The sequence below is a fragment of the Pantherophis guttatus genome, chromosome 4 (genome assembly GCF_059756535.1).
Source record: "Pantherophis guttatus breed Tessera chromosome 4, ASM5975653v1, whole genome shotgun sequence".
Classification (NCBI taxonomy): Eukaryota; Metazoa; Chordata; class Lepidosauria; order Squamata; family Colubridae; genus Pantherophis; species Pantherophis guttatus.
This window is the reverse complement of record NC_142066.1, coordinates 142,649,246-142,937,603: the sequence shown is the minus strand read 5'-3', so window position 1 is coordinate 142,937,603 and position 288,358 is coordinate 142,649,246. Positions and strand designations below refer to the sequence as shown.

The following is a 288,358-nucleotide window of genomic DNA, read 5'->3' as shown; positions in this document are numbered from 1 at the left end:
CACATGGCCAGCTCGAGATCACTCATGTCAGGGGCAGATGTCGCCCAAGCAATCTGCCAGAGAAAACGGACTCTCCTCCTGCAACCCTCTGCCAGCATGTGGCCCTCCTGAGCTCCATTTTCGCTGGCAGAGGCACTGCGAGCCAATCCTTCACTATTTCCAAGGGAGCCCACAGGCCAGATCAAAGCACCCCATGGGCCAGATCTGGCCCCCAGGTCTTGAGTTTTAAACCTATGGAATAGATCAACACTTAAACTGTTTTAAATAAGAAAAAGTATCCATTTATCTTATGCTAGATTTGATGTTCGGGAAATATGAAACAATATTAACATCCATGGTTAATTTCCAACATAAAGAACTTTTTTAAAAAATATCCTTATTGGCTTTTTATGGCTATAATCCAGAGGTGGGTTTCAGCAGGTTCTGACCAGTTCTGGAGAACCAGTAGTGGAAATTTTGAATAGTTTGGAGAACCAGTAAATACTACCTCTGGCTGGCCCCACCCCCATCTATTCTCTGCCTCCCAAGTCCCAGCTGATCAGGAGGAAATGAGGATTTTGCAGTATCCTTCCCCTGGAGTGGGGAGCGAATGGAGATTTTACAGTAACCTTCCCCTGCCACGCCCACCAACCCACGCCTACCAAGTCATGCCACGCCCACCAAGCGACACCCACAGAACCAGTAGTAAAAAAATTGGAAACCACCACTGCTATAATCTATATTTTATAGACCTCACCAAAAAAACGAAAAATCCTGAGCTTTTTAACTTATTTATAAAAAGGGAAATGAAGTCCAACAGAAAATGCCAATAAAGCTGAGTGTAAGCCCACAATTTGTTTCTATTTGTGTGGATTAATGTTCACACTGTTTCCTGTTATAAGAGATGTATTAGTAATGTTTGAAATGTTTAATTTTAACCAACAAGCTCAGGCTGAAGAATAGTTTAGGGAAGTCTATTTCCTGAGTTCAGATCAGAGGTTAATTACAGAGTTTCCTAGCAAATAGCTACCTCCTGCCTTCACTTGACTAGATCTAATGACTATAACATCAAGTCCAACACTCGTGGTGCAGTCTAGGGAGAAGCAATGTGATTTGGGGGAACAAGATAAGAGGACAGGGGTATGTTTGTCTCAATATTTGTATCAAGTGGTAAAAAAAACTTTGAATAGCAGAATAACAGAGTTGAAGTGAGTTCTTCTGGTCCAATCCCTGCTCAAGAAGGAAACCTTATGCCCTTTCAGATAAATGGTTGTCCAATTTCTTCTTAAAAACTTCCAGTGTTGGAGCACCTACAACTTCTGAAGGAAAGTTGTTCCATTGATTAATTGTTCTCACTGTCAGGAAATTTCTCCTTGTTTCTAGATTAGTAACCCCTAGTCCTTCTTTTAATTAAACCACCCAATTCTCACAGCCATTCTTTATACATTTTAGCCTCCAGTTCCCTAATCATCTTTGTTGCTCTTGCCTGAACTCTTTCTAGACTATCAACATTTTTTTATATTGTGGCTTTTTCTTTTAGCCACCACTTTGTGGGCAATCCTGTGGCCCCTGGACTTCTCAGGGACTGCTATTCCCATGGATCTTTTCAGAAACAATTTTGCAAGAAGACAAAAGGCACAAACAAGTAGTTAAACTATCCATCAGAACTGAAGGACATACTTGCTTGAAAACAGACTGCCTAGACTAAATGTAGAACAAATAAATAAGCATTCCCCCAATGGAGCTAGAAGGAATTGCACAATTTATCTATGCTTGGTGTGAAAATTCATGTGATTGGAATTAGGAGTAACCTTTAAGAATACAAGGAAGAGCTGCAACCAAAATCAGAAATAAGAATCTAGAGTCTGGGATAGAAACATAATTTGAGAAAGCATGCATCATAAAAGCCAGTCTAAATTTAGTCACATAAAAGTGACTAAAGTAGCTGGACTATGAGCAGAGAAATCTGAATTGAGGTCCCACCTTGAGCACAGAAGGCAACTGGATGACTTTGGACCAGTCATTCTCTGTCAGACCTAGGAAGGAGGTAGTGGTAAACAATTTCCAAAAACCCTACTGAAAATCTGCATGGATGTAGCCAAGACTAGCTCGAAAGAACATATACAATATTAAACTACTGCTTATTCGCACTGTGTGATTAATACAGAATATTCACTGAATCACTGAACCCAGAGACACTGGAAATTTGGTAAAATTGTTGGTCTCTTGGTTAAAGCAAAAACAATGAAATAATATTTCTGTCATCAAGGATGCTCAGAGCACAATATATGATGATTCAGATAAAAGGTATCCATGCAATAAAGATTACTGACAAAGAAATGAATATTTTTTAAAAATAAAATAGTTTTTCCAGAAATTACAGGTAACCAATCTTTTTATCTAGCTATACTATTATCTGTTCATCAAAAACTAAACATTGTAACATTTCTGAAAACATGAAAATGTATAATATATAAAATATATATAAAGTTCTCATCTACCATTGTAGAATGTTAGAATAGTTAATTAAATCTATTTAACTGATTTCAGCAGCATCTGAAATTCCAAAATTACTACTGGTACTAAAAAAAATTTAGGAAGTGACAAGGACATAACTTCCAAAATTTTGCCAAGAAAACTGCAAGGACTTGTCCAGGCAGTCACCAACACACAAATACACGCACACATAGGAATATTGGAAAGTAGGATTATGACTTTAAATATTTTTATTTTCTTGGAATAAAAAGTTCTTACTATTGACAAATCAATCACTAGGAGTCTCAATAAATATTGAGAAGAGAAGAGAAGAGAAGAGAAGAGAAGAGAAGAGAAGAGAAGAGAAGAGAAGAGAAGAGAAGAGAAGAGAAGAGAAGAGTTGGAAGGGACCTTGGAGGTATTCTAGTCCAACCCTCTGATCAGGCAGAAAACCTTATATCATTTCAGATAAATGGTTGTCCAATCTCTTCTTAAAAACTTCCAGTGTTGGAGAATTCACAACTTCTGGAGGCAAGTTGTTCCACTGGTTAATTGTTGTCAGGAAATTTCTTCTTAGTTCTAGGTTGCTTCTCTCCTTGATTAGTTTCCATCCATTGCTTCTTGTCCTGCCCTCAGGTGCTTTGGAGAATAGCTTGACTCCTTCTTCTTTGTGGCAGCCCCTGAGATATCAAAACACTGCTATCATGTCTCCCCTAGTCCTTCTTTTGATTAAGACATACCCAATTCCAGCATTCTTTAAACATTCTTTATATGTTTTAGCCTCCAGTCCCCTAGTCACCTTTGTTGCTCTTCTCTGCACTCTTTCTAGAGTCTACACATCTTTTTTACATTGTGGCGACCAAAACTGGATGCAATATTCCAAGTGTGGCCTTACCAAGGCATTATAAAGTGGTATTAACACTTCACGTGATCTTGATTCTATCCCTCTCTCCATGCAGCTTAGAACTATGTTGGCTTTTTTGGCAGCTGCAGCACACCGCTGGCTCATATTTAAGTGATTGCCTGCTAGGACTCCAAGATTTTTATATTTCTTTTGATGAATCATAGTGATTTGGCAAAATATTTTTAATGCTTATTAGGTGCCTGGCAGTCATAGTTATTCTGGAAATGTAAAAATATCTAGGGCACATTCATTCATGTCATCTTTTATTTTATTTTAATATACATATGTTCATTAGTAGAGTTTTAGAAAGAGCCATATGAAAGTTCTGAAGGTGATTTTGATTTATCATACATGTGATACATCCAAAACAATTACTCTTAAATGGTAAAAAAAGTGCAACTGTGATTTTATATGTGCTCATTCTCTGATTATGGATTCACTCTTTATTAATATTATGAAAGGACTGGTCCCTATTAGTCAGTGTGATCATGATTGAAGGTTCTGTTTAAAATCTGGCCTGGTTTTTATTTGAATTTATAGTGGTCCTTTTTCCCTTTCTACCCTTTTATATCTTTGTTTTTCTTTCCCATTTTTGTATGGCTGAGTAACTTTGGGCTAGTCATATTTCAACCCTAAGCCAAAAGGTCAAAAAATATCTATATAGAGAATTGACTGAATTCCATAACTTTCCCTGAAAAAGGCTTCATTTAAGCTGATGATAATAAGAAAATTATTATTTTATCGATCTGCCAAAGCATACAATGCTGCTTTCACCTTTGGTGTCAAATTTGATACCTAAACTTTTCCAAATCATTTTTCCTTAAGCCTCAGACTGTACATTTAGATGGACTGGAAAGCCAAGCTTTATTGAATTCCCAGACAGCTGTCTTGCATACTGTTTCAGAAAATCCAATCCAAATTAAGAGTGCAATGTATCCCAAGTTCAGAATTCTTGGACAAGGGCTAGCCAAAATACGTTTTTCAACAATAAAAATATAAAAGAAGCTGTTTCCACTCAGTATGAACCCATTTTTTTTCTGGCCATCATCTGATTTATCACTCTTCCATAGTTTAAGGTCCTCCAGAGATTATATGCACAATCCCTCAAACATGTTTAATTATTTTTCAAGACTCTACATTAACCTTTGGGATAAAAACACAAACTATTATCCATCTTCCTTTCCCTCGTCCCTCACGTCCATCACTCTTATTGTTTGCAAGACCAAAGTTTTATTTCCATCCCCTTATTTTTATCTGTCCTTCTGTTCATCTGTCTCATATATATCACCACGGCTGGCCCTGAAATGACAACAGTATAAGAAATATTAGCAGTGAGATATTTACATAAGAATTGTGAAAGCAGCTTGGCTTTTCCATGATCTCTTATGGTGGAAAATTAAGTGGAAATGCTTCTTTCTTAACTCCAAGGCTACCTCAAAATTTTCCTTCTCAGCAGTTTCTCTGTTTTAAACCTGAAAACAAAAGGACAGAGTGAAAAATAGCTGTTTTCCCTGAAATCTGAGTAGTGCCAAACAAAATTATTATTGATTTGGAGGTCTTCAGAAGAAGAGGTGAAGGAAGGAGAAAAAGAGATGAATTCTTCTCCTCCCTCCCAGTGTGTGTGTGTGTGTGTGTGTGTGTGTCACTCATTTAGGCAACTATTATTCCAATTAGCAAACAGCTGGAACATTGCTTATCTGGAAGCAAAATGAAGGGTGTGTCAAGACAATGTGGTTTCATTCTCAGTTGTATGGTAAAGATGTTAAGATGGCAATATTCTACACCAACATCAAATAAGTCATAAAATACAGAATAACAGGGTTGGAAGGGAACTTGGAGGTCTTCTAGTCCAACCCCCTGCTCAAGCAGAAGAGTATACCATTCTGAACAAGTGGCTGCTTACTCTCTTCTTAAAAACCTCCAGTAATGGAGCACCCACAACTTCTGAAAGTAAGCCCTTCCACTGGTTAATTGTTCTCAGTTAGAAAATTTCTCCTTAGTTCTAGGTTGCTTCTCTCCTTGATTAGTTACCATCCATTGTTTCTAGTCTTGACTTCTGCTGCTTTGGAAAATATATTTTGCCTTAGCCTGAACCTCACCTCTGTGCTTTCTAAACAATGTTTATGGCTTAGCATGTTTTGTGAAGCCAACCAATGGCAGTTTATTTCATAAACAATATTAAGCAAATATTAAACTAAAAAATTGTACAAAGTTGCTATTTGTATGACACTGAAGAGAAGGAAATGCATCATAAATAAAAGACAAAAGAGATGGCCATCTTACATAAAATATACAGAGGCTAATTTCCATCTATTGATCAATGTTGGTGAGCCTATAGACACTTTATGTTCCTGACAACTTATAACTGAAATTGTGGACTTAATTAGTCATAAATCAAGTGGGAAACATTTTGACCAAGTAAACTTCTTTCTTGTTGAATATGGTGTCCAGGCACTCATTAAAGTTAGGCAAACTCAAGTCTACTGCTATTGTTCCTTTGTTTCTTTAAAGATCCAGTTTGGACTGATCTTGAAAAAAAATGCATTTTCTCCATTCATAGAAAGACTGCTGCTTACACAGAAATTCAAAAAAAAAAAATCAGCATTGTAATCCCCTTGTAATGATGTCATGTGATTAGGAGTTGCCTTCCATCTGGAAAATCTCCAGTGATCCATAACCACTTCCAGCATAGAATTTGAGATCCCATCTCTAATAGTAAGTGATGTCTCTTTTTAAAACCAACCTGATGGAAATTCTTGTTGGAGAAACAAATATACTTTGCCACTCCTTGCTTTATCCTGTTGTTCTTCTGCTCCCTTACATAAAATGCTAAAACGTTTGATGGAGGAAGCAAGAAAATAGCTAATCTAGTCTCGGTTTTTTATATAAAATATCCCAAAAGGCAACTGGACTTTCCTGGGGTTCTTTCCTTGAAAACATTTTACTTTTCATCCAAGAAGTTTCTTTAGTTCTGACTGAATGGTGGGGAATGGAAGGATTTATATTCCCTAGCAGTCATCTAGTCATTAGCACTCTGAAAAACCAAGGCTAACTCTCTGAGAATTGTTGAGGCCACTAGGGGGTTTATCTGTACACTCCAGGTTATCTGAATGGGTGTGGAATCTTCTTGGGACTGCCTTTTGAAAAGTACCTTTGGGACAACCATGATCTAGATGATTGAGAATCTCCATAAAATGCCATATTTTCTTCAAGTTAGATTTTCGGTGGTGTCCTGGCTCCATGCTCCAAAGGTTGAAAGTTCTAATACAAAATAATAATAATAATAATAATAATAATAATAATAATAATAATAATAATAATAATAATAATGAGGAGGAGGAGGAGGAGGAGGAGGAGGAGGAGGAGGAGGAGGAGGAGGAAGAGGAAGGGGAGGAGGAGGAGGAGGAGGAGGAAGAAAAAGAAAAAGAAAAAGAAAAAGAAAAAGAAGAAGAAGAAGAAGAAGAAGAAGAAGAAGAAGAAGAAGAAGAAGAAGAAGAAGAAGAAGAAGATAGAAAAGAATTGATTGCATCACAATCCTTTTGTTAAACTATTTTAGCAATTAAATTGAGATAAGATTATTTTAACAGACAGATTAACAGAGTTGGAAGGGATCTTATAGGTCATCTAGTCCAACCCCCTGCTCAAGCAGGAAACCCTACACCATTTCTGACAAATGGCAGTCCAATCTCCTCTTGAAAGTCTCAAGTGATGAAGCTCCCATAACTTCCGAAGGCAAAGCTGTTCCATTGGTTAATTGTTCTCACTGTCAGAAAGTTCTCCTCATTTCTAGGTTGAATCTCTCCTTGGTCAGTTCCCATCCATTATTCCTTAACTGGCCTTCAGGTGCTTTGGAAAACAGCTTGACCTCCTCCTCTCTGTGGCAGCCCCTCAAATATTGGAATACTGCTAACATGGTCCTTCTCTTCACTAGACTAGCCATGCCCAGTTCATGTAACCATTCTTCATTTATCATAAACAAACCATTTATCATGGTTCAGTTGGTTAAATACTATGAAGAATGGTTAAAGAGTTGGGTAACTTTATCCTTAAAAAGAGAAGGCTAAAGGGAGACATGACAGAAGTCTTTAAATATTTAAAAGGTCAATAGTGGGAAGAGAGCAACATTGATCAACATATAGGGTTTCCTGTTTGGCAGGGGATTGGACTAGAAGACTTCCAATGTCCCTGTTGATAATCTCTGTTATTCTGTTAGATCTGGGTACAAATTGGCCAAGATTCTGAAAACTATTGAGAATTGATAAGAGTTACTTCTAGCATCCTCTGCCAACCACTGGTATTATATAATTTCACTCCTGAGAACTTGGAGATAAAGAAGTCCTTTCCGCAAATAAATGTTTGCCACAATCTACTCTGACAGAAAGGCTGTTTCCAGACTCAAGAGTTCTTGGCAAATAGAACCAATCTCTTGCTGATTAAATCAAAGACAGGAATATTTATTGATGAGTGGGTTTATTTGGAAGTAAATATCATAGTTTACTACTTTAAGGAAGGGGATGCAGTGGCTCAGTGGCTAAGATGCTGAGCTTGTTGATTGAAAGGTCGGCAGTTCAGCAGTTCAAATCCCTAGTGCCGCGTAATGGGGTGAGCTCCCGTTACTTGTCCCAACTTCTGCCAACCTAGCAATTCGAAAGTATATAAAAAATGCAAGTAGAAAAATACGGACCATCTTTGGTGGGAACGACTAGCACATATGTGCGAGGGGAACTGTTACCTTTACCTTTTACTTTCAGGAGAATGGACAATTGACTTCAGAGTATTTTGTTATCAATGGCAGATCTACTAACTTGGTCAGTGTATTCCATACACCAAGGTTTCAAGTTTCTAAAATTCTGCTGGGCAAAAATGAGGTAGGGGAGACATTGTAGGGGGGGATTTTCCCCTCTCCACAGCAATCCTGTCATTTATTTGTTTTTCTTTCTTCTCCACTTAAATCCAATGCAACTTTGGGATTCAGTGCCAGCTTGAGGAAGACAACTGGAAGAATTTGAAAGACTCTGGATGCGCTGAAGTCTTTCCATGCACACAGGTCGATCTGCAGACTATTTCTTTTTGACTCTCTGCAATGTCAGTCTTGCTAATTTATCAGAAAGAAATACAGAATGATGATAGTGACATAGGGTTTCCAGTGTTGGATATCCTGCTCTGAAATCTGATGAATTCTAACAATTTATGAATCTACAAATCTACTACAGGTTTTGGAGCTGAAGGGGGGGAGCTCTCTGAGAGAAGGCCATCTACAAGGACCCCATCTTTTTGTATGATGACTCCCTTCTGTTGGACAGTTTTCCTTCTGATTTGAGCTAGGCAAATACACACACACACACACACACTTCCAAGTATTGTAATAATATTCAATAACATATGCAGTAGAAGCCATAAGTGGAGCACAACATGTTAGGGAAGTTAAACAAACAAAATCAACAACCTCAGAAGGGTTTCCAGGAAACCTTTTGGACCATGTAGTATTTCCAGATCTATTTCAGGGAAGGATTGGCAGAATCTGGAGAGAGAGTTAAAAGGGGGATCAGCCTACAATCCCTATGTAGCCACAAGCAAACTAAATTCAATCTCCATTGAATTCCTTTGATTCTTATCTAATTCCAAGCAGCTGCTAACCATTAGTTGAGAATACTAACGTCAGGTCTAACATAAATGTTCAAATAAATTGATTTATTGCTAGTCATGCTTATGCACAGGAATATTCTTAACTAATGGTTAGCAATCAATTAGGCTCAAATCAAATTATTTGAACAACGTCAGTCCTTCTATAATTATCTTTTCCACCTACCCATGTCAAAGCTCTCAGGAGAACCTGTTAGTAATACCTCAGTTTTGTGACATAAAGACAAACTCCTCTGTAAAATTCAAGTAACCCCAACCTTATTAGATGATGGGAAATGATTAAAAACAGGTCTGTTTAAGTGAGTTTTTGATGTTCAAACATAAATATCTTGTTACTTATTTCTTATCATTTTTATTGGTTCTTGTTACAACTTATATTTTGGGTGTAAATTTGAGACATTTAATCTTTGGCTGTTTACTTTGATTTACTGCACCACAGATAAATTGTCGACTGCAATCCACTGAGAACTGATAGATAGAAATGGAGAGAAATTTAAGAAATCAAGAAATCAAACCACCCAATCCCCTGAGATAATCAAAACATTTTGGGACTACCATGCATAGTCCAGCAACCTTTAAAATAAAGTTGTTAATCATCCAGAGAAGAAATCAGCAAGTGGCCCACATAATGCCTGGAAATAAATCTTGCAGGATAAAGAACCTAAATATTACAACTATTAATTTTGGAAGAGTAAACTATGATTTCTGGCCTAATAAAATAAACAAATCCTAGACATTCAGGACTTGCAATGGCCAGCCTTTGGTTATACCACAAATCAAATTTTAAAGAAAATGGTTCATTGGTTGGGGGGTGGGGGTTTCTGTCATTGATACAGATTCTTTCTAGCTAGGGTTGAAACCTAATGTCAAAAACTACATTTTCCCAGTTTGAGAAAACCAACCACCTGTTTTTAGCCCCTGCCAAATGATGCAACGTTTAAAAGTATCTCATCCCTACAGACCAAATATTATACTGTGTTTTTCTATCACACCGTTGACAGCAGACCTTCTTTTGCTGTTGCTTAGCAGCTGTAAAACATAACAGGGTTAGAAATGGATGATACTGTGGCCAGCAAATCTGTCATGTTAATTACAGGAATGAAATCAGGCTAAAGTTTTCAGAGTCCCTGGTCTACAATGTATTGCCTCTAGAGATGTTCTCTACATGAAAGATTGAACTGTGGATTCCTTGGCTTGGTTGAAATGAACGTGAAGCTTTCATATATATATAAAAGAGGGGTGTGTGAATACAGTGATTATGAAAAACTGTATCTCTAATTGACTGAATATAAGAGCCTAGAAAGAATTGTAGACTTAGAAGAGAGGAAACTATTTAAAAAGTATGGGGAACATAGCAGTCTCTGCCTCAGACTGCTCATATTTTAAAAGACCATCTGATCTTTTATTATAAGTCCATGTTTTCTCTTCTTTCACATATTAGAGTGGTAAGCCGTGAAATGTAAAAACGAATGAAATTTTTCATGTTGGTGTAAAAATTATCACAGGGGAAATAAATTGAAAGCTAGACATGCTGTGCTTCAAATAACAGTTCTTTGCACATTTGCCTCCTTGAGTGTTAATAGTGCTTACTTTAAGTTGTCTACATTTTCTAATTCTGCTGTAGAGACAACAGTAGCAGCATAGTTTGTGGCTGATCTGACCGCACCTAGATACCCTTGACTGATCACCAAAAGTCCAAAAGAAGAATCTGACTGGCAAAAAATTTAGAAGGGACCCAGTTAAGAAATCACAAAGTTACACAGAAAAGCAGAAAATCAAAATCCCCAAATAAAAATCATAGGGGAAGGCAACTACCAACTACTTTCACATATATCCATGCAATTTATATGTACATGTACATGTACATGTATATGTAAGTACACAGGTATAGTATAGGTGATACCAGGCTCAATAGTAGTAATTGGGTGAGAGGGATCTTGGAATCCTAGTGGACAATCACTTAAATATGAGCCAACAGTATGCTGCAGCTGCCAAAAAAGCCAATGCAATCTTAGGCTTTAAGAGAAGGATAGAATCAAGAACATATGAAGTATTAGCATTGCTTTATAAAGCCTTGGTAAGGCCACACCTGGAATATTGCATTCAGTTTTGGTCACCACAATATAAAAAAGATATAGAGACTCTGGAAAGAGTGTAGAGAAGAGCAACAAAGATGAGTAGGGGACTGGAGGCTAAAATATATGAACAATGTTTGCAGGAATTGAATATGTCTAATCTAGTGAAAAGAAGATTAGTGGTGACATGATAGCAGTGTTCCAATATTTAAGGGCTGCCAAAAAGAAGAGGGGGTCAACCTATTTTCCAAAGTACCAGAAGGCAAGACAAGAAAAAATGGATGGAAACTAATCAAGGAGAGAAGCAACCTGGAATTAAGGAGAAATTTCTTAATGAGAACAATTAATCAGTGAAGGCTTGCCTTCAGAAAATGTGGATGCTCCATCACTTGGAGGCTTTTAAGAAGAGATTGGACAACCACTAATCTGAAATGGTATAGGATTTCCTTCTTGAACAGGAGCTAGACTAGAAGACCTTCAAAGTCCCTTCCAATTCTGTTATTCTATTAATCACAAACAGTCAATTTTATCTTGAAAGAGCCATTATGTTTACATACAATCAGTATAAATTAAATTCAGGAGGAGGAAGAGGAGACAATTACTTGCTAAAAAATAAAATCTTGTTAACCATGTCAAATGCACCATCATAACAAAAGGAGTACATAGCACATGCAGTATTACAATTTCACAAGAATCAATTCACATACCAGTTGATCCATACTAGTGGTTTCCACATATCAGAACTTTTGGAATGAGACTGGAGTTGATTTATTTATTGCAAATATTTATTGTATTTATTGCAAAGATATGCCAAGATTTCTCCAATAGTTCAAAATAGTGCACATGAACCCCAGTAATTTATCCACACCACAATCTTGCAGAGTAGCTTAGATCCTAAACTATCAGGATCATCCCCAATGTATTTCTTTAAATCTGGCTGAGGTTTAAACCTAATTTCCCACCAATCCTTGCCTTGTGAAAGCCACAGAATCCTTTTGTGATCTAAGAATAATAACAGTGATCTGTCTTTTGCATGGGTGCAAACTTTAATAAGTAACTCTTTCAGATGAGCCCTGTACAGATGAAAAAGCTTGGCCTAACTAGTAAGTTTGTTCCTGCAATCACCTGTTATTTAATGTATTTTTGATGCTTCTTTGATGGGGGCTATTTTTTGTATTTTAATTTGTAGGCTTCATAAAATAATCTATGTGAGACGGGCAGCTAAATAAATCAAATAAAACAAATCCCTGAGAGACTTCTGTTCACTGTGCACCAAGGAAAACTACCATGGGAAGAATAAATCTTGGAAAATACATTTTTTGTTGGCAGTCAGTGAGGGCAAAGTTGAATAATACTAAGATTTCATTCTGTTTCCGTCAGAGTTTTTCTACCAAGCATTGTCTATTGTGGTGACGTCTTACCAGGCAGACTTCCTGCTGAAGAAAACTTATTATTTAACTGGATCACCTTCCCCAGTCCCCTCATTAGCTTTATTTTTTCTTACCTCTTGGCAGCAAACATCCACAATTCTAAGTGATGTTTCTTTCTTTTTTTCTTTCCTACAGTTAATTCCTTCTGAACACTTTGGCAAATTAGCCCTTGGAAGTACCCTGAGAAAACAAGGGATCTCCTGAAAGGATTTAGAAGACAAAAGCACCTTAGATTATTTTTCTCTTTCAAACAATCCCAGTTTTTATTTTAGTTCTGTCTTGTCCATGGCTCAGGAAACAGGTTTGGTTTTTTTTTTCAATTCCTACCTGCTTAGAGCTTGTAATAAACTCAAGAGAAAATTAAAGTAAACAGGAGGTTGTTTCATTTTGTTTTTTTAGGATGGGAAAGTTGTGTTCCAGAATTAATCATTAAGAAAATACTTTACAAATAGATGTGTTTTAAAATCACAGGCACCCCCAAACTTGCAACCAGTTACTGAACTGAGACCTGTAGCAGAGTTAACTTATTACAGCACAGATCAATTACTAAGTCCACAAATCCAACATACTTAGTAGAGCATGACTATGTTTAGAGCCAACTAAAATAGCCCAAGAGTGTGCAAGCACTTGAATTCTTCAGACTCTTTATCCAGCAAAATATTATAAAAAACAGAAGAAAGTTTAAGAGGCAAGAAAATCCAAAATGTTGGTTATGATAAAACAGAAACAGGTCTCAGCAGGTGGCAGTACCTGGCTAATTTTGTTTCTTAGGGTTTGGGAGATAAGCAGGATTAGACTTGGTTAGGACTTGGATGGGAGACTACAAGGTAACAGTAAAGCTGTAGGCTACACAAGGAAATCCAAAGAACACTCCAGAAAAAAAGTAGTTGTAAAGTTCTTCCAAATTGTCACCCAGAAAAATACATGGACACATCCATGAAATCAGCAGTGTTAATCAGAACCTGAAGGAGATTTTCTAAGCAGAAGAATGGAGGGACAAAATATGAGGCAAAACTGAAACCACATCAGTATTATGTGGATGTCGTGTAACTAATGAATAAATAAAATATGAATTTCACTCATTAAATATGAAAGGTGGCAGCACTTATGATTTCATGATGCATGCTCTGCCTTTCTGCTTTTAGGAAAACATTGTTCCAGGGTCAGTTACTCTCTCTCAGCCCTAGGAAAGAGGGCAAATGACAAACCACCTTTTAAATTTTTTGGCAAGAAAACTGCAGGGATTATTCCAAGCAGTTGCCAGGAGTCAACAATGACTCAAAGGCAACCAAAAAAAAAAAAGTTATTTTAAGTAAGCAAACCATTGATCTTTAGGGAATGGGATTTTTTTTATTTTTATTGCTTTTTCCTTTTGCAGCTACTGGTTTCAATTTCTTAATTATGCACATATAAAATCATTTTTTCTCCCAGCAAGAATGCCAGATAATGAGCTGAGTCCTGATGCAGTAATAAGAGCACTACCTTCCCAGATACTTATTTATAATGAAACCAGGACACCCAAACAAGAAGGTTCACAATAACAGTTTTCAAGTATAAACTTTCCTCCTTTCCTCTACTTTTCTTCCTGTCCTGGTTAACAATTACTGTATTTACTAGCAAAGCTGCCCTGAAGCAGAACAAGCATGAAACAAGCAATGAAGACATAGCTTTCCAGTTAATAATTAAGTTGCAGTAAGTTTTCATGCTCTTTTACAGGCATACTTTGCTTTTCCACCAAGAATATAGATAAGTAGGTGGCTAAAGTAGGGAGACTGCCAAACAGACAGGCAGAGAGATCTTCAAGAGCTTAAGAGCAGGAAGGATGGAGTTGTCTTCAAGCAACGTAACATTACAGAAATCCACTCTATATGTAATTGGAGTTAATTGTTTTTGTTGTCATTTAATCCTGGTTAAGCTTTTCATGACAGCCTTGAAAAGTTGACCTACAATTTCTGCAAAACTTTGCTTCATTATTGTAAAAGTGTAAGAACAGCTAAGCCAGTTCATATAAAAAGACTATCTAGATCATCCACCTCTTTCTTCAGCAAACAATCAAATGTTTCCAGGAAATGCACGACTAAAATAGAAAAAGTAATAGCTTCTTCTGCTTGTATCTTCCTGATATCTTACTATTACCCTTCCTACTATTAAGTTAACATGCCATCTGTGGTCATAGATATTACAGCCTTCCATTGATGTAGATTATACTTCCCCAACTTGGTGCGTTCCATGCCTTTAGAGATTATAACTCCTATTCCAGGCTGAGAACGTATCTCAAAAGCACCAGGTTTAGGAGAGAAGATCTGTCATTTATATACCTGCAACAACATGAGTGACTGGGACTAAGGGTTACCTTGGCCTCTGGACCAGTATGCTGAGGACTATTCAGACAATTTATGACCACAATTGAGCCTAACATTTATATTGTTAAGTGAAATATTTGTTAAATGAGTTTTGCCCCATTTTACAACTTTTCTTGCCACAGTTGTTAAGTGAATTATTGTAGTTGTTAAATTAATAACATGGCTGTTAAATGAATTTGGTTTCCCCATTGATTTTGCTTGTCAAAAAGATTGCAAAAGGGGTTTACATAAACCCGGGACACCGCAACCGTCATAAATATGAGTCAGTTGCCAAGCGTCTGAATTTTGATCACATGACCATGGGGCTGCTGCAATGGTCATAAGTGCGAAAGTCAGTTTTTTCAGTGCTGTTATAACTTCGAAGGCACTAATGAACTGTTCTAAATCAAGGACTAACTGTACTCCAAAACATGGATAGGGGCATAAATTTGGATTGGATAGGATTTAATCTCAACTGAACTGAAAGTTAATTCAATGAAGTTCATATGAATGGTTGGCATGGTATATTGTTGTTGCCTTCTATTACTTCAGAAATTACCATAGGAATTGTTGAAGGGGAAGAGAATGTCCCCAAGGCTGTACATATGGGCCAGGAGTTTGAGGATACGCATTTTTGACAGAGTCCAAATGTTTATAAACTATTTCTAAAGTTCTAAATCATAAAAACCAGTTATGTAATGGGTATATTGATTTATGAACCGATTTGCTTATTAAAAATAGAAGTGCTTTTGAGAAAACTACCATGGGGGCACTAAGGAAAGAACCTTTTCCTAAATCACTCTATGATTTGCAAAAAAAAAAAAAACCCATTACATAAAAAAAATTTATATTACAAGATTTCTCTAAATTCACCTTTTAAATTATTTTAAATGAACACGATAATTTTTTAAAATGGTGTCTTTTTGTTAGATTTGGTAATATTTTGCAGAAAAAACAAAACAAAACCCAAGAAGAGCAATAAATGAATTTTATTGAATAAGAGAATGAATAAAAACATTCATTATGATTCTGCTGCAACATTTATCAGCAGAAAACATGAGGCTCACCTAAACAATCTTAACATGCCTGTTTACATTTATCAAGGAACACAGCCTTCCATCAACCAGATTATAGAGCATGGGAGAGGACACTGGGCCAAGGCATCAAGTGGAAATCTGAACCATCAATTATAACAAGTGAGAGTACAACATCTTCACAATCCCTTGTATTTCTAAGGAACTCCTGATTCATCCCTTTATTTGCATTGGTAGTAGGACCAGACCTGAAGCAGAAGTCAAATCCAGATCCCAAATTAAGGGATGGACATTTCAGCCCAGTCTTCCCACTGGTGGCTCTTGTTGTTTATCACTGTTCCCCTCCCTAGAGCTTAGATCTGGTGTTCTAAGACTCCTATTGCCTGAGATGATTAATTGACGAGCATTAGACCTCACCACTTTTGAAGAGGTTTCTGTGTAATTGCTAGCATCATTCTTCCCAATTCTTATCAATTAAATATGCCAGGCTTGGGTATCCAGGATGGTGAGAATGGAAATTCAACACACCTGCAGAGCACAAGGTTGGAAAAACCTGTTCTACAAAATTCATAGTGTTTCTTAAGTTGTATTCTGTGGAAGGATAAACCATTATTTCTATATTGTCATTGCATTAATGGAACTCATGAATAAGATAAAAGCATGAAGACAAAACAGAAACACAAAGATTACATTTTTTCTCAATTTCAAAAGGCAGCTGCTAATTGCTTGAAAGGGTTGTTAGTACAATTGAAAGAGAAATTTTGTCTCAAATCAAGACCCAAAGGACATTTTCTCGTGTGTTTTGAATACATGGTATTTCACTGGCCACATGAAGTAGTTTATCCATGAAGTAATTACTCTGATGGAACTTTGATCAGACATCTCAGGAAAAATTATTAAAACATTTTGGGATGAAAGTTCAGAGACAACACAAGCTTTTTAAGTGAAAAGGATGTTTTTAGCATTCATTTTAATCAAGAACAACTACAGGCAATCTTCAACTTACAACTGTAATTAAGCCCAAAATTTATGTTGCTAAGGAAGACAATAGTTAATTGAGCTTTGATCCATTTTATGTCCTTTCTCACTACATTTGTTAAGTTAGTAACATGTTTGTTAAGTGAATCTGGCTTCCCTATTGACTTCCCTTAATCAGGTCTCAAAAGGTCATCACATGGCCCTGGGACCCTACAACTGTCATAAATATATGTCAGTTACCAAGTGTCCAAATTTTGATCATGTGACCATGGGGGTGCCACAATGGTCATAACGTGTGGAAAAACAGTCACAAGTCACTTTTTTCAGTGCTGTTGTAACTTAGAACGGTCATTAAACAAATGGTTATAAATCAAGGATTATCTGTATTGAAATAGCTGAAAGTTTCCCAACTCTTAGAATTTTTTTAAAAAATCTCATTCCTATCCCAACTCATATATCCCATTAAGATTTATAAATGCAGTGCTAAATGTGAGAGAAAATAAAATAAACTTTCTTCTTTGTTCCTTGGTGTGCGTTTTTTTTTTCTTTTGTTATCCTCTTTTTTTAAAAAAAAGATATCTCGTGGTAAACTTCAGAAGTTTAACATACACTCTACCAGAGCAGATCCAAATCAAAACTGATAAGGCTTCTAGTTAAAATTGCAAAATTCATCAGTCATGAGAATCATAAAACTTCATATAGTAGACTGCAGGGGCCGGCAGGGCAATGGCGGCCGAGGGAGACGTGGAGCTGGAGCCGGAGGCCGAGCCCAACGGCTCCGCGGTCAGCGGGGATGGCGCCAGGGGGCGCCCAGCCGAGAAGCCACAAAAACATGACAGCGGCGCAGCGGATCTGGAGCGCGTGACCGACTACACGGAGAAGGAAATCCAGAGCTCCAACCTGGAAACAACCATGTCAGTGATAGGGGACCGAAGATCTAGAGAGCAGAAAGCAAAGCAGGAGCGAGAAAAAGAGCTGGCAAAAGTCACCATCAAGAACGCAGCTTACGAGAACACATGGGCAATGTGGTGGATGCACTAATCACTCTTACCAATTGAGAACTCTGTGCTGGGTGTATTTCTGTGGAGAAAGTAAAAAATATGCCTTTGGAGGGCAGGTTAGGCACTGCATGACAAATTTTCAAGTTATTAAATAAAAGTGTGATTTTTCTTTAAAAAAAAGCTTCATATAGTGTTTGGGAAATTTTCAGTTATGGTTAGGTTAGATCGATGTTTTACAACCTGGCAACCTGAACATGTCTGGATTTCAGCTCCCAGTATTCTTCATGTTGTCTGGGGAATTACTGGGACCATTGAAGCCCTTCCATCTTCAGGCTAGTTAGCAAGGTTGAAAAACCCTGGGATAGTTGAACAAACTAACTTGTTTCTACTTATGTTTCCATACATTGTTGACCCATTTTTTTTCTTGTGCTACAAGCAAAGTGTAGTGTATCAGATCTTCTAAACAGTGTTCCAATATTTGAGGGGCTGCCACAGAGAGGAAGGGGTCAAGCTATTTTCCAAGACACCCAAAGGCCAGACAAGGAATAATAGATGGAAACTGATCAAGGAGAGATTCAACCAAGAAATAAGAAGAAATTTTCTGACAGTGAGAGCAATCAACCAATGGAACAGCTTTGCCTTCTGAAATTGTGGGAGCTTCATCACTGGAGGCTTTCAAGAAGAGATTGGACTAGATAACCTACATCAGAAATGGTGTAGGGTCTCCTGCTTGGGCAGGTGGTTGGACTAGATAACCTACAAGGTCCCTTCCAACTCTGTTAATCTGTTAATCAGTTGCTTCTTTTCCCCAGATTAGGACCTTATCATTATTCCTTGCAAATAAAAAGCCAAGCTTACTTACTTGCCCTGACCTAAAAGGATGCTGCAGAGACCACAGCACTAAATTCACCTTTCTCCTATATACTGTATACAGAATGTGTGTAGAAATGTCACCTCAACTACCTCAATCTTCAGGAATTCAGTAAAATTGTGAAATGTGCAAATAAATAAATATTTCATAAAAGCAAGTGACAATAGTAACTAAGTGTTCAAGATGAACCATTCAAGAGATACCAGAGAATACCTTAAAATGTAAACTAATGTAGAAATATTTGCTTAGTTGATCATAGTCCACTTCAGCAGATGGCTGTTGGAAAGTCATTGTAGATATGTTACACATACAAGCAGCTGTTGTGGAGGAAAAGGAAGGATGAGGGAGTAGTGATATGAATTTTCTGTACCTTAGCCAAGAAAACTGATGTAAATGTTCACTAGTTCGCCTCCTTTTTAAGGAAATATTTATGTTCTCTGATAGGACATTCCTAACTTCTCATTGTATAGGAGGGAAAAATAGTTCAGCAGTTCTGTCTTTTCTCAAGTGTGATATACAACTATTATGACCTTGTTCCTGTCTAGAAAATAATTAGATGCCCAACATATTTAAAAATATTTACCTTTTTAAAAGCTCAGACAGCATTTTCTCACCCTTTGAAAATATTTTGATAACTCAAGAATGGATGAAATTAGTTGTTGTTGTTTTTTTAAAAAAAAAAAACCAAACACAAATTGCATGAGTATCCTGTGTTGAATCTATCAGTGAATTTATAGAGGTGAGGTAAAATATTAAAATACACAAAAAAATACACTATATTCCTTTTTTTCTGGAAAAAAAAAAGAAACTACATTTTCATATTGCTTTCTCTATAAATTGGCTATAAGAAACGACACTTTAAATTCCTGTAACAAGAGGTTTGTTTTCAATGACAAATATTTTTCCAGATCATTTATTTTTTCTTTAGATTTATATCCCAACTTTTATTCAAGGTGGCCTCTATGGTGTTCTCTTCAGGCAGGTTTCCTCACAGGTTGGATGTAGCTGAAAAATTAATCAGCGTAGTAATGTGGTATCATTAGCCTTTGAGTGAATTCCACAATTAATGGCAAACACTGGTAGGGTTTGAAAAAACATCTAAAAAAAGAACATCATATCAAATTTACAGTTTGATTAGCCGAAGAGTAATGCTATCAATCAAACAGCACAATTATCCAAGACTTTGATCAGTGCTTTAGTGTTTTATTTAAGTGGCATAGTTTTCATCATACACAAACACATATCAGTATTTGTAAGATTAATGTGATTTTTCTAACAGAGAGTGGAGAGAGAGAGGATTTATATATGTAGAAGAGCAAGAAGATAATTCTAAGAAAGGTAGCCTTAGATGTTCTATTTTTGTCTTATTTTGATTCTTACAATGGCACTTTGAGTCATGAAAACTTATTAAGAAAAATGATTATTGGGAGACATTTAAATTACTGCATTTTCAAGAATTTTGAAATTTGAGAGATATGCAAACTTCATCTCAAAGTTGTATAACAAGTTTACCTAATTGGATATTGCATGTACAGGATGACCTTACGTCCTAGAATACATAGCCAACATGGAATGGAAGTCTAATGCAGAATTGGTGATCATCACTTTTAGTTCTTCAAGGCCAACAGTCATCCAGATATACCATCTCCAAATCAAAATAAAATGGGCAGTGGGTAGACACAAATATGGAATGTTTGGACAAAATATAAGAGATTTATTCCCATCATTTGGCCTCAGTTCTTCATGTGTACCTACGAGACCGTCTTTTGCCACCAATAGCCTCCCACCGACCAGTTCGTTCTCACAGGGAGGAACTACTCAGGGTACCGTGAGTCAAATTATGTCGACTGGCGACTCCCAGGGGGAGGGCCTTCTCTGTGGGGGCTCCAACCCTTTGGAATGAACTGCCCCCGGAGATACGGAATATCCCTGATCTCCGTGCTTTCCGCCATGCCCTCAAGACCCTGATGTTCCAACAGGCGGGGCTAAACATACGAACATGTGAATGATTTTTTAAATGTTATCTAATTCTGGGTTTTATTTAATTGACCAAACTAATTAATAATTTTAATTAGCAATTTTATGATGTTTGTGTGTCTATATTTTTCTTGACTGTATACCGCCTTGAGTCCTACGGGAGAAAGGCGGTATAGAAATATAATAAATAAATAAATAAATAAATAAATGTGTAAAATAGAAAGTGACAACATATCAGTAAGATGAACACCAATATGCCAATTATATGTATTTAGCATATGATGAGAAAAGGACAAAGAGAAATAGATGTATATATACAATCCATGCCCATGGAAAAGTCTGACAATGTTAATAAAAATGTTAACTAATCTTACAAGGTCCACCAAAGGAAACACTTGTTCAGCTGTTTCAAAGATGCCAGTGATGTAATAAGTAAAATAGAAGAATTTATGGTAAATTGGTTGGAGATCGATTGGCTCATTTCAACATTGTATTTGGAATTTGCTACCCATGGAAGAGTCCAACACATTGATGTAGATTTCAGATCTATATCTAATTCACTATTTTTGATATACAGATTATAGCACAGAGAGCAAGGTTTTTGTAACAGAACACTTAGTGCCTCTAGTAGCAGCAGCGGTAATAGCTTGCAGTGACTGTTGTGATCAAAAATATATAGAAACCACCTTATCTCACTGTATGCTTGGCAAGGAATAGCACCTTCACCCAACAATCTTGCTGTGCCTCTGTCTAAAACAACAATTTTAGAAGGAACATGAATTAAGTAGAAACAGATGGAGAGAACCTAATCATCCCCACAGTCCCAAAATGAAAGAAAGGCATTTTATAAAGGAAAGCATGAAGTAGGTGAAGACAATCCTACATTTTGGTATAGTAGAAACTCAAACATAGTGGTAAATTCAAATTGTGTGATAAGAGTAGAACAGTTATTACGAAAAGGCAAAATATTAAATAATTATTAATTATTAAATTAATTAATAATAAATTAACTTGATTAATTAATAATTAATTATTTGTTTTCTGTTTTTTCTCTCCTTTGCCTCCCTTTGTCTTTCTTCTGAAAAAATATTAGTGATTGGACCAGGGGTGAAATCCAATAGGTTCTGACAGGTTCTGGAGAACCGGTAGTGGAAATTTTGAGCAGTTCAGAGAACCGGTAGTGAAAATTTTGAGTAGTTTGGAGAACCAGCAAATACCACCTCTGGCTGGCCCCAGAGTGGGGTGGGAATGGAGATTGTGCAATACCTTTCCCCCAGGAGTGGGGAGGGAATGTGGATTTTACAGTATCCTTCCCCTGCCACGTCCACCAAGCCACACCCACCAAGCCATGCCCACAGAACCGGTAGTAAAAAAAATTGGATTTCACCACTGGATTGGACCTTTTTCTTCTGCAGATCCTCCAGCAGAACCAACATGACCTTGAAGTTCTGTAGTTCCAGTAAAAGAAAATATTTGATGATGCAAAGTCTGGTGAGATAAACATTAAAGAAATTAGAATCACAATGACATACTTCTTTCCTTTTATCATATCCTTAAGAATTGGGAGAGCGAATAGATTAGACTGCTAGGAAGGAAAACAGAAATTATATTGAAACACCTTCTCACATTCACCCAACCTCAATTGTGTTCTAATGTCAGATAATACATAGGCTTCAGTTTCCATACCATCTGCAAAGCAGTCCACAGGAGCCATTGTCTACATTTTTATGTAGAAAAATATGGTATATGGATGATCAGTCATCTTCATCATCTTCATATTTTGACTTCCCTTATCTTACAGATGACCGTGGGCCAGAAGATGCTATTTCTCAGCTGCTGCTCTAGTCTTGTGGAACATCCCACTCTGGAATTATGACCTGTTCCATCCCTTCTAAGATAAAATTATTTGGAAGACCATTTGGCTGATGAATCTGTTCTGCCTTTAATTCACTGAATAATGTAAAGTTGATTTAAATACTGGTATTATTTTCATCTGGTTTCATTGTGATTTGTTTTATTCATTTTTCATCATTACCAGTACAATATTAGGATGGTTTAGTGGTTAAGACGCTGGGCTTGTTGGCTGGTTAAGGCCCAAGTGCAGAGGTGGGTTTCAGCAGGTTCTGACCAGTTCTGGAGAACCAGTAGCGGAAATTTTGAGTAGTTCAGAGAACCGGTAATAAAAATTCTGACTGGCCCTGCCCCCATCTATTCCCTACCTCCCGAGTCCCAGCTGATCAGGAGGAAATGGGGATTTTGCAGTAACTTTCCCCTGGAGTCGGGAGGGAATGGAGATTTTACAGTATCCTTCCCTTGGAGTGGGGAGGGAATGGAGATTTTACAGTATCCTTCCCCTGCTATGCCCACCAAGCCGTGCCATGCCCACCAAGCCAAACCCTCAAAACCGGTAGTAGAAAATTTTGAAACCCACCACTGCCCAAGTGCCACATAATGGGATGAGCTTCTGTCCTTTTTCCAGTTCCTGCCAACCTAGCAGTTCGAGAGCATACAAATGCAAGTAGATAAAGCGGTACCACTTTGGTGGGAAGGTAACAGCACTCAGTAACACCATGCTGGCCACATGACCACAGAAATGTCTTCAACAGTCCTGGCTCAATAGCCTTAAAATGGAGATGAGCACCCCCTGCAGTAGTCAGCAATGACTAGCAAAGTAAAATCCACAGGGATTTCTTTACCTTTTACCGATTCAAGATATTATATCCTTGTTTTGAAATTTTATTTAATTATTGGTTCTTTTAATTTAGTCACATTTACTGTGGATATTTTCATCAATTATCCATGTTTTTTCTGATTATTTTATAAATATGCTGTGTGGTGGCATAAAAATATAATAAATTGATAACAATAATTAATGTGCCTACTAAATTAAAATCATGCTAATATGGTAATTGTACTTTTGCATTATAACATAGATATTTAGAATACTATGTCCTAGTGATTGTTAAGCCAAAATAAATGATCAATTTTGCTTAAACTCTTTGGTTTACTGAGTCTTTTTTTTACTTAGGTGTTAATAAATATTATATTGAAAATAACATCGTGAAGTGTTATAATGGAATCAGGATGTGCTATAAAACCATTCATACTTCAAAAGTGGGTGTAAAAAAATTAACACATGTACACAAAAAGAGACAGAGCTTCACTTACACAATTGCAGCCACTGCCTTGATTATTTTTATATATCTGAAGATAGGGTGGTGGAACTACTGCATAGTTGGCTAATATCTCAATCTTGCATGTATGCCATTATTAAACCAAATAAATTAATTGTAAGGAGAGGCAATATCATTAAGTCAGAAAGTCTGCAAAATCTGTATTCTTCCAGATGTTGCTGAACTCAACATCTAGCAAGACCAGCAAGTATATGCAATGCAGAGAAATACTAAGAGTCTGGAGAACCCCAGGTTTCCAGCTCTACTTGAAATGGTCACTTAAGTACATTCCTTTATAGCACCATAATTAAATCATTCTTAATTCCTTCCCATGATGAATATCTTGTTCCTTCTCTAGTCATAAACATAAATTGCACATAAGCATTCTAAGTCATCTAACAAGTTTATTTTCCCAAGGCTAAGAAGGTATGTTTTTTTTTTCTTGAATGAATATTACTGCATCTTCCAATACGAGAATGGTACATTATAGCTTATGTCTTTTGAACAATGTAATTGAAGGATAGTTTTCCAGAACTGTTTATAAATGCTGCCAGTTTTCTGGTGTAGCATCAACAATCTTGCTGGTCTTAATCCATACCTTGGCTACTCTCCAACTGCAATATTATTTTTCTTCAACTGATCACTTCCAATCTCCCGGACCACACTAGACACTTCTGCAGTCCCAGCTTATAGTTTAGTTTAGTTTATTATATCAGAGTGTATTTTAATCATCAGAGTGGCCTGAAAATCCCAATTTTTCCCCAGTTTATTTACCCTATTTGAAAGATTCAGTTTTGCCTCTCGTTGAGGAATACCCCCATATTATGCTAACATGCTTAGGAGAAAAGAGAAGACACACATAATATTGGCTATTCAACATCCCATTAGTGCCTCCAAATATTCCTTTGCCACGGACACAGCCAATACTGCAGCTAACACATCAGTGAAAGATATAGATAAGGAATGAGGATGATATTAATACAACATTATACAAGACATTATATTGCTTCTTTCTTTAGCTATCTTGATTACCTTTAATGTTGATATTTATCATTGTAATATTTCAATGTTTTATATTGTATTTAAATTTATATTAGAACCATTGAAGGAGATGGCATATGCATTTTATATATAATTTTATGATGTTCCAGCAGGCTAGAAAGCAGGCAACCATGAGTTCAAGTCCCAACCTAGCTGGGTAACTTTGGGCCAGGGGTGTCAAACTCAAGGCTCGCAGGCCAGATCCAGCCCATGGGATGCTTAGCTCTGGCCCACTGGTCCGCCCTGGAAACAGTGAAGTACTGGCCTGTGGTGCCTTTGCCAGCAAAAACAGAGCTCGGGAAGGTCGCATGAGGCCCTCCTGAACTCCGTTTTCATTGGCAGAGGGTTGCAGGGGGCCATCCCTGCTGAAAAGACCTCACAAGGGCCACACTTGGCCCTCCCAAGCTCCAATTTTGCTGGCAGAGGGTTGCAGGATGCCATCCCAGCTGAAAACAGAGCTCAGAAGGGCTCTGTTTTTGCTGGCAGAAGGTTGCAGGAGGCCATCCCAGCTGAAAACTGAGCTCGCAAGCCTGTTTTCGCTGGTAGAGCACTCGAGTCACCCCAGGCACCCCTGACACGAGTGATGTCAAACTGGCCATGCCCCCCTCAGCTCCCCGACGTGAAATCAACTCTGCTGTGGCCCTCAATGAAATCGAGTTTGACACCCGTGCTTCAAACAGTCACTTTCCCTCAGTCCAACTCACCTCACAGGGTTGTGTTATGAGGAACATAGAAAGAATGTATGTTGGATATGTTTGCAATGTTCAATTGTTTTAAAAATAATAAAGGTGGGATACATATAAATAAATTAATAAAAAATGCAAGTAGAAAAATAGGGACCACCTTTGGTGGGAAGGTAACAGCATTCCATGCACCTTTGGTGTTTAGTCATGCCAGCCATATGACCATGGAGACATCTTTGGACAGCGCTTCGAAACGGAGATGAGCACTGCCCCCTAGAGTCAGGAAAAACTAGCACATATGTGTGAGGGGAACCTTTACCTTTATCTTTACCATCCATGCATATCTTCTCAATATCCACTCGGCTGCTTTTCGTTGGAAAGGCATTTGATACTTATGCAACTATGGAATGAAGTGTAGAAATTGAGTAAATGAGATGTTTGCCAACAGGAAGAAACAAGGATGAGCAAAGCCACCTCTACTACATGGATATGTGCAGTCTGATGCAACTGCTCAGTCCTCCCCCCTGGTTCCCATTGGTCATGTCCATCATTTCCTGCAGTCTGAATGGACTCTTCCTAAAACACCCATTATAGATATATATGTCTTGTCTTGTCTTGAATGTCTTCAGTGATATTTGGGGTTGTAAAATATCCCTTGGCAGTTCTATTGCTTAATTCTTCCAAGAATTTTTTCCCCCTCAAAACAGAAATCTGATAAGTCCCCCACCCCTCATCCAGCAGTACTTTATTTAAAATCAGTATTCGGGGATATAATCTCAAATGGAAAGTCTTCCAATTAGCTTAAATTTGAGGGTTTTGTTTTTCCTTTCTGTAAAACTGTCTGGCTGAAAACCTGAGACACAGACACAAGAAATACTTGCAACAAAATATTACACTATGAGCTGATCCCTTCTCTCCATGTTTCTCTCCTTTCAGTATTCTAGAGATGCCCTTATAATTCCTTGAGCTTTTATAAAAGTTGTATTTCCTGCTCTCATGCTCTTCTGCATTTTTTTCCTTTGGGCATGATGGCCATGTTCCCACAAGTTAGTAAACCTTAAATCTGTATTCTTATCTAGCACATTCACATAACATGCCACATCCAAATGTATTCTATTTTATCTTATATGTTACCTAATTTTTCCCTTTCCCTTTCTCTAATTTCTAAGTCTTAATTTTTTAAGATTTTATTTGATGATGGATATGTTGACTTTGCTATATTTGGCCAATCTTTCTGAAGGGGTTCCCCCCCCCCCCAGTTTTTCTCTTTAAAGGCTGCAATGAAATAAATTTAGATTTGGATTGGATTGTTCATACTATGTTCTTACATCTTAATATGATGACTAAGATGATGCTGTAGACCTCATGGTTACTGAAATAGCAGTTGGAGGATCCTGGGGCAATTGCCTCAAGCTCTATGCTTGGATAATGAACAGGTTCTCACAACCAACTCCTTGCCCCCAATGCATCTTGTCCTTTGTGCAGAATGCTGAAGCCTTGGAATCAGAAGCTATCATAGTTATAGCTGAAACACAGGAGACCTGGTGGGACAGTGGTTAGATCAGTAGTGGGACACAACCGGTTCACCCAGGGTCATGATGGTTGTCGTGGAAGGCGTGGCCCATCCCCATCCTCCAGCTCAGCCGCACATGCGGGACGAGCCTCCCGCAACAGCCAACCTGACCCTGGGCGAACCAGTTGTTAAATTTCCACCCTTTGCCAAAAGGCTGTTTCTGAGGGTGCTTGTCTGCATGTTGATCTCTTGGCTGTTTCAACCTTCTGGATGCGAGGTTTCCAAGGGACAAGGAGAGAGGGTTACCATAGAGACAAGGAACTGATGCTCCCAAGAGTTCGTGAGGGAAGGTGAAGAATTGGGGGGAAGTGGAGGGAGGGATTCCCCGTTCCCTGTGGACCTGCCTGCAGGGTGTGTTGCAGAGGTGGGTTTCAGCAGGTTCTGACCAGTTCTGGAGAATCAGTAGCGGAAATTTAGAGTAGTTCAGAGAACCGGTAGTAAAAATTCTGACTGGCCCCACCCCCATTTATTCTCTGCTTCCCGAGTTCCAGCTGATTGGGAGGAAATGGGGATTTTGCAGTATCCTTCCCCTGCCATGCCCACCAAGCCACGCCCACCAAATCACACCCACAGAACTGGTAGTAAACATTTTTGAAACCCACCACTGGGGTGTTGATCCTTCTGCGAGCAAAAGTGAGAGGGGCAAGGAATTAAGTTGGCAGCATGATCAAAGTCTCTGAGGGGAGACTGTCGGGTTACTATGGCCAGGCAAATCATTATATACACACACACACTGCTATCAAGGTGGATCCTGGATGCTGCACTGCACTGCAAAGGAGAAACGGACAATGGACTGGCCGGCACGAGACAAGGACAAGGAGAAAGAGCAGAAAGAAGAAAGAGGGAAAGCGGCCTTCTTCTTCCCTCACATCAGCTGCTCCATTCCCATTTCTCCATTGCAGCGCAGCGCCCAGGATCCACTTTGATAGTGGGGGGGTGGGGTAATTAAACAACCAGTTCGCTTGAATTTGTACGAACCGGCTGAATCCCACCACTGGTTAGAATGCAATATTGCAGGCAAACTCTTCCCAGTCTGAAGTTCTATCCTAATAAGGCAGATTAGAAATAACACACGTGGGGATGAATGCAACTTGGCTGCAATGGAAGGAAATGACTAGAGTTCTCCATGATAGACCTATAACAATTCACTCAAAATCTAAGTGTAAGTATAAAATGATAGTCCACCTAATAGCATTGAGTGCTAGCCAACCACTAAAAGCGCTGAGCATCCTTTATATGCCATGGAGATGCACATAGTCCATTGGTCATAAGGCGTTTTCCTTCTTCACACATGAAGAAGGAATGATACAATCTGGCATGATACAATCTGGCAGCAGATAGGAATTACACTAATGATAGAGGAAAATGCAGGAAAAATATCTAAAATGGTTTTGTCCACATCCTACAAGCAGAAGCCCACATTCTGCATGTCTGCACCTACCATTTTAATGCTGATGATAGATGAGGGGTCCTTGGTGCTCTCTGAACTTGCTTGTTTTCTTGCAGATATTTCATTCCTCAAACCAGATACCCCGATCAGTTCTAGTGATTAGCATTGATGATTTTACCTTGAGTCTACAACAAAGCAAGCAAGCTCAGAGAGTGCCAAGGACTCATGATTCCAGCCCCAAGCTACAAATATTCTCCTTTATTGGTACTGATGGCAAATGCAGGGAAATTCCAAAGCAAGGGTGGAAATACACAATTAATCATGAACATGAAAATTATCCAGTTGGACTCAGTTTCTGCATCTGATTGTATGAAATGGGATTCATTGATCCAGAAAGCAGACCTTGCATTTGAGCGAAAATGCTAGGATGAAGATTTTTCACCTTTTGAACAACTAAAGGCAGTATATTAAAGGCAATATTTCCTATTTCCTCCTATATTTCCTTCTTTTTTTTTTTCACAGTAGCAAGCCTGTGAAGTTAAACTGTAGAGAAGACTGTTTGTATTTTCCTGAAATCCTGCATTTTCTCTTCCAGATCTGCGGTTACATATTCACCTACTCTACTGCTGAAAAAGAGGGAATCATCTCTTAAAGGGTTCCTGTAACTAACATGGAAGTTAGAGATTGTTTCCCCCAAATCAATGTGTCCATTTCTACATACAAATGAGAATGGAAAGGTTATCCTATGAGACAAGTTCATCTGTCTGACAGATAAACAAACTAATGGTAGTGATTTAAACTGATTCACAAAAGCAAAGATATATCCTCATCACTGACTAGTGGCTTCTCTGTTATTGATCTTCTATTACAAGTGTCTGTTATTGATCTTCTATCAGAAGTCACTCTGCCACTCCAGCCCTGTCTCTTTGTGCTGACCAGGGATAGAGGGAGAAAGAAAGGGGAGGGGAGGGGAGGGGAGGGGATGGAGGAAGGAAGGAAGGAAGGAAGGAAGGAAGGAAGGAAGGAAGGAAGGAAGGAAGGAAGGAAGGAAGGAAGGAAGGAAGATTTATGATGCATCCTCAAAGTTCCAGCCATTCCCAGCAGTCATAGGTTTGCAATCTGGAATCTGCATACTTATGACAGTTGTTGTATCCTACAGTTACATATTCACCATTTGTAATCTTCCTTGCTGGCTTCCTATAAGCAAAGTCAATGGAGAAGCCAACAGGGAAGTCACAAGTCACTCCAATTAATTGCTTGCAACCATAAAAGCAGCATTCACCTTGTGGACCATCTGCACACACCCTTCTCAATCTAGCAGCAGCCAATTTCTGCCAGTCTGCTTGTGAGCCATCTGACTTCCTTAATGACCACAACAGGGAGTGCAGGAATTGCCGTAACTAAATGTGGTCATGTCCTGGTGTGCTTTATGACCACATTGATTAGCAACAGAAATTTCAGTCCCAATTACTGTTATTAATAAGGACTACCTATAGTGGCAGAATTCCAGCCTCCTAGTACATGTGGATATCAAATTCTACTTTAGGTCTCAGGCAAAACAGCATTTCAAGTCAAATAGTCATCTCCAGAACTTCTCTTTTCAGAGTTCTTCATTAAACAAGGTACGAAGAAGAGTAAATTGATTGCAAGAAGGTCCCATTTGCAATATAGTTGTGATATAATTGCCAACTCATCCTCTCTTGGTCTGGTTTCCCTTCTCAGCATAAAGATGTTTATGGAGTGCAAAAACCTGCATCTGAATCAGTTTCTCTGTCCATTTTAGAAATCATAGGAGACTCTCTGTAGTGCAATCTTGGCTGTGGACAGAGCATCAGGTCACCAGTTAAAGAACAAGCACAATTCACTATATTAAGCTTGTCCAAAACCCTGGAGATGAGAAGTTGGGTTGAGGAGAGATGCAGCTGACTTTGGACTAGCCCAAAAAAATGTCTAATTTCAGCATTATCTGCTTTCCCATCCTTTGGCTAAGATTCCTATCCAACAATTCTGTTTTAGGAGGCATTCATCTTCCTAGTAACTTGCAAGTTCACTCCCTGCACTGACTGCTTTGTTGTTATTTCCAAAAGCACACAAAAAGTAGATTGCATGGCAGGACAGTTTTACAAATTACCATCACCCCTGGGTCACAAAAATTCAAGGACATTTTAGTTTTGGAAAGTATCCCACTAACATAACAAAACTACTCCATTTTTACCTAATAAAGCACAAACCTCACTTTCCCTTGATGGCTGGAAATTGTCAATCAGTGTATGAAAGATCTATTATCCAGGCTCACACAGCTGGCTCTGGCTGGTTTATTTTCTTATACTATTGGAGTACTAAAAAGTCTCTGATAAACTCAGGCTATTTCTAAATGAGATCTATAGAGTGAGAGAGCAGATTAACGTTTTAGACTGTTCTATTGGCAAGTATCAGCCAACATACTTAACAAGGAACAAGAGATTTCAGTTGCAAACAACTGTCTGTGTTGTGTTGACTCTATGTAGGCAGGGTAAAGCAAAATGATATACTGTATTTTTCAGACTATAAGACACACCTAGCTTTTGGGGAGAAAAACAAGAAAACAAGAAAAAAAAGGGTGCCTCTGCCTCCCAGCAATTTGCCTCCTTGAAGCAAACAGCCTGGTCAGCTTCAGCACAGCCAAATTTAGCACGAGCAGCTGATTGGCAGTTGGATCAGCTTCCTGGAATCAGCTGTTCCAGGCTGCGGGGATCAATGCTGCCTATTGCTACCGTCACCACCCATCACCGTCGCCACCAATCTCTGCCTCCACATGTCCCATTTTTGGCCTCCACGCGTAGCCTTCATGCATCTCGTTTTCAGCCCATTCCCTGCCACCTGGAACAGGCTGAAAGTGGGGCATGCAAAGGCCAAAAATGGGGTGTATGGAAGCTGAAAATTGGATGTCCAGAGGTGGCGATAGGCGGAAGTGATGGGCGACAATGGCAACAGCAATTCTTGCAGCCTGGAACAGCTGATAGGTGGTATTCTGGGAGGCCAATCCAACCGCCAATCAGCTGCTCATGCTAAATTAGGCTGTGCTGAAGTTGACCAGGCTGTTTGCTGTTTGCTGCAAGGAGGCAAATTGCTGGGAGGCAGAAGCCGAAGGATGGGGGCTGGTGGGTGGGCAGTGCTTCGGCAACATTTGCTCTATAAGACTCACAGACATTTCCACCCACTTTTTTGGGGGGGGAGTATGTCTTATACACCGAAAAATACAGTAAGTTACAAGGTACTTTCGCTTTTCTCTTTCTTAGTGATTTTTTTAAAAAAAAATTGATTTATTCTACTGATAAATCATTCTGTCCAATTCTCTAGTCATGAGGCCAGCGTAAGGGAGCACATTCAATTGATATGGACCATGGAATGTTCCTCTTGTGTGATGGCCAAGTAACACAATTCAAATTAGTATGTGTTCAAAATGGGAGCTGGAATAAATCCATGTGAGTGAAGTTCACACCGTTGGGTTCATTTGTTATGTGGTTTGTTTGGTTTTGGTTTAGCATGATAAATGTTTCCAGAAATTATGGTTGTAAGTCATGGTTCACGGCTGTGCTATATAAACTAACACACTAACAGAGAAAGATAGAAAGGAGGAGGAGGAGGAGGAGGAGGAGGAGGAGGAGGAGGAGGAGGAGGAGGAGGAGGCTTTTTCCATATTCTTCTCTTAATGGATTGTCCTCTGTAGATACCTCAGGAACAAATTTTCTAAGTCACAGTTCTTCAGTTCCACTGTTCTTAAACAGAATTTTCCACAGGATTAAATTAGTTCCCTCCTGCTTAACTTTCTGAAAAGCCATTTAAAAACTGGTTATTTCAGAAGGTCTTAGATATGGAATCATGGAGGGAAATTCCACCGACAACAGGACAGGTTTCCTCAGGCCTAACGTTTCTTGCAAATGTCCTTCTTCATTTGTTATAAATATATTGTTTTTAACCCTCTTACTGTAGAGAGCCTTTGTTGATAAGAAGAGACCAGTCCTATATGTAAGATATGTAAGTTAGTAAATAAAATATCATTTTCAACCAATAGGACCCAGTTCAGACATAGTGATGAGCTCCAGTTTAGACTGTTGCATGGAAGACAATATGTGGTCCCCTGAACATGAAATACCCAATGATGGAAGAGAACTCTTACTTCTTGTCTGTACTTGTAAGTTTTCCAAATGCCCATAGCTGGTAGCTACATGGGTTTGGGGCATGATCCAACAGTTACCCCTTTATGTTCTTAAATTTGTATGATACATCATTGCATGCCAAAAACCAATCCAATGAGTTTAGCAGCATCTCAGACCATGGTTGGATGACTGGAGGCCAAGGCTGATTGAAAAATGCAGCTAAAAAGAAAATGGTGTATATGAAGGAAGAGGCCCCTAGTTGCGAGTGGAGAAATATTGCTATCAGGCAAAAAAATCTGAAAACAATTCCACTTGATGACATTTTCCTGTGTGGAAATTAGTCATCTCCCCTCCCAATAAAATCAACTGCCTAAATATGCAACTCAAATCACAGTTTCCTTATTCCAATAAATCAAGACCAAAGTTAAGCAGGGAAATCAGTCAGTATTTCCAGCTGTATGCTTTCTCTGTAATGTATGTTTGGCTCTATTGTGGTGGTTTTTTATTTTTATCTGATTTGAAAGCTTAACTAAGAAGCTTGTCTATTTAAAAGCAACATTAATATTTAATGGCAAGTGGAAGTCTAAAGAAATCCATTCAAGTTAATGGACTTAGTGGACCTCTGTAGAAGAAACTTCCAGCAATAGTTTTTTTAAATAAAAGCTTCCATGATCTGTCTTAAAGTATTTGGTCTACATATTAACATGGAGGTTTTAACCTGGTTTACTTGGTTGAATGATAATATTGATCCTGACAGATGACCACACTTGAAGTTAAGCTTGCAAGTGATGGTTATTCTTGTACAACTTAATCATGTACATTACAATTTTCCATTTTTTCACTTCTCAAACATCCTGGAATCAAGATTTATTGCTCTACCATACAATGTTTGTTTTAAAAATAAATTCCATTTTATGTCTCCTAGTTGTGCATATCAAGCCTATGTACATAGACCAGAATTCTTAAGAATCTATAGCATTCTCCATTTTCACATCAACATAAAGTCTTCTTCAAGTTAAGTTCTATCTTGGGAACTTCATAGTGTAGGAAGTTAAAACACACTCTCTCCTAGAAAATGAAATATTTTAGGAAACATTAAAAGGGCAGAATATTTTCCCTAAAAGGGAGACAGAAACTCAGCCCCCCACCCCCTTCATTAATGGGCCATTAAGGCCTGAGCCAGTCCATTCTACATAACAAAGATCTACCTCCTTCAGGCAGAGCCATTTAATTGCCCTTCATTGCACCACCCAACAAGATTCAACCAAACTTAGCACACAGACAACCTACAAAGCTAGCCATGATCTCTGACAGCAACCAATCAGAATACTCTTCCGGTGCCCCAGGAAGTTCCACGACAGAGGGGATATAAAACTGAGGAACTCTCAGCATCTCTTCCCTTTTTTCAGCCATGTTCTCCAAGGCATGCGATCCTGTTCATCAATAAACCTTTCCAAGCAACTTCCATGAATCCAGTATCTTTTTCCCCACTTGGAACTGAACCCAGAAGGATATTTCTTCCAACAATGGGTCAAAAGAGCCATCATTCCACTCTACTGAATATTGAATTCTGAGTAATTCAGTTTAGGAAAGACATTGACACAGACTACAATGTCCACCAATATTATTAAAACCCTTGAAGATAAAATTTCTGAGGAATAGTTGGAGGCACTGGGTATGTTTAGCCGGAAAACAGAATATCTTAGGGAAGGCATGATAGTTGTCTTTAAGCAACTGAAAGACTATGTGGTAAAATAAGATGTAGAATTGTTCCGAGCTATTGAGAAGACAGGATGAAGAAACAAAGGATTTAAATGATAAGACTTTGTTTGGACATCAGCTTACAAATTCCTAACAGCAAAAACTGTTCAATAACAGAACAGGTTGCTTCAAATACTGGAGATACTGGAGTTTCTTTTGCCAGAGGTGTTTAAAGGCTGGATGGCTACCTGTGAAAAGCACAAACATTCATGTATACTGTTGGAAGAAATATCCATCTGGTTCAGTTTCAAGCCGGGAGAAAGGCACTGGAAACATAGAGGCTGATTGGAAAGATGGTTTAATGGTGAAGCAGAACCACCAAGCACATGGTTCTAGTGCAGCTGACCACATGGAGTTGAGAATGGCAGGGGTTATACCTTCTCTTGGGCTTTGCACTTGAACTTCCTGTTCCTGTGCAAGAACATGTATTCTATTGGCTGTTGTCAGACTCCCCATGGGGCCATGTACAAATCCTAGGAGTTTGTCCTGATCTAAGTTTGTTTGATGTTTCTGAGGGTAATACAATGAAGGGGTATTGAGTAATTCCTATTGTGGCTGAGAGTTAATCCTACCTTTGCTGGATCTTGGGTGACTGTATTTGCTTATGAATAGAGCTATCTATCTCTTGATCCCTTAACTGCTGACATCTTCTTAGGGCTATTAAGAAGGGGGCTGCTTTCCAAGAGCATGTTTCTCCATTTCTCGTCCAGGGAAATATTCTGCCTTTTTGATATTTCTCAAAAGGTTTCATTCTTCTAGGAGAGGGGTGGGTGCTAACTTTCTACAATACACATGCATAAAAACATATGTTTGTTCAATTTTAAATTCATGGCCTCTGCTATTCAAGCCCACTGGAAGATGTCATTCTCTGATATATGAAGGGACACTTGTTCCATTTCTTGGCTCTACCATGATTTCTAAACCCTTTAAAAGTATTCCAAAAACTTATGAGTTTGTCTTGGTTTTTTTAATAGAACCAGCATCCTAAAGTAGTCTGAATTAGAGTGGATTGATTCTTTTTACTTTATACTTTTTGTATTGATTTTGCTTATACATCCCTTGTTAATGTTTTATATTTTATTCATGCTGTTAGGTTTTTTTTAAAAGAATTGGATCAAAAAAGCTAGTTTTTTTAAAAAAAAATCAATGCAATTTTGCTCATTTCTTTGGTTAAATTCAACATTACTTTGTTTAGCACTATAAATGCCTAAATGGGATTTCAACCCACACATCTCTAGAAGCAAATGGATCAGGTAAAAGTTCTTTGCATACAAAGCTGTAATCTTTAGAACAAACAAACTGGAACATTGTCAAAGGAGACAAATGCCTAGGTTAGTTCAACAATTCATTGTGTGTTTGCAGTGTACCAGCCAATCTATTTGTTACTACCAAAGTGCTAATTAATCCTGCTAATTACATGCAAAACATTCATTATCACCTATCTGTGGAAGAGGACCCCTCAGATTCCGGTGACAAATTAATTACTGTGTTTGCCTTCAGAACATTACTTTTAGACCATCCCAGCTATTATCTCAGAAATAAATTGGCTTAGCAGGAAGTTTTGTCTCTCAAAGCACTTTTTTTTTTCTTTTTGCAAACAGAAAAGCAGGTTTACAAATGCCCATATTAAGTTTTCCTCTCTCTGGCATTCCCAGGCAAGTATTTCCTGAAGTTCTCAGGAGTTGCAACAAGACTAATTTTACAAGCTCCTAATCCTCATAAAGAAGCCCATATATTGCTATTTTTCATATGTAGCTTCCATAATCAGAGCTCTTCGAGCTGAATGGTACCTTGGCAAAGGATTAATATTAATATGTAGAACAATACAGTCAGCTGGGAGTCAGCCACTCTATAGAGGCCACAGAAATACATCTGTATAACACTCATAAATTGTTTTACTACTGTATAAGGCTTCCCTTAACTTCAAAGCTCAGGTATATATACATCAATCTGGTCCAAACTGGCCTTGAGTGACAAAGAAAGGGTTCTTGAAATCAGGTAGATTTCTCTCGAACTATTTCTCAGTGTTTAATGGCCACCAAATCTGAATTCCACATTAGTTGGAAATAGATTTAATATAAAATTGTTCTTATACAAATACAAATAGTGTGGACTGTTATTGTTCAGTTGCTAAGTCAGATCTGACCTTTGGTGACCCCATGGACCACAGCAAGCCAAATCCTTCTGTCCTCCTGCCGTTTGCCCAAATCCACGTTCATTGCATTGATGATATCATCTAACCATCTCATCTTCTTGCCATCCCCTTCTCATTTTGCTTTCAATGTTTCCCCAACATCAGGGTCTTTTTCAGTGAGTTTTTTCTTCTCATTAGGTGGCCAAAGTGTTTGAGCTTCAGCATGGTGAACTGTTTAGTTCACTGAACCTCAAAAGAGTTATTGGAACAATGGAGATAAAATAAGGGGGGAAACCAAAATTATTAGAAGAATTGTGTAGAAAAACTCCGCTAGAAGTAAAAAAAATAAATAACCTGGTTTGGCACTTTTTTTTGATAGAAAGTGAATGAGACAGGCACACAACCATGATTAAATAGAAAAATAAGATAGTGAGAGAGAATTCAATAGTCCAGATGAGAAGACCACCACGTCTTCCTATTTCTTTTGACTACCTGCTCTCTCTTTATACTTTCAACGTAGACTTTTCCACCATGTATAATGAAATCTAATCTTCTTCCCTTCTGCAAGTGGTTTCATTAGTTCCCATATTACTTCATAGAATAAGTATCATAGGGTTGGAAAAGACCTTTGAGCCTTCAACTTCAGCCTCTTCCTCTGGATGAGAATCCTCATATGATTCAGAGAAAGCCCTGTCCAATCTTCTACTTGAAAACCTCCAGTGACAAAACACCCACAACAAACAAAACAGTCTTAATAGCTCTCTGCTTATTAGCCATTTAATAATTCTCACTACTTTTAATAGCTCTCACAGACAAGAAATTCCTCTTACTTTCAAGTCTGGATCTTTCTCTGAAAATCTTCCACTTACAGGTTCTTGTCTCACCTTCAAGCACTATGGAGGACAATCTGCCCTGTGACATCACTTCCTGTATTGAAACACTGCTATTATCTCTCACCTTAGCCTTCTGTTCTTTATGTTTTGTTTTGTTTTAATTTGATTTATATGCCGCCCTTCTCCGGAGACTCAGGGCGGCTTACAATGTGCTCAGCAATAGCCTTCATCCTTTTGTATATTTATACAAAGTCAGCTTATTGCCCCCACAACTGGGTCCTCAATTTACCTACCTTAGAAAGGATGGAAGGCTGAGTCAACCTTGAGCCTTGGCGAGATTCGAACCTGCAGTAATTGCAGGCAGCTGGTCTTAATAACCAGCTTAATAACAGGGTGCCTTAGCCCACTGTACTACCAAGGCTCTTGTTAAATATACCAATGTCCTTTACCTGTTCCTTTAGCCTCCATATCCTTTGCCATCAGAGGTGGGTTTCAGAAGTTGACTGTTGACCAGTTCTGGAGAACCGGTAGTGGAAATTTTGAGTAGTTTGGAGAACCAGTAAATACCACCTCTAACTGACCCCACCTCCATCTATTCTCTGCCTCCCGAATCCCAGCTGATTGGGAGGAAATGAGGATTTTGCAATAATCTTCCCCTGGATTGGGGAGGGAATGGAGATTTTACAGTATCCTTCCCAGGGGTGGGTTCTACTTACCTTTACTATCAGTTTGTAATGGGGCCGCACATGCGCAGAAGCGTTTTGATGACGTCAGGGTCAGTGGCCGGAGCCTCCCACCAGTTTTACTACCGGTTCTATAGAACCGGTGCGAACCGGGGGCAACCCACCTCTGATCCTTCCCCTGCCATGCCCACCAAGCCACGCCCACCAAGCCATGCCATGCCCACAGAACTGGTAGTAAAAAAATTTGAAACCCACCATTGCTTGCCATGTTTATCATTCTCCTCTGTATTCCTGCCAGCTCCACAGTGTCCTTTTGTATAGTGGCAATAGAACCAGACACCATATTCCAGGTGTGGTTTGAAGTACAGCATGGAATGTTACTATCACTTCCTATAATCTTAACACTCAGTTTGACTCAAACTTCACTGTCTCTTTGGACAGGTGCCACACACCTCCGTCTCATGCTTAATTTATGACCTACCAGGATCCCCAGATTCTTCTTGCAAAGTACTACTTCTATGCCAACTACTGCCTATCTTCTACCTGCGCATCTGGTTTTTCCTGCCTAAGTGCAGAACCTTACTTTTCTCACCACTGAACAATGTTTTGTTGAATAGAACCAAATGTTCAAAACTATCCAGATCATCTTGGCACTTGAGCCTTCTTTTTCTAGGGTGTTAGCAATCTTTGTGTCATCTGCCAGGTGTATGAGCAACCGTTCAATCTGTTCATCCAAATCATTTATGAAGATGAAGATATATGAAGAACAGTGCTAGACAGGCGTGGTATTCACTTACCTTTGCTATCGGCTCGCAAATGTGAGCATGCGTGCATGTGCAGGACCTCCATGCATGCGCAGGATCTCCATGCATGCGCAGAACCTCCACACATGCACAGGACTTGCATGCATGCGCAGGACCTTCCGTGCACGCACAGGACCTTTCACACATGCGCAGAGCATCAAAAACAGGACGCCCGAACCGGATAGAACGGGCTGAATACCACCCCTGGTGCTAGACCAAAGGCAGAACTCTTTGGTGCCCGTTATTTGCCGCCTCCATATGGACCTTAAAGACCATGCATTGGCTACAATTGGCTACAGTTCAGCCAATTGTGAATCCATTTGAAATTAGATGTTGCATCCCTATATTGTTCCAGCATACCAAAAAAAGGATACATTTTTTTTCAAATCCCTTATAGAAATCTTATTACATACATGCCCAACATTCCCTTGGTCACTAATCTAATCATATTGTCAAATAAAACAATAAAAAAAAGTCTGACATGAATTAATTTTGACAATCCGTACAGAATAGAAATAGAAATAGAAATAGAAATAGAAATAGAAATAGAAATAGAAATAGAAATAGAAATAGAAATAGAAATAGAAATAGAAATAGAAATAGGGCAGGATAGGATAGGATAGGATAGGATGGGATGGGATGGGATGGGATGGGATGGGATGGGATGGGATGATAGGATAGGATAGGATAGGATAGGATAGGATAGGATAGGATAGGATAGGATAGGATAGGATAGGATAGGATAGGATAGGATAGGATAGGATAGGATAGGATAGGATAGGATAAAAATAGAAAGAAATATAAATATAAACAGAAATAGCAACAGCAACAGGAACAAGGAGGGTAGGGTAGGGCAGGGTAGGGTAGGGTAGGGTAGGTAGGGTAGGGTAGGGTAGGGTAGGGTAGAATAGAATAGAATAGAATAGAATAGAATAGAATAGAATAGAATAGAATAGAATAGAATAGAATAGAATAGAATATCTGTAGTTTGGGCTTGATGCTTTCTGAAAACAACTGTTGGCTTCCAGATGTTACCCAGCTAGATAACATCCATAGCAGCCAAGAGAGTTTCCAACTGTGAAGCTTCTGAGACTTGACTTTTTCTAGATTACTAGATGACACTTTCCCTCTTCCTCAGTCAGAATAACTAAATGGGGGTGATTGAATTAGGTCTGAAAGGAACATCACTATTATGATGGTAAGCATACATTTCATTGTATATCAATAATTTAATGAAAGTACTGGAATTCTCATCCTTGTTTAAACCAAGAGATACATCCCTACTATCAAATCTTAGATAAAGAATGTCACAAAACTATTCTGCTAACAGACAGAAGTTCCACAAATATCGAGCTCATTGTCTGCTCTTCAAAGGTTTTGCCAATGTAAAAGTCTTGCCAATAGTATATTTTTATAGGCGGCAGAAGCCTAAGTAGATTATTTTCTTATTATGCTATATTAGGTGACTTGAATCACTGTGTATTCATTTACTGTTAGCTTTGCAGAAGACACAAATATTGGGAAGATAAAAACACTTCAGAGGACAGTATAATGCAGGAGGAACTTGCCACACTGAGACAAATGCACAGAAACCAAGAAGATGAATCTCAAAAGGAGCAAATGCAATATTCTTGAGTAGCAATAGCACTTAGACCTATATTCCACTTCACGGTGCTTTACAGCCCTCTCTAAGCAGTTTACAGAGTCAACATATTGACCCTAACAATCTGGGTCCTCATTTTACTGACCTCGGAAGGATGGAAGTTACCGATCTCAGTAGCATGGAAAGCTGAGTCAAGCTTCAGTCAGTGGAACTTGAACTGCCAAACTGCTAGCAGCCAGCAGTCAGCAGAAGTAGCCTGTAATACTGCATTTTAACTACTTTGCCACCACAGCTCATGGCACCACAGAGTAGGAACTGTAGGAAGTTAGCACCTACCCCTTTCCTAGAAGAATGAAATATTTTAGGAAATATTAAAAAGGCAGAATATTATGTTTCCTGGATGAGAAATGGAGAAACATGTTTTAAAGACAGAAGCAGCTCCCACCTTCTTGCCCCCCCCCACTTTTTGTCAATGGGCCAGAGGCAGAAACCCAATCCTTTGTCAAAGGACCATCGTCTGCAACACAATAGGACCCATCTAGCAACAGAAACTAACACAATGGGACCCATCTAGCAACAGAAACTCACCACATGGCACCTGGGAAGATTACATCAGCCAGCAAGGCTAGCTAGGACCCCCACCCTCTGGGAGTCTGGCAACCAATCGGGATACTCTTTCTGGGTCCCAGGAAGTTCAAAGCCAGAGAGGGCAGGGACTCTCAGCATCTCTTCCCTTTTTTTGCCCAGGATCTCAAGCCATGTGATCCTGTTCATCAATAAACCATCATTCCAAGCAGTCTCCATGTTTCCAATGTCTTTTTTCCCCACTTGGAACTGAACCCAGAAGGATAATTCTTCTAATACTTATGACCATAAGAAAATGAATGAACAGTGTAAGCAACTGTAAAAGAATAATCACAAGGTAGAACATGAACCAACTGTATGATGCAACTGTAAAACAAGCAACTACAATTCCAGGCTGCAGCAACAGAAAATAAATGCAATCTGGATACTCTCTATTCTGCCATGATAGATTACACCTGGGTTGTTACATTCAGGTTTGAATACTTCATTTTAGAATAGACAATGACAAACTGATGCATATCCAGAGAACAGCAAGCAAGATGATAATAAGCCTGAAAGGAACACTTATGAATTTGGAGATGTTGCGTATGTTTAGCTTGGACAAAAGAAAACTGTCAGGAAGTTGTTTTCAGTTATCTAAAAGAACTGACATGTAATGTACAAAACAGAATTGTTCAGAGTTGTTCCAGAAAGCCAATAATAAAAACTGTTCAACAATACAACAGTCTTTCTCAAGAGGTGGGGGAGCCTGTCCTTTGTCTGATATATTATCACAGCTGAATGGCCATCTATCAGAAATATTGTAACTGTTGTAACACTAGGAAACAGTGACCTAGAGCAGTGTTTTTCAAACTTGACTTCTTTAAGATCTGTAGACTTCGATTCCCAGAACTCCCCAGACTGCATGCTGATTAGGGGATTCTAAGAGTTGAAGCCTACACATCTTAAAATGGACATGTATGAAAAACAATGACACACAGCAGAGTTTCTCCATTTTGGCAAATTTTAATATATGTGGGCTATAATTCCCAGAATTTTGTAGCCAGCTATGTGTAACTATGACTTTTAGCTATACCAGTTAAAAAATTCTAGACATCCACATGTTTTAAAGTTGCCAAGGTTAAAAAAAAAATTGACTTTAAGAGTATTTCCAAAGTGTGTCCAAATACTTGCATCTATGTTTCAATACCTCAATATATTCATAGAAGGGCTCTTGAACTCCATTAGACTGGAGCTGGCTATGTTATTTTCCTTCATATTCTTATCAATGTGAATTAATTTTAAAGAAAAAAAAATAGAGTGGAGAAAAAGGACATTTCTACCTTCTGTCTTGGTCAGATTATTAGTTCTTCTACTACAACAGAATGCATTGTCCCTTAGCTCTGGATAGTCAATTACTCCCTAAAGACCTCTCAATAACTCAGATCACCTTGCTATAATGAAACAATGAAGATAAGCAGTGATATATTGAGTTATATATTTATGCAAAATAAAACAATAACAGATCCTTAGTGTTTATCTGCCCCAAAAGGGTGAAAATACAGAATGTTACTAACTCCCTAGTAGTTCTAAATAATAAATCTTATCAAAGATGTTTTCACAGTGAAATAAGGAATGTCCAAGCTTAACATCCGAGATTAGCATTGTTCTTTTTTTTTTCATTCCAAAAGTGACATTTCAATGTGCTGTAGGATTGACAAGTTTAAAAGGGATTCAACAAAATAAACACATTTAATTAAACAAAATTGGTCTACTTAATTTTGTTTAGAAAAAGCATTAAGTGGTTTCTTGTTCTTTTCAAAATTTTGACATTTTTGTTAATGTCACCTCACCCAATTTAAACATGCACAATCCATTTCCTCTTGACTACAGGAACAAAATTAACTTCTGTTTTGTAAAGTGCTGTTTTATTCCATTGCTGTTGTTATTCTGTCTTGCTACTTTGTTTGCTCAGTCCGTACCTATTTAGTAAGACAGGGATTTCCCATGCACAAAACATACAGGAGGAAAAGGGCATCGCGTAATTTATTTTTTTCAGAACATTTTTGATAGAGGAACTGATAAACAAAGGGTCAAAATATCGCATTAGATATTTACACAATTTCAGCACTAATAAATCAGTGCTGGTGAGCCTTGCTCATTTGCAGCTTTAGGTGATGTACTAGATCGGGAAATCCAGTAACTCCACATAATATGGGTGACACCAAAAGTATATTTCTATAATCTAGTCATTGTTTGATTTTGCTAGATCAAATATGGTAGCATTAGATGAAGAATTTGGAGTGACATATGTGTTTAAACCCCAAAGATGCAATAGCATTGTTGTTTTTTAAGTTCTCCAAATTTCTTTCCAATATAAGAACTCATCTTTGGCCTTGTCATTGGACAAACTGAGGTAGGAGATTTTCCAATCAACAGTACTATAGAATGAGAATCTATAGTGGGAGGGGAGGGGAGGAGAGGAGAGGAGAGGATTTGAATTTTGATATTCCTTTTCTGAATTAAGACTCTACCATTACATTACAGAGAGAAGGGGAGGAGAGTAGTGGGGAGGGGAGGGGAAGGGAGGAGTGGGGAGGGGAGGAGACAGTTAATCCAGGAAATATTGCCGAGTTCTCTTGCTGAAGCGAAGCAGACTTGGGTCTTCTCCCTGTCATTTAATTTGCACCCTTTGTTTAAAACATTTCTAACCTATTTTCCTTCCAAAAGCCATCAAAATCATCAGAGACTAATTGTACCAAGCTCCTAAGACCTAGACAAGAGCAGATGAAGATTGGCGGAATGAATGAATACATGAGTCAAACAAGGCAGCAGTCCTGCTGTGGCACAGTTCCTCCAAAATTGACTTTTCCATGTTCACCATTAGCTAAATATGGTTTCCAAGTCACATATAAGAATCTTGCTTAACTGCATGGTGTCAAACTTGATTTCATTGAGGGCCGCATCAGGGTTGTGTTTGACCTTGGGGGGCCAGGGTGGGTGTGGCCAGGGTGGATGTGACATGCTCAATGTCACTCATGTCGGAGGCGCTTCTGGTGGCCTGAGCGCTCTGCCAGAGAAAATGGGTTCCTGAGCTCTGTTTTTGGTTGTGATGGTTTCCTGGAACCCTCTGCAAGCAAAAACGGAGCTCAGGAGGGCCGCCTGCAGCCCTCCCAAGCTCCGTTTTCACTGCCAGAGGCACCACAGGTCAGTCCTTTGCACCCCAGTGGGCCGGATCCATCCCCTGGGCCTTGAGTTTGATACCCCTGCTTTACCGGAATCCCAACACGTAATGCCCTCTAATCTCCAGCCTTCCATTGAGGACAATCTATGAGTATATTCCACTAAACACAGAGTGTCAAGAGTTGCAGATAAATGGATCACAATCTAAAAGCCTGAAAAAAGCTACTGTGATTTTTAATTCTAATAATTTTACAATTACTAGTAATAATCTCACATCAATTCTGGTACTATGCTACGACCAGCTGGAATTAATTCAGTATTTTTTCTCTCTTCAATCTTTACGACATGTCTCAAAAATTTTATAAAAGCTCTTTTACATCCAGAAAACTCCCTGGAGTCCTTTTGGATAAATAAGCAGATGACTCAAATGAACACCTACTGTCATGGAAATAGAAGGGATTTAGAAATATCTTAGTATTAAGTTTTTTGCTTTCGTACTGTTAATAGTGAACCTTCAGACTGCAATTAAAATGGAGGAAGGTGAATTGGAAAGAAAAGTGATCATAATTTCATCGGTTTTCCCAGAGCTCTGGAAATCCCCTTTCTCAAAATCTTCAGGATTTATAGAAAGGCAAAACCAAGTATCAATATGAAAACTTGAATGTGGCCAAATCCAAATTCTAGACATATAACAAGCAGATGACATCAGCTGGCAGGGAGTCAGGGCTTTAAAAGAATTTTCCCAGTCCTGCTTTAACAGTAGTTCCTTGTAAATTGAGTTAGTGCAGAGTTCAAGGATCCTCAGATTTATGTTCTTCAACTCTCAAATCGTCAGCAAGAAAAATGCCGGCTAGAGAATTCCTAGAGTTGGTCTATATATTTGAAGGTTGCACAGGAGGATCCATCTGCTTTAAAAGAAGAAAATTAGGATTACCCAGGAAATATTTGTTTCAGCTATTTAACGAATGATGAGCTGTTTTATGGTACTGATTGGAGCCCTGGAGTAGGAGTTGGCCAAATCCACCAGGATGCAACCCTACTCCTTTTACACAGGAAGGACATTCAGTCACAATTCTGCACATGCCACCCTGTAGATTTTCATTCCCAAGCCACAGATACCTGTGAACCAGTACATAACTACATGGGGAGCCATCCTTACAACCATCGATATATCACATTCCAACAAAGGGAAGGATGAACCATTCCTACCCAATTCCCTTTGGAAGTGCTGGTCAAAGGATATCTTCAGGCATCTCCTTTTTTTTAATGGTCTTTATTGCTAAACACACACACACACACACACACACACACACACACAATAGCAATAGCAATTAGACTTATATACCGTTTCACAGTGCTTTACAGCCCTCTCTAAGCGGCTTATAGAGTCAGCATATTGCTCATATTACTGACATCGGAAGGATGGAAGGCTGAGTCAACCTTGAGCTGGTGAGAAATAAATATGAAACAAAACTCACAGAATATAAAAAAGCAAACACACAAAACTAAGGGGGGGAAATCACTAAGCAACCAAAAATAAAAAAATCAACCCCCCCCATAACATAGAGTTATATAAATATCATAGCTCAATTTTTAAACAATAAATTAAACCTCGATCACACAGCATCATGTTGTCCAGCCTTTTCCATTATGTTGACCAAGAGCCAATTCATGATACATTTCTTTAAACCAGCGTTTGGCATCTGTCTTCTAGGACTCTTCCAAGAACATATAATCTGTTTTACAACAGTCCAGGCACAATAGATCCAAAGTTTTTCATAAATAGTTACATTCCAAATATTAGGAATATAATTCAACTACAGGCAACTCATACCAAGAATTTATAAAACCATTTTTCTTCTATTTCAACAGGTCATTTTTCGTGTCTTTCTCTCAATATTGCCTATTACAGTTGTTGCTATGGAGTTTTCCACTAGGGAAGGTACAATAACTGGACAATACCACCACTTCTTATATAGTTGGTGTAACAACACAATCAAAGATCTGTCCCTTTTTTTTTGCATGTGTCATGAGATACATGAGATAGAAGTGGAGCTTTTGATTGCAGAGTCCCAGCAGACATCTTGACTTTTTTGACCTAGCCACTCATATTTAGATATAAGCATTGTTTGTCCCAGGCAGAACACTCTTGCAATTGGAAGTAGTTAAACAAGAAAATCTATTGATATAGATGGTCCAGCAAGTTTCTGGAATTATGTTTTATGGACCCATGAGACAAAAGTGGACATTTCCAACATTAATGTTGGAAAGAAAGCTCAAACTGCCCAAGGAGCTGCTGATACACTTCTACAGAGGATTTATTGAGTCTGTCATCTGCACCTCTAAAACTGTCTGGTTCTGCAACCCAACAAGACAGACACAAACTTCAGAGGATAATTAGAACTGCAGAAAAAACAATTGCTACCAACTTGTCTTCCATTGAGGACCTGTATACTGCACGAGTCAAAAAGAGGGCTGTGAAAATATTTACAGACTCCTCGCATCCTGGACGTAAATTGTTTCAATTCCTCAAAATGACACTATAGAGCACTGCACACCAGAACAACTAGACACAAGAACAGTTTTTTCCCAAACGCCATCACTCTGCTAAACAAATAATTCCCTCAATGCTGTCAAACTATTTACTAAGTCTGCATTACTATTAATCTTCCCATCGTTCCCATCACCCATCTCCTCCCACTTATGACTGTATGACTGTAACTTTGTTGCTTGTATCCTTATGATTTATATTGATATTGTTTCCTAATTGCTTATTTGTACCCTATGACGATCATTAAGTGTTGTACCTTATGATTCTTGATGAACGTATCTTTTCTTTTATGTGCACTGAGAGCATATGCACCAAGACAAATTCCTTGGGTGTCCAATCACACTTGGCCAATCAAAAATTCTGTTCTGTTCTGTTCTGTTCTGTTCTGTTCTATTCTATTCTATTCTATTCTATTCTATTCTATTCTTTTATTCTATTCTATTCAGAATATTATATTTGAAGAATATAAGCACTGCATTTTTTAAAAAAAAAAATCATGCCAACTAGGGTATGATACAGGACTGTGGGATTATCATGAGTCATGACTTTACTAACAGTCATTAATAAAACAATGCATACTTGACTTTTTTAAAATACCAGAAACTTTTTTTAAAAAGACATCAGACTATCCATTCATAAGCTGCAACTTAAACCAATATGGATCAGGAAGCACAATAATACTAAACATGCAGTAACTGTACCACAGAAGGGCTGAAGCAAATTTTGGAATGGCCAAATCAGAATTTTGACTGTAACCCAGTTAAATTTCATGGTATGACCTCAAGCATCAGTCCATGTAGGATATATATAAAAATATAAGGGAGCAGAAACAGCTCTGTAAAGCGGTGTGGGACAAAAATACCTCAAAATCAAGAAATATTTGGTTAAAATCACTTCTGCTAACAGTGATGCCAACAGATTTGCTAAATCTAAAACTTCACATGTTTTTTGCAGCAAAATCCATCAATGTTGGCTCAGCGAATAAAACATGACACAGGCCATTGTTTTCTTCATTCATGGGTTAGATTTATAATCTTTCTTTAAGGAGCTTAAAGTAATGTACATAGCACTTCTTTTTCCCATTTTCCCCACAACCATGTTAAATAAGTTGGGCTAACTCCATCTTATGTGTTGTTTGTTTAACTAGAATCTCTTTAGCTATAATAGGATTTAGAAGAAGCTCAGATCCTGCTGTAAGTCACAGTACTGTAGAATTGCAAATACTTTTAGTGGAATCACAGGTTTTTATCAGCACTGTAATTCCTGACCCGCAGATACTGAAGTGACTGGAAGTACTACTATACAACCCATTTCTCCAACATTATATTTAAAAGAAAAATAAAATAATTTCTTAAGGAAACAAATCTATTTTATCAAACTAAATGCAAACTGGTGGGAAATAAGACCAGAACATTTGAGAGTTTCATGATCATTTGATTCATTTTTCACTTTGCTTCATATCTTGTATTGTATCCTTGCTTGTATCCTTACGATTTATATTGATATTGTTTCCTGATTGCTTATTTGTACCCTATGACTATCATTAAGTGTTGTACCTTATGATTCTTGATGAACGTATCTTTTCTTTTATGTACACTGAGAGCATATGCACCACGACAAATTCCTTGTGTGTCCAATCACACTTGGCCAATAAAAAATTCTATTCTATATATTTCTCGGAGAATGAATGGAAACTTCACCCATTGAAAACAACCTATAGTAACGCAGTAACACCTTGCCTTTTTAAATGCAAGGTCACTTCATAAAGCTGGGCATAGCTTACAAAAAAATGCACATAAGAGCTCCTGGTTGCCATGAGAGCTGCTCTTTTTTAAGAAAAAAGAAGGAGGAAACCCTTATGATTATTTGCATACATTTACATATGTTAAAAAAGCACAGCCATTCAAAAGAAACAAGACCGCATTTTCCAAAGCAAACTCCCAGCCTATGATTGAGTGACATCTCAACACAAAAGCCAATAGAAAAACTATATCGGGTCTCTTCCATTCATTTTACACTTTCCCAATGACAGCAAGGTCAGCCAAAAGAGATGTGCTGGGTCATCCCTTTTGCCAAGATTATTTCACTGTGGGTTTTATTTGAGTATTTCAGAGCAACTATTTCAAGAGAGGCACAGAATAATTTTTTTTTTTAAAAAATAGGAAACACAGTTTAGTTGAACCCAAAAAACATAATGCTTAGATTTGGGAAGTTCCACCTCTCCCTTGTTTCAAACAGGAAAGCCAACCAGGGACTCCTTGCATGCGATGTACATATTTCTCCTCAACAATCTTGTAAGAAAGCATATCAGCAGGGCATTTCTTGCAGCAATGACAATAGTAACCCTTCCATTCAGTCTAACAGGTCCTAAGCTTTCTCCTTTGTCTGCTGATTGTCTGCTGATTAACTGCTCTATTCAAAAAAGAGGCTACTAATTGCATGCTCTTTAGCCATTCCCTACATTACAGCAAGTACTGAGACACAATTACAGGACTCTGAAACCCTAAAAGCAAAGACTTCAAGAAAAAAGAAAGAAAGAAAGAAAAAGAAAAAACCCAGTCTACTGTTCACAGGGTGGGGGGTTGAGGGGAGAGACTGTTTAAAAATGTGTGTATACTGGAAGCTGTTTCATCATTAGGCCTTAGAAAATTGTGAAGAAGGTGGGAAAGGGGAAAAAAGGGTGGGGGGACAATGGGACAGAATGCTTGAGAATTGGCATTCACTAACAAAAATCAAAGTAACAAAATGTTCCAGTAGCAAAGAAGAGGTGAAGAGCGATGGAGCAATCCAGAGTCAAAAGCAGAGATGAAATCAGAAGGAAGCGCAGGTCCTAAAGAGTTCCTTCTAAAGTGTATGCAAAACTGCAAACTTCATTTTAAAGTTATAGAAGTTCTCTGTAATAACAAGGTACACATCACACACTGGGTCCAACCTGAGATTTTTCTCATTCCCGTTTGCCTTTTCTTTCTATCCACACCTGCATTATTATAAAATAAAGAATTTGTTTGCTGGCCGGCTGGCTGGCCTGTCTATTAAGATTTTTATCCCACCTTTATTATGCGCTTTATGAGTACTGCAGGCTATTTCTGTTGACTGCCGGCTGCCAGCAGTTCGATTCTGAGTGGCTCAAGGTCAACTCAGCCTTCCATCCTTCCAGAGTCATCAGTAAAATGAGGACCCAGATTCTTGGGGGCAATATGCTAACTCTGTAAACTGCTTAGAGAGGTCAAGCACTGTGAAGCAGTATATAAGTATAAATGCTATTGCTATTATTACTTTATAAGTAACTGAAGGCAGCAAACATACCCACTATTCCTTCCTCCTTCTCCTATTTTGCTCACAACAAGAAGCCTTGGAGGTTGAGTGGAGAATGACTGCTGACATAAGTACAACCCCAAAGGTAAAACCCAAATAAGCATCACCTCCAGGTTTTAGCATATTGAGATTAACAAGGGATAAATTTACAGTTTAAGTTGTCCTAACCTTAGACTATAGGTTCCTTCATTGTTTTAAATCACAGGATTATGCTTTTGCATTGTCACTCGGGCATTAAAAAAAAACCTGGCATGCCATATTTGGCTTATCTATATATTTCTGGGAGAGATGTCAATATGTGCATCAATTAGCACTATCTCACACCTATTTATGGTTAGGTGTAATACAAACTTTTGTCCCATTACAAGAATATGTTAGTTCTTCACTGCTTAACAGAAGCGACACCAAAAAAAAATATATTTCCTAAAATCAGAGTGCTAGTATCCTTGTAATAATTATGCAAGCCATTTTTTTTTTTAATTTGGTAGAAGAGGAGCTAAAGTGACAAAGAGCTCTATCTCCTTGTGCACAATTTGGAACATACTCCTCATCCGATATGTGGAGTCTAACTCCTATTTGGTGAATACTAAGATGCAAATCAAACTGAACAAAAACATACTTTGCCTGCTTAAATTCTGCCCACTCTTGCATTTAGCTTTACCTTCTCCCGTTCATGTTTACTTGACCAAAATGCAAAAATATACAAGAACTAACACAAAAGGCAGAGATAATCATTGCATATAAATTCTGTTCAGTGTCTAAGAAACCAGCAGTGATCTTGTATAAAGGTGGACAGCTCTGCCTGTCTTGGCTCAGATTCATGGAAAATTGATATTCTCTTCTGATGCTGTTACTCACAGTGTCCCCTGCTGATCATCACACATCCTTCCCTGCTGAGCATAAATGCTTTCAGAATGTAACACTCTTGGCAGCACGAGACAAAATGAGTTCCCTGCAGAAGATGACTGCGCTTTACTCATCATGCACTCCACTTTCTCAATTGATGGCTGCAGGGAAACCCACCAAGGAGGTCCTGAATACGTTGTGTTAACTCTGCTTCCAGCGTGGCTGGAAAACAGGGAAAAGAAGACAAGAACAAGCTTGGCTCTGTAGGGAAAGATGTAGGAAATGTATCTCATGAAGGCAGAATTCAACCAGAAGTTAGAAGTCTTAGGAAGTCATTTGCCCTCTGCCTTTGAGGGGCTGCCACAGAGAGGAAAGGGTCAAGCTATTTTTCTAAAGCACCTGAAGGCCAGACAAGGAATAATGGATGGAAACTGAACAAGGAGAGACTTAACCTGGAAATAAGGAGGAACTTTCTGACAGTGAGAACAATCAACCAATGGAACAGAAGTTGACTTCGAAAATTGTGGGAGCTTCATCACTGGAGGCTTTCAAGAAGAGATTGGACTGCCATTTCTCAGAAATGGTGTAGGGTCTCCTGCTTGGGCGGGGGGTTGGACTAGATGACCTACAAGGTCCCTTCCAACTCTGTCAATCTGTTACCCTCTTTTCTCCAATATTCCATTATTACTGAGGCAAAGATGGTTTAACTTTATTTCCCTGTGAATTTTCTCCTTCTGCAACTGTGGCATGCAACTAGCTGCATGCAGGGGTGAGCTAAAAGACAAGGGAAGGAGAGCATACATCACTTAGCAGAAGGAAGACACCAAAACTACTGAGAGGGACCAAAACCTTTCAAAGAAAACAACTGTTGGCATGCAGGACGCCTTCCGTTCACTCCCTGATATTCTACTTAAAAGAGTCGGTGAAAGAAAAGGAATCCAAGAGACAATAGACAGCTGCTTTCCAACCTAGTTCAAGGAAAGTAGACTGAGACAGTAGATAAGGAAGCAGCCAAGAGTCAAGGAGAACCAGTTCAATTTGCCATAAGCTTTGTATGTGACTTTTGGACAGTCACTGTGTCTCAGACCAAAATTCTTAGGTTGTTGGTTAGGGCAAAAATTGGAGAAGGCAGTCTTATGTTTGCCACCCTGAACTTTTGGTGCAATGGTAGGGCACAAACTGGGAGGAGGAGGAAGACCTGGTATAAAGCAGATAAACAGGTAATCCTCAATTTACAACCATTCATTGTAACTGCTTGAAGTTACAATGGCACTGAAAAAAAGTAACATGATCATTTTTCACACCTAGAACTGTTGCACCAGTGGTGGGTTCCGCCCGGTTCCACCAAGCCAGTAGCAGTGACGATATGACGTCATTTATAACAATTGCAGTGTCCTGGGATCATATGATCTCCTTTTGTGACCTTCTGATAAGCAAAGTCAATGGGGAAGCGAGATTCACTTAACAACCATGTTAATAACTTAATGACTACAGTAATTCATTTAACCACCATGTAAAGAAAGATCATAAAATGGACCAAACCTCACTTAACCATCTCGCTTAGCAACAGAAATTTTGGGCTCAATTGTGGTCATAAGTCAAGAACTACCAGCAATGTATTTATTTTCTTATTGTGGAAGTATCTTCCCCAAATCAAAATTCAATGAAACTAAAATAATACAAGCAACAACACTGAAGCTTCAAAATGGCTTTCGTCAGGTCAGCTTCAGGGTTGACAGAGCTTAAAACCTTGATGTATTTGGGATGTTGAAAATAGTCATCAACCAACTTAAAAGAGTTACTGGAAATGAAAGGTGAAAGGTGAATGTTCAAGGAAAGGTTCTGGAGAGCAAATGCAGTTCAGGTCTACACTTAGAAGATCTACTCTGCCAAAGTCTATCTGGTCCAGCATTCTTCCTCCTCAGAGGCCAACCAGATGCTTCTCCAAAGCCAGAAATACTATATGAGCCTCTTAATAACATCATCCCACTCTTGTTTCTCAGCAACTGAAAGCAATAAACAAACTGCTTTGGGATACTGGCGATAAAATATAGCCATCACAGGCTTCTCCTCTGTGAATTTATCTAATCTCCTTTTAAAATAATTCAAGCTGGCGGAAGCAAATTCTATATTATATCTTGGGTGAAAAGGGGGCTTCCTTTGTTTGTTGGGTGACCCTACTGTCTGGCAGTATTATGAGAACAGAAAAACATCTTCCTGTTTGCTTTCTCTGCACCAAACTCAATTTTTATATACCTTTGTCATGCCCTGCTTTAATCTATTTTTTTTCCTCAGCTAAAAACATCAAAATGTAACAACCTTTTCTTAGAGGAGAGACAATTTAAACTCTTTGATCATCTGGCCTCTTCTGAATCAAAATTTCCAAGACTAGCAATAGGTTTTCCTTCCCAAAAACTGGTTGTAACTCAAGCAACACATCATCAGTTTATTGCCATTTTTTCCAGTTTTTAACCTGTTCCAAACTTCTTCTTTTTTTCCAATTCATACCATTCAAATTAGATTCATTTCAAAAAGGCCAACTAAGTCAAAGCTGGAATGCAGGTTCAGGCCGTAAACCTGTATTTCATACCAATTTTGGGATATGTTGATGTTTACTGATAGTTTGCTTCACTTGCTTACATATTTGTTCCATGGATGGTATCAACAATACCTCTACCCCATTTCTGCTGCTAGCTTTCACCCTCATATTAATAAAGCCCAGAATTTATTTCTGCTTCAATCAGCCAGTTATCAGTTTGCCATTCCAGGACTCTGCCCTTGGAAGAAGCTTTTGACAAAAGGGATTTCTTTGATTCCTGCAGTTTTTTTTTTTTTTGGAAGTCAGAACAGATGCGGGAGGCAATAAATACTCGCAAATGTAGAACTTGGAGAAGATGTGAGTAAGGGAAGATTTTTTTTTTAATTTGATTTATATGCCGCCCTTCTCCGGAGACTCAGGGCGGCTTACAATGTGCTAAGCAGTAGCCTTCATCCTTTTGTATATTTATACAAAGTCAGTTTATTGCCCCCACAACTGGGTCCTCAATTTACCTACCGTAGAAAGGATGGAAGGCTGAGTCAACCTTGAGCCTGGCGAGATTTGGTCCTGCAGTAATTGCAGGCAGCTGGTCTTAATAACAGGGTGCTTTAGACCACTGTACTACCAAGGCTCCTTGAATTCACACATCTCTCAGAGCTATCTTAAATTAGAGGCAAAAGACTCCTTAAAAAATCAAGTACACATAGTGCTCGACTTACAACCACAATTGAGCCCAAAATTTATGCTGTTACTGTAAGTGAAACATTTGTTAAGTGAGTTTTGCCCCATTTAATGACTTTTGTTGCCATATTTGTTCAGTGAATCAGTTAAGTTAGTAACATGGTTGTTAAGTGAATCTGGATTCTCCATTGACTTTGCTTGTCAGAAGGTCGCAACGGGGGATCACATGACCCCAAGACATTGCAACTATCATAAATATGAACCAATTGCCAAGCATCTGAATTTTGATCACATGATCATGGAGAATACTACAATTGTTGCAAGTGTGAAAGATGGTCTCTTTTTTCAGTGCCATTGAAATTTTGGACAGTCACTAAATGAACTGTTGTAAGTCAAGGACTACCTGTAGGTATTTAACTCCTACAGTACTAAATTTCCCCAGCTTAGAAAATGAACCAAATGTTTAAATATTTGTAAGTGAGAAAGGAATTCTGAAATGTATAGATTTCCAAAGTTCTTGAATATTTAGCAATGGTTTAAGATACCCTGGAACACCAATTCCATTCTGCTAAGAATGTTCATGACAGCATCCCAGTATAAGGAATTTTAGAAAATGCAGTTCCCAAGATAGCCAATGCTTTTATTGAATATAAGGATCCCCTGAAAACTGCATATCCCAGGTACTGTACTTATTATCATCATTGTTTCTATGTTACATCATTGTTTCTAATTGCTATAGTAGCTACCACCAGATTAAGGATCCCTACAGCAAAAGTGTGGGATTCAGAATTATATTTGGGGGAATGTTAAGGAAATAATTCAGCGCCTGCCCAATTTCAAACAATATAATCAGAAGTGTGGTGAGGTTTTCCATCACACATTTCAATTTTAGAACAAAATATTCTGTTGAGTTCTGGATCTCAGGAGAACATGCCCATCCATGGTTACGTATTAATAATAGGATCAAGAAAGCACTCACTAATCAATAAAAAGCTTTGCCCACTTTATTGACTTGCTAAGCCATCCAGCCTCCTAGGAACATTCTCTTGTTTCACAATACCCAAATCCTAAGAGGATAAACACATCAGTGTCAAAGTGTTTCCAAGATTTTAAAACAGCTTTAGTAAGAGAAAACGTGGTGACAGCCAAGTCTCTCTGTTGAGACCTGTGAAAGCAAACTAATAGGTTAGATGATAAGAACCTGGTGTCATTTCCCTAAGGCCAAGACAAACAATCCTATCCTCCACTTCTGAGATTGCCAAGCCTGAATTCCAACTCACAACTGAACACCTCTTTAACTAGAGTTTGCTATTGGCAACCCAGATCTTCCAAAATGTATTTATCCAGGTGGACAGAAGATAAATTTGTTAGAGTTTGCAGCAATCCAACCAGCACACAAGTAAATAATTCAGCAGGATTCATTTATAGAAGAAACTTCTTTATATACAATAATATAAAGTATGATGCATGTATACAATACCATGCAGCAGAAGCCAGAACCAGACTTGTTATGGCTATCCCAGCTCATAATTTCTTATACACTGACAAAATTCCCATCACCAAAAAAAGTGTTTAGTTTACTCTGCAAAATATGAAAATGTTGTCATAGGTTCATAACAAATTAAAAATACCAGAATTAAGGTGGTAATTCCAGTTCCCACAATCAAGTTGGGTTGTCATTATCAGTAATCCTTTAAACCTTTTCAGAGTTCTTCCACTAAGTTTCCCCTTGTACTACCCATTTCAAATTCCTTCTATTTGCTCCACTAGTCGAAATTCTTGATGTCGGTCTTGATACTAGGATAATTATGGGAAGCAACTTCCTATTGACGTATAGTGTTGACACATAAGAAACAAGTATCGGGGGGGGGGTTCTGCTCATGGAAGCACAAAACAATCATTAAGAGTAACTACCACCATGGAGACAGAATATTACACTTCTTGTTGTTAGTTGCAAAGCTATGTCTGACCCATCGCGACCCCATGGACAACGTTCCTCCAGGCCTTTCTGTCCTCTACCATCCACTGGAGTCCATTTAAGCTCATGCCTACTGCTTCAGTGATTCCATCAAGGAACCTCATTCTCTGTCGTCCGCTTCTTCTTTTGCCCTCAATCTTTCCCAGCATTAGGCTCTTTTCTAGTGAGTCCTTCCTTCTCATTAGGTGGCCAAAGTATTTGAATTTCATCTTCAGGATCTGGCCTTCTAAAGAGCAGTCAGGGTTAATCAACTCTAGGACTGACTGGTTTGATCGCCTTGCAGTCCAAGGGATTCACAGGAGACTTCTCCAGCACTCTTCCAGGGATGGAAGAGAGTATTTGTAGTTCAAGGTTGAAGTGTGGAATCCTTCATGCCATCAGAGCTTCGGTTGTTTGTTTGTTTTCAGATAGCATTAGCACTTAGACATATATCACTTCACAGTGCTTTATATTTATTTATTTATTTATTGGTTCGATTTATATGCCGCCCTTTCTCCAGAGACTCAGGGTGGCTTACAATGCATTATGCAATAGCCTTCATACTTTTGTATATACCTGCTTAGTAGAGCTTTCGGGGTTCCCAAGCGGTGTTCTTTTTTATACAAAGTCAGCTTATTGCCCCCACAATCCGGGTCCTCATTTTACCTACCTTGGAAGGATGGAAGGCTGAGTCAACCTTGAGCCTGGTGAGATTCGAACTTGCAGTAATTGCAGGCAGCTGGTGCTACTTAACAGCACTTTAGTCTGCTGCACCACCAAGGCTCTTATAGCCCTTTCTAAGCTGTTTATAGAGTCAGCATATTGCCCCAAACAATCTGGGTCTTCATTTTACTGATCTTGGAAAGATGGAAGACTGAGTCAACCTTGAGCCGGTGAGATTCAAACAGCCGAACTGCTAACAGTGGTAGTCAGCAGAAGTAGCCTGCAGTACTGCATTCTAACCACTGTGCCACTATGGCTCTTGTTTCCTTGCTAAACTAGGTAACATCATTAGTGCCCTGATGATGTTACCTAGTTTAGTAATAGAATGTCTGCAAGAAAACACAACCAAGGGACACCAAGGACCCCACAAACCCAGGACTATGTGGAAAGAAGATAAGAAAGCAGGCATTGTGGGAACCTATTTTGCCTGCAGAATCTCATGTGGACAGAGGGATGAAGATGATTTGTGGATAGCTGCCCAAAGAAAGAGGGAGGGATAAAGAGGACACTGAACAGCAATTCCAGAGCCACGGTCAATTTCAAGACCCTTGGATAAACTGAGGGAACTGATAGTGTGCAGCAGCAACCCAGGGCATCTGTTTGCTTACTTTTATTTTTTGTTCGCAAATGGAAATCTTGACCATGGGAATATTGTGAAAGATCTCTCAGGAGGCTGATATTCTCCTGACAAAAACAAAGTTGATTGCCAAGGAAAGTACTCTTCTCTCCAAAGCAAAAACAGCCCTGGAGGTCCCGAGTCCTGCAGCCAGATATAAGGGCCAATTAAAGACCAACAGGACACCAACACCCTGAAGATTGTGTGAGAGAATGTCTCCTGTCTTCTATTGGAAAATGTCTCTTTCCTGCTAGACTACCATGATCCAGCTTGATCCATCCACGGAGCAGGGGAGCTGATGTTTCCTCAAAAAACATCCTGGAGCCAGGGGGAGGCAACTATTTAGAAAGAACTTGAAGAGAATGACATAACCAAAGCTCATGGGCCTGTCTCTGTGAATAAGTATTTCCCCTAGGCTACTGTGAACATTGTGAACACATGATAGGAATTATAAAAATATTTAAGTCCTTCAAGTTCCCTGGGAGCTTGGGTGCAGTTCCTACAATAAAGGGGAATTTCTCTCTTTATTGATCTATTCATTCTGGGAAGGTTATAACACTCACTCCTGAAAGTCACTGATACAAAATCATATGATACCAACCAAGCAGTAGCTGGCGTCCTACCAAAACCTTAAAAGTTAGGGAGGTCATTCAACCAGGGCAGCTTCAGAACATCCAAAAGATGACTGATGCCAAGCAAGAAGAAAGCTTATTCCCTGTAGTTTTTCGAGAGGCTGCCAAGTTACAGCAAAAGCAGTGTGGTTGTTTCAACGAAATCACAAGGCTGTCTCTCATAGCTGGGCCTCCTCAATGCTTGTGGGAAGAGCACAAACAGGAAAAGCAATGTAGACAAACATTTTTCTGTCTTAAGAACAGATCATCAGTTCACAAAGTGAAAGACATTTAGAGAACAGCTCGGTGGCTGTAGTGCAAGCCTTCCTGGAAGTTTTATCTAAGCCCAAATGCCTATTAAAAGAAAAGGACTAAAACTTGTGATGTACTTGGTTCTTCTTAGCTATATACTCTATAGACATCTGAACACAAATCCTTATTAGCTGTTAGCGACAGTTTCCTTCTATAAAATGTGGACACTGTGCTATTAAACTCAAATGCCCTTTTTATACCAAGATGACAGAATGAGGACAAGCTATTCATTTCTATGCCCCATGGTTAAAACTTCATTGTTTAATTGTCTAATTTTTGTTCAGGTTTGTAACTAGCCTTAAGTGTCTTGATTACTGACAGGTATTTCCACTTTCCTGATCTGATCCCATCTGTGGGGTGTTTTTCCCTGCTGTATCTTTTAAGAAACATACATACTTGCACCTCTGATTTTAACTCCTGAAAATTTCTTCCCTTTTGTTACATTTAAAGAGAGACAGTTTGGTCTAGCAGTTAAAGTCTAGAAGCCAGGAGACTGGGAGTTCTAGTCCTGCCTTTACCATGAAAGCTAGCTGGGTGACTTTGGGACAGTCACTCAAGCTCAAGTCACCTCCTAGCATTGTAGCTGTGTGGAGAGAAAATAGGAGGAGAAAGGTATGTTCATTGCCTAAATTATTTATAAAAATAATAAAGGTGGGATATATATGTGTATGAGCAATAGAATAAGGTTGATTTTTTAAAAAGTAATTTTCATTGATACTTTGCATTAGTTTGACTTACTCGCTATGCCAGTAACCAACAAATATATAGCTAGTCCTTGACTTGCAACAATTCATTTAGTGACTGTTCAAAGTTACAACAGAATTGAAAAAGGCGACTTATGACTGTTTTCACAGTTCAATCATAACAGCATCCCCATGGTCATGAGATCCAAATTTGGACACATTGCAATTGGTGTGTATTTGTGACAGTTGCAGTATCCTGGGGTCATGTGATCATCTTTTTGTGACCTTCTGACAGGCAAAATCAATGGGGAAACCAGATTCACCTCATAAGTGGGTTTACTAATTTGACAACTGCAACGATTCACTTAATAACTGTGGCAAGGAAAGTCATAAAATGGAGTAAAACTCACTTAAACAATGTCTTACTTAGCAACATAAATTTTGGGCTTAGTTGTGGCCATAGGTCAAGGACTAGCTATATGAGCATTCACAAACTGGAACCTCTTGTCAAAATTAATGGCTCTATTAGTTTCCCACCCAATGTATGGAAGCCTCAATTTATTTTCTCTATTTCATATAGCAGTCTTTCAAATACCTATCTATCTACCGCTCTATCTATCTATCTATCTATCTATCTATCTATCTATCTCCTATCTCATCTAATCTATCTCTACATCTATCTATCTTCTATCTCTATATCTAATCTCTCTCTCTCTCTAATCTCTCTCTCTCTATATATATATATATATGTACACACACACACACACACACACATATATATATACATATACATATACATACTCTCTATATGTACATATACATACCTACATACATAAAAAAGTAAAGGTTCCCCTCACACATATGTGCTAGTCATTCCTGACTCCATGGGGTGGTGCTTATCTCCGTTTCAAAGTCGAACAGCCAGCGCTGTCCGAAGACGTCTCCGTGGTCATGTGGCCAGCATGACTAAACACCAAAGGCGCACAGAACGCTGTTACCTTCCCACCAAAGATGATCCCTATTTTTCTACTTGCATTTTTTACGTGCTTTCAAAATGCTAGGTTGGCAGAAGCTGGGAAAAGTAACAGAAGCTCACCCCGTTACGCAGCACTAGGAATTCAACGAACCTTTCAATCGATGAGCTCAGCATCTTAGCCACTGAGCCGCCGCATCCCTTATATATACATACATACATAAGAAAATAGATACATACATACATACATACATACATATATACATACATACATACAGTACATACATATGTCTGCATTTACATTGCTTATATGTTGCTCTACTTGAACACAATTCTGAAGCTCACCTCCAGCATCTTATGGCAGAAGGAATGCTCTCTCATCAGATGGCCTACTGTCTTCTGAGACATGAATATCAGGCAAGATCATTCGCAAAGGGTCAGCAACATATTTATTTATTTTATTTTTTATTTAATTTGATTTATATGCCGCCCTTCTCCAGAGACTCAGGGCGGCTTACAAGGCGTTAAGCAATAGCCTTCATACTTTTGTATATTTATACAAAGTCAGCTTATTGCCCCCACAAACTGGGTCCTCAATTTACCTACCTTAGAAAGGATGGAAGGCTGAGTCAACCTTGAGCCTGGCGAGATTCGAACTTACAATAATTGCAGACAGCTGGTGTTAATCACAATGCTATTAGTCTGCTGAGCCACCAGGCCCTTTGAAATATGAAATAATGAAATAATTGAACCTTAAGTCTCCAACAATTAAACTTGGCACATTATTTTTCTTAATATTACATTCTTTTACTTCTATGCCAGCCTGTCATAACTTTCTGTCAGCTGCTCCCACAGGTTTTCCCAATCTGTTAGACCAATGATGGTGAATCTTTTGAGCTCAGCATATCAAAAAATTCAGGAAAATATATAAAATAATACTTTATATATTCATTTATTTAAAAATTGCAATCCAATTATGTGTAAAGCTATGTATTTTAGAAACAAACATCAAATAATTACAAAAATGAAATATAAATAAAACAAACTCATTTTCAGAGGGTGCTGAGAATGGCTGAGAGTACACCCCAAGGTCACCCCATTCTCACTTGGCCCCTGCAGCCTCCAAAATCGTGCAAGATTTTGGGAGCACCCTCAAGAATGGTTTTGTTAGGTGCTGATGAATGCTGGTATGTCACCCCAAATGTCATTGTGTGCCACCTTTGACCTGCATGTGATAGGTTTGTCATTGCTATAATAGGTTCTTTAAAGCTGACCTTTCTATCTAATCAACTGGCCTTGGCTGTCCTGATTTTCTGGCACTCATCCTTTCCTGGTGCTGAGTACTTCATCTCTACTACTCTCTCAGACCAGCTACTAGCCCAGGGGTGTCAAACCCGCGTTGTCATGGTTGCATCACATGACGTATCGCATCTTTTTTTCCCTTTGCTAAACCTGGCATGGGCGTGGCCAGTACGTGACACATCTGGCCCATGGGGCGCGGGTTTGACACGGGGTGCTGTACTAGCCTGTTGGAATAAGACCCCATCCACCCCCAAAGCAAACCTGACTGATGGTAAGGCATGACAAAAGGCAGTCAGATGTTCTCTTTATACAGCCCAACAACCTGTCCGTTTGAAGAAATGCCCATGTGAGTTTAGTTTAAAGATTCAAAAATAAAGCAGGCCAATGTTAGTATAATGACAGAATGGAACACAATAATAGAGTTGGAAGCAGAGGTGGTATTCAGCAGGTTTTTGACCAGTTCTGGAGAACCGGTAGCAAAAATTTTGAATAGTTCGGAGAACCGGTAAATACCACCTCTGACTGGCCCCACTCCCACCTATTCTCTGCCTCCTGATCACGAGGAAATGGGGATTTTGCAGTAACCTTCCCCTGGAGTGGGAAGGGAATGGAGATTTTACAGTATCCTTCCCCTGCCACACCGGCCACGCTACGCCCACCAAGCCTTGCCACGCCCACAAAACCACGCCCATGGAACCAGTAGTAAAAAATTTTTGAATCCTACCACTGGTTGGAAGGGACCATGGAAGTCTTCTAGTCCAACATCTGCTCAAGCAGAAGGTGCACTCCAGACAAATGGCTCTCCAGTCTCTTCTTAAAAGCCTCCAGTGATGGAGCCCCCACAACTTCTGAAAGCAAGCCATTCCAGTGGTTAATTGTTCTTATTGTTAGAAAATGTCTCCTTAGTTCTAGGTTGCTTCTCTCTTTGATTAGTTACCATCCATTGCTTCTTGCCTTCTGGTGCTTTGGAAAATAGGTTGATCCCCTCCTCTGAAATATTGGAATGTGTAGATTAAATGAAATACTTGGATTGCTATTTCTCATTAAATTATCCATTTTTTTCTGAATGTTTCTGTTCTCTGGAAGAATCTAGCTACTGCAGCTGCTACATAAGGTTGCATCTCCTTCTCCTCTTCTATAAACTTTCTTAATTTCTTTATTTTCTTTTGTTTCCACAATGCACTGAACCATGCATTGAAACAGTATATCATCAACATCTTAAAATTAATATTAACCAAGTTAAACATGACGGATAAACAAATTAAAAACACTGCCTGAACTTTCTCTCGGTATCCCTACTATAACAGTGGCCCAACATATTGGTTCATTTTAAAGATTATCTAAGATTTTTCCCTAACAATTAAAACTCATTAGTAGTACATTAGTCCAATCTGTCCTTTGCTCCCTTGCTTGTTTTTCTATCTCTGCTCTATCTGGGCTGGTTTGGTTGCTAGAATTATGGTCAGGTCTGGGATTTTTCTTGGGGTCATTTTAAAACCTGCTGTTAATGGTAATGAATGCATTCTATTCCAGCTGATTCTCATGTCTTAAAAATGCAAAGGAGAGAGAGAGAGAGGGCACAAACTCCATTACTAGTTTCCTTGCCAAGCAAAAAATAAAAAATGCTGCTAAGATGGTATGGAGTGACAGGGGAACGAAGTGAGTTAACGCAGAACTGTCGATCAAGTTTTAATTGAGTCTGATCTCAGATACATGCAACTGCATCAAGTGGGATTTAAGGGTACGTTGGTGTTAGTGGTCCCCCTTCTGGAACTGCTGCTGCTGGAAGAATCCAACTTTTGCAGGAACTCAGAGTAGCTTAAATTACTGCTGGAGAAATCAAGCTGAAGTTTACCTCTCTCTCCCTAGGGATACTTGAAAGGGCCCCCCTGGGTTGCTATGGACTTCAGATTAACTCGTTGTAACCTCTTGGGGAAAAATAATTGGCTAGAATTGGCACTATTTTTTTTCAAAGCCCAGGGCTCTTCCATAGACCTAATTCTCAATTTAAGGGAAAGTAAGGTGGCTGCTACTTTTTCTCCAGAGTTCAGAGGAGAAACACGGCAGTTTAATCATACTGGAGCAGAAGCCTGAGCCTTCCAGAAATTGGTACTTGAACGGTGGGGCGAGAGGAGTAAGGGCTCCTGCCAGCAATACCTCAATGTAGCAAACTCCACCGAGTGCACCAGGAGGGGTGCTAACATATTCATGGATGATTGGGAAAAAATCAGCTGCTTGGATACACAAGGTAGTTGTTGTCCATGTTCACACACATTTCCCACGGTCAACCCATTCTCTACAAAATCCTATTCTCCCTAATATGACTTAGAGGGTTCTTCTCCCCAAAGCTATGTTCACACAACTGCAAGAATAATCTTGTGTGAGATATAAACCCAATCCATATGGTTAGTTTAGGATTTGGTGGGTCATGCTAGCAAGTTAAGTATGCCAGGTTCAATGAACTAGGAAAAGGTGTGATAGCACAACCATTATAAAGCAATGCTACTCCTTTTTTATTATTTATATTTATTCAAAAAAAACTTCACAGAATAAAAGAGGAAAGAGGGAGGGAAGGAGGGAGGGAGGGAGGGAAGGAAGGAAGGAAGGAAGGAAAGAAGGAAGGAAGGAAACTTCTGATCGTCTTTTCAACAGACAACTACAATCATATTATCCCTCTTCTTAGATATAATGTAAATCCCTTCAGCCCTCAATTAATCCATGTCTTTTCTAATCTTTAAATCTATAAATCATCATGTCATTTCCATTTTTTTTCAACTAGACATCCATATAAGATTTCCAGTCTTTTAGGAAAGTTTTTGTTTTTTCACAAAACAGGTCAGTTTTGCCATTCCATTTTCTATCCATTCCTTCACTGTGGGAATTGCAGCATTCTTCCATCATTCTGCATACAATAGTCTTGCTGGAATTATCATATACAGAATCAATCTGTCATAAATCTTTTCTAAATTCATTGCCGCAAGTCCCAATAAAAAGAATTCTGGTTTTAGAACAATGCTACTCCTGAGTGGAATTTGTACACTAGCTGCCAGAATTCCAACCAGATGTTTTATTTTTACTTAACAATTATTAATGTATTTCTTTTCGAGATTCTTCTCAAAACAGCCTTCAAATAAATATAAACAATTGCAATAAATATTTTGAAAACAAAGAAATGCCCAGAATTCTTCCCACAGAACAGGTGGTAATGGCTGACAGAGAAGAGCCCACTGATCAGGCTACTCTTACAGCTCTGCTCTCATGGCTTAATGCTCTTTCTAACATTGTCTCTCTCCTGATCTCAGTCAATGACCACAGACAATTCAAGAGTGGAACAAACTAAACATGCCATCAACTTCTAGTGATCTTCCAATACAGGTAGTCCTCAATTTACGACTGCAATTGAACCCAAAATTTCTGTTGCTGAGTGTTGCCCCATTGCACGATCTTTCTTGCCACAACTGTTAAGTGAATCACTGCAGTTGCAAAGTTAATAACACTTTTAAGTTAAGTGAATCTGGTTTCCCCATTGACTTTGCTGATCGGATGGGTTGCAAAAAGGTGATCATATGATCCTGGGACACTGCAACTGTCATAAATATGAGTCAGTTGCCAAATATCCGAATTTTGATCACCTAACCATGAAGATGCTATAATGGTTGTAAACGTGAAAACAGTCATAAGTTTTTTTTTTGTTTTTTTTTGGTGCCGTTACTAAAAATGAACTGTTGTAAGTCAAAGACTACCTGTACATAAAATATTAGATTCTCTACCTCTCACCAGGCTTAAATCTAGATGAAGATATGGAACCAGTTTGGAATAACATACCACAGTCTTACAATCTAGATGAAAAATGGCAATTAAGATGGGCTCACACTGTATTGGATCACACACATCCAACAAAACCACTTCCAGGAATGCAATTGCCTCGAAAAATATGGAGCCACTTGAATAGAATCAGGTTAGGCCATGCCAGAACCAAGGCAAAAAGCTTTTTAAGTGAGGAATCGCCAAGAACCCGCAATCCAACTGTGATGTGCCAGAACAAACTATAACACATGAAGTTCAAGATGGCCCTCTCAGGAAATTTCAAGGCACCTGGGATGATCTAACCCAGGGGTGTCAAACTCGATTTCATTGAGGGCCGCATCAGGGTTGTGTTTGATCTCGGGGGGCCAGGAGGGCTGGCCAAGGTGGGCATGGTCCAGTAGTGAAATGTAAAATTTGTTATGATTGGTTCTGTGGGCGTAGCTTCGTGGGGGGGTAATGTGACTGAGTTGGCATGGCCAACTTTTTTTTTTTAACTTTTAAAGCCATTTTTTCTACAACCTCTTTGGCCAAAGAGGTTGTAGAAAAAATGCTTTTAAAAGCCTCTGACGATCCCAGCTGAGCTGCGTGATCATCAGAGGCTTTTTTTTAACTTTTAAAGGCATTTTTTCGGCCGAAGAGGTTGTAGAAAAAATGCTTTTAAAATTTTTTTAAAAGCCTCTGATGATCACGTGGCTCAGCTGGGCAGGGGGTGGGGGCAGGGATTTTTGATACCGGTTCTCTGAACCACCCACCACCATTGCTACCAGATCGGGCGATCTGGTCCGAACCGGGAGCATTTCATCCCTGGCATGGTCAGCTCAATGTCACTTATCAAGGTTACATTTTTGGCCACGACGGCCTGCTGCAACCTTTTGCCAGTGAAAAGGAGTTCAGTTTTTGCTGGCAGAAGCACCACGGGCTGATCCTTCACTGTTTCCATGGTGGCTCTGCAAGCCAGATCTAAGCACCCCGTGAGCAGGATTCAGCCTGCAGGCCTTGAGTTTGACATCCCTGATCTAACCCCAGGCACACCAGGAGTTAGAAATAAATATGTGTATATTTATATACATTTGCGGATGCCTTATTTAAACTAAAGGGATGTGGTGACTCAGTGGCTAAGATGCTGAGCTTGTTGATCGAAAGGTCAGCAGTTCAGCAGTTCGAATCCCTAGTGCCGCATAATGGGGTGAGCTCCCGTTACTCGTCCCAGCTTCTGCCAACCTAGCAGTTCGAAAGCACATAAAAAATGCAAGTAGAAAAATAGGGATCACCTTTGGTGGGAAGGTAACAGCGTTCCCTGCGCCTTGTAGATCAGTGATTGCATGAACTCTATAGATGCCATATACTAAATAATAAATCAGGCTTCTGGAGTGCTATTTTTCTCCAGTCTTATAACATTGTCCACAGTGGTTCCGTTATGACTCCTCCATCCATAGCTAAGTAAATGCTAAATTTATAAAGGCAATTTGTGCTTTTTCCCAAATAATCATCATAAAAACTGAAGGTACTGCAGGATAGAGAAATTATTTATTCCCTTGTTTTTATGTTTCTGGCAAAAAAAACCAACCCTCATCTCTGAGGTTGCTACTTACAATTTAAGGGAACTTTCGTCATAGCCTATGGAGGACATTGGTCACCATCCTATAAAAAAGATATTAAGACTTTAGAAAGAGTGCAGTGAAGAGCAACCAAGATGATTAGAGGACTGGAGACTAAAACATGCCATGAACAGTTGCAGGAACTGGGCATGGCTGGTCTAGTGAAGAGAAGGACCAGGGGAGACATGATAACAATCTTCCAATATTTGAGGGGCTGTCAGAGAGCAGAGGGGGGCATACTATTTTCCAAAGCACTTGAGGGCCAGCAAGGAATAATGGATGGAAACTGAACAAGGAGAGATTCAACCTGGAAATAAGGAAAAATTTTCTGACAGTGAGAACAATCAAACAATGGAACAGAAGTTGCCTTCAGAAGTTGTGGGAACTTCATCACTGGAAGCTTTCAAGAAGAAACTGGACTGCCATCTGTCAAAAATGATGTAGAGTCTACTTGGGTGGGGAGTTGGACTCCTTATAGGGGATCATCTATAAGGTCCCTTCCAACTCTGTTAATCTGTATCTGACATACAGAGCAAGTAGTAGCTCTAGGACAGTGATGGCTAATCTTTTTGCCATCGCGTGCCAAAAGCGGGGGAAGCGCGGTGGGGTCACACACACATGTGCCCACATCCATAATTCTATGCGCCCCCCCCCATGATCTCCCCGCTTTTGGCACACGATGGCACGGTAGGCACGGTAGGCTCGTTTTTTGCTCTCCCCAGGCTGCAGAGCCTTTCTAGGAGCCTTGGGAGGGCAAAAACAGCCTTCCCCACCCTCCACCCACCCGAGGCCCTCCAGAGGCCAGAAACAGTGTGTTTCCTGACTTCTGGTGGGCCCAGAAGTCCCGAAAATCAGCTGGCTGGTGCACGCATGCATGCCGGAGCTGAGCTTGCGTGCCCACTGATATGGCTCCACGTGTCACCCGTGCCATAGGTTCGCCATCACGGCTCTAGGGTGACAGACAACAAACTATAGAAAGCAGAAAAAAATGTTTCCTTACAATTTCCATTGTCCAAGGTAACGCAACTTCCCCATAATTGCTCTTTAAAATATATATTTTAATTACACTGTAGCCTGGTAGATTTCAAGGTGGTCTTAACATCATGCCAGCAAAGGCTCCTTGCCACCTTTGCCACTCACAGAAATATTGGCCATGAATAGTTGTCCCACCTCTACCTACCATTTGTTATGAATTGTCAACCCACTGCATTCCAGGTAACTCCCTGATTCAGGAAGTGTACCAGCCTTTTCCTTTTTTTTTTTCCATGGGCCATCTCCCTCCCTTATAAAATTATCCTAAATGAAGTCAAGTGAGGCACTATGTTCAAGCAATTTAACAAATTGGGTGGATGGTGCAGATAGGAGTCAAGGCATCTGCTCAGGTAACATTCCAGAGTACTTACACTTCCCCAGCTGAGATGATTTTATTTTAGTCATCCAGCAGCTTGAAGCAAAGTTATACGCTGAAGCAACCTTAGAGGAATAACTGTCTAAAGTCTAAGTAAAATAGCATGGTGCTGCACTCTAAGATTAAAAATTATAACTGGGTCTATAGTACTATGAATTAAAAGTATGGAAGTAAGCTAAACCAGCCTTTAGTTCCTATTCATGACATTCATTCAAAGTCATTGAACAAGGTGAGCAGTCACTGCAATTTAGGATCTTTGTATTGATTGGTTCTGATTAAATCTAATTAGTTTGTCATCATTCAAGCACAGACAGCCATGAGGATGCATGATTTGGCCGGTTAGACATAGCAATTGTACCTTGCCAAACACCTAAACTCTTGTTCCTCAATGCATTTATTGGCACAGTTAACCTAATGTCTCATTAAGCAAAGAGAGATCTAAAATTAGCTTGTTAACTTGTTCTAAGGATAGTGATTATACTATAGTTACCAACTAATCTTTCATATATTTCTTATGGATTAGGTAAAGATAACTGCACATGTGGTCTTTATGGAGATTTTACTTTACAGCTGCATATTTCTTGCATGTTCCTTTCTGCAGAGTTTACCAATACGCCCAAATGTTGGGATTAAACAGCATATACAGTATGTAAAGCCACACCACAAAAATTCCATTCTGTAAAATGATGGGATGGAGAAACTCTGCTCATCCCAAACAGTAATTAGGTTGCATCATCATGTAAAGGACACAGATGAATTCCAACATAGTGGTTGGACCAGAACTAAGGACAATACCATTCAAATCATCATTTAAACTAACAGATCAGTAGGTTGTCCAATATCAATATTTATGCCTCACCTTTGTAGAACTTCATAACCTTTTTTCATAAGGTTATGATTAGGATAAAACTTTGCAGGGACTTGAGTATATTGCATGCAATTCTGTAGAAAAAAACAGGGATATAAAAGTAAAAGCCAACTTTCTTGAACATAAACCTACTAATAAGTAGAGATCGCCAGCTGAGGACTATTCTATCCAGCTATTCTAATACCTTAAATAGAGCCAACCCTGCTTTATACTTTTAAGCACCAGTCAAGAGAAACCAACCTTCCTTAAATTGGCATCCTCCAGGTGTTTTAAAATCATAACTACCCAAACTCGTTGTGAGTCCGGCTTTCAGATGGGCCATGACCACCTGCCTGGAATAGGGTGGTATGTTTACTAAAGTTTTCCATGAATGTTCTTTTGGCATGACACCCAGGACCAAGTTTTTGTTTCCATGGAGGAAATAAATAATCATGACAGGCTGTTTTTCCTAGCTAAAGACAAAAGATACATTCATTAAAGAGGCCAGCGTTGTAAAGGGCTGGCTGCATTTGCCCAAAACTGCCAATCAGCTGCCTATCAAAGCACCATAATTTACTATCAACACCTGCAATCTACCTGATGCCAATTTGAATTCTCGACATACATAGCAATATCTATTGCAGTGCAATAATTGCACAATTACAACATTCATTTCACCCTGAGGAATAATCCTGCATATGGCTCCTCCTTGGTCAACACATGGAAACTACAGTATTGTGGAGCAAACTGGTGTTTAGGCTTGTTGAGCTAGTGGATTGGTGCCAGTATTGGCTGATTTTTTTTTTTTTAATTTGATTTATATGCCACCCTTCTCCGGAGATTCAGGGCGGCTTACAATGCGTTAAGCAATAGCCTTCATACTTTTGTATATTTATACAAAGTCAGCTTATTGCCCCCACAAACTGGGTCCTCATTTCACCTACCTTAGAAAGGATGGAAGGCTGAGTCAACCTTGAGCCTTGGAGAGATTCGAACCAGCAGTAAATTGCAGGCAGCTGTGTTAATAACAGGGTGCTTAGACCATTGTACTATCAAGGCTCTTATTAATACTTGGAGAAATTATCAAAGGAAAGCATTTTTAGTAAAGTGAAGGATATGATTCTGTCCTAAGCTCTGTCATTAGTAGAGCGGTTATCAGGGAGAAGAAAAACAAACAAGAGAAAACCTATTAGCCTATGCAGCCTCATCATTGGAAGGATTCCAACAAATTATCTTTAAGTTAACTAGCCTTCTCAAGGTTTTACCACTGTTGTTGTTCCTCTTGTTCTACCTAGACCAGGGGTGTCAAATTCACATTGTTACGTTGTCTCATGTGACGTATCAGGACTCTTTTTCCCCTTCACTAAACTGGGCGTGGGCATGGCCAGCGTGTGACATATCCGGTCCGCAGGCTGAGAGTTTGACATCCCTCTTCTAGACCAAACTATGAGGAACTATGGCCCCTTTATGACTTGTGGACTTTAACTCCCAGAATTCCTGATCCAGCCATGTTGGCTCAGGAATTCTGGGAGTTGAAGTCCATAGGTCATAAAAGAGTCATCATTTCCCTCTCCATTCTAGACTACTCTGTCTCCACTCCTCTGTGTTGTAATTATCCCAGTGTTTTAAACTCACAATAGCAGTGCCTATCCATCCCATCACGAAATATTACTTCCTGCTTTTTCTACCTTTACCAACACACTTTTCTCTGATCACCTGGTGCATGTGGGAAAGATGGATAAATAGACAAATCAGGAAAAATATTCCCTTGTAATGGGAGCTCACTAGCATATGAAGCAACACTAAAGTCAATTCCCTTTGTTTATCACTTTGCTTCCTTCTTCTCTAACTCCTTCTAGCCCAATTATCAATATTTGGACTGCATGCCCTTAAAGCAGAGACCTTGCTTTTTTTGGCTGCACTGATATGTCTATCAATGGCACTACATAAATAATCTGTTAAATGTGCACCCGCAATTGAACTTTTCTCCCATAACATAACATTCATTTCATTTATCATGGAGGTATCTATCTATGAGGACCCTGGAATTCAACAGTTCATCCAAAATCTCAACTTTCTCTTTCTCTTCTGTGGTAGCTCCACTTCAAAGGGAACAAGGTTAGAAGTCTATTCTTATCACAGACATGTCAATGTAAACAGCATAAAATTATATTTCCATTAGTTAAAGGGGTGGGAGGAGAGGGCCAGAAGATTGCCTCTTTCCTCTAGAACATATAAATGCTCATAATTAAACTTTTCACCTTTCCAAGTAGCTGGCTGTGTATTCCTACACAGTGGGTGGTTTGCTCTGCAGACATATTGACTTGGAACAATATACAAAGAAGGAATAATTGAATAGAAGTCATCTTCCAATGTAGCCGAGCAACATTCACCTTTTCATTGCATGAAAAGACATTTCAACATCTTACCCCCCAGTCCTCTCCTTTAAAAAAATGCAACAACCACTCAAAAGTTAACCACCAAATCAAATTAAATACTTCATGGGTTAATGTCTATAATTTTGTACCTAGAAGCCGAACTTACAGATTCAGGGTATTGTATAGGAGCCACTAACTTTTCACGCTGCAAATAAAACACTTTATTTTGAAAAAATACGTAACAAATAATCTTCTGAATAAACTGGGGCCATTTTCTTTCAGAACCAGAGAACAAAATAAATACTTTAATTCAAAGACTTCCAAAGAACAGCTTGTCCTCAATTTACGGCATTCACTTAGTGACCGTTCAAAGTTACAACAGCTTTGAAAATAGTGACTTATAACTGTTTTTCGGCACTTACCACCGTTGTAGCATCTCCAAAGTCACATGATCAAAATTCAGATGCATGGCAACTGGTTCATATTTATGACATTTGCAAAGTTCCTGGGGTCATGTGATCACCTTTTGCAACCTTCTGAAAAGCAAAGTCAATTTGTAAGTCAGATTCACTTAACAACCATCTCACTAACTTAACAACTTTAAAAACATCTCCTGCACTCAAATACAAAAATTGATGACTTTACCAATGGCACAATTGAGTGGTAGATTTGGATACACCTTAATTTCCCTACAAAGTCAATAGACCCATGATGGCGAACCTATGGCATGCGTGCCACAGGTGGCACACAGAGCCCACTATGCGGGCACGTGAGCCATTGTCCTAGCTCAGCTTCACCACGCATGCGTGCATGCTTCCTGCTGACCAGCTAATTTCCGGGTATCTGCCGCGCATGCACAGGGGGTGGGGGGAGCACGAGGGAGTCATGCACACATGAGCGGTTGGGCGGGGCACATGTGGGGGGGGTCGCACACGCACATCTTTATGGGTTATAAGTGAGGGAGGCCTACTAGACCCAAAATGGGACATGGGGGGGGACCATGGGGGAGTGCACACACATGTGCAGGGGGACAGGGCACACAGGGGGTCATAGGCACATTGCATTATGGGTGACGGCGGCTGTCGCACATGTGCAGGCGCACTTTTGGCCCACGTGACAACAAAAGGGTTAGCCATCTCTGCAATAAACTCCTCTGTTGACTTGAATATTTTTTTACAGGAAATCTTACATGACTAGGGTACTCAATAACATATCTGCCAGTTTTGGGAGACATAGAACCGGCAGAAAAAAGAACGGTAAGAATCTCTACCATAAAGTGCATTTAAACTGCCATCATAAATCAAGCACTATTCAAACAAGGGCAGTTATTTTTTTTCTCAGTAAATAACTATCAGACTATGAGCCAATTAAATAACCATAGTAGGATGAAACAAGGGTGTGTAGCTTGTTTATCACTTATACAGCTTGTTTATAATCTTTTCTAGCTAAGCTGAAAGGATTGCTTCACTTCCAATGTGGGTCAGGTTGCAACGTGTTCATAACCGATTAGTGTGCATCACCTAGAATCACTTTTGGTGAGATGAGCGGCTCTACAAATTTGATTAATAAAATGAATAATAAATAAATTTGACCCATATTGCCAAAAACCAATGCAAAGTTCACAGTGACTGACAATTTTAAAGAAGCAATACTGTGACTCTCTTTGAACCTAGTATTCATCTATGGATTCTTTAGAAAATACGAGTAAGGCTTATTCCTTTTTTTTTTTTTACTCCTTAAGCATTGCCAATGTATCTGCAGACTTTTCTCCCCAGTTTTCTTAATTATTAGCCACAACCTTTTCTTTCTCCCCATTTTTGGTTGTTGTTCTTTTAAGTGTCTTGCACAAGGCAGTTATCCTTTTGTAAAGCAAACTTAAATCTAGCTTGAGGAACATAATTTAAACATCATGACCTCACCTTCCAGTCAATATCTGCTATTGAAGAAACCCCTCAGTTTCCTCTGGCTGGACCAGCCCTGTGGGTCCATCAGAATTTTTTTGGAAGCCCATCAGGAACCTGTGAAAGTAATGATTAGAAAAGAAAAAGACAGAAGGGACTCAGGAATTTTTCAAAAGGAAGATAAAATCCAGATGTCATTGATGAAGATCCCTTTTTGCAGATCAGATAGCTTTTTTATTTTATTTTTATTTATTTTATTTGTCAAGCGTATATAAGATAACAGATAAAAGTATAGACATAATTATGAATATATGAAATGGATAAATGGGGACATTAGAACAGGGATGGTAGGCACGCTGGTCCTCTTATGCACACCACTTACACAGACCTCTTAGGAATGGGGTGAGGTCAACAGTAGATAGTTTAAGGTCAAAGTTTTGCGGGCTTGGGGAAGAAACCACAGAGTCAGGTAGTGCATTCCAGGCATTGACCACTCTGTTACTGAAGTCATATTTTCTCTAATCGAGTTTGGAGTGGTTTACCGTAAGTTTGTATCTATTATGTGCTTGTGTATTGTTGTGGTTGAAGCTGAAGTATTCATTGATAGGTAGGACATTGTGGTAGATAATTTTATGTATTACACTTAGGTCAGACCTAAGTCGGTGTAGTTCTAAGTTGTCTAAGCCCAAAATTTCAAGTCTGGTGGCATAAGGTATTTTGTTGCGGGTAGAGGAATGGAGGACTCTTCTCGTGAAATATCTCTGGACTCTCTCAATTGTATTAATATCCGATATGCAGTACGGGTTCCAGACAGATGAACTGTATTCGAAAATTGGTCTAACAAATGTTTTGTATGCTCTAGTTAGTAGTATAATATTACCAGAAAAAAAGCTATCAGGTTAACAACTCTTAATGCCTTTTTGGCAATGTTGTTACAGTGGGCTCTGGCACTTAGATCTTTAGAAATGAGTACTCCAAGGTCCTTGACTGAGTGAGAGTCATCTATAAAGTCATGTCCATCATGGAGGAGAGCTCTCTTTCCTAACCACAGGGAAAAATATCTAAACCTACTTAGATAACTACATCCATGATGTATAAAGGTACAAAATTTTATTTTTATACTGAACACAAGGAAAAGCTATTTCAAAAAGAATCACCCCAACTTCTCAGTTCTTCGTGTCAACTTACCAGCTTGTTAAAAGAGCCTTCCCAATCTAATGAGAGATCAGTACCATGTAGCTCATATATATTTGACCAAGACCTGATAAATCCATGAAAATTAAACCAGATGTTGGGAAACTAAGGCTATCCTTCAATAAAATTAGATTTACAGGGCAATTTCTATCTAGACAGAGTTGAAGATGGAAAGTTGGTATATCAGCCCCATCTCCCATCTAATAGCTTCATATATTTAAATCGTAGAATAAAATTTGAACTTTATCCTACATTTTAGCTGACACACTATCAAACCAAAACAAATTCCTGCAAGATTCCTCAGAAGTGGTTTACCATTGCCTCCTTTCTAGGGTTAAGAGAAAGTGACTGGCGCGAAAGTCACCCAGCTGATTTTGTGCATAAGGCAGGACTAGAATTCATAGTCTCCCAGTTTCTAGCCTGGTGTCTTAACAAAACTGACTCTATATTAAAAACTACACTTATAAGTAAAGTTTCATCATTTTCAAAGCACTATCTAATTTAAAAATGGGAAGTGGACAGGAAATCTGAAATGACCACCTGGACTTTTATCTTGGCATTTTTCACATTTAACCCCTTCAGTCTGAAAGAAAAAACAGGCTGTGAAAGTTTAGCTCTTCCTTTTAGCTCTTGCTAATATGGTATTTCCTCTACTTTCAATGCTTGTCAGCCAGTTAACTTTTCATTTGCAAGAATTATCTGTTATTTGCATAAGCTATCAGCCTCCCTTTGTCCTCCAGGCTGGAAATACAAGAGGCTTCTTTTATTCCATATGATGTCCTACAGTAAGGATTCTATTGTGGTTAACTCCAGGGACCAATTACAGGGCAGAAAGTGTCCTTTCCCACCAATTTATGTCTTATTATTTAACAGGTTGGATACTATAAGTCTAGCTATAGTCAGGTAACTGTCAGCATTAGGGGTGATTAAATAATAAGCTAGTAATCCAAAAGGGAGACAAAGGACATGTTTTGGTATGTTAAAAAAGTCAAAGAAGAAGAATGTAAGTTACTTGGCAACCGTGGGAGAGAAAGATCAAAATCCATACCTATAAAACAGTTGGAAAGATCTTGCAATTCCCATTTAAGCAGAACACATAAGACATTAGACTCAAATATCTTTCCTGATTTACGTCTGAATTTATTTAATTTTCAAATTGGTTACTGTCAACATATATATGGGAAATTGTAATATTTGTTTTGATTCTAGGCAAATCTCAACATTAGATCCAGAGTAACCTTCTACTTCAGATATATTGATTTTCAGCTTCAAGAATTCCTAGCCACCTGGATCAAAGGATTTATTGTATTTATTTGAAGAGGAACAAGCTAAAAGGAAGAGCACAATGGCTGGGAAGTGATTTCTGAGTACTAACACAACTATTATTGTAATATGTGTCCAGCTATAAAACAGATTTAATTCAAGAGTTTACTGCTGTGTAGATTACCCAGAAATTTTCCTCTACACTACAGATCGAGATTGGAGTAAGGAAATGCTCCACAGCATAATTATCCAGAAATAAGATCTTTTAATTTTAATTAATCTAATTCCCCAGTTAGGTGAACAAAAGTTCGGATCTTTAGTCTATATTTTTCTGTCTATAAAACAAGGTCAACAGTCACTCATCAGTTACCACTTTAACTGCTTTAAGCAACCAGGATTATGAATCTGAAAGCTATTAAAAGAGAAAATGAACAGCACTCAAAATACGTGCTTGGCTGGATTACATTTCACATGATTTTCTGGCTACATTGAACATAAACTATTTCTTAAGAAATAGTTTGTTCTGGGCAAACATCTTGACAAGATTTGCTTTCCCAAGAGTGCAAATAGCCAGTTTCCATTATGACACAACTAGACTGGGCTCTATCTAATCAATCAATAGTTTGATAGAAGGTGGCAATAAACTGGAATACTTTCACCTGTTTTCTTTGCTTATTATTCCTTCTGAGTGGACATCTGTAGAGATTCTCAGTCATCCAGGTCATGGTTGTCCCAAAGGTGCTTTTTCAGGAGACAAGAATCCTTCCATTCCCCACTATCCTTTTAGAGCTGAAGCAGCTTCTTGGATGAGAAGTGAAAAGTCTTCAAAAGAAAAAACAAGGAAGTCCAGTTGCCTCATGAAAAAGCACCTTTGGGACTTCTGAGTGGACATTTGCTCTCAAATACCTACAACAGTTTTCTCTGTCTTTACCAATTTCAGGATAGGTATTGCGGTCCCATACATTTGAAGGGCACCAAATTCAAATTAAAGAAGTTCAATGGGACAAAACCAATTTGACCATCAAGTTATTCCACCTGCTTGGTGCAAGAATTCACATTAAAGCATCTTTAATAAAGGAATACCCAGGCATATCTAAAAGGGGAGCTTACCATTGTCAGAAATAATTGATAACAAGTATAAATCTTCTCTTGCTATTAAAGGTAACGGTTCACCTCGCGCATATGTGCCAGTCGTTGCCGACTCTAGGGGATGGTGCTCATCTCCGTTTCAAAGTCGAAGAGCCAGCACTATCCAAAGATGTCTCTGTGGTCATGTGGCAGGCATGACTAAATGCCAAAGGCGCACGGAACGCTGTTATCTTCCCATCAAAGGTAGTCCCTATTTTTCTACTTGCATTTTTTATGTGCTTTCATATTGCTAGGTTGGCAGAAGCTGGGACAAGTAACGGAGCTCACCCCATTATGCGGCACTAGTGATTCGAACCGCTGAACTGCCGACCTTTTGATCGACAAGCTCAGTGTCTTAGCCACTGAGCCACTGCGTCCCTCCTCTTGGTATTAGAACTTTTTCCCCCAAACATTCAACCACAATTTGGTATCTGAAAACCACTATCCCATACTCTTTCTTCCAATACAGAAATGTTTTTCTGCATGATATACCTTCTGAACTGCCTGATATACCTACTGTTCAGCATATTTCAGTCACAGTTTTTTTTTCAACACTAAACTCATCTATTTTAATCACTTCTGCTTTTTCTAGTTTTCTATTCCCCTGATCATTCTTGTTATCCTTCATTGCAACTGTTTCTTCAAATGTCTCCCAAAATCAGAAGCCTAGGTTAGATAAGACTGCCCTGGAGAAAGTTATAATCATGCCATCCTAAGTATTCCAGAAAACGAAAGCAATGAACTAAAAGACATGTTTAAAAATGTGCATTTCAGACTTTTCAAAGATTGCCCTGGAATGGCCCTGAAATATTTTCTATTTAGCAATTAATAAGTTAGACTGGCAATTTTTAAAGAAAATAGCCTATAATCCTGCCTAGCGGTATTGAGGGCCAAGTGACTAGTATCTTAATTAAATATATATGCAATTAATATGTCATTTATATATGCAGATATCATGAAATTGGCAGGGGACAGGAGCAAAAATTAGACAGTGGGAAGAATTTAACCCTTTCAATCTGCTAGGGTGCTAACATAAAACCTTTTCATCTTCCCTTCTTCTTCATCACAGTTAGACTCTGGAAGAAAGCTCTAAATGAAACTAGCTGAAGCCTTGGTCCTAGGTAGGCCTTGAAACAACTCCTATTGTTAATGTTTAAAACATCTCTGCTCCCACGCTTGCATTTCAATCCTGTTCTCTCATCCATCTCTTCAGCAACTAGGTTAAAAACAAACTCTTCTACAAACTAACTCACACATCATTTGTCAGTAAGTGTGCTTCATTTTACGATTTAAAAAGTTTCCTTTTCTACATCACTTGACCAAAACAGATCTTGAAGAAGCTTCTTGGATGAGAAGCGAAACATCTTCAAAGAAAAACCCAGAAAGTCCAGTTGCCTCTTGAAAGAGCACCTTTGGGACATCTTGAAGTGTCTTGAAGTGCATAGCAAAATCATAGATGGAGATGTTGTGTAAAGGATGCTAGGTTGAAGTCTGGGAGATCTGGTCCAACTTTCTGCAGAATAAGAGATAAGGAACTATAAGAAAGGAGGTGGAATGAAGAAATGGAGAAAGATTATGTCACCTACTTTCTTTTTCTTTTTTTTATAAACACTTTATTAAACTTTTATTACATTAAAAATATAAAAAATTATTTCACTCAACAACAGCTAATTGTGGTGTTTTTCTTGTGACAATAATTCGTACATTATTTACAAAGCTTAAATTGTGCGTATTTACATTCTTATTTTATCTATTACTTGTACTTAATAACTATCTATCTTCAATCTATCTCCATTGTATCCAGTTATACCACTGTTCCCACACATTGTAAAATATTGATGTCTCTTTATCTTTTAAACTCAGCATTAATTTGTCCATTTCTGCGCAATGTATGACCAGTTTCTCTGCGGGCTGCAGAAACATGGCTTTTTCCAACATTGAGCGTAGGCAATCCTGGCAGCGGTTAATATGTGTAGTACTAGATATTTTGTGCCCTTCACATATTTTTTTTTAAGATCCCCAATAGGAAGAGTTCTGGTTCTAAGTTTAATTATTCATTAGAAATTTCCTGTAGCCAATCTTTAATTTTTAGTCAATCTTTTCGAGCCTCAGGACAGGACCACCACATATGGTAGTATGTTCCCTCTTTCTTTTTACATTTCCAACATATGGGGCTCATTTTAGGGTACATTTTCGCTAATCTCGAAGGGGGTAAGTGCCACCTGTAGAACATTTTATATGTGTTTTCTTTATATGCTGTTGATTTTGTTAATTTATGGTTTCTGTTCCATATGTTCTCCCAATCTGATAGTTTTATGTTGTGTCCAATATTTTGACCCTATGCAATCATACATCCTTTCACTACTTCTTCCTCCAGTTCTACTTCCAAAAGGTATTTGTAAATTTTAGTAAATTTTTTTTTGGTCTTGTCCTAATAAAATTTTGTCTAGTTGTTGTGGTTTAAGATATATTCCATAATCTTTTATATCTTATTTATATCGGTTTTGTAATTGGAGATAAGCCCACCAGTCAACTCGTAGCCCTTGTTCTTAGAGGTCCTGTAATGTTTTTAACTTTCCATGGTTATCTAATAGGTCTTTATATTTTAACATTTTATTCAAATCTAAATTGTTTGGATGGATCATCGCTTCCATTGTGGATAGCCAAGTTGGGATTTTTATGTAGTGTTTCTTTTTAACTTTAATCCAATTATTTATTAGCAAATCTCTAATCAGGTGTCTGTGGAAATATTGCTGTTTTGTAGGTCCTGTTTCCCACAGAAAGGCATGCCATCCTCTCTGCAGGTCATGACCTTATATAGGTAGTACTCTTTTATTCTTCAAATTGATCCAATCTTTTAACCAAACTAATGTTGCTGCACTATAGTATAATTCCAAGTTTGGGGATACAGATGCCAGATTGATACAAAACTATAGACCAATCTCTTTGTTAAACATAGATAATAAAATATTTGCTACTATTATTGCCAACAGATTAAAGAAAATTTTGAACGACTATATACACTTAGATCAAAATGGATTTCTTCCAAATAGACAAATCAGGAATAATTTAAGAATAATAATGGACAGTTTAGAATATTACAAAGCCCATCTGGAGAAACAAGTAGCTTTCATCTTCTTGGACGCCCAAAAGGCATTTGATAACTCAATTGGCAATTTAAGATTCAACAAGTTTATGATATGAATTTGGGCACTAAATTTGAGAATATTATAACGGCAATATATTCGATACAAAAAGCAAAAATTATAATTAATGGAGAAAACACCCAAACTTTAAATATAGAGAAAGGAGTTCGACAAGGTTGTCCTCTATCTCCTCTGCTCTTCATACTGTCACTAGAAGTATTACTAGAACGAATCAGACAAAATTCAGAAATAAAAGGATTGAAAACCAGAAATGAAGAATATAAATTGCAAGCATTTGCAGAAGATTTGGCTTTTATTATCGAAAAACCAATAGAGAAAGCAGAAATACTAATTAAGGAATTAGAAAGACATGGAGCTGTAGCAGGACTGAAAATCAATAGACAGAAAATGAAACTTCTAGCGAAAAATTTAACAGAACTACAAATAACACAATTGGAAAGAACACTTGGACTCCAAAAACAAGAAAAATCAAATACTTAGGTATATGGTTGACACTGTAAATCAATAAAGGAGAATAACTATAACAAACTATTACAACAAACAAAAAAAGATTTAGAACTATGGACTAACATGCAACTGTCACTTTTAGGAAGAATAGCAGCCATAAAAAGGTCTATATTACTAAAATTCCTATACTTGTTCCAGACCATCCCAGTTAAATTAGAAAAGACCTTTTTTAATGACCTCAATAAAACAGTAGCAGGGGGAAAAAAACAGAATAAAAATGAAATTACTACAAGATACGAAGAGCATAGGAGGATATGTCACCTACTTTCATTGACATGTATTTGAAACAAACTCATCAATATCATAAGGCTTATAAATAGTTATATTAAATGACTTGCTGGCCTACTGGCTTCTGGTTCTGAGCCCTATAGCACTGCCAGCTTTATGAAGGAAAGATGCACTATTGAGGGGACGTAGAAAAATTATGAATAACTCACTCCTACAGTGCAGAATTTATCAGCCAGAAGACTCAAATCCTGGAAGGCCCCACTGGCATTTGCACAACAGCTGCTCAACAACTTTAACATTGATTCCCAATGGAAAGCCAAATGGGTTGCTGAACATCCAGGCATAGGAAGATATATAAATGGCCACGCAGAAAAGGTGCCAGGCTCTGAACTATCACATCAGCAATGGACAATCCTGAATAAGATTCTCACCTCACATGGGAGTCTTCTGGGATTCACTGTATAAATGGGGCACAATATCGTCCCCTCAGTGGCAGTTAGGAACTGTCTAGTTAAAGTCCCATACAAAGTCTTTTATGGGTTATGACACTCAGTGTGACTGTGGGGTCCCGTGTCAAACTGTAGATCACACTGTGACCAGCTGTAAGCTGAGGACATATATCGATCAGTATCTTATTTTTTTTTTCATATAAACAAAACCGTGCTTCAATGGGTAGAAAGCCTAAACATTGGCATCTGAATGAATACTGTGTGTGTGTGTGTGTGTGTGTGTGTGTGTGTGTGTGTGAAAACACATGCAGCCCCTCCAAGCTCCATTTTTGCTGATAGAGGGCTGCAGGAGGCCGTCACAGCTGAAAACGGACATCGAGCTGGCCACACACATGCTGGCCACAGCCCCCCAAGGTCAAACACAACCCTGATGCAGCCCTCAATGAAATCGAGTTTGACACCCCTGCACTAAATAAATAAATCTCAGCTACTTAATTAAATGGCACTGACACAGGTTACCTACAATAAAACCAATTGTAGGTCTATCACGCATCCTTAAAATAATCGGGGGGCACATTTCTGCAACTTCAGCCACTGACAAATGTTTTTAGTTTTGGTCCTTGGAAATTTAATATTAACAATTAATTCTACTTTTCTCCATAGTAGGCCTACATAACAGATTAATTTATTGGGAGCTGAGGTTCTTTGATTCCTATTCAGAATGGGGTTTATAACACAGCTCTTCAAGTCCACTACCCTTCTAGTATTAATTCTAACTGAGAGATTGCATTTTATTAATGCATTTCTTGTAAGATAAATTTTGGGATTGGTGCATATGAATGAGGGTTTTTTTTTTAAAAAAAATGCTATTTAAAATAATGACAAAAAACAAGAAAGAAAGAAAGAAAGAAAGAAAGAAAGAAAGAAAGAAAGAAAGAAAGAAAGAAAGAAAGAAAGAAAGAAAGAAAGGAGGGAGGGAGGGAGGGAGGGAGGGAGGGAGGGAGGGAGGGAGGGAGGGAGGGAGGGAGGAAGGAAGGAAGGAAGGAAAGATAGATGATAGATAGATAGATAGATAGATAGATAGATAGATAGATAGATAGATAGATAGATAGATAGATAGATAGATAGTCAAAGGAAAAAAAGACACAGAAAGTGCTTTAAAAAGGAAAAGTGGGGGGGGGGAAATACAACAAAGGAAAAAGATATATAATTTAGCAGTGACAACAGACAGATGCTTTCCAACCCAGTTCAAGGAAAGTAGACTGAGACAGTAGATAAGGAAACAGCCAAGGATCAAGGAGAACCAGTTCAATTACAACCATTCATTGTAATTGTTTGAAGTTACAATGGCACTGAAAAAAGTGACTTATGACCATTTTTCAAACTTACAACCATTACACTATCCTATAGTCACGGGATCAAAATTCAGACACTTGGCAACTAGTTCATATTTACGACAGTTGCAGTTGGCTTGCTCTGACAAGCAAAGTCAATGGAGAATCCGGATCCACTTAACAACCATGTTATTAACTTAACAACTGCAATGATTCGCTTAACAACTGTGGCAAGAAAGATCGTAAACTGGGACAAAATTCACTTAACAAATGTTTCATTTAGCAACATAAATTTTGTGCTCAATTCTGGTCATACATTGAGGACTACCTGTATATATTTCTAATACATTTTTATAACCTTTTAACCTGCTGCACTTTGTATAAACGAACCCCACATTTAGTTAACATTTGTTCAATCAAAGTCCACAATACAAAAATGTAGAAATTAAAACATTGTCCTATTGTCTTGGCCAGGAGTGTCCAATCTTGGAGACTTTTAAGACCTGTGGACTTCAACTGGCTGGGGAATTCTGGGAGTTAAAGGAGTTGGACTGGACTAAGCAGTACAGGAACCTCTAATTCAGTTTTTCTCAACCTTGGTAGCTTGAAGATGGGTGGACTTCAACTCCCAGAATCCCCCAGCCAGCAGCGCTGGCTGGGGGATTCTGGGAGTTGAAGTCCACCCATCTTCAAGCTACCAAGGTTGAGAAACACTGCTCTAATTTTTATTCCACTTTGACATGTTCTAAACCAGCAGTCCCCAACTGTTCCAGCTTGGCGGCCCATCCCAGCTTGTGTATGTGTGAGTGTGTGTGTGTGAATGGCAGGGTGCTTGTACTGGCACACGAAGCTCCACTCATGTGAATGGCAGGCACTTTTGCACTCATGCACAAAGTTCCAGTCACACGAGTGGAGGAGGCTAGAGCACAGGGTGCTTGCACTCATGCGTGAAGCTCCACTCTTGCTTGATCATTCTTAATAACGAATAGAATAGAATAGAATAGAATAGAATAGAATAGAATAGAATAGAATAGAATAGAATAGAATAGAATAGAATAGAATAGAATAGAATAGAATAGAATTCTTTATTGGCCACATATGATTGTCCACAGAAGGAATTTGTCTTTGATGCATACACTCTCGGTGTGCATAAAAAATACATTCATCAAGAATCATAAGATACAACACTTAGTGATAGTCATAATAAATAAGCAATCAAATCATACTAGGAAACTAAATAAAACAATATAAACCATAAAGATACAAGCAACATGGTTATAGTCATAAGTGGGAGGAGATAGGTAATAGGAAGGATGAGAAGGATAATAGTAATATAGTCTTAGTAAATAGTTTGACAGTGTTATGGGAATTAATTGTTTAGGAGACTGATGGCATTCAGGAAGAAACTGTCATTGTGTCTAGTTGTTCTGGTGTCACTTGTTCTAATCTATTTGCAGAGACTGCTATTCAAATCTTTGTATCAACCTTAATCAACAAAATTGGATGATAACTAGCATCCTTGAATCTAATCTTTTCCTGCTTTCAGTATAACTGTCATATAAGCCTGATTAAATCCCCTTATCAAATATTTCTTAATATACTTGACAATTCTGGCACCAAAACATCTATACGTGTTTATGTCGCTTGATGGAGAGCCCAACTAGTCCTTGCCAATATAGCAATGGTATAAATGAGTTTAATTAATGAACGTAATGTATATTATGAGACAACATGACCCAACAAAATATAGGTAAAGAAAATAAAAATGAGAAAAATTAGGGAAGGAAAAGACCATGATATAGGCCAGTGCTAGGCAAACTTGACAACTTTTAAGATGTGTCTCCCAAAATTCTTAAACAATGGTCGAGAGTAGACACTGGGGAAATGGAATATAGTTACAGCAGGAAACAACCAAATGCAAAGATTTTTAAACCCCATTATTTTCATTGCATTCAGCAAGAGGGTGAAGAGAGTCCACTGCATCAAAAAATATCACATTTGGAAATCACATATTTTTTTTTTTTGTTCTGCTCAAGAAAAATTGAATAACGAAGAACCAGAATGGTAGTGGTGAAGGCAATGAGGAGATAGTGAGTTCTAGTCCTGCCTTAGGCATGAAAGCTGCCTGCTAGTCACTCTCTCTCTCTTAACCCAACCCACCTCACAGGGTTGTTGTTATTGTTGTGAGGAAAATAGGAGCAGGGACCATTAGATATGTTTCCTGCCTTAAATTATGTACAAAAATAATAAAGGAGAGATCTAAATAAATCACTTACTCTGGCATTTAAGAAATACTCTTAAAGCAGGGCACCTAACTCATTTTTTTCATTCCTGTTTTTCTGCAACTGGGCTGGTTTATTAAGAATATAAAGTCCTGAATGTGAAGGTAAAACGAGGGATGAAAAGGACGCTTTTAAGGGGAGAAACGACGCTTTTAAAAAGGGGAGGAAAGGGGGAGAAACCTGCTGGGGTCCCTTTTAATTAGAAGACACCGGAAGAAAACTTAATTATACTGCAGCTTACTCCGGTGCATCTTTCCTCAAAAGTTGGGTGGAGGTGCGTCCCTTTGTACTAGCAGGCAGCTTTACAACCAGTCGGAAAAGGAAAACCCGCTAGAAGAACCTAAATCGGGCGGAGAGAAAGCAAGCGCCGCGAAGAGGAATTGGCGCCACGTTGTTCTTTCAAAGGGCCGAGATTAACAGAAAACTTTTTTTCCATTTCTTCCCCGCTTCCTTACCCCGAATACACGCGCGCTCGCGCGCACGAAACCCGCCAAAGAAAGGTAACCTCACCTCCACTTCACCTGCCCTCTCCCCCGCCACCCTCCCGGCTCCGCAGCGGAGCGTCAGTTCCCGCGACGGCAATAATTACGGTCCCAGCGTGAGCTCCATGCAAGCGCTAAACGAAACAGCAGATCAATTAAGAAATAAACACTCTATTGAAAAAACTAAGACAACCCCCTGGGACGGCCTAACAGGCGCGAATAGGCTTCCTCGCATTCTTGCCAGACCTTTCTCGCTCTTTCTCCTCCTCCTCCTCCTCCTCCTCTCTTTCCCCCTCCGCCCGTTTAAGGTAGCTTGAGATGCGCGCCAAACTGGCAACCCGAGTCGGAGGTTCGCGGAATCGCGAGTCACAGGGTTGGCCAAAGGTTGAGAAACGTTCAGCCAAAACAACGTTGCGTCCTTTGCCAACCGGCTCGCGCGCCCTACGTTGGCTAATGATAATATAATCATTAGCTGATTATATTATGAAGGAATCTATGATCCCAGGCAATTTTCTCTGTGAATGCCATACACTGGTGGACAGTGTCCCTGCTGCCATTAGGAGTTTATTTTTCAATATAACATTTAGCAACTATTTATTTGAATGTATAAGCTGCCTAACTCCAATGGACTCTTCCTCTTTTTCATAGGATGCATTGATCCAAAGTTTGCTTAAATATCATTTGGCAGCCGCAATTGGTTAGATTTCCACTACACTCTTAATTCCTAAAATATAAGTTTACCAACCACCAATTCATAAGCCATAGTTCATCTGGCTTCATGTAATATTAAACCAGTATTTATCAACCTTGGCAACTTTTAAGAGGTGAGGACCTCAACTCCCAGTTCTGGATGGGAGTTGATGTAATAGTTGCCAAGATAGAGAAACATTATGCTAAACCCAAACCAAGCTATGGTCTAGAATATACGAAGCCAGTTTATGGTTAGTACCATAGCTGTGCATCAAACCATGGTTAAGACAAGTACCTGACTATAATTGGATGCCTTTTAATAGGTCATCTAATTGATCCGTTGAGAGGTGACCATCCAAGCCCAAAATCTCCAACAAAGGGAAATGCAGCTGTTGTTAACAAGCTGTTCTCCAGGATTCTCCATAATATTGAGCCTTTTCTCAGTTTCAAAAATAGATCAGCTCCATCCTGGCTGGAGAATTCTGGGAGCTGAAGTCCATCTATCTTCAAACTGCCAAGGTTGAAAAACACTGCTTTAAATCAAAGTTATTATTTTCCATCCATTTCTACCTTTACCAAGCTAAAACATACAGATCTCCTGCGATCATTCTTCATAGGACTTGATTTTCAAATCTTTGGTCATAATGGTTGCTGACTTCCAAACTTGCTCGAGCTTCTTTAGATCTCTTTTTAAAGTGTCATGCCCAGTACTGCAGATGGTAGACCCAAGGACAATGTAACCTGTGTAAAGTACAATGTCTAAATTAGACAGCCAATACAGTATAGTAATTAAAAGTATTGGATTAAGATCAGAGGGACTCAGCTCCAAGAGCATCTTCCAGGTGAATTTGGGCCTCACTCAGGGGTGAAATGCTACCAGTTCAGGCAAACCGGTAGTGGCGGCAGCACATGGTGAACCGGTAGCGGCAACAGCGTGAAGCTCCGCCCACCTGCCCGGACGCTATTACTTCCTGGTTTTAACCAGGAAGTGACCTGTTTTTGACTCTCTGCGCATGCACAGAAGGCTTTGTGCATGTGCAGAGGTCCAAAATTGCATGTGACATGCGTGCACACGCGAGTGGAGTGCGCACTTCCGAACCGGTAGAGAAGGTAAGTAGATTTCACCCCTGGCTTCACCGAATGGTTGCTGTGGAAAAAACTAGAAGAGGGAATGTTCTAAACTCCTTAAAGAAAGGCAAGGTATATAAATCTTAGCAAATAAATAAACAGATTGTAATAAAAATAAATAAAATTGGGCCAATGCAGCCTTCTTTTGACTAACCTTGTACCTAGTAATGAAAGCCTTTTTTTTTTTCCAGAGTGCCTTCAGACCTACCGCTTCACCTTCTGTTAATTGCTCAGTATAAACTAACCTTGTTTGTAGTTTCCTCTATTTTTTTAATATGGGACTGTGTTCATTTTTCTCCAGATGATGGGCAGTGAATCATTTCTCATAGATAGTACACTCATTTTTCGAAGATTACAGTCAAAAGTTTCTCTGATGGCTTCAGCCAGCTTCTTCAAAAGTGAGGGGTCCTTGGTGTTCTCTGAGCTTGCCTGTTTTCTTGCAGACATTTCATTACCCAAACTAAGGTAACATCATCAGTGCTGGTGACCAGCATTAATGATGTTACCTAGTTTGGGTAATGAAATGTTTACAAGAAAGCAAGCAGGCTCAGAGACCACCAAGGACCCTTCATTTCAACTCTGAGCTACAAATATTTTCCCCTTATTCTTCAAAAGTCTTTTGCTATAATTTGTCCATTCCCAGAAATGTGTACTGATCAAAGATAGCGAAGATGGATTCTTTCTATATTCTTATTAATCCTGAAGTATATTTCCTATTTTTCCTCAATTATATTAAGACTCCGTATCTGGTCTGAGGGCAAATTTGTTAGTTTGCTTGTCCAATAGCATATGCAATCACCTTTTAGCCCTGCAAAATTCAATATACATGTGAACCATAGGAATAGAACATACCTCTTAGATTTCATGTCACCTTTAATTCAAAATTCACCCACACACCTAAACCAAACTATCTGCCAGACTGGCTAAACTCTCTAATCCACATTAAGGCTCAAAAGTTGGTGTGATCAGTTTTCTTCCTGTGTTGATTGGAAACGACAACCAAGATCCTCATTACTGAGCTTAGCATCTTTAAGAAATGCATTACCAGGATCACGTAAAACAAGCAATAGTTTGTCTGGCACAGATGAGAATGGAGATGTTGAATTGCTTCCTTGTATGTGGTTGTGAAAAGGGCAATGTTAACTCCTCAGATTATATCCAAGGTGCCTAATATTTTGCTTACCTGGTAGTTTATGTTGTCCAAGCAGAAGAAAAGATGGCTTTACCTCCAGGTGATATAACAGGAAGGCTCTGGAGTTCTCCCAATTTGAGAAGCGAAGACTTGAATTCTCACACAGAAAAAAATAAAGGAAAAGTTTAATTCTTTGAAGCTTTAACTTTCATTAAAGCAATGAAGCTCATGATCCACAAGTCAATCTTCCTTTACCGTGCTTTACTTTACATTCCCTTACTTTTTATTTATTTATTTACTTATTCTACTTTTATTATTTTGATAAATAATTCAAGGTGGCCACCATACCTAATACTCCTCCTTTCTCCTCCTATTTTCCCCACAACAGCAACCCTGTGAGGGAAGTTGAGCTGAAAGAAAGTGTTTGGCCCAAGGTCACCCAGCCTTCTTTCATGGCTACCGTGGGACCAGAATCCATAGTTTCTTGGTGATTGGCCCAACATCACTCAGCTGGCTACCATGGCTAAGGTGGGACTAGAATTCATGACCTGGGCATTGGCCCAAAGTCACCCAGCCAGCTTTCATGCTTAAGGGGGATTAGAAGAACTCAAAATCTCCTGACTTCTAGCCTTAGTTCCTTAACCACTAGACCACACATTGCTTTTCTTCTATTGTAATTCAAATCCTGTTGGAATTAATTGTCATCCCTCTCATGAATGATTGATTTGATACAACATTGTGAATAAAAATGTGGGTTGCTTTCCTGCAACGTGGTGGTTGTGTGGCATAGGCACATCTATTTCAAATTGGGATACAATGTGCTACATAAATAAAGTCAATGCATGCATTGCATAGGACCAGTGGGCACCCATTATTTTTCATCAGTGCATGGAATACGTTATCATTTTGAAGAGCCGTTACATATAGAATTGCGTATATCTTTAAGTAAACATTGTAAATAGACTTGTTGTAAGCTCTGTGTAAACCTGTTAGTTCCAACCACAGTTATCATGTACTTAACTTTGGTTGGCTACTTTAACCAAAATTTCAGAAAATGGATGTATTAACAATGCAATTTTATGCCTTTTAAGTCCCACTGAGTTTAGCTGGTTTTATAATGTATATAGAACTGCAACAGGTTTTTTTAAAAAATTGCTCCCTGCTCGTCGGCCCTAATTTTTTAACACATCCTTGCTCATCTCTTCTTCTCAAAACATGCCCACACATCCTACAATTAAATGTGATTAGTAACTGATAAATATAATGCACATATTTAAAATTTCATCATCCTTCCAGCTAATAATCTGTTCAATCTGTTTATTTTAGGATTTCACTAGGCGACTATCGCAAAAAGAAGCGAATTTAATGAGTCGAATCCAGCCATATTCTGAGCAGATTTACACATTTCCAAATACCAAATCTGAAACCAGATGAAGATTTGTTTTTGCTTGAATGGATTTCGCAACTTAACTTTTGGGTGGGAAGAATGTTAACTCCTTTTAACCCAGATGCAGTTAAATGCATTGGTACACAGATCTCCAACCTTGGCAACTTTTTAAGACTTCTGGACTCCAAGTCCCAGAATTCAGCCTTGGCATCTCCAGCCTTGGCAACTTTTTAAGACTTATGACTTGAAGTCCACAAATTTTATAGTTGTCAAGGTTAGAAACCCCTGCTTTGGGAGAACAGTAAGTTGGAGAAAATTATTGAAGTGCCCATGTTCTTTCTCCCCCTCTCTTGAGACTAGGAGTAAAACCTTTGGCAGCAACAGCTGGAGAAAGGAACACTATAGATCCTGGCCATGAAGTCAGCGCCAAAACAGACTGAAGGATCCAGTTACATCCTGACTGGATGAGGCAGCTGTCAGATGCAAATTTCACTATAGAGCCAGACTGGAAGCAAGAGCATGGAGTTGGAGGAGGCAAAGCACAACTTTAATTTCACATTTTAATAAGCCCTTTTCTCAACCCACAAATTTGTACGAGAAGCAACTGGAACTACATAACCATCTTCGCATGCTCAAACCCAGCCGGGCAGATGGATGGAGAATTGGCAGCTAGACAAAATGCAGCTTACTTCGTGCATTTATGGTGTGATGTATACAGGCCTTCTCGGGAGTAGAAGGAGAATCACAACCGGAGGAACATGCAGCGTGCTTGATCTCAGCTTCTATCATTCTCACCAGCAAAGCCACTGTGGTGATGGGACTTAAATCTTGTATATTGTAGATTTCGTGGATTTTTAGGAAGGCTGTTGTGTAAATTGTGGTTTTAAACCAAGTAGAGATAAGTGCCATTCAGATAAATGGGATTGCCGCCTTCTTAATGAGCTTATCATGGGGGGGGATGAGATTGATGGCATTATATTATGACAAGTACAATTAGTCTGTTTATTTTTATCAAGACTTCCATCAGACACCATAGCTTATTAAAACATACCAGTCAACAAGACCTCTCATAACTACCTCAAACCCCACTGATTTCAATGAGCATATTTCAGATATGAAGACCTCTGCACTAAACACCCATGGTCTTTTGGGGAACCTAAATGTCTATCACATAAGAAATGAGATTTACCTTATTTAATGTAGTTATCGTATGCAGATTTTTGCCCAGGTTTCCGAAGTGACTTCTGAGCAACCTAGTGAAATTATTTATGACTAGAAAGATGGAACAGCAGCTTTTACTGAGTTATTCTGAATTCCAGTTCTGGAAATGGGGGATTCCCCCTAGGCACTAAAATCATGGTTTGTTTGTTTTTTCCCCAACTTGTTGCCTTCCAGATGTTTGGAATTTCCAAAATCGGTGTGCTGGACTGAAATTTAGGGGAAACTCCCTATTAAGAGGGGCTGTGCAAAAGAGTTTCCAGAAAAAGTGACACTGAGTAACTTGAAAGGAAAGTGGGGGGGGAGGAATGTTGTCATTAAAACAATATGCCTCGCATCTAACATCCAATCATAATTGTTTGGGGCTTTGTAGGAGGCTGGCGGATATATGTTAACATTTTTAGATTAATATTGTAAGATGGTCTTCTTGGAGTCAGGCAGCCTTAAAACCCAATTTAATAAATAAATAAAAACTGCTTTCTGGTGCGTTTTGATCCAGCCTGTCAGAAATCCAAAATACCCAGGAAGAAAATAGAGGAGGGAGGGAAAAGAGAAAACGGGCGGGGAGAGTGGGGGCGCTTGGTTTAATGATATGCGTAGAAACGTTTATGGAGATTGTCAATCATCCAGGTTACGGCTGTGAAGTTAAACTTTACAAAAGGTCTTCATAGAAAATGGAGAATTAAGTGATTAAATTAACTCTCAGGAGCCCAGATGCCATGCGTCTTTATTCGTTTATTTGAGAACTTACCTGCCTAAGTGTCAAGTAAGCCATTTACACCTGAGGAGTTAAAAAAAACAAAAACACACAAAAAAAGCCACGCACGGACACGCATACCACGCCGTGAATATTTTAAAGGGCCAGAAGCGATCGGCTTGCGGCCAATCCTGAGGCCGAGACCGATCCACCTTAAGCGAAAGGGCTTAGTCGGGGTCCAGGATCTCCGCCCGGAGCCCTCGTGATAGGTAGCTGGGACAGGCGGGGCGGGGCTTGACTGACTCTGCTTTAAATAGCCCGAGAGCGCATCCACCGCTGCTGGAGCTGAAGAGAATTAGAAGTTGGTCGAGTGGGGACGGCGGCGCTGCTGTTGTCGTTTACCGAGCTTCTCAGGTGGCATCGCTTCTCCAGCGCGCCACAACCCGCCTCGAAGGGCAGCCCGAGCCTTTCTCGGGGCGCTTTCTCCGAACCGGTCTGGCGGGAGCGACCGAGGGGCTGCGTCTTCAGGGGGGTCTCTCAGCCATCTTTGACACCGCGCGGCTGCAGGAAAGTTGAGAAGACCCAGCCAGAGACGAAGAAGCCGCCACAGCAAGAGCCGCGTCTCTCATCCCAGCTCGGCGGCGGAGAGAAAGAGATATGAGCTTCAGGAAGCCGGGAGCCTAGCAGCCCAGAGCAATTGGAGCCGACGCCGACGCCACTTCGTTCAGTCACCCCCCCCCCCCGGGTCGGAGGGCGGACTTACTTCGCCGAGCATGGAGCCTCGCTCTTACCTGTTGACCGTCGCTTTTCTGCCGCTCTTCCTGTCTGCCTGGTCGCCGCTCCAAAGGCAACCGAGCTGCGCCTCCGCCGCCGCCGCCGCTGCAGCGGCAGCAGCGGCGGCAGCAGCAGCCGGCTCTTCGTCCGCCAAGGAGCTGTCCTGCCAGGACATCACCGTCCCTCTGTGCAAAGGCATCGGCTACAACTACACTTACATGCCCAACCAGTTCAACCACGACACGCAGGACGAGGCGGGCCTGGAGGTCCATCAGTTCTGGCCCCTGGTAGAGATCCAGTGTTCGGCGGACCTGCGCTTTTTCCTGTGCAGCATGTACACGCCCATCTGTCTGGAGAACTACAAGAAGCCGCTGCCGCCCTGCCGCAGCGTGTGCGAGCGGGCCAAGGCCGGTTGCGCGCCCCTCATGCGCCAGTACGGCTTCGCCTGGCCGGACCGCATGCGCTGCGACCGCCTGCCCGAGCAAGGCAATCAAGACATGCTTTGTATGGACTACAACCACACCGACCTCGCCACCGCCGCGCCGCAGCCGCAGCCCAAGCCGCCGCACCGAAAGCCGGTAGGAGGCGGGACGGGCAGGGGCTCCGGGGCTGTGGTGCCTCCGCCGTCCGCCGCGGATCCCCCACTCCGCAAGAGCCGTCCTCCAACCCCCTGCGAGCCGGGCTGCCAGTGCCGGGCGCCGATGGTGTCGGTGTCCAGCGAACGCCATCCGCTTTACAACCGGGTCAAGACGGGCCAGATCGCCAACTGCGCCTTGCCGTGCCACAACCCTTACTTCAGCCCGGACGAGCGCGCGTTCACCGCCTTCTGGATCGGCCTGTGGTCCATCCTGTGTTTCATCTCCACCTTCGCCACCGTCTCCACCTTCCTCATCGACATGGAGCGCTTCAAGTATCCGGAGCGGCCCATCATCTTCCTGGCCGCCTGCTACCTCTTCGTCTCGCTGGGCTATTTGGTGCGCTTGGTCGCTGGCCACGAAAAAGTGGCTTGCAGCGGCGGAGCGGCGGCGGCTGCGGCGGCGGCGGGAGCAGGTCCGGCGGGCCCCGCTGGAGGCGCTGCGGGGGCGGCCGCTGCAGCCGTGGGCGGCCGCGGAGCTGCCGGCGGAGCTGCGGAGCTACAACCCGACTTGGCAGTGGCTGAGCACGTGCGGTATGAGAGTACGGGCCCTGCTCTGTGCACCATCGTCTTCCTTTTGGTCTACTTCTTTGGCATGGCCAGCTCCATCTGGTGGGTTATCCTGTCCCTCACCTGGTTCCTGGCGGCAGGCATGAAATGGGGCAACGAGGCCATTGCTAGTTACGCTCAGTACTTCCACCTGGCGGCTTGGTTACTTCCCAGCATCAAGTCCATTGCGGTGCTGGCTCTCAGTTCCGTGGATGGAGATCCTGTGGCTGGAATCTGCTACGTGGGCAATCAGAGCCTGGAGAACCTGCGAGGCTTTGTGCTGGCCCCTTTGCTCATCTACCTGGCCATTGGCTCCATGTTCCTGCTGGCTGGGTTTGTCTCGCTCTTCCGCATCCGGAGTGTCATCAAGCAGCAAGGGGGCCCCACCAAGACGCACAAGCTGGAGAAGCTCATGATCCGTCTGGGCCTTTTCACGGTGCTCTACACGGTGCCTGCCGCCAGCGTGGTGGCTTGCCTTTTCTACGAGCAGCATAATCGCCCCCATTGGGAAGCCACTCACAACTGTCCTTGCCTGCGGGACCAAGAGCCTGACCAAGCCCGCCGACCAGATTATGCGGTTTTTATGCTCAAGTACTTCATGTGCCTGGTGGTTGGCATCACCTCGGGAGTTTGGGTCTGGTCTGGAAAGACGCTGGAGTCCTGGAAGGCACTCTGCACCCGCTGCTGCTGGGCCAGCAAAGGGACCGCAGTTGCCGTGGTGGGGAGTATTGGAGCCAGGGGGGGAGGTGCCGGCATAGGGTCTGCTGCCGCTGTGGGAGGACTGGGGGGTGGAGGGGGGTCTATGTACAGTGATGTCAGCACTGGTTTGACTTGGAGGTCTGGCACTGCCAGTTCGGTTTCCTACCCCAAACAAATGCCTTTATCCCAGGTGTAAAATCTGGAGTTGGAACAGAGGAATGCTGCTGCCCATCTCTCTCTTTTGAGAAGAAGCTTCCCTAGGAGCAGGACAGTTCCAGAGGCCGATGTTGCCAGCTCATTGTCCTCAGCCTCTTCCTCCATTCCTTGTTAGTCAATCCTTCCATGTCGAAGCTGCATGTTTCTGTGTTGTTGGTATAAGAATTTTCTGAAGACAAGAATTGCCTTATTTGTCTTCAGCCAGCACAAGCCCTTTGGCCCAGTAGGACTTCTCTGCTTTCTCTCCCGTCCCTCAAAAGTCTTGATACAATGTGAAGGGATGTCTTGCTAATTGACCTGCAGGGGTGGAGGAGTCCCTCAAGAATTCCCCCCTCCCCTTTTTTTTAATGCCAACAACCACAAAAACTGGCAGATGCCTTAAAATCATGTGCTCAAATCGTGTCTTAATTGTACACCCCCCAGTAAATACGGGTTTATTATGTTAAAGGATGTATTTATATAATTATTGGTACCTTGTACAAAACATGTAAAATATGTATATATTCCAAATGCTATACAGTCTGTAAATTTCTTTTGTTTAAAGAAAAAAAATTTAGAGGCTTACCACCATTGCTCTTGCCTAAGAGCAAAAGTTTGAGTATTCTATTTTGTCAATAAAATCATGTCAAATGATTTGTTTGGGAGGGGCAATGCCTCCTTGTTGCTGTCCTAGTTATTCTTAATTCTTGACTTTTAAGAAATACTGAGGTACCCTTACCATACTGCTTAAATAAATGCGCTAACATATCTCAGTAGAATCAACAGAAGCATTTTCAGAATATGATCATCAGTGTCCAGCTATCAACATTCTTGGCTGTTGGTGATGTTGGCTGGAAAAAGGTGGTTGCTGAAATCTAAAAATACATAGTCAAGAATTCTTGACCCCTTTGAAATTAACTGGACAGAGCGGGTCTTTGGTGCTGTGTGAGCTTGGTTATTTTCTTGCAGATGTTCCATTACCTAAACTGGGTTACATCATTAGTGCTCATTTCAACATTGAGCTACCAATATTCTCCTTTGTTGGTAACTGAACAGAGTCCAGAAGAAGCTATAAAGCAATGGGTTTTGATGACATCATATCATAGAGCAAAGGACTACAGCTCTCAAGGTGTTAATTGTAAGTGGTGGTAAGTGGTAATTGATTAGTTACCATCAAGTCAATGTCACTCTTAGCAGCCACATTTTCTCCATGATGAGCTGCCTATAATCTGGACCTGCAAACTAGGATGGTTTCTCCATAATATAGTGGGATGTGCTAGAATTCCCAGTTAGCATCTTGATTGGGAATGGAGCTTATTTGGGGTGAAAGCTTTGGGGGTCATCTTGTTCAGGAACTCTTGCTTTATCCTGCAGTAATCAGTACAACAGCATTTCCCTCCCACAAGTTTATTGTGATGTCTGCCAGTGTGGGAGAATTGTGTGTTATCCTTTCTATGGGTTGCCATTGCTTGTTTGCGCTTGCTGTTTAACAAGCCAAAGCTGAGAAAAGTTGTTTTATGATGAAAAAATAAGCTGGGAATTGTGGGCTTTTATTTATGGGTTCTGTAGATGTGTTTATAGGGATCATATGATCTTCCATGGACATCAAATGATCTGGGAAATGAAGGTGTGTCCTTCCGTCCCGTCTCAATGCAAGCATTCATTGATTGAAGTGGGAAGTTGTAGAATTAGCTGACTGCTTTACAACAAGGGATGAACTTTTTACCTGTCTATCCCAATAACTCAGAGCATCCCTTTTAAACAGAACTAAATGAATAAGGTTTACTCTATAGGGATCTTAGCTCCTTTAGAGACATTTGAAGAAAAAAAAAACCCACCAAACTTTGATCTCTTGTCTGTAAATGTCTTGTATAGCTGGTTTGGGGATTTCTTTCTTTAGAGAATTCTTTCTACTGCCCGGTTTCTCTTGTTAGACCAATTTGCCACCATGGAGCTTCAAACGTTCTTCAATTAAAAGAATGTAAGGCTTTTTTAAAAGGGGGGGGGGGAGACTTGTAACAGTTAGTGAATCCAGAGGAAGAGAACAGCCTTTTAACCAGCTTTTCCTAGCTTTGTTAATCAGACTAAAGGCATGTAGGGCCAAGGTTAAAGTATTATGGGGAGGGGTTGGATGAGAGAGAAATTTCTAAATGCTCTACAGGTGGCCCATGGTCTACTTAGAATTGCTCCTGTTTAAAGCATTTTTCTGCAGACCAATTATATTTCTGAATTCTTCACTCACACTAGCTGGTGCTTCATGGACAAAAGCTGCTCCGAAACAGGCTTTTTGTTTTGTTTTTGTTTTGCTTTGCTTAAATAAGCTTTTAAGGGTTCTGAGGTCCTGCCATTATTCTCTCTCACTCTCTGTACACATACGTTTTAAACCCTGGTTTGATGTGCAGAAAGCTTGCATTTTGGGGTGCTTTGAATGCGTGGTGGTTGCTGTGGTGGGGGAGGAAAAAGCAAGCTAGGTGAGCAGCTTACAGACACAAGCAGACCTTTGTTGTTAGCTCGTCAGGACCTGGGCTGCCAGTTTGCTTAGTGGTAGAATCAGAAATTGGATAAATGGGTATATGGAGCAGTAGAGATTGCAGGGAAGGGGAATTTGCCAATCTCAAGACGCCTACTGAACTTCAGAAACTTCTGCAACTGTTTCCCATGACTCTTAGCCATCATGCCAATGATGAGGGAGTGTTGGCATTTAAATCTGTATAAATTCTGGAAGCTAGCATTTCTCCATCTCTACTCTAAATTAGGCTATCAGTGAAGGGGGTAATTCTAGTGCTCTTAATATCAAGAGATGGCCAGTTTTACTGTTTAAAGATAAGCAGAGTGGGGCTTGATATTTCTATATCAAGGATCAGATTAAAAAGCTGCCTAGATTCATTGTTTGAGACAGGCGGCCATAAAAATTGAATAAACAAATGGGAAGTAAATAATTATAATTATTGCTAAGAAATGACATATATCCATTAATGTATTGAGAGTTGACAACTAAGGATGGCCCTTCTCTTCCTTTTCCTCCTTTAGAACCTGAACGAAATAAACCTAAGGAGCTTTGAAATTGTGAATTATTATTTTTTGTCACACACACATGCACACAAATATTTTTTTTAAAAAAAAACTGCAGTAGTGCAGGAGAACTCAAGTGGGAAGTTAACTTCCTCTTTCTCTGCTTTTCAAGATGACTTATTGTGTTTGTTTCCTTTTATCTCTTTTGTGATTTCAGCTGTTGAAGCCGGACAAAACCTGCTCCAATAAAATCCGCAGAATCAGCAAAAGACAAGTCAGATGGAGGAGAGGCTGTTTTGACTTGTCAAGAGAATAATTAGCCCTAGAGGATATGTTTTACAGCAAATTAGAACTACTTTGCCAAAAATTATTTTCAATATTTTTAGTGCACAATGTAGAATTGCATAAGAGGCACAGATCCTAGAAAATAACATTTTTGGACAAATCCTGAAAAGTTCACAAATGTGGTTCTTAGGATGGCTGTTGTGTTTATGTTTGTTTATGTTATGTTTATGTTATGTTTATACTTTTTCTTCATTGTAGAGAAATGATGCAAATGAAACAGGAAGAATTATCATAAAAGTGTAATAAATTACTGATAATAAAGTAATAAAATTAATATCTTCCAAAAATGGTTGCTCGAAAGAAATTGGGCTGGTTCATTAGGAACAGAAGGTTCAAATAATAGTTAAAGCAGATAACTCTTTTTTAAAAATCCAGTATATGGGCAATATGCATACTGATTGTGGGAAAAGGCATTTTGAAAAGTTAGGGGTGACTGCCACCTAATGGCCAAAACGTAAATTAACAATTCTAAGCAATCTACACTTTCCACCTTTTACTAATTAAAAGTATATACACTTACTTTGATTGGAGTATTAAATATGTTTGGCTTAGAGATTGAGAATTTCAGGGACTACCATACTTAGCATCTCCATATAGAAACAAGTGTCTGGACTTTTATTTTTGTGCAAGAGGAATTTCCTACATTTGTTAATGTAGGAGGATGACAAGTATCTAGTAGCAGATAATCTATTGCGATTATCTGGGTGTATTTTGCTATGTCCAGGTGCTAAACCTCACCAGGGATTCTCAATGTCCATGTTTGCAAGCTGTATTGGTATTAATTTTATATCACAATCTCTAGGGAGGGTTTTGTATCTCGATGGGATTAAGCAGTTCTGTGCTTTATACGTACAGTTTTTATGTGAATTAAAAGATTTGCATCTAGTACAATCTGCCTCATACTTCTTTGACTTCAACTCCCATATCTCAGGTAAAACGGGCCAAGATATTCTGGCAGAAGGGTATATGAATTATGATCCAATTCATATAGAGGACATTGTGGAAGTCTGTCTTTCAGGAGAAGTGTGAGGAGTTCAGTGCTCCAGATGTTGCTGAGTTCACAATGTCCCTCACTAGTGGCCATATGGCTAGATCTCCTATGAAGTGAAGTTCAGCAGCATCTGGAGGGCTACAGGTTCCCTACTCTTCATTTAAGTCTGCAACATAAGTAAAATTGTTTATTTGTAACCTGTGACTATCATTAAGTGTTGTATCTTAATGATTCTTGATGAACGTATCTTTTCTCTTGTGCACACTGAGAGCATATGCACCAAGACAAATTCCTTGTGTATCCAATCACACTTGGCCAATAAAGAATTCTATTTTATAAGTAAAATGACTTCCAAAATCATAGGAGAATTTTGACATTGTATTGGTTGATATTAGGCCAAGATGGTGTAGAATAGTGGCTAAAGTACCAGGCTAGAAACTGGGAGTTGGTGAGTTCTAGTCCCACCTGAGGCACAAAGCCAGTGGGTGACACTGGATCAGGATTTTTTTTTCTTCAGTCCTAGGAAGACAAAGGCAATGGCAAACCACTTCCGAAAAATCTTGTGAAGAAAACACTTATCCAGGCCATTGTAGGTTGCAATATACTGACTCAAAAGTGTATACACACACACACATTAAAAACTGTTAAACTAATACCTCACATTCCTCAAGTAGCAAATATTGAATAGCTCATTATACTTTTCAGCTTGCTGATTTTTGAATGTATATATCTTCTCTAAAGATTAAAATAGAGTGCCTACCATCTTTTCATCTTCAAACTTCAAAGGACACTTCTTGATAAAAATGTGCTAGAGAGAGAGAAAGACAAAAACTGCAGATGTTCTTCCCAAGAGAGTTGCCCATTCTGCTAAATGAAGAATTTGCTTATTGACATTTTTGGCTCAGTTGCCAGCATTTATTGGCCTTGAGTATATTCCTTAAATTCCAATAGGACAGGCTTAACTAATGAAGATCCTACTTTTAAGTAAGGACAATTACAAATAGCAACAAGGCAGCCATGCGCTTTTCTTGAAGGTGGGAAATGTCTCCATGTTTATGATTTTTAAAAATGCAGTGCTTTCCTTTAATCTATCTGTAAAACATCACATCTACATGTGGATATTCCACCAAATGTATAAACATTGGCAGGTTGCATTTTAAAATTTAAGAATTCATACATACCATGTATATTTAATAAAAATTACAGATAGCAGCTTTATGAACTAACACCATTCATATATTTCTTTATCCTCCCAAATCAATATTATCTTGACTCCAGGATGAATGACACTCAAACAATTTATAATCCAGAAAGTTCTTAATTCTTTGCCAGTGTTTTCTCTCCCTCCCTCCCTCCCTCCCTCCCTCCCTCTCTCTCTCTCTCTCTCTCTCTCTCCCTCCCTCCCTCCCCTTTTATATGTGTGTGTGTATGTGTGTGTGTGTCTTTGTCTCTGTATGTGTGTTCTCCAGAAGTTACACTTTGGTTCTCATAAATCTATATCAGAAGATCCATACCACAATGAAGAAAACGAGGTTAGGGAAGACTGTTCTGTAACAATCTGTAACATCTATAAAACAAGTATTTGAAAATGGCATCATGTTGCCGCTAGATGGCCTCATCTCCCTCCAAGTTAACTATCATTTCAGCATTTTCTCAGTAGAATCACTGTAAATTTTAGATCCCTTTAGACCTTTATAAAAACATTATAAATGTACTTTTATGCCTTCATTCTTTTCTGCTTTTGAAATATCACATTTAGCAACAATAAAAAAGAAAAACTTTTGCAATATCATTTCTCTCTTTCTCTCCCTCCCTCTCTCTTCCCCCTCTCTTCCCCCCTCTCTCTCCCTCCCTCTCTCTCCCTCCCTCTCTCTTTCTCTCTCTCTGCCTCTCTCTACCCCCTCTTTCTCATACACTCCCCCTCTCTCTTTCCTCCCTCTCTCTTTCTCTCCCTCCCTCTCTCTTTCCCTCCCCCTCTCTTTTTCTCTCTCTCTTTTTCTCTCTCTCTCTGTTTCTCTCTCTTCTTCCCTCTCTCTTTCCCTCCCTCTCGCTTTCCCTCTCTCTCTTTCCCTCCCCCCCTCTCTCTGTTTCTCTTTCTCCTCTTTCTCTTTCCCTCCCTCTCTCTCTCTCCCCCTCCCTCTCTCTTTCCCTCCCTCCCTCCCTCCTCTCTCTTTCACTCTCTGTTTCTCTCTCTTCCCCCTTTCTCTTTCCCTTCCTCCCTCTCTCTTTCCCTCCCACGCTCTCTTTCTCTCTCTCTCTCTGTTTCTCTCTTCCCCCTCTCTCTTTCCCTCCCTCTCTCTTTCCCTCCCACGCTCTCTTTCTCTTTCTCTCCCTCTGCCTCTCTCTTCCCCCTCTTTCTCATACACTCCCCCTCTCTCTTTCCCTCCCTCTCTCTTTCTCTCCCTCCCGCTCTCTTTCCCTCCCCCTCTCTTTTTCTCTCTCTCTGTTTCTCTCTCTTCTTCCCTCTCTCTTTCCCTCCCTCTCGCTTTCCCTCTCTCTCTTTCCCTCCCCCCTCTCTCTGTTTCTCTTTCTCCTCTTTCTCTTTCCCTCCCTCTCTCTCTTTCCCTCCCTCTCTCTTTCCCTCCCTCCCTCTCTCCCTCCCTCCTCTCTCTTTCACTCTCTGTTTCTCTCTCTTCCCCCTTTCTCTTTCCCTTCCTCCCTCTCTCTTTCTCTCCCCCCCCCTCTCTCTCTCTCTCACACACACACACACACCACCCCCGTGATGCCTCCGCTGTCTGGGTCAGCCAAGCCCTTCTCAGGGCTTGGCTGACCCAGAAGGTCTCAGCTCTCCCCTCTCCCAGCCAGACCTTTTCTGGGCATCCTGCCAAAGTCCCAGGGCAGTCAACCTCCCTTTACTGCTGCTGCCACAGGTGTGGGGAGTGGGGGGTGGTAAGAGGAGGCAGCAGAGCCCGGCTAGCCTTAGAAGGGAGATCAGGCAGGCTCCCGAAAGGAGACGGGGGGAGCAGTCCTCGTGGGAATGCAGCAGGGAAGTGGGGGAGTGTTAAGAGTTACCATGGCACAGGACAGTGGGAAGGAGCCGGACTGAAGAAGGGCGAAGCTAAAGTGGCCTCCTTGCCTTCTCTCCTTCTCTCTGCTGAGGGCTGAAAATTTGCAGAGGTTGATTTGAAAGGCCTAATCCTAGTCTGAACCTTGGGGAGTGGGGCATGGAACAGTGAAGGCACTCTGCACATGATCCGAGACAATCCTGCCACAGGAAAAGAACACACCAAGCACGAGGCAAGCTCAAGCTATACTGTAGGGTGCTTGATGGGAAGATCAGAGGAAGCAATGCTACCTTCAACTCTGAAAAGAAAAGTGGGCTCTGAGTCAAGTGGTAACAAATAATAGGAGATGATTAGCTTATGCAATGAACCAAAAGAAAAAGCAATGTAACATCAAAGTTCAAAAAGTGTTAACTGTGACAGTAGCCATGTCCAAAAAGCACCACCAGGGGGAGACAGAAACCTGTACAACCATTTTCTTTAACTCTAATCCTTCTGGATGTAGTCATCATTCAGGCAGAGAAGGGCTGGAGCTCAGAATAATGGGATTTGTGGTTGTATGCTTGGAGGATAGCAGGTTAAAGGAGACTAATATGCATTAATCCCAAATTTACCTTAGGAGCACATCTGCACATAAGAAGAAAGCATCAAGAGCCGTGGTGGCACAGTGGTTAGAATACAGGGCAGGTAGTCCTTGACTTACAACAGTTCACTTAGTGACAACAGTAGTTACAACAGCACAGAAAAAAGTGACTTATGACCATTTTTCACACTTATGAACATTGCAGCATCCCCATGGTCACGTGATTTATGTTCGGATACTTGACCACTAATTCACATTTATGACAGTTGCAGAGTCCCAGGGTCATATGAAGGTCCCATTTTGCGACCTTCTGACAAGTGAAGTCAATGAGGAAACCAGATTCACTTAACAACCATGTTACTAATTTAACAACTGCAGTGATTCACTTAACAAACGTGGCAAGAAAAGGCGTAAAACGGGGCAAAATTATCACTTAACAAATTTATTACTTAGCAACATAACTTCTGGGCTCCATTGTGGTCGTACATTGAGGATTACCATACTGCAGGCTACTTCTGCTGACTGCCGGCTGCTGACAGTTCGATTCTCACCAGCTCAAGATTGACTCAGCCTTCCATCCTTCCAAGGTCAGTAAAATGAGGACCCAGATTGTTTACAGATCCAGCAATAGGCTGGCTCTGTAAACTGCTTAGAAGGCTGTAAAGAATTGTGAAATTGTATATAAGTCTAACTCAGGGGTGAAATCCAGCAGGCTCTGGAGAACCGGTAGCGGAAATTTTGAGCAGTTCAGAGAACCATTAGTAGAGATTTTGAGTACTTCAGAGAACTGGCAAATACCACCTCTGGTTGGCCCCAGAGTGGGTAGGAATGGGGATTTTGCAGTATCCTTCCCCTGGAGTGGGGTGGGAATGGAGATTTTGCAGTATCCTTCCCCTGCCACGTCTACCAAGCCATGCCTACAGAACCAGTATAAAAAAAATTGGATTTCACCACTGGTCTAAGTGCTATTGCTATCAATTCTGGTTATGTACATTTTGCTGTTAACTCTTTCAGGGGGAGAGGTAACTCCTTTCCCTTGCTAAATAACTTTCTGTCCTCCCAAGTGTTGCTAAAGAAAAAGATGGAATAGACATGATAATGGCATAAAATATCCCATCAACTTGAGCTGGAGTGCAAATGAATGCAGGAAGTGCCATCTCAACCCTAGTATGCCCTCTGCTGGCAGAAAAAATATAACGGACTACTAGATATTCTATCTCCTTTTTTTAGTGTTTATTAAGAATTACTTCAGACAATGAAACACAAATCGAAATAAGTAAAAGTAAAGAGAGAGGAGAACTTGCAAGGAATAATAAAGAGGAAAAGAAAACAACTTCAGGAATATGTGAATGACTTCTGTCCTTCTTTTCAATGGATAATTAAAATCTTATCACCTTCCCTATCTCTTAGGTATTACACAAACTGCTTCAGCTCCTCATTTAATCCAATTTTTTTTTTTGTATTTTGGACATCTTTCAACCTCAACATATCTATATATTAACTATTAACAGTATGTAGAAATTTTATACTGTATTGTTAATGGTAATAATATTGGGGAGGAGGGAAAATCGCCCACAGAGGCTAGCATTTGGGGAAGCATATTTATCTTTACGGACTTTGCACTGAAGTCCACTGCTTTTCCAAGGACATTTAAAATATGCAAACAACTTCTTTAGTAAGTCAGACTCAGCCCGCCTACTGCAAAGAGATAACATTGAGCACAGGGTGGTCTCAGTCCTTCGTGAAATTAGAAAAAGCTAGGTTTTTAATAAAGGTTTTCTAAAGGACATGACAAGAATTCCAAATTTTTTTTAAAAGTCCTCTCAAGTGTGGTTAAGAACAAAATGCAGCACATCCATGATAGATGATGGAGTCCCAGGATCAGCACTGAGATTTTTCTGACACTCTCATTCTTTATTTCTGTTGCCTTCCATTACCACCATCTGGTTCTCAATAGGGAAGTAGAAGTAGGGCTGGAGAAAGAGATGCATTAAATTTGCAGCTGGTTGTAAGTCAAATGCCAGCTAAAATTGCCTGGTTTTCAGATCTTCTTTCTTTGGCAAGCAAATCTGGTTTTCCCTTGGTGAACTGAAGGGGTTACTTACAGCAGAAGCATGACCCAAAAAGTCAAGATGGCATTCACAATAGGGTTAACATCTTTAAATGTTGCATTCGCATAATATTCATTTATTTATTTTATTTATAAAATGTATTGGTTGCCCGTCTTACCACAGGATAATTCTGGTGGCTTACATTCATAAAAATGTATCTATAACACATAAATAAACTAAAAGCAAACATTAAAATCTAAGGACCTGTGAGGATAATAGTCTCCAAAGCACTTGAGAACATGACAAATAGTAACAGCTGGAAGATTATTAGGGACAGATCCAAACCTAGAATTAAGAAGAAATTTTCTGATAGTGAGAACAATTAATAAATGGAATGGCTTACCACTGGAGAAAATGTATGCTCCTTTATTGTAGCTTGTCAATCTAATAGACTGAACCCCCATTTGTCTAGAATAGTATAGGACCGTGGTGCTTAGATCTGGCCCATAGGGCTCCCCTGGAAACATGGAAGGACTTGCCCATGGTGCCTCTGCCAGCTAAAACAGATCTCATGAGGGCTGTGGGCGCCCCTCCCAAGCTCTATTTTTACTGTCAGAGGGTTGCAGTAGCAACATGAAATGAAATTAAAAGGACCCAGATTCACTGAGCTAAAGTCAGTTCAGTACAGAAGATGGAGATCAGAAGAAAAATACTGATTCTAGTAACAAAAGAGGTAAATGATACCGAGATGTCAAAAGAAAAAAGATTTCCATTGATACCGTTTAAATAATTTGTAATATTAAGTACCCCATTTATAAAGCGAATACTAAATGGCATGCAGACAATTTGAACCTGGCTGAGGATATCATTAAGATGTTTATTAATTAAAATTCCAGTGTATTCCAGAGTACTTTCAACCACACTTTTCACAACTCTTATGGGTACCTTTATCTTCCTGGTCATTCTTGGAGAGACTGAGTTACGTGTAAACTTTTAAAGATTTAAAGTGTGGGGGTGGGGAGTTATTCCTTTCTTTTTTCTCAAGGCTAAAGTATTTTTGAAATGTTTATATTCCACATTTCATAGGTGCACATATTCCAATGATTTAATGAATGCAAACGAAGTCCCCTTTTTAAGAATAGCTATTTTGCACACTCACACAACACTTACCAATTTATGGACTTAAAATTAATTCTATGTAATTAACCTGACCATTAGGTTTATGAGTTTTAGACCAGTGTTTGTAAATCATGATGCTTAGCAACCTCTGTTTAATTTTTACTAGCCGAGACATGCACAAAACTAACTATTGCAAATCTCTCTAGGAATAGATGTGTATGTCAAAAGACATGTGTCATTTGTAATGTCCTTGTTACATTTCCCCACAACTGCTGATTTCCCCCCCAACCCCGCATGATAGAATTGTTTGAAGATACCTGTGTGAAAACTTTTGACTGATTTAGAGGTCCTAAACTTTTGGAATTCTGAATCACAGGCTAAGTGTGATAGATGCAACTTGGTTCCTCACCTCAACTTTTCCTTTTCATTACCCAAGGGAAAGCAAGACTTACTTTAGTCACCTCCTTACCTTTGTGACCTTTTCCAAAACTCAGATGCCTCTTAAATCTTAAATCTTCTTAAATAAAGCATCTGAAGGTGTGCTGGCAAATAATATCATAGCTGTCCTTCAGGAAGACTCCTTGATCACTGTCTTCACCCAAACCCCTCTTTTGTTTTTCCCTAGAGAGAGCGACACTCCGAAACATTTTGCAAGTTTTATTATTATTTTTTTTGTAAATGGTTATACATTATATTGACTTTAAAAATAATCTATTGTTTAGACAGTTTTGAGCATTAGACAGAATAAAAAGAAAGAAATAGTTGTACAGTATGGATTACAATGTATAATATTACAAGGATATAATAATTTGACTTTTTCATATGGAGTATAACAATAATGATTTTTTAAAAAAAAAAACCCTACCAGAGTATTTATTGAGAAATAAAGATCTTAACCTTACCCTTCAATGCTTTGTATTGAAATCTCCGTTGTAATGTTTTATATGTGATATAGATATGAGCACACATACATATACACACATACATGTGCCTCTGAATGAAAAGAAAAAGTACAATAACCAAAAACATCTATATCGAAGTATTTGTTGTGTAATAAAAGTTTCAGACTTCAGTATTGAAGTCTGTATTGTAATGTTGTATATGTAGATATAGGCGTGGATATAAAAAACACACATTTATATATGCATGTTAATAAAAAGCAAAAGCAATTTAATATGTCTGGAGGTTATATCAAAATATCCAGACTTGAGCTGAGTATTGAAATCTGTAGTGTAATATTTTAACTATAGATATATCAACATGCACACACAGAGATGTGTATATAAGTGCATGTTAATATAAGGAAAAATATATCATAAGCATGCAATAATTATAAAAAAGGGGAAGGAAAGGGAAAAAAGTGGGTTTCTAACATTCCCCTTTATACATATCTGCTAATGTACCAAACTGTTGATTTTAAGCCTCCTTAGATGGCAAACTGTGATTGTATTTGCAATGCAACATACATATATTGTACATTTGGGGGCCATTCTTTTTTAAAATTTGGTTAAACTTCCCTTATGTCTATATGCCATTAATTTTGCAATTGTTGCATGTTCTCCAAGTTTAAGTTCCTAGTTAGATATGGCCAGAATTTTATTTGTTCCAATGTTGAGCAAAACTTACTTTTGTTGCTGTAAGCAAATATCTCATTATGTTATAAAGTTTCTAATGTTTTGTCATGTAAATGCCATAATTTTTCCCATTATTATGTGGCAACCGTTTCTTTAAAATGTTGCATTTATTTTGTCATAAATTCTTGAAGGGACTATTCTACCTTATTCTATCTAAATTTTAAAAAAATTATATAAGTACTCCAAGAGAGGGTATTGGTTTCAAAGGTCAAGTTGGTTTCGTTATTTTCCTCTCCACCTTTGTAAGCTTTTCCAAAAAAATCAATTGCCTATCCTGGATGGGACAATTTTCTTTTAAAAAAAAAAATAGTCTGAAGGGAAAGGCAGGTTGGCTGGCTGGAGAAATGTGAAGTTTACACTTCTTTAAGGTGAGTAGATTGAAGAATGTCTAAGAGAGGAAAAACCTATTTCTATATAGAAAAAACGCTCCCTTTTTTTCTATATAGTGAACCTTTGTAAATATGCAAGAGTTAAATGCTGAAAAATGTTATATGGTTTGTAATGCATGCATAGTTTTCTCTCAGCTCGATGCAGACTTAAGAGTAGATTTAAAATTCAAACTCCTTTTCACAATGCCTTTCCTTTCTGTATCTTGTCATGGGGATACTTGTAGGATCCTCAGTGTCATCAAAGTTGAACAAATCTCTGCTTCCTCCCCCTCTTTGGCGAGTTCTGCATATCTTTGCCTTGCTAGTTACAAACAGCTTATCTCTAAAATCTTTTACAACCATAATCAGATCAAGAATGCCAAGAAATATGGAGAAAGTACTGACAGCCCACAGTAAAATCATCATGGCAGATTTTTCAGTTGTTCTAGGGACAAAGCAGGTTATATTGCTTGGACAAATTTCTTCAGTACAATTATAGAATTTCTCAACAAAGAAGCCAAACAAATGGTAGCTACTAATTGCAAAACCAATTTCTATTATTATTCTCATGACCAGTTGAACAAAATATGCCCGTGAAAAATCAGGGATGGCCAATTCATGCGCCCCGCAAGTGACTTTGCTTTTTGTTGGGTCGCTGAAGGTTGCTTCGGTAATTCTGAGGCCAATGGATGCTTTGATCTGTTTGCAATAAGTGCAAGGGAGAGCATAGACGTCCACAACTTCGTTGACCACATTGTGCAAGATGCAGATGATAAACACTGAAAAAGGGAGCAGGACAGACAAAAACTCAAACAACCAGAAACGAACTTGAGAGACGGCTGTAAAAGCATCGAAGCACATGCTTGAACATCCTGGCTGGTTGGTATTGCAGACAAAAGCGGCCAATTCATCTTGATAGAGAGGGTATGCCCCAAGCGCTATCAGCATCAGTTTCATCATTATCATGTAGATTAGCCAAATCTTTCCTGGAAAGAAAGAAGAAGGATGAGATAAGACAAATAAAAAATTTCTGATCCATCATTAAAACCCCTGCACATTGATTAGCCTTGTTAAGAATAATTTCTATTCAGTAGCCGTATTATGTTTGATAATATTAGATAACACTTCTCATCAATTGCATTGCTGAGTGGATCTATGACAATTTACTACAGCCAACTCACCAAGACCAGCTGATCACAGGCCAACCCGCCATGGCCAACTTGATGTGGCCAACTCATCACTGGCAAATTCGGTGCAGGAAAAGTGTTACATTAATATCAAAGAAATGGTGGAGTAGAAACTTTAAAGAAAGAATGAAAAGGAGGGACAAAATGAAATGTGAATTAAAATTAAAATAATTTTAAATTAATTTTAAATAATTAAATTGTGCTGTTAAATTGTCCTGTAGTGAGTTGTCCTGTGACAACTTGTTGGCCATGGCAAATTGTCCCATGGTCAGTTGGCTGCAGTGAATTGCCCATGGTGAGTTGTTCAATTCCATTGCTGAGCTGGAGAACAGAATAAATAGTTAAATTAATCAGGGCATATTCATAAAAGCATATTTCACATTGTATAACATCACAAAAGAGGAACAAGAAAATTCTAAGTTTATAGAATAGACGGGGTAGTAAACAGATAAATACCAAAAGAAAGACATAATAGATTCCTTCTATATTTTTTTCCAACTTCAAAAAGTTTTGTTTTTTCGTTCTCAATTATTTCAAGAGCAAATGCGGGGTATAATATAGAATTGACAATGTTTTTTTTCAAGCTTTGCCATAAAATACAGAATGACTAATGGGATCCCCAGGCTAAAGTGGTCATGAATTTACCAGGGACCATAGTGAAATAAGTGAAATAATATAAATCTAGATTGTTGAGTCTGCCAACGGACAAGAGAAAGGAGCAGACACTATACAAGGTCATAATACACGAAGGTTTCAGTGGTGTTATGAAAACAGTCTCATTTTTTAAAGACAGCTGGACAATATTTGATATTGAGGCTAGCCCTGCTGTACAAGGACAAGGACAAAAAGGTGGGTGTCCTTTTGCCTGATGCCTTATAATTTTTCTCTTCCATTGCTCTTGCTAAACACTAGTTCTGATCATATTTATTTGCAACTAGTTGTGTTTAATTATCCCCTAACAAAATAATATTAGTGCCCTGAAGTGTCTTCACCAATTTAATCTTTCTATTGTTTTTGCAGGCATTAAATAAAAGTTCTGCTCAAAAAGACAAACACACTTGCAGCTTCACTTCCACACCAGTCATTTATAAGCCCGTTTTTGGAAAAAAATGTGTGTAAATTGTGGTTGGTTTTTGTTCCTGAAAATTTCATTTCAGGGTGGTTGTCTGTTTCTCAAGCCAACTCCCCCCCCCCTAACATTAAATGAAGTTTCCCAGAATGAAAATAATTAAAACCCAACTCTAAAATGCAAGTATATAAATACTTACCTATAATGGTCACATTAGAATTGAAGACAATGAAGGAAAAGCTAAAAGCACTCCAGTATTTCATATTTGTAGTCATATAATCTTTTTTTTCTACAATGAGAACGAAGTGCAGCAATCTAAGTGAAAAGAGGGAGAAGAAACATTAAAAAGAGGGGAAAAAATCTAAAGATGGCTTTTAAGAGGAATAGTGAAAACAAAACTGGCAGAGAATTGAAATTTCTTTGGGAAATATAACTCTTCCTTACAGGAAACAGAATTTATTAAAATCTGGAAATTAAAAAAAAAACAGCAATAATTTCAGACCAGTTTTTAAAGAAACTTCTGCAAAAAGAAGGAGGAGGAGGAGGAGGAGGAGGAGGAGGAAGAAGAGGAGGAGGAGGAGGAGGAGGAGGAGAGGAGGAGGAGGAGGAAGAAGAAGAAGAAGAAGAAATTGATGAAATTGAAGAAGGAAACAAAAGCTAAACATTTAGCAGATTACTTACTTGGAGAAATTTCTCTTCCTAAATGATGCGAGTCGAAACCTGCAGTCAGCCAGCCAGAGAGGTTTTAGGTTTGTCTATCTCCACTTTTAATTTCAGGATGAACTGGTGACTGAAAAGGTCTCGCTCCTTCTGAGGCAGACAATCTCAGCAACAAGTAGAAAAGAGTGAAAGCCAATTGTTCCTCCCACCGTGGAAGGAAACAGATGTCATAGTTATCTGTTGTTTTCAGAGAGAAAAAAATGCGCTATATGTAAACAAATTTTAATAAACCATAGATAGTCATTATTTGGGGATGATCCAATTTGATATAGGGGAGGCAACTCTCCTGGGAAAGGGGATTTTTTATTTCTTTCTTGCAAGCCTTTTTTTTTTCCTGCTCAAACGTTCTCCCAAGACCTCCATCTAAGTTTCTGCCGTTATTCTTTCCCTACAGTTCAGTTACAAAATCTTAAGATGTGCCTTGGCCAAGGCCATTTCATCAACAGCCTAAGAGCAACAGGATGAACAATAGAAAATAAATGAATGGCAATGGAGTCAAGTACCATATGGTTAGCGCAGATATTTGATGGAAAATTTTATTTGCAAAGTAGATAGTTTGGGTCCCTGCTTGTTCAGGAGGGCACAGAGGTCTCCTTGTCCAATTTGCACAGAGGTCTTATCCAGAAGAACACCAACATAAGGTTTTCCTCTGCATTCATCCCAAATTTTGTCTCTTAGCCTATGCAGACTTTTTAAAAAATCTTTTTCTGAGTTTAATTGACTCACATCTCAGCAAATTCTGCATGTGGAGGTAACAAAGATGGGGTGCCTTCTGACAGAGTGTGTATTCCTTTTTTTTTTTTTTTAGAAATAGGTCTCGCATCTGAATATCCTATAAAGCCCTAGTAAGACCACACCTAGAGTCCTGCATCCAGTTTTATTCTGGCTGATTAATGGGCTTTTTTCTAAATATTTATCCAGATATCACTTTTCTTTTTAAGCTTCCAACCAATAGCATCTTGATTTCAGATCAATGAATGATATTGCTTCCTTCTCAGATGAATTTTATGTATTTTGACTATCTTTCTTTTTTAAAAAATATTTATTAAGAATTTTTCCATAGTATAGGAGACAAACTGAAATTAAAGAGAGGGAAAATTGCAAGAAACGAAAAGGAGTGAAAAAAAATTAAAGTCAAGGAATATGTGAATGACTTGCAGCCTTCTTTTCGATAGATAATTACATTCTAGTTGTTTTTCGTCCTTTTTATATGTTACACAACTCCCCTCACCTCCTCATTTAACCCAACTCATTCTTAAGGTGCTTTTTTGACTAACTTTCAACTTCCAATTAATCTATTAGAATTTCCTAAATTATTAATTTACCTTCTGCATGTTTTCATAAAAACAGTGTATAGAACTATTAAAACTAGGAGCAAGGATATTGGGACAGGGGGTGAGGGAATTGCCTATGAAGGCTAGCATTTGGGGAAGCATATTTATCTTTAAATATGAAGGCCACAGTTATTTCAAGGATGTTTAAAATATGAAAACAACCTTTTTGCTCATTCAAATTCAGTCGGCCCACCCCAAAGAGATAAGATTGCTCAGGGTGGTCTCAACTGTTCTTGAGTACAAAGCTAAGTATTTAATAAAAGTTCACTTGCAGAGGTAACCAGTATTCCAAATGAAAAATAAAAGTATTCTCAAGATGAGGGTAACGAACAAATGCAGCATATCTGCTGATGGATTTTTCCTTGCAATATACAGAAATATTTTGACTCCTTCATTCTGTATGTCTTTAGGCTTCAGTTGCCACCATGCAGCCTTCAATAGGGCAGTAGAAGTAGGGCGTGAGTAAGAGACATTAAATTTGGGTCAGCTTGTTGTAGGTCAAGTGCCTGCGAAAATTGTTTTCAGGTCTCCTTTCCTCGGCAAATAAATCTGTTTTTTTCTCTGGTGAATTGGAGGGGTTACAACAGAGATATGGTCAAAAGAGTCAAGATGGCAGTGACAATAGTGTAATTAAAACTCCAGCCATTTTTTTTTATGTTAATGATGTGGATATCCCAGAATAACGCATGATTACTGTTTCTTTAATTGGATGGACTTTCAACTTTAATTTCCCACAATGAAATATTCCTCTGGAACAATACAAAAAAAATTAAAATCAAGAGTTTCACCCAGAATATTTAGAATTGAATAGAGCTGGAAGGAACCTTGTCTGTGTAAAAGACAGACTAGAAATAAAAGTTAAAATAAGCAAAAAAAAAAAAAAGTAAGAGAACACCTGTCTGATCTTGATGAATACAAATTAACAGGACCTGATGGATTACATCCCAGAGTTCTAAAGGAGCTGGCAGATGTCATCTCAGAACCACTGCACCACATCTTTCAAAAATCCTGGAGCACCGGGGAACCATCACAGGACTGGAAAAAAGCTGATGCGGTTCCCATCTTTAAAAAAAAAAAACCCAGGAAACTACAGACCAATCAGCCTAACATCAATACCCAGGAAGATACTGGAAAAGATTTAAAAAAAACAGATTGCCAACATCTAGAAACAAGTAAAGTAATAACTTAACAGTCAGCACAGGTTTGTTAAAAACAGATCATGCCAAACCAATTTTATTTCATTTTTCAACATAGTGACTAAATTAGTAGACCAGCAAAATACTGTGGACATAATATACTTAAACTTCAGCAAGGCATTTGACAAAGTAGACCACAACCTACTTCTTGCTAAACTAGAAAAAAGTGGGATAGATAGCATTACCACCAGATATCTATTGTCACAACTGGCTGACAAACTGTACTCAACGAGTAGTCTTTAATAGGTCTAAGTCTACATAGAGGGAAGGAAGCAGTGGGATAACACAAGGTTCTGTCTTAGGCCCAATACTCTTCAATAACTTTATAAACAACTTAGATGAGGGAATAGAAGGGGAACTTACCAAATTTGCAGATGATACTAAACTGGCAGAAATAGCTAACACCTTAGAAAATAGCCTCAAGATCCAGATGGATCTTGATAGACTTGAACACTGGGCCCTATCTGACAAAATGAAATTCAATGTAGAGAAAAGTAAAGTCTTACACTTATGCAAGAAAAACCAAAAGTACACATATAACTGAGTGAAACCAGACTTAATAGCAGTAACTGTGAGAGGGAGCTTGGAGTCTTAGTGGACAATCAGCTAAATATGAGCCAGCAGTGTTCAGCGGCAGCCAAAAAAGCCAATGCAATCCTAAATTGCATTAACAGAGGGATACAATCAAGAACAAGTGAGGTACTAATCCCATTCTATAAGGCCTTAGTAAGGCCACACTTGGAATACTGCATCCAGTTTTTGTCACCACCCTATAAAAAAGATGTTGAGACTCTAGAAAAACTGCAGAGAAGAGTAACCAGGATGATTAGGGGACTGGAGACTAAAACATATGAAGAATGGTTGCAGGAACTAGGCATGGCTGAAGAGAAGGACCAGGGAAGACATGATAGCAGTGTTTTAGATTTAGATTTAGATTTTATTGAACTTCTATACCGCCCTTCTCCCAAAGGAGTCAGGGCGGTGTACAGCCATATAAAACACATTTAAACCACAAAATTTAAGAACAATTTAAAAATAAATATATAAAATTTGGCCCACGAAATTATATTTATTATGAAATGAACCCAAATCCTGCAGCCATTCTTCACAGGTTTTAGTCTCCAGGCCTTTGATCATTTTAGTTGCTCTTCTATGAAATTTTTCCAAGATCTCAACATCTTTTCTGTAGCATGGTGACCAAAATTGGTTGCAGTATTCCAGGTGTGATCTTACTAATACTAATACCTCATGTGATCTTGATACTATGCCTCTGTTTATACAACCTACCCAGGATTGTATTAGCTTTTTTGGCTGCTGCTGCACATTGCTGGCTCATATTCAAGTGATCATCCACTAGGATTCCAAAGTCCCTCTCACAATTACTGGGCAGGAAGAGCAGTGTTTTGATACCGCACTACTTGCAAGGGAGACCAACAAGGATTTAAGGATGCAACATGAGTATTTCTACACCATAATGTGAGAATTCAGTCTATCAGAGAGTACATTCAATCTATCCGAGAGAAAGATGGAGAATGACACAATAGCAGTTTTTCAGCAGTTGAGGGACCATCATAGAGAAGTGGGGATCAGCTATTCTCCAAAGCACCTGAGGACAGGACAAGAACAAACAGATGGAAGATTATTAAGGACAGGTTCCTTAATTCCATTTTAGAATTAAGGAGAAATTTCCTGATAGTCAGAACAATTAATAAATGGAATTGGAATGGCTTACCACTGGAAGAAAGGTATGCTCCTTTACTGAGCTTATCAATATAAGAGACTGGACAACCATTTGTCCAGAATGATATAGGCTCTCCTGCTCGAGTAGGAGGTTGGACTAGAAGACCTCCAAGGTCCCTTCCAACTCTCTTATTGTATGATTGCATATAATGTGCTCTTCTACTCGAACTTTTCCTTGCTGTATTTTTGCTGTTGTTCTGCAAAACAGGAAAATGCAAACACTGAACTGAAGGGGCAAATATATAAAAGGCTGAGCTCCGTTAATATCCTGTGTGTGTGTGAGAGAGGGAGGGAGGGAGGGAGAGAAGGAAGAAGATAGCTGTGGCCCCTAATCAAAGCCTGAACATTGTACAGGTAGTCCTTGACTTGTGAGCACAGTTAATCAGTGAGGAGGCAGCTATTAAATAAGTTTTGCCCTATTTTACGGCCTTTCTTGCCTCAATTGCTAACTGAGTCACGCCAGTTGTTCAGCAAAACAGGAAAATGCAAACACTGAGCTGAAGGGGCAAACATATAAAATGCTGGGCTTTGTTAATATCCTGTGTGTGTGTGTGCGCGCACACATTGTGTGTGTGTGTGTGCACGCATATGTGAAAAGACAGCTATGACCACCTAACCAAAAGTTACATATATGTAATATGAACAGAACCCATCTCTGCATCCAAAAGGACAGGACTGCAATCGCATAAGATGTTTTGATTGTTCCCTTCCTCAAATATGCCTCTGTTCTGTTAGATGTGTCAATATCTAGTAGTATCCAGTACATTGTTCAGCTTTCATGGCAATTAAAAATTTAAAAGGAGAGAAAGCTGAAAACTGAGGCACTGTGAAGTTTCCAGCCCTTATTAAGGGTTGGAACCAGGAATGCAGTTGAACTTTTAGTGTTGAAAAGATCCTTGCATACAGGCTGCAAAATTCTCTGAAACACTGAGAGGGCTGCTAGCTGTGCTTTGCTGGCTGCTTTGGTAAATTTTGTTACGGGAACTCATTACTGAGTTGTATTCCGATTCATATTGTCACTGAAAGGCTGGTGTTTGACTTCTAATTAATTCTGAGTTTTAGTGAATTCTGAACTATTTCTCGCACTGCAGCTGTCCTGGATCTTCATTTTTTTCAACCAGCAAGCTTTTCCGATTTCTCTAGAGCAGTGGTTCTCAACCTTCCTAGTACCATGACCCTTTAATACAGTTCCTCATGTTATGGTGACCCCCAACCATAAAATTATTCCTAAATACATTGAAAATATGTGTTTTCCGATGGTCTTAGGTGACCCCTGTGAAAGGATCATTCGACCCCCAAAGGGGTCCCGACCCACAGGTTGAGAACCACTGATCTAGAGAGCAGCATTTCTATCTGTTGGCTAACACCAGCTTTTCAATAGTGATATGAAATGGAACCAGGTTTACTGAACTGAAACTAAGAGTATGGGAGATGGAGATGAGAAGGAAAATTTTGCACGGGGTTGACCCAATGACAGAAGAAGTAAAGGATATTTATTTGGTTTAAATAAGGTTGAAATATTAAGTACTCCATTTATAAAGCCATAGTAAATAGCATGCAGAATATTGGAACATGGTTGAGTAAATCATTATGATGTTCATTATTTAAAACTCCAGTGAGTTCCTTTTCACCTCTGTTATGGTGTCCAGCTGAATCACACCTTTATTTCCCTGGCCATTCTTTGGGAGAATGACCAGAAACGTCTACTTTCTAAAGATGAAAAATGTGGTGGGAAAATTGTGGGGTTTTTTGTCCCCAATATTAAGATATATTTGAAATATTTATATTCCATATTTCATACGTGCATGTATTTTAACGATTTAATGAAGGCAAATGAAGGACTATCATTTCCCTTTTTAAAAATAGCTATTTTGCCAATGGTAAAACTCTCACATGACGCTTACCAATTTATGGACTTATAATGAATTCTTTGTAATTAATCTGACCAATATTTTTATGAGTTTTAGACCAGTGCTTGTAAATCATGATGCTCAGAAACCTCTGTTTAGTTTTTATTAGCCCAGACATGCACAAAACCAACTACTGAAAATCTTTCCAGGAATAGCTGTGTGTGTCAAAAGTCATTTGTTACATTTCCCTTCAAATGCAGATTCCCCCCGCCCCCCCCCCCTACGATAGAACTGTTTGAAGATATCTGTGTGAAAGCTTTTGTCTAATTTAGATGTCTAAATTTTTGGACCTATAGCACAATCACAGGTTAAGCATGATAGATGCAATTAGGTTCCTCACCTAAACTTTTTCTTTTCATTGCCCATGGGAAGACAAGACTTCTTTTATTCACCTCTCTACTTTTGTGAGCTTTTCCAAAAATCCAATACCTCTACTGGATAGCCAAATCTTCTTAAACAAAGCATCTGAAAGTGCTGGCAAATAATAACATAAGTTGTCCTTGAGGAAGACTCCTTGATCACTGTCTTCACCCAACCCTCTCTTTTGTTTTTCCCTAGAGAAAAAGACACTCCGAAAAATTTTGCACGTTTTATTGTTTTTTTGTGTGTAAATGGTAATACATTATATTGACGTGATACAATGATATTAGTACAGGATTGATTGATATTAATGATGTTCTACTGTTTAGATAACTTTGAGCATTAGAGATAACAAAAAGAATAAAGCAGTTGTACAGTGTGGATTACAGTTTATGATACCGATGTTAAGAGAGTATTACAACAATAATTTAAAAAACCCTACCAGATATTTATTGCCTAATAAAAGCTCCTAACTTTGAGCTAGTTGCTTAATATTGAAGTCATTGTTGTAATGTTTTATATGTAATATGGATATGGATATTGAGACACATACATGTTTATGTATGTGCATGTTAATAAAAATAAAAGTATGATAAGCAAAAAGCAATTTAATCTGTCTGCAGGTTGCATCACAGTATTTGTTCTGCAATAAAGATTTCAAACCTGAGCTGAGAATTAAATCTAAATTGTAATGTTTTATATGTAGATATAGATGAAGATATAAATACCCATACACTCATACATATATGTGTGCATGTTAATAAAAGAGTTAAATGCTCCAAAAAGATATATATGGTTTGTAAATGAAAGGATAATGCATGCATGGTTTTCTCAGCTCAATGCAGATTTAAGATTTTAGCAACTGAAATCTTTTGCAGGGTGACGTTCCTTTTTGTAGGTTTTCTTGGGAAGATTGCTAAAATCTTCAGCAATGGCGATGTTTCCCAGGCTGAACACATCTCCTCTTGGTCTTGGTTCTCTGTGCACGCGGCTCCTGCATATCTCCGCTGTGCTGGCATCACGCCGTTTATTCCTGCAACCTTTTATAGCCACAAACAGGTCAACCAGGCCAAGAGTTAAGGAGAAACCACTGACAATCCACAGCAAGATAATCATGGCAGATTTTTCAGATGACCTGGGTATATAGCAGGTTATTTTACCTGGGCAAGGTTCCTCAATACAATTGTAGAATTTCTCAACAAAGAAACCAAACAAACAATAACTGCTAATTCTGAAACCAACTTCTATCATTAACCTCACAAAGAGCTGAATTGCATAGCCCCGTGAGAAATCAGGAATTGCCAATTCATGGGCAGCACATGAGATTCTGCTCTTTTCAGCATCATTGAAGATTGTTTCTGCACCTCTGAAGATAGTGGATATTTTGGTCTGTTTGCAATAAGTGCAAGGGTAAGAATAGATCTTCACCACTTGCTTGACCACACTATGCAAGATACACATAACAAACACTGCAATAGGGATCAGAACAGACACAAACTCAAAGAACCAGAAGCGAACTTGAGAGATTGTAATGATAGCATCATAGCACATGCTTGAGCATCCTGACTCTTCAGTGTTGCACACGAGAGCGGTCAATTCATCGTCATAGACAGGGTATGCTCCAAACAAGATCACCATCAGTCTCATCAGGGCCATGTAGCTTAACCAAATCTTTCCTGCAAAGAAAGAAAATAGGGCAAGATGAAACCAATGAAAAAGGTCCAACCAATCACTAAAATCTGAACATTGACTAGTCTGGTTGATAATAATTTCTAACAGTAATCATACTTTAATCCTATGCATGAAAGGATTACATACACTGCTAATCAATTGCATTAATGTAAACTGTAGAAATAGTCAAATTTCATTCAGAGGATGCTCATAAAAATGAGTCTCTTTTTTCACAGCGCATAACATCATACATTTTGGCCCACTTGGGAATATAAAATTCCCAAGTCTATAAAATGGAAGCTACATAAATTAATTCAATAAATAATTTGATCTTCAATGCATACATCTAGTCCCTTTTTCAAACCTTTTAAGTAAAATGGCTAGCATGCTGAACAGCTTGTGGACTCTCCACATGTTAGCTGATGGGTCTAATATGAGAAATAGTTGCCTAGCAGCTTCAAATACCACCAAGAAAATAAAGCATATTCTTCTGAAGTAATCTGTTGATTTAACTGCTTACATTATTAGGGAATTTCTTTTAATGTTTAGCTGCACTCAAAATTCATTGCTATTTCCACCCAGTGTTCCAGTCCCATTTATCAGTAATAGGATGTAAATTCCTTTCAGTTAATCTTCAAATATTGCTATATTATATGTTCATTTACTATTCTGTTTTCTAACTGAACACATTCAACCGGCTTCAACTATTTTCTTATAGGATTTGGTTTTCAAGTCATTTATAAACCTGGTTGTCCTTGCCTCATATATCTCATATATCAAGTACTCCCGTCCATCTTTTCAAAATCTTTCATTAATTCATTTCACTACATGTCCCAGATTCAAATTTTGTATCAAAGAAGGACAAAAATTATATCCAGAGTTCAGTCTGGCAGACCTTCTGGGCTCAGAAGCTAAGCAGGGTTAGACTGGATTTGTACTTGGATGGGAGACACAAAGGAAATTCTAAGTTTATAGATTAGACTGGGTAGTAAGCATAAATATCAGAAGAATAGATTCCTTCTGTTTTCCATGGATGTGTTTATAAAGTTGCCAGGAATTAAGCCCAATTCAAAAGAAGCTATATCCTCAATGGTCATTATGCATATTTTATGTTTTCACTGTTTCCCACAGGAACATAAAATCCAAGCTTTTCCCGCTTTTTCTTCAATATCAAATGGTATATTGTAAATATTGTAAGTATATTGTTAGAAAGTTTCTTTTTTTTCAATCTTAGTATTATTCCAGCAAATCTTAATTTGCAGGAATAAATGCTGAGTACAATATAGTATTGACAATGTGCTTTTTGAGCTTTGCCATAAATCATATGACTGATGTGATTTATCTGTTACAGTGATCATAGATTTAAAGGGGATCGAATCGGGAAATAAGTTAAATAATGTAAATCTAAACTATTGCGTCTGCCAATAGGCAAGGGAAAGAAAAAAGCAGGCAATATATAAAGCAGCAATACCTGAACATTTCAATGACTGCTTTTGTGAAAACAGTTTCATTTTTTAAGATCGCTGGACAATGCTTGATTTTAAGGCTATCCCTGCTGGACAAGGACACAAAGATGGATGTGTCTTCCTTTTGCCCGAGTCTTCCAATTTTTTTTCTTCCATTGCTCATGCCAAAACTAAATCTATTAATTATATACTATTTCAGGGGGAAATTGTTGATTATTAAGTGCCTTAGGAAGCGTTCTGATCATATTCATTTGTATTTGTGTCTAATTAGTATTTAACAGAATAATATTAGTTTGTCCCGCAAGACTAATTCACTCATTTTCTTTCGCTATAAAAGTTTGGCTCAAAAATTTTTGGCGCTTCACTTCCACACCAGTTATTTATGATCCCATTTTTGGGGAAACGTGTGCAAATTCTGATTCATTTTGTTCCTGGACATTTCGTTTCAGGGTGATCGTCTGGTCTCAAACCCTTCCCATAATGTTGAATGAAGTTTCCCAAAATGAAAACAATTAAATCCCAAATGCAAATTTCTAAATACTTACCTACAATGGTCACATTATAATTGAGAACAATGAAGAAAAAGCCAAATGCGTTCCAATATTTCGTAGTTGAAGTCATTTTTCTGAGCACTATCTTCTATAGGAAGATGAAATGCAGCAATCTAAATGAGAAGAGGGAGAAGAAACATTAAAAATAAACTCTGGCTTTTATGAGGAATAATGACCTAAAGCAAACAAAACTGGCAGAGAAATGAGACTTCTTCGGGAAACATAATTCTTCCTTACAGGGAGCAGAATTTGTTGAAATCTGAAAATCAAGCAAACAACATCGATATACTTACTTAAACTTCTGTCAAAAGAAAAAAAAATAGATGAAATTGAAGAACAAAACAAAAGCTAGATTTTTAGCAGTCATATTATTGTACCAGGAGAAATTTCTTTTCCTAAGTGAAGCAAGTCCAAACTTCTAAACAACCAGTCAACCAGAAATGTGTTAAGTTTGTCTATCTACTCACCTTTTATTTTTCAGGATGAGCCTCTTTCTGGTAGCTCTTTCTCTTTCTCTTTCTTTCAGAGGAATAAGCTCAGCAACGAATTTCCAGCCTAAAAAACACTGAAAGCAAATTGTCTCCTCCCACTATTCAAGGAAACATCTGTCACAGTTATCTGTTGTATCTAGACTAAAAAAAAAAAAAAACCCTACTGTGTATGCACACATTTTAATAAACCACTGATAGTCATTATTTCGAGGTGATCCAATTTGATATAAGAGAGGCACCTTGACCTTGCCAAGGAAAGACAATTATCTATTTTTTTCCCCCAGCAAGCCATTTTTTTTCCTGCTCAAGCTTTCCCCAAGAGCTCCATTCTATAGCTCAGTAACAAAACATTAAGACTAGACCTTTCCATCAATAGCATAAGAGCAACAGGAAGAACAAGAGAAAACAAATGAATGGCAATGAAGTCAAGTACCATACAGTTAGATATTTGATGGAAAACTTTATTTCCAATGTAGATAGTTTGGTTGGGTCACTACTTGTCCAAACGCCAATTTGCACATAGGTTTTTATCCAGCGGAACACCAACATGAAATCTAAAGAACTTCTCTTCCTCTACATCCATCCCAAAGTGTGTGTCTCTGCCTGTGCACAATTTTTTAAAAATCTTTTTTCTGAATTTAATTGATTCACACCTTGGCAAATTCTACATGTGGAGGTTACAAAGATGGGGTGCCTTCTGACAGAGTGTATATTCCTATTTCTTTAGAAATACGTCTCACATCTGACATATTCTTTAGGAATCTGCAGTGTCTCAGAGGTGGACATTTTCAGAGACATCATTTCTTCTAGGAAATAAAGAGCATCTCCTGTATAGCAGATGCAACCAGGTTGGCTTATGAATTGGCCTTTTAGTGTGCATAAGAGGGCTGATTAATGAGCTTTTTCTAATATTTAACCTGATATATGTCCACAACAAAATGACTGTCTGAAAACTAGACAGGATGGGAAGAATTTGTTTTTTGTGTGCTCAGAGAGAAAGTCCAATAATTAATCCAAATGAGAAAGATCTAGTTTGAAAATGATATGGATGTAGCTGAGGCAGCAGAAGGACAAAATCCAGGAAACTTTTACCCAATATATCCTTATGGAGAAGTGGCTCAGAATGTTATTTATGACTTCGTTCTAAACTCCTTTTTTCTCCTGGCAATGTAATCTATAGATGTAATCTATAGTGCTCCTACATTATCTAACACACACATATAGTCATATACATAAATACTCAGTGGAGTTTTTGTGCCCATAATATAAGGGGAAACATTATGAGTGGTTTCAGAAGCACTGCTTGTTAATTTTTATATTGTTCCAAGGACATGAACATGACCTCTCTGGGGTAGCCTGCATCTGCTTGATGTCCTCCAACAATATTAACCTTCCACTCCTATCGCTTCCCTGAACTGACGTCTACAGATATGGCTACCTTGTTGGTGAAGGCTACTCTGAAACACTCAGGGAAATTAAAGTGTCCTTTCTCAAGATCATTGGGATCATTGCATGAATATCCCATTGATAATTCCTTTTTAACAAGATCTGTCTTTCAGTTCAATAACTGGGAATTCCATAACTTCTTTATTACCCATAGATTTACTTATATAGCAGCATGACACAGGCAAAGAAAGAGACCCGAGTAACAGCAGGCAGATTTTATAGTGTTCATTTCTTAGCCATTGCTTATGTTAAGAAAGTAACTAAGGATTCATCAACAAAGTCTCCTCAATTTGCTTTCCTTCCATTGAAGTGGCCCTAGGCAAGCACCATGCTTGGTGCCAATTTCACCAAATTTTGTTTCTTTACAATTTGGATAGAGATGGGAAAAACAATCTCATGGAAGATCTGCATTTGATTTTTCACAAGGTTGATATTCTCTTGACTAAAGCATACAACAAAGGAGTAAATAGCTATAGGGGTATGCAGCACAGAAATCTGCAGAACATAGACCAAGTCAATTAGAATCCAGCAAGTTGCTAACTCTTTGAAGAATTTTCCTCCAAGTCATATGAAATGGGTCTTTTTACTCTTATGGGGAAACTGCCAACTTTTCACTGGTACACCATGTTTCTGTTTACCTCATCGGTAGGCCAGCAAAATGATGGTGGCTCCATTATGAGGACATCACCTCAAGAACAAGCAGTCTCCAAGTGGAACAAGAAGGCTGTATAGGTGAAACCTAAGAAGCCAGAGAAAAGATAGATGTTTAGAAAAGCTGAGCTGCTTTTCACAGTAAGGTAAAAGGTTCCCCTCGCACATATGTGCTAGTCGTTCCCAACTCTAGGGGGTGGTAGTCCCCTAGGGGGCAGTAGTTACCTCAGTTTCAAAGCCAAAGAGCCAGCGCTGTCCGAAGACATCTCCATGATCATGTGGTCGGCATGACTAAACGCCAAAGGCGCACGGAACGCTGTTACCTTCCCACCAAAGGTAGTCCCTATTTTTCTACTTGCATTTTTTACATGCTTTCAAACTGCTAGGTTGGCAAAAGCTGGGAAAATTAATGGGAGCTCACCCCATTACGCAGCACTAGGGATTTGAACCACTGAACTGCCAACCTTTCGATAGACAAGCTGAGCATCTTACCCACTGAGCCACCGCTCTTTTCACAGTAAAGAAGAGGCTAAAACCTTCATTTTCTGTTCATTTTTCATCTGAGTGAAATTGAATTATGTAGAATTCTTAGTATTTCAGCTTATTATGTAATACAAAAATGTAGGCGGCTTTGGAAGCAGTTAGTTCTGTTTAAGAAGGGACGCGGTGGCTCAGGGGCTGAGACGCTGAGCTTGTCAATTGAAAGGTTGGCAGTTCAGCGGCTCAAATCCCTAGTGCCGCGTAATGAGGTGAACTCCCGTTACTTGTCCTGACATCTGCCAAACTAGCAATTCGAAAGCACATAAAAATGCAAGTAGAAAAATAGGAACCACCTTTAGTGGGAAGGTAACAGCATTCCGTGTGCCTTTGGCATTTAGTCATACCGGCCACATGACCATGGAGATGTCTTCGGACAGCGCTGGCTCTTCGGCTTTGAAACAGAGATGAGCACCGCCCCCTAGAGTCGGGAACAACTAGCACATATTTGTGAGGGGAACCTTTACCTTAGTTCTGTTTGAAAATTCTTTATGCACTACAAATGACATGGCTTTGCTTTTTCTTTTATCAAATTCACCATAATTCTCTAATATTCTAACTTCCTGTTCTGGCTTGTACTTTAGCCATCAGTGGAAAACTCAGACCTGGTGATTTTAAAGGAAAAATGAAATATTAAACACTTTTGTTTTGCACATAATTAGCTATGACAAGTAAAGAGATCTTCAAATGGAACTGATGATACCATAATGATAGCATTAGGGGAGCTTAACTTGAAAGGCTGTTCCACAATTCCAATGTGCTTCTGAAAACTGATTTAAAACATATTCAGATTTAAGAATTAGAGTTTTCTTGAAAACTTTGGCCAGTGTTTCATTTCAATTTCTTAATCGCTTGTGCAATTGAACACAAGTCAGAAATTTAGCAAGGACATTCTTTTCAGCAGTCATCAAAGGGGGCTCTGAAAGAATCCTAGAATTACTCAAAGATCATCAACATTAACACAGCATTTACATCAGTATAACTATGATAGTAAATGTACTAAATGGGAATAAGTACTGTATACAATAACATTTTAATAAAATGTTACTAGAATGCCATAAGGAATTTGTGATCATTCTTTATCAGCTTTGTAAGAAGTACATTAAACAGTTACGGGTAAAAGATAAAAATCCTGTTCCAACAATAACCAATTTTTAATATTAATTATGTTATTTTATCAGAAGTGTTACTATTTTAATGGAGTTAGGGAAACTGACAAAATTTAGGATGCAGTTCCTAGCATTAAACAAACTTCAAATGAAAGTTAAGATACCTATGTCTATAAATTTCCCTAATAATCATGTAGTAGTTTATAACAAAGAATAAAAGCTGAATGAACTCTAGAACCCCATATTCCAATTTAGTTTTTGGAAACCAATAAAAATATATATATGTTAAAAAGCATGTGAAAACAAAACAGGAGAAGCTGTTTAAACCTTGGCCAGGTAAGGAAAATAAAATTATAGAACGTATAGAAATAGCTTGGTTTAGGAAATATAAGTCTGTATTAGAACTCTAATAGACCAGGAAATTATATAAAACATTTGGAAAGATAAGTGTTTCCATGAACTTCCGTAGGATGGAATAAGTTTGAATGATAAGACTGAGAAAATATGAAAGACCTCACTTTAGAATTTGGAGGAGCTGCACATTAACTTTATCCATTCAATTAAACAAATATTCTAAGTTTGTATCTAAAATATGAGAACTGAAAAATCTCTGTGTTCTTCGGCCAGGCAATTTTTATATTTAAGAGAAAAGCTGAATTTTTAGTAGCAATAGTTTTCAATTCTCTGAATAACTGCAGATTTGGCAGCAAATCAGTTCAGGCTATAAAACAGTAAAAGGAATTTTTTTCCCGCCAGTTAATAGAAGTAAACAAATGTCTTATGTCTTTGGTGAGGCAGCTGAAGAAAAACCAAATGTAAGACATCAAGTCATTTAAAAAAAAAAAAAGACAGCGGCTTTTGTTTAGTGAGAAATGTTTTTAAAGAGGATGGTATAAAGTTAAGAAGCAACAATTTAAGAGAAAATACAGTAGCAATTTAGTGCTTTTCCTTGTAAGCGACTTTTCCTGCTCATTTTATTTTCATCCCCAGTGAATATATTCTTCTGAAATAGAAAAAAGAGAATAATGGCATTTCACACCCTTCTGTATTTGACTGATATTAAGAATCACTCAACAGTGAAATGGCTGGCATAAAATTTTTCATTCTAGCATATGTTGAAGTGGCTATCCAGTGTTATCATGATGCTAACAAGGATATGCCATAGCTAATAGGCCAGCGTTACTCAAATTTTAAGATGTGTGGACATCAGCTCCCCAATTTCCCCATGTTATACGGCAATAAAGAAGGGGTAGTCATAATTCAAGATGTTATGTACATGTACTTCAAAGGACATATTATTTATTCATTCAGCATTCATTCATTCAATTTTTACTTCACTCAAGTCTTAATGACTCTGGGAGTTATCTTTTTTTTATCCAGTGAAAGTAATCTTTTTTAATATTTCTGAAATATTGTGTATTCATACTTGTGAGAATCTGTGATTGTTTGGTTAAAGTAAAGGTAAAGGTTCCCCTCGCACATATGTGCTAGTCGTTCCCAACTCTAGATTATTTGGTTATGCAACATCAAATCAATGTCAGTTCTTTAGTGACTGCATAGTCTTTCTCCATAATGATCTGTCCTCAGCTTAGCCTTTTAGGATTCAGTGGTGCATTCATTGATGTTGTAATTAATTCATTCATCCTGCTCCTTGTTGCCCTCTTCTCTTTCCTTCCTTCTTCCCAGCATTATGACTCTCTCATGGGAATTGCATCTTCATACAATGCATCCAAAAATATTGGACAGCAGAGGATATTTGTAGCTCAGAGTTGAATTGTGGGTTCCTTGGTGTTCTTTGAGCTTGTTTGCTTTCTTGCAGCTATTTCATTACCAAACTAGGTAATAACACTGCACTGATGAAATTACCTGGTTTGGTAATGAAACGTCTACAAGAAAACAAACGAGCACTTAGGATCCCATAAAAAGGTTTGAACCTCTTCATTTGTGCCTCAAGTGAGAAGTATGGATTGGTTTGTTCAATAATTCATTTGCTTTTCTGGCTAACTATAATATAGTATTCTCAAGTCTTTTTCAACACCCACATTTTTTGTCTTTCTTTTTCCTTTCTATTTTTTTCCCCTTCTCCTTTGCACCTTTCACTCTCTGTCTACTCTTCTTTCTTTTGGCTTGTATTAGATTTTTAATCTTGTGATTAAAATCCTTAATAAAATTACACTCACCCACCTACAAGGATTTCATAATGAGTACACTGAAACATGACAATACTGTTATAATACAGAAGTTTCTTTTGGTTGTTTTCTTGCAGATGATTTATTACCCAAACTAGGTAGCATCATTAGTTTCAACACTGAACTACAACTATTCTTCTCTATCAAACTGCAAAATCTGTGACATTATTACTGCAAGTATTTTTTTAAAAAAAGCTGATTCCTAACTGATTCATCCCCTCAAATGAATCAGAATTACTGATGAGATATATCTCAAAAAAGAAAACTATTGCTTGCTGTGTATTTGCCACTCAGACTTTAATGATTAATGAGAGAAGATGAACAGATATAAGCACAAACAGTTGTGCTAAACAGTTCTAAAAAAGAACGACATCGTTAATGCAATTTTTCATTCTGCAAATAAATATGCCACTGCTGGAAAAAAAAAGCAATCAAACGGGCATGCTTACAGTGATTTATCAACCATTAAGCAAAATCCCACTCGTGTAGATGTTGCATATTCCAAAGGAAGAACCAACATGTGGAAGAACCAACACAACACACTTTGTTTGCACTTTGTGTGTTGTTCTGGCAAAGTAGAATCGAATAATACTTTCCATTTTGGAAGTAGGTTTTTAGGGTTAGGAATTAAATTATACTGTCAAAAAAGGAGCAAATTCTTTTTCTGGTACATAATATTTCACTTGTACATAATCTTTGCTTGAAAGAAAAAAACAAAATGAAAATATAGAAATCAATTTTGCATTTGGATCCTATTTTCTTTTTTGGGTTGACTCCCTTTTTTTTTAATGGTGGAGGACCCTTTGAGCCTCATTCCTGAGGATCGTAAAATCTGTGTGTTTAGGTAGCCCTCAATTTACAACAATTGAGACCAGAATTTCCATTTCTAAGCAAGGCAGTTGTTTAGTGTGTCCTGCTCAATTGTATGACCTTTTCTGCCATAGTCATTAAATAAATCATGCTGTCATTAAGCAAATCCGCTTCCCCCATTGACTTTGCTTGCCGGAAACAGTCTGGGAAGCTTGCAAATGGCAATCATGTGACAATGGGATGCTACAACCATCATATATACATACTGGTTGACATGAATCTTAATCATGTGACTTATAAGGTAATGGTCGAAACTGCAAGGATTGGTTGTAAGTTTTTTTCCCCCCAGTGCCATTGTAAATTCAAATGGCATTAAATGAGTCAAGGACTATCTCTATTCCAATCCAGATATTAAGATGAACACATCCATACAAGAACTTAATAATGAAAGGAGACTTTCCATTCTCCATGACTTTTGGCTGGTGACCATGAAACAAATGAGGAAACCCCTATATATATGAAATTCAACAAGCAACTTAATAAATATTCCTTTATTAAATTGGGATCAGTATTGCCCAAAGCTATGTCTCAATAGCAGAACTGAAATGGGGAAAAAAAATTAGATTGTTCTCAATACATTTTGCTATATAATTCAGTCTGCATTTATTTGTTATTTTGCAAACTTTTGAATCATTTCTGTTTCACGGTCAAAGACAGAAGATACTATAAAGCACTGAAGATTTTAAGATGTCTGGATGAACTTACTTTTGGTTTATGGTATTTCAAGGTTTAAACTAGCTTCCACATCCTGGTGTTCTCCCCATGCTTTGTATCTTTTGGCTTGGAGTTGAAGGCCAATATTTCTATATCAGTAATGGTCAATCTTGACAACTTTCAGATGTCTGGACTACAGACGTCTTAAAATTTTCAAGGATGAGAAACACCGATATAGATAATACTGCAGATAAAACATTTCATGTAAAATGTAAACATTGTGGAATGATAAATTAGCTTTCGGAAATCAACAGCTGGAAAAAGCTTCCTTTCAGGTACCAAATAACTTGAACTAAAGATCTTTACAGACCCTTGTACCTCTAGAGAAAGATGAAGGCCAGTATCCTCTTCAAATGTTCACCCTCCTATTAGTATACAGGTTTTCTGGATTCAAAATTGAGACTCTGTATAGAACAAGGCATACTATCCCAGGATTACAGTATGTATGGAGAATACAATAGACACCTCATTCTCCCCATTTGTAACTCTAACCAGGTGAGAACATACAGAATAGGATTTTCAGTGGGGAATGTTTTATTTTCAGTGAGGGTTGCAACTAGGACCTTTTTTTCTTCATGCAAAAGCCATAATGGCAGCACAGTAATATCATAAAAGGTGGGTCTATGATTGCAATGGGTCATTAGATAAAGGTTCCCCTTGCCCTTCCTATGTGCTAGTCATTCCCGACTCTAGGGGGCGGTGCTCATCTCCGTTTCAAAGTCGAAGAGCCAGTGCTGTCCGAAGATGTCTCTGTGGTCATGTGGCCGGCATGACTAAACACCAAAGGCGCACAGAACACTGTTACCTTCCCACCAAAGGTGGTCCCTATTTTTCTACTTGCATTTTTACATGCTTTCGAACTGCTAGATTTGTCCCTGCTAGAAGCTGGGATGAGTAATGGGAGCTCACCCCGTTACGCGGCACTAGGGATTTGAACTGCTGAACTGCCAACCTTTCGATCGACAAGCTCAGCATCTTAGCCACTGAGCTACCACGTCCCTTGCAATGCAATGGTCATACCATGAAACAAAAGTGAACACAAATATTTTCCCTTTTAATTTTTTCCTTATTATTTTCCATTTTCCCCTTTAAAACAATGAATTTAAGCAGTTTCTCATCCAACAACAAGGAAGAAATGTACCACTTAAATTCTATAGAATTTGATAAATAGATACATAACAACAGAAATAATGAACCTAGTGTCACAAAGAAACTTTATAAGTTTCTGGGAGTAGCTGTTTTATCCCATTCCAAAACCTCATTTAATATTGAAGTACACTCTTTCAAAGCTCTTCTTTCAACTAAAGAATTAATTGGAATGGTGGTGTAATGACAACACTTTTAATTTTGTGGTCCATGAGATTTCCCCCCCCCCACCCTAAATTACTATATTGGTTCCTAGTTTTCTATACCCATTCAGATTTTTTGGATTTTGAGTACTCAGAACTATCACAGACAGATGGAGTACCAGAGGTCTTTCTCTCCAGAGTAGAATAATGAACTGAGGGCTTGTCATAACTTGCAAATGAATGAGAACTATGATGGGATTTGAACTCTTGGGATTTAAAAGCAAAGGATTCTTTGACAAAGTAGGGCTGATGCTCATGTCTTGATTGCTCAGATGGATTCTCTGGCTGTTTAGCTTCATTGAAAAGCAGATCTTGATTGGAAGATTCATTACATAGCTTATTATGGTTACTGTTGAGATGAGAGCCAATTGTCTGCTGAAGGGTCATTGTAGGTGGAAAAGGACAGTCTTCTGTAGCCCTACAAGCAAGCAAGCATTTCACACCACCCTCAGGGGTGGCCATGCTTCCATGATGAATATTGCCTGGATTGATATCTTGCTGCAGGTCAGGGCTACTTTCTTCTTCTGCGTTGAACTTTTGCATCAGAAGCTTATTTCTAAGATTTCTTACCCCATTGGTCCGCAAAGCAAAGATTAGGTCAACAAGACTAAGAAGAAAGGAGAAGCCACCAATTCCCCAAATGAAAAGCATCATGATGGTTTTTTCAGTTGGTCTGGAAATGTAGCAATCAACAAAACTCGTGCAAGGAAAGCGGTCACAGGAAAAATGCTTTGGAACAAAAAATCCAAAGAGATAGTAATGACCAGTTCCAAAGCCAGCCTCTATCAATATTCTCATAATAAGATGAACTATATAGGCCCTGGAAAAATCCAGGGCAGCCATTTCATTTCTCCTGTCAATTTTTCTCTTTTTTGCTGAACTTTTGAAGTTCTTTGTAATTTTGCAGCCAGATAAAGTCTTAATTTCTTTGCAGTGAGAATAAGGGGAGGAAGCGGCCTTTACAATGTGTCTGACCACACCATGTAATATACAGACAGCAAAAACAACATAAGGAAGGAGGACAGACACACTCTGAATTAACCAGAACCGAAAGTGCGATACTGGAGCAAAGAGGTCGTAACACACATTGGAGCAACCTGGTTGCAGTGTGTTGCAGATGAATCGTTCTTGCTCATCTTGATAGAGAGGATAGGCTGCTAAAAATATCACCATAAATCTCAGGAAGATCACAACTGCTAACCAAATCTTTCCTAGAAAAGAAGAACAAAAAACAGAGGGATTGTCAATAACAGAGCAGCAGACGTCTTATATGCTAAAAGTTTGGTACAAAAATATCATCTCCAAGAGAAAGTTTGAGGCAGATCTAAAATTGATAGTTATCAAGCCCATGGAAAGAATATTGGAGAGATATTTAAGGCAAGATTTTGATACATGCTCATATCTTAACATTCTCAGATTTCTGAACTAGCAAAGTTTAATTGCTGGATGGAAGGAGCAGACGAAAATGTTTATTGTCATGAACTAAGCACAATACAGAAGCCCCTTCGCCACGACAAGGCACTAATCCATGAAGGAGTTATTGGACATACATTTTTAAAAATGAAGAAAATGTGAAGTTTATACAGTGGGGAACCAAAGGTGCTTTTTTCTAAAAGCAAACTGTTTTTTTCTTTGAAAATATTTCGCTTCTCATCCAAGAAACTTCTTCAGTTCATGGATGCTCAGTTCTTGAAAGAGAAACAAAATGTTCTCAAAGAAAAAAACCCCAAAAAGCTCAATTGCCTTTTAGAGGGGGGGGGAACCCCCACCTTTGGGACAACCATGATCTGGATGTTTGAGAACCTCCATAGCCATTCAGTGAGGAACATTTATCATTCCCTCTCAATGGTAAAACAAGTTTGTGATTACCTTAGAAATGTCTCATACATGAATAAGAAGAGTCATGTTTAATTGCCATTGAAACTATAGCTCACGTGTTACTATACTGCATCTCCTATAAGGACTCCCAGACTCGATTTATAACATATTAACCTAATAAAATATGTAGGAAATACTGATCATTTTTACATGTAGTTATTGTTTTCAGATTAGTATGAAGTAGTTTCTCTGAACGTGGTCAAATTCTGCAATGCTGTATGTAAAATTAAGCAAACTTTGACTGCCCACTGTTAAACCACTACCATTCGCAATATTTTTTATTAGTATTATTATTTTAATGCTTTTATTTGCTGGTCTGTGATCGTAATAACAACAGCTAGATAGATAGATTGATTATAGATAGAATATTTTGCTTTTAAATGTACTTGTTGTCATTTAAAAAAAAATTAAGGCATTAACTACAGTAGTAGATCGCCAGATCTATAAAGAAAATAATGACTATGGTGAAAAAAATGGCCACTCATTTATTTAGATAACTATTTCAATCATTACTCTGCACCATTCATATTATCTTAACACAGGTTTAAACAAGCTATTGTGCCTGATTTATTAAGACCCTGTCCTTCAGACAACTTCACTGTAACAAGTAATGGCTGAAAAGTTAACTAATCCTTTAAATAGCTAAGCACAAATACATACCATACAAATAATGTGGTCTTATGTACTCACCTATAATCGTCTCATTGTAGCTTAGAGCAATGATGAGAAAACTGAATGCATTTGAATACTCCATGCTGAAACTTGATTGAACCTATAACAAAAATCTCTGCATTCTCAAAACCTACAGAAATCTAAACAGAGAGAGCAAAATAAGAAGTACTGAAAAGATGGCCAGAGAATGGAATGAAACACAACTTCGCAGAGTGGAGCTCAGCCTTCTTTAGAAAACATAGCTAAAGACATTTGTTGCTCTCACCTCTGCCCCAACAACTGCAAAAAGACAAAAGGCAACAGGGATTATCCTGGCTATTGTCAGCTTTCCTTATCCTCTTGGGGGCATTCCAGGTTCCTAAAATTACTGGGATAGTTGAGCGATGAAAGATAAATTGAGAGAAGAAATAATAGAACAAGGCCTTGTTTTGCCCGGGTGATAGAAATGAGTATCACAAGGAAAGAGGATATAGCAACACCAGCTGCCACGGCTCCTGATGGTATTGTCTCTGTAGTGGCCAAAGTCTTTGAAACAGATATGAAAGACAATTCCCTAAAGCCAGTTGGATTAAGTGGTGAGACACAGAATTCATCGATGTCCCAGCATGTTTCTTTTTCCATAATTACTTCTTCTCTTCCCAAAGAAAAGCTCTAAACTTGATGATGCTTAACCTGTCCAGCATTAGGAATGGACAAAACATTATGGATTTGAAACATTTTGAGCGTGAAACACTCTGCTCCAGTTGTTCTGACCTTCCAGAAGTATTTCAAACTCAAATTCTCAGTAAAAAAAGACTTCATGTTGCTTGAAGCACAGAACATCTCCAGTATGATCAGAATGACTGATCTGAATTCAAGCCAAAATATTTTGAAATAAAAGAATTGGATCACCTGACTGAACATTTCAAATGTTGGGTAACCCAAACTTTAAGAACAAAGAGGAGGGTTTTAATTTGAATAACTTCTGACTACTGTAGTGCTTGGCTTATGACCAGTTGCTTAGCAGCCATTCAATGTTACAATGGAACCTCTAAAGGTACTTATGATCTACTTCCAAAGACTAGCACCTGCCGTGGTTATGTGGCCTCATTTCAGATGCACAACAACTAGCCCACATTTAGTCATCTGCAGAACCCCATATTCATATAAGTACAATTTATGATCTTTTTTATGATTTTTCCCAAAGGTGCTTTTTCAAAAGGAAACTTTTGTTTTTCTTTGGCATTAAGCTCCTCATTCAAGAAAAGTCTTCTTCAGAACTAAAGAAGCTTGTTGAATGAGAAATGAAATGTTTCCAAGGAAAAACAAAGAATGCCCAGTTGCCTTTTTTTCCCACTTGGGAAAAAAAAACCCACCTTTGGAACAACCACAACTTGGATGACTAGTAATCTCCATAGATTTTTGCTGATTTGTTGATGCACAATTTATTCACATTGAAAAGCAGAAGTAAAATAAGAGTGTTTTATACATTTGAAACCTTCTCCGTTTGTAATGTTAAAAAGAGGGAAATTCAGTGTATATGGTTCTTAACTTTGTGAAGAAACTGTTTGGTGTGTTTTTTAGCTCTGGATTCAAGAGATAGAAGGATGGAATTCTGACTATCTTGGTACCAAGATCCTCAGTTTTTTTGCCAGAAAGCCAAACACTGAAAGATGAAGGTAAAGAATCAGGATACCCAAAACAAATCAGCTTGCCATAAAATTGTTTTTCCCTGAATGGTCTTTCCTGGGAACTGTGCCTGTACGGAAACTGCTTTTGGCTCAAAGAATTCAAAACAGTGTCCACTCTTATTAAAGACTGAAAGACAAAAAATACAATATAAGATAAGTTTATTCCAGATATGAGTGTTATGTCTTCCTCATTCAGTGGGAGTAAACCTGAATATTTAATACTTAGTAAATTTATCTTTTGAAATGATCAACAAGAACGAAAAGCGGCTAGCAGTTATCCTTTCCCAGAAAACGAATTGTACTTCTTTTCTAAAAATATACAAGGCAGTAGAATTCTACTTTTTCTAAAGTTTAACAGGCCTTTGAAATAAAATTTGTGTGTGTGTGTGTGTGTGTGTGTGTGTGTGTGTGTGTGTGTTATTTGGGCATTTTTCTTCTGTTCCCTTATTTCAATTATTTTTCTTATTTCTTATTTTCCTTTTTAATGAGAGTATTTTCATTTCCTTAATGAAATTGGTAGCTTCTAAGTGGCATGACTGAAGTAGCACTAGGCTCTTCACAAATGTAAGACTTATATAATTATAACGTCTTACACAAATGTAAGACTTCTATAATGGACATCCGTTAATGGTATGTACAAATGACCTTGGGAACATAGGCCACAATTGCATAATGGATGGAACAAGACGCTCAGGAGTGACCCTCCCTAAATTATTATCAGGTCATAAAGGTGAAAACAGGAGAATCAAATTTTCAGGTTTTTTTCAGTTTTGCAAGATTCTGTTAATGTAGCTTTACAATAAAGTAGAATTGCTTTTCTGGTCTGCTCTGCATCTCACAAAGAAAGTGGAGTTCCTGTACACTGTTCTGAGTCTTAACTGTCAACTTTTCCAAAGAATTCTTGATTTTAAAATCCAGAGATTCAATCCTTCTCCTAGGTCCCACTCCTCAGCCTTTCATCTACCCATCTCTATTCCATCTTGACTGCCAAGGAAGAAATATCTACGGTAGAAAAGAAATGGGGAGAATCTGTGCCTCACTATCTCTCAGATTACATTGTCAATTATTTGCCCAAATGTATTTTGTTTGCCATGAAGGAAGGCTCAGAGCCAACCTGATATGAACCTGCATGTTTCAACCTATGGGAATTTTATTCTATTATCCAATGGTTTGTGACATTTCTCCTTAGTATCCATATACAGTTGTATGATTATTTTTTTAGCCATAAAGTTGCTACTGAGCAATACCTTGTGACATGATTTTTTTGCCCATGAGCTCTTAATATGCAGAAAGCTCAACACACACAAGAATTGGTTACACCATTAGTATCTATTCTACAAAGACCATCTGCAGAATTTTTTTTCCAAAAAGAGACTGGGGTTCCAACAATATTTAATTAGGCATATGTATAAATTTACCGTAATTCATTCATATTCTAATTAAATGTGTGAGTTAAAGAATAGTTCAATTTGGGAATGAGGGAAACTGAATTTTATAAGAACAGTGTCCTAAGTAAGCCTTTTTGGAAAAACATGGGGTTTTTCTGCAATTTTTGGCAATGCAAAAAATAAATACTGCAATTGATTTACAGAACTATTCTTATAAAAAATAAAGGTTTCCCCTGTCCAGTCATAGTGCTCATCTCCTTTTTATTAGCTGAGGGACCCAGCATTGATCGAAAACATTTCTGTGGTCATGTGGCCAGCATGACAATACATGGAAAACTATTAACATCTTTGTCAGGCCTGAAGGCCCAACGAAAAAGATGGGATTCAGGTTTTCCCAGATGTGCCAATATGACTTCTCTAATAAAATGGAAATTTGAGGAAACTCAAGCCTCGGAGTTTTCTTTCGTTGGGGGTGTTACTTGGAACCTGACAATCTTCCCACTGAAGTGGTACCTATTTATCTATTTGCAAAGTAAATATGGGCCAAGTAAAACAGAATTATTATTCTTATAAGAATTCTATTTTTAAAGCATTTTTAAAAGTGACGTAGCTTAAAATAACATAATATTAATAATGAGAAAACACCACATTTAACAGATTTTCTTTTTTTTTAATTTGTAGTGCAAGAAACATAACCAAGTTAAATCACAGAATCAGTACTAATTGAAGAATGTGGAAAATTCTCCTATACAGAGGTAGAATCCAGTGCACAAAGCTAAAACAATATCCAACAGTCTAAACAAGACTGAGCAAGGTTTTATGGAATCCACTTGAAATCTTAAGTATCAGACTGTATGTACATACATACAATAAACAGATACAATCTTTAAGGTTGTTTAATAAACTTCACAAAATTAGAATAAATTCATTGAAAACTTTACATAAATCAATCTTTTTCTCTTTCTGTCATGCCTTTCCCTAAATCCACCTGCCTCATTATTATTTTTTTTTGCTGGAAAAAACCTGTTCTGCAAAATCTCAATAAAGCAATTGTTTTTAACCATGTAGATCTAGTCCAATTTAAAGGTGGCAATTCTTTTCTCTTCCTTAGCTTCAAGCTCCTTGATTCCAGGCCTTTAAGGGCAGGAATGTGTTCCTTCCTTCCAAAATTAAGCCACATGAATGTGTTCTTTCATGAAAATAAGGGTATTCTGTTGCCAATAACTATATGTGATCATTGTTTTAAGGCTTAATGGGATCCATATAAATATGCTTGTCTCCTTGTGCTGCTGCTGAAACTAATGGGAATAATTCTGGAATATAGTGATAGATGTTTAGCCTAAACAACATCCTTATTAAATATTTGGAAGGTATGAAGTGCAAAGGACAGTAAGGAGATGCAAGAAGGAAAATTCCTGGTGAAATATGCTTTCTCTGTTTTGCTGAAGCAATACACAAAAAGCAAAACCAACATCATCAAAACATCCCTTGACAAATGAATTCCAGAAGTCATGATACTGAAGCTGATTTTGGCTGATTGCTTGGTTTTCTGTATGGCACCTTTCTCACATGTGCAAACTCAATTATTTGTATAGAGCACAAGTACCATAGATATACGGTATTTGATTTGCTTATCCCATTAAAAGATAGGAAGGATGACAACCAGTTTTAAAAAATAACCAACAAAGCAATACAATTTTCTTCACAGTTTGCATTTCGTTTAAATTCCTTTGAGCACCTACGCTGAAAAAAACCTCCTTTTTATTCCAAAATCTAATCTGTGATAAAACACTTGTTTTCATTATACACCCAACTCATGCCCCTGCATGTGTATGTATGTAACACATACACATATAATTCTTTTCTTTTCTCTTCTATGGATCCTCGAACAAAAACTTTTTTTATTTTTTTTTCTCTTTTATATATAAACAGATTGGTTTCTATTTAAAGTAAACATATAAAAAACTTTTTTGAGGCTATTGCTTGCAACATTGAACCAGGAAGTGAAGAAAATCAACTATTTGGGCCATACAAAAGAAGATTCTTACTCTCACTCTTTCGTTCCACTTCTCTCGCTTGACTCTATACCTAATCTCTAAACTTAATTAAAAATTAAAAAAATCTTGCAAAAGAACTATTCTATCTAAAGTAATGTCTGCATGTTGGCCCAAGCTTCACTGTCACCTGAATCCTTTTAACAACTCTGTCTTTACAGTAAGAAAAAATAAACCCATCTGAAAAAAAGGTAGGAAGGCACATGCAACCACATATAATACAAAGCACCAGTACTGAAAATGCACCTCATGGGCAACATCATGAAACCGGTTGCTATAAATTAAAGAGATAGAGAGGAAAATAAAATTATGATCAATCACCTGATCTTATATACTTTGGGTTCAGCACTGTCAATCAATCAGTTTCCCCAAAAATACAGTAAAAGCACACAAGAAACAACAATATCCATAAGAATTAAGAGGAAAAAGGCTAATAAAACAGCTTATGAACAAAAGGACATCGAAGTGTGGGGGGCAAAGGAACAGGCTCTCTAATCAGAGGCTCATGTTGTGCTACCACAGGCACTGCCTTCTCCATGGCTGTTACAGAAGAGAAAGCAAACTCAATCAAAAAGCAAAAAAGAATGGGAAACCACTAGAAGATATTGAAGAGGATCTCAAACCACACCCAACGTCTTTCTTACTATGCTTCTTGCAACCTTCTCTTGTGACATTGGTTTTCATGCCATTATTTCTGTTAAGACCCTTTATTCTTCCTCCTCCTCTTTAATGATCTTGTATTGGTTTCTGAGGTTTCATCCTCGCTAAGCAGAATATTTTGCAGAAATATTTTTCAATATTTGCATTTGCCTTCTCCCCATCAAAAAGCAGAGGAGTTGTAATAACATTAAAACAAATCTTCTTTCGAAGTTCTTTTTAACGAGTCCCTATAGTTATTCTTGTGTGCTACACAAAAGGGGAGGCACTGTAAAGGCAGATCTAAAAATAAGGAGAAAAAAAAACCAGAAAAAAAAAATCACCAAAACCAACCCTCCCACCCAAAGTTGATGATAGAAACAGTACTTCTAGAGTCTTGTATCGCAGACTTCACCGTTAGGAGATAACTGCAGGAGACCATCGAACTACAGACAGATTGTCTGAACTGACTGACCGTTTCTTTGCATATTTCCTGAATTCCTTGTATTTATCTTCACACAAACGAGAAATGGCCTACAAGAGAATGGAGAATGAAGAGGATCAAACATACATGATTACTTAATTTGGCGAAACCTCCAGATTCAAAGTAGGTCCTCCACAGGAGTGGGTTCCACTTACCTTTACTACCGGTTCGCAACGGGAGCATGCGTACGCAACTGCTTTGTTTGTGCATCCGCGCACTTCTGCGCATGCGCAGATCATCAGTGATGACATCGGGGCGGGTGGGCAGAGCCTCCAATTGCCATTACTACTGGTTCGCAAAAACCAGACCGGAGCAACCCACCACTGGTCCTCCACCATTATGGCATATCTAAGTATGTGCCAAGATAGCAGTACCTGACGCAAAATATATTCTTATAACACAAATGCATGGGATCCAGTAGTATATAGCTAAAATATTGGACCAGGATCAGTGGTGGGTTGCCCCCGGTTCGGACTGGTTCAAAAGAACCGGTAGTAAAACCGACAGGAGGCTCCACCCACCACCCCAGATGTCGTCATCAGCGATCTACCCATGCGCAGAAGCGATCCTATTGCAAACTGGTAGTAAAGGTAAGTAGAACCCACCCCTGACTAGGACCTGGGCCATCCTTCAGTCATGGCAGCTGTTTGGATAACTTTGGACCATTCATCATCTTCTAACCCAAGTTACTCCACAGGACCAAGAAAAAGCAGAAGATGGAATGCTATGGATGCTGCCTTGGGCTCTCATAGGAGTGATAGGTCACAAATCTATCAAAGAAATCAATCTTTCCTTTCTCCAGGTCATGAAAAAGCTGAGAAACCCCGCCCTCTTCTTCACCGTACTGTCAAAACACATAATGGTTGTTTGGTTAAAACTTTATAGACATTCTTTTAAACAGTCTGTTTGGAAACCAAGACATGAATGAATCAATAAACTTTTCCCAATATATTCTGCAGAAATCTCTACATTGTTCGGGAAATGAGTAGAGAATAATGGATAGCATTTTTGATTCTCAAGGTAGCATATTGGCACAGATCAATGCTTTCTGGCGATAACAAATGAAGTTATAATTTGATGCATTTGGGAATTGGTGTGAAATAAAAGGAGGGCTTATTGCACTGTTCAAAAGGCGAGATGATCAGGGGTCTCACCTCGAGTTTAAGTGCTCTTTCTCTGCTGAGAGGTTCTAGAGGAAAACTCAGGTTGTTTGCTTCTGCTAAGGAGCGCAAATCAAAATAATACTTAGCATAAACACTTGAGGGAACATTGATGTTGAACTGCAGCAACTCAAGAAATTGGCGTTCCAATTCATTCCTGAGAAATAAAGAACAGTACAAAATTTACTGTACAAAATTTACAGTACAAAAATAAAAGTACATTTTTATTTGCCACAACTCACAAGAAGCTGAGTTGAGTGAACAACAAACAAATAAAATGTAACAGGTTTTTTTAATTATTATTACTATAGCAAACTGCTTCAAAGTTAATCTTTCTTCACTTTGTGTCTATCTTCCTTATATGTTTAAATGGAAAAGATGTCTTTCCTAATCACTAATCATATAATACAACGGAATATTGCACTCTTTACTAGAGACATACCTATTCTTGCTTATGGTTTGCTGGAATTGACAAGCTTCTGTTTGTTTATTTATAAGAAATGTTAGACATAGATTAAGTTAGTTAACCCCTTCATGGATTACTGCCTTGTCGTGGCGAAGGGGCTTGCATAGCTCAATGAAGCTATAAGCTATGCTGTGCAGGGCCACCCAAGACGGACAGGTCATAGCAGAGAGTTCTGACAAAACGTGATCCACTGGTGAAGGAAATGGCAACCCACTCCAGTATCTTTGCCATGAAAACACCATGGACAGTACAAAAGGAAAAAAGATATGACGCTGGAAGATGAGCCCCTCAGGTCGGGAAGGTGTCCAATATGCTACTGGGGAAGAGCAGAGGGCTAGTACTAGTAGCGCCAGAATGAGTGAAGCGACTGGGCCAAAGCCAAAAGGACGCTCAGCTGAGGATGCATCTGGTGGTGCAAGGAAAGTCCGATGCTGTAAAGATTTTTTTCTCCATAGGAACCTGGAATGTAAGATCCATAAAGCAAGGCAAGCTGGATGTCGTCAAACAAGAGATGACAAGACTGAACATCAACATCTTAGGAATCAGCGAACTAAAATGGACAGGAATGAGTGAATTTAATTCAGATGACCATCAGGTACTGCGGGCAAGAATCCCTCAGAAGAAATGGAGTAGCCTTCATAATCAGTAAAAGAGTAGGAAAAGCAATACTGGGATACAATCCCCAAAATGACAGAATGATCTCAGTTCGAATCCAAGGCAAACCATTCAATATCACAGAAATCCAAGCCTATGCCCCAACCACTGGTGCTGAAGAGGATAAAATTGACTGGTTCTATGAAGCCAGCACCTTATAGAATTAACACCAAAAAATGATGTCCTTATCATCATGGGGGATTGGAATGCTAATGTAGGAAGCCAAAAGATAACCGGAATAACAGGCAAGGTTGGCCTTGAGTACAAAATGAAGCAGGGCACACACTGATAGAATTCTATCAAGATAATACAATGGTCATAGCAAACACTCTTTTCCAACACCCCAAGAGATGACTCTACATGTGGACATCACCAGACAGTCAACACAGAAATCAGATTGACTATGTGCTCTGCAGACAAAGATGGAGAAACTCTATACAGTCAGTAAAAACAAGACCAGGAGCTGACTGTGACTCAGATCATGAGCTTCTCGTAGCAAAATTTAGACTTAAATTGAAGAAAGTTGGGAAAAGCATTAGGCCACTCAAGGTATAAACTAAATCATATCCCTGATGACTATACAGTAGAGGTAACAAATAGATTTAAGGAATTAGATCTGATAGACAGAGTGCCTGAAGAACTATGGTCAGAGGTTCGCAACATTGTACAAGAGGTAGCAACTAAAACTATCCCAAAGAAAAAGAAATGCAAGAAAGCAAAATGTCTGAGGAAGCTTTGCAAATAGCTGAGGAAAGAAGGGAAGCGAAAGGCAAGGGAGAAAGAGAAAGATACACCCAATTGAGTACAGAATTCCAGAGAATAGCTAGAAGAGATAAAAAATACCTTCTTAAATGAACAGTGCAAAGAAACAGAAGAAAACAATAGAATAGGGAATACCAGAGATCTCTTCAAGAAAATTGGAAATATGAAGGGAACGTTTCATGCAAAGATGGGCATGATAAAGGACCAAAATGGCAGAGACCTAACAGGGGCAGAAGAGATTAAGAAGAGGTGGCAAAATTACACAGAAGAACTATACAAGAATGAGTTTAACATCACTGATAACCACGATGGGGTGGTCATTGACCTCAAGCCAGACATCCTCAGATTTCCTAAGGCCCTAGAATGGGCCTTAGGAAATCTGAGCAACAACAAAGGTAGTGGAAGAGACAGTATTCCAGCTGAGCTATTCAAAATCTTAAACGACGATGCAGTAAAAGTGCTACACTCAATTGGCCAGCAAATTTGGAAAACTCAATAGTGGCCATAGGATTGGAAAAGGTCTGTTTACATTCCAATTTCAAAGAAAGGCAATGTCAAAGAATATTCAAACTATGGCACCATTACACTCATTTCACATGCTAGTAAAGTTATGCTTAAAATCCTACAAACTAGGCTCCAGCAGTATATGGACCGAGAACTACCAGAAGTACAGACAGGATTTCAAGGAGGCAGAGGAACTAGAGATCAAATTGCCAACATACGCTGGATCATGGAGAAAGCTAGGGAGTTCCAGAAAAACATCTACTTCTGCTTCATTGACTACGCTAAAGCCTTTGATTGTGTGCATCACAACAAATTGTGGCAAGTTCTTAAAGAGATGGGAGTACCAGACCATCTTATTTGTCTCTTGAAAAACCTATATGTGGATCAAGAAGCAACAGTGAGAACTGGACACAGAACCACTCATTGGTTCAAAATTGGGAAAGGAGTCCGGCAAGGCTGTATACTGTCGCCCTGCCTATTTAACTTATATGCAGAGCACATCATGAGAAAGGCGGGGCTAGATGAATCAAAAGTTGGAATTAAGATTGCTGGGAGAAATATCAACAACCTCAGATATGCAGATGATACCACTCTAATGGCAGAAAGCGAAGAGGAACTAAAGAGCCTCTTGATGAGGGTGAAGAAGCAGAGTGCAAAAGTTGAAACTCAACATTAAGAAAACTAAGATCATGGCATACGACCCTCTCAATTCCTGGCAAATAGATGGGGAAGAAATGGAGTCCAGATTTTATTTTCCTGGGCTCCAAGATCACCGAAGATGGGGACTGCAGTCAAGAAATTAAAAGATGCTTGCTCCTGGGGAGGAAAGCTATCACAAATCTAGACAGCATTCTAAAAAGCAGAGACATCACCCTGCCAACAAAAGTGCGTATAGTCAAGGCTATGGTTTTCCCAGTTGCAATGTATGGCTGTGAAAGTTGGACCATAAGAAAGGCTGAGTGCCAAAGAATTGAGGCCTTTGAACTATGGTGCTGGAGAAGACTCCTGCGAGGACTGCAAGGCGATCAAACCGGTCAGTCCTAGAGGCGATCAACCCTGACTGCTCTTTAGAAGGCCAGATCCTGAAGATAAAACTCAAATACTTTGGCCGCTTTATGAGAAAGAAGGACTCACTGGAGAAGATCCTAATGCTGGGAAAGATTGAAGGCAAAAGAAGAAAGGAATGACAGAGAATGAGGTGGCTGAATGGAGTCACTGAAGCAGTAGGCGTGAGCTTAAATGGACTCCAGAGGATGGTAGAGGACAGGAAAGCCTAGAGGAACATTGTCCATGAAGTCGCGATGGGTGGGACACAGCTTTGCAACTAACAACAAGAAGAAGTTAGTTAAATTTATTTCATTATGACCTAAACCTAAATTCATTTATCCAACAGAATCTAGGTTCAGCTAATTTGGTTGGATCTATCTCATGTATTTGTATTTACAAGTCATCCTCAATTTATGACAATTCATTTAATTACTATTCAAAGTTACAACACTAAAAATAGTGACTTATGTCTAGTCCTCACACTTACAACCAGCGCAGCATCTCCATGGTCACATGATCAAAATTCATGTGCTTGGGAACTAGCATATATTTCATCCTAGGAACATGTGATCATCATTCACAACTTTTCTAGACAGCTTCCAAAGCTGTCAAGCAAAGTCAATGGGGGAAGTTTGATTTGCTAAACGACTATGTGATTTACCTAACAACTGATCTGTTCTGTTCCGTTCTGTTCTGTCCTGTCTCATTCATATTCCATTCCATTCCATTCCATTCCATTCCATTGAATTCATGAAAATTTTAATCTCTTGTTCCCCAACTTTCTTTGTTCCCAAACTGAATTGCCTTTTATTAGTCATACTGCTCTGTATGTCTAGAGGCTATTTTATTTCTAATATTGTAAGCCACTCAGAGTCATTCCAAAATGACATGGGTGGCAAAGAGATTTAATAAATAAATTAATTTCTCAGCCTCTTCAGAAACTTTCCCATTGTATCTATTATCAAACAAATAAGCAAAGATGGGACTGAACAATAAACTCACATGTCTTCAACTGTGATATCTTTCAGGATCTGACAGTAGTCCACATTCCACACAGCTTGGTCATCCCAAACTTTGGATGCAAGTAGAATTGCGCCGAGCACAATTCTTTTCCAGTTTGATGGACAAATATCTATCTCTGCATAAGTTAGCAATCTTTCAAGATATACCTGAAAAGACATGTGAAAGTATGAGTTCATACATTTCTCTATCTGAATAGAAATAAGAGGAGGAAACCCAATTATACCCTCCTACCTGAGTGATCTTTAAATGGAAAATTATTTCCAATTGTACAACCAGATAAATAATATGTCACAGTTCATTAACAACATACACTTAGATTCAACTGTAACCTATAGCTTTCACTGCAGATTTCTGTAAATATTTCAGACTTGGTGTAATAAACAATGTTTAAAAATAACCAGCATGATAACTAGTTTAAAAGCTTTTCTAGTACGAGTTTACCACGGATGATGTACTGAAGTAGCCTTGATCATTCACTGATCTGCAAACTCCTACATAGAAAACATCTGAAAATCAGCAAAGATGTTAATGCAATTAACATTAAAGAGTAGAAGGCAATATGGAGTGGGGTAGAGAAATCTAACAATGCAATTTTAAAAAGCAGCTGAATTACATCACAAGGACAGGGATTCTGTAATGCACAAAATGGGCAAGGTTTTGTGCCATGATGCTATAACTCTGCTTTCATCAATCATCTTCTCTTTGCCTCTCCACAGATAATGTTGTTTTACCACTGGCATTCCCTACAGCTGAAGGTTTCCATTCTGCCATGCCAATCCCCAAGAAGTAACTGTACTGCATAAATTGACAGCAACAAGAATCGTATATGCACAAAAGTGGAAAAACACCAGTGGTGAAATGTAAAATTTGTTACTACCAGTTCTGTGGGCGTGGCTTGGTGGGAAGGGTAATATGACTGAGTGGGTGTGGCCAACTTTTTTTTTTTAACCTTTTAAAATCATTTTTTCTACAACCTCTTCGGCTGAGGCTTTTAAATCCTCTGATGATCCCAGCCGACTTGCCTGATTGGCAGAAGCTTTTTTTTTTTAATAGCCTCTGACGATCCCAGCTGACTTGCCTGATCGGCAGAGACTTTTTTTCCTTTTAAGAACATTTTTTCTATAACCTCTTTGGCCGAAGAGGTTATAGAAAAAATGCTTTTAAAAGCTTCTGAGGATCCCAGCTGAGCCGCGTGATCATCAGAGGCTTTTTTTTTTAATTTTTAAAAGCATTTTTTCGGCCAAAGAGATTGTAGAAAAAATGCTTTTAAAAATTAAAAAAAGCCTCTGATGATTGCGCGGCTCAGCTAGGCAATGGGGGGGGTTGTCAGGGATTTTTGCTACCGGTTCTCCGAACCACTGGTCTCCATCACTACTGGATCGGGCAATCCGGTCTGAACATACACTGATTCCCACAATAGAAGAATGGACGGAAAGGTGACAGAGTTTGCAAAGATGTTGAAATTGATTTACTTTAATTAAATAAAAGAATTTATCTAGTTTTGTTTCTACCTGGAAATCACTGCTGGATTTTTTGCTCAAAACTGGGGGAGGAGGGGGGAATGAAACTTTGAGTTTAGGTTTTGATGATTGGAATGGTTTTATAATTATAGAAATGGCTTGAAATACTGGGAAATGTAAAGCAAAAGGTTGAGATATTATTTTTGTAATCTACTGCACTGATGAGAGACAGAAGTTTAATTTTCTTCTCTCTTTTTTTGCAGTTTTCTCTTTCTTGGTTTTCTAACTTTTAAACAAATAGAAAACTTTTGTTGTCTATTTGTATCGTATAATGAAATTTAATAAAAACATATTATTAAAAGAAGAAATAACTATATTGCAAAGCAAGCAAACTATAAAGTTTTTTGCTTAAATAAAAAAACTGTACTGACGTTAGATTAGCACCAACAAAAATGAATTTTGATCTCTGGCCATGTGCTGGATTAATAGTAGCAGTCATTTAGGGAAGAGTATTAAGATTTACCAGACATGATCCTTATTTATTATTAGGTTTGATTAGTCATTGGGTCTTCAGATGATCTAGATCAGGGGTTTCCAACCTTAGCAATTTTAACACCTGTAGACTTCAACTACCAGAATTTCTCAGTCAGTCAGGCTGGCTGAGGAATTCCGGGAGTTGAATTCCACAAGTCTTAAAGTTGCCAAGGTTGGAGACTCTTGATCTAGATCAGACCTGACAAACTGGCAGCTTGCTGGCCAGATACAGCCCATGCAGGCCACACCTACCTTGGCTTCACAAACGCAAAAAACATCACGATACAGCCCGCGATGCTATCAGGTTTGACACCCCTGATCTAGATGTATGGCTAGCAGTGTGCAATATGCCTATGAACTGAATTTATTTGAAACTTGAATTTACTAGTTGAAAATATCTAGACAGCATGAAATCTGAAGGAGGACAGGAAAAACTTTAGCAAAGGTACAAGATTGATGCAAGATGTGAAACACACCAATTTTTGCTAGTGTCTGAAGCAGGAGTGTCAAAGTCGCGGCGACACGTCGTCGTCATGTTACGTATCGCAACTTTTTTTCCCTTCGCTAAACTGGGTTTGGGTGTGGCCAGTGCGTGACGCATCTCGGCCATGGGCCACAACTTTGACACCTCTGGTGTAGAGCAAATCTAGGGGGAACATCATTACTGAAGAGCCTGTAGTACAGTAGACTAAAGCACTGTTATTAACATCTGCTGCTTGCAATTATTGCAAGTTCAAATCTCACCAGGCTCAAGGTTGACTCAGTCTTCCATCCTTTCAAAGGTAGGTGAAATGAGGACCCAGATTGTGGGGGCAATAAGCTGACTTTGTATAAAATATACAAAAGTATGAAGGCTGTTGCTTAACGCATTGTAAGCCGCCCTGAGTCTCTGGAGAAGGGCAGCATATAAATTAAAGCAAAAAAAAAAAAAAATCTGAAGAAAAGAAAATTAGCAAAAAGGAGAGTAAAAGTAGAATGACTACCAGAAGAGAATGAACAAGCCTATATGAAAAGTATAATAGAACACAGATCTATCTCCCAATATAATGGATAGAAAGTGGCAGTTTTGAATAACTATAGAAAATTTACATAGATTATGCTTATTTATGAGCAGCAGTGGTGCAATGGTTAGAGTGCGGTACTGCAGGCTACTTCTGCTGACTGCCAGCTGACTGCAATTTGGCAGTTCAAATCTCACCAGGCTCAAGGTTGACTCATCCTTCCATCCTTCCGAGGTGGGTAAAATGAGGACCCAAATTATTGGGGGCAATATTCTGACTCTGTAAACCACTTAGAGAGGACTGTAAAAATAACTGTGAAGTGATATATAAGTCTAAGTGCTATTGCTATTGCTATGACTGTCTTTTTCTCATAATATTAAAACCAAATTTAATTGTAAGAATTTAATGAAAAGCATGGATAGCCACTCATCATGCTGTCCTTTCTCTGAATCTTTTTTGCTATCTTTTCAGGCAAATTATAAACTCACTGACCATTACAGCTATAACAAATTCTGCTGGATTTAACAGAGTTGTGCAAAGGCAGTTCTGAATTGCAGAAATACCATTTTAACTTCATTAGCCAGAATGGGATCAACATCTAATTCATTTTAATAATTAAATTATAAACTTCTATCATTTTTTATTACTTACCATGAATTTAAAGCAAGTTAGAACAATCTTAATTGGAATAAACGAAGAAAAATGCATGAGAAACTTGATGTCTTAGTCTAGAAAAACCTCCTTTTGAAAATACTCTAATTTAATGTTAACTTTGTAGTAAGTAGAGGGCTATTATGTGCATGCTAAACAATTCCAAATAATTTACAAACACAGCCACAGGTAGCAGGATTTAAATATCCAATAGTGGGAATTTATTCTGAAGTGAGAAGAACCAAACCATCTCTGGTTTGGCTCTTCTTGGATTACCTACATGCAATCAGATACACTTTTTCTGTCCATTTAAAGTTTGAGATGGATGGAGACTTCTGGTTGAGGCGTGGATCGAGGCGACACGAGGAAGGAGAGCTCCGTATCCAGTGTCGAATTTCCAGTGTTATGGTGCCCGTTATGGGGAAAAATCAGTCTTGGGTAGACCGGTAGAGAGAGGGTGACTTCGGCGGAGCTGGTGAGGAGAGGTGCGGTCTCCCACCGCGCCAAGAAGAACCCTTATTCCGAACACGGAAGAAGACGGCCGACATGGCCGTACCAGAGATCTAACAAGTGCTAAATCGGGAAGCAAAAGAGTGAGCATGGGGTGAAGATTGGCGGTGTGAGCAGGAGATTAAACGTTAGAAAAAGCACTACAGATAATAACTGCGAAGAGTTGACAACTAAGAGTCCGGAGGAGCAGCGGAAGGAAAGGGAGACTCAGAAAGGTGCAGACAGCAAACAGTGAGGAGAGCGAAGTGACGCAGCAAAACCTGTCTTGTTGGATACAATACGGAGGAATAGAAAAGAATGATTGAAAGAGCGTGTGATTTGAAGTTGGGAGAAGAGAAGCGATTTGGAACAGGACATTGGTTTTCCTCTTAATAAAACTGCACTGTACTGACGGAGAAGGACAATATAGGCAACAAAAAAGAAGGACAAGAGCAAAAGTTGCAGGATTAAAATCACCATTTTGGACAGTGAGGGTAAAAGTTTTTGAACTCCGTTTTTGGCTTTTGCTTTCCTCTGACATAAAGAAAACTATCTCATTTGGATTTATAACGGTTGGTGTTGGAGAATTGCCAGAGAAGGACTAGCGTTAATTACAGTGGAATATTACATTGATTAATTCTTGAGGAAAAAAAAAATCCCTGTAGTTTTTCTTATATTTAGCTTATATATTTTATTTTATATATAATAACTATTTACATATTCATTAATTTACATATCAATTACTACTATTTAACAATTGTTTAATAATTTATCTATCTATTTATCTAACTATTTAATATTCATAACAACTATAAATTAGCATTAAATATAGATCAATAACCACTTATAAGATAATCAATTTAAACGTTAATCAATTTATATATATAATTGTTTAGTACTGTTTATATGCTATAATATTTGGTCTGTTGCTTTCTCATATATGTTTTGATTAAGATTTTATCAATATTAAGCTAGGTAGAAAATTAATTAACTAATTTGTTTAGAGATAATATACCATAGTACAAGTTAGCATAATCTTAAAGTATTTATAGCATTTATAACATTTTATATTATTTATAGTCTATTTAATAGAAGGATTTTTATTATATAGTTTGTGTGAGATTCAATTAGAGTGATATACAATAATACCCTAGTTAAAATACAATCTGTAAATCATAGATTGAGATTTCATATTTAAACAATAGAATATACTTAGTAGCTCATAAAACTGAGCTAGAAGCGAATGCTGATTTGGGAAAGAATAGACAGAATCCTAGAAAAACAATACAAAATTTTGAAGGAAATGACATCTACCACAGTAACCACAGTAAAAACAGGAAAGAAGGTCACTTCAACACCAATTGGATTAACAGCCTCCCCAGCAACACAAAAGACCTTAGAAGGGATGTTTCGACTGACAAACAAACTTCCACCATGAGTATGCAGACTGTCCAGGCTACACTAGCAACAATATAAGAGACTATGTTAAAAATGCAAGAGTGCTTGTCTAAAAACCATGAGGAAGCTAGGAGAGATCTGGATGAAGTCAAAAAGTCGGTCAAAGAAGATATACAAAAATTGGATGAAAAAATGGACTCTATTCAAGAGATAATACAAAAAAATGACCAAAGGATTACGGCTATAGAAAAAAAACCCAAACAAACGGAAAAGAAGCTAGAACTCTTGGATGAGAAAATGACCGGCCTCAATAAAGATCTTGAGAACACGGTGGCACAGTTAGAAATGGAGAGAGCGGCATTCTATCTAAGGTTCCAAAATGTGAGAGAAGAAAGAGATGAGGACCTAACTCTAATAATGGCCGAAATGATCGCGGAAGCTCTACAACGAGATAAAGATGAGATTATCAATGAATTGGACGAAGTATTTAGAGTACATATGAATTACGTGAGACAACACAAACTGCCAAGGGAGGTCCATGTACGTTTTGTGCGGAGGAAAGTCAGAGACATTGTCTTTAGAATAACAAAAGAAGAACCAATGTACTATAAACAGAAAGAAATCATAACATTAAAACAAATACCAAAAAGAATTAGAGAATGGAGAAAGGACTATGGATTTCTCACGGCATTACTAAACAGAAAACAGATATTATTCCGATGGATAATACCGGAGGGAGTGTTGGTTACGTGGCAGGGGAAGAACATAAAAGTTGATTCTTTAGAGAAGGCCCAAACCCACACGACCAGGTGATAGAATTAGAAAGAACAAAGAGCAGAAGAGAAGAATTAGAAAAGAGAAGCAAGCCAAGGCAAAGACGAGAAGACCAAGAAACACTGTATAAGGAGAGTATTAAGGAAAAAGAAAAAGAAGAAGAGGGGGAAATTCGAGAAGAAGAAGGAGTAACGACAAGAGCACAAAACCAGGCTAAGAAAAAGGACAGGAAGTAAAGGAACAAAAAAGGAAAAGACCAATCTTAAAGAATGGACCGGAACCTTAAAATTATATCATTAAATATAAATGGACTTAACTCCCCAGTTAAAAAAAATCAAATATTTAGAAAGTTAATTAAACAAAAAACAGACATCGTATGCCTTCAAGAAACCCATATAAGAAAACAGGATGAAAAATTCTTACAATGTAAAAAAATTAGGGAAATTATTTGTATCCTTAGCAGATGAGAAGAAAAGAGGAATAGCATTTTGTTAATGAAGAGATAGAAAGTAATTTAAAATATGCAGATAAGATAGGAAAATTTTTGATGATTGAAGTAAAAGTCAAAAGTAAAAGTGTGTTATTAGTGGTTGTATATGCCCCAAATAGTGAACAAAAAGAATTTTATCGAAAACTGCATGAAAAGATTATAGAACAAAATATAGAAAATGTTTGTCTGTTGGGAGATCTCAATGCATTTGTGGATCCAGAAAAAGATTATAAGAGTGATCAGATCAATAAAAAAAAAAGAAAAATTTGCTGCCAAAAACATTTTTTAATTTAACAGAAGAACTAAATTTAGTAGATATATGGAGACTATATAACCCAGAAGAGGAAAGGTACACATATTATTCTAATCCCCATAAATCCTGGTCAAGGATAGACATGGCATGGACTACAAAAAGTTTAATACAGGAGATAGAAGCAGTAGGGTTTGTGACTAATGATTGGGCTGATCATAACCCAATAATAATAGAATGGAGAGGGCAAAGAAAGAAAAGGAACAGATGGATGATGAATGTGCAGATAATGAAAGAAAAGGAGTATACTGAAAGGATAGAAAAAGAATTGAAGAGGTTTTTCAAAGAAAATAATAAACATCAGACATCCCTCCAAAACCTGTGGGATACAACAAAGGCTTACATTAGAGGCCTAACAATAGCCTACAATAGTAAACGGAGAAAGGAGAAGGAAAATGAATATAATAAAATTCGAGAAGAGATCAAAAATTGGGAAGGGAAATTACAGGAAAGGCCAGGGGATGAACAAATAAGAACCAATTGGATGGCAGCTAAACACAAATTGAATCTATTCAAGCAAGAAAAATATGTCAACACAATGAAATTTTTAAAACAAAATCAATTTCAACACGCAAACAAACCAGGGAGGTGGGTGGCTTACAAATTAAGAAAAGAAAGAGAGAAACGAACAATTCACCAACTGTAGGATAAAGATGGTAAGCTATGTCAGAACTTAGAAAAGAAGAAAGAGATAGTAACCCAATTCTTTCAAGATTTGTACACACAGGATAAGGTCCCAAGAGAAGAAATAAATCAATATTTAAAAGAGGAGAGAATGCCAGTAGTAACGGAAGAAGAGGAAGAGATTCTCAATAGAGAGATTACTATAGAGGAACTACAGGCAACAATTAGGAAACAAAAGAACAATAAAACTCCGGGAACGGATGGGCTACCAGTAGAATTATATAAAGGATTAGGGGAATCACTAAATTGGATACTATTAGAGGTCTACAATGAGGCATTGAAAGAGGCAAAGCTATCAGAATCTTGGAGGGAGGCATACATCTCACTAATTCCAAAGGAGGGGGCAGATACAACACAAATAAAAAATTATAGGCCGATTTCTTTACTAAATTCCGATTACAAGATTTTTATGAATTTGATGGCAAACAAATTAAAGACAATATTAAATCACAGAATACATTCGGACCAGAACGGATTCCTGCCGGCAAGACAAATCAAAAACAACATAAGGACAGTGATTAATGTGATAGAATACTATGAGGTGCATCCAGAGAAACAGGTAGCCCTGATCTTCCTGGATGCACAAAAGGCGTTTGATCGGGTCAATTGGAGATTCATGACACAACAAATAAAGAATATGAAATTTGGGGAGAAATTCGAAAAGATGATAGATTCAATATACACAAAGCAGAGAGCAAGGATATTAGTAAATGGGGAACTAACAAATTTTTTTGAAATAAGTGGAGGAATACGACACGGGTGTCCATTTTCTCCACTACTCTTTATTTTAACTCTAGAAAACCTACTTAGAAGAATTAGACTCAATAAAAATATAAAAGGACTCAAGGTTAAAGGAGAAGAATACAAGGTCCAAGCGTTTGCTGATGACCTTGTATTCTTCATAGAGGATCCATTAGAAATGGAAATAAGATTAACAGAGGAAATAGAGAAATTTGGTAGGGTGGCAGGTTTAAAAGTCAATAAGGATAAGACTAAAATATTAACTAAAAATTTAACAGCAAAACAAATAGAAGAGTCAGAAAAACGATCAGGATTACAAGTAGTTAAGAGGATAAAATATTTAGGTATTAATCTGACAACTAGGAATGTGGCTATAAAAGAAAATAATTATGGAGAGCTAGTACAACAAATTAAAAATGATTTAGAAAGATGGGGGAAACTAAAGTTATCATTGTTAGGAAGAATTGGGGCGATTAAGATGAATATACTCCCGAGGCTCCTCTACTTATTTCAAACTATTCCAGTTAAATTAGAGAAAAACTTTTTTACAAATTTGAATAAAATAACATCAAAATTCGTATGGGAGAGAAAAAAACCAAGAATAAATTTAAATATATTACAGGATGATAGATCTAGAGGAGGCTTTGGCTTACCAGCGTGGGAAAAATATTATAAGGCAGCGAGGCTAACATGGATTAAGGAGTGGGTCAATTTGGAGAATTATAGACTACTAAAATTAGAAGGCCATGATTTGTTAAAGGGGTGGCACACCTTCTTGTGGAATGCCGGGAACAAAACCTATAAACATTTTAAAAATCACATAATAAGAAATTCACTGATTGGCATCTGGTTCGAAATTAAAAACAAACATTATATGAAGGTTCCCGGCTGGATATCTGCATTGGAGGCAGCCATGCACCCCAACACACTAAACCCCCATAAATTAATAAGATACAAAGAATTACTGGACCCCCAAGGAAGATTAAAAACATGGCAAGAACTCAGGGAACAAGGCAAATAAATAGATTGGTGGCCCTACCTACAAATACAAACTAGATACAATAAAGACAATGAGGAAGGAGGAATCGACATAAATCCCAACCGACTAGATAAATTATTAGGAACTAAGGATGGAAATTTGATTTCAAAGATATACAAATACTTATTAGAATTTGACCTAGCAGAAAATTTAGTTAAAGGACAAATGATAGCTTGGGCAAGGAACATTGGCAAAAATATACAATTAGAAGAATGGGAAAGGGTATGAGAAACCAACTATATAATAATAAAATCCGTAGCATATAAGGAGAACCACTACAAGATGTGGTACAGATGGTATCTGGCCCCTGCGAGATTGGCGAGGATGTATGCAAACCTTAATCCAACGTGCTGGAAATGCAAGCAAGCACAGGGACCTTTCTTTCATGTCTGGTGGCTTTGCCCAAAAATTAAAAAATATTGGATAAAAATTAAAATTTGCATATCAGAAATAATTGCAGAGGATATTGAGCTAGAACCAGAAATTTTTTTGTTAGGAATGCTTAAACAAAACATTAGAAAGGAAAAAAAGTACCTAATATTACATATAATTACAGCAGCTAGGTTAGCTCTAGCACAAGTCTGGAAAACAGATCAATTGCCAACGGAGCAGCAAATAATTCAAAAAATTTACACATGTGCAGAAATGGATAGACTAACGCTGAAATTGAAAGATAAGGAAGACTCTCAGTATTTTAAGATATGGGACAGTTGGTATGAGTGGATAAATCAATGGAAAAGAAGGTAAAGTCAAAACTTAGTAAGAAATTTAAAGTAATAATTATACACCATCATTAACGGAAAAAAAAGGGAAAATAAGTTCTTGTATATATGTGTACTTATATACATTATATATACCTTATTTGTTGTTTGTTGTATTGTTGATTGTATTTTAAGGTTGTGAATGTTTTATACAACTTTATGTTTTGTTTTTTAAATCTAATAAAGTTTGTTTTTAAAATTAAAAAAAAAAAGTTTGAGATGGGAATAGCCTGAAGAGGAATGGAAAATAGCCTTGCTTCTGCAAATTCAGTTCTTTCATAAACTTTATCCCCAAAGACGATGCTCTCTTCTGCAATAAGTTGCCAAAAGTTCCAAAACTATTTTGGTCACAATGGAATATAACAGGAAACTCCTATCCTAGCTTCAACATTTTAAACATCAGACTCCTACTTGGGCCAGTTATTCCAGCAGATCTTCAAATAAATATCAGTTGCTATTAATTCCTTGAAAGTTGTCCAAGACTGTTTGCTGGAAGTCATGCTGATGTATACGCAAGTTCAGAAATATAAAGTTTCATATAACATCTTTTGGATCCCGAGTATTGAAAATCCAGTCCCATTTGTATAATATCATTCAAAAGGTAGTAACAATACCTCTTTGCAGAATCAAGAGATAATCTAAACCTTTAAACAGCCTGCTTTACTATCTACAATGGTGGTTACAATTCTCTTTGAGAAGGAAATGGTTGTTGTTGTTTTTTTTGTCCCAGTCTCTGCCACACAGGGAGTTGTTATCTTTTAAGGCCAGTATTTCACGATTGAATTATGGTTCTCAACAAAAATCAAGGCTGGAGAGAAAAGAATAAAGTAAAATCTATTTTTTTAATGGTAACAACTGTTGTGTGAGGAAGTTCCCTAACCCACTGAAAAATAAATCCTTTCCTTTCTATCTATTCCCCCTATGGTTCATGTTTCTATTTTATTTATTTTAAATTTTGGTCAAATAGAAGATGGCAAAAAATTTTCACCCCCTATTCCTTTATTCTTCAAACACCCCTGTAATAAGATTAGGGTTAGAATTTGAGTTATTTAACTAATTTCTATATGATGCATCTATATGCAATATTCTATATTGTAGCATGTCCATTTTGAGATTACAATATTTAGTACATCACAGTCAATGACATGAATTAATACCATAAAACAATTTACTTCAAAAACAAGATGAAACTCAAAGTCAAATATTATATAAAACCTGCCCAGAATCCCTCTATGAGGGAGATGGGCGACTTCTAAATTAGATAAACAGTTAATAAATAAAAATATATAAAACATGGCATCAAGATAAAATCTAGGTAGCTGTCTAAAACAGCTTCTATGGAAAGAAGACTAAAGGTTAAAGAACATATAATCCAAATATGTACTAAAGAGCACATGGACCAGTGTAGTCAGATTAGATCTCCCCAAGAAGAGTCACCATTGACAAATCGGAATATACAGTATATCACAGAAGTGAGTACACCCTCACATTTTGTAAATATTTAAGTATATCTTTTCCTGTGACAACACTGAAGAAATGACACTTGGCTACAATGTAAAATAGTAAGTATACAGCTTGTATAACAGTGTAAATGTGCTGTACCTTCAAAATAATGCAACACAGAGCCATTACTGTCTAAACTGGTGGCAACAAAAGTGAGTACACCCCTAGTGATAATGTCCAAATGGGGCCCAAGTAGCCGTTTCACCACCTGGTGTCATGTGACTCGTTAGTGGTACAAGGTCTCAGGTGTATTTAAGATATACTTAAATATTTACAAAATGAGAGGGAATGTACTCACTTCTGTGATGTACTGTATGATTTGAAGCTTTTGAGCTATTGCACAGCTCTCAAGACAAAGTAGGGGCAAAGAGCATCCACAAAGTATGCACTTGTTCATTCATGGGAAAAAATGTTCCACTCTGGAGGCAGCAACAGCCCCTACTGGTTGGCCACAATCTTCCCAAGCCATCAACCCTTCTGAATTCTCAGGATTAAACTGTCACTTAGTCTGCAATCTAGTCCAAGCAAGAACCAGTTATAAAGCCTGGCAACTTTGATGATGGTGGAAAAGAGAAGTAAAATGGAGGTGACATCTACTTCTGACAAACATTCTAATGTTTGTCAGAAGTAGATGTCTTAAAGGGAATTCTTAATGTAGGAACAGAATCATGGCAAGATAGCATCTCCAACTTTAATTTTCTAATGTGATCCACAAGAATAGTATGGTTGCTTTTATCCAAAATTGCTATGATATAACCAAGAAAAAGGAAGCATTCCCTATTCACTCTTCTTAAGAATTTATCTATCAGAACAATAAATGTTATGATCCAGACCCAGACCAAAATAAATCTAGAAAATCAAGTGTTTAGATTTGTTATTTTACCAGTAATTAAAGGGGGCTCTCTGTTAAATGTTAGCAAAAACCCAAAGGAGACATGATGCTTGTCACACAGTTTAAAAGCACAGCTGTTTTTCTTTTTTTAACTAAATAGAAGACATGAAGATAGAGGCTGTAAGCTCAATTGGAGCCATTGATTTAACCTTTTGTGACCCCAATTATCTCAACAAAAATGAAGTCCCCTCATAAATAGTAACTGCAAATGTGGAATGGGGATGTACAGATCCAGTTTCAATGATTTCACGTTCCTCTTTTTTCTGTGCCATCGTTCCAATCTGCTCTCTTTTTTCCTAGCTACTTTATTTAAAGAAGTGCTATAAGGGTGAAATACACCTCCAAATGAAAAGCTTACCAGTTATTGAGCTTGCCTGTTAGAAAAGGTATTTTGGAAATAACTTGTATAAATCATATAACATGTTTCCCAAACTTCCTTAAAAATAAAGTTATTATTTAACTTTATTATTTATTATTTAACCTTCAAAATCAAATCAAAGAGGAAAGAAAAGGAGAAAGGAGGAAAGGAAAGGATCATTTAAATGCTCAGGGAAAAATATGAAATTTAAGAATTGAACTACAATGCTATATTGCAAAATCAAATAAACTTAAATATCATTATTACAGTCTTTGACAAGTCTTTATAATAAAAAAAATAGAAATAGTTTAATGCAATAATTAATTATCAGGGGAAAAACAATAAAGTAAAATAAACTAACATATAGTTAAAATCTTTGCACAACTGTATGACCTAATTATATTAAGATATTTGGCCATCTTGGTATATGACAATAAAGTCAGAATCCTTTAAAAATTAATAAACATAAAATTTATCTGTATGATCCACAGATTTAGAGATTAATTGGGTAGATATTGCACATAATATAGATTGCAAAATAAAACAGAGTTAAAAAGATTTTGGACTGTGAATCTCAGAAAGAAAGATAGCTGAAAATATTTAGCTATAGTAGATAGGTAGCTATTTAGGAAAAGTAAGAACTGTTGAATCTACCCACCAAAACCCCTCTGTGATGTTGATTGGCTGTTTTAAAAATTTGATAAATAATTAAAAAGACAAAGAAAATAGTAATCAAAATTAAGTATATTCAAAGTAGTGTATATGAAAGCTAAAAGTATCTGTAAGTATTTATATGGAGCTTGTCTTACCTGCAACATCTATTTTATACATGAAGTCATGGGTAGGGTAATCTGATATGTGATCTTAACTCCAAATATAAATATGAAACTGAGGATCTAAAATTAGTTGTGTTTTAAGGATTTCAACTATGATCTTTTATATACTTACCAGGGTGACAATAGCACATTCGGCAGTTAGCTGAGCAGCACTGAACAACGTCCGAACAAAGCGATAAATCTGCTTTTGTTCAGGTTGATGTTTGTCATAATCTGGTGGCAGTTCGGATTTCTGGGGAAATAATATTATTTTTAAAAATAAGAATATGTTACACATAATTTGGAAAGAAGTGGCAGACGTAAAGGGTGGAGAAGTAGCAGAACCCATATTGTAAATTCCAAATTTTTGTTACTGTCCTTATGTCAGTGAGTTTTACCGAAAGGGGGTGGAGATTTTCATCAAAAATATCTAGGAGCATTGTTCCATCTACGTCCCTAGAAGGGGGGAAAGAAAAGAAAAGAATCAATGGTAATGTTACTGAACAAACAGAAATGGAGAGAAACACTTCTCAAAGTCCTACGAAAATAGCTGATCTAGAACAGCGGTTACCAACCGGTGGTCCATGGACCACTGGTAGTCCGCGACAAAATTTTTGTGGTCCGCAGAAAAATTATTTGCATTTTTTATACTGCACTAAATCAGGGGTCCTCAAATACAGCTCCTGGGCCGGATACATGCAATGAACATTTGTGTTGCTGCAGTGTCTCCCCCTTCGGGTTCTTCTTGTGTGGGTCGGAGGGGGGAAGAAATTCCAACTTGGGATCTGCTTCAGCCTCCTGCTAAGGGGCTTTGGGCAAAGGCTAGAGGGAAGCACCACTGGTGGCGAAGAGCCAGAGGACCTTGTTGCAGTGGGACTGCATCATGGCCCGGAACTGACTGACCATCTCAGCCCGCTGAGCCTCCAGGCACCGGTACCTGGCCTTGCACTCCTGCAGGTCTTCCCTCTGCTTGGAAAGCCTATGCTTGTAGTCCTCAGGAGGTGCTTCTGATGAGCCTCCTTCTCAGCCAGATCCAATTTGAAATGAGACAGCTGTTTTGCCAACTCTTTCTCATGGTGGCTGCTTAGCTCCAGCAACTGCTTCCTGTTGGGGCCCCAAGGAGCCTGGACAGGCAGGCGAGGAGTGGCTGGGAGGGGAGGGGCAATAGAGGCTGGTGAGGCCATGCCCATCCAGTCACATGACCACCTAGCCATACCCACCCAGCCAGTCATTAGGCAGATCATATTAGTGGTCCGCAGGATTTAAAATTATGAATTTAGTGGTCCCTGAGGTCCAAAAGGTTGGGGACCCTTGATCTAGAACACAATCCCATCCTGTGGCATGTAAAAAGAAGCCATATCAATGGGCTCTATCATCTCGCTAGGGGAGTAAGGATTATATTGAAAAGTAAACTTTCTACATTTGTCCATGGAAAACTACTGGGGGTATGTCATGCTGGAAAAGAATGAATCAGTTGTCACCAGGAATGAAATCCAGCAGGTTCTGACAGGTTCTGGAGAACCGGTAGAGGAAATTTTGAGTAGTTTGGAGAACAGGCAAATACCACCTCTGGCTGGCCCCAGAGTGGGGTGGGAATGGAGATTTTGCAATATTCTTCCCCCAGGAGTGGGGAGGGAATGGGGATTTTGCAGTATCCTTTCCCTGCCCACCAAGCCACACCACGCCCACTAAGTCATGCCCACAGAACCGGTAGTAAAAAAAATTGGATTTCACCACTGGTCCTCACTCATATACCAAGCTATTTAGATGTGAAGGACGTCTGCAAAAACAAAAATATAGATAGAGTTAAGCTCTCCAGATGCTACAGCCAGTCAAGCGAAGAAGTATGGGCACTTCATTAAACTCACTCCGCAACAGAATACGAGAAAGAGTGAAACCTCTTTATTCCAAAAATGAAAGTTGTTTTGAAATTTTAAAATAAAACTTACAAGAGCAATCCTTGGTGGAATGAGAGAGTGAGTCTCAAGGATACCTTATTAACTGGACAGGGGCAAAACTGTATAGCCTTTCCTTTCTTTCAATTTAATGGTGGTTTTTCTTTTAATAGATTGGAATCCAAAGCCAATTCCAACCCAATCCTACAACCCTAAAGAAGCTTGGACCCATCATTGAATGCATTGTTTTGCTTTGCTTACGTAATGTCTCCCCTATAAAACTAAGGGATGGGATGGATGGAGGATAAGAACAAGAATGCACTTTAAAGAATAATTTATCAAAAAAAGCACTAAAGCACTTTAAACTTTCTGCCATCCATTGCTTTCATTAGATGCCAATGTAAGTAGAAATATTAAAATATAATTATGGGGTCAGTTGCCACACAGGAGTGTTTTGTTCCATCCCACACAATAATTGCTTAGCAGCAGTGGTTGCCTTTATAAATTGCTGGTGAGCTTTGTTCAATTGGCATGTAGCTGACAATCACAGCAGAAAGTGTGCCGGGTAAATCAGACTTTTGATTGACCTTAGATGGATCTCTCTTACATGGCTAGATCATTACTGATTAGGGAATGTTACAATACTTCCAAGGTAACAGTAGAGGGCACATGTACATCATTCTGGGACAAGGATAATCAGATTCAGAAAACTTCTGCTTTTTTTTTGAAAATATTAGTCTTCTTTGTTGACTACTCATGTTCAGCTTTTCTCCCGAGTCCTCAAAATTAGGGTCACAGCACCCGTCTTTAGGTCGTATTTTGTATCCTACATAACGCAGTAAATGGGGGCAGAAGAATCTTGAAAGGAGAGAAAGACTATAGGGAGCATAAGTGAATCTTCTGCCCACACTCCATGGATGCTAGTTCAGTAACATTTATGTTTGCAGAGGTACAAATGTTGGACAAAACTTCCGTTTAGATAGAAGATGGGCTTCAAGTGAATTTAAAAAGGTACTCCTTTGAAATGAGATCAGTGGGAAGGCCATATAATTTCATGGCAGAAGGACAGAAACGGTTTGGAGAACTAAAGGATTTTGGTGTTCTATATTTTCCCACGGCTGCCAGTTACGGTATATCTGCCACTGACTATGAGCATCAATGTGTCTACAAACAATACCTATGTTGCTTATTAGGCTCCACAATCCACTTGATATTTTTTAACAAATTAAATGGATAGGTGTAATCTAAGATGGTTGAAAAAGTGGTCATCTGACCAAAACAAACAACAAAAGAAAGAGGAAGTCTTCCAGCGGGATCCATCCTAATGGCCTAGAATAGGTAACCTCAAGCAATTTGTTTTTTGCTCAGTTTTTATTTGGTGACTCTCTCCACCAATGCCACAATTAATTATCAGGGGAAAAAATAGCAAAGGCAGTAAAATAAAATGGCATATCTAATTAAAAGCTTTGCACAACTGTATGTACATGTGTCAATATTCCAAATCTGATCACCAGTACTCATCAACATTGGAGAGATCTATGCATCTTAAGACTTACTACACGAATGGCAAAATGTGAATAAGGATGTTGGTTTTGAATTATATCCATATAATTTACCGCTTAGACATTTGTCTATGTCTCCTCTGCACTTCTGTATTCTATCTAATGATTTTGTCAAGATTCTTTAAAATAAAATAAAAGCTACAATAAAAACTATACAAGGAAGTATGAAGGTTCCTAAGGTTTGTTCATATTATAGATCAGCCATACTTTAAGGTCTCCATCCATGATCCCATTAGAACAGCTTCTCTGTAGCTTATTTTGGGATTTGGAATTATGGAACTACAACACATTACAACACATCCAAGGCTACGTATGCTGTAGCATTGGATATTCATATAAAGTGTCCCTGTTTTGCAAACTTTCTTATAAGGCAGAGAAATAAAAAAAAAATAGGAAAAAACAATTAATTAGTATTTGAACTATTTTCCAATTCAAACTTACCTGTTTTTGATATGGTAGTATATTGCAAGAGCTACACTGTAAAAGAAAATGCAGAGTTCGTGTCTTAATACATATTGCATCTTAACATTAAGTTTTATAACTAAGTCAGATTTCCGAGGGGCAATTCAACCATTTTTTTTAAATCAACAGAGAGAATGTAGATCAATAAAAGCAACAAAAAAAGGATAAGCTGTAGCAAACTGTACTGAATGAATCAACTATACGGGCCAAGATAAAGGTGTTTTATTACCTGAAAACAGGAATAGGTATGCCACCCAGTCATTTCTGTTAGCATAAGTGACTATATAAATTTGAATAAATAAAGAAAAAAAATTGTTTTAAATAGATATTTCCTTCCCTCACTCCAGGTATAGATGATTGGATTGACAACTGCATCTCAGTTTAACGTTGATAATAGTACAAGATATGGCAACACAGCATAGGGAGCAAGAAAGTTACATACAGGTAGCCTTCAACTTACAACCACAATTGACCCCCAAATTTATGTTGCTAAGTAAGACATTTGTTAAATGAGTTTTGCTCCATTTTATGACTTTTCTTGCCACAGTTGTTAAGTGAATCACTGCAATTGTTACATTGGTAACACGGTTATTAAGTGAATCTGGCTTCCCCATTGACTTTGATTCTCAGAAGGTTGCAAAAGGAGATCATATAACCCCGGGACACTGCAACAGAAGTGGGTTTCAGTAGGTTCTGACCAGTTCTGGAGAACTGGTAGCGGAAATTTTGAGTAGTTCGGAGACCTAAAAATTCTGACTGGCTCCAACCCAATCTATTCTCTGCCTCCCAAGTCCCAGTTGATTGGGAGGAAATGGGGATTTTGCCGTAACCTTCCCCTGGAGTGGGGTGGGAATGGAGATTTTACAGTATCCTTCCCCTGCTATGCTCACCAAGCCATGCCCACAGAACCAGTAGTAAAAATTTTTCAAACCCACCACTGCACTGCAACCATCATAAATATGAGACAATTGTCAAGCATCCCAACTGTAAATCATGTGACTATGGGGATGCAGTCATAAGTATGAAAAACAGTCATAAGTCCCTTTTTTCAGTGTCGTTGTTACTTTGAACAGTCACTGTTGTAAATTGAGGACAACCTGTGGCTGACTTTATGAGCTGTTGTGCTGATAAAATAGGTAGTATACAGGCTATTATTATATCTATAAAAAATTAGGCCAATTATATCTATAAAAGAAAGAGATTTAAAGAAAGAATTCAAAGGAGAGATGGACATTGAGAGCACAAAAAATGTAAGAATTTTTAAGAAGTATATTTGGCAAAACAGTTGCCACAATTATCTGTAGCTCTGTGATTTAAATGCAGTTGAATAGATTATAAAAACAGAGTAAGCTTTGAGAATGCAAAAAGGACCCAAAAATGGAAACAAGAAACAAAACAAAGTTGTTTTGCAGAAAACTAAACAATTTCAGGAGGGAAGTAGAAATGACAAAACAGCAGGTTCTGAAAGTGGGGAAGCTCTAAAAATAAAGGAATTAATAGATATAAGTACAAATTCTGAATTGGATGAGACAAGGCAACTAGGATATGAAATAAGGGACTCCATTGGCCGTCAAAACAGTGAGAATGGCAAGTCTTAATACAGTTACAGAGATACCAGGCAAGATGTTAAGACAAATTACATGTCTACATAAGTAGTGTGGAGACTGACAACTTTAATAAGCAAAGGGATTTCATCGTGTCTATTTGCTGACAATGCCTTATCAATTATTCAGTGTCCAGGGTTTTTTTTTAAGATTCTAATTTCCAACTAATAAATAACAATAAAAGATTTTTTTCCTCAGAAGACGTTTACAAAATAATCATAATTCTATGCTATATAAATTAAGGCAACAGGATGTTCCAGTTATATTATAATTTGTCTTTCAAAAATCATTGGCAGAAATATCTGAAAATTCATACCATTTTTAAGAAAAGCAATATATTTAAATTTTGAATGCTAGGAAAGCTGTGAGACACAACTGTGCAAAATAAAAAAACCCACAGAGAATGCTAATCTGATTTTGCGATTTTTGGCTTGGTATTTGGTATTTGCATCCACATAAGGATTAAAATTTTGAGCCAATTATCAAAGCTTTGACTGCTGTTGGTGATATTTGTGCCGCACACAAGCACAACTAAAAACGATGGGAACTATTTCTTGGTGGTACATCTGTATCTATGATTTCAACGCTGCAGTAAAAAAAGAAACGATTATCAAAACAACTAGGCAGTTCCAAAAGTATCTCAGCATTTGAAAATGTAAAAAAAAAGAAAAAAAAAGACCAAAAAAAATGCATCAGAAGAAACTCATAAATTGAACCTTAGATTAATCCAAGGACACAAAAATTGTTTTGGAAATGTTAACTAAAAACAAAAATATATTTTCAGCTGTGGCAGTAACAAACAGGAAGGAAGGCAAGAAGAAAATATGTCTGAACTCATTTAACAGACTTCCAACTTCCTAAGAAAGTTGCCAATTTTTAAAACTTCAACTGCAACCTTACCACAACAGGCAAACTTTCACGAAGAGAACTTCTCTAATTTAAGCTATAAGGATGTGTAGCAATATATTTAGGGCCCTTCATATATCCTTACTTACATTTGAAGCTGAAGGAGAAGTGAGGAAAAATGTATCCCCCCCCAAACCCCGCAAGTCTCAATCCTAACCATTTCACTCATTTCTAGTACATGAAATCTGTAGCTATACCCCAGAGTATTTCTGCAACCACTTACACATAACCTTAACAATTCTAATTGGGACCAGAATTTCCGTTATTAAGCAATGTGGTTACAAAGCATGATATCATGTTACCGTATCGCTAAGCGATGGTGCACCTGGCAATCCTCACTTTGGTCCTTAAATGAATCCCACTCAGTCATTAGATGAGGATCCACCCCAATCCAAGCCATTCCTGGCTTGGTTTGTCCTAGCCACAAGCTTTGGTAAGGTAAGGAAATACATCCTCTTCAATTCCCCCATTTAATTACGTCCCTGCCATCTCTGCCCTTTTGGTGAGCCTACACTCCACCACTTCTGCCATCATGCACTCTGTTGCCCTCCACTTGGATGGCCATGATGGGCCTATCTGACCTTCACCATCTTCTTCCCTCCAGTGTTGACAATGTCCCTGGCCTTTCAGAAGGCAGCTGCTGGTCATGTCAGACCTTCTTCCAGAAGCCATGCCTATCTTTGTCTAAGGCAGACAGAGAAGTCATGGAGTTTAGGGTAGCCATAAGGACAGAGAGGGGTAAGGATAAAGGCAGAAAGAAGAATTGAAGTGCCCATGTGGCTGTAAATGTAGGTGGGCTGCCAAGTACCTGAATTTTGATTATGGACTCTGTCATAAGTATTATTCATTTGGCATTGTCATAACTTCATATAGGACAATCTATATTAGGTGTTCCATTTTCTAGAATGCTACTGCTGGAAACAATATTTAGAAACAATGCAAGCTCTCTCTCTCTCTCTCTCTCTTCCTCCCTCCCTCCCTCCCTCCCTCCCTCCCTCCCTATCTATCTATCTATCTATCTATCTATCTATCTATCTATCTATCTATCTATCTCTGTGTGTGTCTCTGTGTGTGTGTGTGTGTCTGTGTGTGTGTAATTTTTTTTCGGCAATGGAATGCTGTCGTACCTACCATTTAATTGTATACTTGAGGTTGGGCTGACTGACTGTACTGTCATCCAGAAAAATAGTAGAACAGGAACTGTATTTCCTTCTCAATTGACCAGGAGGATGCTAGAAAAAAAGAAAAGAAAGCATTTAAAAAAAGAAAGACAATACCAGTCACGTAATGCCAACATCATTTCTTCCTAGAAAACAGTAATTCAATAAATAGCTTTTCTTGGTCTCTAGCAGATAGCTGGATACATTCAAGTCAACATAACCTGGCAGAAATCAAGAGAGAATTACACAGTAATCACACTTTCTTTGCTCTTTGTTCAGATCAAAAGATTATTTGCAACATTATCAGTCTATTCTCCAAAGTGAAATAGTTGAATGGAGCCCCTACATATGAAAGAAACAAGATGTACTGTGTTTCCCCGAAAATAAGACCCTGTCTTATATTTTGTTTGAACCCTGAAATAAGTGCTTGGCCTTATTGCCATGCACTCAAAAGCCCAATTGGGCTTATTATCAGGGGATGTCTTATTTTGGGAGAAACAGGGTACATTCTTACATAATGGAGGATTCTTAATGGAGGATAAAACAGAAAATATACCGTATCCTTGCATTTGGCTGATGAGAATCTGGAATTAATGCTTTTTAGTTTAACCAAACAACACAGGCTTCTGCCATCAGATAAAAAAGATAGGAAACCATCATAATTTTTTTCCCATCAACGTGATGCTAGCTTAACAGTGTTCATCTTTGTATATCCTATATTCAGAAGGTTAAAAAGATGTCATTGCATTGAAATGTTCTGAACAAGATTTTAATTTGCCTTTTTTTTTTTTTTTGGCTCTCTTACTTAAGCTATAGCAGAGGTGTCAAAGTCACAGTCAGCGGGCCGGATGCATCATGCACAGGCCACGCCCATCGTAGAATTCCTAGGTCTGCGAAGGGGAAAAACATCGCGAGGCATCAGATGATGCCACTAAGTTTGACACCCGTGAGCTATAGTGACAAAAGACAGGAACAATGAGAGACATTATGACTTAAGTTCACAAATGCTAGTGTAATTTGAGCCTTAACATGTTGTGTGTGAACTGAGTCATTATCGTCTATGAACTATGGCTTAATGACTTACCAAGTTATGCAATTTGAACCAATTATGGATTATTCTACTAGGCACGGGTGTCAAACTCACTGGGTCACGTTGTCACATGATGTATCGTGGCTTTTCCCTTTGCTAAAATGGGGGTTGGCGTGGCTAGCATGTGACACATCTGGCCCGCTGGCCATGAGTTTGACACCTCTGCTATAAGGCATATTTAAGTCAATTTTAATGTGATGTGCTATCTTAACCATTATACGAAATTCAGCCTATTACACTTTTTAGGGCACAGCTTTCTACTTTGCCAATCAGAGAATCATAGGGAAGGTGTTTTATTTCAACCCTGCCTAAGGCAGCATAGCACACAATCAGCTGCTGTACAACATTTGCTTGGAAACCTCCAGTGATGGAACTTCCATGACTCTTAAGAGGTAGGATTAATAGCGGTAATTTCCAGGTCCAATAAATTCCTCTTTATTTCATGTTTAGATCTTTCTCTTTTGACAGCTGGAGCACACTGCTGGCTCATGCTTAATTTGCACAATGTACCTGGGGCAATGGTGGGGCTCATTTTTTTTTTTACTACCAGTTCTGTGGGTGTGGCTTGGTGGGCGTGGCATGGCTTGGTGGGAGTGGCAGGGGAAGGGTACTGTAAAATGTCCATTCCCACCCCAATCCAGGGGACGGTTACTGCAATATCCCATTCCCTCCTGATCAGCTGGGACTTGGGAGGCAGAGAATAGTTGGGGGCGGGGCCAGTCAGAATTTTTACTACTGGTTTTCTGAACTACTCAAAATTTCTGCTACCAGTTCTCTAGAACTGGTCAGAACCTGCTGAAACCCACCTCTGATCTGGGGGCTATGAGATTGGGGAAAGATGGCGTATATTTCCTATTCAACTGATTCCATGAGACACTATACAATGTCATCAACCTTCAGCTTGCTTTTCCCCTTTCTAAAAATTGCTAAATGTTAAAGAAACCTGGAATATTGCTACAAGTAATCTACAACTTGCAAACAGTTCATTTAGTGACTGTTCAAAGTTTCAGCGCCTCTGAAAAAGTGACTTATGACCATTGCAGTTATAAGTGTCACATGATCAAAATTTGTCTGCTTGGCAACCGACTCACATTTATGATGGTTGCAGTGTCTTGGGGTTATGTGATCATCTTTTGCGACCAAGCAAAGTCAATGGAGAAGCCAGATTCACTTAACATTTGGGTTACTAACTTAATAACTTCAATGATTCACTTAACAAATGTGGCAAGAAAAGTCGTAAAATGGGGCAGAACTCAACATATTTCTCGCTTAACAACAGGAATTTTGGGCTCAGTTATGGTTGTATGTTGAGGACTACCTGTATGGTCATAGAATAGCATGAAAATATTGCAATCTATTTCCTACTACTAAAGATGGAAATGACTTCTGTTTCTCCATGTGTATGTTTCAAAGATATTCCTCTATAAAAGAATCTGACTCCAAATTTCATCAAAATAATAGTAATGAAATACACAAAAGTTGAGACCTTATGCAGTTCATCTTATACTTTGATGAACTGCAATATTGAGCCAATATTCTATTCAGATAGTCATCATTCTAGATAGTTAAGTACTTTGCCCACTAATCCAGATTCTAGTCTACTCTCTTCCAGGGAAATTCACTGGGAAGATTTGGGTCAGCCTTTCCCTTTTGCTTAATCTATTTCACAGGGTTTTTGTAATGTGGATAAATAAAAGGAGGTTCTTTAAGCTCTTGGAGAAAAGGTGGAAACCAATTGAATAAAAGATAAATAATAATAGTGTAATAATCAGTCTCCTATCCTAATATAAAAGCACTTGAAATATTCTGATATGTAAACAGTAACACTCAAGTCAATCAGTGGTGAGGAAATTTTTATTTTTATTTATTTTTATTTATTTTTATTTGTCAGGCATATATAAGATTGCAGATATAAATATGAACATCATTATAAGTACATGAAATGTGTATGAATAAATGGGGACATTAGGACAGGGATGGTAGGCACATTGGTGCACTTAAGCACACCACTTACACAGACCTCTTAGGAGTGGGGTGATCTTGCTGAAATCATATTTTCTGCAATTGAATTTGGAGCGGTTTACCTTAAGTTTGTATCTATTGTGTGTTCGTGTATTGTTTTGGTTGAAGCTGAAGTAGTCATTGACAGGTAGGACATTGTAGCAGATAATTTTATATACTACGTTTAGGTCAGACCGAAGGTGGTGTAGTTCTAAGTTCTCTAAGCCCAAAATTTCAAGCCTGGTGGCATAAGGTATTCTGTTGCGAGCACGAGGACTCTTCTCATGAAATATCTCTGGACTCGCTCAATTGTATTAATGTCCGATATGCAGTGCGGGTTTCAGACAGATGAGTTGTATTCAAGAATTGGTCTAGCAAATGTTTTGTATGCTCTAGTTAGCAATACAATATTACCAGAGAAGAAACTACACAAGATTAGGTTAATAACTCTTAGAGCCTTTTTGGTAATCATGTTACAGTGGGCTCTGGCATTTAGATCATTAGATATGAGTACTCCAAGATCCTTGACAGAGTGGGAGTCATCTACGAGGTTGTATCCACCTAGCTTGTATTTTGTGTTCTGATTTTTTTTGCCAATGTGTAAGACAGAGCATTTGTTGGTTGAGATTTGGAGTTGGCAATTGTTTGGAATATAGTATTTATATATATTTGTTTGAAATATAATGGAATATAGTAGATTTCTATGGGTTCAATAATAACTCTTCCTGATAGCTAGGCATAGGATTCCAATCTCAATCAATTTCAGTTCTTGCCAAAAGTTATGACTAACTTCATAGGATTTACCAAGAGCCTTGGTAGCACAGTGGACTAATGCACTGTTATTAACATCTGCTGCTTCCAATTACTGCAAGTTCAAATCCCACCAGGCTCAAGGTTGACTCAGCCTTCCATCCTTTCAAAGGTAGGTAAAATGAGGACCCAGATTGTGGGGGCAATAAGGTGACTTTGTATAAATATACAAAAGTATGAGGGCTATTGCTTAACGCATTGTAAGCTGCCCTGAGTCTCCAGAGAAGGGCAGCATATAAATTAAAGCAAAAAAAATAAAATAAAATATTAATCTAACCCCAATGTTAAAAGAATAGTACAATACCTAATCTCACCCCAAAACCACATCAATGGAACCAATAAAAAGCTGTTTTTCATTGGTTCTTGTAAATAAGGTTTCATGGGACAGAGAAGACATGATCAGTTTCCTAAATTTTCTGTGTGTGATGATCAGATCCTGACTAATAAAGATTTAGAACAGGGGTGTCAAACTCGTGTCGTCACGGGACATATCGTGACTTTTTTCTCTTCACTAAACTTGGTGTGGGAGTGACCAGAGTGTGATGCATCCGGCCTGCAGACCGCGAGTTTAACACCCCCGATTTAGAAGATGGTTATGGATACACCTTCCTGAAGACACATTATACAAAGACTTAGTTGTCTAGAGAAGCTTAGGAAAGAGAAGAACAGGAAGAACAGCAGCAAGCCGACACAGACTTGGTGGCATCCATCAATCAGCAAGAATTGGGTATGTCTAGTTTAATGAAAAGAAGGACTAGGGGTGATATGACAGTAGTCTTCCAATATCTAAAGGTCTGCCACAAAAAAGTAGAAGTCAAGCTATTCTCCAAAGCATCCAAAGGCAGGACAAGAAGTAATGGATGGGAACTAATCAAGGATAGAACTAACTTAGAACTAAGGACAAATTTCCTGACAGAACAATTAATCGATGGAACGCAGAAGTTGTGGGTGCTCCAACCTGGAGGTTTTTAAGCAAAGATTGGACAACGATCTGTCTGAAATGGTATAGAGTTCCTGTTTGATCAGGGGTTGGACTAGACCACCTCCAAGGTCCCTTCCAACTCTGTTATTCTGTTCTGTTCACCCAGTTGTAAATCCCAATGGTGCTTTTTCCAAAAGGCAACTGGACGTCCTTGGTTTTTTTCTTTGCTTCTCATTCAAAAAACTTCTTCAGTTCTCTTGGATGAGAAGCAAAAATTTTTTCAAAGAAAAAACCACAAGAAAATCCAGTTGCCTTTTGGAAAAAGCACCTTCGGGACTACCATGACCTGGATGATTGAGAATCTCCATAGATACCCAGCTGCAAGCTCTTCTGTTATCAGTGAAAAAAAATTGCTTCTGACTGGATTTCAGGAAGTCTCCTAGAAAAAAACAAAGTCTCTTGTGTAATGAATCAGAGGATAAATTCATTTCACATGGGAAATAGTTCAGCTGTTAAAATGCTGGTAACCTCTTCCCTTTGATCTCAATAAACCTTGCTTTAAAATGTTACTTGAAAAGAGTTTGGTTAAAATAAGCTGCCAAAAGACCTACAGCTGCGAATGAATCAAAATTTGGGAAATGAAATCAAAGGAATGGAATCAAGGGAAAGGATTTCTTGTGGTCTTCAGGAGGAATGTTATATTTGTCTTCAAATAGTACTTTCTCCTCCCAAACTTTATATTTTTAACACAGTTTAGGAAAAACACTGGTTTAAAGTAAAATTAAGGCCTGTATAAAACATTTTTTAAAAAATAATGACATGGTATTTCATCCCTTGCACAATAGGACTTTCTCCACCTAATACATCTAAATGGTGCCAAAATTTGAGCACCTGTTATGCTTTTCACATTTCCTTTTAAAAGTAAGTTGCATTTGAAAGAACAAGAAAAAGCAGGATTGGGATAGTAACAGCAGAACCAACTTGCTTTGTCTGCAGCAGACTGCTGAAAGGAGTGCATCATCTGGAGCTCTTAAACCATGTGTGGTAGAAACCAAAAAGGAGTAGATACTTTCTTGTTATTTTCAGCTGAAACTAAAGAGCTTCACTGTAAACCTTAACAGTAACAACCCTAAAATCCAAAAATAATACCAATCCTTTCCATGTACATGGACCCTGTCTCGTTCATTTTGCATCATGTCCTGTGGTACTGCAGCCCTCATTTTCTGGAAGATGGTACTTGTAACCCCTATACTGTCAATCCTAAACTTTGATGGGGAATTATGGATATTAAATTGACTGCAATTTGATTTGACTTCTATCCTGCCTTTTTTTACCGTAGCAGGCTGAAGTCTCATACTGAGCATGCCCCCTAGCAGTTTTCCTCAGAACAGCAACCTGGGAAGTCACTGAAACAGACAAGGTGACCCCCAAATCATCTAGTAATTTCCACGGCTGAAGTTGGACTTGAACCTGGGTCTCCCAATTCCGATCCAAAAACTGAGAAAGGATAGGGAAATAATATAAGAAGAGAATCATGCAATGCTTATTTAAAATCAAATTATTTCAGACTCCAAATCTCAGAATTTTATTACCTTGATCGCTTTGGCCAGCTGTTATGTGTTATTGAAGTTCAGTGGTGTCAGCAAAACAAATCTCCCTGTCCAATTTTCCTGAGATTGTTTTGGGGATAATCACGCAAGCCGTTAATTTGGAAGGTCATCATGCAACAGCTCCATATTAGAAAAGGATGGAGAACAATTATCTCCCATGGCAATGAAGGTCTTACACAGGGCCAACCCAAGAAGATCCAAAACTCAAGATTTCATTACCTTGACTATGAGCACGCTGACCATTGTGTACTATTGAAATTCAATGGTGTCAGCAAAACAAATCTTCCTATCCGATTTCCCCAAGATAGCTTTGGGGATGCAAGCCGTTAATATCAACCCTGAAGCCATTTTGGAAAGTTTTCAGGGCTGCCGCAGCAAGGCCAATTAGAGCTGTGGGAATTGGAGGGGGGAATAGGGATAGCTGGGGACTTATAGCCAAAATAAAATTCTTTGCCTGGGAACCAAGAACGTTCTTACCAGGTGCTGGGGAAGCGTGGACTGAAACCAACTGGAGTTGGGACTGTGACCTGGTTGGACCATGTGAAGGACATGTGGACTGGGAAGGAAGATTTTTAATTTGGGTGGGGAAAACCTCGGGCCCCTATGACATGCCTAATAAATATGGATTTTGAGGAGCATCTTGGCCTCTGAGTTTTGATTGCATTGGGACTGTTACTTGAAACCCTGACAGTTAATTTGGAAGGTCAACATGCAACAGTTCCATAGAAGAAGAATCGAGAATGGTTAGCCGTCATGGGAATGGAGGCCTTACTCAGGGCCACCTCAAGGAGATTCAAACTTCAGGATATTGTTACCTTGACCATGCAGCATAACTAGCTTTGACCAGCTGTTTTGTCTACTATTGAAGTTCAATAGTATCAGCAAAACAAATCTCCCTATCCGGTTTTCCTGAGATTGTTTTGGGGACGATGCATCATGCAAGCTGTTATTTTGGAAGTCAGTATGCAACATTTCCATATTAGGAGAGGATCATAAATGGTTAGCTGCCATAGCAATGAAGTCCTTACTGAGGCCAACCCAAGACGATCCAAATTTCATTACCTTGACCAAGTGGGGGGACAAGCTTTGGCCAGCTGTTGTGTATTACTGAAATGCAATAGTGTTAGCAAAACAAATCTCTCAAAACAAATCCAGTTTTTCTGAGATTGTTTTGGGGTTGATGTTAGCATTACATAAGCTGATTATTTTGCAAGGTCAATATGCAACTTTTCCATATTAGGAGAAGATCAGGAATGGTTAGCTGCCATGGAAATGAAGGCCATATTCAAGGCCAACCCAAGAAAATATACTGACCTTAGAAAGGAAAAGACTCCATGTCTCAGGTGGAAAAATCTTCGGGATTGACACAATCCTGTTACCATGTTGGAATTTTAATTGACATTTGGAATGGGGAAATGGCCCATCTATGGACACCATAGATCAGGGGTGAAATCCAGCAGGTTCTAACAGGTTCTGTAGAACCGGTAGTAGAAATTTTGAGTAGTTCGGAGAACTGGCAAATACCACCTTTGGCTGGCCCCAGAGTGGGGTGGGAATGGAGATTTTGCAACATCGTTCCCCTGGAGTGGGATGGGAATGGAGATTTTGCAATACCCTTCCCCTGCCATGCCCACCAAGCCACGCCCACAGAACTGGTAGGAAAAATTATGGATTTCACTCCTGCCATAGATCCTGAATATTCTCATACTGGATACGGACCTACGTTTGTCAGGCCTTTGTTCCTTCATGGTCTGATAACCAACAGGCAAAAACAAATACAAAAATCCCTGCCAGTAACAGAATACTTATTAAGTATTATAGTGAATGCCATCCAACAAACATTGACTTAAATGCGGGGGTGTCAGGCCTGGAAGCCATCTTTTTTGTTGGATCTTCAGGCCTGCCACTTTTACTACTGTGGAAAACTGGAAGAGGGGATTGTATGGAGCCAGAGTGATATATAGTCATAATAACATTCCTTTCTCAGAAAGTCAAGGACATCTTGCCCTGCACCAAGACAACTGGAACTGGGAGGCCTCTCCAGTTGGGACGGTGCTTAGATTAGACATTATGATAGACTTGTGGGTGTTGGGCAGGGACTTGGACTTTCACTTGAGTGGGGAAAACCTGGAAGCTCTTAGATTCGAGTTTTCCCAGATGTGCCAATATGACATCTCTAATAAATTGGAACTTTGAGGAAATTCAAGTTTACTTTCATTGGAGGTATTACTTGGAACCCTGACCCGGGGATGGGTGGGTGGGTGGGGGGACGGGGACAGAACCATGTAATTTTTGAAAGTATTTAAAACACGGTGTGAACTTTACAGAGCATTATATTTACTTATATCTACCATGTTTTCCTGAAAATAAAACCCAAAAATATTTTTTTGAACCCCGAAATAAGTGCTTGGCCTTATTTTTGAGGAGGTCTTATTATTTTGGGGCACGTGGAGCAAGATGGGGCTCCTCTTGCCATCTTACCTGATTTCCAGCTCTGTCTCCCTAACGCTAACCAGAGGAAATGGCGGGAACCAGCTGTGCATGCATTTAAATATTTTCGGGGAGGGCTTACTTTCAGGGGAGGGGCTTATTTTAGCGCATGCACTCAAAAGTCCAATTGGGATTATTATCCAGGGTGGTCTTATTTTCAGGGAAACAGGGTATTAGCCCCCAAATTTTGACTACCTTTGGAATGCATTAATGTCTCTTTTTCAGGCATCGAAGATCATACAAATTCTGCTACACTGCATTCTTGGTTGATCTTCTGACAAATAAGGGTTTAAAGTCCATGTTATATAACTGACCTAATCTATGTAATTGCTTCATATGTCATTTGAATAATTATATAAATGATTTATATAACATTGATAATGTAAAAAACCAATTATATAATGACACAAATAACATTAAATTTCAAATCACTTTGGAAGGAGCAAGCTTTGTCCACTGTTTGCATATGAAGTTTTAAGTATAATTTAGTTCATTTTATTCGAAGTCTACATAATGGAGGTTTGGAGATCATGTTTTACTGTATATTTTAAACATGCTACTTAGCTAAAACATTTTTTTCACTTACATGGTTTATGTAGAGACTCTTCCGTTTTTCTCTCACTGTAAAAACACAAAATGTATGAAAGTTATATAATCTGAGGTCAATTAATTTTTGTACCATCTATTGTTAAAAAAATTATGACCTTTGTAAAAATGGATAATCAAAAACTCATTTTCTAATTTTATGTTCATATTTACTCTTGCAGAATAAAATACACAATCGGGATGTGTAAATTTTAAAAAAAGTTATATTAACATGCTGCTTTATAAAGGAAATGATTCCAATTTCATGATTCAGTTATTTAATTTCATTGAAACATTCAAGGACAAAAACATTTTGATACACTCAAATAGCACAAAGGCATGAATCATGTTTTAAAATATTTTTTAATTTTTATAGTATATATATAACTTCATTTCAATTTTATATGTTTTCCATCAGCCTAATTTAAAACATTTACTGTCTATAGAACTTGATCTTGATTTTAAACAACATTGTCTTATTTCAGGTACAAAATTTAAGCATCAAAACTTTTTAGATGCAGGGCTTTTGATATCAAAATCAAAATCAAAACATAAATTCCATCCATGTTACTTAGGCACCCAGCTACAATAATATTTCATTCCTTCATGCTCTTCATCTTTCAACTGATTCATAGTTTTGGAATGCTGGCAAGGGCATTCAATAGCTAATGGAATAGCTAATAGCTAATACCCATTTTCTGAGTTTTTGTATAGTTTCCTTTGCACCAAAATCTTCAGACAAATCTCACTTCTCATTGCTCTCATAGTCTACACTGCCTTTATTTTATTATTTTATTATTTTTTTTATTAATTTGATTTATATGCCGCCCTTCTCCGGAGACTCAGGGCGGCTTACAATGCGTTAAGCAATAGCCTTCATTCTTTTGTATATTTTATACAAAGTCAGCTTATTGCCCCCACAAACTGGGTCCTCATTTCACCTACCTTAGAAAGAATGGAAGGCTGAGTCAACCTTGAGTCTTGGAGAGATTCGAACCAGCAGAAATTGCAGGCAGCTGTGTTAATAACAGGGTGCACTAAACCACTGTACTATCAAGGCTCTTTAGAAAACTAACAAACCAACTGTCCTTTCCTGAAAGTTTGGGTAGTACCTCTACATCTGATCTGGTTACAATTAACTGCATACTGAAGAAGCATCCAAAGGTGAACTCAAACAAGAATAATTCTGAGAGTTAGAAGTTCAAAGATAAGGAAATATTTCTATTCTTCGTGAAGTTCTACATTACCTTGTGTTGAAACATCTTTATTATTTGCTAGTAAGACCCTTGGTGGCGCAGCAGACTAAAGCACTGTTAAAGTAACACCAGCTGCCTGCAATTATTGCAAGTTCAAATCTCACCAGGCTCAAGGTTGACTCAGCCTTCCATTCTTTCGAGGTAGGTAAAATGAGGACCCAGATTATGGGAGCAATATAAAAAAGAACACCGCTTAGGGGGGGCCGAAAGCCCTACTAAGCAGGTATATATAAAAGTATGAAGGCTATTGCTTAACGCATTGTAAGCCGCCCCGAGTCTCCGGAAAAGGGCGGCATATAAATCGAACAAATAAATAAATAAATAAATAAATAAATAAATAAATAAATAAATAAATAAATAAATAAATAAATAGTAAATTTCCAACTCTAAATTAAGTTGTTAACTATAGAGCATAAAGCTACTAAAGGTGTTTGCAGGAACCAGGCCTTGTCATGTATTATGCATGCATGTTGGTAAGCCTTCAACCCAGTAATTCTTAACTTCTGAATGCTCCAAATGGATTATGTACCGTATTTTCTGGTGTATAAGACAACTGGGCGTATAAGACGACCCCCGACTTTTCCTGTTAAAATATAGGGTTTGGGCTATACTCGCCGTATAAGACTACCACTCTTCCAACTCACACCAAATAAAAATAAAATAAAATAAAATAAAATAAAATAAAATAAAATAAAATAAAATAAAATAAAATAAAATAAAATAAAATAAAATAAAATAAAATAAAATAAAATAAAATAAATAAATAAAATAAAATTAATAAAAATACACACACACAACACAACTGGCTCACCCACAATGTAAAAGCAGCTGTGCTAGACCCAAAATGGCCCCTGCAACAAGCAGGAATCTCACACAGCCACAAAAAGTCCCAAAAACCAACTTTCACACTTTATACACACAAAATACAGCTTTGTGAGATTTTGAGTGTTTGTGTAGTTAGAGTGAAACACTACAGAAACATACAAAAACTCAGAAAGCTGCACAAATATTATTTTATTTTATTTTATTTTTATTTTTATATAAAAGCAGCTAAATTTAAAACTTCCAAAACTTTAAATGGCTAGGTCTAAAAAAAGAACAACTAAAAAAAACCCCCAATTAACTATTTTCTTTAAAGCTCCCAAGGGGGGAAAAAACTTATCCAATAGAACAGGGGTCTCCAACCTTGGCAACTTTAACACTTGTAGACTTCAACTCCCAGAATTCCTCAGCCAACTTTGCTTTGCTGGCTGAAGAATTCTGGGAGTTGAAGTCCACAACTTCCTGCCTGCTTGATTGCGGGCAGAGAGATTCAGTTGCTTGCTGATGCAATCGATGCAGGCAAACGAAGCAAGGCAAGTGTTGCAACTAGCAGCTAAGGTAAGCAAGCTGGAGGGGGGGGATTTTTGCTACCGATTAGCAGTCAGTCAGAGCCATTTAAAAGAAAAAACTTTTTTAAATGGCTCTGGCGACCCAAGCTGAATTGCCTGATTATTGCTGAGCACATTGTAAGCCGCCCTGAGTCTTCGGAGAAGGGCAGCATATAAATCAAATTAAAAAAAAAAAAATTAGCAGGCAACTCAGCTGGGATGGTCAGAGCTTGGCTCGTCAGAGCCTTTCGGGCTGGTCTGCCTGGTTACAGGAGAAGGACACCTGGCGTATAAGACGACCCCTGACTTTTGAGAAGATTTTCATGTGTTAAAAAGTCGTCTTATACGCCAGAAAATATGGTACATGTGAATTCACAGATCACTATTCAAAGTGCTATTGTTCCAGATAAGAACAAGTAGTCCACATTGAGTAACCATAGTTGGGACCATTAGCTATGTCATTAAGCAAAGCAGTCACTAAGTGGGAAATCATGTGATTGCAACCATGCTTTCCTTTTCTCCAGTCCCGCCCTTTTTGGAATATTCATCCTGACACTGGAACAGCTGCTAGACTAATCAGTTTTACACCTTCAGCTTCTTTCCCTCCTAATCACTCTCCTGCTGTTTGAATCCTCCCTCTGGTGCTGGAATAATTAGCAAAAAGGAAATTAATTCATTGGAGGGGAAGGGATTACAGGCACACAATAGGGAAAACATATCAGGAATACAGTGGCACCAGCAGCCCCCAGCATGAGCCATATTCTCCATTGCGTGCCTGATTACTCTTTTATAATCCCTTTCTCTCCAATCTGTTCACTCTGCAGGGAGGGAGGAATGGGTTAGCCCAGGAGAGATTGCCTATAGCAATTTTTTCCCTCCCAACCCCACTTGTGTAAGCAATCTCTCTGTTTAGGGCATATTCCTTTCAATGTGTATTTCCTTTTGCGTGCCTGCTTGCTTGTAATGCCTTCCTCTCCAATCTCTCCACTTTGCAAGGAAAGGGGTAAGTAAAAAAAAACAAAAATGGATACCTACTGTAATGGCAAACATATGATTGAGGTTCCAATGGGGACATGAAAGGAGCCCCCAATCGGGTTTCCATTGGGCAGTGGTGATGTAGCCAATTAATCTTTTCAATCTGGAAGGTCTCAGTACTTCCAATATGACAACAGTACCAGCTGTTGTCATATTGGTTGCCAGTACCAACCAATACCAGTACCCAGGATAATGGGTACCAACTGTAATGCCACTGTGACTAAGGGTGCTGCAAACATCATAATGCGTATGTTAGTCATAAAACTATTTTTTTTAGCACTGTTGTAACTTCAAACAGTTGCTGAACAAGGCAGTCACTAAGCAAGAACTACCTGTAAAACTTATTTCATTCAGAGGCTACCAAATTTTCTTAAGTCTCCATTTCTTTTAGTGTCACTGAACCTATTCACGTCTCTTTCATTTAGATAATGATTTTTCCAATAGTTCTTAAGGTTTTGAACCAAAAGTCTTTCTCTGCAATGTCCCTTAATTCTTCAAATATAAAAAATATTGATTTACCACTTATTATACGCAGAGAACATGCTACTTCCCTGTCCAAACACATGTAATGAAGATGTCTTAATATTTTTTTAAAAATGCTTACATGCCTTCAATAAATCCTAGACTATAAAACAGCAGACTAAAAGCAAGCTCTTCACTGAAACCGTTGCACCCATAACATTTAAACAGAATGTGGTATAAAAGAATGTGAGACAATAAATTAACATATACTTTTAATAAAGCAGTGATTAATAAATGAAGCCAGCTTGTTCTAATGGTTAAAGCACCAGGCTAAAAACCCTGAGACTGTAAGTCTTGCCTTAGGCATACAATCCAGCTGAGTGAATTTGGGCAAGTAATTCTTTCTCAACCCTTGGAAGAAGACAATGGCAAAGCATTTCTAAAAAATTTGCCAAGAAAACTGCAGGGGTTTCTCTCACAATCACTAGAAATAAAATCTGACTCAAAGACACAAACACACATAAATCAATGAATTAGCATCATTACTGGCTTAGAATTTTTATTGGTGAATTTTATGGGTAAGGGGTTTTAAATTGGGAAAGCCATTGGATTTAATTTTATTTCAAATTCATTTTAATGTTTGTATTGGATGTTTCTTAATCTTGGCTGTTCACCGCCCCGAGTCCTTCGGGAGAGGGGGCAGTATAAAAATTTAAAAAATAAATAAAATAAAATAAATAAATACTAGAATTCTAGCAGCTCTAATAAAAATTAGAACTATTGTTCATTAAAAACCAACATGTGTAACATGTGTAGAGTTGGTTAAAACACTCCCAACTCTGTGGCTCAATACATTAAATATTGGGTGTATCAAAAACATTTCCTTGCAGATGTCCAAAAAGCTAACAAGAATTAACTTATTTTGTATTATCTTAAAAATAGATGACACTCCCTCTTCTGCTAGTTGACAAAGTACAGGAAGTTCTCAACTTACAACAGTTTAGTTTAGTTGAATAGTTTAGTGACTATTCAAAGTTACAGTGGCACTGAAAAAAGTGACTTATGACCATTTTCCACACTTATGAAAATTGTAGCATCTCCATAGTTAGGACCGCAACATTCAAACGCTTTTAACTGACTCCTATTTATGACAGTTGCAATGTTCTATGTTCCTCTTTTGTGACCTTCTGACAAGCAAAGTCAATGGGGAAGTCAGATTCACTTAACAACCGTGTCACTAACTTATCAACTGCAATGATTCACTTAACAAGTGTGGCAAAAAAGGTTGTAAAATGGGACAAAATTCACTTAACAAGTAACTCAATTAACAGCAGAAATTTTGGGTTCAATTGTGGTTGTAAGTAAGGTTTAGGACTATCTGTATTAGCGTAATTTTTAAGTTTCAAAGAAAAAAAATTGAGGAAAAGGGCTCTGAATTTTCTCCTCAGTTAGCATGCAATTGATTCAATATATCATTTACTATCCCAAAGGTGCTTTTTGTAATAGGCAACTGGACTTTCTGGTTTTTCTTTGAAGATGTTTCGCCTCTCGTCCAAGAAGCTTCTTCAGCTCTGACTGGATGATGGAGAATGGAAGGATTTATACTCCTTGCAGGTAGCTGGACATTTCTATTCTTGCAGACAGCTGGACATTTGTATTCTTGCAGTCCGGCTGTCTGCAAGGAGGATGCATCCTTCCATTTCCCACCATCAAGTCAGAGTTGAAGAAGCTTCTTGGACGAGAAGTGAAACATCTTCAACAAAAACCCAGAAAGTCCAGTTGCCTCTTGAAAAAAAGCACCTTTGGGACAACCATGATCTGGATGACTGAGAATCTCCATAGACAGATAATTTACTACTTAACAATCCATTATACATGTTCAACATGGGTATGCTGGAGCACATTAAGAGGTGAGTTTTACAATTTAAAAGTAATTTGAATTGTGTAGTATCTCTAGCATAGGAATTTAGCAGCCTGAAAGAAACAAGGATCGAGATTGTACTTCACAGTATAATTCATTTCAATAAAAACTGAGAAATTACTTCCTTTGATGACACAGGAATAAACTACGGGACTATGGGACTGATCAAAATGTAAATTTCTAAATATTTCTTTTCTGTTACTGCTACTAACGTCATTTTCCATCAAACTAAGCTATGCGTTTTTATTATGTCTCACTACAGTTGATAGTCATAACCTTCTGGAGTTTCATGAACAATTTAATATTTTCATAGTATACAAACTAATCCTGGCTAATCAGAAGTCATGTTGAGAATATAACAATATTATGACACTAGAATAATGAGGACAGGGCAAGAACAGTCAACACAATAATCTTTAAAGAGGCATTGGAAAACTCTGTTATCGTAACTTCTAAGCTATGCAAATTTATTTGCTCGTACTGATATGAGCTTTATTTTGTCTCCACCTAGAGTGAAAATAATTTTATAGACGTAGAGTTCTATCTAACTGACTACATTAAAGCTAAACGAGGTGGTGATGCTATAGACCTTTTCTTCAAATAGAAATTTTCTGACCCCAAGTGGCGCAACTAAATATATAAACCACACCAGAGAAATTCACAATGCAATAGTGACAATTCTTGCATCAGGCTGGAGATGTTGAGGGAAATGATGAACCTGTGGAACCCAAGAGACCCCAGCATTTGGCCATGGGAGCTGAAATCACTACTGCCAATTTTATTTCTTGACATTTATTGGACTTCTGCTGCCCAAATCACAAAGATGCTGAGCAGCCTATATAATTAATGTAGTATTGATAGTACAATATATATTTTATACAGGTAGTCCTCGACAACAGTTCATTTAGAGACTGTTCAAAGTTACAACGGCACTGAAAAAAGTGACTTTTGACCATTTTTCACACTTATGACCATTGCAGCATCCCTGTGGTCATGTGAACTGACTCGTATTTATGACGGTTGCAGTGTCCTGGGGTCATGTGATCACCTTTTGAAACCACCTGACAAGCAACGTCAATGGGGAAACAAGATTTACTTAACATCCATGTTACTAACTTAACAACTGCAATGATTCACTTTACAACTGTGGCAAGAAAGGTCATATAATGAGGAATAACTCTCTTCATCACAAAAATGTTGGGCTCAATTGCGGTCATAAGTAGAGGACTACCTGTATATGTTTCCAACTTTTCTGTCCCAACATTTGAAACTTTGAGATGAGAAAGTTGATACAGCAGACTCAACAGCTTTGCACTGAATATCACTGCTACTCTTCACCATTCTCTTATCTCCATATGGAGGGATTAAAGATAACGAGGAGCTCTAGAGATCTGCAGCCTCTTGGAAAAGTATCTGCAACAGAGGTGAAATCCAGCAGGTTCTGACAGGTTCTGGAAAACCGGTAGCGGAAATTCCGAGTAGTTCAGAGAAGCGGCAAATACCACCTCTGGCTGACCCCTGAGTGCAGTGGGAATGGAGATTTTGCAATATCCTTCCCCCAGGAGTGGGGAGGGAACGGGGATTTTGCAGTATCCTTCTCCTGGAATGGGGTGGGAATGGAGATTTTGCAGTATCCTTCCCCCTCCACGCCCACCAAGCCACACCATGTCCACCAAGCTACGCCCACAGAACTGGTAATAAAAAAAATTGGATTTCACCACTGATCTACAACCAATGTGTTATCACCCAGGGTTGGTGTGCAAGCAACACGTGCTAGGCGGAAGCTAGACAACTTTTATTCAACCACCATCCCCACAATCCAGCAATTCCCAGTCCGTTTTCCAAGATCTCTTCCCCCAGGTTATCCTTACAGACCAGGAGCAAGGCTCGAACACACGTGCCCGCACAAGCTTCATGCAACTTCCCAGCAATGAAAGTCCACAGGAGCAGCATTGCTCCGGGGGCAAGACAGGATCTCAAACTCAGCAAAGTTCACGACGAATTTCAAAGCAAAGGATCAAACCTCACTCCACACCAGCAAGGATTCTGGAGCAAAGTTCTTCTTGCAGCCGTTGCCACAAAATACACTTGTTCCCGACAAAAACCCCTCCCATGGCTTCTCCTTCAATGCTATTCTCTAGATGATCCTCGGAAGGGTGCCCTACTCCCAAGTAGTCAGGTCGCCCTGCACTGACTCTGCCTCCCTGCCTATTCTTCTGAAGCCCAAGAGACCCAGGACTGCCTTGTCCTCACTCCTAGGTCGTTCTTCATGGGCCAGAGGGAGTGCACCTCTCTCTCCATCAGCCCCAGCTCCATCTCCTCCTCGGACGGGGGCTCCAGTGGGGCCATGACATAATGTTTCTATTCTTTGGATTTCCTATGAAGTCCACCTTAATAGTTGTTGGGTTTTTTTGTACAGACTGAAGAGAGCAGCTTGCTCTTCACTTTATAAACAGTGTTAGACATTTAGGAAAGAGAAAGACTGCCTTTTGCTAGAAGATGAACATAATTTTCAAGTTTTTTTTCTGAGAGCCTAGGACACGGTGGCCAAGCAAGGCAATCTAGGCAGGAACAAGATCTCCTGCTCTTCCCTCAAAGATTTTCTTTCAAGGAGGATTCTTTATTTCTTTATTCTTTTCTTTATTTAGCTAAGTCTCTTTCAGCCTTAATTTGGGAGTGCTTCCTACCTAAGAATGGCAGGAAGCCACAAAGCCACCAAATTTCAGCCATTGTCATTGGTGTGGAGATTACGGCTGTAAGAAAACAAATCTTAGAACCCAGATGTTAAACCTCAAATAATTCATTCCTCTGTTAGACCATGATAGTCTGGAAGAGAAAAGGGCAACTCAATACATGACTATCAATATTTCTTGCACATTTTTCAAAGAAAACGTGGTTGCAATTTGTGCACAAAACCAGTTGTGGGAGGAAAAAATATTGCATCAACCTAGGAGTAAATGAATCCTCTTCTCCTGATTACATCAAGTTGCATTCTAAAGCGAACACTATTAATTTCCTGGGAAGGCAAAAGCGCAGACTAATAAATGATCATGTTCAACTCCGCTGATCAATGAATCTGGAAGTGTGTCTGTATTTTCCTTTTAAAGTGCAGCACTCAAGAGAAATGACAGCAGTCTTCGACCTCAGCTTAAATTTATTTTGGTGAGACATTCAACCAACACAAGGATTAAACATCCTTGCTGCAGAAATGTGTTCCAAAATACTTCTGAGTAATTCTTGCCTGTTCTTAGAATAAAATATTTGCAATAGGAAAGACCAGGCTCCGGATTTATTTCCTCACTCTTCTGAAGGAAATAGGAAGGAATATATGTAAAAATAGATGTATTAAATCGTGGAAAGCTTTAACATGCCTATCTTTGTAAAAAAACAATAACAAGAAGAAGCTGAACATTGTGCTATTGAATTCTCTTGAAATAATTTTACAGTACTTGAAAATTAAATGCAAACGAAAGGATGGGAGCACATGTACTTCCCAAACCTGGGTTATCCATTATTAATTTAGAACAATTAACTCAAGACAGAAATGAACAGGCTCAAATTATACTTCTTATGAGAAGACCTAGGTCTCTGGAGAAGGCCCCAATGTTAGGAAGGGTAGAAGGAAAGAGAATAAGCAGACAACTAACTCAAGAGGCCTTGGTAGTACAGTGGTCTAAAGCACCCTGTTATTAAGACCAGCTGCCTGCAATTACTGCAGGTTCGAATCTCGCCAGGCTCAAGGTTGACTCAGCCTTCCATCCTTTCTAAGGTAGGTAAATTGAGGACCCAGTTTGTGGGGGCAATAAGCTGACTTTGTATAAATATACAAAAGGATGAAGGCTATTGCTTAGCACATTGTAAGCTGCCCTGAGTCTCCGGAGAAGGGCGGCATATAAATCAAATTAAAAAAAAAAAAAGATGGATAGACTCAGTTTCAATGAAGTTGGGTACATCATTGGACGACCATGCTAGGGAAGGATTATCATGGGGAAAATTTATCCATATGGTTGCCAAAGCTAATGATGACTTGATGGCACATAATCATCAGTCCAGAACAGGAATCGTGTTGTTATCTAGATTTAAAAAAAAAAAAAAATTGATAGTCTTTTTTTTAACCAAAGAACTGTCAGTTTCAGTCTTCACTCATTAGTGACTTGTATGAGATAGGTTGAGGGACAAACTATTTATAAAATGAAATATATGTCTCTATTCAACATTTATGGATTTAGTAGTTATTGTTTTAAGTAATAGCTGTGTGATATAAGGTTGAAGCACACCCAAGGATTTCATTTTTCAAGCAGTTTTGAAAAATTCCTATCATCTCCAAGTATTTGCTACTTGACATGGGAGAGAAGCCGATATTGTTGTCACTAGCGACTTTTCTTCCATGCCAAAAAGCAATGAGAACCTGGGGAGAAGATTCGTCTTGCGGATATTCTTAACAACACAGCATGAAAACGTTTCAAAAATACTTGATCTGTTCTTGTTTCTGGTTTTGCATCCATTCCACCCCACAGATAACTAACTAAACAAGAGTTCTTTTTAGATAAAAAGATATTTAGTTAATACAGTGCACAATATGGTATTGACAAATATATACAAAACATTTTAAAAAAATAAGTGACTAATGATATACAGACAAAATACTGCTAAGCTCTTAATTGCATAGATAATTTATACACAATGATTTGTAATTTACGTAGTACAGCAGGCTATCATATTTTTGGATTTTGGTTCTTATAAAATTTATTACAGATTTGAATTAAGCATGTAACAACATAATATTTTAAGAAATGTAATGGCTCTTATCTCACAATAGAATGTGATTCTGGATTAATCAGGTTTTACTTTTGTTTGTTTTTGTGTCTTCAAGCCATTGTTGACTCATGGCAACTGCAGAGTTATTGGCAAGATTTCAAAAGTGGTTTGCCATTGTAAGGCACAGGGCTAAAAAGCACTATGAAACGGTATATTACTCTGCTAAGAATGATTGGCCAAAGATCATCCAGCTGGCTTTGTGCCTAAGACGGCACTAATATTCACCGGGTGATGCCTTAACCACTATACCTAACTGGTTCTCTGTGTTAATCAGTTACAAAACAGTAATAGATAAACTGGGGACTTTGCCTATTTAATTACATCAAGTATACTAATCAATAGCCCTTTTCTCCATTCTGATATAGCAGTCAAAAATTTTGAACGACAGCAGATGCATGAAGAATATTCACTTTCCAATTCAATTAAATGACAATAATTCATACAAAGTCTCTCACCATAAACATGTGTAAGATGTACAAAATAGTAGACATATTCATATCTCAGTCAAAATGAGAAATATGTTAAGTTAATTTAAAGGCTTCTAAATGCATTGTTGAGCTTAAATGGACTCCAGAGGATGGTAGAGGACAGGAAGGCCTGGAGGAATGTTGTCCATGAGGTCGCGATGGGTCAGACAAACAAAAAATGCATTGTGCCTTAAGCTTTAAAAAATTTAGCCCCTACTTCAGCAGATACTTAAAATGATTACCTTGACATGTCAACAATGAAATTAGAGGAAAACGAAATACTGTATACAAAACACAGAGAGCAAATAGCTGTCCTATTTATGAAACAATGATTTAAATAATACTACCGATAGTCTTACACTGGGAATATATAGCATAACTTTACAACACTCTTTCTTTTCTTGACAGAATTTTATGGCTCAGGTATTTCAGGTATTTAAAAAGGGCAACAATATTGTTGAAGTATTTCCCCACTAAGGTTTGAATATTATAATTTCTGAAATTAGACCGATATTATTTTAGAACTTGAATAATTTGTTAATGCTGGAAACACAATATGAGCCAACAGCACGTTGGTTTAAAAAAAAAACATAATCATTCATGAGACTTATATGACCACTGAAGTGAAAAGACTAAAAAGACTTAAGATAGCTTATATTAAAAGCTCAGTAAATATGAGCCATCAAAAAGCAAAAAAATAGGAAAAGATATCGGTACTCCTCTATAGGAGAATACCTATAATGTAATTTCAATAACACTTCAACAATCAACATGATTCACAAAGCATAAAATTTGGGTTTTCAGTACCATTCTAAAACAGAAGAGGAATAGAATAGAGCTGGGATTTCAAGTGGTTTTGCTGGATAATTATCCAGCAAAACTCTAAAAATACAGACTTAAAATGATTTTTTGTTAAAGAAGATTAGGAATCCTTGGCTCCTAATTTCTACAAAATCTTAAAATGGCTCAGAGGAATATAAACTATGAACAATATTACGGTTCAATTATTAAGTACTAGGCTTTCGTCCAATTGTAGTTTATAGATGGTTACTTACCATCAGTTTGAGATTTACTGAGGAACATTGTGCTGGCTCGTGGATGGTCTGAGGGGTTGAATTCCATGTTTAGATCTTGAAAAAGAAATGTGAGAAAAAAATGGAATATTAGGAGTGACTTATCAGGAGTAAATTTAGTGTTTCATTGTACAACTAATGCTAATCCATTGTAAAGCGACCTTCCTAGACCCCAAATTATTGCTTTGTGCCCTCAGTTCTCCAATTCATTCCTTTTAAAGCAGAGATTGTTAACCAATTGATTCCATGGACTCCTTTTGGAGACCGCTGAAAACTACAGACCCCTTCATGGAAAAAATGTGTCTAACTGCATAAAATAAAATACATATATAGATTATATTATAAAAGAAATCTAACACAGCATAATGAAATGCAGTTATCAAAATATTAAAGAATACCAGCTATGCAATATTGCGTTCTTTATTAATGCCTTATATAAATTACAAGAAATTTTAATTAAGTTCTAAATTTCAATTGGAGAGTAGGAAAAATAAAAGGTATTTTTCCTGTCCAAATTCATAGACCTCCTGAAGACTATCCCTGGATCCCCCAAAGGATTCCTAGCTAAGGGCCTCTAATTTACAGCAAGAGTCTATTTCAGATATAATTGTTCCCTGTAATAATAATTACAGTGCCTCTGCTTACACAGATTTATCCTAATGTGGAAACTATTGATATAATGACATCATCCTCTGCCAGTTTATACAGACTTAATTTTATGAGATAGAATTAATGGTTGGCAAGATCTGTTAAAGGGAGCTGACATAACACAATTAAGAATGCTGGATAAGTAAACCCTGAATTCAAACCACAAATGAATTATATAGCTGTTTGGATCACCTTAATGTTTGTAAAAAAGGGAAAGCGGGGATATCCTTTACACCAAACTTCTTGAAGAAAAGACAAACATACTAGAATAAACTTGCAAAAGGATCTTCCCTTACTTGCCTGTAGTGTGTAAAATTAGCCTCCAGCAAACTCTTAGAAATGCTTTTTCAAGGCATACAAACAAGGCTTTTAAAAAATCAAATAAATGGGCCCTCAAATTAGGAAGTCTGTGATCTTTATGCAAGACAGTTCCATTGCTGCTACTAACAGAATGGAGGTGGGGGGGAGGAGAGGGGTCAGGACAAAAACTGATTATCCCTTATTTTTCTCTCATTTTCCACCCTTCTAGAATTCTTGAAAGTCTTTGGTTTGAGTCAGGAAGCAACTTGCCCAAGGAGAAGATCTGCCACAAGGGGGCCAATCCACAGCAAAAGCTGTGGATACTTTTCTGCTTAGCTTAAGCATCCAATTACGACTGGATGAGGCCAGGAGGCTGTGATAGTCATCTTTAGCGTTGGCCCATCCTATGGTCAGATGTGAAGAGTAGACAGAAAACAAGAAGGGGAGGAAAAATAGAGGAACAAAATCCTCTACACTTCTCATTTTCATTTCAAGTTGAAAAGGTTTCTCGAGAAACTGAAATTTGACTCTCTCCAATCTACGTTTTGCTGCCAACTGGCAGAAACATTATGATGGCATTGCTTACCCCTCTTAATCTCAGCTCTGCCTTCCCTAGAAAATGCCATTGATAACACTCTTTGCTGCCAAATGTCAAGAAACATCCACAGCTTTTAGTCCCCTTATTCGGATATGAGACAGACATCTGCACACTTGCATACAAGATTTCCCTATAGCAACTTTATCATTAAGATGTGTGGACTTCCGTTCCCAGAATTTTGCTGGCTGTAGAGTTCTGGGAGTTGAAGTCCACATATCTTAATATGGTTGAAGAACACTGTTGTAGACATTCATACATGCATAATCACACTCTCATAGGCAGCTACACAATCTAACACAGTCACATATGATAGCATAAGAGAATAAAATTATTATTATTATTATTAAGATTGGTTGCATAGGCAGCCAGATGTTTAAACTGGATTAGGCATTTTTATCCACCTATCTTATTATTACAAAAGCTACGAGTGGCACAAAGAGTCATGGAAAGATTAATGCTCGGCATTACAAGACAAGAAAGAAAGACCTGCACATGGATTAGAGAACAAACAAAACTATATAATAGCATGAAGGAAAAGAATTGCAGTGGAAATGGACTGGTCACATAGCAAGAAGAGCGAATGGCAGGTGGACCATGGCAGTCATAGCATGGATCCCACTCAATAAAAAGCATCCATGAAAGAAACCTACAACAAGATGGATCAACAACATCAGCAAGTATGAACGGCCCTATTGGTAAAAGAAGCTCAGGACCATATTGGTTGTAAACATGGGGAAGAGGCCTTCATCCTGCAGTGCATAGACAGTGGCTAAAATGGTGATTATGATGATAATGATGATCTTATTATTACCGTACTTTTCGGAGTATAAGACGCTCCGGACTATAAGACACACCCACCTTTTTTGGTGAGGAAAACAAGAAAAAGAAATCTGCCTCTGCCTCCCAGCAATTTTGCCTCCTTGCAAAAAACAGCAAACAGCCTGCTTTACTTTTATTTTCATTTTCAGCATAGCTTGATTAACACAAGAAAAAAAAAATCTGCTCCCAGCAATTTACCTCCTTGCAGCAAGCAGCAGAGGCTCACGCAGCAATAGGCAACGGCAATCCCTGCAGCCTGAAACAGCTGAGAGTTGGGAGGCTGATCCAACCAACAATCAACTTGTGCTAATTAGGCTGTGCTAAACTGAAATGGGCTGTTTCTTCTTGCTGCTTGCTGCAAGGAGGTAAATTGCTGAGAAGTCATAGGGGGCCAGTGGGTGGGCAGAACTACATTTGGTGTATAAGACGCACCAAATTTTCACCCCCTTTTAGGGGAGAGAAAGGTGCGTCTTATACTCCGAAAAATACAGTATATGTTCCCAATAATGTGAAGTCCCAACTGCCAGTTCTTTAACTGCTAGTGAACTTTGTATGCATTGAGTTCTGCCCAAGAACCTAGGATGTCATGTATCAGTGTAGTGTATATGAGGATCCAAGCAGTGTGGCCTTTTGCAACTGACAGATGGAAATTTTGCCAATGCACAGATTGTCCTGATTGCACACAGGTTTACAGGAGCAATTAGTGATGGTTTTATCCTAAGGACCTATAAGGCTGCCTTCTCCAATCGGAATCAATCTGTCTGACTGTCTAGGAGAAACTGTGATGTCCAGTTTTCATGAGATTACAACATACAGGAATCATTTGGGGAAGGAATATTTTGCTTCCTGAAAGCAGCATTTGTTAATGCCTTCTAGAAGTTATTTTAATAGAAAATTGTTCTTGAGGGCATTTGAGGGTCCTTCTAGCCATACGGATCAGGGGATTGGTTGAACCTTTGACATATTGTTAATGTATTGTTGATAGACCACCCCTCAGTTGTTCTTCTCTGCCTTTTGTTCTTGCTAGGTATGTATATTTATTGTTATATTACTTTAACAGTGTTTGCCATCCAGAATCCGCTTGACAAGATGGATAGCAGTGTAAATAGATAAATAAACCAAATAAAATCAACCCATCAAGTGGCTTACGTGCTCCTATGTTGTTTTAATTGTTCTGTGTTTTATCTTTCTACTAGAGGTGTTTTAATGTTTATATTATATGGTTTTATTCCTGTAAATCTTAGAGACTTGGAGTAGTTGGCAAAATACAAATGGAACAAATAAATAAAAAAAACTAAATAAATAAGAAATTCCTTTACCTCATTAATACATAGGGAAACTCACAAAAACAATGAAGGCCAGGTATCCTAGCAACTAGCGGTTTCTGAGGAATTCTCTAGGCTTTCCTAGCTATGCAATCAGAAATTTAATATTAGTTTCATTAAAAAAAGAATAAACCATCTATCCATCTATCTGTCTGTATACCTGACTCACAAAATATATGGAAACAGCTTTGAAAAATGACAAGAATACATATACTCATTTTTAGGAGAAACTTGCATTCAGCTCCTGTAACCAATGCTACATTCTAAATTTGGGGAACAGGATGAGTGTTTGGTAGCATGGAAGTTCTTAGACTCTCAGGTATAGATAAAATCAGTTACACCAACATTTTAAGTTTTTTTATATAAACTAATATATATATATATTATTTATCTTTTTGAAATGAGGGGTGATTTTCTTATCTCTGAGTTGAGAGCATGTTCTTGCTACATCTACCATATTCCATAGCCCTTGTGCCCCGATTCAACTTCTTGCTTCTATAGCCTTGGCATTATCCATGTCAATTTTGGATTGATGTAGTTGCCTTAACTGACAATAATAAAGGGATCAAGGCAGGGGTGAAATCCAGCAGATTCTGACAGGTTCTGGAGAACCAGTAGCGGAAATTTTGAGCAGTTCAGAGAACCGGTAGCAGAAATTTTGAGAACTGGCAAATACCACCTCTGGCTGGCCCCAGAGTAGAGTGGGAATGGAGATTTTGTAATATCCTTCCCCCAGGAGTGGGGAGGGAGTGGGGATTTTGCAGTATCATTCCCTGCCACACCACCCAGCCACGCCCACCAAGCCACGCCCACAGAACCGGTAATTTAAAAAATTGGATTTCACCACTGGATCAAGGTGGTGTACCATTGTGTTATTCTGGGCAAAAGGAGATATCTGTAGAAAGACAAGAATCTTTTTTTTTTTTTTTTTTTGCTAGGAGATTTAGAGACCAAACGTGCAGGTCAGATAATAATTCTGTAACTATAAATACTTTTATGTTTAGCTTGACAGTTCATCTTATTGGTGAAACAGCTCTGCATCCCTAGCCTCAACTTAATATGCATGGCACGGAAAACCTGTTCCTATTATGCTTTACACTAGAAAGAATCCATATCATTTTTTCCAGGTACAATACAGTATCCTGGATTTTACACCCCAACCAATATTAGCTATAAATATATAATCTACTGCTCAGTCTCCTTTGTGGCAATCAACAATCTATTCTTAAACCATATTTCCCAGGAGAAGTAAACAAAGTACTTCAACAATCGTAGCTATTAAACCTTTATTATGTATCTTGTTTCAGAACATTCCTGACTAAATAGAGCTGTCAAGAGTTCCACTTGGGAGTTCTTTATAAAATATTTCTTCCCTGAGTTGTCCTTCCTTAATGTCATTGTCACAATCACATCTGTTTGTCTCTCTCTGCACCAACATCCATTCCACATGTCTTTACCCAGGAGGAGAGGACAATGTAAACACTCTTGTTCCCATCACACATATAAGAAGGGCACAGCTCTTTAACCGTCATAAATACATGTCTTGGCAGAAGCAAGACAGCTGTACTATATAGAATTCCATAGTCTTTAATCCTAACATTGCAATGATCTAAATAGGGCTTCCCATTAAACCTGATAGAAATTCAGTAGAATAGCACTGCACCATGAAAGGGTGACTTCTACTTTGCTGAAAATCTTCAAACAGGTTAGATGGTCTTCTATCAGACATGATCAAATGGACTATGTACTCTGCAGGGGTTTAAGAGTAGGTGATTTTGAAAGTCACTTCCAACTCTATGCTTAATTATATAGGAAGTGATTATTTAATGAATCCATCCACAATGGAATTCTGATGAAAATCTAGTGATATAATCTTAAATTAAAACACGCCTGGAGAGCAGTTGGAAGGCCAGTCTTTCTGAATCCGACCGAACACTAGTAAGATCTCATATTAAGAATTACCTAGTGGCGATAAAAGCAGCAGTATAATTATTTTGTAATTAATTACAGTGTAATTATTTTGCTGCTCTTATTGCATCATCAGAGAACCGCCCGGCCGCCCTGTTTAGGGTGACCCGCTCCTTGCTCCACCAGGGAGTGCGGGAGGACCCCTCGGAGGGTAGAGCCGAGAACTTTGTACAGTATCTGCATGACAAAATCACTCAGATTCAGGAAGGTCTGGACTCCGACTGGGTAGTTTCAGGAGGGATGACTGAGGCAGGTCTTGAGAATGTTATCTGGGATGAGTTTGATCCTGTGACCCCTGACAACGTGGACAGGATTCTGGGTAGACTGAACACGACCACATGTTTGTTGGACCCATGTCCCTCCTGGTTAGTGCTGGCTTCTCAGGAGATGACGCGAGGCTGGCTCCAGGGGATTATAAATGATTCATTGAGTGAGGGTGACTTCCCCGCCATCTTAAAAGAGGCGGTGGTGAGGCCTCTCCTCAAGAAGCCTTCCCTGGACCCGGCAGTGTTGTCTAATTATTGTCCGGTCTCCAACCTTCGCTTTGTGGCGAATGTTGTTGAGAGTGTGGTTGCGCGACAGCTCCCCCAGCACCTGGATGAAATGGTGTAACTGGATCCGTTCCAGTCGGGCTTCAGGCCTGGGTACAGCACGGAAACGGCATTGGTCGCATTGGTTGATGATCTCTGGATCATCTGGAGGGCTCGGGACAGAGGTTGCTCCTCTGTCCTGGTCCTATTAGATCTCTCAGCGGCTTTTGATACCATCGACCATGGTATCATGCTGCACCGGTTGGAAGAGTTAGGGGTGGGGGGCACTGTGTTGCAGTGGTTCTCCTCCTTTCTCTCCGACTGGTTGCAGTCTGTGTTGGCAGGGGGCAGAGGTCGACCCCGAGGCGCCTCATATGTGGGGTGCCACAAGGGTCGGTCCTCTCGCCCCTTCTGTTCAACATTTATGTAAAGCCACTGGGCGAGATCATCCGTGGTTTCGGGGTGAAGTACCATCAGTACACTGATGATACTCAGCTGTACATCTCCACCCCGGACCACCCCAACGATGCCCTTAAAGTGATGTCCCAGTGCCTGGAGGACGTGCGGATCTGGATGGGGAGAAACAGGCTCAGGCTCAACCCATCCAAGACCGAGTGGCTGCGGTTTCTGACGTTCCAATATAGTCAGTTGGTACTATCACTGACTATTGGGGGCGAATCGCTGGCCCCCACGGAGAGGGCTCGCAACTTGGGCGTCCTCCTGGATTCACGACAGTCTTTAGAAGAGCATTTGATGGCCGTGACTGGGAGGATTTTTCATCAGGTTCACCTGATTCACCAGCTGTGTCCCTTTCTGGATCGGGACTCGTTACGCATGGTCACTCATGCCCTCGTCACTTCCCGCCTGGACTACTGCAATGCTCTCTACATGGGGCTCCCCTTGAGGAGCACCCGGAGGCTCCAACTGGTGCAGAGTGCAGCTGCGCAGGTGGTTATGGGAGCGACTTGGCGTTCCCATGTAACACCTCTCCTGCGTGAGCTGCACTGGCTCCCGGTGGTCTTCCGTGTGTGCTTCAAGGTCTTGTTACCACCTTTAGAGCGTTCCATGGCTTAGGACCTGGTTATCTACGGGACCGCCTGCTGCCACCAGTAGCCTCCCACCGGCCGGTACACTCTCATAGAGAGGGGCTCCTCCGGATGCCGTCGGCCAAACAATGTCAACTGGTGGCCCCCAGGGGGAGATCCTTCTCTGTGGGGGCACCTACTATCTGGAATGAGCTCCCCCCGGAGATACGGAGGATCCCGGATCTGCGCACCTTCCGCCGCGCTCTCAAGACCTTTTTATTCCATCAGGCTGGCCTGGCCTAATTTTTTCCCTTTTTTCCCTTTTTAAAACGCAAATTTTAATTCGTTCTTAATTTATTGGGGTGTTTTAAATCTGTCTTCAGCCAAATTATTTAATTCGCTTTTATTCAGTTTTAAATTTTGTATTTATGTGTTTTTATCCTGTGGCTGTTCACCACCCTGAGTCCTTCGGGTGTAGGGCGGTATACAAATCAAATAAACTAAACTAAACTAAACTAAATAAGTCATGGGATACATGGTACTGTTTTTTTCTAGGACTGATTGGCTAAATGTTATCTCACAAACTTCCTTTCTTCCTGAAAAAAGAGGAAGGGAGGAGAAAAATAAAAATACAACTTAAGGATCTTAACAATAGACAAAAGTGTAAGAGAAATTATCTGCTTTCACAAGCTCTAGAAAAATAATTTAATTGGGTTAGATCTTTATGGATCAGTTCCAGCTTTCATCCATTCCTACTCATAGTCTTCCTTCTGGCTTGGAACAATTCACTCTGATCTTGAACCTGCCATTGAATAATTTAATTGGGTAATTATTTGACTGCTGGCCATCTCTATAAGTATACTCAACTTGTAACCATTCATTTAGTGACCGTTTGAAGTTACGACGACATTGAAAAAGATGACTTATGACAGTTTTTCACACTTATGACTGCTGTAGCATCCCCATGGTCATGTGATCAAAATTCAGATGTTTGACAACTGGTTTATATTTATGATGGTTGCAGTTTCCCAGAGCGATTTGTTTTGTTGTTGTTTTGCAACCTTCTGACAAGCAAAGTCATTAGGGAAGGCGGATTCACTTAACAACCATGTTACTAAATGTCTCTGAAGATTCTCAATCATCCAGGTCACAGTTGTCCCAAAGGTGCTTTCTTAGTTTTTTTCCTTGAATTCCCCACCATTCAGCCAGAACTGAAGAAGCTTCTTGGATGAGAAGCAAAATGTTGTCAGGAAAAAAACCAAGAACCAAAAAACCAAGAAAGTCCAAGTTGCCTTTTGAACATCACCTTTAGGATAACTATGTTATTAATTCAACAACTGCAGTGGTTCACATAACAATTATGGCAAGAAAGGTCGTAAAATGAAGCAAAGCTCACTTAACAATTGTCTCATTTAGCAAGTGAAATTTTGGGCTCAAATTGTGGTCATAAGTCAAGGGCCACATGTACAGACTCCTTGTCTTTTTTTTAATGTTTGCCATCAAAATGCTTACTGTCGAAAGAAGCAATTGGTTAAAATTATTCTCCATACCAAAGCGACAAGGGCATGAAGATACTTAAGAAAGCAAACCATTTCAGTACTGGTTTACTTGAAAAAGGGTAAAAAGATCCAATTCTTTTTTTTAAAAAAAAAAATCCTTACTTACCCTTGATTGATTACCTTTCTAACCTTGTATGCCAACATTTTGGGCTTTTTCCCCAATGATTTCCTAACCATTTACAGAACAGACCAAACTGTATTTTGAATAGTATTGTATAGTAGTTTTCAAAACTGTATTTTGAATAGTATAGTATCCTGTTTCCCAGAAGTGCTAATCAAATGCTCTGGGGGCAATACCAAACACAAAAGAAAAACAATAGATCTTTTTTCTATTATTTCTCAACAATTCCCAAGTATTCTCCCTCTGATCCCTTAGTAATTACACAATTCGTTTTAACATTCATGTAAAAATACTATTCCCTGCTCTGACTTTTGAATAAAGCATATTTCTTACAAGTATACAAAATGTATGCATCTGATGGAAATGGCCATTGTGGGGCCAACTTTATTTATTTATGCTCATGTGTATGTATAGATAGATAAATCATTTAAATTACTTTCAACAAAAACAATGAGAAAAAGAGAAATACAAGTGGTGCTGGACTTACGACCATGGTTGAGCCCGAAATTTATATTGCTAAGTGAAACATTTGTTAAGTGAGTTGTACCCCATTTTATGACCTTTCTTGTCATAGTTGTTAAGTGAATTACTGCACTCAAATTGTTAAGTGTATCTGGCTTCTCCTTTGACTTTGTTCGTCAGAAGGTCACAAAAGGACACATGAGCCCAGGACACTGCAATTGTCATAAATATGAGACAGTTGCCAAGCATCTGAAGTTTGATCCCGTGACCATAGATATGGTGCAACAGTCAAGTGTGAAAAGCGGTCATAATAAAAAAGCGGACACACTTTTTTTTTAGTGCCGTTGTAACTTCAAACTTTCACTAAATGAACTGCTGTAAGTCAAGGACTACCTGTAGAAAACCTTTTCCCTTCTTTAATTTCAGAAATTGTACTGCAAAACTTTTACGTTTAGTTATACTTGAACACAACTTTTGAATCTCACAGTAGTGATTATAATAATTTCTTGGTAAAAGTGATATTGAGGGGGAAAATGCCGTGCAAACTACCGTATTTTCCGGCGTATAAGATGACTGGGCGTATAAGACGACCCCCGACTTTTCCTGTTAAAATATAGGGTTTGGGCTATACTCGCCGTATAAGATTACACCTCTTCCAACACACACCAAATAAAAATTAAAAAACATCACCCACAATGGCTCACCCACAATGTAAAAGCAGCTGTGCTAGACCCAAAATGGCCCCTGCAACAAGCAGGAACCTCAGACAGCCACAAAAAGCCCAAAAACTCAACTTCACACTTTACACACACAAAATTCCACATACAGCTTTGTGAGATTTTGAGTGTTTGTGTAGTTAGAATGAAACACTACAGAAACACACTAAATCTCAGAAAGCTGCACAAATATTATTTTATTTTATTTTTATTTTTATATTTCATTTCATTTCATTTTATTCGATTTCTATACCGCCCTACTCCCGAAGGACTCAGGGCGGTGCACAGCCAAACAATAAAAACACATACAATACAAAATTTAAAAAATAGAATAAAATCAAATTAAATAATTTTGGCCCCGACAAATTTAAAACCCCAAACTTTTAAAACCAATTTAAAATTGAATATATAAAATACTAAAAGATATTTAACATTTTAAAAATCTTTTATAAAAGAGGGGGAAAATTAGGCCAGGCCGGCCTGGTGAAATAGTAAGGTCTTTAAGGCGCGGCGGAAGGTGCGCAGATCCGGGATCCTCTGTATCTCTGAGGGGAGCTCGTTCCAGATAGTAGGTGCCCCCACAGAGAAGGCTCTCCCCCTGGGGGCCGCCAGTCGGCATTGTTTGGCTGACGGCACCCGGAGGAGCCCCTCTCTATGGGAGCGTACTGGCCGGTGGGAGGCTATTGGTGGTAGTAGGCGGTCCCGCAAGTACCCAGGTCTAAAATTTAAAACTTCCTAAACTTTAAATGGCTAGGTCTAAAAAAGAACAACTAAAAAAACCCCCAATTAACTATTTTTTTAAAGCTCCCAAAGGGGAAAAAACTTACCCAATAGAATAGGGGTCTCCACCCTTGGCAACTTTAAGACTTGTAGACTTTAACTCCCAGAATTCCTCAGCCAGCTTTGCTTTGCTGGCTGAGGAATTCTCGCAGTTGAAGTCCACAACTCCCTGCCTGCTTGATTGCAGGCAGGGAGTTGCTTGCTGATGGAATGGATCGCAGGCAAGCGAAGCAAGGCAAGAGTTGCAACTAGCAGCTAAGGTAAGCAAGCTGGAGGGGGAATTTTTTTTTTCCTTTTACATGGCTCTGGGGATCCCAGCTGAGTTGCCTGATTAGCAGGCAATTCAGCTGGGATGGTCAGAGCTTGGCTTGTCAGAGCCTTTTGGGCTGGTCTGCCTGGTTACAGGAGAACGACACCTGGCGTATAAGACGACCCCCGACTTTTGAGAAGATTTTCAGGTGTTAAAAAGTCGTCTTATACGCTGGAAAATATGGTATATGTTTTCTCATATTTTTGCTCTAAAAGAAAGGGGATATTAATTTTCCCAAGGAATCAAGAACATCATGACAACCATCCTAAATGAACTGGAAATGCCACCTTTTTATACTCTTTAAAACATTCATTCATATGAAAATGAAAAACAAAACAAAACAATATTTCCATTTTAAGTTGGAATTTTACAGCTCCCCCAACATCCACCCAATAGAAAAAGCTTAGTATTCAGTTAACTTTTCAAAATAGGAAGGAACTAGCTTTATGGGTGTTGAATGGTCCAAAGATCACAAAGTGAAGTGAAAATCACATCATGTCATTCCTGAAGAACACACAACCTTAATTGAATGACATTAAATTACTGGATATAAATCATGCTGCCCTCAGTTATTACCCTCGTCATTTCAATTTTTTAAAACATACATTAAAAGAGCAAATTAAACAGGTAGAATTATACAGGGGACACACTAAAAAAAGGGAAAGGCAAGGGAAAGGGTTTTTTTTTAAAAAAAATATTGGAATGGCAATCAGTATTACATAGTGGCTATATGAGTTTACAATATAAACAAGATATTAAGCTACTAATACCTACACACACACAACACACACACGTCTATGGAGATTCTCTGTCATCTACTGTAGATCATGGTTATCCCAAAGATGATTTTTCAAGAGGCAAGTGGACTTTCTGTTATTGTATTTCTTTCACTGTTATTTCTTTTAGTTGTCTCTTGAAAAAGAACCTTTGTGACACAGACTGACAGACATGCGCGCGCGCGCGCACGCACACACACACACACACACACACACACCAAAATACATTAAATATGAATCATTTATGTCTATGATGTCCTGATACCACACATCAGGAGAAAGTGTTATTTGGGGAAAGAATGCTGCATCAGCTAATTTTGTTTAGCTTTAAAAGAAGTCAATCCTAGCTCTGAAAATAACTACATTTGTGCCAGTGGTGAAATCCAATTTTTTTTACGTTCTGTGGGCACGGCTTGGTGGGCATGGTGTGGCTTGGTGGGTGTGGCTTGGTGGGCATGGCAGGGGAAGGATATTGCAAAATCCCCATTCCCACCCCACTCCGGGGCCAGGCAGAGGTGGTATTTGCCGGTTTATTTATTTATTTATATTTATTTATTAAATTTTTATACCGCCCCCTCTCCCGAAGGACTCGGGGCGGTGAACAGCCAAAATTAAAAACACACAATACAAATATTAAAATACATTAAAATGAAATTAAATTATCTTTGGCTTCTCCAATTTAAAACCCCTTGCCCATAAAATTCCCCAAAATTCCCCAATTAAAAGATTTTTAACCCAGTAGTTCTCTGAACTACTCAAAATTTCTGCTGCAAGTTCTCCGAACTGCTCAAAATTTCCACTACTGGTTCTCCAGAACCTGTCAGAACCTGCTGGATTTCACCCCTGATTTGTTCCTTCTCATGAGTAGCAGTAGCAGAAGCAGGATAAAGAGGCAAAAACCTATTTAGAAACAGCCAGTCTGTCACACAGCCATTTCTTTTATTATAAACCAACCAACCTAAATCTGTCATAAAAATATGTAGCTCACAAAAAAGGCAAAACCAGCCCTACCTTTCTATTGGTCTCAAACATTATTTTTCTTAAACTACAGAAACTTTAATCCTTGAAAGTTTAAGTCTCTTTTTTGTGTATATTTTTGAGTCAACCAAGTAAGGAAATACTTGATTAGGAATATGATCCATGTATTAGCCACAGCTAAGAATATATAATAAGATCATTTTGAATCCTGTAAATAGAAAACAATTAAAATTTAATCCAAGCTTTCAAGTACAAATCAACTGTTTTGTTTATATGAAGCATATTTTACATTTTTTTCTGGAGAATCCAAAAAATGTGCTTAGTAAAAAACTCTTAATAAAGAACTAGACAATCTGTGATCCCTTGGGGCATCATTTCAGAGATTAATTCCTTACCAGATTCCTCAATGTCTTCAACAATAGCAGAACTTCTAATGTATTTGAAAAATTCTTAAAATTCAGGGAGATATTTAGAGTTGCCTTGAAAGTAACCCATATTTAACTGGAAAGCATAGTCAAATATCAGGCTTTGACCACAGGAAATGTTTTATGATAATTTTATATTATTAATTTTAAACGATTGCGCAAGGTTGTCAAACTCATGTCACATGTTCCGGATGGGGAGGAACAGGTTTCGACTCAACCCTTCCAAGACCGAGTGGCTGTGGATGCCGGCATCCCGATATAGCCAGCTGGCGCCATCGCTGGCTATTGGGGGTGAGTCATTGACCCCCACAGAGGGGGCTCGCAACTTGGGCGTCCTCCTGGACACACGGCTGTCTTTAGAAGAGCATATGACGGCCTTGGCCAGGGGGGCTTTTTATCAGGTTTGCCTGATACGCCAGTTGCGCCCCTTTCTGAGTCGGGATTCCTTATGCACAGTCACTCATGCTCTTGTCACTTCTCGCCTGGCCTACGCTAACACTCTCTACATGGGGCTCCCCTTGAGGAGCACCCGGAGGCTCCAGCTGGTCCAGAATGCAGCCGCGCGGGTGATCATGGGAACGACATGGCGCTCCCATATAACACCTCTCCTGCGCGAGCTGCACTGGCTCCCGGTGGTCTTCCGGGTGCGCTTCAAGGTGTTGGTTCTCACCTTTAAAGCGCTCCATGGCTTAGGGCCAGGGTATTTACGAGACCGCCTTCTGCTACCGATAACCTCCCACCGGCCAATATGCTCTCACAGAGAGGGCCTCCTCAGGGTGCCGTCGGTCAAGCAATGTCGGCTGGCGGCCCCCAGGGGAAGAGCCTTCTCTGTGGGAGCACCCGCCCTCTGGAACGAGCTACCTCCCGGAATACAGCTGATTCCGGATCTCTGCACTTTCCATAAGGCCCTGAAGACGTTTTTATTTCAGCAAGCTGGCCTGGCCTGAATAGGTTTTATGGGTTAGTTTTTTAATTGTATTGCTAGGGGTTTTAAATTGGGGCGGCCGTTTAATTTAATTTATTTTTAATTATTTTAACTTTTATATTGTATGTTATTTTAATTCTTGGCTGTTCACCGCCCTGAGTCCCTTCGGGGAGAAGGGCGGGATATAAATTTAATAAATAAATAAATAAATAAGCCACGTGCTGGCCACGCCCACCCCCGATTTAACAAAGGGAGGAAAGTTGCGATACGTCATGTGATGACAATGTGTCATTGCAAGTTTGACACCTCTGCCATAGCATGTTTTATAAAATTTGCCAAACCCAGGAATCATGGGTTCTGTGTTTTGGATACATTCTGTAAATTAGCCTATGACTAATCTAGTCATAGGCTAATTTAGTAGACACTTTTCCCTGTGATGCACCTTTTGACCCAGTTATAGATGGAGAGTTTTAGTAGTATATATGTAATTTACTATTGTTCCAAATATATTATCATGACACTTATTAGGCTGCCATATGATAAAAAGATTTTCTCCAAAACACTACTATCAATTTTCTAGAGCAGCTGAACAATTGCATAGAATTTCTACTTAAGAGAACTCTTCTCTTCATAAACATACCTAAATAATTTATTACATGCATTTTTATGTAAAGCAGATAATACAATAATCTCCAGCAAGAAAGAAAAGAGAGCAAAGGCTTTTCAGTATTTTTCCTGTACACATCTTTACGAATCATTAAACAGATTTTGCAGGCGCACACACACACTGAAGGCCTTTTCCTACATTTCTTTTGAAGTATGCTTCTAAATGTATACCCTACAAATATGACAAACATATATTTATGAGCATACAGTGCCTATGGGAACATTTATCAAATAGCCAACAATAGCCTTGTTTGGATTTTCTGCTTCCTGTTTAAACCATCCCAGAAGGGCAGACCAGTCATAAGAACACTGCCTCACCCTGTCCATTGTACACCTTATTACAGTGGTGTCAAACTCAATTTCATTGAGGGCCGCATCAGGGTTGTGTTTGACCTTGGGGGGGAGGAGGTGGGCATGTCCAGTTCGACATCACTCGTGTCAGGGGGCCCTGTATGCAGCCTCCCTGAGCTCTTTTTTCACTGGCAGAGTGCTGCAGGAGGCCATCATAGCTGAAAAAGGAGCCCACAGGGCATCACCTGAGCTCCATTTTCACTGGCAGAGGTACCGCGGGCCAGTCCTTCGCTATTTCCAGGACAGCCCCACAGGCCAGATCTAAGCACCCCGTGGGCCAGATCCAGCCCATGGGCCTTGAGTTTGATGCCCCTGTCTTATTACTTGCTTCAATCGCTTCCCAGTATTAAGAAGACAAACACCTGCAGGACAGAAGCTTTTCTACTCCTATATTCATACACAATACAGAATCCTGCAAGATCAGGGATCTAAATTAAACTGACTGTAAAGCACTGAATATAGGGTTTCTGAAGGAGTAATTCAGACTCCCAACATGTGATGGGCATGTGATAAAGAAGTGATACCAGGGGACGGAGCACGATTGCTTATCTTTATTGTCCCAGCATTCTTTGGCCACTTTAATGCCCAAAGAGAGCTTGTGTTTCATAGACACTAGAGCAGTGTTTTTCAAACTTGGCAACGTGTGGACTTCAACCCCCAATTCAGACTTGAAGTCCATAAACCTTAAAGTTGTCAAGATTCAAAAACTAGGTTTTGCTGTTGTATAATCAACATAGGGCAAATTTTATCTCCTGTTAAAATGCAGTGCACTAGAATTACAGGCCTAAGAAATGTGAAACAAACCCAAATCTCACACAGGAAAGTGGACTAAAATAGGATCAAAAAGAAAAGGCATGCTGTTTTAAAATAGTGGCTCAGTTAAAATATTTAATAAAATCATCCAAAGTATTTAATGAGACTCATGGTTTTGTGGAAGGCCTCCCCTCCCCTGAAGATTTTGGGGATATTTTGGGAGATATTTTAAAAAGGCAGGATAAAATATTTCCCCTAAAGGAAAAATGAAAAAATCTAAAGGGAAGCAGAAACCAGCCCGTTTCCCTGCTCCAAGCAGAAACTGAAAAGGCCAGCTTTTAGAAATGCAGATTTGGTAATCCATTCAGAAAGACTGGGTCAAGACAGAAAGTCAGATAAACAACAAACAAAAGGTTGACAAAATTAGCTCAGACAAACACCTAGGATTTGCATTTCCTCTTTTGCCTATAGAGCAAGTTATGACCCTTTCATAACTCTACATGACTCCCATAGGAATCCAGAAGGTATAAAACCCCACCCACTCTAAACTCCATTTGTTCAGCTGACCCAGAACTACAAACCCTGGTGGTTCTGTTCACCAATAAACGAACCTCCTTTCCAATCAGCCTCCAGCATCCATGTTATTTTCAGAGTCTTTCTCCCGGCTTAGAACGGAACCAGTTGGATTTTCCTTCCAACAATTTGAACCAATTGTACCAAATTTGAACCTATATACACAAGTACAGTTATGCACATTCAAACCATCTGCTTAATTAAATTATATTCATTCGAACACCTGCAAAATGTCTTCCAGTAGCACTGAAAGGCTTTAAGAATACAATATTCCTAACCTTTGCAGTGGAAAATCTGCAAAAACTCGAGATTCCTTCAACAGCACAAGATTGTAGAGTTCTGGTATTAAGTACTTAATTCTCTTCCTGACAGATTGTTAACAGTCTAACACTATCACACACTATCTCTCACCATCATGCAATTACTTTTCACTACAGGGTTCATAGCATTGTTTGTCAGTTGTTATTTTGACACTCCCCTCCCCCCATTTTCCTATGTCAAAATCTATTTGGTATATTTATGAGATGAAGAATTGGCGGCCTTTCTTTTCTGTGAAATATAAGGTATACTGACATCTCAATGTGATGAAAATCACTCATGCCTGGCCAATGGTGATTACATGAGAAGATGACAAACACAGAGATAACATGGATAATGTATTCAAATGAGATTCATAATATAAGAAAAATCGCACTCACCCATGTCAATTTCTATTAATTGGCCTGAATTATTTTTTCTTCAAAAAGATCTGACAACTCAACACTCCTTTCAAAAACGCATGGGGAAAAAAACCCTACCGTATAAGCAGCGGACTCTGATGGAAATGGCAGATTTAGGTCATGGGCTCACTCTTATGGAATTTAATATCCCTTATCCCAAATCTTAGTGTTATGCCAGACATTTCTACAGCACTTTTTGAAATAAACCAACTGTCACTAGCAAAACCTGAAAAAATAAAGGACTTGTATAACTTGATAGCATTTTTCAAATTAGTCTCCTGGGCATTTTTTTTTTTTTTAAGATTACTTCAGAAGTTTAACTGCAACTGAATACAACAATCGGTCAGCAATCTCATCAGCAATATAATCATCCCAATTTCCTTATTTATTCCCAGGTATAATTTACATATAAGGGGTCTCTGAGTTTGATCCTTTTCTTGCAGATGTACTTTTCTCTTTGATGTACTCAAATCCTCTGCTCGAAATAAAATTTCCTATACCACCAGGCTTGAAATTTTAGGCCTCAATAGCCTCGAACTATGCCGCCTATGTTCTGACCTAAGCTTAGTTCATAAGATTATTTACTAAAATGTCCTACCTATAAATGAGTACTTTAATTTCAACCGCAATAACACAAGGGCTATCAATAGATTCAAACTCAATGTAATTCGCTCTAATCTTGATTGTAGGAAATATGACTTCTGAAATAGAGTAGTAAATGTCTGGAACACTCTACCTGATCCTGTTATTAGTCTCTCTAACCCCCATAACTTTTACCTTAAACTGTCTACTGTGGATTTTTCTAAAAGAGGTCTTTCTAAAGAGGTCCCTAAGGGGGCGTGCATAAGTGCACCTGCATGCCTACCGTCCCTGTCCTACTGTCCCCATTTATATGTACTCATTTTATGTGCTTATGGCTATGTTTTGCTTATTTATTTCCTTTTATATGTGTCCATGTCTACATCTATACTGTTACTTGTTTCCTTGTACTTGTTGAATGAATGAATGAATGAATGAATGAATGAATGAATGAATGAATGAATAAATAAATGTTTCATTACCCAAACTAGGTAACATTAGTAGACTGGTAGACTTTATTGGAAATTTACATATTTTTAGTACTTTGAATTAGTACAATAGCTAGAGGGTTTTCGGAGACTTCCAGTTGGCACCGCAAGGACACAGACGGGGAAATGGTGAGCTCTGCAGAGCTTCGCCAAAACCCCGTCTGCTAAGCTGCCGCCGACATGTCTGCGGACCTCCCCTGTCTTGCAGGGACAGGGAGACAAAAAGGGACCCCTTGGGCGGCTGATAGGAACGGGCAGGTTCCTCGGGGCCGGAGGCTTTCCCTTCATACCGGCGGCAGTGGAACGACGGCCATGGCAGCTGTCCCGAAACTGCGGCAACCGGGAACAAAGATCGTGCTGGAGGAGAGGAGGAGAAGCAGAGAAGAATAGAGAGCGAGTATCTCGAAGCCGGGTGAGTGACACCAACCCAGGCAAAACAACACATATATTTGGATTTTTTAAAAAAAGACCCCAAACTTCAAATAGCGGCAACAGAGCCATGAAGCTTGAAGATTGAAAAGGAAAAAAAATGGAAATGAAGACCCGAAATAGACTTTGCTTTATTAAATTTGGCTTGGAAGAATTGGCTTTTAACAACTCAATAAATTGACTTTGCTTTTATTTGGAACGGATTGGAGAAATGTCTCTTTGGGAGTTTACACCTTTGAAAGTTAACAAAACTAATGAAGACAGACAGACGGATGGCTACAAAATTGCCATGGAGTCTGCGGTGACTAAGCAGGAAAGTGGATTGAAGATATTTTTCTTTCCGTTTGAAAAAGAAACATTTTAAATGGCTTTTTACTTTGGATTACTTTGAAATTAACATTAGATCTATGGACTTTGGAGATTTCTATTCTGTCCCAGATGATTTTAAGAAGAAAGAAGGAATATTTTGGACATTTGACAATGGAAATTAATAAGCTTAGCAAAAAAAATTAGGTGTGGCGCAGGAAAAAAAAGACAGGAAGTTGATGCATCACACATGGAACAGACATTATAAAAGCATTAAAGGAACATACAGAATTTTTTTAATTTGAATAGATGAACTTTGAAATGGAACATTTATAGACAGATAGAAAAAGGAAGAAAAGAAGGAAATAAAGTAATAAATTTTAAATGTAACTAAACTGAAATGTAAAGCTTAAAAGCCTAAAGGTATACATGATTTTTGGATAAAAACAGAAAGGCTTCTGGAGTAATAAAAATAGAAAATAAGAGATGGCAATTAAAATAGAGGATGATATACAAGTGGTTAAAACAATAAAGAAGAGTATATATTACTGTGAGACAACTTTAAGATAAATTTACTGCTTGATGTAATATGTTTTAATTTTAATTTGCAAACAAATGTTAGATTGATGATTATGCTGGATTAAGGTTCTATTGAACAAACTATCAGACACACAGATATTAGTGACAATTGTGATTTAATTTAATATATGCTGGAAATGATGATTATTATGAAATATATTGAGAATTAATTTGAAAGACTGCGCAGGAAACTGACATAAAATAGATAATTATATGTTAAGGGGAAGTTAAAATAAGAGGGATGGATACCAACTAGATAAGAGTTTGAGACTCGGAGGAAATATGTTGGAAACTAATTAAAATGCTGGAAATCAGCCAAACAATTATAGGAGAGTTGGAGGAGACTATGCTGGAAATCAGCCAAACAAGAGTGGGAGTCCTGGAGGAGACTATGCTGGAAATCAGCCAAACATAATATGCTGGAAATCAGTCAATAAAATGCTGGAAATCAGCCAAACAAACAGGAGGAGAGTTGGAGGAGAATATGCTGGAAATCAGCCAAACAATGGAGGAAGTATAGGAGGAGACTATGCTGGAAATCAGCCAAACAAAATATGCTGGAAATCAGCCAATAACAGTGGTAGGCTTGGAGGAGACTATATTGAAACTAGCCAAAAATAGTTGGTGCTCTGGGAATCAGCCAAACAGAATACATTGGATAATAGCCAAATAATAGAGGGAGGTATGGAAGAAAATATGCTGGAAATTAGACTAAATAAAACATGTTTTTGTGATAAATCTGTGTAACATGAAAAGTGTAATAGATGATAAGTGGGATAAAACCAAAGATAAATTGATAAAATTTAAGATATTAAGAATCGAGGAAAGGGTCAAGAAATTAAGAATTAGATAGAACTTTGTCTTATAAAGTGTAATAAAATGGAGTGGTATGGAATTTGACATTAAGATTTGTGGTGATAAAATTGTAGGGTAAATAATTAGAATAAGAGGTTAGAATATTGTTAAAAAAATTTTTTTGATGCTGATGGTAAAAGATATAAGGTGAAGAAGAACAAGATATAAATAAGATATATAGATATATAGATATAAAAATGAGTGAAAGTTAATTTGAAATTAAAATTGTATTGATATAATGGATTTGTTTAGATTAAGATGTTAGAATTTATGTTAAAACTTGTTCTTTTATGTTTTGAATTTTTATTTGTAAAAGACGTAATGGAAAATTGTGAATGGAGCTTGTTAAAGAAATGTAAGCGTGGTAACCATCTATTGACCAGATCGAGACTCTGCTCTTGAAAGTTATATTTTATGTTTAAGTTTGAAAAAAAGTAAAAAAATATTTACAAAAAAAAAAATAGCTACAGGGTTTTCAAAGGTTTATATATGTGAATTTAAGCTTAGTGTCCGTAATACAGTACTCCATTGAATTTTGGTGTGGGGGCTACCAAAGAGTGCTAAGAAACCAAACAATGATCACAGACCAAATCATTCTATAATTCTCAATCAAGGCAAAATTAACCAAGTTCCCATTGTTATACTTTGGATGCATTATACAAAGACCTTGCTCTATGGGAAAGGTGATAGAATAGAGAAAAACAGGACAATAGCTGCAAAGTGGATAGCAGAGCTGCACCACTAGAAGGCCTGAAGGTCTGATTAGAGAACAATTGTCCTGGAGAAGGTACATCTATATGGTTGATAACAGCCAATATCAATTTGAGCACACATAATTATCAATCCAGTATTTGGAGATGAAGAAAGCAAAATAATGGACTAAAAAAAAGCTATCAGAGCTGAGATCAATGCATGGTGATTTAAGGGACTGATATGTCCCTATGTTTTGATTACAAGAAACCAGTTTGCTATTGTTTTCATCTAAGAGATTTTTTATTTTTAGGCTTAGTATTCACTAATAATCACACCCATCACAGTAGCATTGAGAATCAATCCTTGTTTTCTTGCTATTTGCTGAGATAAGTTAAGGGGACGGTTTTTTTAAAATTGAGACATCTCATTGTTTTATCATAACAAGAACAACTATTACTATGCTCCTTTACTAAAGTCTGGGATAAAACAAACAAAACCTCAGAAGAATAAAAAAAATCAACCCAATAAAATTATTCCAGAACCTACCAAACAAATATTAACACTAAAACAACCAAATGACAATCATATACTTAAAAGAATTCTTTTCCAGTATCTGACACTATCATTATTAAATGGCATGAATCTGGTTAGGACATTATTTACACAATCATTTTTCAGTGATTTTCATCAACTATTCTAATCAAGATCTTCCTCTCACTGATGTACAAGTATACCAGTATATACGCCACAACTGAGCTCAAAATTTCTGTTGCTAAGCGAGACAGTTGTTAAGTGAGTTTTGCTCCATTTTAAGACTTTTCTTGCCTCAGTTGTTAAGTAAATCACTGAAGTTGATAATTTAGTAAGTGTTAAGTGAATCTGGATTCCCCAGATTGACTTTGCTTGTCAGATCACAAAAGGTCATTACATGACCCCAGGACACTGCAACCATCATAAATATGAGTCAGTTGCTAAGCAACTGAATTTTGATCACATGGTCATAAGTGTGAAAAATGATCATGAGTCACTTTTTTTCGGTGCTATTGTAACTTCGAATGGTCACTATTTGAACTGATGTAAATCGAGGAGTACGTGATGTAAGTCAATGATAGTGTCAGCTTTCCATAGCCCTCTAAATTTTCCTAAAACTGCCCTAATTCCTCAGTTTAGCCTGGCTGGGAATTGTATTAAGGGTTCATACTTTATGCAGTTTCAGGTTTTGGAGTGGTTTCTGTTTGAAAGGTTGTTATAGAAATTAGAAAACAAATTATCAATTATTATTGAGTCATGGTGGCGAAGTGGTTAGTTCTGCAGGTTTATTCTGCCCACAGCCAGGAATTTGATCCTAAATGACTAAAAGTTGACTCAGCTTTCCATCCTTCCGAGATTGGTAAAATGACGACTCAGATTGTTGGGGGCAATATGCTGACTCTATAAACAGTTTAGAGAGGGCTATAAAGCACTGTGAAGTGGTATATAAGTCTAAGTGCTGTTGCTATTATATTTTAGAGGCTTCCCCAGCCAAGGTCTTCCTTGTGCGTGCAGACAGTCCTGCCTATCTGAAAAAAAAACCTTTTGGGATGGCATTTATTTAATTAATTAAATTTACATGACCACCCATCTCTTCGCAGTGACTTTGAGCAGCCAGCAACAATTAAAACTCAACATAATATACAGTGAAAAATGAATAATTGAGGGCTGACATAACACTACAAACAGCCCTCAACACAAGCAATCTTGCATGTTCTCCCAAATATACCAATCCCCATACTCATAACATAGCTTTATGAAAAGCCAATACAGTCAGGACCAATCTAATCTCTGTGGAGAAGACACTGCCAAGGGCAAAAAAAAGAGACTCTATTACAAGTCCCACCAGATGGCATTCTCTAATAGATAGGACCTGTAGCATTCATCTCCTGCCAGAAAAAGGAGGTCCTTCAAATTACCCTCCCTATGCCACACCAAGTTGACATCTAAGGTTGATGCAAAATTAGTCAAACAACTGTTGCTTTAATGACGCTGTCTGGTAACACGTAAAAGAGTGCCTTGAGCTCCTAAAATAAATCACGGTTGGGGGGGGGGGACGGCGACGACGACACAATCATCAGAACTAATTTTAGTTGGTAATTTTTTTCTGCTGTTATGTAACAAGTTCTCTCCTTCTGTCTATAATCTCTACTTAAGAATTACTAAATAAAGAATGTACAGTGTTTTGCTCTTTCCAAACTACAGCTCAGATGATAAATAGCACTGGTATTATTCTACCAAGTTTAAAATAGAATAACATTTACCGCCCCCCCCCCCAAAAAAAGAGGGGGGCAAACTCAGTGAAGCTGCTGTATTATCAAAATTCTTAAGAATTTGTCACTTCAAACCTTAATTATTCTTTTTGGAAATAAATCTACAAATTATATTCTAGAAACATGCATGACGCTACAATTCCAAGAATTGGAATGTATTTTTTTAAAACATCCAGACAATTATTCATGGTGGCAGAACTAGTGAAACCAACCTTAGAGAGTGGCAATTGACAAGAATTATGTGTGCTGCTAAAAAACTGTTTATGCCTCTGTTGTAAAACATTTTTGAACAATTAAAAATTTCATACAAATACTAATAACTGGGTCCAACTCCACTAATTTTTCAAATTCAACTGGGTCAGATACATCAGCATAAATGGAAATTATGACCCTGTTTAATACATAACAATATCATTAATTGCCTCACTACTATCATCTATCATCTGCATAAAATGATGCATGAATTAATAAAACCTTAACCACAACATTTTCATTATTTAATTATTAATATCTGTGCAATCTAATACAACAATTCTGAAAAAATGAGATCTTCCTATCTTATACCCTCACATGATATGAATATGTGAACTCCACAAGTGACTCATACACTGTAGATTAAATAAACTGTAGATTATAGAGTAAATAAATTCCATCTGAAGAATATCATTAATATTTGAGTAGTCAGTCTGAGGCAATTTAAAAAAATACATTCCTTTTCAAGGATATTACAAACAGAACACACATATGAAACCACTAACACATAATTCCTTAAAGTAACTGTATAGTGCAATTATCTCATGCATAGTAATAATTATTGTACAATTAAGTATGTTTTGGAATTGAAATAGATACAGAAAAGCAACATCCAAGTGATCAAGGGCTGAAGCAGGCCACTTCTGAAGTAAGGTCACAACAACTCTTTAGCACACACACAAAAAAAGGCAAGTAAGTGCATGACACAAGAGGCAATTAAAAAATAAATATTGTTTGAGAAAAGTAGCTAAAATGATTATTTTCTCTCTATCTCAAAATACTGAAAACTGGAATCAAGCAATGAACCTAAATGGTAGAGATTCAAGAGATTTAAAATATTGCAATCCTTTTAATAATGCTCAATGGAATCATGATTGTATTCGCCATGAATTTTTTTTTTTTTTTTAAAAAGGCTATCAGTGGATACTAGCCATGGTAGCCATGTGGATCTCTGATATCAGATACAGTATATTTCTCTCAATTTTTATCTTGCATATGGACTTTCAAGGGTTTCCTTCTGGACATTTGGGAACAGAATTCTAGGCTTCTTTGGTTCAATCTATTTTGGGTTTTCAATGAGATTCTCAGCTCTGTTATACCTCTTGGTGGTTTTTGATATAATCAATTATACTATCCTGCTGGACCAGAGGAACCAAATCAAGAGCTTGGTTCAGTCAATAGTCATGGGGGAGGCAGCACTCAAGTCCTTGGTTGATCCAATGTTGATCCAAGATTTGGTGCTCTCTCTTATATTATTTATCTTCTGTACGAGGCCACTAGGAGAGGTCATCCATCAATTCAGGATGAAGCATCAGATTAAATCCTAAAAAGACCAAATTCAGGGGTGGGTTCTACTTACCTTTACTACCAGTTTGCAACGGGAGCACACACGTGCGCACGCTTTGCTCGCACACACATGCTTCTGCGCAGAAGCTTCTGTGCATGCGCAGATTGTTCATGATGACATCCGGGCAGGTGGGTGGAGCCTCCTACTGCTTTTACTAACGGTTCGCAAGGACCGGATCGAACTGGGAGCAACCCACCACTGACCAAATTGTTTTTCAATAATATATACCATGACAAACTGTGATCTTGGGTTCCCTTAGTTTTACAACTCCAGTTTGAACAACAGAACAAAACAGTAGGTAGGGTGGACATTGCTTAGCTCCAGTCAGTTATAACGGAACTAAAAGATTCTATGAAGATGGTGATTTATGTCTGGAACACCACACAGTTGAAGGGTTGTGTTAGGAAATGATTTTACCTAACTTGTTGGGTTGGCAATATATAAACCATCAATATAGCTTTAAGTTTGCTGTATTGCATTATACTGTGTCCTGATTGGTTAGTTCTGTAGCCAATGTCCTTAAGAGGGAGCTAGAAACATGGTTTGTTTTTCTTTGATGCTGTTTGCTGTGTGCTATTTACTGCTGTTTGCTACTGTTTGCAACTCTTTATGTGTATGACTATGACGACTGGTAAGAAGACTTTGTTATTGGATTATCCCTGGACTATTGTTTTACTATCTACTGCTTTATATGTGAATGACCTGGACTGTTTATTGGACTGTGCTGTATTACTATTTCCTGAAAGTAAACACAACTCAGTGTATCTGTGTGTTGGCTGTGTTATTTCCTAACTACTCTCAATCGCTTTCATGTGCACACCCTTGCTACTCAAGGGTTGCTCTGCGAATTCCTCTACAGGTTGCTATGCTCTTTGAGTGGGACAACTTTTGGAGACAATCATGAGCCTATGATTTATCCAGAGAGTAACACCCAGATTAATTTAATGGAGAATCCCCATCATGCCAGGATAACACCAATTCCGAGGTTTCTGCATTAATTTCTAAGAGGCTTCTAAACCCTACTTAGATTGCTGGTTATTGCCTGCAAAGTCCTATATAACACAGCACTGGGTTAAATCAGAAACATTGTCAACAATGTTTCTACCCAATTCAGTTCAAGAAAAGAAGGCCTGGTAAGCATTCCTGCACACAGAAATGAGAATTATACTAAACTTGGGTCAGATGGCAGCCTTTTCTCTAGTAACTCTGTAGTATGTAGATACTAGAGAATATGGTTTCCCTGGAATGTGCACTAGAATGCATGAGGTATCCTTTCCTCTTGCATTTTGAAAAACCATGAAAGTATCTATTTTCCCATGCCTTTGTCCCTGACTTAGTGTCAGCATGATACCTTTGTATTATGCTATGCTGTATTTCTTTCTCTTATGGGCTTTGTTGTACATTGCTTAGAGTCTTGCAGTTAGGCAGTCTACAAATGTAGTAAATAAATACTGGATGGGCAGGGCTGTGGTGAATGGAGTCAGTTTACAGAAAGACACCCATTTACACAGACACAAACTATCTACTTAGCTAACACAATTTTTCAAAAAAACTCCTTGCAGGCTGACTTTAGATCAGGGCTAAAGTCATCATCACGCCCATGGGCCAGATGCATCACGTGCTGGCCACGCCCACTTTAGCAAAGTGGGGGGAAAGTCACGATGTTACGTGGCATCATGACGATGCAAGCTTGACACCCCTGCTCTAGACTAATGTAATTTTTCAGGCCATATCTTAAGAATCACCATGATTCTTATATATTCCATGGGTTATTCTACCATTTTCCTATTATTATTTAGATTGTTAAAACTTAGGCAGATACAGTACTAAAAACTAAATCTAAGTTGCCAGTTGAAATGCTATGAAACCGGCCCAAATTTTATATATGTTCTCTTTGATACATTTAATTATGGGAAGATCAAAAGAGACATGGGAATTAAATGGCTGACAAGAAGTAATAAATTTCTCCTCTATTCAGAGGCCCCCAAGAGACCTGAATTTCTGTTCATGCCAATCATCTTTTGTGAGTTTTGGGGAGATTTTAAAGTAAACAGTCATTTTAAATTCAGAAACTGTTCCATGACAGATATTGACAAATCATATTTAGTTGAAAAGAAAAGTCACACTGTTAAGATGTTTCTAAGGAACACCTGGCAAAATGATTTGTACTATGATACATGATTTCTCTACAAAGCTAGAGAGAAAATCCTCATTTTAATACATCTTCATTTGTAACTCTAAGCATTCTATGTATCATCAGGTCTAAAATCAACTATGAGTAACCGACGTATGCACTGTTATTCACGTGTCATATAAGCAATGATTGATTGGAAACCCCAGAAAGGCTGGTCGATTTCTAGTTATCGATAGTAATCATCCAAACCGCTTTAAAAATTACACAAGATATTAGAGCAACAGGCATCTTCTGGGATTAGATTCCCTAATCTGAAATTCAGGTTAGTATTCTGTCTCCATACAAAATGCAAGGAGGCAGCAACTTGTATTTAATAACTAAGCAGAGTAGATTTCAGCACAAAACTGGAGATAAATGTTACTTTTACCAAGCCACACTTAATTAGGTCTGGTTGCCATTCTATAAATTAGCAGTAATCACTATGACTTGAAGATGTCAACAAAGCAATATTTTCAAATACAAATCAGGCATCAAAATGAAAACAACAAATAGAAACAAGAAATCCAGAATTCAAACAGGCTTTGAGTGCAAATGGGGATGGGCGATGTCCGAGTGGTTAAAGATGCTGGGCTTGTCAGATGGAAAGCCGACAGTCCAGGTTCCAGACCCAAGCTCCATGCAACACGGTGAGCTCCCGTTCTGACTGCAGCTCCTGTCATCCTAGCCGTTTGAAAGCATGCAAATGTGAGTAGGTAAATAGGTACCACTTCAGTAGGAAGGAAACAGCGCTCCATGATGTCATGCTCGCCACATGACCATGGAAACGTCTTCAAATAGCACTGGCTCAACAATCCTTGAAATGGAGATGAACACCGCCCCCTATAATCAGCAATGACTAGTGGAGTAAAATTCACAGAGACTCCTTTGGACCATAAAAATGATCATTATAAGTTTTAATTTCTAAATACCACACCTCTTCTAGTATTTCACCCCTTGGCTGATTCAAGTGGGTGCAATAGGCCTTAAACAGAAATCCTTTCCATACATGCTCTCTCCCTCATTCCTTCCTCTGATGCCACCAATCCCCCCTCACTCCAAAATCTTTGGTTGCTTCTGTTTCTGTTCCATGCTGCTCTACTACAGGTTCTTGCACATAATGAGGCTATCATTATTCCTGGAGCCTTTACAGATTAACAGAGTTGGAAGGGACCTTATAGGACATCTAATGTAGTACAAACCCCTGCCCAAGCAGGAGATTCTATACCATTTCTGACAAATGGCAGTCCAATCTCTTCTTGAAAGTCTCAAGTGATGAAGCTCCCACAACTTCTGAAGGCAAGTTGTTCCACTGGTTGATTGTTCTGTCAGAAAATTTCTCCTTATTTCCAGGTTAAATCTCTCCTTGTTCATTTCCATCCATTATTCGTTGTCTGGCCTACAGGTCAGGGGTGGGTTCTACTTACCTTTACTACCGGTTCGCATTGTGCCCGCGCCCACATGCACAGATCACCTATGATGATGTCCGGGTCAGTGGGTGGAGCCTCCCGCCGGTTTTACTACCAGTTCTTGCGAACAAGTCCGAACCAGGGGCAACCCACCACTGCTACAGGTGCTTAAGAAAATAACTTGACCCCTTACTCTCTATGGCAGCCACTCAAATATTGGAACACTGCTATCATGTCTCCCTTGGGCCTTCTCTTCACTAGACTAGCCATGCCCAGTTCCTGTAACCGTTCTTCATATGTTTAGTCTCCAGTCCCCTAATCATCCTGGTTGCTCTTTTTTGCACTTTTTCTAGAGTCTCATCATAGTGTAGTGACCAAAATTGGATTCAGTACTCTAGATGTGGTCTTACTAAGGCTTTATAAAGTGGTGTTAGTACCTCACTTGATGTTGATTGTATCCCTCTGTTAATGCAATTAGGATTGCATTGGCTCTTTTGGCTGCTGCTGCACACTGCTGGCTCATATTTAGCTGGTTGTCCACTAAGACTCCAAGATCCCTCTCACAGTTACTGCTATTAAGCCTGGTTTCACTTTTGAATATGAAGCTTGGAAACATTCCTTTAATTACACCAAAAAAGACATACCAAGATTCATACTTGAGAGAGGATGGCATGCTAATTTGTTTTTACCAACAGAAAGTAGTACAGAACACCAAGAACTGCACAATTTGTCTTTTTCAGGAAGATATTCAAGCTATATCTCATGCTAGAGAAGCTTGGGGCCCATCTGTCCAGTTGGGGGGAAAAAACCCCATAAAAAGCACTGTTTACATCATCCGTAGATCATGTGAAAGCTCTGCGGTAAGTAGCATTTTGTATGTTTTCATAACTCTGCTCTCTCATGATCACATGGAAACAAGAGAATCAATAACTGACTGTGATGACGTCAATCAATTTTCATGGGTTTCTCTGTTACAGTGACTGATAAGGCATTGCATTTATTTTTCTCCGTAGCTTGTCTGAACATAAATAAGGAAGACTGGACTGTGCTTCTATCATGTCTTACGATAATAACATAACCTCTTTTAGAAACAAAGCAACGGTTTTATCTAATAAAATCCGAAAATCACTCAGGAGCACTTTATTTTTGATTGTCTTCTTGTAATACTTTGACTGTTCTGTTTTCAAGACTAGGAAGGAAAACATTTTAGATTTCTACTTCAGCATCCCCCACAGTCCTCAATAGTTTTCAGGAGAATAGCAGGATTGTAACTCAAGTAGAGTTAATAGCTCTCCTTTTCTTCAGAGTTTTTCTTTCTTTCTTCTTTTCTTTGTATGCCTTAAATAAAAGCTAGCATTCTCATGATGTTAAAAGTACTTGCTGCATGCGGAGCTACCATACAGAATTCATACAGTTCATTCAAGAAAAATGCTCCCCTTGTTGGGGAAGGCAGAAATCTATCTTATATGATTGTATTCCGCAGAGTGCGATGCCAGATTCTAGCATACTGGAGTGGACAAAATTGTCGAAACCTTTTGGGAAAAGTGTATTTTTTAAAACTAGCTAATAACACCACTTTTTTTTTTAGTAGTACCATAAAATTATATATCAATGAAAAGATAATTTCAGTGATGAAATTCAATTTTTTTTTACTACCGGTTCTGTGCGCATGGCATGGTGGGCGTGGTGTGGCTTGGTGGGCATGGCAGGGGAAGGATATTGCTAAATCTCCATTCCACCCCACTCTGGGGGGCCAGCCAGAGATGGTATTTGTCGGTTCTCCACTACCAGTTCTCCAAATTGCTCAAAATTTCCACTACTAGTTCTCCAGAACCTGTCAGAACCTGCTGGATTTCACCCCTGGATAATTTAATCAAGAATGTAATGCAATAACTTTTATGAAGGATTTACTATTAGAATAGCAGTTATAAAGAAGAAAAGTGAACGAGATATACAAAAATTATCTCCGTAGAAAAAACAAGATATACGAAAATTATCACCATGTCAGTTAATACTTAGTTGGGTAACCTTTATCATGAATTATGGCCTTACAACGTCTTCCCATGGAGTAAACCAAGTCTTTTAGTTCTGCAGCTTGGTGAAACCAAGATTGAATGGTTGCTTCTATTAACTGGGTTTTATTGCTGGGTCGCTTCTAAAGTGTCTTTAGTCGGCTCCATAGATTTTCAATTGGGTTAAGGTCTGGGCTATTCCCAGGCCATTCCAGCAGTGGAATATGATTATCTTGAAACTCCAAAAAAAAGTAGTGTTATTACCTATCAAACCTCAAAAATACACTTTTTCCAAAAGGTGTCCACAATTTTGGCTACTACTGTAAACTAGGCAGTTTGGACAAGCATTCTGCCAAGGGATACTTAATACAGCCTTAAAAAAAACTTTAAGTGTTCAAGAGCATCGCAAACTAAGATACCATTAAACAAATACAGCAGGACAGTTAAGCATTGATATACTGACAGCTGTTCAGTTGTTACAGAACTAAGAATGGCAATCTGCCACTTAGCTAGGTTTGCTGAGAGACCTGTCAGGAAAAAAAGGCTCAGAATAAAGTATTTTTTTTTTTTTAAAAAAAATGACTTTAAAAGGGAAAGAGGGAAGAAGAGGAACAAGTATCTATGTGGTATCTATACTCTATATTTAGAACAGAACAGAACAGAACGGAACGGAACGGAATTCTTTATTGGCCAAGTGGCCAAGTGTGATTGGGCACACAAGGAATTTGTCTTTGGTGCATATGCTCTTACTGTACATTTATTTATAGGTAAATAATATTTACCTATGGAAAATATTTTGGTTCAGTTAAAAAGTCCTCTTTTTAAGTTTATCCCATTTAAGGCTAATACGAGGCTCTTATGCGTGCCTCTTTGTGCACCAGGGGAGGGCACAACTAAGCGTACCTGAAGCCTTCTATGTTTTTGGCAGTCTTAAAGACATACCAATGAATTTCAGCAAGGCTGTTCCCCCCAAATCAGCAGTATGGCATCCCGTTATTTTTAGCTAAGAAATGCAATAAAATTGTTCTGTGAAGCCTGCAACAGATTTAACTCGCCCACATAATTTTCCTGCCTGCTGTGTCAGACATCACCCAGGTGTGGTTTGATTCATAACTCTTCAGATCCCAATGCCTCACTTAGTAAGAGTGTAATTTTCAAAGAGTCACCATTAACAGTTAACAGTAACAGAGTTGGAAGGGACTTTGGAGGTCATCTAGTCCAACGCGCTGCTTACGCAGGAGATCTATACTAGGGATTCGAACCGCTGAACTGCTGACCTTTCTGATTGACAAGCTCAGAGTCTTAGCCACTGAGCCACCTAGCCAGGCTAACCATAGTTAAGATAAAATGTTTTTGGCACAGAAAAAGTCTCAACTGCTACATAATCCAGCCACATACTCGATATACACACATAATATATATACAGGTAAACCATTTATTTCATGGTTTTTCAAACGCATTGAAAAAAATGACTTATGACTGGTTCTCATACTGACAACTGTTACAGCATCCCCATGATTACAGGATCACAATGTGGATGGTTGGCAATCCTCATATTTTTATGGTGATTGCAGCATCATGTGGTCATATGATTGCATTTGCATAACCAAGTACAGCAATTTGCTTAACAACCAAACATTATTAAAAGTTTGTAAAATTGGGTGCTAAAGGAAGAGTTTGACACTACTGCAAAATGCTGCCACCTCAATTTAATTTGTGTCAAAATGTGTGTGGTTGGGAAAGGGCATATTATCAGGGGCAACCAGAAAAGTGGAATAGGATGGACATTACTGTACAGTACTGGACATTTGGCCTAACTCTTCCCGTCAACTTGTCAAAACTCATACACTTGGGCAAGATCTAGGAAGCAAAAAAATCACACAAATTTCATCTTGTGAAGACACTAGTCTGGGGATAAATATGGAATCTTGAAAACTGTAAATGAGATTTCTCAGGCTAATTTATAATGAATTAATTAAAGTGGAGTCTTTTCAAAAGATATGGAATGTTTCTCCCTGGGTTTCTTGCTAATTGGGATGAGTTGCTGTTTAACAGAGAAGATGTCAAATAACAGATCTATATTACCTCTTGACTGTGTCTGTTTTCCATTTCTTTCTCAGGAACTTACAACTTCTTACATGACTGGCTGTATGGAAACAGAAGGCGGTAGAAAGGAGTTTCTGAACTCTGACAACTTTAAGATATGCGGTCTTCAACTTCCAGAACTTCCCAGCCAGAAGTCCGCATATGTTAAAGTGGCCATAGTTAAAGAACACTAGAAAAAAATACCAAAGCAAAGAACAAATTTATGGGCTGACAGGTGAACACTAACAATTATGAGCTTCACTGCCATCCTGTTTAAAAATAAGAGGACAAAATGTGGTTTGCTTGCTAATGAAAACCTGCTTCTTTTTAGTCTTAGTTCTCTGGCAATTCCTAATATATCCCTCATGCCCAGAAAAGCATCACATTGTTAAATATCACGTACATCATTTCCATGGGCTCATAAAAAAAATCTGGCATCTGCTACAAGTTCTGCTTGTTATCCTTTCATATTTTAAGACCAGGACTTGTGGCTACATCTGTTTAGAAAAGCAGATTTTGTTTTTTATTGTAGGATAATTTTTTAACAAAAAAAAACCCCAGTTATGGCATGACCCTTCCAAGAAGATTGCAACATTGGAGTATTATGGTCAAAAGGAAAAGCCATGAAAGGCTTCCAATACATGGAAGTTTTGATAGAATTGTTGCATTAGGAATGGCAAGGTTTCTGTTAGTTTCTTCTAGCAATTCAAACAAAAATTATCATATTATGTAAAATGCAAAATGTGTTACAGGTAGTCCTCAACTTACAACATTTAGTGGCCATTTGAAGTTACAATGGCACTGGGAAAAAAATGACATCATTTTTCAGACTTCCTCATAGTCAGATGAACGAAATGCAGACAGATAACAACTGGCTCATACGTACGACAGCTGTAATGTCCTGGGAGTCATGTGATCACCTTTTGTAACCTTCTGACAAGCAAAGTTAATGGGAAAGCCAGGGTCACTTAACAACTGTGTTACTAATTGTGCAGTGATTCACTTAACAACTGTGGCAAGAAAGCAATAGCAACAGCACTTAGACTTATATACCGCTTCACAGTGCTTTACTAAGCAGTTTACAATGTCAGCATATTGCCCCCAACTATCTGGGTCCTCATTTTACCGACCCCGGAAGGAGTCAACCTTGAGCTGGTGAGACTCAAACTGCAGGAAGCCGGCAGTCAGCAGAAGTAGCCTGCAATACTGCATTCTAACCATTGCACCGCCATGCTTGTCAAATGGTTGCAAAAACAACCAAACGTTGCAAAATGGGGCAAAATTCACTTAACAAATGTCTTACTTAGCAACAGAAATTTTGGGCTCAATTGTGGTCATAAGCTGAGGATTACCAGCGTTAAGAAAGGCAATACTTTGGGAAGACTTCTGAATACTGTATTTCTTCTCAACAGTTTATGTCATTTTTTCTCACAAGACTTTGGTTGTTGTTTCCCGCTGAATTTGTAATGATTATAAGACTCTTCTATACCAATCAGATACTGAATGAAGCAGATCAATGGTCTAACTCTGTATAAAGCCAGTTTCTCAAATCTTCCTTTTTCAAAACATTTACTCTTTTTATAAAGACAGAAGAAGTAACTGACCATAAAACAGTTCAGTTTAGACAGAAAACACCGTTTATTTCATTAAATGAAACAGCAAAGAGCACCTTAAAGGTGAACACATATATTATCATAGAAGGGAGAATATATTATTGCAAAGCGGCTGACTTTTATCCAAAGTAGGGAGAGGTATCATTTGATTAGGAAAAAATTCCTCCTCCTCCTCCTCTTTCCACAGAACAAACTGGAAGGAACCCACACATTCAAGCTGCCTCTTGGTTCAGCAGCCAAGTAAAATAATAATAATAAAAAAAATATCCCAAAAGGAGACAACGTACTGTTTTGCCCTACTCCCATCATGAATGTACATTTCCTGTGCACAAAATTTAACAAAGCCATACAATTTTTTTTCCTGTCCTTGATCATTTTCTAACTTCCTAACAGTGAGAACAATTAACCAGTGGAACAGCTTGCTTTCAGAAATTGTGGGTACTTCAGCAACGGAGGTTTTTAAGAAGAGACTGGACAGCCACTTGCCTGAAAGGGTATAGGGCTGTGATGGTGAACCTATGGCACGCATGCGTATGCGAGCTCAGCTAATTTTCGGCCCTTCTGGGCCCACCAGAAGTAGGAAAACAGACTGTTTCTTGCCTCCAGAGGGCCTGGGGGGCAGGGCCGTTTTTTGCTCTCCCCAGGCTCCAGAGCCTCTCTAGAAGCCTGGGGAGGTGAAAACAGCCTTCCCCACCCCCACCCCCTGGAGGCTCTCTGGAGGCCAGAAACAGCCTGTTTGTCAACTTCCAGTGGGACAGGAAGTTGGCAAATGGGCCGTTTCCAGCATCCGGAGGGCCTACGGGGGCGGGGGGGTTGGAGAAGGCTGTTTTCAACCTCCCCAGGCTCCTAGAGAGGCTCTGGAGCAAAAAACGGGCCTACTGGGCCCACCATGCCATCGCATGTCAAAAGTGGAGGGAGCGCAGGGGGAGTGCGCGCACATGCACGGGTGGGCAGGCACATATAATTATGGATGTGGCACATGTGCAACCCCCCCTCCGCTCCCCCTGCTTTTGGCACGCAATGGCAAAAAGGTTAGCCATCACTGGTATCCTGCTTGAGCAGGGAGCTGGACTTGAAGACCTCCAAAGTCCCTTCCAGCTATTCTCTTCTCTTCTCTTTATTCTCTTCTTATTCTCTTCTATTCCATTGCATTCCTATTCCTATTACATCAAATTTCTACTTATTTTCCAAGTTCTTTATCCATTAAGCTCAAAAGAAAGAAAAGGAGGCCAACCTTTTCTCCAAAGCACTTGAAAGCAGGACTGGAAGCAATGGATGGAAATTAATTAAAGAGAGGAGCAGCTTAGAACTAAGGAGAAATGTCCTGTCAACCATTTGGGATAGTATAAGTTTTCCTGATTGAGTAGGGGGTTAGGCTAGAAGACCTCCAAGGTTCCTTCCAACTCTATTATTCTATTATTCTATTATTCTATTATTCTATTATTTTGACCTGGCCAAAATCCAGTTCCATTTATTCTAACAATTGCTACTCTATTCCCCCTTGTGCTGCCATTCCTTTTAATTCTTGCTAAGAACTAAATATTTAAGATGTGGCAGAAAAGAGAAAAAAAACCAAGGAACGTGCTGCATACTAAACGTGGAACATTTTTCCACTGATATTATTTCTATTAATATTGATGGGGTGTAATTGAATCTCATCAATTGTTCCTCTACATGATGTAATACTTTTTCATCTTTACCCTGTAAGAAACACCAAGAACTTGATTCAGCAGACAAAATTACCAAGCGATCCAAATGCACCATTCCTTAACTTCAGATCCCTTATCTTGGGCTAAACTTGGAGCTCAGGGAAATAAAGCGTCGGAAGAGATGCCTAGAGGGTCGTTGGAGGTCTTCCCATTCTGAGTCTGACCGAACACAGTTAAGAACCCATATTAGGTCTTATCTTGTGATGATGGAAGCGGCAAAATGTGACTATTTCGCTGCTCTCATTGCGTCTGCAGAAAATCACCCAGCAGCCTTGTTCCGAGTGACCCGCTCCCTTCTCCATCAGGGAGCGAGGGAGGACCCCTTGCAAGGCAGTGCTGAGGATTTTGTGCAATTTCTGCAAGACAAAATCGTTCAGATTCGGACGGGGTTGGACTCTGACTGGGTGGGATCCGAGGAGGGGATGGGAGCTGATCTCGGAGGTGACATCTGGGTTGACTTTGATCCTGTTTCTATGGAGGAAGTGGACAGGATTGTGGGTAGACTTGGGGCCTTCACATATTTACTGGACCCTTATCCCTCCTGGCTTGTTGCGGCAACCAGGGAGGTGACTGGAAACTGGATCCGGGCGATTATCAATGCTTCATTAAGAAATGGGGTCTTCCCCGCCTTACGCAAGGAGGCGGTGGTTTGTACCCTCCTCAAGAAGCCAGCCCTGGATCCGGCCTCCTTGAACAACTTTCATCCTGTCTCCAACCTTCACTTTGTAGCGAAGGTTGTTGAGTCTGTGGTGGCATACCAGCTTCCGCAATTCCTGGAGGAGACTGATTATCTAGACCCATACCAATCAGGCTTCAGGCACGGACACAGCACGGAAACAGCATTGGTCGCCCTGGTGAACGATCTCTGGCGGGCCGGGATGGGGGTTATTCCTCCATCCTGGTGCTACTTGACCTCTCAGCGGCTTTTGATACCATTGACCATGGTATCTTACTGTGACGTCTCGGAGGGCTGGGGGTGGGGGGCACTGTTCTACAGTGGTTCTCCTCCTACCTCTTGGGCTGTTCGCAGTTTGTTTGGGTGGGGGCCAGAGATCCTCCCCGAGGCCCCTCATTTGTGGGGTGCCGCAGGGGTTGGTTCTCTCGCCCCTGCTCTTTAACATCTATATGAAGCCGCTGGGTGAGATCATTCGGGGTTTCAGGGTGCGGTATCATCAGTACACTGATGATACCCAACTTTACATCTCCACCCCAGACCAACCTAGGGATGCCCTTTTCGTGATGTCTAAGTGCCTGGAGGCGGTATGGGTCTGGATGGGTAGGAACAGGCTCAGACTCAACCCCTCCAAGACAGAGTGGCTGTGGATACCGGCATCCTATGATCTAGCTTCCCCATCACTGTTGATGGGAGGGGAGTGTCTTGATCCCTCGGATAGGGTTCGTAATCTTGGCGTCCTCCTTGATTGATGGCTGTCTTTAATGGACCACCTAATGGCCGTAACAAGTGGGGCATTTGCACATCTTTGCCTGGTGCGCCAGTTACATCCTTTCTAGACAGGGATGCCCTCCGTACGGTCACTCATGCTCTCGCTATCTCTTGGTTGGATTACTGCAATGCCCTCTACATGGGGCTACCCTTGGGATGTACCCGGAGGCTCCAACTACTCCGCTACTCCCATATAACACCACTATTGCGCAAGCTGCACTGGTTGCCGGTGGTCCTCCGGATCCGCTTCCGGGTACTGGTTCTCATCTATAAAGCCCTTTATGGCACGGGCATGAAGTATTTGCAGGATCACCTCCTACCGGCCTCCCACCGCCCAGTGCGCTCACATAGGGCTGCCCTCCTCCGGGTCCCCTCAGCTAGACAGTGTCGGCTGGCGATCCCCAGGATGAGGGCATTCTCTGTGGCTGCACCAACCCTCTGGAATGGGTTGCCCACTGAGCTCCGGACGGCCCCCAACCTCCGCACCTTCCGCGCCGACCTAAAGACATGGCTCTTCCACCAACTTCCCTGATCTGCCACGGATTTTAACTTGGGGATTTGGGGATTTTAAATTGGTTTTAATATTATTTAATTTTCACTTATTGTCAGGTTGTTCTATTGTTGTGAGCCGCCCCGAGTGCTACGGGAGAAGGGCGGCATATAAATCTGACTAAACTAAAATAAATAAATAAACTTGAAGGGGGGGGAAATGTGTATTTCTAAGATTTGAGGAGGACATCAGAAGAGCCTTGGTGGTGCAGCAGACTAAAGTGCTATTAAGTAGCACCAGCTGCCTTGCAATTACTGCAAGTTCAAATCTCACCAGGCTCAAGGTTGACTCAGCCTTCCATCCTTTCGAGGTAGGTAAAATGAGGACCTGGATTGTGGGGGCAATAAGCTGACTTTGTATAAAAAAGAACACCGCTTGGGGAGGGGCTGAAAGCCCTACTAAGCAGGTATATACAAAAGTATGAAGGCTATTGCTTAACGCATTGTAGGCCGCCCTGAGTCTCCGGAGAAGGGCGGCATATAAATCGAACCAATAAATAAATAAATAAAAGTTAATACCATCAAAAACAAGTTTATATTCCATAGTTTAATAAGCTAATAACATAAAAGCAGGCTCATTTTTAATTGTATTGATTAATTGATTATCCATGTGGTGGGATTCACCAGTGGTAAAAAAAACAGTTTGCTTCACGTGGCCTCCAGAGGCTGGAAATGGGCCTGTTTCCAGACTTCCGGTAGGCCTATTTTTTGCCCTCCCCAGGCTCCGGAGGCTTTCCTGAAGCCTCCAGGAGGGCGAAAAAAGCCTCCCCAGGTACCAAAGGCCCTCTGGAGGCCAGAAACAGGCCCATTATTGGACTTCTGGTAGGCTCATTTTTCACCCTCCCAGAAACTCCGCACGCGCCCTTCACTTACCTGGCATCCAAAATGGGCTGTGTGGAGACTCCTGGGAAGGGAGGAGTGGGGTCAGCCAGTCCTTGAAACAACCGGTTCGCTGAACCAGATTAAAATTAACATCTGGTTCTCCCAAACTGGTCCGAACCAGCTGAATCCCACCCCTGTATCCAGCTCACAAAAGTGTCATTCCCCTATATGGAGCTACATAAGGCCCAATAGAAATGCAAAATGAATTTCTCAGGGTTTTCCATATGTATATTTTAAGAGCCTTTTGAGATCATATTCTGTGGAATATTTTCATAGAATGTTTTTTATGAGATTGTTATGAAGTGTCTTTAATATTACATTTTAAACAAAAATAACAGTAGTCTAGACAGTAATTGTTAAGATTATTAAATGACCAATATGTTATATCTCCTTTGGAAGTCAACTAGAGAGTTGCTTATATAGCTATTAAATGTTTCTGTCTAATATCTACCTCAGTTTGAGAATGGATATATGAGAATTTCCTATGGAATGTTGCAATTACATTCTCAATATGTAATAACCCAACATGAAAAAGATATAAAGAAGAAATCAATAAATATGGTAATAAGAAAAAAAAATCCTTTGCTGACAATTTTAGTGTGACCAAACGCAAAATGAAAAATATTTTCTGCGGCACCATCAACACAATTTTTTAATACAAAAATGAAAGTGTATATCTCAGAGGACAGACTATTACCAGTAAGTAAAAAAAAAAAAATTGAAGTGATCATGGAATTGTGTGTATTGTACTGAATATTATATTAAAAAAATAAAAGTAATCAGAAACTGTAATGATTGTATTTCTGTGTGGCAGTGTTAAGCTTTGGGATATATCTACAGTAAAATCTGAAAACAATTTCTAGATTAAGAGCACACAAAGACTGGTTTTATACCTTAGGCTTTCTTAATTATAGTTTGTTGAATAAACCACAATACTTAGATTTACTAATTAAACCAGTTTTTGTGTTTTAAAATTTTATGAACTCATTTTTATGAATTAGATATTTCCAACTATTTAACCATGATTAAACAATTATAAATTAGCTATTGAGCCTCAGGTCTTATGTTCTATATCTCATTTATGTCTTACTGTCTTATTGCCTTTATGATCCTTCCCCAGAGTTTCAAATAGTGCAATACTACCGTAACATTAACCAGATCTTTACTAACAATGCCAATATAACTGTTAAAGTAATGGAAAAATGGGAAGTGAGTGATTTTATCTAATATATAATATCTAATACACTCCATGGCTTCACCATAATGAAACATTACATGTTCTTCAGCACTGTAATAACTTCAGCAATCCTTAGATCATCAATTCTTAATCCCCTTATTATTAAAAGCATATAACTGTAATTTAGGAAATAAAAATTGCATTTATTGTCTCTGTCCTATTCCCATCCTCTAGAATTATTTTCTTCTAAAGATAATTTTAAAAATCATTTAATATTTCACAGATGTATGTATGTATGTTTGTATGTATGTTTGTATGTATGTATGTATATGTATATATATAAAGCTGTGGTATTTTTATCAACTTTTTTTTAAATCCAATTTTGGGACTGAAACAGGAAAAAAGGGGAAAATACAGCCTGTACCATTGATTCTCTGAGACCTTTAACCAACGTTCAATGTCATCTATGCAATCAATGCAATTCATGGAATTGCAATTCAATGCAATCTATGTTTTTTCTGAATCCAGCCACGCATTTGCCAATCTGAAACCTAAATAGGATAAATAGGGAGAGTTAAAACCTGACGACCCACCTTGTAGAAACCTTGCCAAGAAAATGTCATGGAAAGGCTCTCAAAGCATCATGGAAAGGCTCTCAGATATAGTGTCCAAAAGTAGGAACCCCCCCCCCCAAGGTCTGAATATACCCAACAAGCTACTGTAGAAGAGCCAAGATCTGCAGTGAATAGTCAAGGTATTAATGTTGCACCCGGAGCAAATCCAGCAGGAATCCTTGCTGCTGATCCATGAAGACACATAAGATAGCAATGTGGAATGTCTGAGAAATGAGCCAGGGAGAACTGCATATCATCAAACAAGAGATACTAGGTTGAAAAATTGACCTCCTTGGTGTAAGTGGGCTACAATGGATAGATAGAAGCTATTTCCACAATTCACTATTACTGAGGACATGACACCAGGAAAATAAGTGGAGTGGACTTTTTCAGAAGCGAAAAACTCACCCAACAAACGGAAAGATTCTAGATGGTTAATGGTCTCATTATGACTATCCGTATCAGTGCCAAGCCCTGCAAAATTAGTGTTGTCCAATCCATACCACAATGACTGATGCAATGGAGCTTGAAATAGAAGGTTTCTATGCCAGCATTTAAAAAAAAAACCTCTGAAGCAAGTGCCCCCCCCCCAAAAAAGATATTGTCTACATACTGGGTGATTGTAATGTAATTGTTGGCAGCCAAGCAGAAACAGGCATCACTGGAAGCTTTGGACTAGAGATGATGAATGATGCAATCATTTGGCTCAATTCTATTTATTTTATTTTATTTTTTATTTTATTTTTATTTTATTTATTTATTTCGTCAAGCATGTATTTTATGACAGATACAAGTGTAAACATAATTATAAATACATGAAAAGGATACGAATGAAAGAAAACATTAGAACAGGGACGGTAGGCACGCTGGTGCGCTTATGCACGCCCCTTACAGACCTCTTAGGAATGGGGTGAGGTCTACAGTAGACAGTCTAAGATTAAAGTTTTGGGGAAGAAACCACAGAGTCAGGTAGTGCATTCCAGGTGTTGGCAACTCTGTTGTCATATTTTCTGCAGTCTAGTTTGGATCTATCTATCTATCTATCTATCTATCTATCTATCTATCTATCTATCTATCTATCTATCTATCTATCTAATTTATATGCCGCCCTTCTCCCGAAGGACTCAGGGCGGCTTACAAGAAGGAGACAAAAAAAATTACATAAACATCAAAGTCAATTTAAAATTAGTTAAAATTAATTAAAAATTTAATTAAATTTATTAAAAATCACCCCTACGGATTCAGCCCATTTGGTGAAAAAGCCACGTGTTCAATTCGTGGCGGAAGGAGAGGAGGTCAGGGGCTGTCCTGAGGCCAGTAGGCAGTCCATTCCAGAGGGTCGGCGCTCCCACAGAGAACGCCCTCCCCCTGGGGCCGCCAGATGACATTGTTTGGCTGACGGCACCCTGAGGAAGCCCGCTCTGTGTGAGCGCACCAGACGATAGGAGGATGGCAGGAGATGGTCTTGCAGGTACCCCAGGCCTAATCCATGTAGGGCTTTATAGGTGAGCACCAGCACCTTGAAACGAACCCGAAGAACCACCGGTAGCCAGAGCAGCTTCGGCAGGAGAGGTGTCACATGGGAGTACCGAGAAGCCCCCGTAACAACTCGCGCGGCCATATTCTGGACTAACTGTAGCCTTTGGGTGCATCCCAAGCGCAGCCCCATGTAGAGGGCATTACAGTAGTCCAACCGAGACGTAACAAGAGCATGAGTGACCATGGCAAGGGCATCAGCCAAATTATTTAATTCGTTTTTATTCTATTTTAAATTTTTGTATTTATGTGTTTTATTCTGTGGCTGTTCACCGCCCTGAGTCCTTTGGGAGTAGGGCGGTATAGAAATTTAATAAAATAAATAAAAATAAATAAAATAAATCCCGATCTAGGAAAGGGCGCAACTGGCACACCAGGCGTATCTGTGTGAAGGCCCCCCTGGTCACGGCCGTCAAATGATCTTCTAAAGATAGCTGTGAATCCAGGAGGACCCCCAGATTGCGGACCCTTTCTGAGGGAGTAAGGACCTCCCTTCCCATCACAAGTGACAGGGCCAATAGATCACGAGATGCCGGTATCCACAGCCACTCAGTCTTGGATGGGTTGAGTCTGAGTCTGTTTCTTCCCATCCAGGCCCATACCACTTCCAGGCAGCGGGACATCACAGAAAGGGTATCCCCAGGGTGATCCGGGGTGGAGATATAAAGCTGAGTGTCATCAGCATATTGGTGGTACCTCACCCCGAAACTACGAATGATCTCACCCAGCAGCTTCATATAGATGTTAAAGAGCAGGGGGCAGAGAACCGACCCCTGAGGCACCCCACATGTGAGGGGCCTCGGGTGGATCTCTCTCTCCCCGTCCATACAAACCGCGAGTGGCCCAAGAGGTAGGAGGAGAACCACCGTAAAATGGTGCCTCCTACCCCCAACCCCCCGAGTCGCTGCAGCAGGATACCATGGTTGATGGTATTGAAAGCCACTGAGAGGTCAAGAAGGACCAGGATGGAGGAGCAATCCCCATCCCTGGCCCGCCAGAGATCATTCACTAGGGTGACCAATGCCGTTTCAATGCTGTAACCACGCCTGAACCCCGATTGGTCTAGGAAGTCAGTTTCCTCCAGGAACTGTGGGAGATGCTGTGCCACCACGGACTCAACAACCTTCACTATAAAGCGAATGTTGGAGACTGGACAATAGTTGTTAAGGGAGTCTGGATCAAGGGTGGGCTTCTTGAGGAGGGGACGAACCACCGCCTCTTTAAGTGTGGCAGGGAAGACCCCTTCCCTCAAAGAAGCATTGACAACCACTTGAATCCAGCCTCCAGCCACCTCTCTGGCTGCAGAAACAAGCCAGGAGGGACAAGGGTCCAATAAACATGTGGAGGCACCCAGTCAACCCATGATCCTGTCCACTTCATCCATCGAAACAGGCTCAAACCCAGTTTGAGTTTGTATCTATTGTGTGCTCTTGTATTGTTTTGGTTGAAACTGAAGTACTCATTAGCTGGTAGGACATTGTAGCAGATGATTTTATGTATTATGCTTAGGTCAGACCGAAGACGGTGAAGTTCTAAGTTGTCTAAGCCTAAAATTTCAAGCCTGGTGGCATAAGGTATTTTGTTGTGAGCACAGGAGTGGAGGACTCTTCTTGTGAAATATCTCTGGACTCGTTTGATTGTATTAATGTCTGATATGCAGTGTTGGTTCCAGACAGATGAGCTTTATTCAAGAATTGGTCTGGCAAAAGTTTTGTATGCCCTAGTTTGCAGTTCAATATTACCGAAGAAGAAACTACGCAAGATTAGGTTAACAACTCTTAATGCTTTTTTAGCAATGCTGTTACAGTGAGTTCTGGCACTTAGATCATTTGAGATGATACTGCAAGGTCTTTGACAGAGTGAGGGTCGTCTGTTAGGTCATATCCATCCAGCTTGTATTTTGTGTTCTGATTTTTTTTGCCAATGTGTAAGACAGAGCATTTGTTGGTTGAGATTTGGAGTTGTGAATTGTTTGACCATTCTGACACATAGTCGAGGTCTTTTTGCAGAGTAGCAGCATTGTCAGTGGTGTTGAATAGTTTTACATCATCCGCAAAGAGAATGCACTTGCTTATAATATGATTGCAAAGGTCATTTATATAAAGTATAGAGTGTGGGTCCTAAAACGCTGCCTTGGGGGACACCACTGTTAACTGTTAACAGGTGTAGGGTTAGATAAGGTGTTCCCTATTTTGACTACTTGCTGCCTGTTTGATAGGAATGCAGCTATCCACTTATGCAGGAATCCGGAAATGCCATAAGATTTTAGTTTTAGAAGTAGTTTGTCGTGTACCACTGAACCGTTGGCATACGGTTTTGTAGCGACTTTTGAAGTTAGCTACGTAACCAGTTTTGTTTTTGCGCCAAAGAGGGGGGTGGGGTTTGGTCTGAAGCTTCCTTATTGTTATGGGTAATTTATTTTTCCTGGTTTTGGGAGTTATTAGTGGTATGTATAGTTTGATGATTCTGCCATGAAAGTCCATTTTGAATCATGAATATCTGGTTGGAACAGCACAAGTGTCACTTATACATTTGAATCTTACCCAACAAACTGGATTGTAATCAAACTGAATATGTCCTATGCATAGATCATAGACGGCCCAGTTTAGTCATCACTGTCAAGACATAGCCAGGTGCTGACTGCAATTCAATCATGAATTGTTGGTAGCTAAGATCAGAGTCAAATTATGCAATATCAAAAAGGCAGCATCAAAATGTCAAAATTTTGACATCATGCAACTGATGCATGTATGCAACTGATGTGAAAAGTAAATTTGAACTGCTATCATAGATGCTGTCAAAAGATGTCCAATGAACAATGCAAGAAATTTAATCAACCATCCCTGAAACAGCAGTTGAATATATAACATACAAGAAGCCAGAGAAAAATTGCAAGTGGCTCTCTGATGAAACTATCTGAATAGCCAAGCAAGAAAAGCAGCCAAAGCAGAAAGCAAACAGGAGGAAAAAAAGGATATTGAAATTGGGTTTTCCAAAGAGAAGAAGGAAAGATAATGAAGTTTAGTGGGACAAGAACTGCAAGAAGCCAGAAGAGGACTGCGTGAAGGACTATACCAGGAATGCGTTTGTGCAAGTCAAAGGCATATGAACAATATTTATTGCTCATAAAATCATCATAAAAAAAAAAAAGTAAGGGAAAGAACTATCTGATCAACGAAGTGTTAAGAACAGATATCGAGAATACAGAAGAGCTCTATGCCAATCATAAAGGCCTGTTGTCCCAAGGATGATAAAGGAAAGCAGAAATAGAGCTAGCCATTCTTCAGGAAGAAGTTGTATGGGGAAGAAGGGACTAGGTGTTGTTGATACTATCACCACAGAATTGCTGAGGTTTGTACAGTTCACAACTATCACAGCCCTGTGGCCAGAAATCTGGGAAAGAAACACATGGCCACAAGATTAGATGATTAGTGTTCGTTCCATTGCCAAAAGGAAGACCCGAGAGATCGTTCCAATTACTACACTATTAGCCTCATCTCTCTGCAAGATTTGCCTTAAGATCACACATGATTTAGTGCCTACCACTGAAAGGGAATTACCAGATGTTCAAGCTGATTTTAGAAGAGATTGTAGCAATTATGACCATATTGCAAATCTATGTTGGATCAGGGAAAAATCTCAAAAATGTGACCATAACAAGCTGTGAAGACCTGTACAAGTCTTACAAAACATCAGGTCACGTTGATGCAGTCATTGTGCACAAATCAGGAAGCTGCTGTGTGGACATCATGTGGAGATATCGATTGGTGTAAAATACAGAAAGGAGTGCAAGCAAGGTTGTATTTTTTCCTATTCACTCTATGTGCCAAAATGACCATGAGGAAGCTGAAACCTGAACAATCAAAAATGGGAGTAAAAATTGGAGGAAGGAACATTAACAATCTTCAATACTCTGATGACACATCTCTCCTCTCAAAACCCAGAGAAGGCCTGAAACATCTGATCAAAACAATTTAAAAAGAAAGCAAGAAAATTGACCTCTTTCTAAACATCAAAAGGACCGCACTCATGAAGAATGGAAATGTCAAATAATAATTGGGGGTGAAGAGATTGAATGCGTGCAAGAATTCACTTTCCCATGACCAAGAGACTGATCAAAGCAATGAGTGCTCTTCAGAAATAAAGCATCAAATTGATGAACATGAATCAAGTAGAGAGAAATAAGAACATCAGTCTGGCAACTAAGTGCAGATTAATGTGCACCATTATGTTTCCCATAGCTACCTATGGCTGCAAAAGTTAGACCATGAAAAAAATAGACGGAGGGGGAGGGAGAATCAACTTTTCAAGCTGTGATGTTGAAGGAGTTTCCTGCACATTCCTTGGACAATAAAGATGACAAACAAAGTACTAAAGGGGGCAATAAAACCAGATAGATCACAAAATCTTGCCTTATTTTTCGCAATGTCATGCGATCAAATTCACTGGGAAAGGCAGTTATATTTGGAATGATCAGCAGTAAAAAGGAAACAAGGCCACCCAAAAACATGGTGGCTAAACACCGGTGGTGGGTTGCTGCCGATTCACCCTGGATCAGGCGAATTGGTAGCGGCGGCAGCGAGAGGCTTTGCCGACCCACCCGGATGCTTCTGTGCATGCTCAGAAGCTTCTGTGCATGCACAGAAGCATCGTGCACACGCACCCATGAGCAAACCGGTAGCAACGGATTTTGAAACCCGCCCCTGCTAGACTTCCTTAAAACTGACACCGCACAGAAGATAAAATAACTGAAAGAAGTCGTACTAGATTGGAAAATGTGGTCCATACAGTCATGGCCGTAAATGTTGGCACCCCTGAAATTTTTCCAGAAAATGAAGTATTTCTCACAGAAAAGTATTGCAGTAACACATGTTTTGCTATACACGTTTATTCCCTTCGTGTGTATTGGAACAAAACCAAAAAAGGGAGGAAAAAAAGCAAATTGGACATAATGTCACACAAAACTCCAAAAATGGGCTGGACAAAATCATTGGCACCCTTTACTTAATATTTGGTTGCACACCCTTTGGAATAAATAACTGAAATCAGTCGCTTCTGATAACCATCAATAAGCTTCTTACACCTCTCACCCGGAATTTTGGACCACTCTTCCTTTGCAAACTGCTCCAGATCTCTCTTATTGGAAGGGCACCTCTTCCCAACAGCAATTTTAAGATCTCTCCACAGGTGTCCAATGAGATTGAGATCTTGACTCATTGCTGGCCACTTCAGAACTCTCCAGCGCTTTGTTGCCATCCATTTCTGGGTGCTTTTTGACGTATTTTTGGGGTCATTGTCCTGCTGGAAGACCCAAGATCTCCGACGCAAACCCAGCTTTCTGACACTGGGCTCTACAGTATGACCCAAAATCCGTTGGTAATCCTCAGATTTCATGATGCCTTGCACACATTCAAGGCACCCAGTGCCAGAGGCAGCAAAACAACCCCAAAACATCAGTGAACCTCCACCATATTTCACTGTAGGTACTGTGTTCTTTTCTTTGTAGGCCTCATTCCGTTTGCGGTCAACAGTACAATGATGTGCTTTACCAAAAAGCTCTATCTTGGTCTCATCTGTCCACAAGACGTTTGCCCAGAAGGATTTTGGCTTACTCAAGTACATGTTGGCAAACTGTAGTCTTGTTTCTTTATGTCTCTGTGTCAGCAGTGGGGCCCTCCTGGGTCTCCTGTCATAGCGTTTCATTTCATTTACATGTCGATGGATACTTTGCGCTGACACTGATGCTCCCTGAGCCTGCAGGACAGTTTGAATTGCTTTGGAACTTGTTGGGGGCTGCTTATCCACCATCCGGACTATCCTGCGTTGGGACCTTTCATCAATTTTTCTCTTCCATCCACGCCCAGGGAGATTAACTACAGTGCCATGGGTTCCAAACTTCTTGATAATGTTGTGCACTGTGGACAGAGGCAAATCTAGATCTCTGGAGATGGACTTGTAACCTTGAGATTGGTGATATTTTTCCACAATTTTGGTTCTCACGTCCTCAGACAGTTCTCTTCTCCTCTTTCTGTTGTCCATGCTTAGTGTGGCACACACAGACACACAATGCAAAGACTAAGTGAACTTCTCCCCTTTTTATCTGCTTTCAGGTGTGAGTTTTATATTGCCCACACCTGTTACTTGCCTCAGGTCAGTTTAATGGAGCATCACATGCTTGAAACAATCTTATTTATCCACAATTTTGAAAGGGTGCCAATGATTTTGTCCAGCCCATTTTTGGAGTTTTGTGTGACATTATGTCCAAGTTGCTTTTTTTCCTCCCTTTTTTGGTTTTGTTCCAATACGCACAAAGGGAATAAACATGTGTATAGCAAAACATGTGTTACTGCAATACTTTTCTGTGAGAAATACTTCATTTTCTGGAAAAATTTCAGGGGTGCCAACATTTATGGCCATGACTGTAGAATTGCCAAGAACCAGAAACGACTGAATGGCTACCATCATTATTATCATATTACAATAGCTCTTGTATTGGCTGAAAAGTAGGGCTACAAAAATGTACCTCATTTCCAGCAAGGATATAGATCAGGGATATCAAACTGGCGGGCCATGGGCCAGATACATCACGCGCAACCCACGCCTACCCCAGCTCCGCAAAGGGGAAAAATATCACGATATGACACATGACGGCAATGTGACACCGCGAGTTTGACACATGTGATATAGTCCTTGAGTTACAAGGGCAATTAGGGGTGGAATTTTCATCACTAAGTGATGCAGTCTTAAAGCACAGCTTACAATACTTAGTACAGCAAGCTATTCAATCCTGGCTGCCATAATTAACTGAATCCCATAGATGTAAGGAGAGGCAGCTTCCTGGCAGCCCTCCACAACCAAGTCAATAGGAAAACAGGTAGGAAATTGCAAGTCCCACATGGTTGGTAACCAGGCAGGCAGGTAAGTGTCTGATGCTGGCAAAAGGGATGTACAAGGATGTGAAGGAAATGCCATGAAGCTTAGGGAGAGTGCACAGGCGTGTGAGGGAGTGTGTCAGAGCTCAAGGAGAGCATGCACGGTCCACACGGAAGGTTTGAGGAGGGCATGCGATGCAGTATAAGTACAGAGGGGCTGGGGGAAGGTTCACAGGAAGGAGAGACTTACCTCAACCATTTGCAACCTTCCCTGCCAACTTCCTCAGTGTCTTTCTGGAGAAGCTGACAGGAAGGATTGCACATCGCAGTCATAAGCGAAAACTAGTTGCCATGCGCCCAGATTGCGATCACTTAACCGGGGAAGGTGATGGGATGGCCAGAACTCTGAGGACTGGTGGTATCTACCATTCATTTCACATTGTCATATCTTTGAATGATTGCTGAACAAATGGTTGTAAATCAAGGATTAACTGTATGCTAAATTGAAGGATCCAAAGTAAGAGTGAGCACACAATATTTTAAAATATGGGTGTTTAAAAATGTGATAGAGAGAGAGAGAGAGAGATAAGAGAGAGAGAGAGGGAGAAAGAAAGAGAAAGAAAAAAGAATCTGGCAAATAAACAAAATTAAATGTAGTTTTATAAATATAAATTAATTCAACAAAAAACATTTTGTAACTAATGAACATCTTTCAGTCTTTTTAGAAAATGTAGTTTTGTGCTATACTTCTGGTCAGGCTACTTTATATAATAATTTTGCTCTGGCTTTTAAAGATGCTTGTATAGTGCTTTTTTAATAAACTGGTATATATAACAGTCTGGAAACTAGCAGAAAAACAATTAGAGTATTTATCGTATGCTTTTATGTCTGCACAAACACAGTATTAATATGGCAAAGTAGGGAGCAGATCCATTATCCATTAATTGTAGAGTAGTTTTAAAAATCCTCTTCTTAATTTAAAAAAAAAACATTTTACTGCTAGGAGTCCTAAATTAGTTGGAAACATGGGCTGAGTACATTATTATATAAATGAATTTTCCATTTTCTAAGTTAAGTAAAATGATTTAACAGATTAACAGAGTTGGAAGGGACCTTATAGGTCATCTAGTCCAACCCCCTGCTCAAGCAGGAGACTCTATATCATTTCTGACAAATGGCAGTCCAATCTTTTCTTGAAAGTCTCAACTGATGAAGCTCCCACAACTTCCGAAGGCAAGTTCCATAGACTTAACCGTTAATACATTAACTGTATGGCATGAAAATAGATGCAAGATTAGTTTTTTATTAATACATAAGAGCTATTTTTTTTGCCCTTTGTGCATATAACACTTTAGAAAGTTTAAAAGTATCGTATTTTTCGGAGTATAAGACACATCTATTTCCCCCCAAAAAGAGGGTGAAAATCTGGGTGCGTCTTATACTGTACTCTGAATGTAGCCTTCTCAAAAGGAGGTTTCAGAGGCTGAAAAAAACATCAGAAATAAAGCTTCAGAAAAGCCCCCAAACAGAGCTTCAGATAAGAAGTCCCCAAAGAGAGCTTCCAAGGCTTTTATTCTGAAGCTGTTTCAGAGGCTTTCAGAGGCAGGAAAAAGTTTTTTTCTGAAACAGAGTTTCTGAAGTTTCAGAGGCAGAAAAAAAAAGCAAAAAAAAAAAAAGCAAAGCACAGAGCTCACAACCAAGGAACCTGTTGCTAAAATTCACCTCTAGGAACAGCTGATTGGGGATATTCCGGGAGATCCATCTGCCAATCAGCTTTTTTCTTATTTTCCTCCCCAAAAATTAAGGTGTGTTTTATACTCTGGTGTGTCTTACTCTGAAACATACTAATTCATAATTAGTATTTCATAAAAAGCAACTGTAGAACTCTTAGTTTTCAACCAATTACAATATATGCAACATAATTTTTACTTCCAGAATCTTACAGTTCTCCCATATCTGCTGACCTCCCCTAGTGTCTCTGCAGGTAGTCCTCCACTTACAACAATTCATTTAGTGACCATTTAAAGTTACAACAGTTCTGAAAAAAGTGACTTATGGTTGTTTTTCACACTCATGAAAGTTGCGGCATCCCAATAGTCACCTGAACAAAATTCAGATGGTGGTTCGTATTTATGATGGTTGCAGTGTCCTGGGGCCATGTGACTAGCTTTTGCTACCTTCTAATAAGCGAAGTCAATGAGGAATCCAGATCCACTTAACAACCGTGTTACTAACTTAATCAATGCAATGATTCACTTAACAACTGTGGCAAGAAAAGTCGTAAAATGGGGCACAACTCACTTAACAAATGTTTCATTACCAACATAAATTTTGGGCTCAATTGTGGTTGTAACTTGAGTATTACCTGTACTACCTCATTTGGGGAATTACTGCAAATTCTGCATGAGAGAAGCATGTCATCAGAAAATATACATACTAGTTAAAAGAAGATTGTTCTGCGATTCTGAAATCTGATGCATGAGATATGCGCTACACACAATGAGTTCCCTGAAAGTTTGGCTTTCATTTTAAAGGATTTTATTAGATTATAGAATAAAATAAGTGAGGAAGGGAGGGAGGGAGAAAAAAAAAAGAATTGGCTTTCAACTCCCTCTGTTGCAGTAGAATAAAGCATTAACATCAAACCTCAAATTTTTACTTTTCCATAATAATATAAAGTCGCCATTCTATAACAAATCAATCTAATCAATAAAACCCGAAATCAAAGTTTCATTTTTTTTCTACCTCAAGTCTAGAAGCAGTCTCCAGGTAAAAGCAAAAGTACTTATAGTAGTGTCCAAAATTGTGGAAAATACACTTTTGGAAAAGTGTATTTTCTAAAACTAGCTAATAACACCAGTTTTTTTGGAGTAGTACCATAAAGTTATATATAAATGGAAAGATAATTTAATCAAGAATGTAATGCAATAACTTTTATGAAGGATTTGCTATTAGAATAGCAGTTCCAGTATAAAGAAGAAAAGTGAAACACGTAGAAAAAAACGAGATATACAAAAATTATCACCATGTCAGTTAATACTTACTTGGGTAACCTTTAGCATGAATTATGGCCTTACAACATCTTCCCATGGAGTTAATTAGTTCTGCAGCTGTTATAATGTAAAACCAAGATTGAATGATTGCTTCTATTAATTGGGTTTTATTGCTGGGTCGCTTCTAACTAACAAGTTTCTTTAATCGGCTTCATGGATTTTTTAATTGGGTTACGGTCTGGGCTATTCCCAGGCCATTCCAGCAGTGGAATATGATTATCTTGAATCCCAAAAAAAGTGGTGTTATTAGCCATCAATACACTTTTCCCACAAGGTTTCCACAATTTTGGCCATACTGTATGTTTTTTTCTTTGATCAAAATGGTCAATTCAGCCATCTCTGCCAACTCCATCAATTTCTGTAGCCATTCATCCATGGTGGGAATCGAAATGTCCTTTCATTTTTAACTGTCAACTGTATTTTTTTTTCCAAGTCTTTTCCCATTAAACCCAAAATAAAAGTTTCTGGATTCATCTTTATCCTCTTTTTAATAATTTAATAATTTTCTGTATTAAAATATGAACCTTCCTCCAAAATTTCTTTGCAAGCTCTCTGGCTTTAAGACATTTTGGCTCCAAGGATGCAAAATATTCTAGGAATAAGAAATTCTAAAAGTAAACTGCTATTTATTTATCTGTCTTACACTAAAACTGGATGTCATGCCGTAGACAAGATTGGCTTCCTAATGTTGCGCTTTTGCAGGAGAAAATCCCAATGATTGTTGAGACATGACATTTACCCTTGGGGTGTTGTAACTGAGCATCCAAGAATGCATCTAAAGGGCAGCCTACTTTCTTCTGAGTACACTGCCTTATCTATAGGTAGCAAGAAGGAAATGCAAGTGAGGGGAAAAGTCCCTTTTAAAATATTTTCATACTGCTGCTGTGTTTATCCTCTCCAACAACCAGTTTAAAAGAAAGGGAAGAAAAACACTCTTCCAATCTCACCCTCACAGCCAACGATCATTTCACCTGAGATAGTCCTCAATTTACAACAGTTCATTTAGTGACCACTCCAAGTTACAACTTCATTGAAAAAAAGTGAGTTATGACTATTTTTCATATTTACAATTGTTGCAGCATTCACATAGTCATGTGGTCAGAACTTAAGATGGTTGGCAATTGACTCACACAATTATAACGGTTGCAATGTCCTGGGGTCATGTGATCCCCTTTTTCTACCTTCTCACCAGTAAAATCAATGGGGAAGTCCAATTCACTTAACGATTGTTTGACTAATTTAAAAACTACAGTGATTCAATTTAACAACTATTGCAAGAAAGGTTGTATAATAGCAATAGCACTTAGACTTATATACCACCTCCCAGTGCTTTACAGCCCTCTCTAAGTAGTTTACAGAGTCAGCCTATTGCCCCCAACAATCTGGCTCCTCATTTTACCCACCTTGGAAGGATGGAAGGCTGAGTCAACCTTGAGCTGGTGTGATTTGAACTGCCAAATTGCAGGCAGCTGGCAGTCAGTAGAAGTAGCTTGCAGTACTGCACTCTAACCACTGCACCACCGTGGCTCATGGGGCAAACTCATTTAACAAATGTTTCATTTAGTAACAGAAATTTTGGGCTGAATTGTAGTCTTAAGTCGAGGACTATCTGTAGTTTCCAGTTTTAAATAAAGGCTATTAAAACTGAATTAACAGACAAGAGTAGGAGGAATATTGCCTCATTCCAATTTGATCAAAGCACAAGTACAGCTTCAAAATTTAGAATGGATAGGAAGATAAAGAAAAAATATATGGTTTTTCTTTATGGGGAAAATCACACAATCAATTGCTCAGTCAAAAATACATTCCATATGTTTTATAGTATCATAAGGTGCAGATATATCAATCACCACTACACATTATGTAATTTTTGGAGTTTTCTCCAAATTCTTACTAGCTTCAGAAAACTGCAAACTGGCATAAACGTACCTCTCTTTAATCTTCAATCTGTGACATTCTTCACTTTCTTCTGGTAACGAATTTCATTGTGAAGAAACCATGCAGTTATCTAACAATCGTGTGAAACTTTTTCTACTTTTAGGACTAGTATTATATGCAGATTTTTGAAAATGAAGTTTTTAATAGTTATTGAAGTCCATTTGACAAGGAATTTGGGAGTTTTCCTAGCCAATAACCTGAACTAGTTTCTAGGCAATGATTAGTACTATTAGGGAAACTGGCACTAAATGATTTTGGAATCCATCTGCTCTTAATCCATCAAAAGAAGCAGATCTTTTATAAACCTGAAGTAATGAGTGATGGAGAGATGAAGGAGGATCCCAATTAGGACAGCAATCTGGCACCAGACCTTCCAAGACACAATTATAATGCACAGTTCCCAGGAATTTAGTTTTATTTTCTTTCTGTCTCAATCATCCTTCTTCATCTATGTTGAAAAGTCTAGATTCCCTTTTTATTTTAAGACACAAACTTTCCAGATTTAAAAAACATGCCTACCATACACTTTGCTAACAATAATTCAGTTTTTGCTTCTATCATTTCTTCTACCTTTTCAATTGCTGTTTATTTATCTGCTTTTTGTGCACTTCTTCAAAACACTATTCCATTTCCCCACCCACCCCAACCTTCAACCTGCATCGCACAACAGACTCCTAAGCAGGGGTACCAAGGCAACTGTCTTATTAGTATTCATTTTCTATAAAGATCCACAACTTGTGCTTGGAACAACTCCCAGGCAAACTTTTAAGAAGCTGAGGATCTTATTGAGGATTAAAGTAGCTATACCTCAGTTCATATCTTTATTAAATCCAGAAACAAACAACAACAACAACAACAAAAACCAGATGTACCTTCCCTGCTCACAAAAGCAGAAGACTGGACATGAAGGGATTGCAAGAGAGTAAACAGGCACACAATGAGGAATATACCCAGGCTGTTTGCATAATACATTCATACTACCAATGCCTGTTTACTCTCTTGTAATCCCTTCCTCTGCAATGAATGTAAATACAAACATTAATTCATTTCTTGATAATTATCTCAGCGCTAAGGTGAGCATTCTCAAGGGTGAAGGAGTGATTAGGAGGGAATCAAAAGAGAAAGGGCAGTTTCAAGCCAGCTATCACAACATTGGCAAGGTGAGCATTCTAAATAGTGGACAGGGAAGTGGGGAAAACATTAGCACAGTTGCAGTCACAGAATAATATAACTAGCAACTGCTTGATGCCAGTCCCAATTGTGACTGCTAAATGAGAATTAACTGTACATTGTTTATAATTCGCATTTACCTGTATTTTTTTTCCTAACATTTACTTTTGCTGAGGCTCCAAACATTCTTAAATAGTTAGCCACAAGGAAATGCAGCTCATGTTTTACTTTTTATCTCACCTTTACAAATAAGCCCTATAAGACCAATCATCATTTTATTATCTGTGCAATCTAAATAAGTTAGTCAAATAATTTTGCCTCCTACTAAGTTAATCACAGAAATCAAGTATTAAATAAACCAGGCCTTTAACCAATTTCGTTGTATATATGATGTACAATGACAATAAAGGCTATACTATACTTCTTTGTTCATGAACTACTTAGTACTCAGCATTTATTTATTTATTAAGCTTCTATGTTGCCCATCTCACCAAGGTGACGCTAGGCAACTTTCAGTCATTCACTAAACCAGGGGCATCAAACTCAATTTCATTGAGGGCTGCATCAGGGTTGAGTTTGACCTTGCGGGGCTGGGGTGGGCATGGCCAGGGTGGGTGTGGCCAGCTCAATGTCACTTGTGTTGGGGGCGCCTATGGTGGCTTGAGTACTCAGCGAAAATGGGCTCCCGAGCTCCGTTTTTGGCTGTGACAGCCTCCTGCAACCCCCTGCTAGCGAAAACAGAGCTCACAGCTCTCTTGAGCTGTTTTCACTGGCAGAAGCACTGCGGGTCAGTCCTTTACTGTTTCCAGAGAAGCCCCACGGGCCAGATCTAAGCACCCTGTGGGCCAAATCCGGCCCACAGGCCTGAGTTTGACACCCCTGCACTAAACTACCATGTAAAAAATTAAAAATTTGGGAAAAACGAGTCAAGTTTCTCACCAATTTGGCTCAGCAAAGGGTCATATCCTTCTGACATTGTAAAGCAAAGGAAAACTAAAGTAAAACCATAAACCAAGTTGTGGTCACATGATTTTCATTTAGTGACCACTTAATTTAATGAACAAGTTGCTAGTCCCTATTGCTGTCATTAAATGAGGACTATTTACACATTATTGCTGGACTGCTAGTCAGATGATATCTAGGAGGATAAAAGTTGAGAGGAAAGCATTCAAAACTACACGACTTTTCTGTAAATCCAAAAACACAAATCCATTCTTCTCCACCCTGGCAATCAATTCTAGGTTACAAAACACAGAGATGCCAAGATAAGGAAGACTATATGATAAGATAGTATCCAAACTACAGTACTTGTGCTATCTTATAAACAATAATTCAATCAAAGATCTGAATTTAAAACCCAATAACGCCACTCACCTAACAGAAAAATACAATACTGTTGTTTTCCTGAACCTTGCCCTAGTGAGTTATTTCATGTTTTGTTATCACCTTTGCAAAGTGGAAGGAAAACATTCTTCCTGTTATTGATGAAAGACCATTCTCAAGGAGCCAAAGAGTACGAAATAAAAAGGAGAGGATTTTTTTTTTAACTACAAAGAAAAAGAGTTCAGTAGAAATTGGCTCTGCTGCCATAATTTTAAAGAATTTGTGTTCACTCCCTTGTTTCCTGTCATATAATACATTCCTTGCCCATTCAAGATTTACTGCAGAAAGTTAGAAATAATTAAAACTCATTGTCTTCAGTAGGCTTGTAAACTAAAAGTAGGACTGATTATAATATCTTCTACTGCAGCCATAATTGGGAAGTAGCTCGCATAAAAACAGAAGTAGCTCGCATAAAAACACTCTGAATTAACACCTCACTCCCTGGTTTTTTTAACCTATGATACAGCGGTAAAATCCATTTACCTTCGCTACCAGTTCAGGAATGGGAGTGCACAGGAGCATATGCGCTACACGCACACGTGCCTCTTCTGTGCATGCGCAGATGGTAAAAAAAGGGACGTAATGATGTCCCAGTGGGTGGACCGAGCCTCCTGCCATCGGTGCTACCAGTTTGGTGAGCCAGAGAGAACTGGGGGGATTTCACCACTGCTATGATGAGTTTGTAGTAATATGTCTAATTGTTTGATCAGGTTATATTTTCAGAGCAGAATGAAAATCTATTTTTAAGGTTTCTAGTCCTCTGTGTTTCAGACAGAAATTAAACTTCTGAATGTTCTTCCAAGAAGGCAGGGAAAAGTACACTACTCCATATAGGAAATCAGCAATACACAGAAGGAAAAGACAAGCCTACTTTTATCCTTGCCAAGGCATTTTTCTATGCTGAAGAATCTTGTTTACAAGATAGTATTCAAATACAAGCTTTTTTTTTCATCTGCTGCCCATCTCCAGGGAAACCTTCCCTAAATGATGATATATAAGCTATGCAGCTCAAAAATCTATACATTTTGGACAAACAAAACTTAGCTTTGAAATTTGTTCCTGCTGATAAAATAACTTCTTTGTAAATAAAAGGAACAGGTCAGATTTTCTCTCTCTTTAAGAGACAAGCAAGATGATTAAGATATAGATCAGGGGTGTCAAACTTGCAACCCGCGGGCCAGATGCGTCAGGCCACTCCCATCCCCTTTCCACGAAGGGGGAAAATGTTGTAATATGTCACATGACAGCAACCTGACGCCACGAGTTTGACACCCGTGATATAGATCATCAATATTCAGAACTATCACTATTTTAGAAGAACAATAAATGGTTCCAATATTCCCTACTAAGAGTTAAAAAAGAAACGTAATGCCCTTCCGGTAAGCTGTGGCTATAACTTAAGACTTTCATACTTGAATGTTATTAATGTGTAAAAACACTGTTGTTAGTCAAGGTTACTTCTCATCAAAGATTTCATGAGGTTCCAGAAGTCTCACCCACTTTCTCTGACGGGAGTAAAAACCTGTTGATGAGACATTATCTCAACGCAGGAACAAAGTTCAACAAATAAACCAAAAGTACAACACATTGCCATTAAGTAATTTTATTAATACAGACAGTTCCCACGACTCCACTTTCACTTTCTCTCAAGTGGCAAATTAAAGTTCTAGATTTTGCTAAACTGAAATTAATTTTTATAAAAGAGAATTTAATGGCCAACTTTCAAGTACAGTATGCATGAAATTAGTGGAAATTAAAGAGGGTGGAAACAATGCAACCCCTTTAGTAATTGCTTCAAAGCTGGCCTCCTTGAAAGGTGAACCTAAAGAAGTCAACAAGAGATTTTCACTAGCTTGCTATAGCAGCACCAGAGTTAAGATTAATTTCTGAACACTTAAGAGTTCAGTAGCCCTCTTCAGAAATGCTGACATGCCTTGGTGGCCATGGCATATTTTCCTCTTTTCAAAAGGACATCAGCTTTCCTAAGTGACCTTTACACATCAGCAATCAGATACAAAATTTTCAGTGACGAAAGAAAAACCCAAAGCACATTGCAAGAAGAGGTAGTAGCATCTTTAGCTATCTTGACTTCCACCTTAAACAAATATTTAAAAATAAACATTCATTCTAAGGGAGCGAAAGGCCAGTGGTCATGAGAGGGTTAATGACCAGATCCACAGCCGATCGAATCAGACAGTTGAGAAGCTCCTCCTCCTATTGCTACTTCCCAGCTTTCTGACTCGATCTGCTTGAGATCAGATGCACCCTCCATTGCTCTTTAGAATTTTTAAAAATTTAAAGGCTTTTTAAAAAATTATCAATTGGACAATCCAAAATAATTTTAGTTCTAGATTCAATATCCAGGTGCTTCAGTGAGAAGGGCTTCGGCCCAAGCCCGCTGGACCATTGTGGTCGAGGGGATTGAGGCTCCCTAGAGTTGAGCCTCTCCTCTCTGCAGTGAGAAAGGTTCACGCCCGAGACCACTGCTAAAGCCTCCTCTGGGAGTTGAGGCTTTTTCCTCTCCAGCGCTGCGCTTCCACACGAATGGCTATTTCCAGCAAGGGGAGGATTCCCGCTTGCTGAAGGCACCTGGCGTTTTCACATCGCTGTTTCTAGCTGAGTGCAGGGAGGAGTTTTCCGGCGAACTTTTCCAGCCGCCCACGCCGACAGCCGCTTCTGCCCCTTTCCACGGGGCGCCTCGCACCGACGTGCTTCTTTCCGGCACCGGAGCACCACGGTGGCTTAACAGCGTTCCTGGGGTCTCCCCCCCACACGCTCACTACATCAGCGGCGATCCCAGAGCTTCAGAAGGGTAAAGTTGGGGCATTTCTATTTCTCGGGCCCCTTGTTCTGCCCTTTTACTGTTGGCGGCCACCATTTTGGATTGGGTTGTGAGCGGCCGCCATTTTGCACGCCCTCGTGGCATTCCTCGGGCCTGATCCTCTCCCTCTGGGTTGATGGCTGCCATTTTGAATTTCATTGACAGTGGCCGACAGTGGGCATTTTGGGCACGATCGTGGCATTTTAGAGGCCTGTCCTTTCTTATTCTGATGGCCAAACACCAAACCAAGGCTTCCAAGTGCCTGGCCCCAGAGGACGCTGTTCCAGGCCCTTCTTCAGCAGGGCCACACAAGAAATCTAAGAAGGCCTCCTCCTCTAAGGAGAAGAAGGAAGTGGCAGCTCGGGCCAAGGAGGAGCTGCGCTTACATCTGGCTATAGAAAAAAACTATACAAAAGGCAATCAAGGAGACCTCTTTTAGGGAGGTAACAACTCCCAATCAACCTGAAACCTCCAATCCAGGCCTGGCTTCCCCTGCCCCTCCTGTGATTTCTGAGACGGCCCAAACTACTGATCAGGTTTTGCCTCCTTTATCCCCTGATGGTGGGAGTTATGTATCCCCCCTACAAGGGGAAACAAGGGAAGCTCTCTTTGGGGCCCAGTCTGAGCCTTCCCCTACCAAAGTCGTTGGGGAGGCCCCTCCTTCGCAGTCTCCTGTCCCACAGGCCTCAGGTGGGGGGGCTGCTCCTAATCCCCAGAATTAATTACATTTATTCAGTGTGCAATCTAGAAAAGGGTCCAGGCAGAATTACATCGGCGCACATCTTCCTGGGTGTCAGATTCAGCCTGTTCCCAATTAGAGGAGGAGGGCTCTCAGTTAGAAGAAGGCCGGGTCCCAGCTGGGGTGGCTGGCCCTTCTACTGCTCTATCAGAACACCTTTCCCTTTCTGGGGAAGATGTTAGGGATGCAGATCTCTCTGAGGATGAGGATTTACCACCTGATCAACCCTCATTTGTGGGTCTTTTCAAACCCCAGGTGTTTCGCTCACTTTTGCATAAGGCGAAATTAACTACCCACCTGGGGTCTTCATCTCAAACCCCTCTTTCCACGGGGTCAGAGCCTAACACTTCGGTTCCCCTCTTTGAGGAACCTGTAGTAGAGGCGGAGGAAATTCCGGGTCCTAAATTATTCAGGGAGGTTTTGAAGAAACAGTGGGCAAGCCCAGCTTCGGGGTCTAACCCCAACCAACTGGATAGACGACTGTATAACCTTGCCCTGGAGTTAGCTAGCCTGCTACAAATTCCATCAGTAGACCCTCCAGTGGCGGCTCTGGCCTCTCCTACCAACTTAGCAGGACCTCCCGAAGAGAACCTCCGTCCAGAGGATAAACATCTTGAACAATCATTGGTCAAGGCACATCAGGCTTCGGCCTGGGCAGCTAGATCCTCTCTAGCATTTTCATTTTTTAACAGGGCTACCATCCTGTGGGTAAAACAATTGCAGAATAGGCTCCCGGTTAGACACCAGATCCCATCAGGACCTTAATAAGATCTTGGCAGCCCTGGAGTTTTCTGCGGACGCGACACTCAATTTGTCTCATTTCGCAGACAAGTCGATTGGTTCCTCTGTGACCGCTCGATGCTTATTATGGCTCCGCAATTGACAGGTGGATGCCAAATCTAAATGGCGCTTGGCCACTTCCACCTTTGACGGACCTTCACTTTTTGGGGCCCCCTTGGGACCATTGCTAATCGAGACCAAGGACATAACACCATATCCTTCCCAGTGTTTCCAGATGATCGGAACGGCAGCCTTCCCCGGGACCTTTTCATTCCTTTCATGCCTTTGGCTCCTACTCAGGAGCTCGATCTCCCAGGGCTTTCCCACCCCATTCCCGACCCCTGGACTGTCAGGGTTCTCAGAATCAGAGAGGGCATTCCAGACGTGGGTTCCGGGGTGGCCGAGGTTGACCTTTCAACAGGTCTCGTTAACTGCACATCCAGCTCTCCATTGGAGGCCACCTGGCTCTCTTTGCTGGCCAATGGGAGACCACTTCTTCGGACGCTTGGGTCAGGGAGACGGTCAGGTGGGGCCTCTCCCTTGAATTTCTCTCCACTCCTCCCGACAGGTTTTTCCAGTGCCCTCTTTCCCGGGATCAGCAGAAACGGCTCCTGCTAATTGACGCTATCCAACACCTTCTTGAGATTCGGGCCATTGAACCTGTCCCTCAGGAGCAGCACAGACAGAGTTTTTATTCTCGCCTATTCGTCATTCAGAAATCCTCGGGCGGCTGGAGAGCCATTCTGGACCTCAAGTCTCTGAACCGCTGGATTCCCTACCGGCGGTTCAAGATGCAGTCCCTTCAATCTATCCTGGCATCAGAAGCGGGGACTTCCTCTCGTCTACTGACTTGACGGAAGCATACTTACATGTCCCCATCCATCCGACCTATTCCAAATTTCTTAGGTTTTGTCATGCGGGTCGTCACTATCAGTACCATGCCCTCCCATTCGGTCTTTCCTCGGCTCCCCGAGTTTTTACCAAATTGATGGCCGCTATTGCGGCACACCTCCAAGCTCAAGAGGTCCGCATCCAATGCTACCTGGACGACCTGCTTATCCTCTTGAGTTCGGAGGTCTGGGCACGGCAGGATCTGGACTCCACCATCCAGGTCTTGATGGCTCATGGTTTTTCCATCAACAAGGCCAAGAGCCATCTGGTACCAACTACACGCATTCAACACCTTGGGGCTGTCATCGATACGGTTGAGAGCAGGGTCTATCTTTCCCAGGAGCGTCTGTCCAGCTTGCGGTCTCTGGTCAGATCCGTCGCACAGGGGACTCCTGTCACCCTGGCTACGCTCTCCCAACTTCTGGGGAAGATGGTCTCATGCATTGACATCGTGCCATGGGCCCGTCTCCACTGCAGGGCCTTGCAGTGGTTTCTTCTCCCGTATCAAAAGTCCCGAATTTCGGCCTCTAAATGTATTGTTCACCTTAACACTTCTGTTCTTCAGTCCCTCCGATGGTGGTCTTCTCAGGCCCTTCTCCAGGGGAGGGAGTTCAGGGAATCTGATCCCGTCATTCTAACTACCGATGCCAGTTTACAGGGCTGGGGGGCCCATGTTCACTCCCATATGGCTCAGGGGCTCTGGACTCCGGAAGACCGGACTCACAATATAAACTGGTTAGAGCTCCGGGCCATTCACCTGGCTCTTCAGGTCTTCAAGGACATTGTCAAGGACCAACACGTGCTGATTCGCACAGACAACGTAGCCACCAAGGCTCATGTAAACCACCTGGGGGGGACCCGCTCTTGCTCCTATGGAGGAGGCCGAGAGACTGGGAGCCTGGGCGGAGACCAACCTGAGATCCCTCCGGGCGTCTCACATTTCTGGACTGACCAACACGCAGGCGGACTGGCTGAGCTGGTTGTCCATGGACCACGTTGAGTGGCAGCTCAACCCGGCTCTGTTTCTGCGCATAACTCACCGGTTCGGCAGCCAATAGTAGACCTGTTTGCGAAGAGCGCGAATCATCAACTGGACAGATTCTTCTCCAGGTTCCCGGATCCACAGGCAGAAGCGACAGATGCCCTTCACTGTGGGTGGCCAAGGGGTCTTCTCTACGCTTTCCCCCCTCCCTCTTCTACCCAGGGTCATTTGGAAACTCCTAGAAGAACGGGCCGAATTGATCCTCATCGCTCCCTACTAGCCACGCCGACCATGGTTAGCCGACCTCCAGGCTCTGTCAGTACGTCCTCTGTGGCATCTTCTACCCGACAACGTCATTCTCCGCCAGGGAGCACTTCGCCACCCGGACACCGCATGGCTACAGCTGACCGCCTGGCGGTTGAGCGGCAGCTCCTAATGGGATCCAGCTTGCCCGCCAGTGTGATTGATACCATCTTAGCGGCTCGTCGTCCTGCTACGATACAAATTTACGGGGCCACATGGCGTTCCTTTGCCAGATGGTGTGCATCCCAAGGTTTGGAACCTCGCTCAGCTTCCACCGAACAGGTACTGATTTTTCTTCAAAAGGGGTTGGACTCAAGGCTCGCTCCCAATACGTTGCGCAGGCAAGTAGCCGCTTTATCCTCTATCCTGTGTTGGGGTTCTAGATGGTCCCTGGCTCATCGCCCCCTGATCCAACTGTTCCTTACGGGGGCATCCAACCTCCGACCCCAGCCCATCCACCGATTCCCTACATGGAATCTTTCTAAGGTTTTAGATGCTCTCACAAGAGCACTATTCGAACCCCTCCGCATGGTGGGACTGAGATTCCTTTCTTACAAGGTTTCCTTTTTAATTGCCATCACATCAGCTAGACGTATCTCAGAGTTGGTGGCCCTCTCCACTAGGGCCGACCTTTGTGTGTTTCACCTAGACAGGGTGATTCTACGACTAGACCCGACCTTTATTCCAAAGATCAACTCTCCCTTCACAGGGCTCAGGAGTTGATTCTTCTGGATTTTTGCCCTCATCCATACCACCCCATGGAACGGGTCTGGCATTCTCTCGACGTTCGCCGGGCATTACGCATTTACATACGGCGGACCTCTTCCTTTCGTAGATTGGAAGCCCTTTTTGTTTCCTTTCAGCCTGCCTCCTTGGGTCTTAAGGTCTCCTCGCCCACTATAGGTCGTTGGCTGAGGGCGACTATCGCCTCAGCTTACGAGTCTTTGTCCTTACCAGCCCCCAGACGAATCACTGCCCACTCCACCAGGAGTGCTGCAACTTCCGCGGCCTGGGCCACCCAGGCTTCCCTTCTCAACGTCTGTAGGGCTGCCACCTGGACTTTGCCGACTCCCTTTATCCGCCATTACAAGATAGATCGTTTTGCTTCGGCGGAGGCGGCTTTTGGGCGTCGAGTGCTACAACAAGTTTGCGCGGACCAGGCCTCCATGTCCCAGGCGGATCCCTCCCTATAACTTTCGGGCTTTGGCATGTCCCTCTCATGACCACTGGCCCTTCGCTCCCTTAGAAAGGGCATTGTCTTACCTGAAGGCCCGTTCTAAGAGCCGAAGGGACAGTGGTCATTCCCACCTCTATATCCACCATTCCGCTCTCTTGTAGCACTCTCCTTCTTCCTTTTTCTGATTTCAGATTGGTGGGTGCGTCGTCAGACATCGCATTCCTCGTCCGAAAGCTGGGAAGTAGCAACAGGAGGACGAGCTTCTCAACTGTCTGACTCGATCGGCTATGGATCTGGTCAGTAACCCTCTCATTACCACTGTCCCTTCGGCCCTTAGAACAGGCCTTCAGATAAGACAATGCCCTTATTCTGCGACAAGGAAAGCAGTTGGAATTTTAAAGAAACCTGATCATGAAGGGGCAGGTTTTTACATTTATACCCCATTTTTTGCCTAAATTAAAGCTATATTCAGCTTTATTTCACTTTATTGTCCCTATGCAATTTTTTAAGCAGAAAATTATCCCAAACCCATTTTAAGTTTGTGTGACAGAAAGCTGAACAATCCTTACTTCTAGTTCAACTTCCAGAACTGATTCATTATATTTTCCTCTCTTTTTTTACAATTTAGATCTTTGACTTATGAGTTAACAACTGTTAAGTCAGTGACTACTTGTACTGAATGTAGCTTTTCATAAAGGCTGATAAGACCCAGCACATCTGGTTGATTTCAGAAAGGGCCAAATGTCAGACTTGATTAATCCTGAACTTAAAACCACAGTTGAGCCCAAAATTGTATGTTGCTAAGTAAAACATTCGTTAAGTGAGTTTTGCCTCAATTTACAACCTTTCTTGCCACGGTTGTTAAGTAAATCATTGCAGTTGTTAAGTTAGTAACACGGTTGCTAAGTGAATCTGCCTTCCCCATTGACTTTCCTTGTCACAAAAGGGGGCACTGCAACTATCATAAATTTGAGTCAGTTGCCAAGTATCAGATTTTTTATCATGTGACCATGAGGATCAGTAGAAGCTTCTGTGCATGCCCAGAGATGTCTGGGTGGGTGGGCGGAGCCTCCCGCCACTGCCGCTACCGGTTCGCCCGATCCAGGGTGAACCGGTAGCAACCCACCACTCATGAGGATGCTGCAACAGTTTTAAATGTGAAAAATGGTTATAAATCACTTTTTTTCAATGCTGTTGTAATTTTGAATGGTCACTAAATGAACTGTTGTTAGTCAAGGATTACCTGTATTGAATAAGGCATTACAAGGAAATCTCAGGATGCAAATTAGATGGGGAAAAAAAAATAGGAACAAGAAGATTAAGACCTAAATCTAATTTTTTTATTCGATAAAGAAACAGATTAATTTCACACTTAACTAGGGTTTAGAATCACCCTCAAATCAGAATAATCTCTTCTATCAACTTTTAATAAAAATGTAAATTCATAAAAATTAATTCTTGATTTCCTGATTACCTGCTTGAAAGATGCTATATTCATTTATAAGCCTAAATTCTAGGTGTCAAAAGATTCCCCTAAAGTTGTCTTTTGCTTATCTGTGGATGTTCCTATCTACTAATATATACAGTAATACATTTAAGTACCCAGATTTCCCATAAATACTCATGTATAAGTCCATCTGCAGAGAAGCAGGCCTTTTAATTTATTAATTTAATTTCATGTATCAAAATACCATGAAAAATGTGGGCTGGCTTAATCATAGATGGCACATTTTTCATTGTACTTTGGTTAAAAATGTGAGGGTAGGCTTATCCATGGATGGGCTTATGCATAAATATATATGGTAGTCTTTTTTAAAAAAAAAAATTAAAGAATTAGATGGATCTGAGTTACATTCTCCTGCATTGACATTTCAATATTTGCATTTGCTAAATAAATTTCAAGTGCTCAAAAAAAAAATATCAAGAATAAAACCACATTACATTTCCATGCAGTCACCTGGAGTTCAGCTTCACTCAAGGGCGTCTTTACTTTTGCTGTTATATATTTAAACTGTAATAAAACTCACACAAGTAACAACAACCTATCACAACTGCTTTACTAAGCCACTCTGTATTCCAGTTATAATGGGTGCTCCTGCTTCATTTTATCACTACAACTTAAAACAATATGCTCTATATATTCCTAGATGTCTTGGATCTAATACTATAAATGTGATAAGCTTCAGCGCTAGCACCATATATTTACAGATTTACTTAACTCTGGTTTCAACCCAGGCTTCCAACACAGCTGACAATAGAACTATTTTTCCTAAAGTAATAAAAAAAATAATCCTTAACGGAGTACATTTTACAACTAGTTCCACAGTTTCATTACAGAAGGTGGAAATTATGGGAGGGCAAACAAATAAAAGACAATATACCAAACTTTCAGTAGATATTTGAGAATTGACTATTCAGTTTAGTCGTAATGTGGTCTAAATTTATCTCAGTATGACAAACCCAATAATCATGTTTTGTAAATCATGACTGTTTGGTAAATTTGGTATACAAACACACCCAATTAGGGCCTATTTAATAAACCATGGTTAAAACTATGTGTGGTATAAACTAGACCAGTATTGGCGAACCTTTTTGGCACCTAGTACCGAAATGGGAGCACACACAGCATGCGGAGAAGCTTCGGAAACCGGAAGAGCAGCTCCCCGGAGCGCACACATGGAGCACCAGAAACCAGAAAAGCAGTTTCCCAGTGGGCATGCACGTGCCGGGAAGCTGAGCTTCCAGTTTCCGGCATGTGCATGCACGGCGGTCACCTAGTCTTTTGCTTTCTGGCACACATGCACGCACAAAGATCAGCTGGCCGGCGTGCATGTGCATACCGGAAACCAGAAGAGCAGAGACCAGCGCAGAAGAGCTTTAGACCAACTGGAAGTTCAGTGAAGACCAGCATGCCTGGAACTTAGAAGAGCAATGGGTGATGGCTGGCATGCCTGGAGAAATGCCTCTGTGTGCCAATTTCGGCAAGCGTGCCATAGTTTGCCATCACAGAACTAGATCATTACATGAAAAACCTATCTGGCAATCTTCTTCCAGTCATTTTTCTCATCTGTATTTCTTAATATTATATTTCACCCAACCTTTAAATGATGGTTTATATTGGGCTGCTCACATTCAACCAGTCATCAGAAACAAAATGGCGTAATTTCCTTCCCTCTTTTTTAGATGAATTTTTATTCTTTAGGAATGGAGCATTTGAACCAACTTTCATAATATATTCATTTACGCACAATTGTAAGTCTGCAAGAGAGAATTAGGTACCTAGTTTAGATCTGTATCAGACTTAAGAAAGGTATATTCCCTCTGATAAGAAATCTTCAAGCACCACAAATTTTCAGTGCAGATGCCAGGAGGTCACTAAAAGATGTTTCCCTTTACTGGAGATAAGTTTTAAATAATAGTAACAACATCAGTAGTAACATATTGCTACTGAAAAACCAAGAAATTCTATAAAGATCACTATTATACGGAATACAGAATGAGTACAGAGTACAAGTTCCATCATGGATAAACTGTGGTTTGTTTTTATGAATATCATCATCAATATATGAAGATAAATACATGGTTGAGACACTGACTTAATATAAACTGAGGGATTAAACACAATAGGGACTATTAGAAAGTATAATGCCATTACTGACATGAAATAAACTGTTCCATTTGTTGCAATTGTCCATAAAAACTAGAATGTTTGAAGTTCTGAAAACTAGACTATGATATGCAATGTGAAGCAGTTTTATTTTGCAAACACTTATATTGGACTAAACATGGCAACAGATCCAGATAAGCAAACACTGATCCAGAAAACTTTGTTTATATTAGTCATTTTAGATTATATACAGGTAGTCCTTGCTTAACCACAATTGGGCTAGAATCTCTAATTGTTGAACGAACTGGTCATTAAGCAAGACACTGCCACCTGATTGCTTTGCTCAGTGATCACAATCCCAGCACTCCTCCTGTGGTCATTAAACAGACAGAGTGAAAGAGCTGTTTGCTGAAGAATTTCAGCTCCATGTGGAGATGAAATCAACTTGGCAGGCAGCTCTTTAAGAGTGAAAGGGCTTCTGCCAGAGAATTCAGTTTTGCAAAGAGCTGACATCCTCCTGGCCCTTTGACTCTCAAATGTTCCTGCAGCCAGCCAACCTATTTCCGCTCCCTCTATCACCTCTGCTTGCAACCTTCCCCGTTAACTTTCTAGAGAAGCTTTCTAGAGAAGATTGTAAATGACAGTCACGTGATCATGTGGCGCTTGGCCTAATGAGACTCTGTTGCCAAGCTCCCAAAGATGACATGGTCATGGCAGGGGAACAGCAGTATAACATTTTATGATGAATGGAAATGCTTTAAGGCTATAAAGCATCCTTCTCAAGGCTGTTTAACTTTGAATGGTCATTAAATGACTGATCATAAGTCAAGGACTACCCGTACTCTGATAACAGAAAAAGCAAATGCTAAATACTCTGCAAATATTCAATGGAGAGTCTTTTTTTTTTTTCTTCAAATTTTTAAATCCTGCCACCATGGTATAATGTGATTACATTGTCCATAAATATAAAGTCATTCCTTTATACATACATATTTGCCATCATATATTTTCTGGACCCAATCGTATCATAATTTCCAACTGTTATAAAATTCTGAATCTTTTTTACCATTGATCAATCTAGTTAATCTATCTGATTCCGCACACTCATTAATTTTATATATTATTTTCAAATCTATCAATGGAGAATCTTCATGCACTAAAAAGCCTTTAAAATGGTATGCAGACCAGGAATCATCTGGTTTGAAATGGTTGGGGTCACATTTTACTCTTGCAGCCCCAGACCTCAACTGTTTACAGGTAGTCCTTGAGTTACAACCACAATGGATTGTATTAATTACAACCACAACTGATTACAACCAAAATTTCTGTTGCTAAGCAAGACAGTTAAGTAAGTATTGCCGATTTTATGACTATTCTTGCCACAGTTGTTAAGTGAATCACTGTAGTAACGGAGAGGAGAGGAGAGGAGAGGAGAGGAGAGGAGAGGAGAGGAGAGGAGAGGAGAGGAGAGGAGAGGAGAGGAGGAAGGGACCTTGGAGGTCTTCTAATCCAACTCCCTGCTTCGGCAGGAAACCCTATACCATTTCAGATAAATGGTTATCTAATCTCTTCTTAAAAACTTCCAGTATTGGAGCATTCACAACTTCTGGAGGCAAGCTGTTCCACAGACTAATTGTTCTGTCAGGAAATTTATCCTTAGTTCTAGGTTGCTAAATCTAATAACACGATTGTACAGTGAATCCGGCTTCCCTATTGACTTTGCTCATCAGTCAAATCATTGTACATCACTGTCCATTGTAAAAGATGATCACAAGATACCGGAACACTGCAACTATCATAAATTCATGCCAGTTGCCAAGTGTCTGAATTTTGATCACATGACCATGGAGATGCTGTTAACAGTTAAAGCGTGAAAAAGAATCATGTCATTTTTTGCAGTGCTGTTGTACTTTGAAAAGTCACTAAATGAACAGTTGTCAATCAATGTCTACCTTTATAGGTATACTTGGCTTAGCATGAAACCAGCCACTATCTTCCGATCCTTCCACAGCCTGACATATTTACAATCCAATCTTGCATGTTTATTCAGAATCAAGTCCAACTAATCTGGACTTTTGGAGACTACCTGGACAGGTGCCTGCAGTTTTCTTGGCAAGAGATTTGCCATTGCTTCCTTCCTAGGGCTGAGAGAAAGTAACTGGCCCACAGTCACCCAACTGGCATTGTGCCCAAGGCAAGTCTAAAACTCATGATCTCCCAGCTTGTAGCATTGAGTTAACCACTGCACCAAACTAGTTCTCATTTTAACCTTATTTTAAGTTAAATGTAACATATGGACAAGAATAATGAACTAACGTACTGTATTTTTTGGAGTATAAGACGCACCGGAGTATAAGACACACCTTAATTTTGGGGGAGGAAAACAAGAAAACAAGAATTCTACCTCTGCCTACCAGCATTTAAGGTGGAATCCTGATGCCAAAGGAAAGCGTTTTCGGGCGGCAGACCCGCAATCTCCTTCCCGATTCCAAACATGGGGTGTTCAGAGGCAAAAAAAATGCATCACATTTCAGGCGGCGGATCTGGCCAGGAGGAAAGAGAAAGTGAGTCTGCTGAGAAGGAGGACGAGGGCACGCAGCTCTGCAATGTGCAATGGGAAGAAAAGCACTTTCAAGCAGCAGTGCTTGAAATCCCCTCCCCAAATCCAAAACGGTTCCCAGTTCCCCACTGCACATTGCAGGGGAACTGGCCACCTGCCGCCTGAAACGCGGCTCTGAGAATTGCATTGGGGAATCTGGACAGCGGTGGCTGGAAAGGAAGGACATTTCACTTTAGGAGCTCCCGTTCGGCTCGCTTGGCTCCTAGGCGCGGAGAGGGCTTAGGCGGCGGCTCCTCACATTGCTGGGGAGTGAAGTCATTGCAACCATTGTCTGCCCTAAGCTGCCTGTTGGGTGGCCAGAGCCACAAACATGGGGCCCGCCTTGTTCCCCGAAGCTGCCGGGCAGATTTCCCCCCACAGACCGTCCCAAAGAGGGCTGTTCCTCAGGCTGTGCCCCGACCCAGATCCCTGGCGCCTGGAACTGCCCAAAAATGTCCGAAGGCTGGGGGCCGGCGGGTGGGCGGGGTACATTCGGAGTATAAGAGGCACCCAGATTTTCACCCCCTTTTTGGGGGTAAAAAGGTGCGTCTTATACTCTGAAAAGTATGGTATTTTAAATGACATACAGGATAGATAGGCTACAAACAAACAAACAAAAGGACAATTATAAATTCTCAATCAAATTGCCCCAAAGTTTTGTCATTTGATCCTTCTTGTTCCTGCAGATGCCCATAATACTTATATAGTCCCACAGGATGAGAATAAACCTTCCCCAAATAGTAAGTGCAACTCCCATAATTCCCTAGCTTGTGTGATCACTGTTAAGCATTCTGCAAATTAAAGAATCTACAAGCCAATCAGACTGGAGCAGGCTTACCACTCTTCTGACAGCTTTACAAACACCAATCTATTGTTTTCTGCAAAAGAATTATGCAGAATCTACCTTGCGAGGGGAAGATTAAATTTTTTTAAAAAGTCAAATGCTCTCACACAAGTTAGAGCAAAACACATATTGTCTCTTTAGATAAGAAGGGGATAACTTTACACAACTTACTCACTCTGTGAGAAAAACCATCCAACGTGACCTTTCATGCCACACGTGTTACACTCCCAACTATCTCCCACAGCAGATGAGAAATTGCAACGTTAACTTCCCTTTTATTTTCAATCTAAATATTATTTACCCTTTTGCTTTGCTTTCTTCCAACTATCAGTCAAACATTGCCATATTTATCAATCAGCAACCTTAATGCTTAGGATATTTTTCTTAATGTATGCTTTCATCCAGTGACAGTTTTATACGCCAAAGGAGTTGATTCATAATGACATTCTCGTTTTCGTCCATAAGAAGTTCCCAGCCTTGAAAGGACTTGTAGGTCAACATCCTCTAGGTTAGATTTACACCCTGCCTTTCGTTAAGGAGCTCAAGGTAATGGAATATATATGAACATGCAACATGTGTCAGGTGTTCTGCACAAGAACACTATAAACCACTTCCTTAGGAACACAATCCTGATGGTGTGTGTGTGTGTGTGTTTGTATGTGTAAAAGAAATCAACACACTTCCTCCTCTCATTTTCTCCACAACAACTCTCTGAGTTGGGCTGAGTGAGTGACTGGTCCAAGGTTGTGGCTGACATTTTCTTCTAAAGGTTTGTAAATGCACTTCTAGATTATTTTTTTAGTACAGGGGTCTCCAACCTTGTCAACTTTAAGACTTGTGGACTTCAACTCCCAGAATTCTGGAAGTTGAAGTCCACAAGTCTTAAAGTTGACAAGGTTGGAGACAGTGGTGGGTTGCCCCTGGTTTGCACCGGTTCTATAGAACCGGTAGTAAAACCGGCAGGAGGCTCCACCCACCGACCCGACATCATCAAAATGTTTCTGCGCATGCACAGAAGAGCACACGCATGACCCCGCTCTAAACCGATAGTAAAGGTTTTACTAAGGTTTATATTAAACCCTTGGTTGTAGTACTTTTAGTACTTTGCCCATCACCAAATTTAACTAACAAATAGATGAAATACTTTTAACTAACACTATTTTCTGAGGTATGGGACCATGATTACAGCCAAGAGTCCAACAATCACAGTAATGAAATAACAACACTCACAGACCAGATTTATGAAAGTTTTCTCAAAATAAACATCATTTTTGTTCGAAGTAATTCACATACGTAGAAGCATGTACTGCACACATTGTAATGCAAAATTGAATGTCTTTATGACCTGATTTATCTTCCTCAGCTGCTTCGCTTAAGATTAAAAACGATTTTTGTTTCTAGAATGCACCTGATACAAAGCTGGCTCACCCTTTCTTTCCATCTTGTTAATTATTATGGTTTTATTTGCAGCAGGCCCATTTTTCCTTGTTCTTGCCAGTCGAAAGCAAGTTATTCAGGTACCCATAATACCTTTAAACAGATAGTCCAATCTAATAAACACACTAAATTCCAAAAGAGGCAAAATTAGCCCAGAATGGTTTAAACAAGCCAAGTTGGTTGTCAGAATCGCTGCTATCAAGAAATATTCCTGAACTAGAAGCTACAAAGTTAAACTGAACAATTTCTCAAAAGAATTTTATTTTGAAAATCCAGTGAATTTACTACCTTTTTTTAATTGTATAAAATATGAAAAAAGAAAAGAAAATAGGAAAGAATGGGAAAGAAAGGGACCGGGAAAAGGGGGGGGGCAAAATACAAAGAGGAAGAGAAAAAAGAAAGAAAAGGGGGCATTGATTTCCAACTCTTCCTAGCACAGTACAAGATTAATACACTACAACCTCAACTTTACTACTTTTGATATAAATGAGGGGGAGAAAGTAAGAGAAAAGGAGAGGCAATTCTCCTTGTCATTCTCTCCATGCTACACATTTCTTTTTTTCTTCAGCATCTAAAGATATTTAAATCTTTAAATCAATAGATATGACACTGCCTTCTGTTTACCTTAGATGGCCAGAATATTTGGTTATCCTTAGTAGCTAAATCAACACTTTTAGTTCCCTGCTTCTTCTTCTTTTGGGGCCTTTAGCAGAAGGGAAAGGCAGCAGCCAAATTCCTGCCAATCTTGGGGATGGAATAGGGCCAGAATCATAACATGTATTTAGAAAGGACAGTAGAATATAACATACCTATCAGGCTGTAATGACACATTTACTGCACCAGGCTAAAGTATAAAAAAACTTAGCATGGCTGATACCACAGAAAACCACTCTTACAACTGACTGTCTCCCAATCAGGAAGTATTGTTGCTGCATTTTTACAGCTGCTAACCAAACAACACTACAATGAACGTCTCACAGTTTCCACTACAGTCCAGAGATCATCTGGGGAGGATAATCAGAGACACTGACAAGCTGATCGTGTCCCACTGAATGCTATAGAGTTCACATACTGAATTTGCAGTGATCCCTCAATCTGAGCAACAAACACTTTCTTCTGTTTTTAAAGGTGAATTCTTGTCTTTTGCCATTTGAAATGTGTATGTTCTTGGTAACAGAACCTACTGACAGGAAAATGATCTATGGAGGATAGAGATAAGAAGAAATTTGAGTCTTCTGACTCAATTTTTTTTTTTTTTTTAATTTTGATTTATATGCTGCCCTTCTCTGGAGACTCAGGGTGGCTTACAATGTGCTAAGCAATAGCCTTCATCCTTTTGTATATTTATACAAAGTCAGCTTATTGCCCCCACAACTGGGTCCTCAATTTACCTACCTTAGAAAGGATGGAAGGCTGAGTCAACCTTGAGCCTGGCGAGATTCGAACCTGCAGTAATTGCAGGCAGCTGGTCTTAATAACAGGGTGCTTTAGACCACTGTACTACCAAGGGATTTGATTCTGAGAAGGTGATTGTGCAATGAATTGTGAAGAGTTTAAGATCTAACCTGGCATAAATTCACTCAAGAAACTGTCAAATATCTATTATGGATACTGTTTTCTGGAACACAATAAAGATAGTGTTTCCAGCCATGTTCATCCTCATCATTTTTGTGGATATCTGATCCTTAGGGTGGAATATGTCATACATATTTGCTTGCCAAAAAGCAGGCCATCTTTTATCAGTGTGGGAAAAGTATGAAATAATTACAAAACTGAGCTCAACTCAGGTGTATTCCCGTGTGACATAACTCTTATCAATTTCAAACGTGTTTGCAGAGGGAATGACCTTGTAAATTCTACCACAATTATATTCAAATACTTGGAATGCAAAATCAAAGCAACTGCAAGATAAAAATTTTAGCTAATTAAATCTCATGATTACAGTTTTAAATCTAAGCTTGAGAAAAAGAGTAATGTCAAGATTACTTAGCACACTTGACTAACAAATGTCCCTCTTGTCAATTACTTTCTGTTTAGAAAAAAATCACACATAATATTCAAAACCTGAGCCAAGCATTCTTATTAAAAGCCTTATAATTATATTTCAAATACTTCTAACAAAAAATTATACTCCATTTATTAATTGTAGGCGATAGAGGAGATAAACCGATCATCTCCTGCTGGATTTGGAAGTTCTGCCACCTTAGTTAAATTAAAGGTACAATTCTTCACACAAATTTAATTTAAAAGAATATGCATTTGAAACTAATGGATTTTTTATATATATTTTTTACCTGTTATGAGTATCATACCATTTTCAAAATACAAATCTAAACAATGCACAATCTGGGTTTTCAAAAAAAAAAATAGTTATCTTTATAAGTGCGTACTATACAATTACAGGTAATCCTCGAATTACAGCCATTCATTTAGTGACTGTTCAAAGTTACAACGGCATTGAAAAAGGTAACTTATGACTGTTTTTCCACACTTATGACCATTGGCAGCACCCCCATGTGATCAAAATTCAGAATCTTGGCTCATATTTATGACGGTTGCAATGTTCCGGGATCATGTGATCGCCTTTTGTGACCTCTTAACAAGCAAGGTCAATGGAGAAGTCAGATTCACTTAACAACAGGGTTACTAACTTAACATTTACAGTGATTCACTTAAGAACTGTGACAAGAAAGGTCGTAAAATGAGACAAAAATTCATTTAACTACTGTCTCACTTAGCAACAGAAATTTAGGGCTCAATTGTGGTCATAAATCAAGGACTACCTGGATTAAAAACCTAAGGAGAGGAAGTAATGAAAACGAAAAGTCTTAGTAGTTCTCCCTTGAACAGAAAAGAGAGCAAAATTATTAATGCATATGAATTCCTGGAAAATCTAATATACAAAGTTTTTTGACAGTGTACTTGTTCTGTTAGAGAGAAACAATTCTTTTGTTGCTACAAATGACCTACCAAACCATATTTCCCCCCCAATACTAGTTTATTAGAGTATTGCTAATACTATTTCCTCTCAAAATAAATGACAAAGAATGATACTTCGTGGCAGAGATGAAGCAAAGGGCAGAAAAGGTGAGAATGTTGAGAACGGGAAAACATCAAGTTTCCCAACATGGAGCAGGATGTTATTTTTAAGAAATTCCTAGGGAATTCTAGGAATTGCAGTCCTGAAACATCTAAAGCAGTTGAAGTCCACAAGTCTTAAAGTTGCCAAGTTTGGAGACCCCTGATCTAAAGGTTAGTTGATTTGAGGAGGTACGTAATTATTGCATCTACAATAGAATAGAATGGGTGAAATCAGGGATTGAACAGACTCCTTCAACATTTTAATCTAGATTCAATGCTAAACACGTTGTAGAAATTTATTCCCCACTTTCTGTCTCATCAAAATCATATTTTCTTAAAATGCTAAAAACCTGTCCTTTCTTTGACCAAATTCACTGTCCCATTTGTTGAAGTTGCTGGACATTCCAGACCTAGAAGGACCCAATTCCAGATCTAGAATATGGCATGGGTAAAGATAGGAAAAAGTGGAATTAACAAAAAAGGAGGATATCAAAAACATGACATGTATTTAATCAAAAAAACATAACTAATAAGTGATGGTTCCTATAGTGGTGGCCAAAATTGTGGAAACCTTTTGAGAAAAGTGTATTTTCTAAAACTAGCTAATAACACCACTTTTTTTGTAGTAGTAGTACCATAAAATTATATATCAATGGAAAGATAATTTAATAAAGAATGTAATGCAATAACTTTTATGAAGGATTGCTATTAGAATAGCAGTTGCAGTATAAAGAAGAAAAGTGAAATACATAGAAAAAATGAGATATACAAAAATTATCACCATGTCAGTTAGTACTTAGTTGGATAACCTTTAGTATGAATTATGGCCTTACAATGTCTTCCCATGGAGTGAACCAAGTCTTTTAGTTCTGCAGCTGTTAGAATGTGAAACCAAAATTGAATGATTGCTTCTATTAACTGGGTTTTATTGTTGGGTCACTTCTGACTAAGAAATTTCTTTAGTCAGCTCCATAGATTTTCAATTGGGTTAAAGTCTGGGCTATTCCCAGACCATTCCAATAGTGTAATATGATTATCTTGAAACTCCCCCCCCCCCCAAAAAAAGTGATGTTATTAGCCATCAAACCTCAAAAATACACTTTTCCTAAAAGGTTTCCACAATTTTGGCCACTACTATATATTGGTTTCATAAGGAAAATATGTGCAGCCTTCACTGTTTAGCCTTTGGAAAGGTTAATAAAATATAGCAAGCAACAGCTGGAAAACCAATTCCAGTGCTCAGCACTTGTTAATTCACTGTCTTCACTATGTAATCCTAGGAAGATGAAAGAACATTTTTTGGGTCGGTGCCATCATACCATAATTTTCGTACACTTTTAACCCCAGCAGGAGTTATTCATATTCACAACTAAAAGGGCATTCTAAAAATTTGACTGGTGACATGCTATACATATCCTACTGTACATGTATATATTTAGAATGTTATTATCACTGCATGGAAGTTTACTTATCCAATCATAATTAGAAACAAATCGTGCTATATTATAAATAAACGTTTTGGTTACTATACCATACATTATTTTACTTTACTTCTTCTATTTCAAATTTCAATAAAAGTTTAAAAGATTTTAGCAATCACATGCTCATTTGTACACAATCCATTTTTAAATCATTTTACAATGCTCAATACATGCTCAATGGTTGACTTACAACTATTTGTTTAATGAGTTACACCGGCACTGAAAAAAGTGATTTATGACAATTTTTCAAACTTATGACCATTGCAGAATTCCTTATTGTCACGTGAGCAAAATTTGGAAACTTGGCAATTGGCCCCCATTTATGACAGTTGCAATGTCCTGGGGTCATGTGATCACTTTTTGCAACCTTCTGGCAAGCAAAGCCAACGGGGAAAACCAGATTCACTTAACAACCATGGCAAACAAGATCATAAAATGGGGCAAAACTCACTAAATAAATATTTCACTTAGCAACATAGTTTTTAGGTTTAATTGTGGTCATGTTATAAGACCTGTACCATAAACTCTTTTGCCTATTTTAAATCTTTCTGATAATGGTAAATAATAAAATCATAAACAGCTATATTCTTATGCCACAACGTATCCTCTTGATTTTATTTAGTATTTCCCTTGGCAAAAATTCTAGTATCTTATGACACATTAGCCATTTATGGTTGCCTATTGTTTAGAAACTACAAGATAACTATCTTTTAGATAAAAATTCACATTGAACCACATGAATAAATTATTGTAAAATTATTTTCAACTTATCAGCCAATATTGTTGTAAAACAACTTGTATTCATTATTTAATAATAGTATCAGGTTATAGTTTCTTTTTAAAGTGAAATCTTGTGCGTCTTTAGATATTAATACTATTTTGGCCTTTTTCCAATTCTCTGGGATCTTTCCTCCCTGTAAAATAAAATCCAGTGCATTTTGTAGAGGTTGCAAAAGTTCATTCTCAAAACATTTATAATAAGAACCTGGTCATTTATCTGATCCAAGCACCTTTCCTGTTTTAATATTTTTTATAGCTTCACAAATGTCCTTATTGTTATATGTTTCTGTTCCTCTATAATACTTGGCAACTTTTGTTCTTTTAAGTATCATCTGTTTCTCCAGAGAAATGTCTAATATACAAATATTCCCTTGAACTGCCATCTTACTGACTCCATATATCAACCTAATTTGCTCATCAAATAAAATAAAAACTTTTGATGATTTGCGTTGTGTTTATTTTAATATTTTTGCTAGAAGCTCCGTCTAGTTGAAGGGAGGCAATTCCATTCCAATCTCCCAACAAAGGCCAATTTTCTTAAGAAAAAATCTTTTAGTCTTTGTATAAGTCCTTTATACAACAGTACTTTGAACCTCTGGTAAGGTTCCACTAAGGAAAAAGTTCTACTACATGTCCTCATCAAGTGAGAGACTATGTTGAAGTTAAAAAGGAAGGAGAATCTTTAGACCAGGGGTGTCAAACTCAAGGCCTGCGGGCCACATCAGGGCCGTAGGGTGCTTAGATTTGGCAAGCAGGGCCACCCTGGAAACAGCAAATGACTGGCCCCCAGTGTCTCTGCCAGCGAAAATGGAGCGGCCCTCCATTTTCGCTGGCAGAGGGTTGCAGGAGGCTGTCGCAGCCAAAAACGGAGCTCAGGAGTCTGTTTTCGCTGGCAGAGTTCTCAGGCCACCACAGGCTATACTATATGTAAAGAACCATGACTTAGTATGATATATGAGCTAGACCAGGGGTGTCAAATTCGATTTCATTGAGGGCTGCATTAGGATTGTGGCTGACCTCGGGGGGGCGGGGGGGGCAGCTCAATGTCACACACATCAGGGGGCACCTGTGGTGGCCCAGGTGGGACTGGGGGATCCATTGTCTCCAATGTGCACCCAGAGGGCGGGGCAGCCCCTCACTGGCTCCAGGGTGGCCCTGTGGATCTAAGAGTCACTGCTTTTCCAGCCCGGATTGTCGCCACCAAGTTATAGATCAGCACTTGGCAGGCCTGGGCTGGGGCTGAGGTGCCAGGGGCCAGTCCTTCACTGTTTCCAGGGCAGCCCTGCAGGCCGGATCTAATCACATCGTGGACCAGATCTGGCCCACGGTCCTTGAGTTTGACACCCTGTGCTAGAAAATAGCTCTGACTTTAAAGGAGCATCACCATTTCACTTAGTACAAAGCTGTCTCATGTATTAGAGGGGCCAAGAAAATACACATTTTCATGGAGTCTGGTCATTGAAATCACAGTGACCCTAGAAATAATAGTGACACTATTTTTCTGATCTGTTCGGTCACATTCTACATAAAGTACATTATCCATTAAATGTTCCATCGTGCCCAGCTAAGAATAAAATGCTGAACCAATCTTATAAAAACTCTGTATAAAAGATGAAGGCAGAAACTGTCTCATACTAACCTTAACAACTAAATTAAGATATTTCTCCTCTAAATGTAATTTTGACCTGGATCTGGAAAGGCATACAATACTAACAATAAACCTATTTAATGAAATCAATACAATTTTAACCAATTCATTTAGGGAGTTTAATTTAGCAAGAAACATTTACAGAACTTGAACATGTTTAACAAGGAAATGACAGGCAAGGGAAAAAAAAGACTTTTGGATGACATAAATTCACAGAAGCTAAAAGGACAGGAGCTGGGGAATAGGAAAAGGCAAGAAATTGAGAGGAAATAAAATTTCAGCATTAGAATTAGCAATTTGCCAACAGAAGAGGGAAGAGGATAAAAATTATAACTGGAATTTCCAACATCATTCATCTTTTCAAACAGATGTTCTTTCCACATGAAAGAAAATAGAAATGGCTTAACAAAGCACCTAGGCATGGTGTCTGCAACTTGCCATATTATTTTATCAAACATATTGAAAAATAGTTGCAAATACTGGTGCTTGATCATTTGCCATAAAATAAACATAGCAAGAAATACTATAGAGCAGGGGTGTCGAACTCGTGGTGTCACTTTTTTGTCCCATAACGTATCCTGACTTTTCCCCCCTTCACTAAACAGCGTAGGTGTGGCCAGCGTGTGACGCATCTGGCCCTTGGGCCATAAATTTGACACCCCTGCTATAGAGCCACTTTGGTCTAGGCTAGAAGGTACCAGGCTAGAAAAGAGGAGGAGACTCTGGGTTCTAGTTCTGCTGTAGTCTTGATAGCTAGCTAGATGACTTTGGGCCAGTCATTCTTTGTCAGCCCAACGCATCTCACGAGGTTGTTATTGAGGGAAAAGAGGAGGAGGAAGGTAGTTCTTGACTTATGACCACCATTGAGCCCAAAATTTCTCTTCTTAAGCGAGAAAGTTTTAAGTGAGTTTTGCTTCATTTTACGACTTTTCTTGCCAGTTTTTAAATCAATTGCTGCAGCTGTTAATTTAATAATGCAGTTGTTAAGTGAATCTGGCTTCTCCAACAATCAGAAATATGAGTCAGTTGCTAAGTGTCTGAATTTTGATCACTTGATCGTGGAGATGCTGCAATGGTTGTGTGAAAAATGATAAGTCACTTTTTTCACTGCCATTGTAACTTTGAGTGGTCACCAAACAAACTGCTTCATTAAAAAAACACTAAAATAAATAAATGTAGCAAGAACTGGAATTAGATTCCAAATTTAAAAGCCGAATTAGGCTTTTCAGAGGTGTTTCTCCACCACCAAATCCATTGTTTTAAATTTGGTTATAGTAGCAACAAAGTTTAACACAAAACAGGAGAATTGCGTCTGCCTCTATATTGGCAATAAACTTTACCAGGATTCACACAACAGGGACAAAAGGAGACAAGGCACATTCTGTTACTGATTATCTGGAAATTGTGAAAAGGTCTCAGGAATGCAAGAAGAATGTCGTAACAGACACCAGACCCATAAATTGCTGAATCAGTGATGCTATTGGGAAACTTCATAGGAAAACTAAACAAACTTGGTTTGGTATTGATTTGCTATCCCCATTCTTCCTTAACTTCCCTGTTCTCTTCACATGAGATACACCAAAATCTGACAGATGTAATTACCCAGTGTCATATATCACATTTTTATGCCAGCTGCTTTACAAAAAAAAAAAAACACTATTGTATGCTAAATAATAATTTTTCTATAGCTGCCCATTTCTTTGGAAATGTAATACGTAGATTCATCCACAAAGCAGTGAAAGGTTTTGTCACAGTTGCTTTGTTGCTGCTCTGTATATAAATGACAGTGGATATTTTAAGTAGCTAAAGCAATTCAACTCTTAGAACAATTGTATGACAACTGGTGTTTGTATGTGAATGTGCAATTCCATCAACCATGCATTGGTTGGCGTTTCAATGGCAATGCATGCTAATAATGTTTCAAATTATAAACATTTGCTTTTTGCGTAGCAATATAAACATTTTTTGCACAGCATATCTACTGAATGAATAGCTGCATAATTACGTTTTAGTAGAAATATCAGTATTTTCTACACCTTATCAAGAGATAAAACCACAGTGATATCTGTGGTTTGTTCTCTAAACAACCGCAAATACTGTAGATAAAAACTCGTCTATCTGTATGTGCATACAACTGGCTGAGATTTCTCTGTAAAATTATGCTCAAGTATACAATTTATGTATATTGGATTCCAATAATTGGAATTCATTGATTTGTTAATTGAACATTAAGAAAAGGCTCATATTTTAATAAGAAATCATATGTAAAAATACTCTGGCATTTTCCCTTTCTGTATAAGATAAAAGTATAAAGGCTGATTTAATAACCAAAAATATATTCTCTCCAATTTATACATTTAACATTTCATTCAAATTACACACAAAATATATACCAACACATCTTAACTGCGTAATTGCATTGTAATGTATTTTGAAGTAAACCATTTTAAGCAACCACTGAAAAATAGTATTTTTAAAATGAATGTTTTGTGGCTATTTCAGTCTTTTCACGTTGTTGGCGCAATTAAAAATTCTTGAGCAATTTTGTCCTGGATTGAAGCTGTTCTCACTTTCTAGGTTAAAGGAAATAAACATCCCTGCCTAGCAAATAAATCACTTTGAGAACAATCCTTTGAAAAGAGTTTATCAATCATGCAAAACAAATTTAGCATACAATCAACATTTTATTAGGGACAGGATTACATAGGGTTCCATTTTCTTGTCTAGATTTGACAGTTAAAAATGTGAATCGAACATGAGGGCTTTATTACAAGAATAAAAGAAACCAGAGCTATCAATGATTTTCACAAGGCCCACAAGTACAATAATACCCTTGATTGACTTGTGGCATTAAGACAACCCTATCTAGGAAATAATAGCAGTGAAATTATTGCCTCTGAACTTAACATGATCATTTCTCAGCTAAAGAATGAAATAGGCAAATAACCTTCCTTCCACACCAAGGAAGTTTGATCAGTTCTTCAACATTTTCATGTCTGTAACCTCTACACTAGAGAAATATACATTTGACGTACTTGAATTAAACCATTTTAATAGGAACTTGGATGGTTTAAACTAAGGTGAAATCCATTCTGTCTCCAGAACCCACCTACCCAACTCGCACATCAGGGATGCTTAGAGTTTTCTGCACTTTGCCAATTTTTTTACCATAAATGCCTTTTTAATTTACCCAATATTAAGAAAAGAGTCATCTTTACATGAACAGGCCTTTCTATATTTCAGTCATTCTCTTCTCAGATCAACACCTATCATGTAGAAGTCAGCTGCCTCTATATTGTGCAAACTGATGTTTTTGATTTCATCTTGAGAGTCAGATATTTACAATGGTTCTTGAGTTTCAAGTCAAGTTTCTCCCTTGCGCTTTCCTTTCCAGATATCTCTTTCCAGCCAAAAGAAACAATTCTGTTTTTGATTAGGAAATTGAAACGGAATAAGAAAATAAAAGGTATCTTAGAACAGCACCTTCATTGCTATACAAACTAAGATTAACTGGCCTAGTCTTCTACAGGTAGCCCTTGACTTAGAATCACAGTTCGCACCAGAGCTTCTATTGACCTTTTTTGTTATGGTTGTTAAGTTGAAACATGATCATTAAGCAAATAGCAATCACATGATCCCAGCACACTGCAACCATCATAAAACCATGCCAGTGGTCAGGGCTATAATTTTGATCCTTTAATTGCAGGAATATGACAATGGTCATGTGAAGACCAGTTATAAGTCATTTTCAGACCATTGTAACTTTGAATGGTCACTAACAAATGGTTGTAAGTCAAGGACCAACTATACTAATGGCTGAGTTTGTTTAGTTCATGACTCCACTGTGGTGTCACTAATTCAGGCCACCTATGGTTCCACTCACACCTGCTGTCACACACTTTCTGGTTTTTTCTTTTTTCCAAAAATACTTAAAGCCACTTGGTGCTTCTTTAAGCTGATCATCTTCACAACAGAAGGCTGAGTAAGCTATTTCTTGAATATGAGGTTAAATGTCTGGATAGCCAGGATTTAAGAGCTATGCTTATGGAATGCCTCCCAGCTGTAAGTAACTAAACATATTTATTTGTCCATTATGCTGTTCTCTTTCAGGGTACACAACATTATGCCAGGTGTAGGAAAGAAACAAGAAGATAAATTAAAGACATGGTATTTTTTTTAAAAAAAGGAAAAAGTAGCTGAATCTATTTCACATCAACACCTTTCATTATAGCATTTATGCCTTTCTAGTGTTCCAGACTGTCCTCCTTTCTGCTACATCCATGCACTGCTTCATGTCACATCTTTGGTTCTTTAACCTTTTTGCTTCTTTCTAACAGTTTCTTGGTCTTCTCAGCCCATTCAGTCTTCCTTCATATGTTTGCTTTACTATTTGACCCTAATTCACTAGGGTCAAACACCAACCACCTCAACATGTTTGGTTTTTTTCTCAGTGTACAGCATGCTTGAACTCAATCCATATCCATTCAAACATTAGAACAGAATAGAGCTGGAAGGGACCTTGGAGGTCTTCTAGTCCAGCCCCGCTGCTCAAACAGGAGGACCTTTCAGATACGTGACTGTCTAGTCTCTTACCTTCAATATCTATTTCATCTCTTATTTTACTGTGCATACTTCTTAAGCTTTCCAATTCTATTGCATTCTATTTCCATTTCTCTTGACATACCCAAATTTCATTTCCTTGTGGCAAAGTGGGCAAAAATGTTTTTATAGAAAGTCATTTTTATTTTTTACGGTAAACATTCACCACCTACAATAGGGGTCTCCAAAAATGCTGACTGGGGAGTTCCGAGAGTTGAAGTCCCCAAGTTTAACATTGCCAAGTTTGGAGACTCCTGACCTACAACAATCCATTGCACAGGTGTCCACAGCTAGCCATAAAGATTCAAAATGACAACATGTGCATCATGACATTAGTACGAAAGGAGTCGATATAGAGTTTTCATACATTTTTTCACTTGCTCCCTTATCCACCTTCAGGATGTTCATGGATAGGAGAAGCTCCTTACCAGCATTTACACATCTTAAAATTTCTACACCCAGTTTTACTTACTTTCCATCAGACAACACCAATTAAGAAGTAATTTTTTTTTAGCAGCATTAAGAACCTAACAAATGAAGTTCATACAATAGTTGCTGTTTGCAAAAACTTGAAATTCAGTTAGCATAAGTAGTTTATTTAGTCTATGGCACCTACAGAAGTCATGCAATCACTGATATTCAAGTTTAGTTTAAATAAAGTGTCAGAATATGTTTGTATATGGGTGGGTGGGTGGATGGATGGATAGATAGATAGATAGATAGATAGATAGATAGATAGATAGATAGATAGATAGATAGATAGATAGATAGATAGATAGATAGATAGATAGATAGATAGATAGATAAAGATAGATGATAGATGATAGATGATAAATAGATGGATGATAGATGATAGATAAATAGAGATAGATAGATAGATAGATAGATAGATAGATAGATAGATAGATAGATAGATAGATAGATAGATGCCCTGTTTTCCCCAAAATAAGACATCCCCTGATTATAAGCCCAATCGGGCTTTTGAGTGCATGACAATAAAGCCAAGTGCTTATTTCAGGGTTCAAAAAAATAGAAGACATGATCTTATTTTCGGGGAAACATGGTAGATATAGATAGATTGTATGTATGTATGTAGAGAGAAAAACTATTAAATTAAGATGAAACCATAATAAAATCACCCTAATATGGAGCCACAGCATAACCATTTAGTAAAGTCAACATAACAGTTGTTAATAGTGGAAAACATCACTCATAAAGAGAAAAAAATGCCATAATTGGCCATGGATTTCCATGTCAACTGTCCCTAAGAATTATATTACATTCTGTACCAAAGCTTTCATCTCTGACTCAGTTATTTAATGTTCTGACTAAAGTACTGTGCACCACTGTGCCTCTTTGAGAAACAAAAGTGCCCTTTAGCTGATTTGATAAACACCAAAAACCAAGTTTCCATTTGAAAAGAAAAAAGAAACTTATCATGATCAGCAACAGCCAAGATTAGGGTCGGTTAGGGTTAGTGATATCTTAAAAGTCTTCTTACATATTACAGGATATTCCTTAACATTACTATGCCATTACAGCAGCACTGTCTACTAATAATTTTATATGTAAAGCAACTACAATAATTAATGCACTGGTAGAGAGGCCAGGCCAAATCTTTCTTTTGCTGTAGCTTTTAGAATATAGACTAAATAATGTTGGAAGGAGCCTTAGAGGACTTCTAGTCTAACCCTCGGCTTATGTTATACCATTCTAGACAAATAGCTGTCCAATCTCTTCTTAAAAACATCCAGTGATGGAACAAGGTATCAAATCCAGGTTTACAAAATTACCAAAATGACAAATCCAAAAGAATTTGGATTATTTTACATGCACACAGACAAACATTTTCATAATAATCACTTTACTCCAAAAATAAATACTGTATAGGTAGTCCTCAACTTACGATCACATTTTAACCCAAATCTTGTTGCTAACAAGACAGTTAAGTGAATTTTGCCCCATTTTACTACCATTCTTGACATAGTTGTTAAATGAATCATTGCAGTCATTATGTTAATAACATAATTTTTAAGTGAATCTGGCATCCCCACTGACATTGCTTGTCACAAGGTATCAAAAACTGATCACATCCTGGCCCCAGGATGTCATAAATATGAACCAGTTGTCAAGCATCTTTGATCACAATGACAGGGAGATACCGCAATGGTTGTAAGTGTAAAAAATGGTCATGTCACGTTTTTCAGTGCCACCCAGTGGTGGGTTGCTACCGGTTCACCCCAGATCGGGCGAACCAGTAGCAGCCAGGAGGCTCCACCCACCTGCTCGGACGCTTCTGCGCATGCGCAAAAGCATTGCTCACATGCACAAGCGCGCGCGCATCCATGAGCAAACTGGTAGCAATGGGTTTTGAAACCCGCCCCTGGTGCCACTGTAACGTCAAACAGTCTCTAAACAAATGATTATAAGTCAAGGACTACCTGTACAGGCAACAATCCCTTTTTCTATATTAATAATCATAAAAAGTAAGAATTACTGTAATATAAGATTAACCACTGAAGCTAAAACACTGGATCTTTAGTATATAATCCTAACATAAACATCTAGGAATAAATACTACTAAATACTGTGGGATACTGAAGGAAACATAAGTAAGACTTCAACTGGATCAAATTCTACACATTATTTAAGGAAAAAATGTATGCCGTATTCCCAATTAAGCTATACTCATTTAAATATCTGGTCATAATATGGAACAGCAACCAATGTTTATTTAAAGGCAGGGGTAAAAAAGAGACTAAGAATTGCATTTCAGTTAACCAATGCATTCATTTGATTTGACAGGTAAATGAGATTTCCCTCTGTTTTCAACTAACATTCAAGGATAAGGCTTCAAATTAATTAAGACTACAAATTAAATGGATTAGGAGGAACTGCAGTGCTGAGGGGAGTGAGAGGCAAATAAGTCAAGATGGCCATCACAACCAAAACCATGCCCCTTCTGACATGCTCCTCACATGACATCTATAAAAAAGGGTACCATTTCCAGCCACCATCTTGACTTTTTTGAGCCCTTTGCCCTTACAAACACCACCAGAAGAAATCTGTTACTCCATTCCAGAAACTGGCATTCCTCAGTGTTATAACACCAAATGCCCAGACAGCAAAAGGGAAGAATAATTCTATGGGATTAAGAATCTCCTGTCAAATACTTTTCACATCTAGAAGAAATATGGTTTGATGGACGTAAGGAGGGATATTATGGTCCAATCCTTTACTCCAGAGGAACACAGTGAAAAACCACCTGTGGCTGTGAGATTACTTCACCCACCATTTTCCCATATCGCTCTGTTAGAATGCAAATGGAGCTAAAGGAACATGTATGGATTATTTAGCTATGAAATAAAACTCCAGAGGATGGTAGAGGACAGGAAGGCTTGGAGGAACATTGTCCATGGGGTCGCGATGGGTTGGACACGACTTCGCAACTAACAACAAAAATAATTGACATGGCTTCCCTTTTAAAGACTGACAGGCTTGGGACAGATTCTTTATTTCAGCCTGCCATTTATTTAAAACACACGTATGTATGTATGTATGTATGTATGTATGTATGTATGTATGTATTATTTTCACAAATTAACTCAAGGCAGCAAACATATCCATTCCTCCTCCTATTTTCCCACAACAACCTTGCGAGGTTGGCTGGTTGGCTGACACTGACTCCAAGCTGTCTTTCATGGATAAGGTAGGACTTGAACTCGGAGCCTCTTGCTTTCTGGTGCCTTAAACTGGCTCTTTACATATAGGGTTAAACAGATAAGAGGCAGAATCTTCATTCCAACCCCCAATTATTTATTTATTTATTTAAAACATTTGAATCTTCATTTCAGCCAGATGTTTTCCTATAAAAAAAAGACTCTTTTGCGTCATAGATGGTGAACTTCTATGGACCCTTCTGAAGAAAGGATTAGCCAGCCTTTCTTGGGACAGCCAGAAAAATGGGAAAGACCTCCAAGTTCAGCTAAGGGATTAAAGTTTGAGTTGCTCCCACAAAGTCCTTCAAAACAACTGCTTTGGTTTTCCAACCTACTCACTCACTTTTGGGGTGCCTGAGTCTGGGACCAAGAGGGAACCCCACTACTACTACTACTCCCCAAGTGGAAACCATTCATGTCACCACTGCCCGAGAGCTACAAAATCCCCAAATATGGCTCTGACTGAGGCCCGCTTTCTCACACTGCAAGTGCAAACTGCATATGCCCAGAGGCACTGTTACCACACCTATCGTCCTATAGTTGATGCTTAATTTTCAATTGGGGGGGAGGGAGAGAAAGAGAGGGGGAAAAGAAAAAAAAGCTAAAGCAACACCAGCGCGGGAGGATCAAACTAGTGTTTCTTCACCCTCTCCCCCCCGCCCTCCCAACAACACCCACCCCAACTGTTCCTTCCCTATCTTGGGCTTGCGTAAGCCGCCGGCGATCTTCTCCCACCCGCGTCAGCGTATCCGTACGTTCTCCAGACTCGCGTCTTACCGTCGATATTCTCCCGGTCGCTGATATGCTGCAGGTTGCAACCCGTGTCGTCTCGGCTCAGCTCGGTATCGGGCCGGTACGATTCCAGCCGTGAATGGGCATTCCTCCGCAGTTTGGGGCTGGACGAGACGCAGCAAGAGGTCACGTTCCCCATGTTCTCTGCCGCCGGGACCGGGCAGGCAGGCGAGAGAAGCTGTACCCAGGAGGGGTAGAAGAACAGGACCGGAGGAGGCGGGACGGGGAAGAGAAGCCAGACGGGAACGAAGGCGGTGGTGGCGGTGGCAGGAGCAGCAGCAGCGGCGGCGGGAGTTACCAGCGGCTGGTATGGTGTGAAACCATAAACGGGTTGAAGAACCAGCACCACCGCTGGTGGTGGGAGAGGAGGAGGTGGAGGAGGAGGAGGAGGGGGCGGCGGCGGTGTGTACAGTGACTCTGGTTCCCACTGGCCCCGCTGCTCTGCCTGTGCCGTGTCCGGAGGCTCATACAACCTCCTGCACTGGCAGTGGCATGCACTGCTGCAAAACTGGGTTAAATCGGCCGTCGTGCGAGCTCTTCGTGCTGATGTTGAGGAAGAGGAAGAGGAGGAGGCGGGTGCAGTCTTAGCGCCATGGCCGGCTGCTTTAAATCTTCTCAGCTGGCCGGGACTGGTAGCTTCCAGCTAGTGGCCTGCAGGAAAGGGGGGAAGAAGAGGAGGAGGAGAAGGAGCAGCAGCAGCAGCAACAGCAGACCCGGAGAGGTTCTTCCTTCCCCGGAGGCAGCAGCAGCAGCAGCAAAAGCAAGAGCAGCAGCAGCAGCAGCAGAAAACCTCCGGGCTGCCTTTTGCAAAAACGGTTCCGGTTCAAGTGGGTGGGAAGGTCGGTTGCCTTGCTTGCTGCCAAGCGGGCGGGAAGACCGGACGAAGCCAAACGGGGGAAAACGGGCTGACCTGCTGGGTAAAAGGGCCAGGATCGCCCACTCTTCCACTCCCTTGACGGCTCCCGTGCGGCAGATGTGCCAACGTCATTTCGTGGAAGCTCTGGGACGCGTGGGGCTCCCCCTGCCTTAGACGGGTTAAATAGGTGATAATTGATCGGGGAGTGGGGTGGATTAAAAGAAAAAGAAAAAAGAAAGAAAAGAAAAGAAAGAAAGAAAGAAAGAAAGAAAGAAAGAAAGAAAGAAAGAAAGAAAGAAAGAAAGAAAAAGAAAGAAAAGCAGCAATTGCTGGTTTTTCAGGTATGAAATGAACGCGTGTCATCCAGATTCAGACGTCTGAAGTGGATGAGGCATCCTTTTGCCCCCTTTCTTCCCCCCCCTTCCTACCGCTGAACTCTGGGCTGGATTAGGAGTTTCTGCTTCAGCCAGTGGTAGAAGACCCATCCTTTCCTTTATTGATTGATTGATTGATTGGTTCGATTTATATGCCGCCCTTCTCCGGAGACTCAGGGCGGCTTACAATGCGTTAAGCAATAGCCTTCATACTTTTGTATATACCTGCTTAGTAGGGCTTTCGGGCCCCCCTAAGCGGTGTTCTTTTTTATATTGCCCCCATAATCCGGGTCCTCATTTTACCTACCTCGAAAGGATGGAAGGCTGAGTCAACCTTGAGCCTGGTGAGATTTGAACTTGCAGTAATTGCAGGCAACTGGTGTTACTTAACAGTGCTTTAGTCTGCTGCGCCACCAAGGCTCTTCTTGGCTTGGCAAGCTGGGGATCCAAACCATCACATATCGAAATAACAGTTGACGGGTCCATCTTCTTAACTCTATAGGTAGTCCTCAACTTACAACCATTCGTTTAGTGACCATTCAAAAGTTATATAACAGCACTGGAAAAAGGGACTTATGGTGATACGTGCGACCGTTTGCAACATCCCCATAGTCTCCTGATCAAAATTGAGATGATTGGCAACTGGTTCATATGTATGAAGTGTCCCTGGGTCATGTGATTCCCCTTTTGCGAACTTCTGATAAGCAAAGTCAATGAGGAAGCCAGATTTGCTTAACAGCTGTTGTGCTAACTTAGCAACTGCCATGATTCACTTAACAAACTGTAGCAAGAAAGGTCATGAAAGGGACAACACTCTCAACACCTGTCTTGCTTTAGCAACAGAAGTTTGTTGTGGTCATAATTCGAGGATTACCTATACACACAAGTTTCCCATGTTGTGTAAATCTATCTTTTTGTAAGGTAGCAATCAGGACAGTAATTGGCTGGGGTGAGATTTTTTTTTTTCCATTAATTTTGTACCATCTTTTGTTCTCCAGGAGCTGAAGTCAACAGTATCAAGCATGGCTCCTTTTGGCTTTTCCCAAAATAAAATTTTTGTGAGATAGTGACCAGCCCTGAAGCATTTAATATGGTTCCATGATGGACTGGACTCAAATATACATTTTCTTAGGCTTCATAAGTCTTTCAGGTAACCAGCTCCCACAATTTATTTTTTATTTATAAATCATATTTATATAGCTGCCAATCTCACAGAAGGTGACTCAATGGCTTTCAACAATTCAGTAGAACTATAAAAATATAAAACAATTGTTTCTTTATTTTTACAAACAAACAAAAAGTAAAAATAACCTCAGGAACAGATGCAGCACGGAGTTGACCAAAATTATGAGCAAATAAGGATTTAAAAAAGGAGAAATATGACTAGGTATCTGTGAATAAATATATAATATTTGAAAAGATATGCACATATTTTAAACCCCCGTATTAAATACTTTGGTTCAAAGCAACCTGTCTATGCATGAAAACGAGACAATGAGTTCAAGTCCTGCTTTAGCCATGAAAGCTGGCTGGGTAACTTTGGGCGAGTCATTCAGCCCAACTCAACTCAAAAGTTTGGTTTTTTTGAGTGGGGGGGGGGAATAGGAGGAGGAAGGTGTATTAGATATGTTCACTACCTTGAGTCATTTGTAAAAATAAAGGCAGAATATAAATAAATATTAAAGCCAATTAACATAACAAATGATAGCCCAGTTAGACTGAATCTGTTTTTCATTGTAGAATTAATTCCTTGATCAGGTAATTTCCATTTTAAACCCATGAAAGTTACCTTCCTCCAATAGTTAAATATTAGTATTTAATTTTAGTATTTAATAAGTTAGCACTTAATCTAAAATATACAAAGTGCATTTTAAATACAGGCAATCCTTGGGTAATACTGGTAATTGGGAACCAGAATTTCCATTGCTAAGTGATATGATTATAATATGTGATGTCACATGACTGCATCTCTTAGCAATGATACCAGGCACTTCAGGTTGCCATCGTTAAGTAAGCATCCTAGATTAAGTAAATCCCAGGCAGCCCACAAGAAGGCAGGTAGATGGCCCAAGTGCAGCAGGGGCAGAAGTGTGTTTTGCCAGGTGGCAGACGATGCGAGCAACTTACTAGAGCTCTAACTGACTGATGGGGAAATGGAAGGATTTTTATTCTTCACAGCCATCTGCCATTAGCACTCTGAGAGTTGATCATTAGCTCTCTGAGATCACTTGGGGGTTTATCTGTATCCTCAGAGTCATCTAAATCAATGGATATGGATATAGAAGAAACTGCTAAAAGGATGGCATTGTATCCATCCCCCTCTGTTGAAAGAGGGCTGTTCAATTTTAACACAGATAGCCTCCTTGACTCCTTTCTCAAGTGCTTACCAGAGCAACTTGCAACCTTCCCTGTCAGCTTTCTATTGACTTTTTGGGATGTCAGCAAGAAAGATCATAAATTACAATCATGTGACCCAAGGGTATTGGGAAGACAGGAACTATGAGGACCGGTGATAGTTCCCAGTTGTTCAGCACCTTCGTAATTTAATTGAAATTAATCCTGATAATTTATACATGTGGCTTCTTTTTCCAGTGCTTTGAGCTATAGTAAAAATTATTTATGTCCCCATAATTAAAAGTCCTACATCCCCATAATAAAAAATATGCATTCTGGGGCATACAAAGGAGCCAGAGTGATTTCTTGACAATTAGAAATGTAATCTGTCCCCTCCTCCTCCCACTTTTACAACCAGCTTTGCTCAGTTGGGACCTGGCATATTTCATTCATACTTAATCATGTCCCAAAGTGTTAAATAACTGATATGAAATAGCATCTTTGAAGAGATGAGTCCCACTGAGGTTTGTAGGATTACAATATCTGTCAGATAGTTCCAAATACATTTCTAGTTATCACTTTACAGTTAAATATACACAGGGGAAAAATAAACATCAGAAAGTTGTATTTAAAGGCTAGTGTCAGATGAGTGATATGTGAAAATATAGTGTACAGTATGTGACAATTTTAAAGCTTAAAATATGTGAAACAATAATGTGAGTTCAGTCTATGGTGATAAATTAAAAGCTTAGGGGAAAATCTGCTACTCAGTCAATGGAATTATTCATTTCCCTCTCTCCGGTTAAAATAGAGAGCATTGTATAGATCTGTGACAATGGTTTAATAGGAGACAGTCTGGTGATTTAGCAAGGCTGACATGGACAGAACAACTGGGCTAACTAATGACATTAGTCCATCAAAGTGGTAATGAGGAGCATAGATTGGAGCAGTTTGCAAATACATGCTCCAGTCTCCCATCTCTGGAAAATTGAATTTAATTTCTGTCCTGTATCCATCCTGAACCATGTAGATTGATACGTTGTAGTGACATGATGCAGCTTGACTTTATAATCAACCAATTCTTAGTTGTTGGAGGGGAGTAGTTACGTGAAAAAGCAGACAAGATTAAAATACTGAAATAAATACATAATTGTGTTTCTTTTTCTGAATTACCTTAGTACAAATGTTCTAATAGGATTATTTATATATACCACTGAGTTTCACTCAAATCAATAAATAATGGTTATCATGATAATGAGTTTTGAGAAGCATATTCAAACAAAAGAGAAAGTTTAATGGGACCTTAAAAGCAAAGAATTTTACTGTAGTAGAAACTTCTGTGGTAACTTCATGATCTGATGTCTTTCACGTATGTTGGTCTTCAGTTCTGAGATAACATGACTATATTTCAAACACTTCTGGAGGAAACTGGATAGGTTTGGACTATAGGTAGTTCTCGACTTAATAACCATTTGTTTAGTAAATGAAGTTACAAAAGCACTGAAAAAAGTGATTTCTAATCATTTTTCACATGACCTTTGCAGCATTTCCATAGTGATATGATCAAAATTTGATGTTTTGTGACTTGCATGTATTTTTAACTGTGCAGTGTCTCAGGGGCATGTAATCACCTTTTGCAATATGACAAGCAAACTTATGAGGAAGCCAGATTCACTTAACAATTACCGTGTTTCTCCAAAAAGACGACCCACCTTGAAAAGAAGCCCTATCACGTTTTTGAGCGCATGCGATCAAATTAAGCCCCACCAACAAAATTAGCCCTAATTAAGACCCCGCTCACCCTGGGGTGCAGGGAGTGGGGCGAGGCACCCAGATAAAAAATAAGCTAGGGTGGGGATGGGGGGATGGAGCTGCCCTACTTACAAGGCCTTGCACAGCCCGACACCTGCTTCGCCTTCTGTGGCCGCTTGCCGCCACTTGCACACACCTCCCTGGCTTCCGTTTTGCTTTCAGATGCCTGCCGGAAGGCATCTGCAGCCAATAACAGAGCTCAGGATCTGGAGCTCTGTTATCGGCTGCAGATGCTTTCCAGCAGGCATTTGAAGGCAAAATGGAGGCCAGGGCGATGCGTGCGAGTGGCGGCAAGCAGTCGCAGAAGAAGTGAGCCAGCAGCGGGCTCCTGCTGGGTGGGTCTGCCAGTGCCACCGCCGCAAGGTAAGTCAATAATTAGAACCCTCCAAAAAGAAGGCCGGGCCGTTTTTTCGGAGGTCAAAAGAAAATAAGATCTGGCCTTCTTTTTGGAGAAACACAGGTATGTTACTAATTTAACAATTGCAGTGGCAATTGCATTTAACAACTGTGACAAGAAAGATTATAAAATGGGACAAAACTCAATAACTCTCTTGCTTAGCAACAGAGGTTTTGGGTTCAGTTGTGGCCCTAAATCAAGGACTACCTATAATAACCATGTGACACATCCCAAATTTTGATATAGTGCCCCTTAAAACATTTGAGTATAAATTGACATCTTGCTGAGACACCTAGATAGATTAAGTTCAACCCCTCTCTAGTATAGCCACCCAGAATCACCTTGTAAATGGGCAGCATAGAAATTTATATAAATCGTAATCTAATTCGTATAAAGAACAAAATTGATGGAAAGCAGATTGCACTTTCAGAGCCAGAAAGATGGTTGTTTAATGCTAAGTGATGGTTGTATCTCCCACTATCTTATAATTTTTTATTCTTTTGTTTTTAACTTCATGTTTTATCAGGTGTTTTAATTTTTATGTGTTGTATACCATCCAAAGTCATGCTTTGTTAAATAAAGTTACATTTATTTTTCTCTACAGGGTTTGCTCATTATAACGACAGTAATCCTCAATTTACAACCATTTGTTAGCAACTATTCAAAGTTACAACGGCACTGAAAAAGTGGCTTACAACCAGTCCTTACACTAATGATCTTCGCAGCATCCCCATGGTTAGATGATCAAAATTTGGGTACTTGGTAATCACCAGGTGCAGTGTCCTGTGCGCATGTGATCTCCATTTGCAATCTTCCCACCTGGCCTCCAACAAAGTCAATGGGAGAAGCCAGATTCTGCACTTCCTGAGTAGTAACAAACAACAACCATCAAAGCAGACTCATGGAACTTGAAGAGCTGAAGAAACTTTCATAGGTATGCTCATACACCAGCTAAAACAGTAGCTAATAAGCAACAATAGACCAATAGAAGAATTCAAATTCAAAGACCCAAGTTCTGACTACCACAACATGGCTTCTAAGGTAGTTTTCCCAACCTGAACACAATCTAAATGTTAGACTTCAACTCCTACAATTCTCAGCACAGGCAATGTTGACTATTCTGAAGGTTACATGCTGATTGTTGGAAGGTTGTAATAATACCTACATATCAAGGCTAGGTTTACCTAGCCATTTTCCAATGGGATACACATCATTGTTAGTTACATTTTGCACAGGACAGCCTCTAACTAAACATTTAGAATTGGAAACAATACATTCAAAATACATTTGGAATTCTACTACTAGCTATTGCGCTGTTATAGACAGAAACCGCAGAGAAAGATCAGGAGGAGAATCTGCTGAGTAACCATTTTTCTCCCATGATCTTTTTAAAGGATGTTAAACGTGTGTTTAAGTGGCTTGAATGTTTTGCTTGATATTATGACAAGCTTTTGATAAAAGAGCCAGTCTGAATAACTTGAGCTGTATTTTATTTTCTTAGAGGAAAATAAGCACATAATTTCCCCAAATATGTGCATAATGCATTGTGTATGCATGTTATACACTGTAATGCATTATATATCTGATTAATTTGATGGAAGTTCAGGAAATCTTCAGGATAATGGACAATCTATTTAATTATGGATTCAGATTTGATCCAATTAAAAATATTTCTTTTCTAATGTGTCACAAAACTGCGCTTGTTACATCAGACATTTTTTCTTTTTTTCTTTTTCTTTTTTTAAATATACTTTATTGATTTTTTTAAAAAGGTTTTTTTAAAAAGAAAATATCAAATCTCAGGTAACATCTGAGATATCGTGCGATTACATATATACAGTATATACACAACAAGTATCTTCAAATCTATCATTATTAGAAATAGGCATATCCTTATAGTCTTGTTCTATTATTCCACCATTTATACCACCTTTCCCATACTGCCTTAAATTTTGAATTCTCATCATCTTTAAGCATACTGGTTAATTTTGCCATTTCTGCACATTCCAAAATTTTATTTATTATTGTCATCTCTGGAGATATTTGTTTATCTTTCCAGTATTTTGCGAAAGTTAATCTGGCCGCTGTTATAATATGTGTAATCAATTGTGTCTTGTCCTTAGAGAGTCCATCTCCCATCATTCCTAGTAAGAAAATTTCTGGAGATAATTTTATATCTTCTTCCACTATTTCCCGCAGCCAAGTTCGTATTTTTGTCCAGAACTTTTTTGTCTCTGAGCAGGACTACCACATATGAAAGAAGGTGCCAACCTCCTTTCCACACTTCCAACAAATTCCTGAGGCGTTAGGAAATATTTTTGCTAATCTAGCTGGGGCTAGATACCATCTGTGAAATATTTTGTAGTGGTTCTCCCTATAAGTTGCTGATTTAGTAGAGTTATAATTTCTATTCCAAGCCTCCTCCCAGTCATTGAAATTTAGTCTGTGGCCAATATTTTTTTCCCAAATGCTTAGTTGATTCCTAGCTATCCCTTCTGCTCTGTCTTCGCCTAATAAGAGGTTATAAAATCTGGCTAGCATTTTCTTTTCAATCCCCAACATAATTTTATCTAGATTGTTGTACTTCGTCTCTATACCAAATTGATCCCTATCTTTTTGATATCTAGAACTTATCTGTGTGTAACTCCACCAGTCCAAATTAAAACCTTGATTATTTAGTGTTTCTCGTGATCTAAGAATACCATTTCCATCTAATATGTCTTTATATGTGCCAAATTTCCCAATATCCCTTTTATTAGTAGCAATCAACGCCTCCATAATTGAGAGCCAAATCGGTATTTTCGTATAAAATCTTTGTCTAATTTCTTCCCATGTTTGGATCAGAGTCTCCCTTAATTTGTGTCTGTGGAAATGTGATTTCTTTTTGTTCTTTGGGCCCCATAAATAAGCGTGCCAGCCTGCCTGTAGATCGTGGCCTTCTAGCGTCAGGATTCTCTTATTTTGTAATGTGACCCATTCTTTGATCCATACTAATTTAGCCGCTTTCTGGTAAATTTGCCAATCCGGTAATCCGAAACCGCCCAAACTGCAGTGTTTTATATGCAATTCTTGCCTTCTTCCCTTCCCACAGAAAGTCTCGCACCTTCTTTTCCAAATCTAGGAAATATTTTTTATCCAGGTTCACCAGAATGGTTTGAAATAGAAATATGATTTTGGGGAGAATATTCATTTTAATTGCTGAAATCTTACCTGTAAGGGATAGTTTTAGTTTCTTCCATCTATCTATGTCCTGCTTTATTTTTTGTAGTAATGGACTATAATTGTCCTCTTTTAAGGAGGAATACCTTACAGTGATCCAGATTCCCAAATATTTTATTTTCTTTGCTATTTGAAGTTCCAGGGACTTTTCTAGCCGCTTCTTATTTATCTCCGCCATATTTCTTACTAAGATTTTAGTTTTAGTTTTGTTAAGCTTAAAGCCAGCGACTTCACCATACTGTTGTATTTCCTGGAGTACCTTGGGACCAGATTTCAAGGGATCTTCCATTATTAAGGCCACGTCATCCGCAAACGCTTGTATTTTAAAAATTTCTTCCTTAATTTGTAATCCTTTAATTTCTTTGTTGTCTCTAATCTTTCTTAGTAGAATTTCCAGCGCCATTATAAAAAGTAAAGGGGACAGGGGGCATCCCTGTCTAACTCCCTTTTGTATCCAGAATGTCCGTGTCTTATCCCCATTTATTAATATGCTTGCTCTCTGTTTATAATATATATTTTCGATCATCTTTCTAAAATTTGTGCCGAATCCCATCAAATCAATTTGGTTAATCATGAATTTCCAGTTTAGATTGTCGAACGCCTTTTGGGCGTCCAAAAACGCTAACGCCAGCTGTTTTTCCGGGTGTTGTTCATAGTATTCTATAACATTTATTACTGTCCTCACGTTATCCCTCAATTGCCTCCCTGGGAGGAATCCTTTCTGATCACTATGAATCCAGCCATTTAGAATTTTTTTTAGTCTCTCCGCAATTATACTGGTAAATAATTTGTAATCTGAATTTAACAGAGAAATCGGCCTATAATTTGCTATCTGTTTTGGATCAGCACCTTCTTTCAATATGAGGGTGATATAGGTTTCTTTCCAGGAATCTGGGATTCTTGTACCAACTAGTACCTCATTAAATATATCTAACAATTCTGATAGTAATTCTTCCTCGAATTTTGCATAGATTTCCCCCGGGAGGCCGTCTGGACCTGGTGTTTTATTCTTCTTTATTTTGGCAAGCGCAAATTTGAGTTCTTCCATTGTGATTTTATTATTTAACATTTCCCTGTCTTCTTCTGCTATCTGTGGCAAGTTAGCTTCCATCAAGTATTGTACAATTTTGTCTGGGTCAGTCGCTTCCTCTTTATATAAGGCTTCGTAAAATTCTCTCGCTCTTTCTAACTTATCCACTTCTTTTGTCAAAGTGTCCCCATTGATGTCTTCTAGTATAAGAATTTGATTTTTTTCCTGTTCTTTTTTTAATCTATATGCCAGCCATCTTCCTGACTTGTTGGCGTTCTCAAAATGATAGTGTTTTATCCTCTTAATTTTTTGTGCCAACTCTTTCTGATCCAGGATGTTAAGGTTATGTCTTGCCATCATCCATTTTTGTTTGGCCATCTCGTCTCCCGGGTTTTGTTGTAGTTTGCTATCTGCTTCCTCTAGATTCTTATTATAATCGTCTCTAACTTTTCTTTCTTCCTTATTTTTGAATGCCGTATACGATATCACTACTCCTCTCAGATACGCTTTCATGGTATCCCATACAATTTCCTTCGCCGTACCTTGCTTGCCGTTCTCAATAAAGAAGCATTTAATTTCTTCATTTAATTTTATTATAAACTCTTTTTCGTTCAAGAGGTTGGACCTTAGACTCCATCTTTGTTGTCTTCTCTTGTTAACGTAGTGCCAATGTATTTCAAGAAGTTTATGGTCTGTCCAGGTATTTATACTTATATCCGCTTTCTTAATTTCTAAACCTAATTTTCTAGTAGTCCATACCATGTCAATTCTAGACCAAGAATTCTGTGGGTTTGAGAAAAAAGTATATTGGGAATCGTGAGGATGTAAAGTACGCCATATATCAATTAAATTGATTTCATCGACAAGATCAAAGAAGCTTTTTGGCAGATGTAATCTTTTATTTCTTTTTCTCTCCCCACTTTTATAATCTTTCAGTGGATTAACAATTCCGTTAAAATCGCCTAGCATACATATTTCCGCATGGGCCCAACTCCCTAATTGTTCGTGTAGTTTTTTATAAAATTGTCCCTGTTTCTCATTTGGAGCGTATACTCCCACCAACATCATTTTTTGCATTGGGTCTCCTAATTTCTACCATTAAAATTCTCCCTTTAGTATCTTTATACTTTAATTCTGCCTCGATTCCCTTTTTCACATAAATCGCCACACCCCTTTTCTTTTTCTCCGCTAATGACACAAATAGTTTGCCAAATTTAATAAATTCTAAGCAATTTGCCTCATCTTCTTTTATGTGGACCTCCTGTAAACAAATTATATCTGGATTCTGTTTTGCCAATTTTGATAGGATTATCTTTCTTTTTTTATGGTCATTCAAGCCGTTGACATTTAAGGATAAGATTT

The 288,358-nt window shown here is 39.0% G+C and overlaps 6 protein-coding genes and 4 long non-coding RNA genes across 13 annotated transcripts; 3 read left to right on the top strand and 7 right to left on the bottom strand.

Annotated features, from left to right (window-relative positions):
- Nucleotides 1–2,674: 2,674 nt before the first annotated feature.
- LOC132709643 (uncharacterized) lies at nucleotides 2,675–16,472 on the bottom strand. Its single transcript, XR_009620626.2, has 5 exons — nucleotides 16,300–16,472; nucleotides 12,581–12,706; nucleotides 6,510–6,619; nucleotides 4,703–4,830; nucleotides 2,675–3,134 (listed from the first exon to the last, which is right to left on the bottom strand). It is a non-coding gene; the product is annotated as an uncharacterized LOC132709643 (long non-coding RNA).
- A 1,114-nt stretch (nucleotides 16,473–17,586) lies between these two features.
- LOC117655274 (huntingtin-interacting protein K-like) lies at nucleotides 17,587–18,017 on the top strand. Its single transcript, XM_034402584.3, is given in 2 exon segments — nucleotides 17,587–17,851; nucleotides 17,854–18,017. Coding segments are annotated over 2 exon segments (330 nt in total). The 3' UTR covers nucleotides 17,919–18,017.
- A 13,833-nt stretch (nucleotides 18,018–31,850) lies between these two features.
- LOC148114378 (uncharacterized) lies at nucleotides 31,851–38,116 on the bottom strand. Its single transcript, XR_015734350.1, has 2 exons — nucleotides 37,434–38,116; nucleotides 31,851–37,317 (listed from the first exon to the last, which is right to left on the bottom strand). It is a non-coding gene; the product is annotated as an uncharacterized LOC148114378 (long non-coding RNA).
- A 23,997-nt stretch (nucleotides 38,117–62,113) lies between these two features.
- On the bottom strand, nucleotides 62,114–85,618 carry LOC117655275 (uncharacterized). 2 transcript variants are annotated; one of them, XR_015734112.1, is made up of 7 exons: nucleotides 85,383–85,618; nucleotides 78,159–78,418; nucleotides 73,339–73,437; nucleotides 71,842–71,955; nucleotides 69,054–69,136; nucleotides 66,781–66,829; nucleotides 62,114–62,229 (listed from the first exon to the last, which is right to left on the bottom strand). It is a non-coding gene; the product is annotated as an uncharacterized LOC117655275 (long non-coding RNA). The 2 variants fall into 2 exon arrangements; XR_015734113.1 differs by having other exon boundaries at nucleotides 78,316–78,418; nucleotides 85,383–85,499.
- A 4,170-nt stretch (nucleotides 85,619–89,788) lies between these two features.
- FZD8 (frizzled class receptor 8) lies at nucleotides 89,789–98,705 on the top strand. Its single transcript, XM_034402624.3, has one exon. The coding sequence runs from the start codon at nucleotides 92,380–92,382 to the stop codon at nucleotides 94,456–94,458; it is 2,079 nt and encodes a 692-aa protein (XP_034258515.1). The 5' UTR covers nucleotides 89,789–92,379; the 3' UTR covers nucleotides 94,459–98,705.
- An 8,831-nt stretch (nucleotides 98,706–107,536) lies between these two features.
- LOC117654915 (gap junction delta-4 protein-like) lies at nucleotides 107,537–110,093 on the bottom strand. Its single transcript, XM_034401861.2, has 2 exons — nucleotides 110,018–110,093; nucleotides 107,537–108,548 (listed from the first exon to the last, which is right to left on the bottom strand). Exons 1-2 carry the CDS (start codon nucleotides 110,091–110,093, stop codon nucleotides 107,743–107,745), a joined length of 882 nt encoding a protein of 293 aa, XP_034257752.2. The 3' UTR covers nucleotides 107,537–107,742.
- A 7,200-nt stretch (nucleotides 110,094–117,293) lies between these two features.
- Nucleotides 117,294–121,331, bottom strand: LOC117655075 (gap junction delta-4 protein-like). Its single transcript, XM_034402141.3, has 3 exons — nucleotides 121,234–121,331; nucleotides 120,761–120,879; nucleotides 117,294–118,754 (listed from the first exon to the last, which is right to left on the bottom strand). The coding sequence occupies exons 2-3, from the start codon at nucleotides 120,834–120,836 to the stop codon at nucleotides 117,934–117,936; spliced, it is 897 nt and encodes a 298-aa protein (XP_034258032.1). The 5' UTR covers nucleotides 120,837–120,879; nucleotides 121,234–121,331; the 3' UTR covers nucleotides 117,294–117,933.
- A 6,136-nt stretch (nucleotides 121,332–127,467) lies between these two features.
- On the bottom strand, nucleotides 127,468–132,978 carry GJD4 (gap junction protein delta 4). Its single transcript, XM_034402179.3, has 2 exons — nucleotides 132,691–132,978; nucleotides 127,468–131,333 (listed from the first exon to the last, which is right to left on the bottom strand). The coding sequence occupies exons 1-2, from the start codon at nucleotides 132,752–132,754 to the stop codon at nucleotides 130,180–130,182; spliced, it is 1,218 nt and encodes a 405-aa protein (XP_034258070.2). The 5' UTR covers nucleotides 132,755–132,978; the 3' UTR covers nucleotides 127,468–130,179.
- A 3,401-nt stretch (nucleotides 132,979–136,379) lies between these two features.
- On the bottom strand, nucleotides 136,380–277,985 carry CCNY (cyclin Y). Of its 2 annotated transcripts, none has more exons than XM_034402172.3 (10): nucleotides 276,960–277,985; nucleotides 187,902–187,976; nucleotides 175,519–175,553; nucleotides 165,981–166,081; nucleotides 162,319–162,354; nucleotides 158,819–158,876; nucleotides 158,554–158,673; nucleotides 144,500–144,666; nucleotides 140,059–140,221; nucleotides 136,380–138,954 (listed from the first exon to the last, which is right to left on the bottom strand). In XM_034402172.3, the coding sequence occupies exons 1-10, from the start codon at nucleotides 277,111–277,113 to the stop codon at nucleotides 138,838–138,840; spliced, it is 1,026 nt and encodes a 341-aa protein (XP_034258063.1). In that variant the 5' UTR covers nucleotides 277,114–277,985; the 3' UTR covers nucleotides 136,380–138,837. The 2 variants fall into 2 exon arrangements, with proteins under 2 accessions (XP_034258063.1, XP_034258064.1); XM_034402173.3 differs by lacking the exon at nucleotides 276,960–277,985 and adding an exon at nucleotides 258,409–258,538.
- Nucleotides 277,194–284,441, top strand: LOC117655092 (uncharacterized). Of its 2 annotated transcripts, none has more exons than XR_009620631.2 (3): nucleotides 277,194–277,281; nucleotides 279,203–279,354; nucleotides 283,352–284,441. It is a non-coding gene; the product is annotated as an uncharacterized LOC117655092 (long non-coding RNA). The 2 variants fall into 2 exon arrangements; XR_004588551.3 differs by lacking the exon at nucleotides 277,194–277,281 and adding an exon at nucleotides 278,072–278,171.
- Nucleotides 284,442–288,358: the final 3,917 nt, after the last annotated feature.

Bases quoted from the DNA above. Each gene is read 5' to 3' on its own strand.
- LOC117654915 (XM_034401861.2), bottom strand. From the start codon at position 110,093: ATGACTACAAATATGAAATACTGGAGTGCTTTTAGCTTTTCCTTCATT. The intron at 108,549-110,017 runs GTAAGTATTTAT...CTTTCTTTCCAG, and splicing joins TTCTAATGTGACCATTATAG to GAAAGATTTGGCTAATCTAC.
- CCNY (XM_034402172.3), bottom strand. From the start codon at position 277,113: ATGGGGAACGTGACCTCTTGCTGCGTCTCGTCCAGCCCCAAACTGCGG. The intron at 162,355-165,980 runs GTAGGTACGACA...TTTCTTTTACAG, and splicing joins CTCAAGTATACAATTAAATG to TGTAGCTCTTGCAATATACT. The intron at 138,955-140,058 runs GTGAGACCCCTG...ATTCTCTTGTAG, and splicing joins AAAGAGCACTTAAACTCGAG to GCCATTTCTCGTTTGTGTGA.
- FZD8 (XM_034402624.3), top strand. From the start codon at position 92,380: ATGGAGCCTCGCTCTTACCTGTTGACCGTCGCTTTTCTGCCGCTCTTC.
- LOC117655075 (XM_034402141.3), bottom strand. From the start codon at position 120,836: ATGACTTCAACTACGAAATATTGGAACGCATTTGGCTTTTTCTTCATT. The intron at 118,755-120,760 runs GTAAGTATTTAG...CTTTCTTTGCAG, and splicing joins TTATAATGTGACCATTGTAG to GAAAGATTTGGTTAAGCTAC.
- GJD4 (XM_034402179.3), bottom strand. From the start codon at position 132,754: ATGGAGTATTCAAATGCATTCAGTTTTCTCATCATTGCTCTAAGCTAC. The intron at 131,334-132,690 runs GTGAGTACATAA...CTTCTTTTCTAG, and splicing joins CTACAATGAGACGATTATAG to GAAAGATTTGGTTAGCAGTT.